Source organism: Ischnura elegans, chromosome 3, assembly GCF_921293095.1.
Source record: "Ischnura elegans chromosome 3, ioIscEleg1.1, whole genome shotgun sequence".
Classification (NCBI taxonomy): Eukaryota; Metazoa; Arthropoda; class Insecta; order Odonata; family Coenagrionidae; genus Ischnura; species Ischnura elegans.
In genome coordinates this window covers 121,539,148-121,827,505 of record NC_060248.1, presented here as the reverse complement: position 1 = coordinate 121,827,505, position 288,358 = coordinate 121,539,148, and the positions used below count along the sequence as shown (strand labels likewise).

At 39.4% G+C, this 288,358-nt stretch overlaps 6 protein-coding genes and 1 long non-coding RNA gene across 14 annotated transcripts; all 7 read left to right on the top strand.

Annotated features, from left to right (window-relative positions):
* The first annotated feature begins 21,045 nt into the window (after nucleotides 1-21,045).
* LOC124156461 (cuticle protein 21.3-like) lies at nucleotides 21,046-25,652 on the top strand. Its single transcript, XM_046531025.1, has 2 exons — nucleotides 21,046-21,100; nucleotides 24,844-25,652. The coding sequence occupies exons 1-2, from the start codon at nucleotides 21,092-21,094 to the stop codon at nucleotides 25,441-25,443; spliced, it is 609 nt and encodes a 202-aa protein (XP_046386981.1). The 5' UTR covers nucleotides 21,046-21,091; the 3' UTR covers nucleotides 25,444-25,652.
* A 14,484-nt stretch (nucleotides 25,653-40,136) lies between these two features.
* LOC124156458 (nuclear transcription factor Y subunit beta-like) lies at nucleotides 40,137-44,763 on the top strand. Its single transcript, XM_046531023.1, has 2 exons — nucleotides 40,137-40,278; nucleotides 43,462-44,763. The coding sequence occupies exons 1-2, from the start codon at nucleotides 40,267-40,269 to the stop codon at nucleotides 44,197-44,199; spliced, it is 750 nt and encodes a 249-aa protein (XP_046386979.1). The 5' UTR covers nucleotides 40,137-40,266; the 3' UTR covers nucleotides 44,200-44,763.
* Nucleotides 44,764-48,241: 3,478 nt separating this feature from the next.
* On the top strand, nucleotides 48,242-54,638 carry LOC124156459 (ADP-ribosylation factor-like protein 2-binding protein). Its single transcript, XM_046531024.1, has 5 exons — nucleotides 48,242-48,355; nucleotides 48,431-48,538; nucleotides 52,261-52,367; nucleotides 52,786-52,871; nucleotides 53,691-54,638. The coding sequence occupies exons 1-5, from the start codon at nucleotides 48,337-48,339 to the stop codon at nucleotides 53,857-53,859; spliced, it is 489 nt and encodes a 162-aa protein (XP_046386980.1). The 5' UTR covers nucleotides 48,242-48,336; the 3' UTR covers nucleotides 53,860-54,638.
* Nucleotides 54,639-58,888: 4,250 nt separating this feature from the next.
* On the top strand, nucleotides 58,889-72,325 carry LOC124156457 (dnaJ homolog shv). Its single transcript, XM_046531022.1, has 6 exons — nucleotides 58,889-59,038; nucleotides 59,153-59,540; nucleotides 62,599-62,741; nucleotides 67,536-67,758; nucleotides 68,758-68,947; nucleotides 71,262-72,325. The coding sequence occupies exons 1-6, from the start codon at nucleotides 58,968-58,970 to the stop codon at nucleotides 71,324-71,326; spliced, it is 1,080 nt and encodes a 359-aa protein (XP_046386978.1). The 5' UTR covers nucleotides 58,889-58,967; the 3' UTR covers nucleotides 71,327-72,325.
* A 1,016-nt stretch (nucleotides 72,326-73,341) lies between these two features.
* Nucleotides 73,342-149,958, top strand: LOC124156456 (uncharacterized protein C18B11.02c-like). 4 transcript variants are annotated; one of them, XM_046531021.1, is made up of 11 exons: nucleotides 73,342-73,437; nucleotides 73,676-73,767; nucleotides 133,407-133,490; nucleotides 134,444-134,531; nucleotides 136,571-136,692; nucleotides 137,707-137,807; nucleotides 138,573-138,660; nucleotides 140,606-140,826; nucleotides 141,858-142,048; nucleotides 144,264-144,859; nucleotides 149,672-149,958. In XM_046531021.1, exons 2-11 carry the CDS (start codon nucleotides 73,690-73,692, stop codon nucleotides 149,738-149,740), a joined length of 1,638 nt encoding a protein of 545 aa, XP_046386977.1. In that variant the 5' UTR covers nucleotides 73,342-73,437; nucleotides 73,676-73,689; the 3' UTR covers nucleotides 149,741-149,958. The 4 variants fall into 4 exon arrangements, with proteins under 4 accessions (XP_046386977.1, XP_046386976.1, XP_046386975.1 ...); XM_046531020.1 differs by having other exon boundaries at nucleotides 73,537-73,767; XM_046531019.1 differs by having other exon boundaries at nucleotides 73,342-73,767.
* A 5,909-nt stretch (nucleotides 149,959-155,867) lies between these two features.
* LOC124156455 (enhancer of mRNA-decapping protein 4) lies at nucleotides 155,868-241,605 on the top strand. 2 transcript variants are annotated; one of them, XM_046531017.1, is made up of 21 exons: nucleotides 155,868-155,978; nucleotides 156,309-156,392; nucleotides 161,158-161,363; nucleotides 167,995-168,190; nucleotides 169,497-169,653; nucleotides 175,499-175,690; nucleotides 177,715-177,827; nucleotides 187,955-188,153; nucleotides 196,087-196,267; nucleotides 202,169-202,423; nucleotides 215,221-215,717; nucleotides 219,226-219,424; nucleotides 220,346-220,466; nucleotides 221,770-221,973; nucleotides 223,832-223,946; nucleotides 228,987-229,376; nucleotides 230,890-231,055; nucleotides 232,215-232,368; nucleotides 234,776-235,064; nucleotides 235,950-236,137; nucleotides 240,925-241,605. In XM_046531017.1, the coding sequence occupies exons 2-21, from the start codon at nucleotides 156,331-156,333 to the stop codon at nucleotides 241,193-241,195; spliced, it is 4,155 nt and encodes a 1,384-aa protein (XP_046386973.1). In that variant the 5' UTR covers nucleotides 155,868-155,978; nucleotides 156,309-156,330; the 3' UTR covers nucleotides 241,196-241,605. The 2 variants fall into 2 exon arrangements, with proteins under 2 accessions (XP_046386973.1, XP_046386972.1); XM_046531016.1 differs by having other exon boundaries at nucleotides 175,499-175,693.
* A 25,501-nt stretch (nucleotides 241,606-267,106) lies between these two features.
* On the top strand, nucleotides 267,107-280,995 carry LOC124156454. Of its 4 annotated transcripts, none has more exons than XR_006864330.1 (7): nucleotides 267,107-267,640; nucleotides 277,214-277,277; nucleotides 277,724-277,941; nucleotides 278,205-278,405; nucleotides 278,492-278,921; nucleotides 279,176-279,382; nucleotides 279,522-280,815. It is a non-coding gene; the product is annotated as an uncharacterized LOC124156454 (long non-coding RNA). The 4 variants fall into 4 exon arrangements; XR_006864328.1 differs by lacking the exon at nucleotides 267,107-267,640 and adding an exon at nucleotides 280,851-280,995 and having other exon boundaries at nucleotides 277,075-277,277; nucleotides 279,522-279,762; XR_006864329.1 differs by lacking the exon at nucleotides 267,107-267,640 and adding an exon at nucleotides 277,358-277,486 and having other exon boundaries at nucleotides 277,075-277,277.
* Nucleotides 280,996-288,358: the final 7,363 nt, after the last annotated feature.

Here is a 288,358-nt window from a genome sequence, read left to right as displayed (position 1 = left end):
TATTTAATCCAAGTGCTACCTGCTAGCAGCCTGCGTCGTATCAGCGCTCAAGCCTCGCCCCAAGGTCACCTCACACGCCGACAGCTGGAACCAGAAATACGTCACACGGACTTTTCCCATCATTCTGACCTAGCCGTCGCGTTTTCGCGCGCTTGAAAATTTTCACTTTTCATTTAATCGCGAATAATAGATAGACCATTCGAAAATCTATGAGCGTGAAATGCTCACTCCAGGAGTAATAATATTTCGATTAAGGTAATAAAAAAATAATAGAAAACCACCCTATTTAAATTGTCCCATCTTCTATCCAAGGTTTGCAAAAGACACTATTTTCTCCTTCTCTTTCCACAATCTCCAAATTACTTGCTCGATCTGTCCATATGATCTTCATCATACTTCATTAGCACCACATTTCGAAATCTTCCAATCTTGACATCTCCATTCCATCTTCCATTGCAATGGCGGATACATATGTTGGACCAAGGGGGCATGCGCCCCCTCGTCAATGCGGGTCCTCCCGCATTGACGATCATCGCAGAACCACAATTGTAACATTTTTATATCATAAGGCGCCATTTCCTTGCATGTGTGTAAAATCAATTTTGAATAATACTTTCCTTTGGAGAAATAATTTTTCATTACGATTAAAGTAAAGGTAGCCTAAGATGTCTTTTGCGCCCCTCCACCCTTGAATTTTTTCTGTATCCGCTACTGTTTCTTTGTCCATGCCTCATTACTATATAGAAGTATGATCCAAAAACAAGTCTTAATAAAATGCTTCGTGACTTCAACACTCAGCTGTAAGGAGAGATATTTTAAAAGCTTTTTGAGGAATGTCCTGTGCGTTTGGGCTATTCTAAGGACTATTTCCCATCTTGATTCGTCTATCATTGGTCACTCGACAACCCAAGTAGTAGAACTCCTTCACCACCTCAATTTTTTGGTGTCCTAATTTCAGGTTGATCTTCGCCTTATCTCTTCTAAGGCCGACTTTTGTTTTCTTGGGATTGATTTTCAGTCTATATCCAGTGGTTATGATTTCCATAGTTAGTAGAATTGTCTTTGGGTCTCTCTCTGTCTCTGCTGTAACTGCTCTGTCATCGGCAAATCGCAGCATGCTAATTTAATCTCAGTATATATAAATAAGTTACCGCGTTGCGGATAGGGTTCGGGGGGCATGGGGAGTGGAGTTTGGAGAGCCGCTCTTAATTAGTCCCCTCTCCCCCATCGACAACATGGGCGACAATGTGCTCTTTACGCAATATTTTACTATAATGCCGATTTTGGTCGTTTAAAAAAATCGACGGTCTCAACCCTCCCGCGGATAAGTTTTTGACGTCACGAGCTAATTCTGAGAGGGTCGCTACTTTTAGATACTCCTACGACCATGTGAATAGGTCTCGCTTAATATAATTTGTTTTTTACCCTCCCGTGAGCGATTACTTTCCTTGATGAAATATTGAAATAAATAATTGCACTGATATGACCCAGGTTTCACTGTCACTAAATCATCTTCAACAGTGGCGTAACCATGGGGGGATAAAGGGATGCCCCCCCCCCCCCAAAGCCTCAGATAAATCAAAAAAATATTCAAAAATCTTGTCTTTATTTGATATATAATAACTGCGTCTGCTGAAAGTTGAATTTTAAGTGCCAAAACGATGTAAAATGCATATCCAGGCTTGTTATTTTTTTTATTTTCCTAAACGCCCCATTTCTAAGGGGGTTGCCCTTAATAACCCCTCTCCCCCCCCCCCCAAATCCCCCACTTCCTCCCCAAAGCATATTCCTTGTTAACGCCACTGATCTTCAAGCTACAAATGGTGTGTAGTGCATTCAGTTTATACAATTTTTATCTGAGGTGGGGGAAAATAAGATGATCTATGAATGTTGCCGTGAAAAAATTATGTTAACCCCAAAAAAACTCTGCGTTTTCCGTGCTTCCTCCCTAACTAACCCCATCACCTCTTTCCCCGTTTTTTCTAGGCATCATCGTCTCCCCTATTTTTTTCTCCTCTCTATTCCGTTCACTTTCTCCTTCACGTTTGTCCATCTCCCCCTCCCCCATACTTCCCACACTCCAATTAGAAATTGTACAAATATAATGCGCTACACACCATTAGTATGTTCAATATGATGTAGCGAAATTGAAACCTAGGTAGTAATAAATTTTATAATCGTGGAAAATTGCAAGCATTTATTTCAATATTGTAAAAGGCGACTGGCGTCTTCCTTGACACATTTCCTTTAGATTCCATTCCATCCAAAGTCAGCGATAACTTCTTTCCTTTCGGTTCCCACGATCCGCCACCGCCCAACCCCTTCGGCGACAGGAAGTGCTTACATGGCCGCGTAAGGTAAGACATCTTGCTTAAGAACTTGATCCTGCTATGCACCCGAGCGAATAAAAAAAAGGCTTACCAGAGGAAGACGACAGTGCGCTGGGCAGTCGACGTTTGTATTCAAATGAAGGAAGAATAAAGTGTGATTTCTCCGACATGTGACATGTGACTTCTCCCTTTTTCTGCGTGATTTTCCCTATCAATCCCCGGGCGACGACGACAAGAGGGCCATGGCGACTTACTAGATGGAAAAATTCCCACTCCTTCACGCTTGTATCTTTGGATTTTTTCCTCAATGAAACGTTGTCGCTGAATAAGAAAATGGACCAGAACTATAATGACGTCACCAACTCACGACGAATGGGCGAAAACTTTCAAGTTTTCTCACGTGAAACTTTCGAGAGCGCGGGCTGGGTGTGGAATTTCCTTTCTCATGGTAACAGTGACGTCGCACAGCCTTGCTTTTAAAATCCGAGAACTTTTCGCACCCCCTCCCATTCGGATGAGATTTCTAGGCTAATTTTTTTCACTGAGCACACATTTTCGAGGGCGTCCTAGTTCCTTGAGCACATGCATTCGTTCGCATGCATACAACTGCATCGCTGCTTTTGACGTTGCACCGTCTCCCATAAAAATAAAAATGGGTAAGTAGTATATATTTCAGCAAGATATGATAGTGATGGCTGGTGTCTTCTTTCCGTGGGGCGACCGTTTATTATTTCTCTACCCAGATCAACCTTTGAAAAAGGGTGGTTTCCCAGAGATCCAAGCGTTCGTGCCGTGCGCTGCGTTGGCCTTATTCTGACCGGAAAATTTACGGCCCTCGCAGCGAAGGCTTTTCAACGGTACGCGCTTTCGGTGCGCACTTGTTTCCATGTTGGCGGCGGCGGCGGCCGCTTCGCACCCCCTCTACCTCCCTAATGGCCAATTGGATAGATTGGCGACTGCGGGGAGTGGCTTTTCCACGGGAACTGATCTTCGATCGATGCGAAATTTCATCACTTCGGCCCACGAAGCTTCGATTCACTCTTGAGGGCGTCACCCGCGGTCATAACTCACGGACACGCCAAATTCACGCTGAAATAAATATGCCTCCACCGTCCACTTTTTCGACTTCGAATCTTCTGTCTAAAATTTCACGTTTTCCTTGAAAATTAAAAGACTACCGGAGATATTACCTTTTCAGCATTCATTTTTTACACGCGGAGTTATTATTGATAGATTTATTGATCTAGAGCATATTATATTCTTGAGACGGAGTTCATTTTGTTGTACATATATATGGATTAAATAAGATACTGCGCAATCTATCTACAATTTTTTTTATAAACGCGTTTCATTGCCATTGGAACATTCTCGAGGTCGTTCTTAACATGTTTTAACGACAAAGAAACGAGTCGCACTGTAGTGGAAATATGATGAAACGTCTAATTCGATTAGTATTAAGAATTTCAACCACACACTATCACAAATGATACATGATTGTTTGTGCACATGCATGTTTTTTTCTTAGTTTTAGAATAGTTTTCACAAATTTTGAGGGAGAATATAAAATGCAATTACAAATTAATGCAAATCAATTAGTTTCATAAATATTTATTGTCAGTAACAATTTAAGTATCACAGTGAAAGCATAGGGCTTGAGCACAGTTCTGGTTTACTTAAAAGAAAATTAGTTTAAATTAACGTTTTCCAATTATCTCAATACTTTGACTTTGTCATCTGAACATCCTCTGAAATCAACGGTAACGTGAATTTTATTTTTTTGGTCACTATTGAGACACCATGAACTAAGCCAAAGATGGGACGCTTTGTTTTTTGCAGGGTACTCTCAATCCTCCATCTCGCACCGATAGGATTTATTTTGCACCCATACATTTCCTCTTTTTCCCCCACCCACCCACCTATCTCCTATCCCGCCAGTTACCCCAGGCGCTATTTTTTGGTTGCGTGATTATAATCGCTCGAATTTTTCAAGGGATTTCCATAAATTAAGGGGAAAGTTTGCCTTCTTTCAAGTCGGCGTTCTTCTGGTGACGCCTTTTTGTGTCCCAATAGTTAAATATCTACAATATCTACGATTTCACGTTATCAGATGGCTTTAAAGCCGTTCCAGTTTGGGAGCAAATGCATTAGGTCACTAGACCAGCCGAGGAAAATTTTGCTAAATGTCCGTATTTTTTATGTAATTCATAAAAATTTAATCTCTAATCCGTGCAAGCTGAAATTTAATGCGATAAGTGTTTTAAAAGGTTTTTGTTTAAAATTGGTTTAAAGCTTTTTTTGTGCTGAAATGTGGTACTCTAATTGAAAAATTATGATAAGATTTTTAAACAGTGAAAAGTTTATTAATTTGTTCTTTACGTAAGACATGTGGTTGAAATCGTCTTAAATAAACGAATGAAGAAACAAAATTTCATATTTATTCCTTCCACGTCGATTTAATGGCAATTAATAGCTTTTTAAAATGATTACCATTCATTTATCTAATCTTGCATGAAGGCCTAAGAGTGTTAGATAATTGGAAGTCTTTCGAGAGTGAACTAATTATACGTGTTTCCGTCAAGTGATAAAGTATCCTTCGCGAAGCTGGGTATATCTCGTCTTTATGTCCTAAAAACAACTCCGAACATTAGGTTATTAGGTTTGAGGGTTTGTTAAAAAAATTCCCATGAAATATCTACACGCAAATTTCGCGAGCAGCTCATACTTAATTATCACTGACTCATCATGAAGGTTGACCTTTTTCGCAATGAGAAAAAAATTCTCAAGTTTCGCCGAATTAAGTGTTTCATTTCCTTGACATTTCATATAAAATGTATAAAATTTTTAACCAGAAAAATTTTCTGGGAAGAGGGCCTACTTTCAGATCTTTCACTTATTCGTAGCTAAACCTGTGTGACCGTATGCTCGGAAAAAATAATTATTGTACTATCGTGAGCATGGCATCTCTCATTGGATCTGCACGATGCTTATCAAGTGAGCAATTATATCCGAGTTAAACAACAACCGGCCAACTTGGTCAACTACTTCAGTCGTGCAAGAGACATTTTGTGTACATCCAGTCAGTAATGAGGAGAAAAACGTTCTATTAAGGGAATACGTGGCAATGGGCTAATTGTTTTCCTCGTTTTTCTCTGATTTCTGCCTGCACATATAATTAACTATATGAATAAATATAATATTACCAAGACACATTTTCTAATTCCTTTCTTGTGTTTTTTTAGTTTTAGCACAGTTTTCACGTCTGCAAAAGTAATTTACATGCAAACATACGGAATAAAACAGAAATCGGTGCGGAAACTAGGAAGAGTTATCGGGTTTTCAACCGGGTTCAAGGGTTGATTTTTTTCCGAAGTTTTGAAAACGTAGTGTGCCGCAGTATTTACGGTACTGGACCAGTTTCGTGATGAGTCTGAGCCAGGGAGTCAGACATCCTGAAGATAGACGGCGCCATCGAAACTTTATGGAAATAATTGACTGTTGAAACTTAGGCGCCGAGGTAAAAGGACTGCAAAATAACTGAATACGCTCGGAAAGTGAGTGAGGAGGAGAAAGGGGGAAGGTGAAGTGGATGTAGAGGATAAGGAACGAGGAAGTGATGGACATGGTGGGTGAGGAGAGGAAACTTCTGGATGAGATAGGAAGGAGACAGAATGTTTGGATGAGGGAGTACTGAGCGGGGAGGGGATGCTGGAGATCGCGTGTGGGGGAAGGATTTATTACGTCAGTGCAAGGGGGAGGAAGAGAATAACATTCATAGACAAAACGAAGGTGAATAGACCTTATAGTGTATTGAAGGGGGAAGTTCAACTTGGGATGGAGGAAAGGTCAGGGTGAGAGGTAAAATTCTCCATAATTTTATCGCAAGGATTACTTTTCCGGTATGTTTGGCCAAGGGCGGTCTGGGATGAGTCGGGGCCCGACTTACCAGCGATTCGGGGGCCCTCCCCCGGAAAATTTTTGGAATGCATGCCGGGAAATGGATTTTGACTCTATTCTGGCTCTTAAAAGCTATGTCAAATTTAATAAAAAAGGAATTGAAAAAAATAATTCTAAAATTTAATAATATGTTATGGTTCTATTATCTATGTAGTTAATTGGTCCTTGAAACTGCACAAAACTATAAAAGACCTCTAAAATAAATTTTTCAAATGACCCTTTCCATAAAGTATCACGTTCTCTTTTATCTTCTAACACCTTAACTGTATTTTTTATGTAATCTTTTTTCGCTGAGTATGTTGTACATAAAGAAACTAATGAAAACGTTAAATTTTATAATAGCAAAAAAAATTTATCTGAGTCATTGTTTATTACACCGTTCATATACATTTCTGGATAGACGCGAGCGTTGTGGGGGTCACCTAAGCTCGGGGCCCTCGGCGATTACCGACCAGCCGACCTGGCCTGACCGCCCCTGTGTTTGGCTCAGACAATTCGAAATAACAAACATAAGTTTCAGTGAGTATAATTCTCAACTATTACTGCCACCGGACATTGTGTCCTCTGCAAGCTTCCAAATTAAATAACTTTTAATCCTATCGTAAAACTGCTTGTACTCTTTCAAACTTTAGAAAATGTAAGCAGCAGTGCGGCATTGCAGTAAACAGAACGTCCAATTAATCGCGAATAATTTTTAAAATTTAATTTTGGGCAACCAAAGTTATCGATTTTGGATTAAATTTGGCGCACGCTTTAGAGAAGGTTTTATGTTTTTGTTGAGTTTAAACCACATTTAACAATTTTAACTTTGTGATCCCAATATTGTGGATCCTAACGCAAAATATAATTTTGCATATTATATTAATCATTCAGCACCCTAGTCTACGCGAGGGGAATTGATTTAATGGCCGTTCCTTTTATTTTTCCAGCGCCGAGGAGCGAAACTTGTTTTCCGTTCGTCGGGCGTGCGGTAAATTAAAAAAGCCAGTCCATCCTGAGACATTGTTCTTCCAAATATTCGAGGGCGACTCTTTCGAGTCTTTGGAAAGTGCGCGCCAGGCACTCGGATATCCTTGACTCCATTTCGAAAATATATCACTCGCGGTCGGTTCGAAGCCCTTCGATTAGCTCGGGGCGAGGCGTCTCTCCCCTTTTCGGAGATTTCCAGGGCGGGCTGAATTTTCCGCCGAAAGCGTTGATTGGGGGTTGGAGGGGACAAGGGCGGTGTCCCTTCCAAGGCCGAGGGGGAAAGGGTTGAACGCGGGGAGAAGACGTTGCGCAATCCGAGACGCGATTGTTATTTATTTTGTGCCGAACATGCGAACAGCGGATGCGTTGCCAAGGTAATTTATTAGTCCGTTCGGAAAGATTACGCCTCTTCAGTGAGTATGTGGGTGTTCAGAGCACGAAAAAGGGGGCTATCCCTCCAAATGTGTGAGGGGCTAGTATAACCTTTACAGTATGAGCGGGGAAGAAGTTGAATAAAATGTTGCGAGTGAGCGCGTGCAATGCCCACAAAATTAAAAGAATAAAAATTAAGTACATTCAAAGAAACATAATGCCTCGAATTGAGTTGAACGTCTTAGGCGATAGCTTGTATACATCGAGAATCGTTATCATGCTAAAGGTAAAACAAGTGTTTTATCTTTATATTGGTTATGGCAGTGTATATTTTTGAGGTAAAGGTAAAAATTTGTTTTATTTTTACCGTGACAACGACAGTGTATATTGTCGAAACCTAGGTCTGTTAAGAAATTAACAAGTACCAAGAATTGGCAATAGAAATAAAAAGAATATGGAATATGGAACAGGTTTATATAGCCCCAATTGTCATCTCAGCTACCGGTATCATTCCAAAACATATACAAAATAGTTTCAAAATACTCAACCTCCATCCAAATACATACATCAAACTGCAAAAGGCTGTAATAATTTCAACCTGTCATATCACGAGAAAATTTCTCAACCCAATTCAACAGTAAAGAGTTACCTTGGTGAGAACCCGTGCTCTTAACACTAAAGATACTCAGTGAAAACTGAAGAAAATTAAAGAACAAAATTATAATAATAATAATGATGCTAAAGTTGGGCGTTTCAATGTTGGCATCAGATTCACGTTCCTCGAGAGCTCTTGCTTATATTAATTGCACTAAGGTCCCAACATGGCAACACGAGAGGCTCCAGATATTTAGCAGTTTCTCTACGACCAGCCACATCATTCGTTAACGCCGGTTAGCATCGCCTATCCGGAACTGCCAAAGTTCTTTCACTCGAAGTAAGGTACTTGAGGACATTAAAGATTGAACGTATCTTTATAAGAATACGGGGAGATGTGGGATTTTGTAAAGGTTTTCCGCATTGAAAGGAGAAGAATCCGTATTGAGAAAAAATGACGAATGTTATGCTTTCTTTGAAACTGTATATTTAGAGTATGATTTTAGTGGTCGGTTGTTAAACAGGCGTTGTGCTTAACTTGTAAATTGCTCTATCTGTAAACCTGCCTCAGCTGGTAGAATACCTGATTAATAATTGGTGATTCGTGTTAACCCGGTAACGCCTGTTTTAAAAAGTTTGTTCGATTTTTGTGATAATCATGTATGTAAATGTCAATGAAATTCTGAGTCATTAGGCGAAAATTTTATTCTTTTAGCACTAATAGTAACGCCTAGCGGTATTATATGCTACCACCAAAATGTTTTGCATAACATCCCAAATTTTAGGCTCACATCAAAAAAATATACTTAATATACTATCTGAGATATGCATGTTATAACAATCATAATTACATAATTAGAATTTGGTATTAAGAGTACATGAGGCGTAAGCAAAGAAAATCGAAATGCTTGCTCTAAAAATTCCGTTTTTTTTTGGAGCTAGTTGATAATTCCTAATTTTCAAACGGCTCTAAATGCTTTAATTAAAGCTTTAAAATTGCAAACTTTTCGGAAAAATTTTATTGAATATATTTTTATTAATTTAAAATTCTCAAAACCCCTAATAAATTACGATAAATGACAAAATATATTTACTAATCTCGCACCTACCGCTTATCCTGGTGGGTATTCCATACCCCCACACACCCAGGTATTAGTTGCACCTAAACCCCTCCAGCCTTAATTCCTGGCTGCAGCCCTGGTACCAGCTGTTACCATTTGGTACCGCTAGGCGTTAACGGGTTAATGTTGGTTAAGGCCTTTACCTAAGGGGTATACTGAGGGGCTCATCCTTTTTTGCAAGCGTTTTGTCGAAGATTCGAACTGAGTAACCCTGACGTGTGCGCAAGTCGCCCCCGAACGAGAACAAACAAAAGAAAGCCGTGGACCGCAGTCGACCGAAATTCGATGAGTGAATTCTCTCCCGTGGGATTCCTTGAAATACGAGCGAAGCGCAAAAGTCAAGGTCTCGTGCGGCGATCGGTCCGCTATGCGTAGTCCTTGCACTCGTGAGAACTCGCCGGATCGCCGGAAAAAAAGCTTGCCGAAAACTTCAAGCTGTTGGAATGCCGGCAGAGAACCTGCTGAACATCATTCTTCGTCAACACGCTGCCTTCCTCGTCAGAAAAATATGTTCCTCGGTCGTGCTACCTAAACTAAATTCAGATCACCATTCAGTAAAAAAGAGGATAGTAGGACAAACATTAAACTAGGAAAATAAAAGGTTGGAAAGGTGAAGGATTCTTGTTAGCTTGGAAGCCGAATGGTAACCAGCCATGGACGAAGCGAGAAAGAAATAGTAGAATAGCGCTGGCGAAGAGGGTATTCTGAAAATATAAGAATTCACTTACAGCTGAGAATACAAGCAATGAAGAAAGGAAACAATTCATCAACTGCGACATATGGAGCATGTTTCATTATGGGAGCTAGGCATGGACGTTGACAGCTGCAAGGAAGTCAAGAGCGGATGCATTCGAAACGTGTTGGCTGCCGAAGGAAATGATGAAGGAAAAATTGATCGACCGAGCAAGTAATAAAGAAGTGCTAAGAAGAATTGGAGAGCAGAGAAGTGTTCTGAAAACCTTAAGGAGAAGTCAATGAAACTTAGTTGGCCTCATCATGAGGTCTGATAGCCTGATTGAAACAATCGTGAAAAGACGTGTGGAAGGGATGGACAAGTTACATAGGAAGGATTATTAAGGTTTTAAGGCCTGTTTACACGGTACATTAACACGTACGGGTCAATGTCTAAATGAATGAACGTGAGAATGAACGCCAAAATGCACCGTGTAACCACCCAACTTATGCGAATGCATGCACAGAAAATAGAGTCTAATCTATTTTGGTTCGTGTATTCGCACATTTTCCGTTCCGGTCCACAAAAATCATTCATGCAAACAGACATTAACTCTTACATGTTAATGTATCGTGTAAATAGGCCTTCAAAAGAGAAAGAATACGTAACCGCAATGAAAAGACTAGCATATATGAGGTCGGAATGGAGAGAGACGTCAAATTTTGGATCTTTGCCTAATGATCAGTATCACAAATCAGTAATTAGGCATAAGTAGTGGTTTCTACTAGTTTCCCACTCAATTCTCTGATCAACTGATCATTAAATTTTCTTCACCACCTTCTTAGATGAGGACGTGCTACGTCGAAACCGAGGTCGTACAGTATAAAATTTATGTGGAATTAGAAATTTTTTTGCATTTCATTATGCCAAGTCGATTCCATGAAATCACGCCCGATGCAACAAATTATTCCAAATATTCATGTCAAAATATTTTCCAAAAACTGCGAAAAATTATTCCTCGGCACCAGATCCATAATTACTGTGGCTTGGGATGGGACCTTGGCAACAATGGTCCTCTTGCAATCTCTCTCGGGAAATTAGGCCAACCCGCCAACCCCTAGTGCTGGGTTTCCCTCTCTAAGTGACTTTCCCCGAATGCCTTCCAATGCCGCGAACAATCTCCTCTGCTCATACATATAATGTCCCACCAGCTTCACTTTCGTTGAGACGGGGCGCGGCTCTTTCGAAATGAGTCAGAGGAAGCGAAAGCAATTTGTGTGCGTGTGTAGAGGAGGGGGAGGGGGGGGGGGGGGACGACGACGACCACGTGGTGGCGGCTGAGTGCGTGCGTTCGCCCAAGCACTCTCGCCGCCGCTGTGCGTGCGTCGGTCGGAGGGGAGGGGGAACAGCGCGTAAATGGAGGGGAGGGGATAAGGCGGGCGGCTGGATAAACGAAGAGTGCTCGAAACGGGGTCACGCCTTGGATACGCATTTTTTAATTGGATTGAAAATTCGATAGAAACATAGAAAATTCATTCAGTAACCTGAATCAGCCGTTTTGCAATTTGGGGGCTGTCTGTACATTCGTGGTCCTGGATATAAAAGACTTGAAATATAGATGCGTATTTTACGTAACATATTTTGTTCACCATCCTTATGATAGGTATTAATGTTTTTAAATATGGCAATAAACCTAATAAAATATGGTTATTTGAGGTCAAGGAAGAGGAAATATTATTAAAACAGTTCAAACGATTGGTTGCTAAAATATTTGAAAATTTGAATGTAAAAATTATGATGTTAGAAATATTAGCAAAGATTTCTCTGGTTTTGCACCGCGTAAGGTCCTCCATATCTCCTTCCAACGTTTCGACCGGCAACTCGCCCATCGTCCTTACGATATAATCAGGAAATCAATGGTCGGATTGGATTCCCGAGAAATCTTCAAAAACCCGAGAAATTTTCATTGCTATTATTCACCGGGAATAAACCAGACATTTCATCATTATAAGTATTTATTTAACGTATGACGTAGTATGAACTTTGTGTAATTTGAGATAAAATAAATATGCTATGTTCTGCGTAAATATATTAGTGACGAAATTATATACGTATATGTTATGTATTAGGTACTTGTAATATCCGGTAAGCCCAATCAATGAATTTAAAACTCCTAAAGTTTCCTATACTCCCATGTCCAAAATAAACTCCAAATAATTGGGTATCATGAGAGGAATATATTTATTATTATAATTATTTTAATTACTGCCCTCTCATGTAATTCTGATTGGGATGCTCTCTCGTAAATTTCGGTTATATCTTACGTAGATTGAAAGATCTCCACGGCTCGGATTAGAGGGTCTCACGGGCCAAAGTTTGGAGAACCGTGATCTATCTATCTACCTCAGCGATGTGGTTGTAGTGTTGGTATGCAGATAGTTCTGGATGATTTAAATTTAGTTGGTTATTGGCTTCATTGGGATGTATCCGATGAGAGGAATAATAAAATGACAATAAAAGCAGGAAATGATATTTTCAAAAGAAAAATCTCGATTGACTAGGGCCAATTCTACGAGGAGAAGATCATGCGTTAACCCTGTTACCCTTTCAAGGGACATAAAATGAGTTGTTTAGCATGCTTTTGCCAGATATAAGAGCGACACGGAGAACATAATATTAGAACCGCATTATATTTCCAGGTCCGACAGAAGCGATAAATTAAGAGCGATGTTTTGCCGAAATGATAGATATGGGAATTCGTTTTTCCACGAACCACTAATGCTAGTCGTGATTTCCTTAGAGCACTTCCTCTTTATTTGAAAACGGCTGGTGTCATAGCACCCCCTGCCACACGCCTTTTAGGCTGCTTGCGGGGTATTATGTATATGCAGATACATCCTTGCTATTTTTCCCGTGGAACGGAAAAATCTGTTACAGAAGAAATTATGTCCAGTGGCCAAGCTCGGGAAATTGCAATGGCTCTTATAGACAATTGGCCGCTTAAAAGCAATCGGTATATTTGGGAAGACTTAAAAGTAAAATAATAATATAATGCTCCGTTTGATTTTTTATCCGTTTATCATCAGCGATACTTGATCATAAGTTTTGAATTAGCCTCTACTTATTTACTCTGCAACCCATGCACTCTGGCCATATTCACGGAATAAAACGCTAACCCTGAGTTACATTAAATCTTGGTGAAGGTGTCGAGTAGACTTGTCTATCTTCGACTTTACAATCAGAGTTGCATGAGAGACACTTTATAGAGGGTCGGATGTAATTAATGAGTTATTGTTATTGGTAGTGAAGATTTCTCGGGTTTCACTCTGGGTAAGGTCTCCATATCTCCTTCTGACGTTTCGATGAGCAACTCGCCCATCGTTTTCAGGGATTCAATAATCCAATAGAATCATTAAATTCCCGAATCGCTGAAAAAAATGAGCTAGTTGTGCGTCGAAACGTTGGAATGAGAAATGGAGAACTTTACGGGGTGTGAAACCCGGGTGCGAATATTTACCGCCGTTGTTTGCTAGGAAAAGAAAACATATATTACTCTTTTTGTTTCGAAAATAAGAATAATGCCTCTTTTTTAAACGCCATTTTTCATAAAATTACTACCTAAGCCTTTGATGCCAGTACCTACAGATCAATTACAAGATACCACTTAAGTAATTATCAATCTTATAAAATCATAATTACCCTCATTTTAAGCATGTCATTTTAACTATGCCACGCCATGATTCGATAAAAATTTACAAAGGCTCAATCCACAGGATATTTGCCGTATCCACAATCCCTGTAAATCCTTTTCCATTCTTGTGTTCTTTAAGCAATTCATCATTTTCGCTCCTTTTCTTCCCCTCTTCCATTCATCAGCTCACTTTCCTTTCCTTCACATCTCAATTTCCCCACATGCGTCCATCACCCTTTCACTCTGCCTCCCAGCACATTCTTAAGTGATCAGATCGTCATCACTGAGTGACCAAATCCATTCTATTATTATTCGCTCAGTCGTTTTTCTTCACTTATCCCCTCTCAACCCCCTCATTCGAATCGTTATTCTATCCAAGCGATGTGTGTATAATGATATCCGTAAAAATCACATTCGAAATGATATTTTCCATAGAAATTAAGGAAGGTCCACTCGTCAAAACCATTTAAGGAAACACGCCTTCATCATTCGTTAGCATTCTATCATCTTCCCCCTTAGGCAGATGCGGATTTAGTGTGGGGAGATAATTTAACAGATGTTAATCTTTAAGGTGGCTCTCAGATAAAAGTTTTTTGTTTCATCAGCTTAAAAATAAAATTTTTAAGAATAATTTATGAATATCTACGAGTCACTTATCTACGCATTATTGTTAAAGGCGAATAATTGTTGTGAGGTATCGTATACCACCAAGGCGTAGCAGAAATACAAAAATTTGTAAAAACTAATTCTCACTAGAGTCATATAGTTAACAAAAACTTCGGCCAGATTCGTGATGAGTTGTTACGATAAAAATTGCAGCGTTTCCAGTATGTTGGGATGGGAATGTTAACTGGAGCGTACATCGAGGTATAGCCTAAATTTACTTCGCAAATTTGGAAAATATGTTTTCTCAGACGACGTGAAACGTAGCCTTCGTTTACCGTCGTACTATATAAATAGGTAGACGTGATCATGAGAATAAAATGAAATAGACTGCAAAAAAAGAGAGATTTTTAAATGTCATTCTTTCCTCGCACTATTAAGGATAGCACCGGTGCAGGTGTCTCAATTAATAGAATTAATGGCGTCACTCGTTAGGACGACTTATTGCATGTTTTGTTCTTCGATTTTTCTAAACTTGCATAGATTTATAACTATAGTTGGCAAGTTTTGTCTTTGTATGAGTATTCACATATATTTTGCTATTATGCGTAATATTTCTATGACCGTGCGTTGTGCATGTGGCGATCCTCTTTCATGCAGCATGTTGGTGATTGATCACCCCCTGCCAAACTCACTAGAGGTGGCTCGCAAAGCATTATGTAGATGTAGATGAACTACCTCTCTGTCCCTCTAAATAAAGACCTTAATCCGCCTCTGCCCTCTGGTAGGTAAAAGTTGATTTACAAATTAATCACTTTTCGCCTTTTTTTAATGATTCCTTCGTCGAAATAAAATAGATAATTCTTCGCCACCATCAGAGCTGTGAAGTAAAAGGTCATCGTCATAGTTCAAACTTGTTCCGCACGAATCGGTGCCTTAGACCGTGATGGTTCGAGTCACGACACGAGCGGAGGGCAGGAGTGAAATGTGTGTGTATTAGGGTGGGAAGTCCGCCGACGGCAATGCTTGTCTTTCCATCTTTTAGATGTGCCGTTGGTAAACTCTTGGAATTTATTTCCTTCGTTTACGAGATGGCTATAGATAAGATAAGTCGTCCTAAGCAGGCTATCCACCTTTCCCCGTTAATTTTACGCTGACCAAACTTAATGCCACGCGATATAATATGGAAATAATTGAGGAATTCCCTCGGTAGGTTTTGAGAAATAAATTACGGAGTCACAGCAATTATAGCAATATTTTTTTTTTAATCTCCCACAAGCAATTTAGTTTATGGTCAAAACTGCTATCGCCAGTCGATGATGCACTACTTTTACTATCTACCTTATTTGGGTAAAATTGCCACGAGGATTTTTACTCTTATCTTAATGTCATGGATATTTAAATTTATAGGAATAAAGTAGAGCTATTACTGCGCTAATATGAGAAGAAGATGGAGCCCGTGAATGAATGGGTATAGTTTGGAAACATTTTGGGGACTGGCATGTGACTCTATCAGTGTCAATTTCATTTAAAATATTTACCGGCGATATTTTCTTTCCCTGTACAAGTTTGAAGTTAGGTTTACTTAGATAAACATTTCCAATAGTTAGTGGGAAATACTATTGTTATCCAGCCTAATTTTACTTTAATCTATTGTTGGTAGTGATTGTAGATATAGCCACTGACTCGCCATCGGTGACCCTTACCCGAAATGGTCATCCTGCCGGCAGGTACCTCGCCCAGGAATTCGCTTCGGGGAGGGTGCGTTGCATGCGGGTCGCCTGTAATGGCTATTTGCCGTCAAATCCCACGCAGAGTGAATTCATGTATTGCATTAATTTAGTTACAAATTTAGTTTATATAAAACTGGAAGTTAAAACCATCGTTTTCTACTACTGAATTGGTCGCGGTAATTCTAGATTGGTCTCCAAAGGCATTTCATCTCAAAATCCGTCGGACGCTTTGAAAATTTTTTCATGTTTTCGCCTCTGGCGCCAATCCTAGACTATCCGATTTTGAAAGAAAGTCTATGAGCAAAAAATGACTTGTATTCATATTAAAGATATTAAGGGAAAAACGCCATTAGAGAGAAATGTCAGTGAGGCCTGAAGTACCCTAACAATCCCTTTACCCCCTGGCAACGATACTGCCAGCAAATTAACTCGGCGTGTAAAAAATTCGAAAGAAGTAAAGGTCATTCGCCTTGATCTGCAGTCGAACTAGAATTCCCTATATCAAAGATGACTACTGTAAGCCACTCTGGATTATTTCGGAGGATTCCTTTTTCCTCGCCGTCCTGAGTGGCTCCGTACACCGAGGATTGATGAAGGAGCTAAAAATGCGGTGACTCTGAACGACGCATCGAGTATGTCCAAAATTTCGAGGAAATGCCAATTGAAATATTTTTTCAGATTGTTTGTCGTCCCTTCTGATCATATTGGAGATAAATAATAGTATTTTATGACGTTTTGGAATTGCGAAATATTTTTAAAAAATGAGCGTTTGGAAAAATAGATCGAAACACAAAATTTATTTTCACTATAGCCGAATACAATGTGAAGCCACTTTAAAAACTTCCTTTGAATAGTTAAAGGTGCTCTTTGTTTTTTTCAGATTACTTTTGTTTTCGTTAACCGTTCCCTTTCTACCTGGAGAGTTACCTCACGTATACATAAACCTTGTGTCACGGAACTCCATAGAAATTTGCATCACATATTTGACAAGCTTTCAGACGAAAATTAAGCCTCAATCGGCTTTTTTTGAATTTTAGAATAATTATCTATTTTTCGAAAACCTTGAAAACGAGATTTTTCATCCTCTATGGCCACTTCAGTCGCGTAAAAGAGTCATTAATCTAGAAAAACATTGAAATTATTTTATTCTTAATTTTTTCGGAAAAGTAAAGTATTCCTTGTCTGAATATGAAAAAACAATGACCACAAACAAAGGTGAATCCGAGATCTATATTGTTTCGAATTTTCATATTAACAATTTTTTGCTCTCTACATAGTTAAAAATTGATATTGTATCCGAATTTTAAGCTGTTATGGTTGGCAGCAGTGGGGTAGTTTCTCGGTGTAGTTGCCACTAATGTTTCCGGGAGAAATATGTAATACTAGATCCACTGACCTAAAGAATTAAGAGGTCATATTTTTAAGTGATGTGCGCCTACAACGTATGAGAAAAGTAACGATCACTCAAATTTAATTATTTATTATGTTAAATGTTCGCCCAACATATACATAATTATAGGGCGAACAAACAAATTAAGCCATAAGTAGAAATTAAATAATGGTTGCATGTATTTAAATTTATATCAACCGTCAGATAACACAAGGATAATTTTCAACGATAATTTTATGATTTCCCATTACTAGTTAATGCTGTGGGTTCGTGAAAGACCCTGTCAAACTTAGCTTGATTGACAAAGAAAAATAGTGAGCCAGGGCCAAAAATCAGTGGCAAGAACGGAATGTTTCAATGAGACTCTTTTCATTGGCAATAATTATTTTAAATTTTAGCATGACTTAGCAGAAGCGTACCTACACTTAATTGAAACGCAAATCAACATCTCAGCCCATCGCATCTAGGTAATGGGGTCAAGAGATGAATATCTAGAAAGAAATGCAGTCATGAGGTTCTCTCAGTGTTTTCTATCTGAGATTTATTTCTTGCTTAAATTGACAAGCTTTTAGTGGGCATGATTGTTTAACATGCTTATATAACTGCCTGGCTGCTTAAATTTGTTGGCTAAAATTATAAACAGGCACTAAATCATTAGGTGTGTTCAAGACAGATTTTGAGCACTATGTATGAGTTATATTTCAATCTTACTGCGTGAACAGCGGTGAAATTCAGATGAATTCCCAGATCGTGTTTCGATTCCCGGTTATTTCCTCATTTCAACTCATGTGAAGTTATTGGTCAGGGTTTTTTGAGACTAAATTTCATCTCTCCATTTTGGAATTGATGATCATTGCCTCGAATTAACACTTATTAATGCTCTTCCATGGTGATTCACTCACAGAGTACGTTTTAGCAGTCAACCGTGTTCATACGTTGGTTGATATTGGTGTTGATGCAACACTAAAGTGTTGTAGCTGATGTTTTGCGTCTTTCGATTCGCACTAGTAAATGTAGGAGCGTATGGGAAAACTTTTCTTGCCAACGATATGAACTAAATTTTCCAGAAAATAAAGATTTATCAGAAAAAAAGATGCCTGGCTCGTCGCAAACGTTTCACTTTCAGTGATATGCCAATTCCGGTGATTTGAGTACTGACATTATATTTCCCTGCCAACCCATTTGCCTCATGACTTATTTTTTAGTTGAAACTAATTATACGGCTTAGTAATGCATACTGCTGCAGTATCGAATTATTAGTCTAAATATATGCAGCAACTAAAATTCCCTCCAGAGAACGAAATGTCAAGGATGACTTGGATGGATTTAAAGTCATTATCGTTTGAGGCGATTCCTCCCCTAAAGCACTTAAGCAAAATGTAATTTCAGGTAAGTAAAGCAAGATATAATGCACCAACGTATCATTCCCTTACGGTGCATTCATTGCCATTCGTTACCATACTCTAAGCTCGCATCATTATTATTTATACTTAAATTTAAAATGTCAGCATTGGCAAGGTATTATTTCCTACTCTAACATATCCGATATGAATATTCTTCATTCGTATTTTTAACGAGATAGGCAAGGCATCACAAGTGAGGGCGCCACATCCATATTAAAATGGCTGGAAAGTTCCTATTGTTTGGAGAAGATTAGTGATGACTTGTCACTTTATTAAAAATGCATAAATAATATGAATTAAATTATTCCAGTTCCATTATTCAGTTGAAAATCGAGTATTCTACCTTCGGCATTTTTATAGCTAGTAATGGAATAAGTATTTGCAAGTATGTAGATTTTAGACTACGCGTTTGCTTAAACACGCAAGGCTCTATGGGGCTGGAGAGCTCTTCTTACAATTATCATCCACATTGATAATTGCCATTACTTTCCTCTTCATCGCTTAGATATCCCACTGAAGGGGAGTTTCTATGAACTCGGTTCTAAATTACAAAGTAAAGAGCAATTGGACGAAGTATACTATTTATTACTTTTTATGTTACATAATTTTTGCAATCCACTACTTTAATAAGTTTGGAAAGATAAACTATTTTCATCTACCGATATGTAACTATTGTTTCAACGTGGAGACGTCTGATACCTTGAATTGCTTGAATTTAAGCCTACTCAAATTTCACATTAAGATCTAAATTTGGTCTTCCAACACTTCTTTCGCCTAATGGCTAATATTCCAAAGCCTGCTCTGGAAGCCTCACCCTTGGTATTCGCAATACATGCCCTTGTCCTTTAACTCTGTATTCCCTTAAATTTTTCAGAGACCGGCTGAGCATTCAGTCTTTATATTATAAAGGGAAGCATAGAGTGACTATTTTTTACACTAGAGTTTACACCTGAAAGCAATTTAAAATGGGATTCTCATGAATTGTGGTTTCATTTTCATGAGAGTTTCCATGACGGAGGAATTCCAAGTTTCATACTTTCCAGCCAGTTAACTATTATCACTTTATGTTGATTCAAACCCGAATAAATATTTGGACGATGAGATACTTGATCTTGACATTTGATCTATTTATCACGAAGCATTATTCCTATAAGAGTGGATTTTGTTTTTACTTACGAGTAAGGATCTTAAATTTTAAAGGATGATTTGTAAAAGGGAGTTTACTTGACAAAATTCAGCGTTGACTCTAAATGGATCTCTTGAAACAAAAGGGTATAAACTGCTAAATTTGAGCTAATTTGATTACTTTTGTTATTCCTTTGAAATTAAAATCATTAATTTTTCTACTTATTTTATTATTCCCCACGAAAACAGCCTTAGGTTCACAAAGAATTTAAAATATATAGTCTCATTCTATTCCTCAGAAAAATATTAATTTAAAAAAGTTCCATTCGCGATTTTGGATGACAACGCAATCGAATACGAGCGATGCATTTTGGTGTTTATTTTTTCCTTTTTTTACCCCTGAAAAAAAAATTTAGATAAAAATTTCAAGTTTGAGATACAGGTTAATGTACACAATGGTTATCCCGTGTACTCTGGAAAATTTCAAGATCATAGCTTAAGCTTTAGATGATAGATTAAGTACGCAGAAATTTCATAATTTTTATAACATGGCATGCGACATAATCGTGTATTTCAGCAAAGAACTTGTTGAACATAAGATTGATAAAATTAATCAAAAAATACGACGAAAAATTGTGTGATTAAAAAACCTTAAATTTAATGAGTCGTCAGAGACGCTATAAGAGCATTTCCTTGAGTTTCCTTTAGCGACGCTGGTACTTCGAGGGTTAAACAAGTTATAAGGTATTAAAATAGACCGGTCGACCAGGAGTAGCACATCCTATCTATCATTCGCCAAAAAAATGTGCTTCTGCGCTTCTGTGTTCTAGAATTTGTTTCCAGTGATTATTTGGCAGGCGTCTAACTCATTCCCGAAGCCTTCCTGTGTAAGAGCAAGGAACACTCGAGTGGTCCCCCTCAACTGGAGGCGAGGGGCGGACCCCGGAGGCTTCGCCCTCTCACCGCCTCCGCTCCACGCCTCCCCACCTTCCCGTCCCTCCGGTGGGGGCCTTGGGTGGGGAGATGGAGCAAGGGATGCTGAGGCGTGGTGGTGAGCACTATAAAAGGCCCGTCCAGGCCACCGCAAGAGTATTCTCTCGAGCAGCTCTCAAGGGTCCAACAAACTCCTCAACATGTACAAGGTAAGGATCAGAGAGGTGTCCGTCCAACGGTCCGCCGGTCGCTCCCCGCGCTCTGCCGCCCGCATCCGCCGTCCTCGTTGATCGCTCCTCCAGCATCGCGTCTTCGTGTGTGCGGCTGCCGCGCTCTGTGTTCGCGAGGAGCGACGGATGGGAGCGGTTTGAGTGGTGCACTCAAGCGCCCCTTGTGGATTAATTCTTTGTGCCTCAATCGCTGAAATGGAAAATAATCGAGTAGCTGGTGATAGGGACAGCCGCAAGCATCAACCTCGCGCGTTGAAATCTCCTCTGATTTAGCGTGTTGAAATCTCTATCGTATTCTCGCGTTGGAGTCTTCGTAGTATTCGGGCGTTGAAGTCTCCACAGGTGGAGCTGTTTCTCAGTACCTGCTGTGAACTTACGAAGGCGAACGAAATATAGAAAGCAGCCACACCCAAACCGAATACTAATTTATTTATACGTATCTTGATTATAATTCACGTCGCGTAGCGAATTTCAAAATTTATTTTTTAAATGCTACCTATAGGTCATTGCCCGCATTTATATTTCCAATCTTATGTCCCTGTGCCGCTACTCTAGTGGATCACCCTCTAGGATTAGGTTCATTTTTCTTACAACGAGAAAGGGCATCTTTTGAACGAAAAGATAAAGAACAGCGATTCTTTCTCCCAAAGATATCGGTATATAGTTGAGGGCGAGACAACACCGTCGTAACATGGACAAAATTATAAGAAATTGTAGTTTTTCAGCCTTTGCAAGATAATTTATCTTTGCCTTCAATGTCTTCGTTCCAGCGCAAATGTGTCAAATGTGTCGTAGTGTACCAAAGTACAATTATTTATTATCTACATTTGGTTGTTTGGAGAGAACTCACGGAGGTGTTCACCAATTGAAATACTTCACTATAGTTAAAAATAGATTTTTTACCCAGAAGACAGCATTGCGAAAATTTGGGTAAAAAATCGGATGTAGCCAGCGGAAACCGACATTAATTCTCACTTCGAGACGATAAGTTCGACCGAGACATTTAGATAATGATCCATGACCCAGAAACGATCCGTCCGCAGTGACGCAATGGGCGTGAACGCTTTTGGACTCCCACCCAGAGTCGTTACTCCCATCGTGTGTATTTACCCCCACCTCCAGAAGGCGACCTTCCCCCACCCGGTGGAACTGGAGCGCTGTCGGTGGAAACTGAGGGACGGATAACATGCTCCTTTTCTCCCATCCATTTGCCCAGTAAATCTTTTATAATGACTGTACTATATCAGCTTCCCTTAAAGGAAAATGGCTGTCGTTACTCGTTGTGAAGTACACCAATATATTTTTCGTTTGCTAAATTAAAAATAATTTACTGCACAAATCAACAATTAACTTCCTTGTTTTCACTTTGATTCGTATTCTTGGTGCGAAATCGTTGTGGACACAATTTTTTATGCCCTCGCTGAAATAACCCGGTAAATTACCCTATGTCATGTGTCCCAATAAATACTGCCTTCAGTGCCTCAACCACATTATTTTGAGTCTCCAATTCCTGGCATTAATTTCCGACTATCGTTAAAGCTCTTGTTGGAGTTTACATTAGTTCCTCACAATTACCTCCACTCTTATTAAATCTTAGGTCATTTAGAACCTCGTGGAAGAGAAATTAATTTATCTTTCCTTGCGAGCAGAATGCAGTTTTTTCGTTAAATGACCTTTTCTTAATGTTGCTTCCTCCCGTTCGACCGATACTCACTCGCGACGCGTTATTTCTCCAGAACTGACATATCAACTTGAAATTTTCAGGTTTCATGGGCATTCAACATTTTCCTGTCCCTTAAATTTGAAAATTAAAGCTCAGTATTTTATTAGATCGTAAATTTAAATTTTTGAGTTACAATTTACGAGTTGGCAAGGGTATGAACCCTGCAAATTTCAGGGTGAGATCTCAAATGAAATCCTCAAAGCACGAGGTTACTCAGGGAAAATAACTGTTCTGAAAGAAAGGAACCCCTCGCCCTGAATGTGTGTTATCCACACGCCCATGGCTAAGTCTGGGTTGAGCTTTATCCTCACCGATTTAAATCTACTTTTGGGTTGGATAAATGAGTTATAGACCTCAACTTCTAAACATTAAGTAGTTCCGAAAAAAGTAAAAAAAGTGACCGCTAGAGTATTTGTTATTTGTCCCCTTAAGAACGCGGCGTTGGAGTGTTAAAATCAAGACTTGATCGCTCTTATCCTCCGAGTCATTTGGTTACCACATCGCTCCATTTACCCAGCGCTTTTGCCCTCATTGCGATGCCACGCCTATCCATTGTTATCAAGCGCCGGGAATCGAACTCCCACCTGCAAACGCCCGGTACTGTTGAGTGATGGTGGAATGCTCCCCTTTCTCGCCTTTTGGGTCGTTTTCGACGGGAAGTGGGCGTGGCGGTTGCGCAACAGAGGGCGCTGCAGTCGCCGATTGTGCTCGAGGGAGGGCGTGGCCCGCGGGGAAAGGGATGTTTCTCGAATTCAGCGAGTGCGATGACATTCATAGCTCTCGATTCGGAAAACGGGGTGAACAGAAACAGCAGGGTGAGTGAGCCTTAAATGTGCTTACGTAACTATTACTAGACAAGTGCGAACAATTTAAATTCTCAGTTGAAATAATTTAGAGTGAAGTAATTGAAAACTATTTGCTTTGTGAATATTTTTATTGATGGTTGTATACGCCTGTGCGTGCATAAAGTTTTATTTTAGTCGCTCCATGTAGATGGAAGAGTTAGATGCCACCTTTGATACGTACTTTACGTATTACTAGCGTATCGTACATTTTATTCACATTCTGCTAAGTAAAAGGGGTTATTAATTTCTAGAAATGCAATTAAAAACTGTTAACTTGCACAGGAAATCGAATCGACGAAAGCTATCCACTGTATTACAATTATCCTTTTCCAAATCCATATCCACTATGAAGCGATAAAAATGCAGGTAAACTTTCTAATTTGTCGAAGTCCTTAGTCCCTTTCGTAAACCAAAGGAGTCCGCTCGCATTCAGCCTCTCTTCATATCGGTCAATTTATTGATTCATCTCCGCCATGTCAGTGCTGATCCCCTTCACTGTGATACTATCGCGATACTATCTTCCCCCCTGTTGACGAGATGTGCTAGATTGCAATGGCCCTCGCGAAAATATTTTGTTTGTATTGATAAGCACAGAGAAAATTTAGTCGATGCAAGCACGTTGGCTGAAACTAGCGGAAAAATGATTGCGCGCGATATTGACATTGTGGGACATAAAATCAACTCAGATATTAATTACCTTTAGGAAAATATATCGCTGCAGATAAAGGCTTTCTGTAGAGTTTCGGCCTGCGGTGCAATATGCACTACTCTTGGAACTGTATATCTGTCAGCCTTTAAAGATAGTTTTGTTTTTTAGTTATCTTCCAATCCTACGGACGGAGAGCTGTATTTGAAGCGCCAATCACTCCGCAGGCAGCAAAGATAGGCCAATCTCTGAAAAGACTCCTGGGACTTGAACCCGGTTTCACAGACTGGGAAGCTAGTTCTCTAGCTACCACATGAATTTCGATCCCCAAGCAATCCCGAACGCTCATTATTTTCTATTTACACGATTGTAGTCCTTGGTTACGCGCCAGAATTACATTCGAACGATTCAAGCACACTACGCCAGGTCAATGAATTTTCCCGTGTCATTGTTTCTGTTGCAAATCCGTTTCCAGTGAGTTCAATGTCTTTTTCTTATCTCTTTGCAGTTTTTCCTCATCGCCGCCCTCGTGGCCGTGGCTCAGGCCGGAGGCCCCGCCGCCTACTCCACCTACGCCGCCTCCGGCGACTACGGTAGCGTTGGCTCCACCCACGAGAGCACCGTCAAGGGATACGGAGGCAACAGCGTCGTCTCCCAGTACTCCAAGGCCGTCGACACCCCCCACTCCTCCGTCCGCAAGTCCGACATCCGCGTCTCCAATGACGCTTTCGCCTACGCACCCGCCGCCTACCACGGCGCCGCTTACGCCGCCGCACCCGCCTACTCCGCATACCACGGAGCCGCTTATGCCGCTCCCGTCGTCGCCCGCGCCGCCTATGCCGCACCCGCCTACTCTGCCTACCACGGAGCCGCCGTCGCCGCTCCCCTCGGCGTCGCCCGCGCCGCCTACGCCGCACCCGCCTACTCTGCCTACCACGGAGCCGCCGTCGCCGCTCCCCTCGGCGTCGCCCGCGCCGCCTACGCCGCACCCGCCTACTCTGCCTACCACGGTGCCGCCGTCGCCGCTCCCCTCGGCGTCCACTACTCTGCCGCACCCGCCGTCGCTCACCTTTCCTTCCAAGGACTTGGCGCCCAATACGCCTGGTAAATAAGTCACCACCATCAACACCATCCGCACCACCTCGGCACCCGACCTCCCCCCGCACCAACAGCGCGCAATGGGGAGGTGAACTCCGCAGGCGATGACGACGGAGACGAAGGGCTGCCAGCCGGCGATCATCCAACACTCCGGCACCCTCCTTTATTATCATTATTTTTTGTAAATTATGATCAATAAATTAATTCGCTTATCTTAAATTTATGAATTCTTACAATCCCCTTGCATCGGTATCGGTACATGGGAAAGAAACTGGCCCTTGTGCCCTTAATGTGTGAAATTCACGCACCTCTGTCATAGCCTGGGGTCAGCTCTACCATTACCTTCCCAACCAAATCTTCAGGTTGTAGCATTGATTATCATCCATATCAGTGGTAAAGATTTTAAAAAGTACTATACCTTTTTTAATTTTTACTATGGATTTTCACGAAGTAAAGCCTGAAACCATCGAGTTTATCATATCAGTGGTTCCCTGAAGTTAGAAATGCGAGGATTCTACGCTCTGAAATTTAATAATGTACGAACCACCTCCATTTTATCACTTCAGATAATTACTTACCGTCTTTTCCACAATTACGTTCAAAGATGATTAAGGAAAACAGGTGGTGTGTATTAAGACCTATTCAAGGCTCATGTAAGCATAATCACGATCAGCGGGCGTCGCTGTCAATGCTTCCATTTTTTGATATTTCATAGGCGTTCTTGAAAAGTGAAGACCTGATTTTTGTGTAGGAGTTTAGAGAAAAGGCTAAAGAAGAGTATGATCTGGAATATAGCGCTTTGCGGTGCAGAAACTTGGGCGTTGAAGAGGTGGACCAGAAATGGCACTAGGCCTTCGAGATGTAAGATGAGATGAGCGAAGAATGGAGAGGGTAGACGAAGAGGAAGAGGAACGACGAAGTACAGGACATGGTGGGCGAGGAGGGAAAAGTTACAGATGAGGTACGGAAAAGACAAAGGGTTTGGATTTAACGAGTACTGAGCGGGAAGGGGTTGTTGAAAACAATATTAGAGAGTAGAATGTTGAGTAAGTTAGGGAAGGGAAGAGAATAGCATTTATAGATAGAATGAAAGGTAATAGGCTTTCATGTGAAGGGAAGAGTGATGTATGAGTCGGGAGGAGATACCATAGGGGCTAATCTGCAAAATTCTCCATGTAAAACTACCTGCACAGGTCGAATATTCTCAATAATAATATCAATTAATTATTCAGTTTCTTATATACTACTTATCTCTCCTGATGCTCTTGCGGGTCCGTAGTCCGCGGATAATAGGTGGTGGACCACTGCTATACGCAATAAATCGGTCCAATAGGCGAACGCGAGACAAACTTCTATTGGTGATAGTTAGCAAATTTTAATTAATAGTTTTATTCCGCATTAAGCCATGAAAATCTGGAGACCCCAACGTGACTGCTTGCTTGTTGATGAAAAATTAGGCTGGGAGCCGCTACAGAATCGCTACGCCATGGGCTTAGATAATTGAGCAATTGGGAATAGATATATTTCAGAGCGAAACGGAGAACATCGTCTTAGAACTCTCTATATTTCCAGCAGCGACAGAAACAATATATTCAGAGAGATATTTTGCCAAACGGATAGGTACAGGAATTCATTTTTCCCCCGAACAATTAAGGACTTAAATAAATGCTAAGCGGGTCTTAGTGCGCTCATCTCTTTTACTTTCATTCCTTCTTCTTTTTTTAAACTGCTATCGTCCTAGCATCCCCCGCCACACGCCTTAAGGCGGGTTGCAGGGTACTATGTAGATGTAGACGAGTTAAGCAACGGGACTAACACTCGTTCGATAACGCGACTTAAAATTAGCCACCTAAATTTAAACTTTCTCCGAATAGTCAACCAGCCCTTGATAGATTATCGGTTGGTCATAGAGCCGTAGATTCTTCGCATGGCTGAATTTTTTCTCAGTTGCCCCTCAGAGTTCGTGAAAGTTGAGCCAACTTCTTTTTTCCCTTCGATAATGATAAAATTGTAGCCTCGCCAGAAGCGCGGGAAAAGGAATCATTTACGATACTGGGTACGGAGTTTTTCTGAGAGATTTCTTCCTTCTGTCGGATTCTGGAATTGCAACCACAAAAATTATAGAATAGCTTCTCGAGAAGCCTGGGCTTTGAAAGAACGAGGCAATTACAAACATTATATTTAGTCAGGGTTGAATTCTCTCGGTCATTAATTTCAATAGTTAATATCACAAAAATAGCTTACTTTGTTTCTATAACATTCCAGCGCCATTCATGCGCGTCGCCATAAAATGTTACTTTGGCATTGGGTGACGCGCGGTTTGCCTAAACTGGTAATTTTTCGTCGAATGGCGCGCATAGTAAATCCATTTACTTAAGCTGTGATGTTGAAGGTTAAATTCCTCGTTTATTACTGCTGAAGTTACCACAGTTTTTATGGATTGGTCTCTACTGGAATACGACCGCGAAATCGACATTAAACTTTTGAGCTCTTCATTTATTCATTAATACTATCCAATTTTAGGACAACTCTCTGTGAATTTTTCGACCAATGAACAACCTCGTGTTCGAATTAATTATATTCTTAATGCATCTTCACTCATAAAATTCTGAAGACATTCCTTCAAAATTTGTCTCTCTTCAAATTCAAACCAAGTTGCATTCAACGGATAACTATGATTGCATTGTGGCTAAATCAAGGTTGAAGGGTTGGTTCTTGGGATCAGAGGATTGATACCCCTGGACCGGTCGTCTCCTGAGCGGAAATATCACTGCAGTCGCCATGAGGGAAAAAATTGCGGGGTGGGGCTGGCTGACCCCTTCCCTTCCTCCCCCTGATTACGTGATTGGCGTCATCAAGAAGGTCACTTAATTAGCGAGACCGTAATCGCCAACTAACACGGGGCTTGACAGCTAAGTGCTGTGGGCTTGAATTTTACTTGTTGAAGTCTCCAATGGGATATCAGAGCAGGGCACACCCCAATGAGCTCCTTAGAGTCACGTTAGGAAATGGGTCAAGATTGAAAGCCCTCGGACTACGTGAAATCCCACACTTCGTCCCGTGGCGAGGAACCGCACCTGGTGTCGGCATTTGAAGAGGCGACCGACAGCTGAGGTCATTTGCACCATGAGGGAAGGGTATGGAAGGAGGGGTAGAGAGAGGCCCGGCGCCGGCATTAGCCTGATCTTAACGAAAGGCGCCAAGGGAACAGGGCTTCACGTCCCATTTGACGGACGGAGTTTTGCGCTTGAAATTTCCTCCACCCCAATATTCAAGCAGGGGCCGTATTCTGTAACTCCAAACCGATCGGTGCGACACCGATTCGTCGGGTGCGACGTCACACCGACTCCCGGTAAGAAGTCGTGCGATTCTGTACGAACCCGGTCGGTGCGGCACCGACGAGAGGACGGGAGATCGTCGGTAGCCGTACCGACAGCAAAAAGGTGTCGGTACGGCCACCGACTAGTGGGTTTCATGAATCGTGGGTGCGCATTGTACGTTTTATTTTGTTTTTACCTCACCACCGAGTAAATAATGAGGTTTTCTGCAATGTTATCTTTTTCTGCCCCTTCGAATACGCCTCTATAATTCACTGTGTCATCATCTATATTAATTACCTTGAGAGAAATATAAGATAATGGTTAATAAAAATGAGGTTTGCTAACATATGATGACTTTCTCTCATTTATGTTACCACTTTCACTCGCTTGTAATAGGCTTTATTTCTCTCTATCATCATTTATTTGCTCCTTTGACATAAAAAAGATATTTTTGATTAAATATGAGTTTTGCCGCAATGTTATCACTGTATATCACTCTGAATAGGCGACTTTTATTTCACTCAATCATCAATTTGGCGTTTCTCTCGGCATAGAAATAAGATCTTTTTATTTAAGTATGAAGTTTGCCACCACGGTATCAGTTTCTTTCATTTGTAACGGGCAACTATATTTCATTTCATCGTCAACCATTGATTCCCTTGACGATAAAAGAAGATATTTGTTAATAAGTATGAGGTTTACCGCAATATTATCATTTTCTCTCACTTGGAATGCGCAACTTATACATATGCATTTCACCCAATCACAATTTATTTACTTCCTCGTCATTACACTTCTTTTAATTACACCCAGCTCCATATTTTAATAACAATTTCCTAACTTGTTCCTCTAATATGACATTTACATTTGCATTTGAATCCTACGTTCACGTTCCATGGTATGCTATTTTCGTCTGCTACGGGTAACCTTCCGTTGATAACATTTATACGGAACTTACTTAATGACAACTATATTACCAAATCATGAATAAATAGCATTATACGGAACCAATATTTAAAAAAAGAAACTACGATCTCAAGGATAGTTTCAATAATTCACTCCAGCAACAACAATCTCCATCACATACAAACTTTATTGTGATGTTGTAATATTGTTTCCTTCGATTCTGTAGGTACAGCATTACTACCACACATTATATAAGCATTGTTAACAACTTATCCAATATCGTTTATCTTAATCTAGCAATAAGTCGTAATTTCCGCAAATAAAAAGATTGAGAATGACGACAACAAACTGTGCCAATGAGTCTTCTCTTGTTTTTACCCTTCTTTCATTGGTGGAGACACGTGAAACTTCGGATATATTCGGATTTTCCCTGTTTGGGAAGGAGAGGGAACCGTACCGACTGGTTTGAAACCGACGACCTTACAGAATCGCTGAAAGTGTCGTCGTCGGTGCGGAATCCGTTGTCGGTACGGTTTGATGTCCAGTCGGTGGGCTTGAAAGGGAAACCGACCGGTGCGGCACCGACGAAATACAGAATACGGCCCCAGGTTGGTGAAGACGTGACAGGCACTGAATTTTGTTCTTGTTTCAATTATCTACTTTTCCCAATCCTTCTTACGAATACTTTCAGCATTGTGGAAGGTTACACGGGATCTCTTTCACGAATTTTTATCAGGGCTTGAAGACGATGGACAACTCGCCTGGAAATCCCGTGTAACCTTCCACAATTCTATACGCCGGGAAAGCCTATGATCAACTTTCAGCATACCTTTCTTTCACAGTCTTAGTGGTAAAGGATTCTAGTAGTACCGGATTCTATTACAAACTTTAATACTCTGATGGCATCAGTGGCGCCGACTCCATGGGGCCTGAGGGGGCCCAAGCCCCCTCAAAGATTCGTTTTAGGGGGCGGAGCCCCCTCAATATTTCAGGAAAATAATTTAGTTATATCATAATATAGTGAAATCACAAAAATATATTGGTATTTTTTATTTCCCATGCTTGACGATAGTTACATTTAAAATAAATTCAACAATGTGTTAAAACAAATCATAAGGTAGTGCGCAGGTTAACTTTAAACAAGTGGTATGAATCGTGATAGTGTTTCGGTGCTGCGAGACACTTTGAATTTAACCTCTTCCTGGAGCAAGACCTCCGATATGGGCCCCCCCAATATTTTTTATAAGTCGGCGCCCCTGGATGGCATTTTAAAACATATTATTTAATTCAATGCTATTGAAATAAAAACTAACCTGATTCACATCCATTTTTTGTCCTTCATTCGTTTGCATTATTATATATACATGTTGCGACCTATTCATACGAATTTAACTTTGTTCTGGAAGTCTTTCACGAATTTTTATCAAGCTTGAGGTCTTGTTGGACCAGAGGACCCTGGAACATTAAGGTATTTCTTTCTCCCACCCTTTTTTATTCGTTAACATTTTTCGGGGTAAGTAGATAGGTACGTGGAGGAGGTGACCGATAGCTTAAGCTATTTCCACCATAGGGAGTGGTAAGGAAGGATGATCGGAGATAATTAAGATGTCGGCATTGGCCAGCTCGAAACGAAAGACGCCAAGTGGACGACGGCTTAATACCATATTTGGATTCTGGGGAGTTGTACTTGATGTATTTTTCAAAGTAATCAAGCAGGAATCGGGCAATATCTAAAAAAATCTTATATGAATGAGGACAAATGAGATGGTACCAAGCACTAAGGGGGATCTGGTAGGAGTGGTGTCTAGACTGTTAGCTTCACAACCCGTGAGTCTGGGTTCAAATCCCGGCAGTGGCAGAGAATTTTTCACAGACTGCCCGATCCCTGCTTGAGTGTTGTGTGGAGGACACTTCAATCGCAACACTCCGTCCGTCGCATTGGACGTTAAGCCGTCGCCCCATGGCGCCTTTCGATAAGAACTCAACTCTTCCTTCTCAATCCTTCCCTCATGGCGAAAATTACCTGAGCTGTCGGTCGCCTCCTTCAAATACCATACCTCAACATCAGCCCGATACAGCTTTTAACAGTTTTCATCGATATGCCGACATTAATCCGAATACACATTGTCTCTCAATGTTGGCCCAAGCCTTCGGTTACTGCACGTTCTCATCGAGTTTTCTTTCTCTGTGTATACCTTTAGATGAGCACCTTCTCATGTTACCCGGTAGCAGTGGCTTAGTTCGAGATTTACTTGGCGTCTTTGCGGTAGATGTGGGCCATCTCGCTTGACTTGGCCGCCACCTTGTGTCGGCGTGAGCCTCCCGCTTCTCTTTTGTCTCATTACGTGCGTCGATGCAAGCACTCCCTCGGGTCCCTCGTCACGTGCAACTCGCGGCCGTGCAATCGACGTGAATGCATGCGGGTTTGTATCCATGGAGATGCCAACGACAGCGGTCGACTTCCTTCTCTTGTTTGTAAATGAATGTCCCCTTACGTCCTTGTTATGATAGTGATAGCTGAGTAATACGAAGAAAATTTTGAGGCGAGAGAAGCATTGCTGCCAGGATACAGTTTTTTTTTGGGAATACCTCGAAATCCAATGGAACAGCTATCACTACCCTGGGAATACTTTTATTGTGGTTGTTCCATTATGCCGTTGATAGCGGTGGAGAGCTGCGAACTGTTTTTAATCTCCCTCCAGAAATCTTAAGCTGGTACAGTGTATTGCATAAACTCCTCAAAGTGTCCGCCCTCCCGAAAAGGGAAATGCCTCTCCCATCATAATGACCCTTACCCACTCTAAAAAACGTTTTCTGCTGAGGTCGGGGTGCATTAATTCATAGAAAGTACTATCCTAATTATAACACATGGTTAACTTCAGCCCTCCATATCTCCTTTTCCCAAACTAGTTCCTTCAAGTCCCTGATGTTTCTCTTTCTTCCTTGTGTCAGCCTCTATCTGTTCCAAGAATTTATCCCTTGACCTTCCTCTCTTGCTTCAAGTTTTTCCTGGATTGCATTTTTCATGGCTTAGGTGTCACACAAAATATAAGATTTTACGTCGCTAATAAAATGCTAAGATATAATTTTTTGCTAATTTATCGTTTATTTTGAGAGAGAGAATGATCATTAGACAATGCTACCATTAAGTAGTGATATTCTAAGATGCGTTTACTGCAGTTTTCTTTCCTACCCTTCATCTGTTTAATACAATAGTCTACTCTTACCTGATTTACACTTAAATTCTTGGCGTCGGTGAATGGATCGAAAAATTAATTTTCGCCGAGCTTATTCGTCAACGTTTTTATGACAACATAATTTAGAACGTAGCCGCTAACTCGAAAAGTTTTTGACCTCATTAGAGATGCGGGGAATGAGAGGGAGGAGCCAGTAATACTGAGTAACGCCCCAAGTGATTGGACAAAAGTGAATAGTGACTTCATTAATTCCTACGCCACTTTTTTGTTGTAAGATAACTGAGTTTAGAGTTTCCTTGTCCGACAATTCGTAAAATAAAGCCACAATTTAAAACGAACTGGAGAATATAATTATCTTTTTATGACTCACCTTAGTTGCTGTTATCGTCATATATTTGTTTCTGAGGCCACCTAATGTGGTTTTCTCTCTCGACATGGTTTTCATAAAACAGTTATTCCCAATAGTATAAAAATATCATTCGTGTCCTATAAGTGTTCTGCCTGTTTCTGGTCCGTGTCATAGTGCTATTGTTTTTATGGCCTATTTAACTCTTCTCGAAATTTCTTTTTTTAACCCTAACAGCCCATTAGTTTAGAATATACTCACCGCACGAGGTTTAAGACGCATTTGGTTTCAAATTTACTTCCGTATATTTTCCGGCTGGTCTCTGTGTCTCAGTTTTGCGAGACTCTTCACGAATATCTTCAAATATTGCTTTCTTATAGATAGTTATGGGGAATTTTAGGTAAAGAGAGGAAGCCTCTTAATGAGATACGAAGGAGACAGAATGTTACTTATTACTGAGCGGAGGGTGGAAGTTAAAAACTTTGTTGGAGGGGAGAATGCTTGGTAGGCAGGGGAAGGAAGAGAAGTTGATATGTAGGTAGAATTAAAGGTTTTATTGTGAATTTAAGGGAGGCATCTAATTGGAACTGGGTGGGGAGACAGGTCGGGGTGACCTTCTAAATAATATAAGTAAACCTACCTGAACTGGCTCAATATTTCAATAATAATGGCTAGTAATAAAATCTTTGTCGATACACATTAGCGCCTTCCGAATATTGTCTGCCACCATGAATTAAAGCGAACCTAAATTTTAACATTCCCAACATTAACGGGACCAAAGGCGGATCCAAGATTTTTTTCTGGGAGCGAGGGGTAATACGGGTGTGACAGGCAAACGGTCTTCTCGTATTTGAGATTAAAAACTACATGCAACAATTTCTCTACGAAATATACTCTTAATTTTAATGTGAAAGTTATTTGTGTGAAACTAGATTGAGGCTCCGTAATACACAAAACAAAACGAACGTAATGATAACCGTATTAAAAATTGTCTATTTCCTAAACCTCTGGGGGAGGGAGGGTGGCATGCCCCCGTGCCCGTCCCCCCAAAATCCTCCTATGAATGGAACTGTGACAGCACGATCACACATCATTCCTGAGGCAGCTGAAGTTTCCAGTCAAATTCGACCTCAGTGGCGGCGGGGTGAAGTTCTCCTGCATGAATGTGACAAAAGAGGATCCTCAAGTCGGCTTCTAAATGTGTTGTCAGCGACCGCGCATTTAAATGGGTTTAAAAAAGTCCCCATTCATGTCTCTGACTGACCAATTAGTCATTTTCCCGGGGAAATAAGATATAATGAGGGGTTTTTACCGAAATTTATATACATGATGATGTGATCTATCAAATCCTTAACTTTTCAATACTATTCCTCGCATTGACAAACATGTTACTGCAAAACGTTAGAAAAATGTGGATCGCATTGCACTCATCACCGCGCCGCGGACAATTCTGAAAACCGCTTAATATGCGACCGAAATTGCAACAGAATTCAGCCTTCTGTGGGATGGAATTGGACATCCTCTATGCGGTTCCCTTGTTCTCGTTGGGGTTGGGGTTCGAGTACCACCTGGGAGGGTTTTTGAACACTCAAGACATGGTTTTGTGAAAATGCCTGCTGGTCTGGTCTCTGGAAAACCTAAACAAAGGCTGTACTCACGGTGTTTGGAAGAGTGCTATTTTCCGCACCTTGGGCTACACCTTTTAGGATTCCAGAGGAAAAACAGGCTAGGATCAGAGTCGCCATCATCAACACTTTTCAGCTATCCTAAGATTGTTTTGACGCAGCTCTCCACTCACTTCTCCTATCAGCCAATCTTTTCACAGCAACATATTTCTTTTCTTTCACATCCTTCTTTAAAAGTTCCTTATATTTTATTCGTGGTCTTCTTTTTTCGTTCTTGCCATCCACATGTCCGTCGACAATTGTTTTCATCAGGCCATTATGTAGAAAGATGGGGATTGAGCTTCTACGGCCTCGAAGGATTAAAGAAAAGAAAAGGAATTTCTTTAAGGCCATTATGTCTCAAGATGAGGCCTATCAGGTTGTCCCGTCTTCTTTTCAAGGTTTTCATGGGGCTTCTCTTCTCACCTACTCTTCTTAGGACTACCTCATTACTTACTCGATCGATCCATTTCGTCCTCATCATTTTTATGTAACACCACACTTCGAAGGTCTCTGCCCAACATTTCTCCGCGGCTGTCATTGTCCATGCCTCACTTCCGTAGAGAAGCATACCTACTCCAAATGCAGATTTGCCGCATTATTAAAAAAATATTCCTAAAACTACATCTCCATGGGCCTTATACAGGGTTTCCCATTTACCTTGACCACCCGGAATAACTTTTTGTCCAGATGCAAATTCAAAAATGTGTCGATAAAATGTTCATTAGCCGTCAGGGGGACATTAATCAGCATGATTGCCTTCCTTGTAGCTTTGTTATTTACAAAGATATGAACAGTAGGAGTTATTGGAGAGGAAATGAATTGCCGAATAAAAAATATAGGGTGCCATTTAAAAAAGACATACCGCTGTTCATATCTTTGTAAATAACAAAGCTACAAGGAAGGCAATCATACTGATTAATGTCCCCCTGACGGCTAATGAACATTTGCTTGACACATTTTTGAATTTGCATCTGGACATAAAGTTATTTCGGGTGGTCAAGATAAAAGGGACACCCTGTACACAGTTTACAGCAGTGGTCACTGCACCCAGCGCGGAGGTTGCCGTCTTCTTTGGCTCGACAAAAGAAGCACTTGGTGCGAAATCCGTCCTCCGTGACTCTCTTTTGTTTTCTTTTCGGGAGGATGTGATGAGGTCTACAACTCTTCTTCAGGGAGGGCAATGCACGAATTCTCACTCCCCCTCCTCCTCTCCCTCCCCTCTTTCTTTCTCTCCGTCCGCTGAGCGCTCATTAAATATTCAATCCTCGAGTGCGCTCTCCTTTCTCTCCTTATCTCTCTCTCTCTCTCGCTGCCGCGATGGTGGCGCCGCGCCATCTGCGGCGGCCGACGACGGAGAAAGTGCTCCTCCTCCCCCTTTCTTCTTTCTCGCGATCGCCTGGGGCGAAATTTCGGGCGCCCTGTCCGAGGGAAAGATCGTTCCGTCCTTCATAATCAAGGCGAAGTAGCCGTATGACGTGAATTTCAGGCAAAGAAACTTTGTCGAGCCAAATAGATGGATTCAAGATTAAAAAGTTCAACCGTTTTTGGTACAGATGTGATGGACAGTGGCGGATTTTAGGGGGCAGGGAGACGGTGGGGGGATGGCCGCCACTCATATTTTCTGGAAATATTAAAGAGATAGCAATCTTTAATTTGGCTGTTCAATGAAAGTTTTTAAGCCACCACCTTAAAAAAAACAACGTCAAACAAAGTTTGATGAATGTCTGAGAGTCTCCTGTCTACGCATATAAGACCTCGGATGCATTATCGCTGAGAAATGTTGCATACCATCAAAGTACTGCAGAAATGATGATCCTCTTAAAACATTAGTAAACGACCTTAATCTTACCTGGTATAACAACATTTTGAATCAAAATACTAAACTTTTTATGTCCTTCTTTTAATGCCGATGATCACTATTACAAAGCATTTCAACGCAAATTGTCGGCATTAGATCAACTTTACGTCGATGAATGACAGTCTGATTGGATGACGGCGTCGAAACGCGTTTTTGATGCCACCTTCGACAAAAAGGGGGTGGATAAAATTTTTTCTTTATTAATTTAAAAATATTAGCTAAGACTTCACAGCCTCCATAATTCTCTGGGTGTGCGGAGAGGAAAAAATAAGCGATTTATCTATTGAAATTAGGTTCTATAAAATCTAATGATTTAATTACTTTTCATTATTGTACCCAACCTTACTTTTCTATTCTTATCAAAGGAAATGAATAATAGAAAGCCGAATGCGAAGACTTTTTCATCTAGCCTCATCAAAGGATTGAAGGTTCGATTGATTTAAGATATCAGAAACCATATTTTAGATCAAAGTCCACCTCAATGAAAAGAGGGAGTTAAATGTGTAAAAAGCGAAATATTTATAATCATATGTCATCTATTTATGTGTGACTTATAATATGTTTCAGCATCAAAGGTGGTGCCATAGCTCACGATACAATTATAATTAAGGATACGCAGCGTGATGAAAAATCTTTCGGCTTCGCGAGGTTTAACTTCAGCGGTTGGCTCTCTTAAGTCATGTCCTTTATAACTTCCGTATGCACCCCATCAGCCTTCTATATTGTTTACGGCGCTTCGGCCAATGTATTGAGAGCTGTACCATAAAATAATTTGACATGATTGCACACGATTAAGCACAAGGCAATTTAAGAATTAAGTTCTGGCACAGCATCACCACCAATCACATCTGCCAGCCTGCATTCTCGGAGGATATCCAGCATTCTTCATTTCAGTGCCATACCTCCCTTTAATAATCTCATTATTCGTTAGCCCTGGTTTTGAATTAGAATTTAGTTTTTCCATGCAATTTTTGTTAGCATGTACATGTGTACATTCTTACAGTGCCTAAAATGTGTTTTTCTCGTTGCCAGTGAATCAAAAATTGCTTTACCTACCGACCCCCCTTATTTTCTTTGCTAAATCCACGCAAATTTTGGTTCTTCGATTATTTCCGTTTGAAGATAATTTCCTCCGGCTTGAAGTTTGCTTAAAAATTGGCTATTTGCCTCATAGGCTGGGTTTCTTTGGATTCGATAAAAATTTAAATAAATATATATGTGTGAATCAAAAACTAATAGCACCATTATAATCAAGATGTTCTCTTCATCATTCTCATTTGAACAACTTTTTTCCTTCCGTTCGTGTCTTTGAGATCTCCATACCACGCATCATACGGCCTAACGTCACCTTCCGCTTCAACTTTACCTCAATAGATGGTTTTCTTTCTACACCTGAAATCTCGAGCAGTTACTCGTTCCTTTATTTCTCTAGACATATCACCTTCTACAGCAAAAATTAATTCTAAAAAAGGAGCCTTTCTCAGTTTTACGAGAACGCTCAATTCAGAATCCTTCGATTTTATGCCAAATGATGAACCGAAATGATTCCGACGTATTCCCTACCTCAACTAGTTTTGCCGTTAGATTTTGCCAAATATTTTGGATTTCCCCGGGTGCCATTCAGGATGTTTTGGTTAGCAGTGATGAAGTGAACTTTTCAAATAACACCTCTCCTGTTCTCTCATTGTTCTCAACGCTGGTACAGGTGGATATTTTTTCCTCTGAAAATTATTCATACCTTCGAGCTGTTTGGGGTTATTCCGTAAATCTGACCATTCCACATCTATTTTTTTATAAATTAAAAAGTATATCATTCGATGCTTGGCTTCAGCGTTACGGAATAGATCCGTTCGATCGTTGCGCTCTCCAGCCATATCGATGCTTCTCAGGAAGCTGGACAAACCACCATACCGATATCTCCACTGCACAAACGCTGCGCAATCACCCACCGAATCAAATCCGCTCATCTAGTGCTATTAAGGCTACTAGATGTGCGGATTTGATTCGGTGGGTGATTGTTGAGCGTTGTGGAGTGAAGGTATCGGCATGGTGGTTTGTCCAGCTTCCTGAGAAGCATATCTAGGTTTTTCCAAGTCCGCAATAGCAATCGACATCAAGTAAACCAAATAATTCATATCTATTTGTAAACCCTATTTCACCTCCTCTTCAGGAAAGGATGATTTATTAGCCTCGTCGTTATTTTTTGGGAGAGCAATTCGTAAAGGTAACATCGAATGCTACTCAACGCTGTTTACAAAAATCAGATTGTCAAGTTCCCATTATGCTTCCGTTCTAATGGGAAGAGTGCGTGGATGACCTCAACTCGCTGTAATTCAACTCGCACGTTGGTTTATATACATATAAGGGTAGAGATCACCCTTGACTAAGCCACAGACGTGTCAATTTCTCACAGTCAGGTTATAAATTGTCCATGGGCGATAATTTTTTTACTGCGTCCGAGTTCACTCGCTTTAATTTATGTTTATAGATTAAAGGGAAGAGTTCACCCCGGACAAATCCAATGGCGTCCATTTCACATTCAGGATCCTTTCCGTGGGCCTCCTTACAGGGCGAGGATATTCTTAAGGGGTCGCCAAAAAAAGGCAACAATAATAATTTTCCACCCTTCATTTTATTATTTTTCCTCGGCCGATTGCAGCCTAAGTAGATCATGCATTATTTTTAAAACTGTGTGGTCGAATGGCCAAGGAGGTGGCGCTCGCTTTTTCTGGCTGTTGCTCTCCCGCCTGAGGCCTTTTTCGATGACCTAGAACCCCCAGGCTCCCTCCTCTAAAATGATCAACCAACCCCTTCTATTCCCGCATGTTACCCCGCCTACCCTACTCAACAATATACACACATAATATATACGTACGGACTAGCTCCTCGTCACTATAACAGCTCTAGAAAATGACTTTTAGTGTACGTTGACACCGGTCGAGGAAAATAATTTTTAAAGGTTTAGAAAAATACTATCGTTTACTAGATCTTTTACGATGAATCTCCAAAGAATCAACTCGTCATCAATCTAACTTATTCTTCTAGGGGTGTCTGAATACTCATCTCCGGATTTGAATCCGTGGCCCATCGGCCAATCACTCCATATACCAAAAATCCCACCTTTCTCTCAGCGCGAAGGGTGCTCCAATTGAAATCGATGTCCCAGAGGAAGATGGATTTGTGTCGGTGGGTCGAGAGAAAGAAGGGGCGGAAGAGCGTGAGTGAGATGTCCCATCGCCCGCCCCCCTTCTCTTGTTTTGGCCGCCGTCGGCCTTTCTCCGGGCGCATTCGGAGACAAATCACGTAACGATGGACTTGCCATCTCGCGGGGCGTCCAATACTCACTCTCACACGCGCGTGTGTGTATATATAAGAGGAGTCCGGCGTTCATGTCACCGGTCAAGTGTCCTCAGGCAGTCGAGTGAAGAAGAAGTCGCATTCAGGCGATCGAGGAGCCACCACCGAACGCACAGCTCTTCCTCCGAACACTGTTCACCCGGGATAAAGGCGCCGGACGCCCCCTCGGCGACACCAACCTCATGGACTATAAGGTAAAACAGGCTATTTGTGCGGCGGAGAATGGTCAAAACCGCGAGGCAGTTGGAGAAAATCCCCCGTTTGGAATTATTTTTACGAGCGTGATGCGCCCGCTCCCCGCGGGCTTCCCCCGCTCTTTTCAATGCAGATCAACAGAGGGATAGGCGCGTTTCTAAATATTAAAATGCAGAAAAAAAGGCAGGGTCTTATGTACAAATTTAATTGGAATGTTCATGTACAAAATTTGAGGTCAGAGGACCTCTTTAAACACAACATTGGAAGTAATTACACTATCCTCTGTTAAACGCACATGATGACTCATACTTACGTATCAACAGGAGACTTGAATGTGGAATCAGCCGCATTTTGATAAAAGTTATTTAAAGAATGCGAGATATTGTTGCAAATGAACAAATGTATCAGTTTGTGCGCCGTTAACGTCAGGAATATTTACCGGTTTGTTTTTTTTAATTATTTAAAAACCAATTTTAGGAAACAATAGCAATATTTAGGAAGTAAGATATGCCGTCGCATGTTCTCCGATAAATTCTGTGCATTTTGGTACCTCATTTGTAGAGTTTGGTTGCGCATAAGTTGAGAAAAAGGTATCTATACAGTAGAAATAATATAGAAGATCGGTTTGCTTCCCGGACGATTTTTTCGACCCATACACTTACCTGCGGGGCGAGGGGTTGTGCCCTAGCTCTTATCGGAATTATTCCGATCGGTGTTCCTTCCGAACGGTCAATTCAAACTGGTTAACAACTCGATCGGAATATGTTGGGTTTGAAAATTTTCATTCCAACGACGATATGAGCCCAGGGGCGGAACTAGGAGTTTTGTCCGGGGGCAAATTTGAGTTTTCCGCACCCCCTCCCTTGATCCCCCAGCCACTAAAATAAAATTAATCCGTAAGATATTTTTTATAGATGCGGTAGTTTAAACTGCTATCAAAAATATTAATATTATTCTTAAATAATTCACATATTATTATCTATTGTTAAATAATTTAATTAGAAAATTTAAATATTTTTAATAGGTTTTTCAAAATTTGCCCCCCCTCCCTGAAATCTGCCGCCCGGGGCACGTGCCTCCTCTCCCCCGCCCTACTTCCGGGCCTTCATGAGCCCTCGTAGTCAGTCATTGGGGTGAACATTTCCAAATGAAACTAATTTCGATCGTGTTTCATCCAATCAGAAATAACTACTTGGAATAATAATTTCAATCAGTGTCAAGCATATCATTGTCCATTCTCCAGCGGCGCATGTACTGGGCTCGAGGGAAATAGAAAATCCCTCTCAAAATGAGGAAAATTGAGAAATAATAAAATAACATAGTCTGGATTATTTACATCAATATGTATAAAATAATAAAATTAATTGCCACCACGTCAGCTGCTTCAATTGGCGTGTTGCGGAAAGTTTTACATTAGCCGTTAACCTATCAGAAAAAATTTAGGTGCAGAGGAACAAATAAAATTCGGCCCTCGTAGTCGGAGATTTGAATGCCTGATTTCGACCTATAATTTATTGCAGTGCTTTGCTGCTAAGGGGATGAGAAAATGTTAATTAACTCTTAGGCAAAATAATTCTGTCATTGTAACAATTCTATCGGACGCAGAAATGTGGTGTGGCTCTAAGATGATGTTTCCTCGACGCTCTGAAAGATAATCCTCATTCCCAACGGTTAATTCCGATTTCTAAGGTACGTTATCATAATTTCTTATATTTGAAAATTCTCTCAAGGGCTCATATCGTCGTCGTAATGAAAATTTTCCCACTCAAAAAAAATCCGATCGCTATGCCAACCAATCGGATCAAACTTCCGGAATGTAAAGCAATCAGAATTATTCCGATAAATGTTAAGCACGATCTGCCAAGCCCATCTACATCGTAGCCGATATTCTCCTTGTCAACGACGTTCATCTGTCAGGCTCGAACTTCTTCTTCTTCTGTCCCTCCGATATTTTCCACGTCCTATTTTGCTAGTAAATCGGCCTACCCTTCTCGAATTTCATTTATGTACTGATATCTCCGTCTTGGAGCAGTGGGTGGACTCGGATCCCTTTGACGACCTCAAGAGCTATGCAGGCGGCAGCGTAGCTACTAGGAGAGAGTGGATAAGCTAATGGAATATAAGCACTTATTCTAGTCCATTGGCCTCGTAAAAACAATCCGCACACTTGATGTAGACGTGTTCAAAAAATATCAAAATAACATGATAATTTCTCTATCACCAGTCCGCCATCAGCGGTACTTTCTCTTAGGTCTTGTGTCAGTATTCTCTATTATCTCTCCGCCTTATCAGGGCCGGATCAAAGGGGACGCCAAGGGGGCCGGACCCTGGGCTACTCACCAACCCAGGGCCACCCACCAAGCTTGAGCCTTCCGCCAATGTATAGGTAAATCTCACAAATCGGAAAAAAAATACCATCACGTGTGAGGGGATTCGAAGTGAAGCTGGGTTTTTTAGCAAATATGTCACCATCAACATTGGCGCTAATAAATGCTGTTCGCTGAAAATGTTGTTAATTGCATTTCTTGTTATTACGTTACCAATGGCAACACCTTGAAACAGTGGGCTTCCCACCAAAATGGGCCCCGAGTCTCCCACATCCCATAATCCGGTCTGTGCCTTATATCGCCTTTCGCTAAGAGACTCCGATGCGTTCAAGACGATAGAATCGACGCTGAAGAATTACGTTCAGTCGGATGAGGAACTCCGTGTGGTTCTTGAGCCGGGTGTAAGCGGAGAAAGCGGATGGGCCTTTGCGCTTGCACCAATCAGTCATTTGGAAGTCTTCCGGCAGCCTAACTTCAAAACCTTAAAAAAAACTTCAGCGCACCGTGCTGCGTGGAAATTTAGGCAAAATGTCGTTTTTTCTTTCTTCGAAACATAAAATGGATGTAAAACCTTACGTTCGTAGTACTGATTTTTTCAATGAAAAAAATTCCTTTTGTATACTCTTCTTTCATGTAAAGGCCAGAATGTAGAAAAAAATAGCAAAAACTTATCCGTGGGGAGCACTTTGCATGAGATTCTAGTATCTACATGTGGTAATATTTTACATAAAATAAGTTATGCTACCTAATTATTTACACTTTATTATTACACTAAGTATTACGAACTATCGAAGAAGATCAGCTATCAATTTACTTACCATTGTATGTGTTTCATATTGTCCCTCCCCACTATAGATGACCTCTTGCCGAGCGGCTCTCTTGGCCGCGTGGTTACTCGTCGTTGTGGTCGGGCAGGTGACTTCTGCCACAACCGCTTACCACGGCGTCCGCACCCACGCCATCGCCTCTCGGCCGCGCCTCCGCATCAGGCAGACCCCGGGACAGCAGCCGGTCGTCTACAGCTTCCAGCCACAACAACAGCAACAACAGCAGCAACAAGTGCAGCAACAGCAAGACGCGCCCTCCGCCGCCGCTCCGGCCTACCCCCAGTCCAGCCTCATCTATTACCCGGCGCACAGCTCCAACCCTCTAGTGGCTCAGCAGCAGAGGCTGCAGAACCCTCAGCAGGCCGCACCGAACGCCCAGCCCTACGCGCAGCAGCTCCTGCAACAGCAGCTGTACCAACAGCAGCAGTTGTACCAACAACAACAGCAGCAACAACAGTTGTACCAACAACAGCAGCAGCAACCTGAGCTACAGTACCAGCAACAGGACCCGAACCAGCCGATCAGGTACATCTTGGCGCAGCCCGGACAGCAACCTCAGCTGTTGCAGAGGCGCCCGTTCGCGGAGCAGCAGGTATTAGCGCAACAACAGGCGGCTTTGGCGCAGCAACAGGCGGTGTCGGCGCAGCAGGACCCGCAGGCCTCGGCGGCGCCTGCCCGCCCCGGACTCGGCGTTTCATTCTCGCCCGCGACGGCCGTGTCCACCATCAAGTTCTCCAACCCATACGCCAACTACTCCTACGGATAAGTGCTGCTAACTTCGGCGCAGTGAGAACCGATTATTTTCGGCTTGGACGCGTTTTGAATTGACATTTTCTTCGATCTTGTAAAACATTAGATGCGTTGCCAGGGCAAAATATTGATCCCAGTATCGAAAAATTTCGGGAGGAGTCAAACTTGCTGGAAAGCATGTCATGAATTGGCTCCTCGAGTGAAAATATAAACAGTGTGACGTCAGTTGCATCACGGTTAATGTTACCAACACATGCCTCAATGATGAATTGTATTATGTGACAAAACTGTTTAAGTACATGATTGAGGGACATTTAATTGACAAAATGCTTGCATGGATACATGCAGTGCCTGGAATTAGGGTCTTGAAAAGCGGTTGAGCAATAGCTATTTAGGATGAGAACCTAACATCGCAACTTGTCTCCCCGGGTAAATTCTGCTCATTTGGAAATTCATTTTGCTTTGAAACGATGCTTTCGCCTGTTGTGGAACCAAGGTGATACTCTTTCAGAATTATCCATTGGGCAAGTCCCACAGGGTAATTGGATGGAAAAAGTGACTGTATATTTTGCCTTGCCTTGCTGTGATTGAAAATAAATTAAAAAGATATATAATATATTTTATTACTATGCATGTTTAACCTTTGAATTTTTAACTCGATAGAAGTGCTAAAGGGCTAGTCCTATTTGATAAAAAAAATTTCCTATTTCAGTATTTGCACTTTCTATTTTTTTAAATTATCAATGCTTAAATGAGCTGATGGGAGCAATAATGACCTTATAATACTCTAAAAGCGTGTATTCAAACGACAGGTTTGCCCTTTACTGCGTCATTTTCAAGAATGCATATCGCCAGGTGAGCCAGAAAAAAAAATCTACTTAATTTATACCCTTGATTATGACACAGTAAAGTAGGGGTGATTAAAGTAGTTGTTTTAGGGTTCATAATTTATCGCGGCACCTTGGTAGTGTGCAACACAGCGATGAAGCGATATACATTGACAATTAGTTTTTAGATATTCATCAATTATATTTTTTAAGATTGTTCCTTAATCTGGTAGAATAAATACTTTAACTGGAAAGCCACCTTAAAAATAACCATCTTTTTAATTTCTTGAGATATTACGGGGGGCCGCAGCCCCTTTACCCGATCCCTTAACCCTCTGCGGTCCAACGTCGAGGCTGGCTCGACAAGCCAAGTGCATCAGGCGTAACATCGAATTGAGCTCGTCATCACAAAGCTCGACCATTATACAAGGGAAATGTCTCAAGAGATATCACGCATTGAACATTTTCAAAGATAAAACTATTTTATTGAGCATGCATAATTTTACAAATAGTGGACCTTTACGTAAAACAATGAAATATGAACGTTTAAAAAGTCAGCAATCAATCCGGTCAATTATTTATATTATTCTAAAAATTAATTTGGGACAGACTACTTGAATAAAAAAATTAGACCGAAAAGGGTTAAGCGTAAATGACAAGGTCATATTTTCCATTCATTTCGAGGGACAGCTCTAAGGAAATGGCGGAAGAAATCACCGCGATCATTTCACGCGATCATTTTCCGCGATGGCTAGAATGATGTAAATCCTACACCTTTTTCCATCTCTAGGCGCGTCCCTTTTCCTGTCGCTAAAACCATCGCTGGCGCCGTCTTTCAGCCAATCAGAACGCACGGCCGCTTCCAACGATTGTGACGCCACGTTTGGATTTTTATTTTGCACGATTGAAAGTTGTGAAAACGGAAAGTGACGGAATATATGCGATGGAAAAAAGGGCGGTGGGAATAACCGAATGAAAAAGAAAATGATGTGTGGAGAGATCATTTAGATCTTTTGATCCCTGAAAACCTATCGCTGGAGCTGCTATCACTCTGAGGGACTGAAAAAAAATTATCATCTTTTTCAGGCCTTTAATCCTCCTCTGCAGTGAAGGTCGGGTGAATAAACGTTGTGTAGACTATTACAAAGCCATCATTATCACGCCGATATCCCACAAAGTTGAGCCAGAAACTGTAGAATCGTTTTACTTTTCCATCTCCCGAAGTTCACGTTTCCATATAGGTTTATTCCACGTCCACGCCATTACTGCTCGTTTCAGTTTTGGACTATTCATTCCCGTTAATATCAGTTTCACGTCACAAATCAAAAGATGCACGAGGGGTCCTATCTGCATTTTGATTCTAGTGAAACAAATACTTTGATTGGAGAGCCACCTTAACAATGACCATCTTTTCAATTTCTCAAATAAATCATGGATATATGATTGACTCAAAATTAGTTTGAGGCGAATTTTTAGACTAACACTTCCAAGCTTGTGAGAAGCTTAAAATACAGTGCCTATCTCGTTTTCGGGTGAATTTGAAAACGGAACATAATAAGGAAGGAAATCAACACATTTCGAATCTTATACTTTTCACTGCCTTATTCCATGAATTTTTCCTATTTTATATTTAATGTTTTTTCCCACTACTCGGTAACAAAACGCTGAAAACATTTGAAACACGTTATTTATTATTGAGTGCTGCGTGGTTACTGGAACTGGAATGTTGTTGTACAACGAAGTTGGATAGGGCGCGTATTCCTTCAATAAAAATATGTACAGCTTATTGGCGCTCTTGATTACACCTCCTCGTTATTGACCAAGATACCAATAATATATAGCGGGATACCAACATAAGTTTTTAAGCGCTGTCGTTCCTTTCTTCGGAAAAAATTCATTTCATTTATTATCACTGTCATCTTTGTACTTAAAATGCTTGGTGGAATTTAGGGATTGCCCTGAACGAATTGTCCATATTTTGATCGGAAATATGTAAATTATACTTGTTTTTCCAAGAAATCTTGATTTTATTTTAATTTTTTTAGGAAAAGTTTAAAAATTTATCTGCGGTTTTTATGGAATCGTTATCTGCCCAAGAGTTTTCAATTCATGAATCAATGTGGAAGGCTAAATTCTGCGCTTAAATGTGTTATCTGGGTTTGGATTAAAGAACACCGTGAAATGTGAATGCTAGCTCCAGTTAGTGCTAGTTCTTTATGATAGTAATTATCGGTTTTCAGTAGCGATGACATATTTTGCCTTCATTAATGAGGGAATGGTGTGACAGGTATTCCTTTTGTTTCTATTTTCAGTAAATTCTTTTATGTTATCAATAAAGTGTCGCTAGAATGAATAATATTTATTGTTTATTGGATATTTCGAGTTTCTTTCGTTGTGCATTCCTCATTTTTGTTTTATAGAACATATTACACAAGAAAAAATCTTTATGCCATAGCATTCAAATATTTATTTACGTAAAAGAAGATATTTCAGCATTTCCATAAACATTAATTATGAAATATACCAATCAAAAAGTAGCAAAGTTATATAATATATTAGTCACATATAATTTTTAACGAGATATTTTCCAATTATGTATTTGCATGTTGAAATATTAAGTATTACGAATTATTCACATTAAAAAATAAACGAGTAGCTATTGAACGTGGTCGGAAGCCCCAGAATACCATTTATTTTTAATTGATATGCCCTCAATCGCATTAACTTTTTGTCTGCAATCATATTTTGCTTGAATAAATAACAATATGTCGATCCTATAGAAATTACCGTTAAATATTTTATCATTTGTCATTACCTGTTGAATTTTCTTATTTCTATCTTAAAATAAATACTTAACGGCAGTCAATTGCTGGGTAAAGGAATGGATATTGTAATTTTTTTGTTCGACGCTGTTCACAATTCTCAGTTCATTATGGAAACTCTCTATTGATGGTTAGTTACACTGCTTAAATAGGTGAATCTCGTCGTGAACGTCATACAAAACCATAAAGCTCTCTAAAATAAAAGTTTTTTCTCCAGGATTAGTTAAATGTGATCTAAATAATAGTTTAGCGCCAATCATAAATCACGTAGGCATTGTGTTCAACACTATTATTCTGATTCTGCTAACCTCTCTTTGAACTCCCGCGCAAATTGTCCATAGAGTGTTTCGATTGGTCTCGATCGTCTCGATCCACTCGATACCAATGATGTATCGATCCTTTCGACTTTGTTTATGTTCGATACTTCTTAGCGGCGTATTTTGGATTTTGTTTCGGGCAGAGACACTTCTGAATTTCAAGTTAAGAAAATATTATTGACAAAATATGACGAGTTTATTCAGAGGTAAAAACGATAGTGTTAGATATTATATTTAACCAAACGTAAATATATAATGAGCAATGTAATATATATTTGCAGGTTTTGATGGTGATTCAAACGAAGAAGAAACGTACACGAACAGCTTTGTTAGCTCAGAGGACGTACAGTTTGACACTATAGTTGGACACATTGAGGACATTTTAATTGGTATGTGAAGAAAAATTAGTGGGACCATTATGAAATATTTGTTGTTTTCTGGTCTATTGTGCGCGTCGAGTTTTCTTGGCGTTTCTTTATTAACGTTTTGGTCACTATCAAATAATGAATAATTATTTAACATGGTGGGACAGTGGCGCAGCGATAAACCCTCCCCCCCAAAGCTCAAAGAAATTTTTAAGTTTAATCCATTTTACTTAATTGGATTGATATTACTAACAGAATAGTGTAAGGATTAATAAAATATCCCTTCGAAAGCCGTAAAACTCACCATTTTGAACCATTAATCTTAAACTTCCACAATTTATTGATCTCGCACCTACCGCTTATACTGGTGGGTATTCCATGCCCTAATACACCCCGGTATTAGTCGCACCAACCCCCCCCCCTCCCCAGCCTCAATTCCTAGCTGCACCCCTGTGGTGGGAAGCATACATATGTAATAAATATCTTCTCAATTTCATGTATTTTGTGTGTGCACTCGTGTTTTGTATAAATCAAATTAAAATACTTAGATATTATAGAAAATAAATAACCACAGATTGAAGTGTCAGATAATTCCTAATGCTGATGGGAAAACATGTAATTTCTAGCCAACTTTTGACAGCTTAATTTGATGGATGGTGATTTACTTTGCTGCAGACTGTAAGCGATTTCGGGCTTGTGTATATTAGTCACTTGGTCATCACAGCATTGTTTTCTGGACTTTAAAGTAATAACTTTGAAAACCCCTTGCCATACAATGTACTTCATACTGGGAACATATTATAAGAAAGACCCTGAATACAAATATTCAGGGTCTTTCTTATAATATGTTCCCTAGCGTAATACCATATCTTGCCTCAGTGGCAGATCCGTAGAGGGGGTGCCCCCCCCCCTGGGGGTATCCATTTTACACTAAAGAAAATGATAATTTAGTTCAGTTGTCAAATATGTTCCGGAGAGGAGAGCCCTCTAGCCCCAAGTTGTCCCTATCCTGGATCTGCTGCTGCCTCGCATGCATTTTGTACATTTTCCATGCATTTAGGATTGCAATCGCTATCAGAAAGATTTTCACTCTTACAATAGTATGTTGAGGATGGTACTATGATCTACATATTCTTCTGCTCAAACAAATATCTCGTCTAATATCAAATGAACTTCCCCTCTTTTTTTTCTACTTTTTCTATTCCTTTTTGGCAATGGTCCATCTAACCCTTTTTAACTTATGGCATAGGTTTTGATAGTGTGGTTTTCTCTCTAAAAACCATACCATCTATAACTACATCTGAATTAATATTTTTTAGCCTGTAGTTGATTGTTGTGACAGCAGGAATTCTTTCCAGAAATGTGAACATTTGCTGATTTTCACTGAGAGAGTTAACGTCTCAAGCGTGTGCGACGCAGCATATGCGTCCTCGCTATTCTGTTCCTATACGGTACTTTAATCGTAGGTATTTTAATCGCCCAGGGTGCTATAATTCGGAGGCGCTGGAGCTTTTGTGCACACATTGTGTGAAATATTTTTAGCATCGTAATCCCTCACCGAAAAAAATTTCAAAAAATTATATTCTCTAAAAAATTGCTTGAACTTAATAATTATTAATATGTATTTACAATTCTCAGAGCTATTTACTTTTCCTTGCTCCCTGTATGCCGTGTTTAGTAGTAGACCAGTCTATGGTTTTTCTCAAAACAGGGTCTTACAAAGGTTCGTGGGCAGTTTTACATCTGTATCTTGTCTTATATCTCTTTATGTTTTTCTCACTCACTACACACTTTCTTCTTTCAACCCTAAATGTTTCAATATTTGTGGGTTTGGTTGAACAAAATGCCATCAGGTTGATCGAGCACATTCCGTATCGGTATCCGAGAGCCGTCCTTTGTGCTTGTCTAAATTCTATCCTGCTATGATTTTGTGCACTAAGATTCAAATATTCACTAATGGGCAAAATTTTATAGTGGTGAGGATCTTTTTTTACATCTTCCTTCCTCTTTCTATCTGCAAAAAAGAGAAATTTGGTGAGCAATGAAAACTTTTCCTTTCCCATTACATTGAGAAAAAATGGAGTTTCGAATACATGTTTTCTGATAAAATACAATCTGAAGATTTGTTTCTTATTTATTCCCATCAATATGAGCAAACCTAGAAATAATATTATTTCCACCAGAGTTGTGGGAACCCATTTTTGAAAGCGCAATTATTTTTTGCGTTGTAATTTTCTTTGTAAATTTTCAAGACACTATGCCACGTAGCGGTTTGTCTCAGTCACTATAATTGTAATTATTTCATCATCAAAAAATAACTCCAATTCCAAGGATCCTTTAAACGAATAGGCGATATTTTTTTCAACTAAATCACACGCAAAGGTTAGAGGCGCATCTTCACAGCCAATCTCTTCCCAATTATTTTCTTGAAAATTCACAGAAAAATGAGATGGTATAAATCTTCGAACCTGGAGTCAAGGGAGTATCCAATTGCAACTTCCGAATTCGTATCAGAGCATTCTGCAGTCTTTTATTCTAGAGCGTCAAGCACAGGCTTCATGGGACCACTCACGAGAGCTAGAAGGCATGGTCTACTAAGGAGGGGTTCAGATACGGAAGGGGCCCAAGGCCAAAAAAAATAAAACCACCAAAGCAAACGTAGGCATCAAAAAACTCCAACCCTCAGCTTCGAACGTCATAAATAAGATACCAAATGCTGGCAGGTCTTTGAGGTTCCGAGAACTATAGAGTGACAATGCCTGGACGGTCCAAGCCTTCACTATAATTGCCACCATGAAAGAGAAAGGATGAGGCAGAAGAGCAGATGATAATGAACTGCAGAGGAAGGCATTCACCATCCCCACATAGAACACACAATCGCTAAGAAAGCACATAAATCAGAGCGTAGGTGGAAGACTATCTTCTATGAGCATCCACCAGATGCTAGCAGAAGCATCCTGGCATCAGCTGGAAAAAATATTCTAAAAGAATACGAGCACACCATCAAAGGCAATTAAGAGGCACAGAACGAAAGCAGACAGATATGTCTCACATATATACTCACTAAAAGTACATACGTGGAAGCTTAAGAGATAGGAATACCTAATGAAACATTCAGAAACCTATGGTGTGTCGCACACGCTTGAGGCATGGCATTCAGAAGATGCAGACGGTGTGTCTCACACACTGAGAGAATGACCATGGGCATTTAAAGTCACGCTTGAGAGGTTAATGTTCTTAAATTGACTTTTGTTGACTATCATGGTGAAAGCCTACTGATATTCAGGCTTTCTGTATCCATTTTTGAAGGAAATGGGCCCAGTAACTGTAGGTTTAGCATTCAGGAATGGCATGCAAGCGGCATTAGCCTATGAGGAAGTTGAAATCATTCGCAGAACTGCCTTGGATAATCTGGGCATCAAACCCCTGCCATAGTTTGAATTCCTTGTACATATATTCATTAAAAAACATGCATAGGTTTTTGGTCCTGAGGAATTAAGGGAAATGTAACTATCAAAATGGCAAAGGTAAATTTTATAGAACTTATGTAGGTACTTTAGGAATAGGAATATTCCTCCAATTTTATGCTAGGTTTTTCTGTGGTATATTTCCCATGGCTATGTTAATTCTGTTTTGCTTGCTTCTTACTGTACAGATTACATTCTAAAACTCTGTATCATGTTTGTTAATTTGTTATATGTGTATCCATTTTTCTGTGAGTAATTGTATCATATTTATTGTTTCAGACCAGGACTTCCAATGTTTGCAAAGAAGCTTCCTTCAAAAGTATTGTCTTGTATTCACCAGGGATGAAGAAAATAAGTTGGAATACATGGAAATATTTAGGGAATATGTAAGTCTATGATCTTTCACATTTTATACAGATTTTCAGTGCTTGAATTATTTCCAGTTGTCATCTTTGGGAGATTCTTATTCATAAGGTACTTACTTTGTTTCCTAAGCTTTCCCAATGATCGCAAGCAATAATGATACAGATTGTGTCTTAGTTAAGTCAAAGTTCAGCTGCTACCTGAAATGAAAGCTAGTCACAGTTCTTTTATGTGAATATGATTTCTACCCAATAATCCATCCTACATAATAATCAGTCGTAACATTATGGCCATTTAAAAAATTATGGTCAAGAAAGTGCAAAATTGCACTATAAAGTAACTAGTGTAATTATGCAATTCATTGGTAAATAAAGCTGTTTTTCAGATCGCTTCCCTTTTTTTCATAAAAATAATGAGATGAGATGCTATTTATTTTTTCAGACAACTCTCATTGAAGCATATATAGAAGAGCAACTACGACGATTGATCCCATCCTTTTCCATGCAGTCATTTATTTCTCAGTTAGAGTAAGTATCATGAAGAAAAATACTATTTATCTTTTTTAAAATTTATGGTGACATGTTAGATGCTTCTCGGTGATAAGGTCGGTAAGTGATCACATTGCATCAGTACAGCGGTTCCCGAACTTTTTCTTTCCATACATTTTAGCCGCGACCCCTTAAAAATGGTGGTCTAAGTTTAAGTACATACATAGTTCACCATATTATTTGTATACATCTCGCGACCCCTTTCCTAACGGCCCGCGACCCCCAGTTTGGGAACCGCTGCATCAGTACCTTATTTGCTGCTTATGCTTTAGTGAATTAGTTGTCTTTTAACCTCATGGGTAGTTCTGAAATAGAAATGAGGTTAAGTGAAGAACTGTAAATTAGACTCTGTTCATTTTATCTTTGCGGGTGAGCTGGTGTGGCTAAAGCCAGTGGGGGTGAGGGGAGGGAAAGTTTCTCGACGTATGACTTTCTCCTTGCCAATCAGCCAACAGTAGGCATGGCCTAGCACCTCGGAAATTCAGTCACTCTTAGACCTCCATCGTGTTAACAACGTGCATCTGCTTGCGGAGCATCAGCATTATTTATGAGGTCTAGTTGTGAGTGTACCTTACCTTTGTGAACACCCACAACTTTTTTTGGCTACAGCTTTGATTGCGGAATATTTAGCATCATGATGATTATGTCAGCCTTTATGGAAGTATGGATGGTAAATATTTTTCAAGCACTTGAGAAATAATAGCTTTTAAACATTGTTTAAGGAATATGTGAGTATGAAGTGGTTGACTGGTACTGGCATAAGTTTTTAACAGTTTCATTTCAACTCTTTGATTACAGGAGAAGAAAGAATGAAATTGAAGGCGAGGTGTTCGAGTTGCTGATTTCCTTTTCTGATTTCCTAGCTTTCAAAGAACTGATTTTAGATCACCGTGCAATGCAAGAAGGGGAAATAAACAATCTTGGTGATTGCATTGTTGTTTCATCTTTGAACAGTGCCGAGAGATGACTGTAATACCATCAGTAAGGCTAAATGTAACTTTTGCTGTTTTTGTGAAATTCCAATAAATCTATTAATTTTGAATCCTTTTGAAAATAATTATGAAATAATGTTGAGAATCACTCATTGATCAATAATGATTTATCTTGAATGGAAAAATATGAAAATTCATCATTGGTCATTGAAACAGTTTTGGTCATTGCAGTGATGGCTTTGTAAGGAATATTTAATAATTACCATTTGCAGTAAAAGAGGGTCATACTTTTTTTGTCTCTTTACAAGTGTTTAATAATCACTTTTTATATCCTTTGAGGTGAACTTTCAGGTGCTAATTTTCTTATAAGATGTGCCATTTTGTAGAGTTCTATGCTGAAAAATGTGGCCAAACATAAATCAGTAAATAATTACATATGTGCATTTTATCTAAATGTATTCATCAATTAAGATGTATTTAACTAATTGGTCAAAGGCCTAATATCCTATGTGTTTACATGTTTGGCTTTATATTCAATTCATTGCATTATCAATAATGTATATTGTATTGGCATGATTATATTAATGGTATTTATCTTATTGAAATGTATCCCTTATAAATTTAGTCTCCACATTTTAAAGTTCTCTTAGTTCGTGTCTCTTTGCTGTGCATATTTGCACATTAGGTATTAATTTATACATCAATTTATGCCAGTGATAAATTGTGCACATGAGATGTATTCTTCAAAATCGATTCTGGTATTTGTCCTCATTGTCTGATTTTTATTGCTCAATTATATGTACCTTGAAATGAAGAGTTCTTATTTCATCTTCTCATTACTATAATTAATAGATACTTTTTTCCTAAACTTATACTTATTATAATTTAGTTACCTGCTCTTTGCATGTGGAAGAGGTTATCGAACTTCAGTTTACAAGTGGTAGGAATACAAAAAAAAAGGAGCAAGAACTCTTAGCTGAGAGAAGAGAGAGGTTAGGAGGACTCTCAATTTTTAAACCTTAAATAGCATATGAAGTAGGCATTGGAAATGAAGTAGAGATGAAGCCAAACCTCCCAAGGTCATCGCTACCAAGGAGGGTAAAAAGGCTCTAATACACTGAAAGAATGACGACAATCGGCTTATTATCCAAGCACAAAAAGGCAATGCTAGGTGGTCACGGTGAAGGAGAATACTGACACAGGATTTGCTCAGATGAACACAAATACATACCGTCAGTTATAGTCGGTCCAAGGAGCCAAGTTACAATGCCAAATTAAGGACCTCCTTTACCAATCATCCAACCCACCTATTAATTATTGACCTCCCACTCCATAAAAATCAATGGTTTACTTAAATTACTATTTGAATTTAGGTAGAGAAAAACAATAAAGAAGGTCTCTTTTGCCATAAACAAATGCAAAGGGAGAAAAGAATAATGAGAAACTCAACAGCATTATTCCACTGTTGGTATTAGACAATTAGAGGTTAACTTAAAATGCCTGATTAACACATCCAGTGCTGAGCACGTCAACTGACATGGTCTGCCCGGGAGCACTTTCTCCGCCTCTGTACGTGACTATTATCCACTTCTAAGTCTTCTGATCATGTGTATGGCCTTCAGCAAGTTTCTCTCTTTCAAACAGTGTGCGCCATTTGTAAATAGCAGTATTTGAACGGGAATTTTGACGTGGATACCTCCCTCAACTTTTCTTTCTTATTTTATCGGCCGATTTTGATGACTTTAATGAAAATCGGGCCCGCATTGAATGTGTTCATACCCACTTGAAAGAAGATGTATCAAAAATTGAAGTATGTACCTTCATGAGGCATCTAAGTAGGGAATGTGATTCCTCTCAGAAATCTTGGCCACCCCTTGGATTTTTAGCTTACTCAATAGAACAAAAAGCATCACTCTGATTCTCTTCAGTTAACTGTCGCCCTAATATGAGTCAAAAATTCTGCGAATTCGCCGGAATATTGATGAGGCCGGAAAAGAAAAACCACAGCAGACAATTTTGCTCTCATTAATCTTGGGTTATGTCGCATCTGCAGTCATTTATACTGTTCCGGATGTATCTGCGACCTGCATAGAAAGTGCATCGCGAATGCCCATTACCAATGCGGATTAGCGACCTATGCGGTCGTACCCGCATTTAATGCACATATAATGCGCTTGGGCGCTGCTTGGGTTATTACAAGGTAGGGATGCCAATTTTGGGAGCGGCAGTGTACTCTATGGCATTGAAATTTTTGGGCTCTAAAAATTGCATTAGGGAGGTGAGAGTTGCACCTCCTACCAATACATAGCAGTGTACAGGAAATTACGCATGAGAATAAGAACTAATACCATTGCAAGGAAGATATTAGAGTTAGGATTTGCAGGGAAATTCAAAGGGAATTTCATATCAAAAGTTTTGGGGAAAATGGAGGGAATCATATGCTTAGGGGGAGTTCAGTACATATGTAGTTAGTATTGGAGGAGTGTTGAGCTTTTTGATATTACATTTACATATTCCGTTTGATTATTTTGCAATAATGAGTGGTTTTACTGTCAAAATCAAACTCTTTTGGTAAAAAATACTACAACCGCTTCATTAAAAAATTGTTGCTAACTCAGAGTTCAATGGGATGCCCACAGAATCAGATTAGCAGTTGGTTGGGTTGTTACATTTCTTGTCCCCACCAAATCATTTTTATTCCTTTTACGAAATACTATATCACCCATCCCTTTAGTGGTTACCCTAGTAGCAATTGATATCTATACAATATCCATACAATAATTATAATATCCAAAGGATATCCAATTTTCTATAGTTTTTGATCACCAGCACAGTTTACATTCTGGCCTTCCATATATTTAAAGTTTACAAGCAAATTTCTATTGTGATACATTGGGTGCTTTCCATTCATGCGACTCACACGTCGACTCGCTGTAACTGTTTATAACTCTCCAATTCCTGTGCGTTATAGTTTGTTGACTTGTGTCACAACAGTCGGCAACACACATAGAATGGAACACGAAAACCGCGACTCAAGTTGACGTGTGTCGATGAATGGAAAGCACCCATTTGAGATAATGCCTCTGAATCGCATTCCACTTCATACCTTCATTATCAGCAATCATGCGAGCCAAAAGACTCCATGAGTTAGATACAATACTTGGTTACCAGTTGATCCTGTGCCATTACTCTTACTTCCGAGTCCCAAACTCAGAACCAGCACTTGCAAGCCTTATGGCCAGGTTTACCAATACTTTAGCAAGCCAAAAAACCACTTTGCCACTGTTGGTGCTCATCTTAAAATTCCTCTTCTCTCTGCCATGGCTGATCTTGCCACACCCTCTGCTGCTGAGGTGCAGTGATACCAGAGTTCGCTCTCCTTTCATTCTTGCAGTTCTTATTCCCTTAAGCGGTGTCAGTGTTGTGTTATGTTGTCAAATCTTGGCAATTCATAACGTAAGCCCATACACAGGGAACTCCTTTCGTCTGTCACTGACTAGGTGAGGAAAAAACTCCACAAAACAAGAATAATAACCACCATGAGAAATAATTGTATCAAAAATTACATGTCATGTTCAATTAACTAGCATATGAAAGTGAAAATATTCAATGTAACAAGTATTTTGATAATAACCATTAATAACTATAGTCATAATAACTAATTATTATGATGATCTCAATTAATATAAATTATAATGATCTCAAAAATGAACCTTAAAAACTAAGTACAGAAGGCAAGTCTGTGAGCACCAAAAGTTGAGAATTGCTGTCAGAGGTTGAGCAATGTTTCCTACGTCGAAGGCCGATATGTAAGAGGGAGACTGGAACAATACAGTGGAGCGAAGGAGGGGGGTATAGGTACCACCAGGTTTCTTCTCCTATATCTTCTGGGTTGAGACACAGCCAAGTGGTGTGATCAATGGTTCAGGGAAGCCATTGGAAGTCAAGGAGGGGAAAGACATGGTAGGATGAGGTCTTGGATGGAGAGAGAGTTTTTATAGGTGAAAAGTCGAGTACTTCTTACTCCAAACTGCAGTTTGTGCCACAGTAGCAATTTCCCCTGGATTTCCAGATCCAGGCATTCCTCTGCCATACATGCTTTATGAGTATTTATCTCCTGGTAGGGCTGGTTTGGATGACATGTTCGGAGAGTAGAGTTCAGAGACAGAGTTCTGAGCCTTTGAGTCAAAGGCCTTTGTGCGAAAATCCTGTGTGTGAAAAACCTTAGTGCAAAAAGTCCTTAGCGGGAGAAGTTCTGCAGATAAGTTTGGAGGAATTTCTGGGGGTTCCAGAAATTTCGGAGTGGGTGTGCGTTAAAAAATACCACACTACTTTCCTGTAGGCACTGATTTCCACTGCTGCTCCCTGCCATGGGAGCTGATGAGTAACTGCTGGCTTCCTCACGGTCCACAGCTCCTTTCTGGCCTTCATGAAGATGTTGATTGGCAACCACATCCAGCATCAACTACTTCATTCTTAATCACAGAATTCTCTATCTAGTACGTGAAGCACTTATTTTCAGCCCTCAAATTTCTCGATAGAGCTGTTGAGTCTGAGTGAGCCCGATGACATAAATGTATCATGCTGTATTACAGAATTATTTTGAAGATAATTGAATTTCCTTCTCCCTCATCTTCAGAAGAAAAAGAAAATTTTGAGGTAAGCTGGCTGAAAATTAAGTGACCTGTAAGAGAACACGGAGACCACAAAAAAGGGATATTAATATTGAAATGTAATATAGATTTGTTTATTTATATCTCATAGATTTGTTTTAAATACTTAATATATTGCCAGCCGATAACTCAATTACATTTCATTTGCAGAGAAATTATATGGCTGCTGAATATTAGGGGATTATGACTAACAACAGCGCTAAAAATCTTTGAACTTATGAATTTTATTCTTAGCTGTGGAGGAGGCCCTCTAGTGCCTTTGAAGCCTTAAAGATGCTCTTGCCACCTTGCGGAGTGTTTTGAACTTCTGATGCTGTGGCTTTGTCTGAAAATCCGTATCCTGTCGTCTGCTGCTCGTAAACGGATGACTATCAAAATTCTCATCAACCTATCAAAACCGTCCACATCTCGTAACGCGGTTCACGTAGTTAATTTTGTGATAGATTTCGCTCGATTAGGGGGTGTCAGCGATGACTAAGTTAGGATTTCAAATTGTCTTGTACTTGTATATAGTTCTTTATACCTTTACGGTTTTAGCCGGGTAAGTGGTTTATTCGATTGAGCGATGTAAAAAAATATTCAATTTTGCTGTGCTTCTGCCGATGATCCTTAAGCGGTATGTCCACATAATTTCTTTCTCTTCTACTATTTCCAGGAGGGATTATTATTCAATACTGGGAGTACCAAAGAATGCAAACACCAATCAAATCAAGAAAGCATACCGGCGATTAGCAAAAGAGTTGCATCCCGATAAAAATAAAGATGACCCAACAGCAGAGCAGAAGTTTCACGATTTGGGAGCAGCTTACGAAGCTCTTTCCGACCCGGAAAAAAGAGCTACGTACGATAGATGCGGAGAAGAATGCTTAAAACGTGAAGGCGGTGGCGGCGGAGCAGACCCTTTCGCGTCATTTTTCGGAGATTTCGGTTTCCATTTCGGTGGAGGAGGCGGTGGCGGTGAACAAGAAACTCCTAGAGGTGCCAACATTGTGATGGATTTGTTTGTCACTTTGGAGGAATTATACTCTGGTAATTTCGTGGAGGTTAGTACGCCTATTGTCTCTATTTACATGAATATTGATTTGCTCATTTGATAAACTTAATTTGCCCAATGGAATGTACTGTCAGAGATATTGTTTACTCAAAAGTATTTCCAGTGGTCCGTTGAAATTTCGTCATCATAGGCCAATGCATTCCGATTGTATGACGTAGTAATACGCTATACTGTACGCTAATCTTATCATATTCACGCCCATTTCCTTGTTCACATCACCCATCATTTTTTGCACAAATTACCCTCAGCTTTTAGTGATGAGTGTTCGTTTTTTTCCCTTGTAAACCACATGTGAAATATTTTTGAAGTTCTACAAATACTCTCTATCTCGAATTGGAGTAATTTTAATACAATTGGAATGAACAATATTTGGGCAATTTTTCTCATATAATTCGATTCGCTTGTATGGCTTCTATTTTTTTCTTAGCGTCGTATTATTTGACAGCATTTCCGAAGGTGAAAATTGAACATGAATAACGTCATATTTTGAATATACTTCTTTCTAATGCATTTAAGTATTTTTCTATGCTCTCTAGTTCAATGTTTGTATGTTTGTTATTTAAGAAGTTACTTTTAGTATCAATGAGTAAACGAGAGCCACACCGCAGCACGCGAGAAGCAGCATAACATTTTTACTGTGGGAAATTTAGGGTTACAGAAAGATATTATTATTTTACTTGCTGCACTTGGTTTAAGTTTTTTTTTGTTTTGCGTCAACCGGCGCAGAAAGATAGAACACAATCTGCTTTGGGGAAAGCAATTCTCTCTTTGATTGTATATATTAACAGAGATATAATCTTGACATTATTGAGTACCCAAAGAATACTAGTTTGGTGTGAATGGTCTGTATCGAGATCATGTTGCTGCTACTGCTTGCTTCATTTACATATTATGGATTTTCTATGCTTGCTCAATTTAACAATATTATTCTAAGAAATAACTTCATACTAGTCAGTGGTGTACCTTAATCAGGATCCACCAGTTCAAGGCAAATTATTTTTAAGAGTTAATGTGCATCCCTATGGGTGGGTCCATAGTCAGGGGCGGGTCCAGGATTTCTTTCTGGGGGGGGGGGGGGCACAAGCTAGGCAGTATCCAGGATTTTGTTCTGGGGGGGCACAAAGATACCCTGTAATACAAAACGAACGCAGTGATAACGGGACCGTATTAAAAATCCTGCCTATTTTTTAATGGTCTGGGTGGCGGCACGTGCCCTCCCTCCCCCCATAGATCCACCTATGTCCATAGTGGTATTGTGCTGGCTAATCCGTGGTTAGTTCCGTGAATCTTGTGCATGGTGAATGACTTAGTGTTCAAGTTCCACTTGTAGCCTGGGAACTGTGGCGGTATGTGCTCTAACATGCTGTTTGTTACATATTATGTCCTGCAAAGCCAGTAAAATTCCCCTCAGTTGTTAGATGCCTTGGTAGTGGAAGTGTTGGAGCATCTGAAACAGGAATGTAGCCAGAAATTTGTTTTTGGTTTGCTTGGGAAGTATGCAGGCCATTTATTCTGATATTTTTGTCAATTCGCAAACATCAGACTAGCCATTTCAATAAGTCATGTAAGTATTTCATTTGCATAATGATGAATGCTAAATTCATCATTCATTGTCAGCAGAATGAAATGTAGACACTTGTAAGTATTGAAAAATGGAATGTCAGAGAATATTTGACCCCGTGCTAGTGATCTCCTCAGCAGGTGTATTCCAAGTAGTTGTCCCTTTGGTACAAAATTTCGAGGGGGAGGATAGGTCACTGAGTCTTTGAAAGTGTAAGGCTGGCTCTCCTGAACATTGATTGGGTTGTGTGGTAGATCCTTACTGAACTGGGTTAAGCTAAATCCTGGAAATCCTTATTATGGCATTTTTTCTCAGCTTTTATTAGATCTTATAATTTTTACTGCTCTTTGAACTTCTTACTGTGTAAGATAATGTCAGGCTAAATGACAAGCTTTGTTAGGGAAATATAGGGGAATTTTCAGGATTTGATTTTTCCTCTGCAATTGTAGTCCCCATAGGATTGCTATCTTAGTTTGTTTGTGTCTTGCTGGAGTCCCTCACTTCCTGTAGTGTAAATAGGAATATGCTTTTGGTGGGGATGGAGGGTCCTGGGGGTCGAACCTCTCCCCCCCCCCCTCCTAGTCTGGGAAAGTTTATGAAAAATGACATGCCTGGAAGTACATTTTACATCATTTTGGCACTTAAAATTTAAATTAAAGCAGATGCAGTTATTATATGCCAAAACTATAGTTTTAAATATTTTTTTTCTCCGAGGCTTTGGGGGGGAATCTATCCCTCCCCCCCCTCCCCTCCCTCGCAGTTACACCACTGCTCACTTCTGATTCATACATTGTTGGAGCCACCTGTCTCTGATGCATGCCTTCAATGAAATTTGTATGTCATTGAAATGGCTAGCGTAATTATTGTTCCATCACCGATTGTTCTCCAGCCCATTTCCATTCTATGGGTATATCCAATTAATTTATTTTTTATCAAACCATGTTTTGGTATGAATTTAGGTCAGCTCTCATATATTTTTCTTGCCTTCCTTTAACATGTATTATTTTTCTATGTACCTACCTCCATTGCTGTGAGTCTCCTTAAATATTTCATTTTTTTGCAGTGACAGTAAATAGGCGTTGGTTTGCAGTTTTATCTATTTTGAATTGTTTTATTTATTTCATACATTACTTAAAAGTACATATGGGATAATTAATGTAAATTCATGAAATTTGGCCTCATCATAGAGGTGATGGCAGAAGAACAACTGTGAGGTCTAATGTAAGAGTGTAATGAAAATCATACATATTCATTAGTACTGGCATTCATACTTATAATAATAACTTATAAAAATTACTCTATACATTCCACAATCGATTTTGATATCAATTAACCATTTTCAATGGGCTTAAAATTGGCATTTAGTCATCAGTCATTAGTGTGTTTCATTTACCATGTTTAATGTCTGTAATTTCCACAAATTTTTGGCTTCATCCATTAATTTTATTGGCCAATTATTGAGCTTTTGTTTTTTTTTTCTTTGAAGATCACACGCAATAAACCTGTTGTGAGGCCTGCCAAAGGAACAAGAAAGTGTAATTGCCGGCAGGAGATGGTCACTCGACATTTGGGGCCAGGACGGTTCCAGATGATGCAGCAGAATGTTTGTGATGAATGCCCTAATGTTAAGTAAGTAGGAAGTTATTTCGTATACATATTTAACATTTATATTTCATGGCTCTTTTCTGTTTGAAATATGTATATATAAACTGTAATTTCATGCCAACGGTTGCTCTTGATAGAACCGACTGCAAACTGTCACACTCACATTTTGAATTACTGGAGTTGTTTCTTTGCTATCATAATGTCAAATCTTGATCTTATTTTTCGAGAATTTGTTATTTTTTATCCAGTGATTTCTTCTAAGATGCATGACTGAAGATTAACAAAATGCTGGAGAAAAGCACTGATTCAAATGGCTATGCCCTTACACTCTCAAGAAATATCATGCTCATTCAAATATGATTAAACCTCACTAACTTACCGTATTTCTCCGAGTATAGTCCCCCCCCCTTATTTTGAGGCTTGAGTTTCAGGAAAAAATTTAAAAAATGGGTTTGAATATATTCCCCCCTTTACTTTTACCATGGGCATTTTTGGAAAAAAAGGGAGGACTATATTCAGACAAATACGGTATTCCTCCAACAATATGCAGAGTAGACTGGGCCAAAAAAATGACTTTTTCTCGGTCAAATAAGCCCTATGTGGGAAAGCTGCCTACTTATATCAGGGTCTCGGGTCCAAAATTTTTGCAAAATCAGATTATATTAACCACTGCCACCTGAGCCCTAAAGTTGATATTTTAGCAAACATTCAAGCTGATTTTGGAGACATGCACCTATTTATTGTAGGAAATTACTGTAACTAAGCCCATTTTGGCCATAGTCACTGATGAGTGTAACTTACTCCGTAAAATATATCTAAAATTTTTAAAGCTTATGTAAAGACTGTTATGGTTTTATTATATGTAAGATTGATCAACAAATACTAAGAGTAGACAACCTGTATACCACCCAAAATATCTGGCTGTATGTGGCATCACTTCGCATTTTGCCTTTTCGAAGCAGAATTTGTGGTTAACTTGCTACTTTTTTCAATGTCTTAGTGATCATTTAGAGGGGCATAATTCCAATATTTAAGCCTAAACAAGGTAAAATTTGAAATTAGGGCACCATGACTGGCAGAGAAGCGATAAGATGCAAACTGCCATATATATTGTGTGTTGATAACTGTTGTTTTATAATAACATTTAGTGGCACCTTGATAATTCTTGTCTTTGAGCTTGTGAATTGCATTGATGTTGGCTTGTAGCCTTTGTCTGCAGGCATGAAATGATCCATTTCTAGGGATGGGTCGAATAGTAGATTTCTCGAATTCGAATATCGAATTCGAATATTAAATCATTGCTCGAATATTCGAATACCTCGAATTTCGAATACCTCGAATACTAAACGATGAATGTGAAAATGTTTGACTAGGTCGCCTATGCAGCAGGAAACCCAAGATTTTGGCGAGTAATTGTGATTGCCTTTAAAGGATTCAAACAGGAATTTAGCTGATTAATGGAATATTTTAATTTTATGTAAACAATAGGGTAGTTTCCTTCATTAAAGAAGACGAAAGGTATTGATTGTGATTCGTTACCCACCATTAGTGTATTCATAATATACAAATTATTTCGTTCTAGAAATACCGGTTTAGACTAATGGCAATGTTCAATTTTACCTCATTTGAAAAAGGCCAGATTGGCGCCTATGCGGTGCCACTCCACGTGACATCACAGGGACCTAGTTTCTACACGAGAGGATCGGAGTTTTACATCGTCTGAGGTTACCAATGCATGCATGAGGCACAGAGCTCAGGGAAACATGTCTTAATAATCACAGTCTGTTTGATAAGGTATTAATAATCCTTATTTAAGCCAAGCGCTACCAGCTAGCATGGTACTCGGCTACCTGCTAGCATCCTGCGTCGTAATAGCGCTCAGAGCCTCGCCCCAAGGTCACCTCACTTGCGGCAGCGGGAACCAGAACGACGTCACGCGGAGTTTTTCCCGGCATTCATACTTACCCGTCGCGTATTCGCGCGCTTGAAAATTTTCACTTTTAATTTAATCGCGAAAAATAGATATCGTCTTATAAAACTCTAAAAGCGTTAAATACGTACTTCAGGAGTATTTATATTTCGATTTAGGCAATAAAAAATAATAGGAAACCACCCTATTTGAGCATTACGCCTCCGTCGTATTTCTTCTTCTTCCCGGTATTTATTTTCTTGCGCAAAATGCTTAAATAAAGTCAGAAATATGTCGTGTTTGGTCTTATTCTTTTTTAAATTACGCGCACATTACTAATATTTCAATCCAATAAAGGTGTAATAACAATTGCCGAAAGTCATTGTTAGACACCTTTCGGGCTAGTAGATGACTCATGCAGCAGTTGACCTCGAGAAAGGGGGAAATTCGAAGCAGGTAGGTAGAAAAAGGTCAGTGGGTGAGAAAAGGGGGTGGGTGCGAGACACGTTTCTATTTTTCTCGCGTAACTTGATATTTTTTGAAGCTAAGGTTTTTGTAATACAATCCCTGCGCGAGCTGGGATCTTTTGTTTGATTTCGGAGAAGAGGAAATCGTCAAGAGTGGGTGAGGCGAATGCTGAATGAAGGGGGATAGCAGATCGTGGGAAATGCGCCAATGTCACTATCCCACGGCACTGAGTTCCTCCCTATGGTAGTTTCATCTCCTGGGGAAGATTCAAAATAAGTGCTTGTCATTATTAGCCACAAAGGACACACGGCAAACACCTCCTCTAATTTTATCATAAGATGGATGCGGGAAAATGGTCAGTGGGGAGAAAGAGGGAAGGGTGAAACACGATTCTATTATTTTCCGGTAACTTAATATTTTTTTCAAAGCTGAGGTCTTCGTAATATGATCCCTGCACGAGCCGGGACCTTTTTTTGTTTTCGGGGAAGAGGAAATCGTCTGAGAGGGGGGGGGGGCGAACGCTGAATGGATGGGGATAGGGGATCGTGGGAAATGCGCCAATGTCGCTATCCCACGGAACTGAGGTTCTCCTGATAGGGGACACCTGGGATTTTCGGATTTTTTTCATCCGATCAATTTCGGTTCCCCACGTCGAACTCTTTTCACCGCTCAAACCCGTGAATTTGATGTATTTCGTCAGCTTGCCTAAAACGGCGCTGCATGCACTAGACGAGTTCTCATTTTTCCGAGTCAACTACCAACGACGTGCGAGCGACAGTGTATGACGCGAAATTCAAAGTATTCGAGGTATTCGAGACGGTACCTTTGGCATAACTATTCGAGATCTCGAATATCGAATACTTTCTATTATTCGAGGTATTCGAGTATTCGCGGATACTATTCGCACATCTCTATCCATTTCTTATCCACTAATTAATTACATGCAATCTAAGTGATAACTTGCCTGCAGGAGTATCTGTTAATGGGAATGTGCTCCAGTTAGGAAAATTTAATCAGAATCCATGTGAGAGTAAATTTTCAATCTTGTCAGGGAAGGATGTCTGTTTCAATGCTATACCTAACAAGACATCATGTGCAGGTCTATTTTGGGAAGGTGTGATCATATTGATCTCCCCAGACAGTCACCTATTGTGCACTCCTATCTAATGCCATTAAGTGGTTGATTTAATTGCTATACATTTATTTCAGTCCAAATTATTGAATGAGAGCATATTTCTTGAAAGCCATCAGTGACATTATTCACAAACTTCACTGATGTCATTGTAAAAGCACAAAAACCACATGCACTCAAACGGCTATAATCACTGCCAGTGGTGCAGCGAGGGGGGGTTTTGGGGGATAAAAAACCCCCCAGAGCTCAGAGAAATTTTTTAGTTAAATCCGTTTTACTTAATTGGACAGATATTACTAATAGAATAGTGTAAGGATTAATAAAACATCCCTCAGAAATCCGTAAAACTCACCATTTTGAACCAATAATCTTAAACTTCCGCAATTTATTAATCTTGAATCCACCACTTATCCTGGTGGGTATTCCATGCCTCCATACACTGCAGTATTATTTGCACCTAATCCCTCCCCCCCCCCTCAGCCTTAATTCCTGGCTGCGCCCCTGATCATGGCATATCTTCTTCAAAGATTCAATTTTTGGCTGCCTGGTGTGAGAGACTTAGCTTGGATTTGCAAATAGGGTAGTTTCCTTCATCAAAGAAACGAAACGCATTGATTGCGATTCGTTACCCACCATTAGTGTATTCATAATATACAAATTATTTGGTTTTAGAAATACCGATTTCGACGAATTGCAAGGGTCAATTTTATCCTCATTTGAAAAAGGCCAGATTGGACCATATGTGATGCCACTCCATGTGACGTCACAGGGACCTAGTTTCTATACGAGAGGATAGGAGTTTTACATCGTCTGAGGTTACCAATGCATGCATGAGGCACAGAGCTCAGGGAAACATGTCTTAATAATCACCTATTAAAACTGGCTAAGGTTGGAAAGTTTTCTTCGTTTGATAGGGTATTAATAATCCTTATTTTAGCCAAGCGCTACCAGCTAGCATGGCACTCAGCTACCTGCTAGCCTTCTGCATCGTATCAGCGCTCAAAGCCTCGCCCCAAGGTCACCTCAGTTGCGGCAGCGGGAACCAGGACGACGTCACACGGAGTTTTCCCATCATTCATACTTAGTTGTCGCGTTTTCGCGTGCTTGAAAATGTTCACTTTTCATTTAATCGCAAAAAATAGATATCGTCATTTAAAAATCTAAAAGCCTGAAATATGTGCTCCAGGAGTAATAATCTTTCGATTCAGGCAATAAAAAAATAATAAGAAACCACCCTATTGTGTAAGCCGAAAGGTTGCAATCAATCCATTGATTGATACTTTGATGTCTTCTTCTGGCACTCGCTCAGGTTGGTGAACGAGGAGCGCACCCTGGAGGTGGAGGTTGAGGCTGGCATGGCCGATGGCCAGGAATCCCGTTTTGTGGCAGAGGGTGAGCCTCACATTGACGGAGACCCTGGGGACTTGATAATCCGAGTGAAGGCAATGCCGCATCCTGTCTTTGAGAGGCGTGGCGACGATCTCTACACCAATGTTACCCTTACCCTTCAGGAGGCCTTGGTTGGCTTTCAGGTGTGTGGACTCTTAATTATTCAACTCATACATCCATGTGGTCTCTTTCACTTCTTTTAACTTTAAGTGATAATTAATACATAATATGTACTTGCAATTGTGAGGAACGATACTGTTCCTTTTTTGTTATGTCATTAAATCTCGTCTTGAAGAAGTTAATTTATGTTTTGCCAGTTGCTTGCATAAATGTCATACTTGGATTAGCTTAGATATGGCTAGAGTGAATCTGGATGAATTTAGTTTTTTAATTGTTGATAAAAACCAGGTTGTCGTTGCACATTTTTTTTATGCTATCGATATTCATTTGTACCCTGGCATGATTTTGGGTTATAGGCAAGGTCAAGTATGTAGTGTCACCAGTGTACAAAAATATGTACTGAACCATTGTCAAAATAACTAGGGAGATTGCTATTATAAATGAAGAATAATAGGGGATCCAGTATTGATTCTTGGGGTACACTTCTTTCAATCCTCAAGGAGCTTGAAGTGGTGTAGGATTTGGATTCAGCTGAAAAGATTTTACTACTTGTTACCTTCTAGACAGAAAGGATTTAATTGATTGGTTTGCCAACCCAGAAATTCCATAAATCTAAAGTTTCCTTGTTAATGCTACATGGTCAACTTAACGAAGAAAAATTTAAGGTCATGGAAAACTTCTGTTTGTGTAGATCAAATAAAAATTTATGGATGAATTTATTCAAGGCAGTTTCAGACTATTTTTTCTTCAGGAAAACAAATTTGGAATCAGATTAATTTGCTTTCCATGCAATGATAATATTATTTCTGTTATACATTACTTGCTCAAGATTCTTTTTGTTACTGTCTTTAACAGTCATTGAATTTATTAGCTTGGAGCAAAGGTGATCTTAACTCAGTTTGTTCAGGTGAAGACTGTGTCTTGTATGTATGCAGTGTTGTAGTTATTTCCACAAGTATCACTTTCATATTTTAATTTAATTGCTCTGTCCTGTAACTTTTGTATCCATTAAAATTTTTCAGATGGAGATAGATCACCTGGATGGGCACAAGGTTTCAATTTCCAGAGACAAGGTGACGTGGCCCGGTGCCAGGATTCGTAAAAAAGGCGAGGGGATGCCTAACTACGAAAATAACAACCTCTTTGGAACCATGTATATTACATTTGATATCGACTTCCCTAAAAAGGAGTTCACAGAAGAGGAGCGTAATTGTAAGTTTATGTTTCTACCTGTGCCATTCACCATTGCCATTTGCCATTTGAAACTTATTCATTTAGCAACTAGCTAGTGTAGGTAAAATTTAACTTGCTCAAGGGTCTCCCAACACTTGAAGCTGAACACGAGAAAGGTATTGGCCTCCAAAAGTACTAATGGAAATTAATCCTGTATGTTAAGCCCTCAACTTAAGTTTGTTATCTTCAGATTTGTAAACACCAGCTGGGTAAGAAAATTATGGCATTTCAGGAACCATGTTGGAGAATGGGTTTTTGTGTTTTGCACCATGGTCAGGGCTGCTGTATGTTAAATCAGATCTGTTGATATTTCTTTGTGGTTCAGGGATGTGAATACATTTAGCTAACTGATCTTTAGAGTGTGGAAAAATAGTCCTCAATCTGTGGAAAAAATTCGCCTATAAAGTCATGAGTAATTTGAAAAAAAAAACTGTCATAGGTCTGATGTACATCCAATGAAATTTAGGTTATATTTGTGAGTACAACTGGATGGAAATGCGTGACTACACCTTTGTCAGTTGTCTTAAGGCTTTTGAGAGAAATTTTGTATTATCACCAAAAAAATTACTTGTAATTAACACTACTCCAGTTGATGACTAGTTTTTTGGTAGAAAATATATTAATAAAAATTATTTTCATTCTTAGCGCTGCACCTGATAATAACAACTTGTTGGGTCACAGAAATTAATGTTTAAATGAGATTGCTTTAGAAGATGTCATTCTCTTTAGGCTTCCTTAATAAAAAAACTCTTCAAGTCATCCAAAAGAGAAACTTAAGTGGTTAGAAGGGAGACAAAGAGATTGTGCCCTAGGTCCCTATGGTAACCAACTCTAATACATTAAATGCGATTACATCTTTGTCCCACTTTCGATCCTGAATGACCAAGGAAATTATGAGCTAGGTAAAATATTGGAATGCTGAAGCGGAGAAAAATTATCATTTCCACCTTTACAAAATGATTAAACGGGAATATGGGATAATAAAAGATCTGATTTAAAATACCTACTTGACGAATCTTTAAATGTGAGGCTTCAAAATGGTGTTTCTTCATGAATATTGGAATGAAACTTTGCCTCTCTCTTTTGCATGGGGGACAGTAGTGGATACAGAAAAAACTCCTCAAGGGGGGGGGGGGGGCACAAAAGATATCTTGAGCCACCTTTATTTTGTCGTAATTACAAATAATTATGTCGCATGCAATGTTCAAGAAAGTTTCATTTAAACTGATAATACAATTGTACAAGAAAGTGCCATCTAATGATATAAAAAAGTGACAACTGTGGTTTTGCAATGTTCGGCAATGTGAGCAGCCCTCCATTCTCAATTGTTCAAGCACGCACCCTCTGCACCCCTATATATGTATCCCCCTCTGATGAGGGATAGGGATGGTGTGGTGGCTAGAGGTGACCCTATGTGCCTACATTCAAATCCCTGTAGTGGCAGAGATTTTTCAAGGACTTTATGATCTCTGATTGAATGTTATTTAGAGAGTCTTTTAAGTACAGCACTCCATCGATTGAATTGGGTGTTATCTATCTACGTCTACATAATACCCCACAAGCCGCAAGTGTGGTAGGGGGTGTTAGGACACCAGCTGTTTTACGTAAAAAGGAATTGCTTTAAGGAAATTACGACTAGCATTTATTAAAGTCCTTTATGGTTTGGGGGAAAAACTAATTCCCATATCTATCTGTTTGGCAAAACATCTCTCTTAATTTATCGTTTCTATCGGACCTGGAAATGTTGTGCGGCTCTAATATTATGTTCTCCGTGTCGCTCTTAAAGATATCCATTCTCAATTGTTCAAGCAATCTAAGCCTAGGGCGCAGCCTCCGAGTCTCCAGCGGCTTCCAGCCTAATTCGCTTAACATCTGGGTAATGCTGTGTACGCCTGTAGTGGTTTTTGACGAACCATGCAGCCTTCCTTTGTATTTTGTTCAGTTCGCGGATTAAGTCTTTGTGCACCAGATGTTGTCGTTATGCTGTGGTCTCCTTGATGTGTTTTGTTGTGAGCAGGCTAATGAATCCTCTGGATTACTCTCCACCCTTCCATCCCTACTCTTCCCTCATAGCACAAACAAACTCAGCTTTTCAGTTGCCTCCTCCAAATACCATACCATTTATGCTCATGAAAATCTGAGTGAAGAATTTTACTTTCCAGAAATTTCACGACTTACATCCCCTAATTGGTCGAGGGTTCATGTGTTTTCTTTTGTGCACTCATCTTATCCCATTTAAATTCAATCTGTTTAAGTGTTGAGTGTTACATAATTATGTTTCATTAATTTGCAGCTCTAAAAGAAATCCTGAAACAGACACCGAGCTACAGAACCTACAATGGTCTTCATGGATTTTGATTGGTGTAATTTCATGGCATGTGGAGCTTCAGCTGAGTGGGACATTTTATTATGTTGTTGACATAGAGAGTGACTTGGGTGCACAGTGAAATGAATGTGTTGGTGAGGTGCATTTTTTTGATGTGTGATATCTTTGTGATGAGCTGTATGGTGTGTTGTACCCGTAAAACTGTACTTTGTCCTGGCGTAATTTCATGCATATGTAGGGGTAAGACTGAAAATGTTATCAAAATCCATGCTGTTGAATAAAGCTGGTAACGAATTCATGTTGTTGTGGTTAACCAGTGATCTCTGAGCTGATGGATGACCTATGGCTAACTGAAGTCTTCAGTTCAATGAAATAAGCCCATCTTTGGAAAGGCAAGATTGTTCAACATTTTAATAGCCATCATGGATGGTGCTCTCTTTTTCTCCGGTCTTAAAATCATTGCCGGTGGAACACTTGAATTATTCTTGGAGTAAGTTTTTATACACTGCCATTTATTTCATCATCAAGGCATTTCATTTCTTCCTGGAAGGAAGGACATTATTAGTGAATGTATGAGCTGAGTGACAAATTTGATTCCATGGACCACATCAGTTGCATTTTGCATGCTTCATTTCCAACCTGAGAAAGACTTAAAACATTCAAAACCTGAAGTCTCCTTATGATGTGTGCTACCATCTGAGGCACTGAAGTACCAGGTTATTGGTTTTGGGAACAATTTCGAGGATCTATCAAAATCCACTCATGACATTTTGTTCTACAAATTTGCAGCTCAGTTCCTGGGTCACTGTGCCAAATGTTGGAGTTTCAGGTTGACTGTGTCTGGGTTCATTTGTGTGCAATCTGCTGAGGATTCAAAGAACTCATTTACATATTTTTTCCACCATCTGTCTTATTTATGCTATATTTGTTACTTTTGTTGATTTTGTTTGAATGTAGAATTGAATATAATGTCTACTGACCCCACGTTGCTCGGAACAATAAATTAAATCTGCATTTGAAGTCTCCATGAAGTTTCCTGTGTTTTGGTTTTGACTGATTATTAAGGCCTTTATAGGTTGAACACAGTTATCTGTTTTTAATTAACAAAATAATAAGTGCCATTTTGGAGGATACAGTTCCTTGACTTTGGAAGAACCAAGAGGCTGCGGGGGACTGTTCTCATGTTGTGAGCGAGAATATAGTCCATACTGTTTGAAATTCCCTTTCAAGAAGTCAACTCAGACTTGTGCTTCAGCCCAAATAGAATGGGAAAATAAGGTTGATGATAGAAGAGACGATGATTCATTCAGTGTGCTGAGGGCAGGGAGGCAGTGAGCTTAATTCATGGTACCCTGTGCGCTGGGTAAGCAGTGCCCTTCTCTATTTAGATCACCAGGAGAAAAGCAACCTCATCTACTGGAATATCTTTTTCCAGTTACTGTGATTGGGGGGTACAGAAAACTGGAAGATATTTTACATGGGTAGTCAATACCATTTAGGTATAGGACGGCCTTCGGAAGCCTGAGGTATTTTCAGCACCTTTCATTTTCCTCGGTCACCGTCAATACTCTCAGCATTTTAATCATCCAGATAGATCAGGGATGGAGGCCCCACATCACTCCCTTTTTGTTATAGTTATTTTGGTTAAAGCATACCATTTTGTCAAGTTTTCTTGCTCAGGGCACTTCCCTTATTACTAAAGGACTAAGGAAAGCACTACTTTTTGAAATTCTGTTGGTTCTGTCACGCGGCAGGGGGTGTCCAATGTAAAATTAATAAATAATCGAGATTTTTTCCCGTTTTACTTACGAATTTTATATTTGCCTTATCATGTACAGTTGATCATCAGCTCAGCTATGGATAAAGAAATTTTCCATCAATAAAAATGATTCCGGAACATATTTTCTATGCCCAGCAAAAAAGTAATTACGATATTTCCACAGATACGGTCGTGACCGCACAATGCTGCCTAAATGACCTTTTGAAATTGGCGGCGTTAATTGATCGAATGGTATCTCGACTATCGATATCTATCGTAAATATTGGTGCCAACTTCAGTCCAGTCTATTTGGCAAGCTTGTGCATGTTTATTTAATTTAAAGTATCATCCTATCTCAATTGTACTCTTTGTTTGAAAGATTTTGTAGGTATTAGCGCAAGTGTTGTTTTTCTGTGATCATTGTGTGCGAATATATATGTTAACCGGTCGAAAATGCTGACGCATAATACTTGTCTCTTTTAGCGAAAAATTTCTATTTCCAAATTTATTTGGATTTCTTAGATGATCATTTTCAACATTACACCCTTAAAGAGTTTCGCTATACCTAGTTATATATGCAAAATAGGACATACCTTGTGGAACAAACGTATATATCCTTTAGGAAATAAGTTTAGGATGGAGGCCGGCAACTCTACAAACAACACGGCCAAAATGGAATCGGCGAGTGTTCAGTGCTCCCTTGGAAGAGATAAGGTATTTACAATATTATTTACTTCATTATTTTGGCTTGAAATAGTTAATGACTGGTAAAAATCGTGATAAATTTTGAATTTCTTGAATCTTCGGTGCATATAAAAGATGTTGTATTAACTTGTGTTATATCTATTTACTTACTATAATAAGTTTAATTTTTGTGATAGAGGATGATTACATTGTCTGCCTCTTATTATTACTGGTGAATGTTATCGTTGCGATTATCTTTCTGTTGGGACATCGTTGGTAGCATGGTGAAGTTAAACAATTTGGATGCTTTCACAGCATGTAGTTTATCAGGATGTTATTACTTACGACTTTGGATTATAAGGGCTGATCTGAAACTTATAAAAAATACCCATTATTCTAGTGTTGCGTTCTTTGGGAAGGTAAATTCTCAAATACTATTAATAAATTGTACATATTTTATTTACTAGTATCTCACGTAAATGGGAGCCTATGAATTGAGCTCGTTATTTTTTCTTCCAATAACATTTTATCTGATTATCCTTACTATTGCGCTGGGCATTGCATGTAAGAGTGAGGGCAAGGAGTTGTCTCGATGTAAACATCTTGGTTTATAGATGCTCATTTGAAATTCAAAGTTTAGATTTATGAAGGAGGAAATATTCCTTCATCTTCATTTTCATGGAACTGATTTCTCTGTCCACATTTATAAAAGTCATTCCAAGAAAGGTTATTCAATGAAACATGAGTCTGTAATCATCTTTGGCCTCAAAATTTGAATTCTAAATTATAAATCAGCAGGTTCATTTAGAACACTTGCCTATTTCTATGATGCTGACTTTTCTCTTGCCATGAAATTTTTATGCTTGATTTTTTTCAATTTTTGTTCTTATAGTTTTTCCCCCATGTTTGTCCTTTTACCCATTGGGATATGTATCTGTTGCTTGTCCTAACATTTCCAAACTTCTGTTAGAACTAATGTTCCACTCACCAGTTGTAGAATGGGGTAGAAATCTAGAAAAGTGGTATCTTCTGTCTCCACATTCTCATGCATTGTCGTAATCCATTCGGCTCATCTGTGCAAGACAAAAGTACTTGTTATTATTTTTTCTCTCTTAGGCTAAATGTTAGAAAACTCACAATTTTTTTCCAGTTTTCGTAAGTTGTGACATCATTAGATTTCTGGTACATTTATCAGTTTAAGGAGAATCAAATATAGAGGGGAATAATCGCCAGTGAGAATATTTAAAATAATAAAGAACCACACGAGACTCATGAACAAGGGCAAGGAGTAGCTGAGAAACGGCCACCTGTTCGGATTGAGCTGGTGACCTCATCAACTTCTGTGCAAATGCTATTATCTTTGACTCATCATAAGGAGAGAGAGTTAAGCCTAATGATTGTATTTTTAAGTCATTAAAGTGAGCGTGCAAACTTATTATTTAATTATTTCACTATCAAGGTTTTTAGCAGTTCATTTCCTTTTTTTTTTCAATTATTGCAGATTTTGCTATGAATAATTCTCATATATTCCCACCAGTATCTTACTTTTATCTACGGCTATGAGGTGGTGGTTTACCAAAGTGTGCATTTTTAAAATACTAAGTTGTAATATACATCAGTTTGCAGTTCTCCCTGGTCATTTACCAAGAGCATGGTTTCCAACTAACTCGTACGATGTACTTGTAAGAGGGTGCGGTAAACAAAAGTTGTGGTAGAAAATGAAGCCCCAAATTCCGTATTGTCAGCATTGGAAGCAGCTAGTGAAGTGAACTCTCAGAACTACATTTTGATTAATATTTAGATTTCTCCTTCTTCTTGAGTACTCACTTAAATGATAATCCCAATTGAATGAAATAACATGAAAATATGTTATCGTCCTAATAAGCCTATTAGATCCACCGAGTAATCTAGGTTTTTGCCATTTCAGTACTGACCTATCGCACAGAAGTCGATGCCTGCTCTTGTAGATATTTTGTATTTATTCAGAGAAGAAAATAAAAACCCTCTGCTCATAGCTACAAATTTTATTTTCTTTGAATTACTTATTTTTATGGATGTATGCGTTTGGATGATAGTGTGGCAGGAGCATGTGCACCCAAGTGAAATCTGACCGAAGTATTGGTGGGAAGGGGTCGTCTGCTGTGGGTAGCACTCTCTTTGCTCTTGATGTCTCATTTTGCCGATAATTATATCCGTGAGACTAATTAGTAGCTCCTCTCTTATAATGGGCTTGGGTAGTTTCCGCAGCTGGTCGTTCTCTGGCTTCTCCCTCATATCCTCGTACACGGAATCCAGGAGTATCTCAACTTCCTCGATTGCCTCGCCTCTCCAAGCCTCCTCCACAAGAATCAGGAGATAATCCAGCGGCATATTTGAAATTCTGACATTTAGGGCAGGCTGCCTCCTTGCTGGCGGACTGCAAACCATATCTTTTGAATTTAATTAATAAATATTTTAGTTTTAAGTCCTTCAATGGTAATGGGTATAGAACTGTGATTTTCTGAACATTCATCATGAAATAAGCCAGGTCGGTTTATAATAAATCTTGTTTGGTGGATACATCCTCGTGTAGCATCACCAGTCATCGCTCTGTCATTCCCTAGTGCACATTCCTCCGAGGGCACATGTTGGCATGGATGCTTGAAATAACATTCTGCTTGGAAGCGAGTATTCTTTGCATCCATTGCATAGGTACAGAATTCCATTTTCTCAGCTGGCTCAAAAAAATGGTAGAAGGTAACAGTATGTTTTGATGGGTTGTAGCTTTCTTTTATAATAATAATAATAATATGCCTTCATTCGGGCGAGGTTGAGACTAAAAAGTCCCCACTTTCACCTAACCCCTCGATAGTGTCAATGCAAACATATTAAAAAATGGTATATAAAGTCACGGTAAGTCATTATAATGTCACCATCAGTATGAAAATGATGAATCTCGCAGCACATTCTATGGACCCTACATTCCATGTGCTCCACCGGCACAAACAGATGGTAGAAGGCACTAGTTTTTTTGTTATGGTATGTAGCTTGGGTTTGTAAGGTCATCTTCGGTATGAAGATAAGGGTGCTCGCTACCTATTCTAGTGTCCCATTCTGATCTCTCGTTTCAGTCAACATATGAGGGTGACTGTGGGCGTCAATACGTTTTGATATAGGATTGCCTCCCTCCCCCCCAACCCCCGGTCCTCTTCCGAAACCCTAAAAAACGACCCTTTCTCCCACAACCCTCAATATCCCCACTTCTCGACACTCGAACCCCATCCTCCACCTCACCCCTCCCCTTCAACACCAAACCTACCTATGTAATGAAGAACTCTGAAGACTTATGTTACACTTGATAATGTTGTTTGTAACAACAAAATGCGTAGTGTCAAAATAAAACTCAGTGGAAATATTGCAATGTCCAATTTTACTTAATATATTAAGAACTTCCACCACACAGTGACTACCATCGTACGAGATAGTTAATCAAGTTTGGTTGAACGTGCTCCAGGTGGGCCTCATACTCTTTATCCAGCCTCTCCTCCAGGCTGCTGCTCAGCACAACGCTTCCCGAGACGCTCGATGCTACTCTCTTTAAAATCCGTTCCATCATTTACATGCCAGAAAATATTGACTTCGAGCTCTGCTTTGTGGCATCGACTCCAAATCCACCGACTGGAATTGATCCAGAGATTCAACTTTAGGAAATAAATGCAAGCTCTTATTTGCAGGAGTTCTTTTCGAACTCTGCTGGCCGAAGTTGGAACTCTGTTGGATGCATTTGACTGCAAACGCCTGCGAGATGATTTTCTTCCTGTGCTACTTTAGTGATTGAGGTATTATTTATTCACTGTACCCGTTTTATACTGTCACCAGTGCGTTTGAACTTCGTTTAGAACACCACTTTATGCTATCGCATCCACTATCCATCGTTTGGAAAATCTAATTAGTAAAATGTCACTGAACGGCTACTTTTTACTGGTTGCTAAGGTGAACAAGAGTATTGTTGTGGCGCTAGATATGCCCTGAGTGTAATATGCTAAGGCCCCCCGCGCACTGGCAACTTTTACAAAGCAACTATTTAGTTGCTTTGAGGAAGTCTCTATGAAACACACGTTAGTTGCGGCAACTAAAAAGTCGCCCGTGCGCGGGGCCACAGTCAATGCCGTGTGTTTCATTTGAACTTCCACAAAGCAACTAAATAGTTGCTTTGTAAAAGTTGCTAGTGCGCGAGGGCCTTAAATCCCATTTCCTACGCTAAATCCATTGTTGTGGGCTGTTCAATGCGTGGGAGGATGGATGGAAAAACTCTGTGTTTTAAAGATTTTCATGATCTCTAAATGGTAAAGGCAATTAGAATTCTCTATCTCTTTATGCTGGATCCTGATTGTGAAGCATTTTTTGCGATTTTGAACGCTATTTTTATTTTGATGATGGGGGAATGAATGGGCTGAAAATGTCCTTCTATCTCTGTGATTCGGCGAAAAATCGCTATATTGATGACAGCACTAGTAATGAAAACAATACTTTACTTCACCATGTATTTATTTGAAAACTAATGGTTTTATATGATTGGAAAAATTCCTTATGGATTTAAATAATAATATCATATACCGGTTTTCTTTCTGAAGCTTCCGCGGTGATGGCATTGTGAAAAGTTGATGTAATTTTTTTTTCGAGCTTTCACCGCGTTGTTTATTGTCTCATGACTTCACCGGAAATCCCGCAAACTTCTTCAGGGGCCGTATTCTGTATTTCGTCGGTGCCGCACCGGTCGGTTTCCCTTTCAAGCCCACCGACTGGACATCAAACCGTACCGACTACGGATTCCGCACCGACGACGACACTTTCAGCGATTCTGTAAGGTCGTCGGTTTCAAACCAGTCGGTACGGTTCCCCTTCCTTCCCAAACAGGGAAAATCCGAATATATCCGAAGTTTCACGTGTCTCCACCAATGAAAGAAGGGTAAAAACAAGTGAAGACTCATTGGCACAGTTTGTTGTCGTCATTCTCAATCTTTTTATTTGCGGAAATTACGACTTATTGCTAGATTAAGATAAACGATATTGGATAAGTTGTTAACAATGCTGATATAATGTGTGGTAGTAATGCTGTACCTACAGAATCGAAGGAAACAATATTACAACATCACAATAAAGTTTGTATGTGATGGAGATTGTTGTTGCTGGAATGAATTATTGAAACTATCCTTGAGATCGTAGTTTCTTTTTTTAAATATTGGTTCCGTATAATGCTATTTATTCATGATTTGGTAATATAGTTGTCATTAAGTAAGTTCCGTATAAATGTTATCAACGGAAGGTTATGCCATTGGCACCGTAGCAGACGAAAATAGCATACCATGGAACGTGAACGTAGGATTCAAATGCAAATGTAATATTAGAGGAACAAGTTGTTATAAAAATATGGAGCTGGGTGCAATTAAAAGAAGTGTAATGACGAGGAAGTAAATAAATTGTGATTGGGTGAAATACATATGTATAAGTTGCGCATTCCAAGTGAGAGAAAATGATAATATTGCGGTAAACCTCATACTTATTAACAAATATCTTCTTTTATCGTCAAGGGAATCAATGGCTGACGATGAAATGAAATATAGTTGCCCGTTACAAATGAAAGAAACTGATACCGTTGTGGCAAACTTCATACTTAAATAAAAAGATCTTATTTCTATGCCGAGAGAAACGCCAAATTGATGATTGAGTGAAATAACAGTCGCCTATTCAGAGTGATATAAAGTGATAACATTGCGGCATAACTCATATTTAATCAAAAATATCTTTTTTATGTCAAAGGAGCAAGTAAATGATGATAGAGAGAAATAAAGCCTATTACAAGCGAGTGAAAGTGCGGTAACATAAATGAGAGAAAGTCATTATATGTTAGCAAACCTCATGTTTATTAACCATTATCTTATATTTCTGTCAAGGTAATTAATATAGATGATGACACAGTGAATTATAGAGGCGTATTCGAAGGGGCAGAAAAAGATAACATTGGAGAAAACCTCATTATTTACTCGGTGATGAGGTAAAAACAAAATAAAACGTACAATGCGCACCGGGGAATTCATGAAACCCACTAGTCGGTGGCCGTACCGACACCTCTTTGCTGTCGGTACGGCTACCGACGATCTCCCGTCCTCTCGTCGGTGCCGCACCGACCGGGTTCGTACAGAATCGCACGACTTCTTACCGGGAGTCGGTGTGACGTCGCACCCGACGAATCGGTGCCGCACCGATCGGTTTGGAGTTACAGAATACGGCCCCAGGTCATTCATGGAGTTCATCGCGGAAACAGATTCCGGAACAGCACTTTCAGATTTGTGTCAAACTCCACTTCCTACCTGAAGATGGGTTAATAACGATTTCATTTAATCAAATACGTATCATTTATGTCAGAGGCAGTGAGAAATGCTTCACTGAAATGATATTTTTTCTTCCGTGGAGTCTCTCCAGTGCTAATTTATGAAAAAAAGTCTTTTCTTGAACTGTGTCACGCTCTGCTTCAGAAAACATTACCCTTTTTGTTCAAAAGCCGTGTGATTCTTTAGAAAGGGGGGTCTTGATGAAAGAGGGTGCAAATACTTTCAAAGTGGTGGGAGATGCGATGAAACGGTGGAAAGAATGCAGTGGCGTGCTAGCTGAAGGTGTGCAAACAATTCATCGTGAACCCTGGAATGAAGGAGCCACAATCATCTGAAACAAAGTGCGTTTTTTTCAAAAGGCCGCCGTTAAGGCAGTTGTCTGAAAGATAGGATTCCTAAGGAGCGAAAAGAAAACACGAGAAAAAAGCGCGAATGTGTGATTTGATGAAGAAATTAAATTACTCTTTTCTTTTGCATCATGAAGACTCGGGTGCTATTATTACGATTGAGGCCCAGATGAGACTCAGGTGCTCCATTATATTCTATGCTATCTGGTGGAATTTTGAGCCGATGACGAATGAATGAGTTCCTTCGCGAGTTTCGGATTTTTTAATTGTCTTTCACCGGTATCAGCTTTACGACCTTACTCAATAGTGTGGTGGTGCCACCACCTCGCTAATTAAGTGTGAAAAGGTTCTAACTGACTTTTTGGTCGATGATTTCGCTATCTGATCATCATCATCATCAGTCAATAGTCTTAAGATTGGTTTGACGCTGATCTCTCTTCATTTTCTCCCACTCTTCTCCGAAATTTCTCATGACTTACTTGGTAGATCCATTTTATCTTCATCATTCTTGGGTAGCACCACTTTTCGAATGCTTCCACTCTTGAATTCTCTGTTGCTTTCAACGTCCAAGCCTCGCTTCCATGGAGAAACCTGCTCCATATGTAGCATTTGATGAATTGTTTCCTTCTATGCTTGTATTCTCAACTGTAAGAAGATTTTTCTTTTTGTAGAAAGTCCTCTTCGCCCGTGTGACTCGACTATTTATTTCTTGCTTGGTCCGTCGTTGGTAAATCTGCTTCCTAGGTAGAAAAACTCTTTCACCCCTTAATTTTGTTGTTGTTTTAATAGCTTTACGTTTGTCATACTCTCCTCATTTTTGCTGCATACTAACATCTTAGCATTATTTTTGTTGATTTTCAGCTGATATCTGGTCTTTGCCCTTTCCATACTTACGCAAAGTCTTCTTCAAATCCTTCTCTGTCTCCGCTGTGACTGCTATGTCGTCAGCAGTTCGAAGTGTACTATCATGATATGATATCCCTTGGAAAGTTTGTATAGCAATATGAAAAGAAAAGTATCAGCGGTTTTATTTAAAATGAATCCATACACACAATACTTGCGGAAAAAATAGTGCTTAGCGCGATAATATTTGCAGATTTATGGATAAATACACATAGAAACATTTTTTTAATTCCTAGGAGATGCTGTCCCTTGAAACATTAATCATTTAAATCAGTCAAATAAAAATAACAGCATTAATGTCAACAGTACTTTTTGTATAAATACATGCAAATAGGGCTTGCGTATAAAATAATTCGTAGTACATTGATATTTTGTTCACTACATCGCATGACAAGTGAGCTTTTGCTTCTACTGATTTCTATGTACGGAGGACCTTATTTCCTGGTGTATCCTTCAAGAAGTGGTATGTGGCAAAATACCAAACACACGAGTGCGAAAATGTGGTAGTGGGAGAACTTCTGTACTCCTTATTAATCTTTTATGTGTGTTGGCGCTATATTCTATTTTAATCATTTAGTCGTACGGGTTGAAGTACAATCAGCCCTTCAGGCACGTAAATACATGGAGTATTCCGTGGCGATGTTTGGATGCTCGGCCGTAAACGCCTTCCACGAACCACGGCCTGCGGCAGGACGTTTTCATTTCGGTGTTCGCCTATTACTACGGCTATAGTTTCTTTCATCTCTTTTACCCAAGTTCTTATGAGTTGAAACATACGCTCTTGAATCAGCATGTGTGCTACCAATTACACCTCGAAGGGGAAAAGACAACTTCCATCATACTGATGATACCTTTGAACTCTATCATTAAAAGAGGTCGATTGGTTTCATGAACGGCAATAAAGCACGCGGTAATTTATGTGAACAATACATTTTTTATTGGATTGGTATCTACCTTTTTATCTAGGACTTTCGAAAGTCATACCCGTGTGCTGATCGGGGATATTATATTAACGCGAAACAATCGCGTTAATATAGTCTGTGGCGGGTTCGCGCGAAGGCCCCATTTAACCACAACCCCAGAAAGGCAGCGGGCGCCGAGGACGCGGATCTGCGAGAGCGACACCGAATCATGTATAAAAGGCCGTGTGTTGCGGCATGTCGGGAGTTATTGCTAGATGTACGGTCGCTTGTGGGCTTTATAATAAAGAGACCAAACCTGGAAATTGTCGGCATTATTTATTTTACGGCAACAACGCAGTCTAAAGTTTAAAATACAGTCACCACTTATTTTGAGATGGTTTTGCGACGTACGCATATGTATTTCACCGAGGAGAAGCGTGATATCTGCGTGAGTCGTTCAGAGAAAAACCAAAATTTGGCTGGCGAACACCGAAATCAAAAAGTTCTGTCGGAGGCCGTGGGTTGTGGGAGGCGTTCGCGGCCGAGTGTCCAACCATCGCCACGGATATTCGATGTATTTACGTGCCTCAAGGTCTGATTTTACATCAACTCGTATTACTAAATGTTTAAATTTTTGAACGTTTTTGGTGGATCGTAATAGAAAATGTACGATGGTATGAACCAAATTAGAAAATTAGAACAGATTTTATTTTCATGTCGTGCATTCGCCTTTCTTGGCATGCAAGTTGGGTGGTTATATGGCGTATTTTTACGTTCATTCATTAGGACATTAACCCGTACTGGTTAATGTACCGTATAACCAGTCATTTACACATGAATGACGCCGTAGGCCGTTAGGATTGGCATTATAATGGTATCCTAAGTGTGGCAAGTAATCATTTTAAAAGATTGGACATTTCTTCAAGAGTTTTAAATATTAAAATGTGTATATCCCATGCGAAAGGCAGTATTCCATCGAACTTTTTTGTATCAATAAAATCGGACTGGTATGATTTATGAGTCATCGTTTATGACTCAAATTATTTTACGCTGATTTCATAATTTTACGGTAGCATCTTCTTTTATGATCATTCGTTGTCTCCATCCTAAATTAAGTTCATTTTTTAGCAAAACCCACTTTTTCGTGACTCACCTATAAATTTTCCCGAGTTTCGCCAGGTGTGCATGCATGCGGTCCCGACAATTCTTTTAAATTTTCCGCAATTCTTGAAATAAAGAAGAGAGCAGAGATGTCGTTATCAGCAATTTGTAGCTGCAAATACTACAAATTTCTTCTCTTAGTCATGCATTTATAATAGTCCGTTCCTTCATTGTATGTAGCCTCTTGTCGGAACATGGAGAATTTCTTGTAAAAAATAGCGTTAAAAGGGGAACTAACGTTTTTTTGGCTTCAAAAGTCGCATCTTTTTCGCACAATGCCGGATGAAAAAATTGTCAGTGTAAGAATGAATTTATTATGATCTTAAGGAAATGGATAAATAAATATCCCTTTATTTCCTTTTTATTTATTTGGAATTGATCCAGTAATTACCGAGCTCCAGCACTTCAAACAGGTACCTCGACCTTTCGTAAAGTCAATCGGACCTAACACGGCGAAATATGTTTCGCCGCCTTGTTACCCTGCCTCCCGCTTAACTTTTGTGCTCGCCGCACTGCCTAAATGTAGGGATAAGATGATACCACACCCCGCAATAGTCTGATAAAGTCCACTCTTGCCATATATCCAGCGAACTACGTTTATTTTTTCAATGTTTTCGGTTACAGTAGGCAAATGTGCTACTATACGTATGTATATGTACAACAACAAGACGTTAGGTAATTTCGGCCCTAAATTAAACTTGGCTATCGCTGATAAACGTTTTTTGTGTGTTCCTGCAATGAATATGGTTGGTAATATTACAGCTGTCTTGTAAAAAAAATCCATTTATTTTTTTAATAACCTTAAACTTAATGATATGTAGACCGATATTATGAGAAAAATTTGCGAAAAATTTTCAAAATTAATTTCAAACGGAGAGAAAAATATTCGAAAGAGAAACTACTTTGCGAGAGTAGTGAAGTGATTTTGAAAATAAATTCGTTTTTTTTTTTCTAAAAAAAAATATAATCAATTGAAAAATCATATCAGATACATAGGCAGTGTGCCTGTTGTGCATTGTCAAATACGAAGGGAGTTCAATAAATAATGCAACACATTTTTTGCTGAAACAGGGGAACTTTTTTATGCAGCATTCAAATACACCATTTTATTCCCAATCTTTCAGCTACACAACGCTAATTTTCAACGCAATCTTCATTAAATGGTTCGGCTTGACGCCACCTTGAAGGGAGGTCGTGCATGACTGCATGGTACCATTCCACTGGGCGATGTCGGAGCCAACATCGTACTGCATTAATAACTTCTTCATCATGCTCGTGGCGGCGATGATGAAACATGCATTGCCCAACGACTGACCGTGTTTTTGTCCACTACCAGATCACTGTAGGCATGCAGCAAGTACCTATGGTTATGTGAGATTATCTAACGATCTGATCGTTGGATTATTCTTCCTCATAGAATAATCCTCCAAGATCGTTAGAACATTAATGGCTTGCCGGGTTTCGCTTATAGTAAGGCCCTCTTCGCTTCTATAGCGTTGAGGTGTTTTTCCCCGTCCCGTTCCTTCCGCTCCTTTCCTATCCCAGAGGCGTCGGCGGGCTCCTATCGCGGCGGCGCCTCTATCCTTTTCCCTTCCTCTCCTCTCCCTCCCCGGGTGTCTGGGCGTATAAGCCACTGGCTTGGTTCCCGGCCCCGGTGCGTTGTATCCTCGAAGGGCTCCCCTGAGCCCTCATTGGTTATGTGAGATCCCCTCAATCACTGCCCATTGTTTGCAACGCACCTCCGTTACAGGCGCCATTTTAACAGCTACCCCCGTTTAGTTGAGGGGTATTCCATACCTAACACAAAGGTAAGGGGGGGACACAAAAGCAATATGCCCGGGTAAGTATTTTGCCTTGAGACGGCCCTGACTGCGTCAGAGAGACCAAGACTCACCCCAACCAGCCAGTTAACAGAAGCATATTAAATTGGCGCGTACGTTAGCGTTGTCGGTGTAATGCTATGTTTGTGTGAAAAAGGGAGTTTAAAACCAACACATTTTTAGCACAATTTTTGTTTTTTCATTAATGCAAAAATATGATTTTTACGAATTTCTTTTTTCCATTTTAATGTTTTTTTTAAAACCAATCTGGTTACTATCTTTTGCTGTTTTGATTTTTTTAATCATTTGAATTCGCAACTACATTATCTAAGGGCAGGCGTGCACTAGCGCGACCACAGCCACGACCACGACCTGTGGCCCACGACCAGTTTTAGCATTGCAACAAATGGAGCAACGCGCACTAGGCCAAGTGCGACTCGTTGGTCGGACCCGAGTCGTCCAACCAAAATTTTTGAATTTGGTCGTCCCCGACTCAGCCGTCGTTGCGGCCAGAAATTACACACATTCTTATGGCGTGCCCCGCAATAACTCCGACTTCACTCCGACCCGACCATACGAACTGAGCAAGTGGACGGTGAATGTGTTTTGCTATCGTGGTCGTGCTCTGGTAGGAAGGTGTGTGACATAGATATGTCGTGGTCGCGCTAGTGCGCGCCTGCACTAAGGAATAAACATTCAAACGAACGCAATCGTTTATTCTGCCAATGAGAGGCCATCAGGGATCACAGCGATCTGCTATTTGCCATTTCAATCTTGCTAGCATGAGCAGAAGTTGAAAATCGCACTAGGAGTTCATATTTGCTCCGAGCTCCCACCTCAAGAGTTTAGCATATTTATGGAATCGTATGTCCAAAGGGACTGCATAGAGGAGGCCAATTCCATCCCATAGAAGGCGATTTCTGTTGCCACTTCGGTCGCATTATAAGCTGCAGCTTTCAATAACGTCCGCGACGCGGTGATGTGTGCAAGGCGATCCACTTTTTTTCCAATACTTGCGGTACAACGTTTGCAATTGCAAGGATTAGCATTTAAAAGTTATGAATTTGATAGATCACATCATCTTGTACGTAAATTTCTGTTAACATCCCTAATTATATCTTATTTGTCCGTGAAATTCGGATCACTTAGTCCATCAGCGCCGCGAGTGGCGAATTTAATAAATAATAATAATTTATTTACTCCTACATTTTGTTTTTACATCTAGTTACAAAAATAACAAGAGAAGGAGCTTTAGGTGGTCTCCAAGGACATAGGACCAGAATTGAGCCACCATCAAATAAAAAAATGTATGACAATAAAAAAATAATAATGTAGTAAATGATACAAGAGTTTTTTTTAAATAAACAACATCAAAATAAAATTTCAATTATTTCTTGCGAAAATTAAGCCCGGTAAAATGCGCAGTAGGTGGCAGGACATAAGGATCCTCTTTTGTAATATTCGTGGTTAGCATATTTGTGGACACCTATGTCCATCCCCCTGGAAGAATGCTTTTTATCCTTCTTTTTTCCCATTTCGCTCCCCTTCTCCTTCCCGTTCCATCCATCTCGTCCACCGATATAGAGAACCCGTCGTCAAAGCGAAATAGGACTACGGTCGCCTCGGTGACGGGTCTGTCAGAAGGAGATGGCCAATTTACCGCCTTTCTTTGAATGCGTGTGGCTTCCCTTTTGAATCTCCACCTCTCCTCTCCATGCTCATTCTTCCACGGTTGCTGCCTCTCTCTCTATTTATACATCCACAGAGAGAATACTGGAGAACCTGGAATTTCCACTTCCATCCCATTCCAAAGAGTTTCAAGAGTGATGGATAATGATTGAGTATTAATTGATTTTTAAAAGTGATTGATTTTTTTTAATAACGTGAAATTCGATCGAATTTCCTGCCCAAGAATACCGAAGTCTTTGAGGGTGTCCAGCGACCGGGAAAATCAGGAATTATGCGTGAATTTTAAGTCTTCGTAATTATTCATTAATTTTTGCTCCAACCGGTAATTTCAAAAAATTTTTTTCTAATTCATTTCAGATAATATTTTTCCAGTTCAACACCTGTTTTCTGGCCTAAAATATTTTTGTCTTAATTTTAAGTAGTAGAATTTTTACAGCCGGATCGGAAGGTCAGGCGAGAAAACAGAATCGAAATGTCTATCACTCTTGTCGCTAAACTTTGACGTTGCGAAGAAATTTTCATCGGAAAAAAATGTAAAGGCTTTCTCCCTTCCTAATTCTTACCTATTCTCGATATTTTACTGTTTTCACGTTTTCAGCTGAAATTTATGTCCAAAGTTTTCCGTGATGTCGCGAGGGGAGTAATACATATAAGAAATGTTAATAGACTATGAGAGATTTTCATATCCTCTGGTTTAATAGGCAACATACTTAAATTTTAGTTTACGCTTTCTCTCTCATGAGTAAGATATTGAAAAATATCTATCTCTATCTACACTCTTTACCTGCCCGGTTAAATCAACTTTGCCGCTTGCGATGTATCATAATCATGAATTCTTACTGCATTCAAGGTTGAGCTGCTTCAACTTCGCTTATAGATTCTCAAAACAATTTAATTCTGGTCGTTAAGCAGCTCGTACGGAAGCAGTTGAACCCAGGCTGAAGTCCGCACGGGCCCTTTGATTGTTTCGATTATGTAATCGATAATGGGGTGTCGATTTAATTGTTGAATCGATTAATTAAGCTCGATCTTCGCTATAAAAAATTGGCGGCACTAGTTGTTGTTTTAATATATCTCTAATCGCGTGATAATCAAGTACCGGTGGCTACATTTTTATATAGCAATTATATCGCAGTATATTGGAATTGCTAGTGATAGGGAAAATTCGTATCGAAAAATCGTATGATATCCTCGCGATTATCTAACATACAATCGGTATAATAGTATGATTTGTTGCATGCATATAACCGGTAGAATCACATGATTCGATGCCAACTAAAAATCATATGATTGGATGCCTACTGAAAAATCATATGATTCATTGCCTGCACATATAGAATCATATGATTCGTTGCCTGCACATAGAGAATCATATGATTCGTTGCCTGCACATAATCGGTAGAATCGTATTATTCGATGCCAGCAAAAAATCATATGATTCTACCGATTATCAAAATAATCGATTATGCCATCCTGATTTTTACACTGAATCGATGCGTCGGATCCGATAGTCATTTGATACGATTAATCGATTACGGCGGAATTTCGCCCATCTCTATAGTGTATAATCATGCTTTTAGCGGAATCGTCGCTCTCCCATGTTTCGGATGGGGATAGGTCACGTGATTTCGGATCGTTGCCGCATCCCCATGAATCCAATTAGTACCGCTTTCCTCTTTTCATCCTATACTCTGTTTCAGTGTTGTCACTTGGCCGCGTCCAATTGTACGAAGACAGTCGACAGTCACCGCCTCGTCTCCGCCCCTCGCTCTATTTTCACTCTCTCTTCTTTTCTTCTCGTCGCTTCGCTTCTTCCTGTCCGCACCAAGAATTCAGAACGTTGAGGGCGCGGCGTAAACAGGGCGGGAAAAAAGAGTTTCTCTCCTCTTTCCCGAAGCTTCGTCGTCGTAGTCGGCTGGGGTTAACTTGCCGCCCGCCGTGGAGGCGAGCGTTTGGGGCGTCGCCAGCTCGGGACCGTGGGGATGGGGATAGGTTGGGGGAAGAGGGTGAGGGACAGCCAAATTTGATGGGGTGGTGGTGTGGGGAAGGCGATGGGAGGTGGGGTAGAAGGATTAGTGTCCCTCCGGGAAGCGATCTTAGCACTAGGGCCTGCTGAGGAGAAAGGGAAACTCAGGGTCGGAAGAATCCGCTCTTGATCCATTCTGCGTCGGCACGTGTGCATATGTCCAGGGTTCCCACTCAACCGTGAAAACCTTTAAACCGTGAATAAGCCGTGAATTTCGTCTTCCGTGAAATTCGTCATGAAACCTTGAAAACCTCTCAAACTTGATTTTAGATCTACGATTGACGGATCAAAAGAAAAATAGGTCAGTCGCTCGCAGATACTGTCCACGCATTTATCTTAACACGTATATTCGAAGCGCAAATATTGGTCCGTGTGTCATGATGACACATAGACCTTAAGGCTGTGATTGGACGACCTTTAACCGAAGTGATCATTAACCCTGGCGAGAAATCGGACACCCCTTCACTTCCCTGTCACCCTCCTTTTTCTCACTCACCTTTAGCCGGCCCTAAATTTTGCTAACGATAGGCGACGTCATAAGAGCACTTTCATTGCTGCGTTTTTCATTCCCGGCGTTTATCGCGTTTGCTATATTTTTAGTTAACGTGCGGCCAGTGATTTTTATGTGATCAATATTTCTTCCTAAAATGGCTTATCAAAAGACCGTGAATTTGACGCAATTTAGACCGTGAAAACCTGGAAAAAACCGTGAATTTTATAATTTAGTTAGAGTGGGAACCCTGTATGTGTGTGTGTAGGCAGTGGCGTAGCCGGTAATTTCGTTCGCGGGGTCCAAAAGCATAGACTGGGGAAATTTTTTTGAAAAACAGGGTATGAAGTAGAGGTTGTTTAGCTAATTGTAACATTTTTTATTTTCGAAAAAACTTCAGTTTTCAAAATAATCTTTTGTAAATTCGCGATTTTTCAATGAGTTGTTTTCTTTTATGATAAAGCCAAGTAATTTCGGGGGGGGGGGGGGGGGCTGGGCCCCCCTCGCTACGCCACTGCGTGTAGGTGTGACAGCGTTGCATATTTTTTACGCGAATTAGGCTGGAACCGCCAGAGCCTTGGAAACTACGTGCTTTCATTAGGTTGCTCGCGGCAGGGGCGCAGCTAGGAATTAAGGCAAAGGCAAAGGTGTTTAAGGTGCAACTAATATCGGGGTGTGTGGGGTATAGTTTACCCACCAGGATAAGCGGTAGGTGCGAGATTCATAAATTGCGTAATTTTAAAGATAAATGGCTTAGAATGGTGAGTTTTACGGCTTTCTGAGGGATATTTTATTCATCCTTACTGTATTCTATTAGTAATATCAATCCAATTAAGTAAAATGGATTAAACTAAAAAATTTCTCTGAGCTCTGGGGGGGGGGGAGGGTTTATCCCCCAAAATCCCCCCCTCGCTGCGCCACTGGCTCGAGGAATAAATAATAGATATCTTTCAGATGAACACAAAAAACATCATCTGAGAACCAAGCTATATTTCTTGGTCCAACAGAATGAACAGCTTCAGAGAGATATTTGCCAAACGGATATGTATGGAAATCCGTTTTCCCCCGAAAAATAAAGGACTTTAATAATGGCTTGGTGGGACTCCCTTTCATTTTTTCTTCTTGTTTTGTTTTGGTATGTTATTTGGAGGAGGCGACCGACAACGGAGGTCATTTGCGCCGTGATGGTAGGTTATGGAAGGAAGGGTGGAGAGAAACCCGGCGTCGGCACTGGCCTGGTCTTAACGAAAAGCGCCAAGAGGACCACGGCTTTACGTCTCATCCGACGGACGGAGTGTCACGCTTGAAATGTCCTCCACACAGCATTCAAGCAGGGCCGAGCCCACGGTGTGGTTTGCCAACACTCCAGCCACCACACCAACCCTATGATAGTGTCCTATCACCCCTCGCAACACGCGTATTATTGTGGCTTTCAGGGCAGTATATAGATGTAGACGAAACGAAGAAGGATCCTCGGATTCAGTATTAATTTAAACTTTGAAGTTTTTCTCTCTCATCAGTGCTTCCGTTTTAATGCCTGCCTGGTAGATGGTAATTTCTTGGGCATAATTTGCAACTGCTATATTTAAAGTTGTTTGGGAATGACTGCGCGATTAATTGAAAATGGTGAAGTATCCTAGTTCCTGGCAGTACATTTGAAATCATACATTTTTCAGGAAAGGATTTTTTGCTTCCTGCCGTGGGAGAAAAATTGGCATTGTGCACCATCTGTGATTCCACGATTTTATGCACATGTTTCTTTTTTTTAATGCGCTACTTGTTCCTCTCATACATCACTACTCCGGTGTATATTTCGTTTTTCTCTTTCGTTGCGATCTTCTTTGTCTGTCCCTCGTCCTCCCCTTAAAGTGCCCTTTCATTTCCCCAATTGATGAATGAGGACTGAGGTTACGTTTGCCAATTCTCTTTTCTTGCCTAACTAGATTCACCTGCACACCTAACACGTTGCCGCCTCATTAGACATCTGGCGGGAGATTTTAGGACACCAACCGTTGACCGAACTGATAGCAAAGCCAATTAGGTGTAAAAGCGTACGTTGCGAATGTTTTGAATAAAGCCTAATTTTTGCTGCGGTCATTTGTTTTCCGTGGTAGACTCGAATTTCTCTCCCTTCGTATTTGTTCTCTCTTTATTTTTATGAATTTTTTAAGGAATTATAGTGTCATTATAAATTAAATAATATAATTTTTTTATTACCTAAATCGAAAGATTATTACTCTTGGAGTACGTATTTCACGCTTTTAGATTTTTAAATGACGATATCTACTTTAAGCGATTAAATAAAAAGTGAAAATTGTCAAGCGCGCGAAAACGCGACGGCTAAGTATGAATGCTGGGAAAACTCCGTGTGACGTCTTTCTGGTTCCCGCTGCCGCAAGTCAGGTGACCTTGGGGCGAGGCTTTGAGCGCTGATACGAAGCAGGTAGCAGAGTACCCTGCTAGCTGGTAGCGCTTGGCTTAAATAAGGGTTATTAATACCTTATCAAACGAAGAAAACTTTCCGACCTTAGCCAGTTTTAATAGGTGATTATTAAGACATGTTTCCCTGAGCTATGTGCCTCATGCATGCATTGGTAATCTCAGACGATGTAAAAATCCTATTTACTCGTATAGAAACTAGGTCCCTGTGACGTCACTTGGAGTGACATCGCATGGGCGCCAATCTGGCCTATTTCAAATGAGGATAAAATTGACCCTTGCCATTCGTCTAAACCGGTATTTCTAAAACCAAATAATTAGTATATTGTGAATACACTAATGGTGGGTAACGAATCGCAATCAATGCCTTTCGTTTTCTTTGATGAAGGAAACTACCGTATTCCCGCGCTCGTGTCGTCAGGGCACAGGTCAACATCTCCAAGACCAGGTGAGGGGTGGCTTGACTCGACCCACCCTAGGAAATGAGCGACTTATCTTCGTCAGCGAGACAATAACCATGTGTCCAGAAAATTTAGACGTTTATGACTGGTCGAGGAGACGCTGACTACATATACCTCGACGACCGATGACCCAAATTGCAAAATGAGCGGGAACCCTTGCCTTCGACAAATATGGTGACGAGACGACAGAAATGCGCTCAAAGGATCGTCTCGCAACCTTGGGACAAAAACACACCATGCATGCCCTAAATATCTGACCCTTCGTCATACACATTAATAAAATTAAATACACAATACACACACAGTCATTACACTGTTTTTATTATTACTTGCTGAAGACACGCCATTTTGGGATGTTAAGGTACCCACACTCTATAAAAGATAAAAATATTTATTAAAATTTAACATTGTTTCCTCTGTGAGTTAAATATTGAACGTCAACGTTCTTTATTTATCGCTCAAGTTAATTTTTTTCTCTTTCTAGCATGATGTTATTTGTTTATTATGATTTTTTTAGCTCCGTATAGATACTATGACCCGAAAATGCTTTTAAGTTGCATTCCGTTTTCGCACTCTGGTAAGAAGTAGTCGAGGAAAATGTTAGTCGACCAGGAAATGGGTGGAAGACAAATGATTTCTTAAATTGAGTAAAGAGAGGAAGATAATATCTTGTGATAAATAATAAAAAATCTGTTGAAAACTGGGTCGTTGCGCATGTAAAGTAATGAATAGGAATACTAAAACTTCCTCAGGAAAATTTGATGGAAGGCCAGATAAAATCCCTCAAGACTCTTTTCAGTGGAACTGGCCGAATGCCAACAGACTTCAAAGAAAACTCAACTCACGCGTAACTCAAAGAATATAATAGCCGATACATTTTAGTATAGTCTCACTGCTCATGCATCAAAGCTTATTATGGGAGAAAAGAGAAGTGGAAAATCTGAATAAGGACAAACTTGGCTACGGAAAATGTGGGAAATCAATTAATTGCCGGGGTTTTATTCTGCGTAGAAAAAGGGAATTCCCCTTGAAGACGTTTCCGAGTCGTAGTAAAAACCAATACAAATAGGGTGGTTTCCTATTTTTATATTGCCTAAATCGAAAGATTATTACTACTGGAGTACGTATTTCACGCTTTTAGATTTTTAAATGACGATCTTTTTCGCGATTAATTGGAAAGTGAAAAATTTCAAGCGCGCGAAAACGCGACGGCTAAGTATGAATGTTGGGAAAAGCCCGTGTGACGTCATTCCAGTTCCAGCTGCCGCCGTGTTAGGCCATCTTGGTGCGAGGACATGAGCGCCGATACGATGCTTGCTGCTAGCAGGTAGCAGAGTACCCTGCTAGCAGGTAGCGCTTGGCTTAAACAAGGATTATTAATACCTTATCAAACGAAGGAAACTTTCCGACCATGGCCAGTTTTTATTAAGACATGTTTCCCTGAGCTCTGTGCCTCATGCATGCCTCATTGGTAATCTCAGACGATGTAAAACTACTAGCTACTCGTATAGAAACTAAGTCCCTGTGATGTCACGTGGAGTGGCATCGCATGGTGCCAATCTGGCCTTTTTTGAATGCGTTTAAAATTGACCATTGCCATTCGTCTGAACGGGGATTTTTAAAACGAAATAATTTGTGTATTTTGAATACACTAACGGTGGGTAACTAAATGGAATCAATGCCTTTCGTTTTCTTTGATGAAGGAAACTACCCTATTGTCATCAACTCAATGGAACCACCATTGTAATTATCGATATGAGAAACCAAGTAGAAGGCATTATTTCGCAATATTTCCAATGGGTCGCGAGTGAACTGTGGAAGTCGATATCATGTTTAAATAAATATAATACGTTATGTAACCTCCTCATTTTTGTATTGGTATTCGTCGTACAGTTTGAACTCTCAGTTGTAATTCATCATCATCACTGGCCAACATCCCTAATATTGGTTTTACGCTGATCTCCACCCAATACTCTTGTCAGCTAATATTTTCAAAACTACGGATTTCTTCTCTTTCACATCCTTATTTATCTGTTCCATGTACTTTATTCCATGTCTTCTTTTTCCGTTCTTATCATCCACTTGTCCCTCTACGACTGTCTTCATCGGGACGTCATGTCTCGAGAAATGGCCGATTAGCTTGTTTCATCTTCTTATCTTGTTTTTTACGAGGTCTCTCATCTCTCTTATGTTTCTAAGGACTTTCTCACCACATTCTCGGTCGATCCATTTGATTCTCGATTTTCTACTCCAGCACTACTTTTCGAAAGCCTTCGCTCTTAATTTTTCTACTGCTGTAATAGTCCATTCCTCACTTCAGCGGAGCAGCATACTCCAAATGTAAGTAATAGTAAAAATTTACCGTATTTCAATGTTTAAATTTCCCGCTGTAAATAGTTTTTTTGTAAATGCTCTCTTCGCCTGGACTCTTATGCTGATAACTTATTTTTTCTTCGTATACTCTTGACCAAATACTCTTCTATCTCCTGGCGGTTTGGGTTAACGCAAAGTGTTGAAATCGGTTCGGGTGTAGCATTAAAATATTGTGTAGAATGTGCAAAGTTTATTTTCATTTACTTAACCGTGATCAGTTCAGCAGTTTTCTCTATGGCAGGCATCCTAAATGCCGGGATGACGTTATACTCCTTAGAAAGAAAATGGAAAGGGGTAAAAATGTGAACATTGACCGGGACAGATCTCACTATAAATGCATGAGCTGGATCGATTAGAAATCAATGCAGAGATGGGAGGGTGCGAATTAAGACTAACAGCGGTGAGAGACAGGGAATCGACAATTGCAGGCTGGAGTTTTGAAAAAATAGCGCGATGCGTACGGAATTAGAAGCGTAGAAACATTTTATCAGGGGTGTGTGTAGGACTAGGGAATGAATGAAATATTTCCCTGCTCACACTCGTAACTGTGCAAAAGTGCGCCTCATGAAACGTATCTTCACTGTTGCGATTGTGCGTTCCTAATACGAAAGCACTTAAATTGCAGTCTCACGAGGGCTGAATGACGACATTTACCGAGGCACCACTACCCATGTTTGTTAGAGCACCCTGACGGATGTGAATATTTCCCCGCTTGTGGAAGGGCGTGAAATACTGTTCCTTTTAATGTATTTAGTGATAATCTAATGATTTGATCGTTGGATCATTCTTCCTCATAGAATGATTCTCCAAAGTTGTTAGAATAGCAATGGCTGATGCCTAGTTTCGCTGATGGTAGGACCCGCCCGCCTCTGTGACGGTGCGGGATTCCTCGTCCCCTCACTTCCTTCCCTATCCACTCCCAGGAGGCGTCGTCGGGCTCCTACGGCGGCGGTGCCTCCTTCCTTTCTCCTTCCTGTCCTCCCCCCTCCAGCGGTGCAGAGGTGATAAGCTTATAGCTTGAGACTTCGGCCCAGGTTGTAACCCCGTGAGCCCGCCCTAGGGTTTCGTATCCACTGCATATAGTGATACCTAATGGCCTCGTCCACACAGGAATCGTAAGTTATGGCGCTCATAGGCCTGTGTTTATGGGGCCAAGATTGTAATGGCCAAATCCGAGATTTGTGATTTGCGTTTGTTTTCATCTTGCTTATTTCGATTGGATTTTGTATTTCCATCATAGTGAATTCGCACGAAGAAGGAGATGTATCGGAATTTTAATTAAATTTATTTTTAAGTACCTATATCGTTTTATAACTTTTGCATTTTTCCATCTTAGGGCTTCACCGTTGGCCTCAGCTTTTGTTTACTACGCGGCCAATAGGCATGCTCTTGCAATGGTGGATTAGGGGGGGGGGGATTGAAAGGGGCAGCCTCCCTCGTAATATTAATTTCAGGAAAAAAATTAAGGATCGCAATCTTTGAGACGGCACTCCGATGTAACTTTTTATTTCTCCAGTTTAAAAAGAGTGATGAATGTCTAAAAGCCACTTGTCCACGCATGACAGACCTCAAACACATTATCGCTTAGAGGTATTGTATACCACCAAGACTCCGAGGCAAGTACTGAGCCACCCTCCTTTAAAACGCCCTTAATCCGTCCATGCGCCCTTGTATTTATTTTCTCGTTTTCTTTTCCCTTCGGTGCCCGCTCATTCGTGGGCGCCATGACACTCTCCCCCCTCCCTTAGCCCTCTGCTTCTCCCTTCTCTTTCTCCCCTCCATATACCAGCGTCTCCTCCCACAGCCTCTTATTGTCATTTTGTTGACTGTCGTCGCTCTGGCAACTGGCATCTCCGTCCGTATCCCTCCGCCTCGTGCACTCTATAGCGAGTCGACCTCTTCACCGCTACCACTTGAGCCTGGAATTCGCGGGTTCGAGACCCACGACCTCTCCTTCCTCCATTTCGTCAATGGATTTCTACTATTACTACGGCGGCCTCCCCCCGGCGGCGGCTGCGACCGGCGGCAGCGGCGGTCTCTTCCCCTGGCTTCTGCCCCCGCAGCAAGCGGTTCCCCCGCCGCCCCCGTTCTTCGCTGCTACCCCCGGATGGCCTCCGCCTCCGACCGCCGCCCCCGCCATCCTCCTACCCAGTCCCGGATTCCGCCTCCCAGTCCCCGAGGTCGCCTCCGGAAAGCAAAACAAGGTGTGTGCTGCACTGCCGCTTTTGTTCCCATTCTCTGCTCCATTAGAGACAACATCAGCGAAGCACCCTACAATGTTACCATTGGGGTGGGAAAGAAACTGCCCCGTCCCCGAAATTTTCTTCACCGCCCCAACTGTGACAAATATCGGTGCTTTGCTGGTGTACAAGCATTTTGAAAATGACGGTAAGCTATTTGAAACCTGTGTTGGTGCATCATTCATTAAGTGTGTGTAATAGCCCCTATGAACAAATTGTATGAACCTGTATAAAATTTGTATACATTCTTATACATAGTCATTACAATTGTATAAGAATATATACAAATTTTATACAGGCTTATACAATTTTTTCATAGGGGAACGAAAGAAGTGTTTTTATTCCATCGTCATGAGAAAATCCTGGTTCAGTAAGCGGTAGCCCCTGATTTCCTTTAATCTAAGAACAGTAAATCCCAGTATACTACAAAGAAACTTTTGCCAACACCACATGAAGAGTAACAGTCACGACCCGGGTTCTGACTCGTAAGCGCTTGCCGCAGGCACCAGATTGAGACCAGCTCAGCAGCTTCATGTTGAGTGGTCCCGCTTGAGATTTTCTTTCCGAACTTATTCCTTTTCTTCAGGCACTGAGAGCACATTGAGTGAAAAAACATCCAAATCCGTATTTATTGGTAAATGATTTCAAATTTATTCATGATTCATCTTAAACGTACCAGGGCCCATATTTAGGGTGATTTAGGGTTTAAGATAGCTATGGACAATAATGGGAGATAAAATAATTCATTCGCAAATCCTTTTGAAGTCGGAAAATTGTTCTTAAGATAATATTTCTTACATCATATCAACAAGGAATCTAAAAAATGTAAAATTGGGAAATTAAGAATAAATACTACATTGCTGATTGGTTTAATAGAATTTTAGAACATTTAAATGAATTTCTACTCATTATGGCCTCATGGCGAAGAAAAATATCGTTGAATTAGTTCTTGAATTTTTTGCCCTTTCTAAACAATGGTGTTACATTTAATTTCCAGTTTCCCGATTTTAATCGCCCCATGCCTATTTAAAAATATAGAAACCGGTCGGCGGCCGTTTCACTGTTTTTAACTTTCCGACTTGACGGTTCTGGAGATTATTTTATATACTGAGACTATATCTCTCATATATCACGTCATGGAATCACTGGCTACCGGCTATGCCAGTCTGTTTGAGAATAATCACATGCAGCTCCAATGCCGGAACTGGTCGAAGGCCGTTTACTGACATTGCCAGTGGCAACTGATTAAAGCTTTCGCGGACGACTGATTGCTGAAAAAGAAATTCCGAAAGGGTCTCCTTTGTATCGCTGAAAATCAGGGTCTCGGTTAGGCGATTGAATCAAAAACACTTTCAATTTCAAAGTGTAGACGCCTACATAACCGCACCCCGTAACCACAACAACTGGATAACATTTAAACCCTGACGAATCCCCCAGCGTCAGAGGGGAAACGTGAATGATAGTGGAAAAAATTGCGAAAATTTACTTTAAAATGAAGTTTGTTTTTGTAATTTACGAGAAATTTTGACCGAATGTGAAACTGCAAAGTCGGTGTGCGTGTGAAGATGTGCATTTAATAGAGTTGGAAACTGTCATCCGGTGTTGGCTTCGCCATCCGACTTGCCGAGTTCATCTGTCGGCTGTCCGGCTAGGCGGTGACGTGCCGGTCGTAGTGTGGAATAGGTATACGCGTTGGCTAGGATATAAGGATTCGTCGTGCTATTTCATCAAGACTCCCGTTCTTTTCCCAATTTCGGCCATTCAGAAAACGCAAAGTAAAAAAGTCCCTTTACTTGTGGACCCAGATACTGGAGTGTTTACCTTGCGAGAATGTTACTACTCTCAATTCCAAAGTTGGGTAGATTCTACCTCTGCTACATCGAGTTAACGTCGCTTTCGATCAGTGCTGTCTCTTTCGTCGTGTCCAGTTGTCAGCGGTTTTACTCTGATTATGTTTGATGAAAAGGATGTCCAAAATGTCATCGCTTTCGATGAAAAGTTTGTCTTCCGTTGTTTTCACTTGTCAGCGGTTTTACTCATAAATACGTGTGGCAGAAAAAAAGGTCCAGAATGACGTAAATTACAGTGATTAGTTTATATTCCGTCTCGTTCATTTGACAGCGGTTTGTCTCTAATTGATAAAAAGATAAATTACCTGTCTTTCGGGAAGTGGTGGTTCTGTCTTCGCGCTCTGTTTCCAATGACTTCAGTCCAGCCCCGTTAGTTACACTCAATTGCCGTCGTGATTGTTGAATAAATTCTTTTTGGACAGGCGTCATTATTAAAGGCGCCGTTGCCTTGCCTTTCACTCCATTTATCAATGTTTGTGTACCATAAATGATGTCGCATCATTCGGTTCCGCTTCGAATTGTGATACCGTTTTTTACGTTGACTTTCAATGGGAGGACTTGAAAGGCTTTGAGGAAGCTGGCTTCGTCTTTGCGTGGAAGTATCATTAATGACTTATGCTGTCAGATTAGGTTTGCTTCCGGGTTGTTTATGTACTTTTTCCATACGATGTCAATTTTGTTTTGGTTTGTCCATCCTCGAAATCCTGCAAGAAAATTAACTATTTAAAAACTCAAACTTCTTTTTTTGTATTAGAGAAAACTGGAAAAACATCTTGGCTATGAATTTAAAAAAAATGAACTTGTGTAGAACTCATGGAAGCATAGTCAACTAAGTGCTATAATCTAAGTGCGAAGTATAACTTGGAGTTAATATTTTTTTACTAGGAGGTCTGAAAAAATATTTCCTTGATATCGTTTTTAAGTAATCTTTAAAATTCTAAATTAAATTTTCCCGAATAATGGGACGGTAACCATTGTAACGACAATCGTTAAGATCAGACATGTGGTGGTGATCCGTTTCCTTTCTACTCTACTTAGTTATAAAATTCCTTCATAACATACATAATATTATGCATATCATCCTTCCGACCCCAATCTTTGGTTCGCACGAGTAATTGTTGTTTTTTCTTGTATGCTTTTTTGTTATCCTCTACATCGGCGAATTGGGTTTGTTATTATTTTTTGAAATGTACCATAAAAACTGTAACTTTTTAGTCATTTTAAGTGATGCGAGACTGAAGAATTCGAACAATATCGAATAATCAGATAATCCCTGTGAAGCTCCATGACAACTTACACACCGCAGTGGGTTATTGGTTCTGGACCCTCGGAATTCAACAAAGTGGTGATAATGTTAAATCTTTGTGTCCTCTACATCAACACTTTGGGTTGCTTATTTTTTATCAAAAAAACATGTAACTTTTTGGTCGTTGTTTTAAAAAGTTTGACGTCTGAAGAAGTCGCAAAATATTAAAGTATTTTAAAGTGCGCCGACCTCGCCCCACTGCTTGAATTTTCATGAGCATTCGAGTGCATAAGATCCTGTGCTAGCGAAATAGAAGTACTAGCTTATGCAAGGGATAAACCTTGAAGGTATTCTTCACGGTCTTAATTTGTAAATTCTGATTCATTCGTGTGTCGATAAGAGTAAAACGCGCGTGGCCGTTGAGCATTGCGCCTTTAAAGCCACTGAAATTGGCTCAAAATGTTTTACGGAGCGGACTTACAAAAAGTGTGGATAATTTGTGTCTAAGATGATGTGAGTATGGGTAAAAGGTATCGTTTCTAATTGATTCATATTTAGGACCTGTCAAATTCTGTTTCTCCGTATCTTTTTGTTGACTGGCTTAAATATCACGTAATCAAAAAGAGAGAAAGATCAATCGCATATATCTCTGTGGAAGAGGTAATCGCTTTGGTAGTTCAAAGAATTGGATGTCATTTTATATTTGGATTCATTTTCCATTCATCAAGTGAGTTTGCATGCGGAAGCTTTTTACATAAATCATTTATAAGGAGAGGAAAACGTTTTCTTGTGGAATGCACATGTGAGGACATATTGAAAAACATTCTTAGCGGTTGCTCCCTTTAAAATCGGGAATATATATAATATAATTATCGAACGATTACTTAAAGATTATATTCTATGTGAAAACATTATTTTACTTGTATTACATGGAATACTTTCGGTCTCAACCGTTTGCATACACATTACTTAGATAATTAATAATTTTTTAAATCATACTTCACCTAAATTCTTGAGACGACTTGACTATGTTATCATACGAAATCGGCCGTTATTGAAATTATTTTATCATGCAATTCTCTTGGAATTTTATTAATTACCCTAATTACTTATTTCAATTATTAGGTAATTACTTATTTATCTGCAGCATTTGATCAATTTTCCACTCTTGTGTCATCTTCGATGAGAAGTAGTTGCTCCTTAATAACCAACGTGACTTAAAGTAATGCTTTTCAGCTCACGTCTTCGTTCTATACACTCAACGTGACTCTAGTGACCACTTGGAAGAAATTTTTTACATCATGGTGGTTTTGAGAGTGGGTTATGATTGCAGTTGATGAAAAGCGAGTAATTTCACGGTCGGAGCGTGTGATTTTTTTTAACGTTCCCGAGCTAAAAAAAATAGGCCCTCTCTGCGCGGTGGGCGTAGTGAATTCAGTGTGTTTATGAATACCGACCAAAGAAACATTTCCCGCTAAAATATCCGTGAAATGGAAAATAAAATCTGCTTCCAAGTTTAATTTGCCGTAGAATGATATGGGCTACCGTCACGGTCTGAGGGTATCGTCTGCATAAATATTTTTTTCGTATATTTTCTGCTTCAAATGAAATACGTCTGTTCTCCAAGGACCTCGCTGTACACCTACATATCTCCGTTTGCTGATGAGAATCTCATTGTGAGAATGTTTGTCTCGGTGGAAATTTTCTTTCCACGTCTTCATGTTACTCCATGTCCAAAAATGGATTATATTTTTCGGTGGTTGGTGAAGATAATTTTAATATTTAAATCAAATTACATGGACAAATAAGCCAAAAGTTTGAGGGGGTGAAAGAGTTCTGCTATCTGGGAAGCCGAGTGACCCACGATGGACGAAGCGGAAAGGAAATAGTCAGCAGGGCAGATCAAGCGAATAGGCCATACCTCAAAAAGAGGATTGTCCTCATAGCTGGGAAATGAAGGCATTGCAATAAGGAAGAAGTGCAATAGGACTTGCTTTTGGAGCATTGATTTTTCATAGGTGCTTTACGTCAGACATCGAATTGGTGTAATGTCTGGAAACTTAAATTAAACGCAGATAAATGTAGTGTAATTTCTATTTCCCTAAAAAAGACCACACATCAATTTGACTACACTATTTTTAATCACTCTCTGAAACGTGTGTCAACATCTAAAGGACCTAGGCATTATCACTGACGATAAATTAAATTTTTCTCCGCTCATACAATCCATCAAGTCTAAAGCAATGTCCCTCTTAGGCCTCCTGTACCGTTTCACTAAAATTAAGGACCCCCAGGCACTTGGATTTTTTTTCCTCTATCATCCTTCCAATTCTTTACCCTCTGGTCTATCGTTTTTTCGTCCCATCTGGTCTATCTCTTCACAAACCAACCTCTCATCCCTGAACTGTGTCAGCAATTTCTTTGCCAAAATAGTCAAAAATATATTACCGCATTTACGCAACATGTCCACTAATGCTATTCTCTCCTCCATCTTCATCCCTAATCTCACTACCCATAGGCTCACAGCTGATTTAAAACTTATTTTAAGATTCTCAACTCCACCATCGACTGCCCTTCATTGCTCTCTTTTATCAATTTTAAAAGTCACACCGCCCTACCCTTTCTCATCCCCTAATCCACATGCCCATTCCTAGACTTTCACTTACCAAACGTTCGTTTTTCTACCGCATTACTTCTGTGTTGAACTCACTCCCTCCGCACATCGACCCCTTTGTACTTCCATTGAAATCCTTCATAAGACTTTCCCTATCCTATCTGTCACCGAAGTAGTCTGATTCTTCAGATTCTTGTTGTCCTTTTGTTTTTGTTAATGTAATTATTGTTTTCTACTTGTTATATTACGCCTTCGTCCTCTTTATTTATGTATTGTTACCTGGTCACTATAAAATGGCAACTATATGCTGTATCTGGTTCTGTTTCTTTAAAATAAAATAAAAAATAGTGGTGAGGCGTTGGCGATGGCAGTGGGGGAGAAGTCAAGGCTGGAAATGTTCGAAATGCGGTGATGTAGAAGAATGAAGAAGATCAAGTTGGTAGATCGTGTGATTCATGTGGAAGTCTTACGAATTGTAGGGGAGAATATGCGTCTTTTGAAGACCTTGAGAAATCGGAGAATCTTTAGAAAACTGGTGAACGTAATCGGACTTATCACGAGACAGGATTTCTATTGAAAAATCGTTGAAAGACAAGTAGGCGGAAAGGGAGGTAACCTATGAGAGGAGGAGGTGATGAAGGATGTAAAACATAAGACTAATGGAAGGGTTAAAAGATTAGTTAGTGCGACACCTGCGTAAAAACAATCTTTGGGTTGCTCACTGTTGATGATGATGAAAGATTAATTACCTTTTTTCTTTTGATTAATGCATTTTTGAACACTTGTTCTAAAAATGGATTTTTTTCCTCTCCACATCCATGCATTTTAACGATGTATATCTTCATTGACCCAAATGTTAACTTCTTATCAAACTTTTACGAATAAAAATAATGGAAAGATTAAGAATTTTATTAGTATACAATGGTGAGTTTTGTTCGTAATTTTGAGATGTTATTGCGAAGCCGAAAACGCCTAGAAGTCTCATTGGAGGAATAAATCAAGCCACTTCCCACACAGTATCGGTGCGCCACTAACTTTAAAAAATTGAGGGCTGGGTGTGCGTGAGATATCCCATTTAAAACTATTTTTTTGCTGTCCACTCAGCGTAAAAATCATTAAATTGTGATTACTCCCGTTACTACGTTTTGCATTTGATTATTGGGCTCTAATTTCACGCACGTAGCTAGTGATCAATTCTTACGTCTTCTTGAAGACCTTTCAGTTTTTCATTTTAAATCAATTCAAGGTGAAAGATCATCAAGAAGTAATATCCCCATGCACAGAATAATTTTCTATTTTGCAAATTCTTTATGGCCAATGAAAGCGCTTGGCTCAAAGTTTCTGTAGTGTAGAAATGGTGCGTTTTGGACCTAAATATAATTAGTAATGCCGGTTCCTACTGGTATCGGCTTTCCAGGGTTAAAATTTCGTGACAGAATTTTTCTCCACCCTGTATTCTGCTTCTACAAGGTTATGTTCTTATGTGTCGCTCTGAAAAGTAACTTTTCCCCCCCAATGCGTGTGAAAGCTGTGAAACGCTAGAGCAGTTTTTGCCGAAGCGCGCAGCTTTCCTTTTAGTCCAGGAAATGAAGCTCATAAAAGTGAAAAACCTTGCAATTTTTTCAAACTGAATCGATTTGCACCAAAATTTGGGATTAGACTAATTATACCCCCTACTTCAAATTCTATATTATGCCGAAGGGCGCTTTTTATTTTTTAGGGGTGAAAACTACCCCTAAAAGCTGTAACTTAAAAAATTATTTTTTAAAGCTAAATACGTGTAAAATTTAGTTCAAATTATATGTATAATTATTTTTTTATGTTTGAAAAATAATTTTAAGGTGTTTCAACCCATAATAATCAACCCTTATTGGGGGTTAATGTAAAAAAGAATTTTCAAACTGAATCGATTTGCATAAAAATTTGTGTTAATACTAATCAGACCTCCTTTAAATATGTTTTTCAAACCGAATCGATTTGCAAAAATATTTGAGATTAGACTAATCATACCCCTTTCTTCAAAATCTATACTATGCCGAAGGGCGCGTTTAATTTTTTAGGGGTGAAAACTACCCCTAAAAGTTGGAACTTAAAAAATTATATTTTAAAGCTAAATACGGGTAAAATTTAGTTTAAATTATTTGTATAATTATTTTTTTTGTTTGGAAAAGAATTTTAAGGCGTTTCAACCCATAATCATCAACCCTTACTGGGGGTTAATGCAAAAAAAATTATTTACCCTAAAAATAAAAATTATGTATCACATTGTATCTTGTTATTCACTTTCTTACTCCTTTCATTATGTATTCACTTTTTTCTCTCATGATTTTAATCACAGCACAGAAAAGGTATAACAATAGGATAAACAGAACAAACTTCGTAATGGTAACATAAACAAATAAATGTACATTTATGTAGACATTACATAAAACACAATCAAACGGAGACTGTATGGCTTCCAGTCTTCCCACCACATGCATGCTCACAGGTCACTGTGAGCGAGAGCACACATACTCACATATGTGTATGTATATATACATCTTATGGGTATGTGTGTTTATTTTGTAGCAAATTTGAGTGTATCGTTAGCTTATAACGTAAAATACACGAAGAATATGCTGATTATGAGGAATATTATGCTCTGAATTGTGGATTTCGAATTTTTCGAAAATAAATTTGATTGGTATTTCAAACATAGCTCCTTTATTTTTTATGATAGAAAGTTCATTTAAATTGTATTTTTTAGGGTTTTTACTGACTACAAGGTCATGCGAATTAAATTTTTTTCGAGTCATTAATTTTGAAAGGGGAGGGATTTAAGGGTTTAAATAAGGTGGAGCTCCCTTGGAAATAGAGGTTTTAATTATCAATATATTACCAAATATTTATTATATAGAAAATTTAAACACACCAAAATATTTGAAAATAAAGGAGCTATAATTTATTACTCGTGCATTTTTTTCATATCTCCAGCTTTTTTGGAGTTATTTTGAAAAAAAGAGCATTTTTAACGAAATTGTAAAAAATGACTTTTCACTTTTTCCTTCAATTTTTTCAAAATTTAGAGTTGTAAATTAAAAAAACTTCTAGGATCAATTTAACAATACTTAAATGAAGAGAAATACTGAAGGGCATTGATCAATTTTGTCTAGCGTGGTAATAAAGAGTTGTTTTCACTGATTTTTTCGTACAAAAAAGTAGGGACTGATCTTATTTTTAATCATAACTCGCTCAAATTTCATGATAAAAAATATTTTTTCACATTATAAGAAAGTTTTTTAAAAACACTTTAAAACATATTACATAATTTTTCCTCGAAAATTACATTTTTCCCGCTATTTAGTATTGAATCTTTCAAATTTAGCGTATGACAAACAATAGATAACCATCAACAAGTTGTAGCTCGGTCCGAATTGGTCATAAAGGAAATCTAAAATAAGATTTTTATTAAATTTTTTACAAGCTACAGTTTTGTAATTCACAATTTCCTAATAAAATAAATACTTTTCAAGTTATTTGCCTATAATCGATTAAAATCGTTGATTTTTTCGTCAAAAAACTGTTACTTTCAATCGCAAATAACTTGAAAAATATTAATTTTACGCAAAAAATTGAAAGAACATTTTATTCTTAGAATGTATTTTTCTATCGATTCCTGTGGTCAAAATATAATTAAAAATTTCCACCCCCGAGATGGGGTGGAAACCACCCCCAGGGTAAAAGCGCCCGTCGGCATGATATAGATTTTCATTCTTGGTATAATCCCTACTTATTATGAAAATTTCAAGAAAATCGATTCAGTTTGAAAAAATTGCAAGCCAAAATGCTTCATTTCCTGGACTATTTGTATTTTATTGAGTTTCGGATTAAGTGTTTCTACGTCAGATCCCATATGGTCGCCTCATATTCAAGCTCTATTTGACGAGTGTGACAATCCTTGGAGAGAGATCCCTACTTGGTAGCCATAGCAGCAAACTCTTTATCGTCCGGACCATTGTGAGTGCTCTCGTGGGCGGCGAAGTGAATTTCCGTACGATTACGTGTCCATTTTTATCACCATTAAGAATTGATGACGGGGAGAGAGAAAGAGCTCCTTATTGCCTTAATCTCCTGCCACGTACACCCTTTCCAATTCCCTCCTGTCGTAGAGCTCTTCAGATCGAGGCCTATTTCGTTTCATCCCATCTAATTACCTCTTTACTTCCCGCCCTGCTAATGTAAGATATAAAACCAATCAATATGTGGTGTCACATCCTTTCGTATATTATTCAAATGTTGCCACTTCGCATTTTCCCTTGCAATGAGGGTGATCAGATGTAACAACAAAAGAGGAACGGAAACTCCAAATTGAAGGTCTACTGGGAGGAAGTTTAGGATATTCCTGCTAGAAAGCATTTCATTTTCAATAAGTTCTCTTTCATTTAAATTTCTGAGATAATTAATAACTTTGATGCGAGATTTCCCCTAAATACTTGATGTGGCGACTGAGGTCCGATGTCAGACGAAACCGGTAGTTATTAAAAATATGTATTTTTTAATTTTCTGGGAATGTTGTTAACCGGATCGTCCCATTTTCTATAAGGTATGGTTCCTGGATCGAATCAAGGTAAAGTTGGGTGGATTTCTTTGCTCACTTAGAATATAATATGTGTATAAATGTGCGAAATTCCTCAGAGGAAAAATCATTCGATTTGACCGGGGTTCAAACTCGGATCTCTCAATTTCCGTTTTCGAGATTGACGCCTCGGTACTTAACTGGCTAAAGATGAGGGATCCGGGTTCGAATCCCGGTCTTGGCGAATGATATTTCCTATGTGGAATTTCGCATATTTTTGCACTGCGGATGACTCCGTGAAGTTATCACCGTGGCTAGTTCCGGTATAGTAGAGTAGGTATACATTAACTTACTCTAGGGTGGTTTCCTTTTATTTTTTCATTGCATAAATCGAAAGATTATTACTCCTGGAGTACGTATTTCAAGCTTTAAATTTTTAAATAACGATATCTATTTTTCGCGATTAAATGAAAAGTGAACATTTTCAAGTGCGCGAAAACGCGACGGCTAAGTATGCATGCTGGAAAAAGCTCGTGTGACGTATTTCTGGTTCCCGCGGCCGCCAAATGAGGCCACCTGGGTGCGAGGCTTTGAGCGCCGCTGAGATGAAGGCTGATAGCAGGTAGCAGATAACCCTGCTAGCAGGTAGCGCTTGGCTTAAATAAGGAACATTAATACCTTATCAAACGAAGAAAACTTTCCGACCTTAGCCAGTTTTAATAGGTGATTATTAAGACATGTTTCCCTGAGCTCTGTACCTCATGCATGCATTGGTAATCTCAGACGATGTAAAACTCCTATCTACTCGTATAGAAACTAGGTCCCTGTGACGTCACGTGGAGTGGAATCGCATGGGCGCCAATCTGGCCTTCTTCAAATGAGGATAAAATTTACCATTGCCATTGGTCTAAACCAGTATTTCTAAAACCAAATAATTTGTATAATATGAATACAGTAGTGGTGGGTAACGATTCGCAATCAATCGCCTCTCGTTTTCTTTGATGAAGGAAACTACCCTAATCTTTGTGAAAGAGGATCACGGTTGTTCCCTCGCGTTTAGCTATCTGATGCTGGTGCATTCATGTCGAACCCATCCAGTCGCAGATTTGTTGATTTTTCCGTGAAAATCCAATTCCCTAAACAGATTTGCTGAGGTAAGGGATCTTACTCAGAGTATTTTGAAAACTGAAATACATGAGGATACATTTCAAGATCAGTCGCAGATGGTTTAAAAGAAGAGAGAACTTACATGCACGTAAATAGAGTCTTCTCTGTGCGTAAACGACTCTCCAGCCTGGCAATCAATAATTAGTAATAAAGATTCGTATCATATTAAAATCTTTCTCGTTGTGAAATTAAAATCTTTCCCTATCATGTATGTTTTATTAACGCCCCAGTTTTTCCATATCACTGCAGATTTCTCTTCATATTTTATACGTTTTCTTACATTTATCCTTTCATTCTCAGAACTAGGTTAAGAACTAGGAAGACTATGGGCCCTGTAATATATAGGGATAAAATGATATGAGGCCGTGGAATTTTACGTAGTTATTTTAATGGGCTCCCTGTTTTGATACTATCGCGTCAGAACGAATTACACAAAACATTGGAGATGCAAAAATACTCAATTTTTGCTTCACGCACTATTTGTCCTTCCACAATCTAAATGCAATCGCGACAAGTGGGACCCTTTTTGTGCAATAGAAGGTTAGCTTCGCTCCAAGCGGCGAGGCATAACTGATGTAATATGCTTTGATTTAATGTGTTAATTGACTAATTGTATGCTACAGGAATAAGAATTTGACGAGCGTGCTGCGCCCGCTCCCAGCGGGCTTCCCCCGCTCTTTTCAATGCAGGTCCACAGAGGGATAGGCGCGTTTCTAATTTTAAAATGTAGAAAAAAAGGCAGGGTCTTATGTACAAATTTAATGGAATTTTCATGTACCAATTGAGGTCAGAGGACCTCAAACACAACATTGGAAGTAATTACACTATCCTCTGTTAAACGCACATGATGACTCATACTTACGTATCAACAGGAGACTTGAATGTGGAATCATCCGCATTTTGATAATAGTTATTTAAAGAGTGCGAGATATTGTTGCAAATGAAAAAATGTATCAGTTTGTGCGCCGTTAACGTCAGGAATATTTACAGGTTTTTTTTTGTTTTTTTTTTAATAAATTATTTAAAAACCAATTTTAGGAAACAATAGCAATATTTAGGAGGTAAGATATGCAGTCGCATGTTCTCTGATAAATTCTGTGCATTTTGGTACCTCATTTGTAGAGTTTGGTTGCGTATAAGTTGAGAAAAAGGTATCTATACAGTAGAAATAATATAGAAGATTAGAATATGTAGAAACCAATACTTTAAAGCAAATTCTTTAGGCAGAGGGTTCGCACTCTTTTGCAGTATGTAACCTCACGTATCAAATCTTCCTGTGAAAGTTGCAAAATTGGTGATCCACTCGTGATCTTCAAAAGTAAAAGAGGATGACTATATTGTAATAATAAACTATTGCCAGCAAAAATCTAACTTTGGAAAGAGAGGTTATTTATATATTTATTTCAGTTTTGTTATTTCTGTATCAAAGTCGGTTGCTTTTGCCCTCCATTCCCTTTCTATTCTCACCGCATATTTTTTTTACTGCGGTTAAAAAACTTTCTAAATGACGTGAATGGAACAAAGTATGGAGACAGTTACTTCGCTGGGAGTGTGCGCGGAAGAGCCAATGTAATCATTTAAGTCCTCTCCCCTAGACTTTGTGCCACTGGGGTTGGCCGTGGTTAGGTGTCGACTTGGAAAAGTGCCAATCATTTCTTCGCAGAATTTTATTTCTCAGGATGAGTTGGCACTTGGTTGATTTCTAGCTATCCTTGTTTATTACTTGTTTGGAACGCTGAATTGTATTTCTCGCACCGCGTCATATTGTCATTTAGGTCTCGGGTGAAAGAATTTTGGAATTCAAAAAAGAAACCGTTACGATGCATTGCGGAGGCATAAAATATACTATTACTATGATATGTTTTTATGAATAATCATCTAATTACCGTATCCACCGATGGAGCTGTAGTTCGAATGGGTTCATAGATGTCTACGTCATATGTACTGTTGGAAATAGATTTGAAAAGTTACCTAATTTCATAGGCCTCTGTAATCAAATTCTTGGTTATGGATGAAAATAATGTAGTTACAATTAGATTATGTGTGTCGTTCTTTCAATGAAGGTTGATGAGGTAGTAGTTTTAGTATACATTTGCCGAATAATCTCCGGAATCACATGATTTGAAATTAAGAGAATTGTGCTTTCTTGGAGGAACCTTGATTCGCGATTGAGACGAAGAAATGTCGTTTACGCTCCTCTGATTATATTTCATCAAGTATCGATCTAAATTGTGACCCTTTGAAGTTTAAACGAATTAAATTTCGAATTCGCGCTGCATTCGCGATTAATGTTATATGTGACGATTAACAAATCACAAGGCCAATTGCTGAGTGTTTGTGGCCTGAATCTAGAAATCCCATGCTTTTCTTATGGTCCATTATATATGGCAAGTTAAAGTGTTGGTAAACCATTCGCTGTATTTGTTGTTGTGCCAGATACCAAAACAAAAGTACGATGATATGCTCATTCAGTCGAATTTTTTTTAGTTCTGGCAGAAAAATAACATTTGAGAGTATATTTTATTTCGTTTGGATAAAGTCTAGTTTAATTCGTATTTTAAGAAAAATAAACGGCTACTGCTGAACGCATGGCGAATTCAAAATATTCCGTGTCCCAAAACGCAAAGAAAACAGTAACTAACGATAAAATTTCCATCCAATAACATACTTCAGTCTAAGAGTATTTCTCAGCAGACCCTATAAGAAATAAATACATCATTAAATTGATCTTATGTTAGGGTTGAAAATTCGCTATACAAATATATATTATACTGCCTTTGTCCTTGTGTGCTATCCCCTTTTCAGAAATAATATAAATATCTTTTAAGCTCTTAGGAGAAGTTCATAGAACTATTAGATCAATCTAAAATGCTGTTTCCTTTTACAGATAATATTTATCAAAAATATATATTCTTAGAATAATAAGTTACTTTAAAATGATCTCAAATTCAATCCCTTAAGGCACCGTCATTTCATTAAATAATTCTGGTTTGCATGTGTGTCAATAATGGTCTTCATTGAAATCCTTGTGTAGGCTTTCGCGGTGTGGTAAGGATTCAGCGTCGAGGTTTTCGGGGTTACTACCGCGTAGATTCATCTCTGCAGACGACAGTTTCGCCGGCATTGCAGCAGACTTCTTCATTGACCTGAACCATGGCTTTTTAACATGGTTTATTAATTGGGTCAGGAAACATAATAGGCCCCCCGAGGAAGACCAAGAGATACATTTATCTAGTTGTAAGTGGAAAGGAGACTAAACCATTTATTTGAGACTAATACTGTTGAAGAAGGAGATGAGGAGGAACACCGAGAAAGTAGAATATGCCTAGGGCCAAGATGGAGTGAGCTGCAACGCTATGATTGAATCTTTGAGAATACGTATAGTTTTCTTGTTTTACGTAATTATGTGTACATAATCACTAACTTATCCTTGGCATTTAAGTACGAGTCCTCTATTATATCCATTATAAATATTAATTTTATGATCTTTCCGCCTTTCATTGCCATTGATTTGCTACGTTCAAACAACTTTCATGCAGTACGGCTAACTAAAACAAGATCAAAAACTGTGAAATGAATATGCTGGATACAGAAAATAAAGAGAATGTTTGGATAATATTATGGAGATTTAAATGATAAACGAAAATGTACGAAAAAAGTGGTTAAATGGAATTATCCGAGGCATCATCCTTTTCGCTCATAAACTCCCCTCTGTAGGCCAATTCAACTCCCAGGTAGTCAATATTTTTATGTCCAGGCTCGGGACTACTAATAACACGTTATTAAAAGACATTTGGGATCATGATCCAATTCTAGCAACACACACACTACCTCTTCAAGCAACTCTTCTATTAGAATTTCCTGTGTCTCATCTTCTTCTATTTTTAACGTTTTCAAATAGCTTAAATTTTTGTTGGAATATGTCCAGCAAAAATATTTATTTAAAAAATAAATAAAAATAAAATATAAAGAAAAAGAATCAAAAGAAACACTAAAAAAAGTAATGAAAATTTAAAAAAAATTCTTCTTGAAATAATAGTTTATTTTTTAAGAGACAAAATATTATAAAATTTAAAAAATAATTTTTCTTTCGCCAAAGTGAAGTCACCATTGTTCTCAATTTGGTATATAAGTTTCTGCTATCACAAACAACGCACTACCCACGCAACATGAACAGATGCGCACAAAAATTATTGTAATGGAAACTGGCTGGTTTAGGTGAGCTTGTTTTACGGGTACGCCCGCGGCGCGCCAAATGATGTCTCTCCCCTTAAGGTTGTGTATGATCGTTGGTCTGTTGTAGTGGCTGCTCGGAGGAGGACTCCCCTAGAGGCGTTAAACCCTGGGAATTAAAAATATCCGCTGGTCACCCACCGTTTTCGGGTTGCGCTTTCACGGCTGGGGTCAATAAGGGACTCCGACGACTATTTTAGTCCCCACGTATTCTACTTTTCAAACAATGTGAAGGGGAATTTCGAAAATCTTCCTAAATTGGGGGACTGTCAGTAATTATAAACCAGCTTCCATTTCCAGGCTTCTCCGAGTCGGAATTTTTAAAAAAAGATTTCTCGTGTCGAAAGAAGGACAGAGAGAGAGAGTAAAAAATGGATGTTTAATGACTGGGTCCCATGCGATGATTCATCCGAAAGATGATGTTTAATATGATGATTCAAAGACGTAGGAAATACTCATCGAAGAGTTTCTTGAAGAGGCAGTGCATATATTATTGGAATTGATGAATGATAATGCCAAATATCGTTTAATAATGTATTATTAGTTGTCCCGAGCCTGCACTTACAATTATTGACTAGCGTTGTACTGGGAGTTGAACTGTCCGTGATTCATTCTCTATGTTTCATGAGATCCTTGTACTGTTCATTTCTACTTCTCCTAGTTAGTGTCAAGCGCGTGCTCTCATTTTGCTGCTGAGGACATTGGTACAGTATTTACAGCGTAGGGCTCCCAACCAAAGGATCGTGGGCTCCCGATGCAATTTTATGGAATTCCAAGTTTTGGATGAAAATGCTGGTGGCCTAGTAAACTGCCTTACATTTAATATGAGAAATTCATGCGCCTTAGGTTTAGTTCGATGCGAGCTCTATTATCACCTATAAAGTAATCCTCTCGGTTTGAATCACTGTTGAAGATGGTTGCACGGTACACCTTATATGGCTGTGAATGCTTTTACCTGTGCCTCTTTCTGTGAAGTGTACTCGCCAGCCGCCTTCGTCGCCCTTATTAGTTACTCTACGAGTTAGATGGAATTATGGAAAACAGTTGAGTTCAGGAATGTGGTAATCGATCTTAGTGTTTTCGTTCGCTTGAGATGGTAGTTAAAGGTGGTTTGAATAATAATGAGTAATTAATAAAGCCATTATCAATTATAGAAGTAATAGTCCGTTGATGTTGCGCAAATATAGTTATTATCAACTGCTAGATAATCCAATGGTCGATGCTGGTAGCATCTCCGTCTTCGGCGCAGCTTTGTTCGGGTTCAAACGGCCGTTTGGGTTACGTATTGACGACTGGTGTTTTTATAATTAAAACCCAGCGATGGCCTCGATAATTGAAGTCCATGAGCTTATAAAGTTCATTGATGGTGCCAAGCAGCCTTTGATTAAAGGAAAATCGTTCAATTGCGATACAGTAATTAATGACATGCGGTTAATAAATAACTCGTATGCTGGGCCGTTGTTTGTGAACGGGTGACAATTGCATTCAAGAGGAAACCTCGGGGTAAATTTTCAACCTTATCAGCGAAGGATGCTTGCCTCATTGCTATATTTAATAAAACTTTTCGTGCAATTCTGTTTCATTATAATTGTGGAAATATGTTGTCGATGTCCCCGGATGGTCCCGACAGTGCGCGCGTACTGTATGCGATTGAGACGTAACTTTAGCCGATAAAAATTCATTACAATCAAAATTAATGTACGATATGAAAGGTAGTTGCTCTTTTCCACAATTAGTTAATGCGTACGACGTATTTCGGCTTACAGAGCCATCACCAGATGCATAGGCGTATTCAGGATCATAACTAGAAGGGGGCAAGCTATGGTCGTCAAGTTGTAACATTTTAGCACAGAAAAGTTAAAAGAAACCATCATTTTAAGAAAATTATAACAGCGCTTTATTAGTTTTTAAAATTACTTACTTAAAAAAATGATATTTATTTTATTTTTAAAAAATACTCGCATGAAAAAAATTGTTTTTATTTTAGCTACATTTTTATACTACCACTATCATTTTTTGTGGGTTTTGAAGAAAATTTGTTCAAAACTTTCGTTTCAATCCAGTCATGATTTTCCTTAAAGAATTTTACGATTTTTTTCCACCTTCTCCCCCCCCCCGCCCCCCCACCCCCGCTGGGTACGCTCTTGACCTGGTCAGTGCGAATACCTTTCATTTCAATATGTCGTACTTCCGCTATATCACGCTTAAAACGGTCGAACTTAGTGTATGAGGTCATATTTTTTGGAAGGCAATTCATGAAAACATTGATAGCATTAATTGCAGCCATCCCGGACACTGAAAAATATCACAAAAACCTCACGCGTTTAAATAGCTTTATTCACACTTCACCCTTCCAAAGGTTCGATTTGTAGCCGTCGGGTAAGAGCAGGGCTGGACAGTAATTCTAATGCAAGTATTTTAAAATACGTATTTGAAATACATTTGAAATTTATATTTGGTATTTCAAATTCACTACCTAAATGTATCTTGTATGTATTTCAAATACAGATTTTTGGTATTTTTCCATTCTAAAATAAAAAATACATCTGTAGAATGCTTTTGAGGTGGCTCTGAAAACACTTCTGTGACGTTATACTTCAGAGATTACTTCGTTTGCGTTAGAATCGTTTTATTCGTGTTTGCAACTATCCATAACGTGCCAAGGCAGGTTATATTTTTTCTAAAGATCTCTTAGTTTCCATACCAATGTATTTTGTATTTTAAAAGATATTCAAAATACTATTTTTTAGTCCGTTTTTCAAATACCCAAGTCGTATATATATTTGTTTGTATTTTGTCGTCGTATATGTATATTTATAATTTTATTTCAAATACTCCTCGGTCTTCAAATACCCCTCGGTCTCGGAAAATCCACGCGGTGAAACCCAGAAGCATGGAGACATCATCTAGACAACGCCGCGGAAAACTACGCATTAACTCCTCGGTCTGTATTTTGCCCAGCCCTGGGTATGACCCGCTTCGTTTGGATTTGCTAGTAATGCAGAATGCTGTTTCCGGTGGCATCCCCCTGTTAATTATTGCTTTCGAGTTGTGGTCCGAGTGCGAACGGCGACCTGTTTCGGCGGAGAGCCACAAGTGGCCGATTGAGAAGGGAGGAGGCCTGCCTGTCTGCGAGGCTGAGGCGACTAGCCAAGAAGGGGGGCGGGCGGGGGTGAAAGGGGGGGGGGGAACCGCCCCCGCTCGCTCCCGCCCCTTGCGCTCGCACCTGTCGCCGTCCGTCACTACAATTGTAATGATGGACAGCTCGAGGGAAAAAGAAAATAGTGCGACCCACGAGATGAAAAGGCATCGAGCATCGATCCTGTTGTTGTCATAACTGCAGAGTAAATAAACACGGGGAATCCTTTATTCCTAAGCCACTTACTCGGCAGTTAGATCCTACCCCATGCGGTAAAGCGACCGGTATTCTTGATGTTAATGAGTTGAAAAGTATTCATCATCATCATCATTAGTCATCATTCCTAAAATTGGTTTGACGCAGCTCTCCATTCCACTCTCCTATCCGCTAGTCTTTTCATGGCGACGTATTTATTCTTTTACGTCCTTTATAGCCTGTTGTGTGTAATTCATTCGGGGCCGTACTTTGCCCTTCTTCCTTTCCACTTGTCCTTCTACGATTGTTTTTATCAGGCCGTCGTGCATCATAATGTGGCCAACTAAATTGTCCCGTCTTCTACTTTGGGGTTTTTAGAAGACTTCTCTTTCCTCCACTCTTCTCAGCACTTCCCCATTACTTACTCGGTCGATCCATATTATCTTCTTCAATCTCGGGCAGCACCACATTTCGAATGCTTCACTTCTCTGCTGCTGTCAATATCCAAGCCTCGCTTCCATAGATAAACATGCTCCATGCATGTGATGATTTTTTTTCTTAAAAAAATAATTAGTCACAATGCAATAAATTATTAAAGCCGCCCGTAAGTTTTCTGTTGATTAATGTAGAAACATAATGGGCTTACGTGGCCAATGAGGCAAAGGAACCAATCTAAGAAATTCGAATTAAGACTTTGGCTGTGGGATCTTTTTACTTTGCTCTCTCTATTGTTTTTGTTCGTTGTTAAATGTTTTAGTTTTACGGATATCAGTCGAACAAACAGGAATAAAATGTGGTCAAGAATATGTCACACTTTGCTGTCATTAATGCTGGCATATTTTGCGCATCGAAACCTCGAAAGTTTTGGAGAATCATTCCCAGTCGAAAAACCGAGAGATTGGCATTCGCGTAATCGCTAGAAAACCCTATAGTTGTACAACTAAATTTTGTGACCATAGTCATCATCACTGGTTAACAATCCTCGGATTGGTTTGACTCAGTCTCCAATCAATACTCCTATCAGCTAATCTTTTCACACCTACGTATTTCTTCTCTTTAACATCCTTCTTTACTTTCTCCATTTAATTTATTTGAGATCTTCCTTTTCCATTCTTGCCATCTTGTATCAATAAATGGCCGATTAGCTTGTTTCGTCATCTTATGAATACTTTTGCGAGGCTTCTCTTCTCTCCTACTCTTCTTAGGACTTCCTCATTACTAGAGATGCGCGAAAATCGCAAATGCGATAAATGCGATATAGATGCAATGACTTGACTTTTATGATATTTTTACGCAAATATGCCTTTTCGCGGCAAAATTCGTACATTTTTGTGCCGAGCGCAGTTTAAATGCTCCGCCGACACCACGGACTTAGATTTTAACCGGCCGACTTAGGCCGACACTCACCGCATGTGAGCGACTGGCCAGCTGCTAGTTGGCTGGGACTCCACGTGGCCGCGAACTACAAGTGTGCGCGGGCAAGCTACACCTCCGCCACAATATGTCTTATTCCTTAATTTATTATTTTTCTACAACATAGTCATTTAAAATATTCTGTATTTTGTCATATAACTGTGTTTCACTACATTTTACCGTCGTCTACCTCACTATGAAAATAAAAAATAGACGCTGCAAAATGCGATAAACTGTTATTAAAAGTGCGATTTTCACGTATCTCTACTCATTACCAACTCGGTCGATCCATTTGTTATTCACCATTTTTCTATTGCACCGCGTTTCGGTAGCGGCTACTCTTCATTTCTCAACTGCTCCCATTGTCCATACCTGACTTCCGTACAGGGGCGCCGACTTATAAAAAATATTGGGGGGGCCCATATCGGAGGTTTTTCCCCGGGAAGAGGTTAAATTCAAAGTGTGTCGCAGCGCCGAAAAGCTGTCATGATTCACACCACCTGATTCAGTTAACCTGCTTAACCTTATAATTATTTGTTTTAGCACATTGTTGAATTTATTTTAAAATGTAACTATCGTACAACATGGGAAAAAAATTACCGATACATTTTTGTGATTTCACAAAGCATAATATAACTTAATTATTTTCTTGAATTATTGAGGGGGCTCCGCCCCCCCAAACGAATCTTTGAGGGGGCTCGGGCCCCCTCAGGCCCCATGGAGTCGGCGCCACTGCTTCCGTAGAGAAACATACTCCAAGTGTAGGTTCTGATAAATTGTTTCCTTCATTCTATCCTGCTTGTATCATTCTGAAGCTTCCACTCCGTAAGTATAATTTATTCAGGCCTCTTCATTTCGCTGATACCTAATTCGTTTACCTTTATCCTCGATATCTATATTTCTTTGGGGAGGAATGCTCTCATAGCCTGGGCTATCCTGCTGATAATTTCTTTAATGCTTCGTCCATCGCTAGTTGTTCTGCTTCCTGAATGACAGAATTCATTCGCCTCTTCCAGTTTGTGTTTGCCTGTTTTAATATTAGTTTTGACTTCTTCTCTTCTTCAGCATACTAATATTTCACTTTTATTCTCAACTTCTCCATCTTCATAATTTGATAATGGCATATCCCTTACTCTGAGGGAATATCAACCTGCACCATTACAGTATCTGCTGTTTTGGATTCTGTCTTCACCATGACTATCCTTTCATTAAACTGCAGGTAGCTTTTCACTCGCATCCCGACTCTCTTTCTAAGAATTATGCCCACTCTAGTATTACCATTTAGCGATTCTGTGTGTATCATTCTGTATCTTCCACTCCGTAAGTCTCATTTTTTCCAGGCCACTTCATTTCGCTGATACCTTTACCTTTTAGCTTTACCCTCGAATATGTATCTTCAGTTCTCTAGCCTATCGCACGCACGGAGCTATCAGACGTTACATGTTCGTATCCTTAATGTTCTATAAAGGCCTGGTTACACGATACATTGACACGTACGGGTTAATGTCTAAATGGATGAACGCGGGAATGAACGCCAAAATGCACCGTGTAAACACCCAACTTGTGCAAATGTATGCACAGAAAATAGAACTTGTTCTGATTTGGTTCATGCATTCGTACATGTTCCGTTCCGGTCCACCAAAATCATTCACGCAAATGCTACATTAACTTGTACGTGTTAATGTACCGTGTAACCTGGCCTTAACAGTTGACCAATCCGTCCCCTCGAGTAGTTCCCGTCCGGACATCCTAATGGAGTACCAGTTTACCTCCGGGATATTTTACTCCACGGAATTGCATCATGTTTTGATATAAAAACGAGTGGAGAAACTGGGTGGCGTTTAGCTCAGTCGCGAGGTCACCGTAATATAATTGGAGTTGGGACGCACGATTGGGGAAAGTTATAAAAGTGGAGTGCGCGAAGAGTTTAACCCTTTCCAACCCAGAGCTGCTTTTGGGAGAAATCAAATTTCAAGATTTCTCAGTTTGAAAACTTGAAAATTTTGCACTCGATCATAATCATCGTGGCAGATAAATATTTCTTCATTAAAGTGTACACCACATAATAATACTAAGGTCAGATATTTCCTAATTAGAGCTGAAAATTTATACATGTTTGATGTTGCTTTGAAGCAACACTGGGCTATAATGGGTTAATGAAGAGGGAAGCGTTGGTAATATAGATTTTGGGAAACTTTTGAGGAAGATTCTTAATAGAATGAATATAATCATGGATTTTTATGAAAACGGGGTATGGTGGCTTGAGTGTTGGCTTCCCACCCAGTGAGAACGGGTTCAAATCTCGATCGTGGCAGGGAATTTTCAGAGACCGCCCGATCCCTGCTTGAATACTGAGTGGAGGACATTTCAAGCGCAACACTCCGTCCGTCGGATGGGACGTTAAGCCGTGGTCCCCTTCGTGCCTTTCGTTAACAGCAGGCTAATGCCGACGCCGGGTTTCTCTACACCCGTCCTTACCTACCATTCCCTCACAACGCAAATGACCTAAGCTGTCGGTCGCCTCCTCCAAATATCATACCTTGTATCGAAACATTAAGCATTTTATTCATTCCTATGAGATTTTGATTTAGAAATATAAAGAATCATTGAGTTCAGTTCCCCTCGGGGAGTAACTTTTGTTTGATCCCAAATTTACGTTGGATAAAAGAAACTATCGGCCAAGGGCTATCGGAGAAAAATTACAGTGCGATACAAAAGGAACAATCGTTGTCACAAAATGGGAATTGGGATAGCAATAAATAGTCTGAGGCATGCTTATGGATTATGCGAATGACGTCCAGCACCAGAATTAGTATTAACTAAAACATTTTAATTATTCTTATTTGGGTCTCAACTTTTTTTCTCCATCAACTTTTTCTAAACCTTCTGAATTTTCTTGAATCGACGTTATTTATAAAAAGAACCTGCAACTTTATTCATAAGTATATTCTTTTAAATTGTGTACCTATGCTCATTGGTATGTCCCCTGAATTAATCTTTGTAAGAGGGAAGCTTGTAACAGCAAGACAGAACGTACATTCAGCCGCTGGTTAAGTTTCTATGGAAAACCTGGGGAATAAAGATGTTTAATGTATTTCCAGTGAGAAGGACACTCATCCCATTCAAACTTGTGTCACAGCCATCGATATTACGGCTTATCAAAAGAGGGAAAATATGAAGAAAGATGGTGGCTGCTGTAAATGCATTTAGAAAGGGACATTTTAATTAGAATTGCAAACAATTTGTGAAATTCCCTGTTCGCGAGACATCTAATTACGCGATAATGTGTCCAGAACTCGCGAGAGATGGCTTTGAAATGTCTTGAACGTGAGTCTGTCGACGTGTAATCCTGTGTCTTATTGGAGAACTCTAATGGCCCCTTATGTCGCTGATGGAAATAGACGAAATAAATTCAGAAAATTAATCTACTCTGTCTCTCAAAGGTCATTTTTTCTCAATAGTGGCGTTAAGGAACTTGTTTGCCTCAAGTCTCTCAGCTCTCCGTCCGGTAGGAATTTTGTGGGATCGGAATGGCAGCTCCATCCAAGCATGGTGTTTATCGGATCGTACGTCGAGGCTCGGATTCAAATTTTAAATTTAAAGTATACGCTTTGGACCAGGATCGTGTTTCGAATTTCGTGCCAATGGCAACGAGTAATTAAGCTCCTCGAGAAAACTTTGATTTTATTTTCAAAAGATTCACTTTTCCCAAGGTGGGAGGATGTTGAATGATGTTTGATGTAATTATTCATTTGTTTTTTATTTCTATTTAAATACTCATTTATTTTCTAGTTATTCATGACCATATGATTTCTAGATTTTCCATTTACCACAGCACCGTTGTCTTTATCCTTTTTCTGTTATCTTATCCTATCCCTTTCTTTCCCTCTCTATGAATTTATATTCTTGCATGTTTGCGCTTATGGCGTTGAATGAATGAACGAACTTATATGTATGTTTTTTTTTTAACGTTGTGCTTATATATTGTATAAAATTGTATAAAATACTTCATGAGCCATCAGTACCAATTACTTGATCACTGTGATAATTATTAAATAGAAATTGACGCTACTAACCAAATATGTACTTGCAGGTCAAATAGCGTTACATACCAACATTTTATAGTATTCCCCGTAAAAAATGTACATACATAAATATATAGTGATGTAAACGTAAATATAGTAATGTAAACATAATGCATTCAATGGTTTCCAGCTCAACTTTGTGGAAGTTGAAGTTCACAAATGTCATAACGACTTCGTTTTCTACCAATGAAATAAAGCCGTGGAAGAAAACGAAGTCGTTTTGTCATTTGTGATACAAACATAACTATAGTAATATAAACTCTACGGTATTCCCATAACGACGTACACAAATACAGGCCTGACGTGACCACTCGGAAGACGCTCAACACAATTACGCGCCTTGTAAAATTGGGCTGCTGGCACAGGCAGTGGTTGGGATTTTATGAGGGAGGAAGGACACAAATGTGGGGACGGGGCGTTATAGTGCTCCCAGAGGAGGTGGAAGGGGAGATGTCGGAGAAATATTTATTGATGCGTGGTCCGTCGGCGCCCGAGCCCAGGCGTGCACTATTCTCGAGAGCTGAGGCGCACCGCCACCGTCTTTTGTCCCTCCCCGCCCGCCGCCGCCGCTTACGACAAAACGCGGGTCGGCTTGTTGTCTAGAAATATCATGTTGGGGGCGAGAAACGGGATAAACACGAAATTAGGATCCCGCGTCTACAAACAGCTTTTTTCCTCCGAGACGGAGCGAAATATAGGAGGGTCTGGGAAAGTGGACCCGAGGAGTGGAGCCTGCCTTCCTCGAGGTCGTTACTTCCCAGCTCTTCGTGTAGGGGTGAAACTTCCGCCCTTAATGAAATATTTTAGGTTTTCCCGCGTCTTTCATTGCTGGAAGATTCTCGGGTTTCCCTTGTGGTAGACTTGATGCAAGACCCCGACAGAGCGTCGGGAATTCGGGAAGTTTCTATGTCTTTGCCTTGTAAGGGTTACCCTGTACCGTACAGACCCCTTTAATTGGAAAATATTGCCATATGTCAGCCGTCATTCACCCTTGACAGTATCCTGTAGTTGGTAGGCGTCATCATTATAACAGATCAACGTACCCAATATTCATATTTGTCATCAAGTACCTAGTGGCGTAACTATGGAGGGATGAAGGGGATATATGATATATCCTCCCGCCAAAGCCTCTGAGAAAGCTATTGCCTAATTTCTTGATTGAAGCCCATAACTATTCCCTAGTTTTGACATATCTAGTTTTAGTTAAATTTTAAGCTATTGTTTGCTTCTGACTGCATCTGCTTTAAGTTAAATTTTAAGTGACAAAATGATGTAATATGTATTTCCAGGCATGTCATTTTTCAAAAAATTTCCCGGTATTCCGTTGCCTGCTCCTCTATTCCCCTCAAAGCATATTCCTAGTTACGCCTCTGTCATCAGGTGATCTATGTATCTCATGTGTGACCTTCTTTTGCCGTTAACTCAGTCCTTATTTTCCCTCCTGTCACACGTAGACTGCCAATAATCCATCTGGAGAGACTAATTGCCTTCATATAACATGCGAAGGCATAAATTGTCGTGATTAGTCCCTACAAAATTCTAATAGACAGTTAATTTCTATCCGATGCATTTATTCGATATAAAATTGCGCGGTATGGATCGACCAGCGGAAGTGCCTCTACAGATGGTGGAGTGGCTATAACATTCACTTTCGTCGAAAGGGACTGCTGCAAGGAGCAGAGTAACCCCAGAGGGACGACTTGGGACTCCCTGCAATCTCAATCGGGGTGAACCTACTTCCCACCCTGGAGACAGTGACAGACGTTACCACAGAGTGTATTCTCTATGACGTTACTGTCCTAACGTTGCGTTGGTGCCAAGCTCGAACCCTCACCGGTGGAAAGCACAACTCAACAAACAAAATTGAATTGCTGAAAGCGTGTTATAGTTTGTTGTAGTTTTTTTTAACAATTGGTAACAGTTTTATTCAGTCGGGGGAGCCAATGTGTAAGAATGCGAGGCGGTGAATCAGCGCCCAAAGCTTGTTATAAAAACTTGAGTTAGAATCCTCCTCGAATATCTTCCCTCTCATAAATCTTCTCTACCTAACCCCCAAATCTAATCCAATCCGTGGGATCGTTTAATTCCCTGTTTCAAATACTTCACTTCAAATCTATTTCGGGGATCAGGTTAAAGCTATTTCTGTCATTCGTTGTTTCGTAATTATTTCTACGAATATTACAAGAGAGGATCCTTGAGTCGGCCTCTAAATGCGTTGTCACCCACCACGCATTTAAATGGGCTTATGAAAGTCGCCACTCGCGTCGCTGTCAGACAAAGTTATCCGAGTTCCGCCGGTAAATGAGGCATAATTATGGGTGTTAACCGGAATTTATGTACACGATTGTGTGATGTATGAAATTCATAACTTTTAAATGCTATTTCTCGCAATTAAGAACATTTTAGTGCCAAATATTGGAAAAAAGTGGATCGCATTGCACTCAACACCGTGCTGCGGACATTTTTGAAAATTTCGAAGCACAGAGTATTTAGTAAGTATATCATATTTCGGTCACAGAGTATGTATACTCTGTGACCGAAATGACAACGGAAATCAGCCCTTAAGGGATTGAATTGGAACTCCTCTCTGCAGTCCCCGTTATTATTTCTTTAGGGGTAAGATACCACAACTCGTCCCTTTCTCCCACGTGCTGCATTTCAGCCACGAATATTACAATAGTAATAGTAATGGAGTCCCCTTGATTTCAGTCTTTAGATCTTCATCTCAAACGCTTCCATCTTTTGGGAGATCTTTCAAAAATAATTTATCGAGTGCGCTCAATTTTTCGTGCTTATTTTTTTAATGACGCAAACTTTGCCTGAATATCCTATATTACGTTTCACATACACGCAAGCCAAGTATTACTTCTATTTAGTTCGCCTTTTTTTGTGAAAAGCGATCTAAAAGTACGCCGATCCGTATTGTTTGGAGCCCTATTAGTCCAGGAAATGAAGATCATAAAAGTGAAAAACCTTGCAATTTTTTCAAACTGAATCGATTTGCACCAAAATTTGGGATTAGAGTAATTATACCCCGTACTTCAAAATCTATACTATGCCGAAGGGCGCTTTTTATTTTTTAGGGGTGAAAACTACCCCTAAAAGCTGAAACTTAAAAAATTATTTTTTAAAGCTGAATACGGGTAAATTTAGTTTAAATTATTTGTATAATTATTTTTTTATGTTTGGAAAATAATTTTAAGGTGTTTCAACCCATAATAATCAACCCTTATTGGGGGTTAATGTAAAAAAGAATTTTCAAACTGAATCGATTTGCATAAAAAATTGTAATTATACTAATCATACCACCTTTAAAATTTTTTTTCAAACCTAATCGATTTGCATAAATATTTGGGATTAGACTAATCATACCCCCTTCTTCAAAATCTATATTATGCCGAAGGGCGCCTTTTATTTTTTAGGGGTGAAAACTACCCCTAAAAGCTAAAACTTAAAAAATTATATTTTAAAGCTAAATACGGGTAAAATTATTTTTTTTTGTTGGGAAAATAATTTTAAGGCGTTTCAACCCATAATAATCAACCCTTACTGGGGGTTAATGTAAAAAAATTATTTACCCTAAAAATAAAAATTATTTATCACATTGTATCTTCTTATTCACTTTCTTACTCCTTTTATTATGTATTCACTTTTTTCTCTCATGATTTTAATCACAGCACAGAAAAGATATAACAATAGGATAAACAGAAAAAACTTCGTCATGGTAACATAAACAAATAAATGCACATTTATGTAGACATTACATGAAACACAATCAAACGGAGACTGTATGGCTTCCAGTCTTCCCACCACATGCATGCTCACAGGTCACTGTGAGCGAGAGCACACATACTCACATATGTGTATGTATATATACATCTTATGGGTATGTGTGTTTATTTTGTATCAAATTTGAGTGTATCATTAGCTTCTAACGTAAAGTACACAAAGTATATGCTGATTATGAGGAATATTATGCTCTGAATTGTGGATTTCGAATTTTTCGACAATAAATTTGATTGGTATTTCAAACATAGCTCCTTTATTTTTTATGATAGAAAGTTCATTTTAATTGTATTTTAGTTGGGATTTTACTGACTAAAAGGCCATGTGAATTAAAGTTTTTTCGAGTCATTAATTTTGAAAGGGGAGGGATTTAAGGGTTGAAATAAGGTGGAGCTCCCTTGGAAATAGAGGTTTTAATTATCAATATCTCACCAAATATTTATTGTATAGAAAATTAAAACACACCAAAATATTTTAAAATAAAGAAGCTACAATTTATTACGCCTGCATTTTTTTCATATCTCCAGTTTTTTGGAGTTATTTTGAAAAAAAGAGCATTTTTAACGAAATTGTAGAAAATGACTTTTCACTTTTTCCTCCAATTTTTTCAAAATTTAGAAATGTACATTAAAAAAACTTCTAGGATCAATTAACAATACTTAAATAAAGAGAAATACTGAAGGGCATTGATCAATTTTGTCTAGTGTGGTAATAAGGAGTTGTTTTCACTGATTTTTTCGTACAAAAAAGTAGGGACTGATCTTATTTTTAATCATAACTCGCTCAAATTTCATGATAAAAAATATTTTTTGCTCATTATAAGAAAGTTTTTAAAAAAAACTTTTAAACTGATTACATAATTTTTCCTTGAAAATTACATTTTTCCCGCTATTTTGTATTGAATCTTTCAAATTTAGCGTATGACAAACAATATATAACCATCAACAAGTTGTAGCTCGGTCCGAATTGGTCATAAAGGAAATATAAAATAAGATTTTTACTTAATTTTTTACAAGCTACAGTTTTGTAATTCACAATTTCCTAATAAAATTAACACTCTTCAAGTTATTTGCCTATAATCGATTAAAATCGTTGATTTTTTCGTCAAAAAACTGTTACTTTCAATCGCAAATAACTCGAAAAATATTAATTTTACGCAAAAAATGGATAGAACATTTTATTCTTAGAATTTATTTTTCTATCGATTCCTGTGGTCAAAATATAATTAAATTTTTCCACCCCCGCGATGGGGTGGAAACCACCTACAGGGTAAAAGCGCCCGTCGGCATGATATAGATTTTGATTCTTGGTATATTCCCTACTTATTGTGAAAATTTCAAGAAAATCGATTCAGTTTGAAAAAATTGCAAGCCAAAATGCTTCATTTCCTGGACTATATCGTTTACACAAGCAAATACAGTAGATTCCGTTTGATGGGTCCACCGGTTACTTGGGGCAGCCGCTTTATTGGGGTAGATCTTGAAGAACAGAATCCAATAGAGGAATATCCAAGAGTATTCTCCGCTTAATTGGGACAGCATGCCGCTTTATTGGGCCATGAGTCGGCGATATAGACTATACTGGCAACGAAATTAAATTGTTTTGTTTTCAGAATACTATTTTTTTATATTCTCCTCCTTTGATTTGCTCTTATTTTTCACAAATATTCCTATCATTGCCCTATTTTGAAAGCTCTTGTTGTTATACTATCCGCATGAGGATAGGATTTAGTAAAAGACTTTCATTCAGCGTCACCCGAGGCTGTGAAAAATATTTTTAACTAAATTGTTATAATTTTTAAAAATTATCATAAATTAACTAAACTCGCCGATTTATTAATCAAATTAATAGTTTAATAAACTTATGCTGCATTATAAACATTCTTTAGTCTTCTTTCTACCATTTCAAAGTTTTTTATGCCCATATACGAGAGAGTTCGCCTAATTGGGGCAGCCGCTTAATTGGGGCAAAGTGCACTAGTCCCGATATGTCCCAATTAACCGGAATCTACTGTAATAGGAACTTGCATATGTTTTAGATATAATCAATTGCCCCAAAATTATATAAAAATATATGTTTGCATACCTCGGTGAAAGTTTTTTTATTATTTTATGACGTGGTTAGAGATATTTAATGCATCAAAGTTCACGAGAATTTTCAAATTCAAGTGAGAAGCGAAAACGCCCGATGATTGGCTGGTAGAAAAGTGACGTCATAGTTCAGTACGAGGAGGCACGGCGGCACGGCCATAGTAGAGGTTGCATACTTGAATACAAGCGACGGCGTGGTTATAATTAATTTATTGAAGTGCAGACGTATCGGAGTTGTTCATTGTGACTTCAGGGCTATTATTTGATCTATTTCTCCTCCATTGAAAGCGATAGATTGCGTAAAGATGAAGTAATATGGTTATTCTTAGGCTGATCCTAGCAAGCTTCCTGTTACTGATTCCATCATGATAACAGGGTATTTTAGTGAACCTGTAGACTTCGTCGGCGCGGAAAGTCGATGCCGAGAAATGGAAAGGTAGCTGATGTGCATCTGAAATGTTTTATAGTTCATAACAAAGTGAAACTTGCGAAATTAATAATATTGGCGAAATCGTATACTCATGTGAAATGTGTATTCTTTTGGTAGTCCGGTAGAGTCTTATGGTGAACTTATTTCCACCTCGAAGCTGTCGATGATACTTTCAACTTAAAAATACCTTGCCTGGAGGGCGACAGGAAGCTCTGAGGAAGCCAGACTATTAATGTCTCAATTAATAGCGATAATATAGACGAACTTCCAACACAATCTACCATCTTGTGTGATCTTGCGACTCAAAACCCCGAAGCCACTTCCTAATCTGCAGAAAGAATCGGTCAATCGCACTTCGATCAATACAATAAACACAACGTCTTCAGGTGTTTATAAGTTACTTTTGTAATTAAGGCCTTCCTAAAGTAACATTAAAATGTGAATGTTTTCCAAACAGAGTCTTTAATACATTTTGGGAGCTTTTCTCACGATATATCTGAAACCTACTCTAAAGGCGAGCTCATCGTCATTGCGATCGGTTGTCACTTTAGAATTCCGTATCGGAAATCCTAGAGGGATGACCTTCGACGAAGATCGTGATCACCTGCACTCTCACTATAACTGGAACCCGTGGTGAAAATATCATTCCAATCCAATTTCTATTTGGTTGTAACTGGGGAAAGAGCAACGTAGAACTGCACATTCTTTGGGCAACTTTGGGTTTGACTTTCCCTCAAGCACCCCATTTCCCCTGTGGTGCACATCAGTCCTATCTTTATACGATGGCCTGACAACCTTTAAATGGATCCTTGGTTTATCCTGACAAGCAACTAAATGGAAATTGCTGATCCACACGTCTTCCTCTATCTCCACAGTTCCAAATCAAGGGCCGCGGAACATTCCTCTTGTGACTCAACTTTTTCTGAAAAGCAAGCCGGCGTAGAATAAAATCAAAGAATGCTGCGATTCATTTTTTGTGACCACTGGATTCCATTCTTTTTCCATCTACAACTTTCTTTATCTTTCGGGGTAAACTATGGGACAAGATAATGTTTAAATATTTTCATTAATTTATAACAAAATATAAGTTCTAAAAATACCCAAAAGCCATTTTATTAATCCGCACTGATGAGTGTAAATTAATGTGGAAGATGAATGCTGTAGACGTAGTAGTTTTCCTTAGGTTGAGTTGCAAAGTTCATGAAGTTGACAAAACGGCTAGTTTTTCGGTGCGCTGAGTCATTTATTGCACTGGCCGTGTCTACATTTTTCAATTTTTTTGTAATAAAATAAATCAGAATTTAGGATAAAATTTCCTTTAAAATGACGTATAGTTCATTATTATAGCATGCAGTGAAGCCAGGATATAAATTTGCAAAGTACAGCGGCACATCATTTTGACGCCGACAGTAGAAGAAAACGCTGTCTTCTTGGCTGGCACTCGAATGCATGAGGATCAACGTACATACAAAATATTAAAATATAGAGCAACGTTGCTCTATATTTTCATATTTCCTCCCTTGATTTTAAACATCATGGAATTTTCTGTCCTTCCGTAACTGAAATTGAACAAGTGCCGTAAATAATTTGAGTCCATCGTAACCATCGAGAAACACCTATCTCGATTTTTGTTGTGAAGTTGAGTTTTTATTCTACGACGGCCGAATTATCGAAAAATCTCAGTTTCAAGTTATTCAGTCAATGAAATATGGAAATATTATTTATATTAAAGTTATCTTCGCTCACATAGCACACGGGTTAATCATTTCGTTTATTATACTCTTAATTTTCCGTAACGCTCATCCCGACAGACGGCATGCATCGAGGCTTTTCTTCTAATTTCCTCCGTGGGAATGCAGACGAAAATATTTTCTGGGGTGTTATTGCACAGAGGAACAATGCACCAGTTGTAATTTTCCTTATTTCACCCATGTTCTCCTTTAAACGCAACGTGGCTCTTCCAAACCTGCAGTTACTGGGCTTGGATCTTGGACTCCTACTGAACTATGACGTCACGGCCAAAGATTAGTGGGGGCGGTATTTTTTAGCCCGCGAAACTCGGGAGACTTTTGGGAGTCATTTTCTAGTGTATAAACTGAATTTTAAGCGGAAAAAAGTATATTGCGGTACTTAGTGTTTACTGTAGTATATCAGCATACTGTTTATAAAAAGTATGCAATTTCCCTATTGCAAACGTAATTCTCTACTTACCTGATAATGGCGCTTTAAGATATGAGGCATTTTCGATTTATTATTTCCTGTCATGGTCTTCACAATTGCAGCTGCATCTTTGATAAGCCCCCTTCTGCTGCCATGCGCTATTTCATCATTTTAGATAATAACAGTAGTGAATTCAACAACTCATAATTAATTGTGTGATTAATCGTAAATTAATCAAAGATCATTTTCTGCGAAACGAAACTTTTCATACCAACAAATAAATAACTATTGTTAAACTTTTCTCGGGATACCCGCCGGGTTGAATACTCCATTTTTGGGCCGCAAATTTAACCCGTATCCCGAGAAAAGTTTACGCACATTATTCGCCGGGAAAGAATGAAATCTATTTCGGATGAATAACTATGTTAAACATCATTCAGCAATTATGAAACACTTTCTTAAAAGAATATAACCAGTAATGAAAGTGGCTATAATGTAGGGGGAAAAATAATATTTCAACGATTAGGGGTTACCTGAAGCAAAGGAAAATATTTTACCGAATGTTTTTAGATTGAAGGGGAAGCGGTGGCCGAAAAAATTCAGAAGAGAAATAACCAAAGACAAACGATTAGAAGTGAATAGAAGTAAATATTCCGCTACTGTTACAGGGTTGGGTTATGGTCATTGTTTTTGGGGAGGGGGTTGGTTCACTTCTTTCCATAGTGCACCTGTGGTATGCCATGCCTCCCAGCCAGGGTGGATCCAGGCTTTTTACCTGGGGGTGGTCCAGCAACTGACAGGCAGACGGTCTTCTCATATTTGAGATTAAAAACAACATACAAACATTACTGTATGAAATATTCTCTTTATTTTAATATGAAAGTTATTTATATAAAATTAAATTATTGAGGCTCCGTAGTACACAAAACAAAACAAATCTAATGATAACCCTATTCAAAGACTTGTCTATTTTTAAGCGTCTAGGGGGTGGAAGGATACGTGCCTCTATGCCCCTCCCCTAATTCCGCCTATGCCTCTCAGCGTTAATGTGACTGCTTATGAATAAGTGCAGCTTTAAGTTATTTTCCAGTTATTTTTAGGCATTATTTGTTAGATAGTGAAATAAAAACTTGCATTGGAGGAGCGGAGAGCCACCTAATTACCGTTACCATTATTATGATTACCATTTTTCCTATTTTTCAAGGAATTCCAGGTCACCCTCTTCCCGCCCTCACCTGAATCCACCACTATATTGGTACATGGGTCAACTCATGTGCTATGATTTGATCTCTGTTTGTTTTCATCTTCCACTGCTTATTTGTTCAGAAAAATACCCATTTTTTGCTGTTACCTTCTTCTCGAGGTTGTGAAACATCACTGTTCTAAACCCTTCCACGAGTGGAGTTGAGAAAAGTTATGACTGCATAATATAAGCTATAGTCCTCAACATGTAAATAATTAATGGAATGAATTAACTTTTTTTATTATTTATTAATTGAACATAATTTTAGTTCTTAAATTTAGCACTAAATTTATCTGCCAACTTAATGCAATGAAATCGAATGACTTGAGAAGAAGATTTCATTGGCTAGAGAATTTTTCAGTTTTAATCCTCGTAAATTGAGATTATAAACGGTCATTATTACTGTATAAGACTATTTAAGACTTTTTCCCTGAGCAAGTGTCAGTACATGAATAGTGGGTGTGAAACTAGCTTTTTCTGCACATGATGAGACATGTTTGCAGCAGGAATAATATGGCAATTATGAGTCACTCATGATATGCAGGTATATCACCAGATATAGACACCAAAAATATGCAGTAGGTATGCCAACACAAGAATGAAGCAGGTATGGCTCAAGTTTGCTGGCTTGTCATGACAAACTTGAAACTCTGCCGTGACAAACTTGTGGCAAGTTTGCTGCAAGTTTAGCATGCTATCTGGGTCACTCATGGATCCCGTTCAATCACTATGGCTCTTGAATGTTAAAAATTTATATTTCCGTAGCCACAACATGAGATACAGTCAACTCCTCCATTTAACAACCTTTTAACTGCAGAAAAATTTAGCTTCATTCGGTATAGTATACCAAAGATTCAAACCATACATATGATTAACTACCAAGAATATTAAATATACATTTATCTACAGCATAAATTAATTATGGAATGCTTTTTTAATAATTAGTACATATATTATATTTAATGTGCTCCATGTACATATGCCTTTTTTATACTTTTTTCATATTTTATTTCTATGTATCAAAAGGAAATTTAAGGAATCCATGAAAATGTACTTTTGCATGTAGTTAATAAATAATTATCGTTACGATTAACTTTATAGCCTTACTTCATGATGAAAATAATGAGCATGTATACTTAATTGTTCCATAGAAAAAACTTTATGTCGTGATCAGGGTGAAAAGTTTGCGAACCATGGGTAGTGGAAAACCACTGTTCGTACTTTGTTGGTGGTTCCCAATGTTCAACAGAGGAGGATGGCTAGGGTAAAGCAACTTGTTATGAAGGATATTAACACTCAAAAGATTTTTTCTGTACTTATCCAAGCAACTGGGCCCCCTATTACTTCGAAATTTGCAAAAATCGTAAAATTACATGATTTTCTTACACAAGGTTTTTGGCGACATGAGAATTGATGTTCTTCTCGAAGAAATCAGGGTTTTTGTTTTCTGTGTGGAACAATAAATTATTTCTAATTAGTTGATAATTATTTCCAAGTACAATTAAGTTATAAATAAAAGAAGGCAGTGTGATTTTAAAATTCTACTACCGTTAAATGACAGACAGAAAATAGTGTATGCCCAGTGAGAAATGGGTGGTGGAGTCCACGTGGAACCCACGTGGAATCCACGTTGAGTGGTGGATATTTGGTGGTGGTGGATATTGAGTGGTTGGACCCACGTGGAATCCACGTTGATTTCAAGTGGATTTGTGGTGATTAGCATAAAATGGTAAACAGAATTTCTAATTTGTGGAACTTAACTCTCTGGTGTGACATTGCGTCATTTATCATCCTGAAACCACGCTAGTTATGTGAAAATGTATCGCACATTCTATTTTTATATAATTCGTGGAAAGGCAGCCATGAGAGCATATGAAAAATTGTAGACACATATATAGAAGGTTTAGCTATAGAGTGGTTGAGGTTTTAATGGTTTTAGGACAGCACCTACTGCTGTTTTAATTTTTCCACCAAATTTCCACGTGGGTTCCACGTTGATTCCACGACCAAAAACACGTGGTATCCACATTACATTTCCACGTGGGTTCCACGTGGATTCCACCACCCATTTCTCACTGGGTGGGCCCTAAGAAAGCCTTGATCCATGAATTAATAAAGGGCACTCTTAACAAATATTACACCACACACTCTTGCAATGCTATAAAAATCTGGTGGGTGAACTTGATATATTCTTACTTTTCTGGTGATTGTCACTGAAATTTCTTCTCTTCCTTCCTGCAGCTGATCAGTGGTGCTGCATTCCGCAGAGCCCTTAAGCACAAATGTCCTGGGAATGTGGACAGTGCTGGCCAAGAAGCCAAAAAGGTTAGTCTTACTACTCTAATTACTTTATAATGCAGATCATTCTTCAATCTTGGTGGCACTTAAGAGGGTTATAGTTTAATATTTTTAATGAAACACAAAGTTTGCATTAATCTCTATAGTCACAGGCTCAACTTTGTGGAAGTTCATTTCAATGAATTAAAACGAACAAACTTTGTATTAATCCACCAATTTATTTACGCGGTATGACTAGTTTTGACGCAGCGGCATCATCCTCAGGTACAAAGGTTACAAGCAATCAAACATCCTTATATATCATGTGGTATCTGTGGGGGAGGAAGAAGGTAGGTGGAAGGGGTGGCTGGGAAATCTGAAGTAGGTGATTGGGCGGGTGGTCACCTCCGTCATTACCTTAGTCACCAACAACCTTCCATTACTCCCGACCAACGGTCTTCCACACCCCGCCCCTCTCCAACTCCCACCACCCGCCCAATCACCTACTTCAGATTTCCCAGCCACCCCTTCCACCTACCTTCTTCCTCCCCCACAGATACCACATGATATATAAGGATGTTTGATTGCTTGTAACCTTTGTACCTGAGGATGATGCCGCTGCGTCAAAACTAGTCATACCGCGTAAATAAATTGGTGGATTAATACAAAGTTTGTTCGTTTTTATTCATTGAAAGTTTGCATTATCAGTTAAAGTGTATTTCATGCCAAAATCTTGCCTTGGTGGTTGCACGGTAAAGTCCTTGCCTGCCAAACTGATGCATGGGTTTGATACCCATGTAGTTCCCATAGGCTGCTCCTATCCAAGGCGTGAATTTTTGTGTACATTTACTGTTAGCTTGTTACGAATGCCCAATATGAAGGCCAATAGAAGTGCTGTTTTGGGTGTTATGAAAATAGGCACATAAATGAAATATTAATAGAATGCACATTTTTCGAAATTCTATAGGTATGACCTAAAATCCATCATACTTTATTTGCAGGCCAAAATAGAAACAAAGGTTTTGAAGGAAAAGAGACCTGGATTCAGTGATGATCGCTATAATGAGACATCATACTACATTGAAAATGGTGGGTTCAATTAAAATATGTATTTATTCTGTGCACAGTTTTCCCTAACCTTGATCTTAAGGAATAATTAACACATTCATAATTTTATGTCTGACTAAACCTGTTTGAAATCTTGTGGCTCATTTTTAGACGCACTTTTTTTAGTGGAAGAGTCTCATGTGGTAAAAATACATTTCATTGTGCTAAAATATTCTTGATCTTGTGTGTTATGTAATGATCTAAGCATTGGATGTGAACATATTCATAAAGCTGACCTGTTAAAAACTTTGAAAATAGATTACGTTATCTCTAGAATTCTAATTATTACATAATATTAACCTTTAATTTACCCGTGGGGAGTGTGGTAGCCCAGTGGGCAGATATCTTGGATCCTCATCAAAAGGTTCTGGGTTCATATCCTGTGGGATACCTAAGGACACCCCCAAGCTAAGAATCCTCCAAATATAAGGTATCCCAGGGAGAGAACTTGACCCCCCAATCCTGAGTGCATGAATTGCACAATTTTGTGGCTTAGTTCAAGGTGAGCTCCACCCTGACCTATCAAAATCAATGTTAGGGTTGAATTACTGTAAGAATATGAGTGGGTTTACCTATGTATGTTTACCAGACTTTTTTTTATGAAATAGGTATGTCAGTGTCTTGAGAATTATAAATGAGCATAATGCAAGCCAGACTACGAAGTAAATTTTCCAGAAATGTAGGTATATATTCTCCTCATAGGGAGGTGAGTTACAAAGGATCTCAGGCTTTCTCATTGAATTGATAGTAGGAGGAGTCGGTGTCCAACTGGTGGATTGGCAGTGACGTTTCAAGGGCGTAGTCTTCCATCATCTTCTGGGTGATAGAGCAGCTAGAAAATTCTCCAGATTCTCTCTTTATGAACCAGAGAATTTTCTAGTGGCTCCATTACCCAGAAGATGAAGGAAGATTATGCCCTTGAAACATCAGTGCCAATCAACCCTTGGGCAACCTGTGGGAAACCCAAGGAGTCACCCTGCTATATTTTTGTGTTCACAGCTCACACACGAACTCCATCAGTTATGAAATCAGTTTTAAAGAATTTTTAGTGGTCTTCTGAACCAATGATGGAGATTGCTCCCATTGTGCTTGCTATATACTGACTTGTATAAGAGAAAGTTTATAAATTTTTCTCAAATACATATTGATTGCTCGATAAGTCGAATCATTCTGTGTTAAGTTTTTGTGAATGAGCTGATGGCTTCATTCAAAGAAATAACTATGGACACTGCCAGCTGCATATATCTATGGAATCATCTGCAAGTGGACACAAAGAGTGGAAAATCAACAGAGCCCCTCATAAATGGACAGGAAAGTGAGAAAGTGAGAAAGTTTCAAAGGAAAGTGGACACCTCATTTACCTTTGTAGATTTTCTTAATCTGACGATTCTGTCCCTGGCCTGTTTTGCCCCTGGAATCCTAAAAGGTGTAGGTAGCCTATGTTTAGGTTTTCCAGGGACTGAACTATCAGAAATTAACTCACATCCATGTCCTGAAAGGCATAAAACCTACTCAGGTGGGACTTGAACCCACGACCTCAGGATTAGCAGGCAAAGACTCTACACTTCCATCACCACAGTAGACGCAATAATGCTTTCACTCATTATTTGCATTTCCCTGTGATTCTATTAAGGTATGCCTCTAATTAGTCCATGGTTATTTCCTAGATTAGCATCTACGTTGAATGCCCTAGGGCTCAAAATTCTGGCGTTAGTCTTGGGACTGTGGTGTTATGCTTGCAAACATGCAACAATCAATGTCTGGCAGCATTGACCATCTTGTTTTCTAGTGCCTACAATACTGCCTGATTGTCAGCCAAGAAGGGAGATGCCTTTGTAGTTGTGAAGCAAATGGTGCAAATTCAAGGGATTCATGCTCAAATCCCAGTCAAAGATAAATGATTTTTCCTCTGTACATTTTTACCACTTTTTAGCAGGTGATCCTGTCAGTTTCAAAATCACACAAGGTAATTTTTAGAGCATGGCCTTGTTCTGAAACTGTCCTATGCGCTCTCATTTCAGGTCTACGTAAAGTGTATCCTTACCACTTCACATTTACTACTTTTACCAAGGGGAGATGGGTGGGGCAAAAAATTTTGGATGTCTTTGCGAAAGAATTCCGATCACACCCTGCTGGTGAATATGTAAGTATTCATTCAAATTTATTTGCTCGAGTAAAATTTAATGTATGAGTTTTGTGTATTTATTGTACTTATGTTGAGTCTTGTTACACTTACCTGCTGATTGATTCAAACTATTCACTGTGATACATATTCAACTCTCAGGAAATAATTATTCTCTGTGATTTTATCAAGCACTAAGATCCAAATTGCAGTGCTTGGTTTATTTACATCTTTAGTATTTGTGACTATAAATGGTTTACTTTTGACATCATAAGAGTTTTATTTTGTCATAAAATACTTTTAATAGACAAAATGAATTTAATCAAAGGGTTTGAAAGATCAGTCTGTGTAGCCCTGCTTAAAGTTCCTGGCATTAAAATTTAAGCAGAGCAGCCGGGAGAAGAGGGGAAAGTGATGGCTGGGGAGATTGTTTTATGGTCCAAACGTCCTCTTTGCTCTAGGCTTCAATGGAAAGGCTGGGTCACGTGAGTGGCCAAAAGAAAATATAGCCACTTTCACCCACACCCCTTTCTCCTGGCAGTTCATTGGAATTGACTCGCTTGGGCTGGCACATAGCCAGAGATTCAGTTGAAGGTGGTGGAAAAGGGTTATGCAGGTTGCCTGTACTGATATTATGTCGTCAATTTGCATCCATTGGGAAAACATGTCCGTATTTCATTGAATCAGCTTTATCTTTCATTTTCATAATGCTGAAATTTAAATTCACCATTGGTTATTGGGAAACATTAAATGTAAATGGAGTTTCTGAGGATTATATACTATTGCGCTACATCGTAATCTCCTCGACTAACGTATCTGTGGGAGTCATCACAAGGGAAAAATTTTTGGTTGTGGCTAAACCCTACAAAGCACCCCACTGGCTATGTGCCTGTGCCGAAGCCAATTAATGAGTTTTTGCACTGGTGCCACGAACTTTTAACCAAGCTATTCAGACTCAAATAAAATCAGCCTATCTCAGTTTGGTATTGTGTGATGGTTTTTTGCTCCGTAATATTTCATCATCTTTTGTTTCAGGAACAAGCTATACGGAGTGGTTCTTTGACTGTCAACTGCAAAAAAGTTGATGTTGACTACTGTTTGAAGCACAATGAGCTGCTATCGAATACTGTGCACAGGTAAGTTGTATGATGTCATGATGGCATGATGAAGTAATCTTGTAGCAATGAGTGTCTTTTCATTTTTGATTTACCTGTCAGTGCTGTAAAACAATGGTGAATTTGATTTAGTGAACAGTTCATGAACAATATTTTGCATTCAGCTATTTATTTGTTATTTCATCATTACATAGAACACTTTGAAATGTATTTCCATGTTAGTGCATATATTAGTTTTTCATTGTCAAATTGTGATGATAAGGGATAAGTCAGTAGCATTAAATTTACATCTATTGCAAAACATCTGCCATTATGTTAATTGTGTTGCTGTGCATGATGGCATCAATGCATTTACCTCTCTTTCGCCATAATTTGTGTTTGGAAACTAACGTTAACTCATATGGCTGAGTAGCATTTGGCAGTCACATGCAGCAGGAATGAGCTGCTGTGCTTTATGACTTGCTTCTTACATGCCAATCCATGTGTTATTACAGCGGGAATGGTTCTTTAACTTTGCCATTACCACTGTTTTTGCTTCACTCGCATTGTACTGATCACACCAATGGCTTAATAATTTATTTTGTCAAATGAGACCAGAATTTTATCTACCATTTTTTTTTCGTGATGGCATATTACCAGATAGTGCTGCCTACACTTTCTGCTCTGTAATAAAAATGCTTAATGTTGATTCAATTCACCCATTTGTCTGGAAGTTCTGCTACAGCTTCCCAGAAATTGTCTTTTAACAATTTATGATTGTAAATGCATCACAGGGTACATTTTCAGGCATGAGGTCCCTGTCTCAGCAGAACCTATTACAATAGTTCATGCTGACAAAGAGTTGGTCGTGGTGAATAAACCAGCTTCAATTCCTGTGAGTACCAATAAAATTAGATGTGAATAAAATTTTAGGATTTTCAAATTTATAGAAATAGTTTAACATTCACGTGTGCTGTTTTGATTTATTATTTTGTCATGTAATCAGGTCATTTTTTTCCTTCTAATCTTTATGTATTCTTTTTCTGCTCTACTGATTATTCAGAATATACGGAATAGGTGGTAATTTGGTAGTGCTAAATCTGCATGTTATCAATGTTTTAATGTAGGGGCAAATAACTTCATCAACATTCCTCGTCTTAAAATTGGATTTGCCATGCAAAGTATTTGCTGTGTCTTCATAGATTGCCATGAATTTGGATGAAATTGCCAGTTTTTATTGCATTGTAAATATTGGCTTAGTCCTGAAATATGTCTTGCATTCTTACAATTTTGCAATTCTGTGTTTGAGCTGTTTGCTAACTAATGTGTCAACTGTTTTATGCTGTATCTCTCGTAGGAATTATCATAGGTTGTACAGCATACATTGTGAATCAATAGTAAAGTTGAACCATTTCCTTTACTTGTGTTGAAAATTCCTTGGTCTTTGCTTTATTTGTGATCGAGAACAAAAATGTTTATTACATATTCATAGTTCAATTTTTAAATGATTTTCATTTAAATTCCAGTATGCATTATTCTGTAATTTATATTCTTGGATTAGTTCAAACTTATGAAACTTAGGTTTTAATATTAATCTCTTGATGAATTTTCCACTTTATTGCAAGTGAAAAACTAGTTATGCAAAACAGATGTTATAGATGGTAATTTTTAGGGTGGCTCTCCAATGTAAGTTGTTATTCCACCAGCTTAACAAACAATGTTTAAAAATTATTGCTTAATATCTGAAAGCCACTTGTCTGTCATTATCAGACGTCAGATGCATTATTGATGAGAGGGCTTGCATATCTCAATGATGCCTGGGAAAGGAATGATCTGCATCCCTTTCAGTTTTTTTTACTTATTAATCTTTTATTTATTAGTAAAATTTCAGTTTTTAATATCTAATTCATAGGTGCTTAAGCCCTGGCTACTGATAGTATATGAAACTTAGTACATAGTCTCATACTCCTGAACAATTGGTATTATTGGGGCCAGTTCGGTGCCCTCCCTCCCATGCCTAGCCCAAAATATTTTTTAACCTCAGAGGCGAAGTTTTATGATGGCTCAAAGATAAGGTACAATTAAGATGGAGCTCAGATGGTTGGGAAAGACCTTTCCTCACTCCAAGGGAATTTTCATTGCTGGTTTGGAAGGCATTATTGGCCGCACTCATGATAGCTCCACACTCATATGAAAAACTTGCTGCAAATTCTGAGAAATGCCTTTTAAAGGGGTCATGCTTTGTACAGCTTTGCCAAATTTTATCCAATTTGTATGAATTTTTTCTCTTTCCCTCATCAGCTTGGGTTAAATTTGATTTCTTAACTCTGAATTATGCATGGAGGTGGATTGAGGGTAGGAATGGGACCCCTCCTTCTGCAAAATTTCCGAAAAAATTGGAAAGATTGTAATCTTTAAGGTGGCAATCCAGTGAAAGTTATTTCACCAGCTTAAATAACAATGTATGAAAATGGTTTATGTGTGTCTACTAGCCACTTATCCACGCATATCAAAACTTTGCTGAAAGGTATTGTATACCACCAAGTAGCCAAGGAAAATCATGAACCACCCCTTCTTAATCAATGACCTTGATCCACCTCTGGTTTTTAAAAAAAGGCTATCAATTCTGGTATAGGTTTTTGATGTTGAGAAATTTTAGGAAGTAACTGTGGACAATACAGTGGTGAAGGTTCCCAATCACCCATAGGTCCATGCAAATGATTTTTTTTCTCAATGGAATTTTCCCTCTTTAAATTAGGTAGAATATTTTTTCTTGCTTGGCTGTATGTTTTTCTTTTTCCAAATTTTGATTATTGTGTCTCATACATTTTTATATACAGGTTCATCCTTGCGGTAGATATCGTCACAACACTGTTGTTTTTATCTTGGCTAAAGAGCATGGCCTCCGTGGACTGAGAACTATTCATCGCTTAGACAGGCTGACATCAGGAATTCTTCTCTTTGGGAGGAATCCTCAAAGAACCAAGCTAATGGAGCAGCAGATTCGAAATCGCCAGGTGCACAAACAGTATGTTTGCCGAGTGGAAGGAGAATTCCCTAGGTGAGGTACACACTTAACAGAACACTTACATAGTTACTGATGATGATTTGACTTCCTTTATTGAGTAATATTACCCAAGAATGAGCTTTGAATGTCATGTGGGCTATTCAAGAAGAAATATCCAATATTACCCATATATTTACTTCACTTTTTAGTAAAATTTGCTTTTTTACCAGATGGTATCTAGATGTTTTATGTGTGATTTTATGTCTAATAATTGCATAAAATGATTGTATACATATTGCTAAATATTAGCTGTTCAGGTTATTTAAATCAGGCAAAACATTTTTTAGTTGCTAAATTGTTAAAAAAATGCCAGATATTCAGAAAATGTACTCATTTTGGGTTGGCAGTAACCTGTTATATGTATGTACTCAACATCACAAACCATTAAGAAATTCGTAATTTTTTTACTTTTTTGTTAGAGTTTGAACTTTTTAATAAAAAGCCGGAACTGAAGATAAAATTGAATTGGTTTAGCTCACTATGAAGGAATATTTTCAAATTTGATTTAAAGACCAATGCTTTTGATTTATTTCACTTAAGGCGGCTATTTATTATACTATTTGATGCCAATTTCTTTAGGCCCCGTTTTTTTATTTTTGTGCGTGCACAGTTATAGTAGATTTCATTTTTTATTCTTGGCATTAGTGGTGAAAATAAAATATAACACGACTGGGTCTCAAGGTTGCTCACTATTTATTCAATCAATCTTTCTACTTTGCCTCATCTAAGGAGTTTAATTTTAAAGAGTTTAATTGTGTGAAATTTAATGATGTTTATGAATCAAAATTAAAATATTATCCTGTATAAAAACTATTTTATTCAATTAATGAATATCTAAATGGAAATTGACCTGGTCTTCTTATATATTTTGTGGTTTAGCCTACTTTGTCACTTTATACATCTACATATCTCTTGTCTTATAAATTTCATTAGCAAAAAAGCATAACTACACGTAATAATATAATAGTATAATGTTAGGAATGGTGGTGAAAACTTTTTGATGAATTGCATGTTGATTTTTTCAGTGCACAAGTCGATTGTCGTGAGCCTATCCATGTTGTAAGCTACAAAATTGGTGTTAGCAAAGTATCTCCGTCTGGGAAACAGTGCCACACCACTTTCCAAAGGCTCTCCTACAATGGAAAAACAAGTGTAGTCCTTGCTAAGCCACATACAGGTCGTATGCATCAAATACGGGTCCATTTACAGTATCTTGGTGAGTTTGTCATTATAGTCCTATGTTATTTGTATGTAGTGAAATTTGTTTGATACAGTTACTACCTTTTCAGGCTTTATTGCCTTGATTACATAATTTATTTAATGCCAATACATAATTTATCTCTATTCGTCTGATTAAGGTGTCCAAAGTTTTGACTTTGAGTGTTGGAATTGGCTGTTGTATTCAGTTTTTTTTTAACTTTTGTAGAAAAATCTAATTTCATCTGTATCAAGGTGAGTGTGTGCAAGAATTTCGAGCTTGGCTTTTTAAAGTGAAAAATTAACTTGTCATTCATCACACGGTTATTTAAAAAGATGAATGGCCCAAATTATTGTCTCAGCTTGGATGAATTGTGTGAACTCATCACCTGACTCCATAAGTGGAGTAAGGGTGGGGGCTCGTGCCACCCCCCCAGGATACTTAAAAAATAGACAATCATTTGAGCCTTGAGCCCACGTCAAGACAGATTCGCCGGTCATTGGTCATTTGCTAGTCAGTGCTTGAAAAAAAATTGCCTTTATATCAAAATAGAGAGTATATTTCATACAGTAATTGTTGTATGTAGTTATTAACCCTTTTCTACTAATGACGAAAATATGCATCAGGGCGTTTCTTGGTGTGGGAGACGGAAGCTGCAAATTTTTGTCAGAGATTTTTCTACGCAGGAGAACGAATGCCGAAAATATACGTTTCCTTACTCTCCCCCTTTTATGATGGTCGCAGGTTCGTGAAGTCTTAGCTTCGGGACCCAACAAAGCGGGACTTAGGTCGTGCCCTCGAAATCTGGGAGCTGGCACCCAGACCCCTCATCTTATATTTTGCTTCTTTGTGGTAAGGGACCGTGGTCATTCAGTCAGTTTTCAAAATATATATTTGTTCATTTCTCAAAAAATATAAACTAAGAATTGAATTTTTTGTCTTTTGAGCAGCATTTACAATTTTTAAACGAAATTCTACGATAAATGTTAACTTATATCTCGATTTCAGTGTAAACATCAACAGGAAATTGTTGCTGCATTAAATGCTTTTAATATTGATGGTAAAGCCCTGTTCAAAATTCAACGATTCTCAGAATAAAACGAGGAATTCAATTCAAAGTCTGCAATTTACGTGCAAGTAACAATTATCCATATAGCTAATTCATGTGAACAAAACATAATTGACCGCGAACCAATGCCGCTGGTAGGGTTATAAACCCCCAAAGGAGGGAGTCCAACTACCCTCGGAGTCTGAGATAATGCGGAGTCCCCACCAGGAAGTGTCAAAAAAGGCTGGTGCTGAGAGCGTGTAATTATCCGCGAGACCCATCTTAACGAATGTCCTGCAAAAATGCTTCGTAGAGAGGGGACGGAAGAGTCCCTTTGGGCTCAGTACAGCAGTCATGCTAAGGAGAGAACTCCACTGTCTCGAAAGGGTTAATCCCAAATCTGAGAAGACCATTTGCCTGTCAAACCTTTGTGCCCCTCCCCCCAGAAAAAAATCCTGGATCCACCCTTGCCTGACTCCGTATTCATTTGGTTCTCGTGGGAAGCAACTTTAATGCACAAAACTAGGTACATAGTTTGAAGGATTTTTTACTGCTGCAATCAATTTTACATGTAATTTAATGGATGCAACAGAAAAGGATATTTATCATCTTAAATGTAGCAGTTATTTACCATTTGTACCTCTCTTGAAGAGTGGTAACAAACTTTAAAAATGAATATACATGTACTGTGAAATGTCACAAACACCAGCATGACAAAATATTCAGAATAATGAAACATTCAGAATAATGAAACGTTAAGAATTATGAAACATTCAGAATAATGAAACATTCAGAATAATGAAACATCCAGAATAATGCAATTATTTTCTGTCCCCTAGACATTTCCTATATTATTTAATGTATAAGGGTACCAATTTAATGAAAACATTTTTTTGGCTGAAATTCAGGATAACTAAGTCATAAATTACTGTCATGAATTGAAAAATTTCAATGTAACGAAATTTCAGTTTAACGAATGTATTCCGGCGGTCCATAGGATTTCGTTATGAAGACATTTCACTGTATATATTTATTGGCCTGCCACATTTGGGAAGATTTGTTGATGAAATTAGCTGGAATAGTTTTTGGGTGTACACTTACAAGACATGCTCGAATGTAGGGATGAAGTAATTTCATTTCATGTCGTACATATTGTCATTATATATCTTTTCTTGTTATGAATAGGTTATCCAATTTTGAACGATCCTCTGTACAACAGTACAGTTTTTGGGCCAAACAAAGGCCGTGGTGGAGATTTTGGTGGCAAGGGTGACGAAGAGCTCATCAAAGACCTAATTTCGATCCACAATGCTGAAAATTGGCTTGGGGTGTTGGACGGTGATGTGGACATTCAGGAGAGGCCGTCAAGGCCTTCTCCCCCACGCAGCCAACACAGCGAGCAGGAAGAGGGAGCAGCAGTAGTGAAGACGACCTTCATGGGGATGGTTGACGAGGCGTCTCGGGAACTCGTGAAGGAGGAGGAGTTGTCGGCCTCTTCGGCTCAGGACGGCAGGAAGGAGGAGTTGGCGAGTGTGAGGGAAGGCAGCGAAGGGCATGCGACCACGACAACAGTGGGCACACAGACACCTGGGAAGGAGGACGGGGAGGACGGTGGTGGCAGCGCTGTGGATGCAGAGTGGACCCCTCAGCCGGTGAAACCTATGCAGCCCTACAACCCTGATTTGTTGACTGTCGATGAGAACTGCCATGAATGCAAGGTTAACTACCGTGATCCAAAACCAAAGGACCTTGCAATGTACTTGCATGCCTGGAAATATGAGGTACATCTATTTCTAAAAGAAGTATTTTATGTGTGAAAATGGTTAATTGTATGTATATCTGATGGTACATAGTATAAATATGATGGAATTTGAAACCATTGTGCCATTATTTTTATGATTAGTACAGTAAAGCATAATGGAGGGGACCAAAATTTGGGGAATTTGATGTATGGAGGTTCACTATAGAGAGGTTTTAGTGATAGGCACCATTTTTTCATATCCTTTGTGAAGGCACCATTCTATTTATGGAGGCTTCTAAACCATTATATTTATGCATTTAAATAAACATGCATGCATTAGGGAACATATATTTATTATTTGAGAATTACAGAAAGCGACTGCTATCGCATGATTTTTACCATGATTCGAGAGAAAACGATGTGTCTCTCTTAATTCAAAAGTCACATAAAATGTTGGAAATAAAGAAATAAAACTTTGTAAGGATCACTATTATTTTAATATGGGCACGACCCGGGTTTCGTAACGTGGTTACATCTGTAATGCTATGTATGCCCGTAGCGGTTTTTGACGAACTTTGCAGCCTTCCTTTGTATTTTATTCATATCACGGATTAAGTCTTTCTGCTCCGGATCCCATACGCTCGCTGCATATTCAAGGTGCGGTCGGACGAGTCTGAAATAGCACCTTTCTTTTACTTTCTCATCCAAAAATCTTTCCGCAATATGCTTGACGAATCCTAGTTTCTTCTGGGCTATGCCGAAAATATTCCTTATTCGTATTACCCATGAGAGATTCGAGGTTTTCGCAACTCCCAGGTACTTCTCTTCTTCTGTTGCCTTATGTTAAGGTGGAAGGTGATTGCCCCGTTAAACGATTTTTCTAATTGGAGTGATGAGTACGATATTATCGACGTGAAACCTTCGCTAATATATAACAGTCACTGCATTTTTTCTGTCTAGCTAATCTAAATTGACATAAATTGGAAATTGTAAGTTTTACATGTTGTAATTAATTGAATATATTATTTTTCCCAAAAAAGTCACCACGGAGGAATTCTAGCCAAGTTACTTGTGAAATGCGACTTTTAAAACCAAGATATATGCAGGTGTAAAATAATAAATCGAATAATCATAATGACAAAAATACGACCCGTCAGAGGGCATTGCCAGCAGAGAGTTGGGGGAACTAGAACGACTCATCCGCTCTGCAAGAGGAAGGGGGGGGCCTGCAAGTGTTCTTTGGGTGTTTGGGAACTCTGCCTTCCTAGCAGCAAGGCTTGGAGAGAATATGGACGAACGGAATACAGAGGGAGGACCCTGTAAGATCATGAAATTTTGTGAAGTCTTTTTTTCTCGGCAGAAACGTGCTAGCTAAGTGATGTGTGCAGTTGGAATTTCCAGTCTGTATCGTCTTGATTAGGTCTAATACTATTTACACAGGCCTGCATTTATATGATTCAACCATGTTTTTAAGTTCTGTTGATGGGAGTACCATATATTTTTGTCAGCTGAATCCGAAAAATGTCTTATTTTTACTAGATTGAGTCAGAACTTTTTTTTAAATTCCCCATCTGTCAATTTCTAAACTATCATATATGGAAGATAATCGAAAATGTAAGATGCACAATTATATATTTACTAACGTGTAAAATGCAACGTAATGCGTACATACCTACTTTTCTAATTATTGCGTGTAATCCTTATTAATTTCATCATTGGATATATCAGTGGAAATTATATTAATACAATTATGCTGATTCAATCAGAATTATGCTGTTGTAGTAAAAACTTCTCATTGCTTTTTGTGTGCGACCTAATACAGGAACTCGTGATTCGTTGATTATTTGATTAATATAAGTGACTGAACCATGATTAACAAAGTTAAATTATGTTGGAAATGCTTCTTATTTGGACTCTTTTTATATTTGGTGCCCAATCCTATTCTTAAAATCATACACTAATCCCAGAAAGTTATTGGCTGTCATAAAAGAGCAAGGTGCCTAGATGTGACTCATGCTATCAGGGTGTTTCAAAAATTGGGGATCAGGAAGGCATGTCGCATGTTAAAAGAGGGGGATGGCCAGAAGGAGAGGGGGGAAGATATTCGAAGGAAACCACTTACCATTGCTCTCAGGTACCTTGAAACTTTTACTCCACTTCAGTGAAATTTTTTCCTTCTATAGAACTCCGGGCTCAATCCATTCCTCTCCCCATTCCACTTCCAGCTTTAATTTTTAACAGGGAAACTATTTACATGCTTAAAATGCTTAAAAAATGTCAAAAATATATTGTGTTTGGTGTCATTTTCTTTAGAAATTTTGTGCACAATACGAATATTTCAATCCAATCAAAATCCCTCATAATTTGCCGAAAGTCATGGCTAGACACGTTTGAACCCAATAGGTTACTCATTTTTTTGGCCTGGAGAAAATGGGAGCTTTGAAGAAGGTTGGCTGAAAAAGGCCAGTTGGCAAGAAAGGGTGAAACAAGTTTCTATTGTTCTCGTGTAACTTGATATTTTATTTCGAAGGGTATATGGTCTTCGTAACATGAAACCTGAGCGAATGTGGGATGTAGTCACAATTCTACGGCGCTTTGGTTCTCCTGATGATAGTTCCATCTCTTAGCAAAGAATCACACTATGTGCCGATCGTGTTTAGTCTCAATACCAGTCACAGCATAAACATGGTTATAATTGGACATACTCTGCAAAAAAATGTACTGACATGCATTTGCTCTGATTAAGTTCCAGTCCCCATTCTTGGCTCCACAAATTAACATTGCTTAAATCCTATGATAGAATTTGATGGAGTGATCACTAATTTCATGATAAATGACAGCGTAGTCAGCAAATAAACATATTTTATTGCTGATTCAGGTATATAATGAACAAAAAGGGGTCGATTATGCTTCCTTGTGGAACACCTGATGTTACTTTAACTACATCAGATCTAATTCCGTCAAGAACTACTTTTTGTTTACAGTCATTCAGGAAGTCAATTAATTATGTGTTGATTTGTAGTGTGATTCACAAATTTAACAGCTGTAATGGACTCTTTTTTTTTTTTTTTTTTGAAGGAAAGAGATTTTAATATCCACAGTAACAAATAAATCCTGTCAACAGCATATAAAGCCAAGGGCAAGGGCGTACCCAGGATCAAAACTAGGGGGGGGGGCTAGCCATGGTTGCTCAAGTTATTGGTAAGATATAAGCATGGAAAAGGTTAATGAAACCAACACTTAACGGAAACTGTAACAGCTCTTTATTAGTTTTTAAAATTATTTGCTTGAAAAAATATTATTTTCCTTTTGTGATTTCCACCTGCCCCTCGCTGGGTATGCCCATGTATAAAGCCACTTGCGTGACTGAGTGACTTATTGATTGATCGATACAATTCCCTTCTACTTCTGGAAGAGCTGGAATATTGCATGCAGGTGGGGACCAACAAGTATAAGATTCCAAAAACCCCGACTTTCTGCTGCCTTCTCTCCCCAAAATAATTCAAAATGGTGCAATTTCCAGTTTTTATATCCTGAATTTTAATGGTCCACCCAATATCCTGTGTGGTTTACAACGTAGAGAAAAATTGTGGCAATCAATTTTTTCTGACTGCTTCCATTTCTGCCGCTGATGAGAATTTTTTTTACTCACTACTGACTGCTGGTGATTCGTGGAGAAATGTGTAACACCACATTATTCACTCTTATTCCCCTTGAATATTCTAAATATTTTCATTCCAGTATTACCTTGCATATCTGTGGTCGACAGCCTCTAATGCCAAAAGTATGCAAGCTAGAGGCACAAAGCATTGGGCATTCTTCTGCCTTGAGGCAGTAAAGCTTCCTGAACATTCTGGTATATTGGTATTATAAGTCCTCAGCACCTAAATTATGAACTTTTGTAGGATTGATAATAAATGAATTCCTGATCATACACTTTCACCATCAGCCCCTTCATCTGATTCAATATCCATGATAAGTTGGACAGCTTAAGGAAATGCTCAATTAGATGCAGGGGCACAGCTAGGAATTAAGGCTGGGGGGTTTTTGGTGCAATTAATACTGGAGGGTCTGGGGGTATGGAAAACCCACCAGGGTAAGTTGTAGGAGCGGGAGCCCTCTGCCAGAAAAAATTAATGATAAATGAAGAGCAAACTTAGTGCATGTCCACAGTAATTTTATTTGGTAAGACGCGTTTCAGCGACCTTACTTCGCTATCATCAGGTACAAAAAAAATTAAGATAAATGGTTCAAAATGGTGAGTTTTACGGCCTTCTGTGGGAAGCAGTATTCTATGAGTAGTATTAATCCAACTAATTGTAAGTTAAGTGGATTAAACTTGAAAATTTCTCTGAGTTCTCGTGGGTTGGGGGGGGGAGGGTTTATCCCCCAAAATCCCCCCTTGCTGTACCACTGATTAGATGTATGAAAAAGGCAATAGAATGCAATGAAGGGAAACTCTTAAGATAATTTGGACTTTGGAAGTGAAATTGGCTAAGAACACATGTTAAAATAATTTAAGAGAGAAAAATTTTGCTATATAGCAATCATTTTCCTAAATGGAACCCATTTTTTGCCTATTTTTAGGGTACTTAGGGTATAATTGTTTTTATTTTTACTTCAAATGTTTATTTGTATGTTCGCGTATTTCTGGTTGCTGTTAATTTTGTATTATCCCTGTTTTTGGACTCAACAAATGGAGAGTTGCTCCAGAGGCCTTTCATATCTTAATTCCTCTTTTATTTGTTCCCCTGCAGCCTTATTTAACTGGGTTACTATGATACACTGCTTTAGTTGAGGCTTAAAAAAGCAATAGACATTCACATGATGTTTCTTGTTTTCATCATTTTAGGGTCCAGATTGGTCATTTGAAACAGAGCTTCCCAAATGGACTCAAGTGGATTGGGTGGAAGAAGTTTGACTGTTTTGTGTTACTTATTTTCCAAGGTTGACTCAATGGTGTCAGTTATACACTCTTAAGACAGTTTTTATAATATCATCTTTTTTTCTACGGTCTCAATTGTTTTGAGACATGTGATATTTTTTTAAATACTGTGAATGAATTTTTGTTGTGAAGTGCAATCACATCTGCTGACTATGTTCTACAAAACTTTTTAATATATTGTTAATGAAACATCATTTGTGTGGAGTTTTCTTCTTTTATTAAATTTCACGTATTTTAATTGGCCAATGCTGCAATCTGTAATCACTTGTTATTTCAAGTGTCTATTCATAAGGGCAGTTGTACTTATCGTTGACTTAATGTTTTCAAAGATGATTTTTTTCCCTCAAAAAGCAAGTTCCCCCATCATGTAAGTTTCTGAAAAAAAGCTAAGAGAATGACTTTTAATGATTATCGCTATATTTTAATCACCTTATTCTAATTTTACATGCCACTTCACTTTTTCTGTGCTGTTGACAGAGGGATGGCTTCTGTAGGTTAAGGATAGCTAAAGGTATAGGTAAGTGGTCTCTAGGTACTCCAGGAGATATCGGATCAGAGCACTGCCAGATTACTGGAAATCACTAATAATGACACAATTAATTGGCAGAAACTATTATTGTATACGTACATGTATATAGTAATATATTGTATTATGTGTACACTACATTAGGGATAGGTCAATGCTTTTGAGATGTGGGTGTGGAGGAGGCTGAAGAGAGTGAAATGGGTGAATAAAATGAGGAATGAGGAGATGCTGGAAAGAGTTGGGAAGACCATTATTGAGAACTTTAGGGTCTCTGAGGGTTATTTTTGTACAAAATAACTAAGCCCTAAGTAACAATGAACATCATCATCATCATCATCACTGGTCAACAATCCTAGGATTGGTTTGACGCAGCTCTCCACTCAGTTCTCCTATCAGCTAATCTTTTCACACCTACGTATTTCTTCTCTTTCACATCTCTCTTTACTTGTTCCATATATTTTGGTCGAGGTCTTCCTTTTCCATTCTTGCCTTCCACTTGTCCTTCGACGATTGTCTTCAACAATGAACAGTATATAAATTTATTTCGTCACGGATACACTCGAGTCGCACTCCGGGAATCAGTGATGTGCGATGTCTGCGGATTCAGTTGCAGTTCCGTGCTTCGGCAGCGCACAACCGGCGGTTGGCAACCCTTGAGTTTTTCTCTAAGAAGCTGATGACGCCACAAAGGAAGTACTGCCCATATGATCGTGAACTCTTGGCTGTGCACGACGCTATTCGTCATTTCCGTCATATGCTTGAAGGGCGACATTTCATTGTGTTTACTGACCATAAGCCGCTCATTTTCGCGTTCCAACAGAAACCGGAAAAGTGCTCCCCAAGTTTCTCCAGTGCTCCAGTTTCGCTATTTAAGTTACATTAGCCAGTTCATAAGTGATATCCGCCATATTGCTGGCAAAGACAATATTGTTGCGGACACACTCTCGCGCGTGGAGGCTGTATCGCCTGCTGTGTCTATGGAAGACCTTGCCAAAGAGCAAGAAGCAGATGAAGAACTTACCGCGCTCCTGAGAAGCGGCTCCTCTTCCCTTGTGTTAAGGAAAGTATGTGCGCCTGACAGCGATGTGACCCTCATGTGCGATGTGTCCACCCCTGCTGCCCGCCCCCTTCGCAGACATGTGTTCAACTCCCGCCACAGCCTGTCTCACCCGGGGATTAAAGAATCAGCTTGACTCATTGCTAGTCGGTTCGTGTGGCCCTCTATGAAGAAAGAATGCAAGGAATGGGCCCGGAATTGTTTACCTTGTCAAAAGAATAAGGTGACGAGGCATGTTAACTCCCCAAATGGTGATTTCACTACCCCCTTCACATGTTCGAGCATGTGCATTTGGACCTAGTGGGCCCCCTGCCATACTCCGGTGGTTTCCAATATTGCCTTACCTTGGTCGACCGCTACACTCGTTGGCTGGAAGCTTTCCCCATTTCTGACATCTCGGCGGAGACGGTAGCCGAAACATTTTTTCGAGAATGTATTATGTACGCATTTTGGCACCCCCCGCCGAATCACTACCGATCAAGGCCGCCAGTTTGAGAGCCTCCTCTTCCGGAAGCTGGCTGATCTCCCGGGAGCCACACACCTGAGGACCTGAGGCCTACCATCCTTTTGCCAATGGGTTAGTGGAGCATCTTCACCGGCAACTGAAGGCAGCCATACACTGCCACGAATCCCAAGGCTGGACAGATTTCTTGCCGGCTGTCCTATTGGGCCTCCGCTCAGCTTTTAAAGAAGATCTCGGTGCTACCTCCGCGGAGTTGGTGTACGGAGAACCGCTGAGACTCCCTGGCGAGTTTCTATCGCCATCGACTGGCCATACAATGGAGGACCAGTCCAATTACGTGGTGCAGCTGCGGCGGCACATGTATAAATTGAGCCCCCGGCCCGCATCCTGTCATGGCGAAAGAGCCATTTTTATTTTCAAAACATTGGCTTCCTCCCCCTCTGTGTTCGTTCGGGGTGACAAATCCCACGAAGCCTTGCAGCCGCCTTACGAGGGCCCATTCGAGGTTCTCCAGCGAGGCAGCAAGTGGTACGTGCTTCGCATACGTGGGCGAGAGGTGATGGTCTTCATCGACCGCCTCAAGCCCGCCTTCACCGCCTCCGATGACATCCCACCCACGCCTGCAGCACCTATGACCATTATACGGCCACTCCGGGAGGTCGCAGCGCCGACACCAACAGCGATGCAGCGAGCGTTTGGGATCCCGTGCAGATAGACTTAATCCGCGAACTGAATAAAATACAAAGGAAGGCTGCGCGTTTTGTCAAAAACTGCTACGGGCGTACAGACAGCATTACCCAGATGTTAAGCGAATTAGGATGGGAGCCATTGGAGACTCGGAGGCTGCGCGCTAGGCTTAGATTGCTTGAACAATTGAGAATGGATATCTTTAAGAGCGACACAGAGAACATAATATTAGAGCCACACTATATTTCCAGGTCCGATAGAAGCGATAAATTAAGAGATATGTTTTGCCGAACGGATAGATATGGGAATTCGTTTTTCCTCCGAACCATAAAGGACTTTAATAAACGCTAGTACCAACCTCGTTAGAGTACTTCATTTTTTTTGAAGCTGTAAACGGCTGGTGTCCTAACACCCCCTGCCACACGCCTTTTAGGCGGCTTGCAGGGTATTATATAGTTGTAGATGTAGATGATGACCGAACAGCCACCGTTACCACAGCCTGACGGGATGGTGCCGGCTGCCGATGGCCGCATCACAAGATCCGGACGCAGAGTCCATTTCCCAGCACACCTGAGTGACTTCGCCACCTAACTCCCTATGAGCTCGAAACCTTCATCCCCCTTTCCGTTCCCCATTTTCTCTCTTTCCTATTTTTCAAAATATATCATTCCAGATCCTTGTCACTGGTGAGGGGGTGGTGTAGCGTTCAAATCATTGCGTGCTACCACCGATAGGCAGCACCGTCTGGAGGGAGGCAAGTGGAGGACCCTTGGCGCCGGCAGGGTAATGGTACCCTGGAGATTTGGTGCCCTTCTCCAAGGAGTAGCGTCCTTGAGCCCACGCAAGAGAGACCTGCGAAGCCGAAGCGTGGAACTACAACTGAATCCGTGGACAGCGTGTATCACGGATACACTCGAGTCGCACTCTGGGAATCAGAATCACAATAAATGCATCTGTGTAATTGTATTCTTCATTTCTGTTAATTTTGTTTTCAGATGTATACAGTAGATACGCTAAAGCATGAAGTGTGTATGAAAATCAGAATAGGTATTTTGAGTCATCCTCATAGAAACAAAATCCACTGATTATTATAAATGTATTCTACCGATTAAGGTAGGTTTCCATGGAGTACTTGAGAAGAATTATAGGATGCTCCCTCCCCATCAACCACTTCCCTCCTCAGTTCACAATAAGGCCACTCCCTTTCATTTTAGTAGTGACAACTTATCAAATGTTCACTACCAGATGTTGCACTGTAGAACCATGTAGTGGTGAGTACAGGCTTGTGGCATAAAGTTCATTATGTAGAAATTTTCTCACGCAGTATCCTGATTTCCTCTATGTATCCGACTTCTCAATCAATATTTAGATAATCAGGACAGCCAGGATATGCCCAACAGCTGTCCATTTAATTGTCTATTGGCATATCCTACGTTATGCGTCAAGCAGACATCTAATGGCTATCCAGGCTGCCAGAATGTTTTTACTTTACATCTGTGTAACATTCATCTTTGTAACCAATGGATGAGGGCATTTTCACCATGAGTGTAACCAGCCAGATGAAAGTAATTAATGATTCTCATAATCCAAAGAAATCCCCTTTGTGTTCCCTTGGGCAACCAGCTGTTGTTTCTGCATCATCCCACAACATGATGGCTGGACCATGTGGATACCATCCTTGCCAGGGGCTGGTGTGCTGCTAACCCTTCTGTAGCATGTTTAACCTGGCAGTTGTCAGCATAATTCTGTCCTAAGTATGTCCATATCAGATAATAAATGACAATTCACAGGTAGTTGCCCTTTTTCGACATATGCGGAGCAGTGGTTGCGATGACAATAGGTATGAATGTTGACATGGCATATAGTCACTGCATGTCTGTGTGTGGTGGAGTTCATGAAAAATGAACACACGCATACATACATGGGTGGTGTAAACTTCCATATTTAGGAACAATCTCTATGAAATGTCCATGCATTGTGAGACATTTTTGAATTTAAGATAGATATCAATGAATTACCACTGGTGAACCCTCGAAAATGCTCCTATACCGTTACATTTTGTATCTGCAGTGCGATGATCTGTAAGCTTTGTCTTGAAGACAAGCGTAGAACACAAAAAGTATGTCAAGACGAAAAGCCATTACATATGCTTACAATAGGAACGAAACCCTTGGGTCGGGTTCGCAGGATACACTCCTGGAGCAGGGACTATAAGCAATCAGCTTTTTTCCTCTGCCACCAGAAGGGGAAGGAACAAGGAAAGGAGGTGCCGCTGCGATGAGAGCCCGACGACGCCTCCAGGGAAAGGACGGGAAAGGAAGGAAGGGACGAGGAATCCTGCACCGTCACAAAGGCGGGCAGGTCCTACTACTAACGAAACCAAGCTTACGCAATTAATATGCTACCAATTTTAGTAGATTTTCCTATGAGGAAGAAAAATCTATCGATCAAATCGGTAGATAAATACATAGATAGATACATATGCTTACAGACAATCTCACTGATAACAAACAATCTAGATGCTCCTTGCCATACATTCGACAGTTAGAAAAAGATTATGTGGCATTTGGATGAAGCCAATGTTCTACTGAAGTCACTTGTGTCATGAGGAGTAGGGAGGATGAGTGAGGTGAAATCGGCCGTTGGCATTACACTGCAACTTATGAAAAGCACCTAAGGTACTAACAGCTAAATGCTCTATGAGATACTCGGAGTCCTATAATTGAATTACCCCCAAAAGCACCACTTTGGCACCAAAATATTGGCCAGAAGCATTTGAAGGACTAGAGAAATGTTATCTATCTCTTGAAACGCTTATCTATCTTTCACACAAAAGAAGATGTCTTTCCATGGACCCTAAGGAGTAACCTAACGGTGGGGAACAAGGGTATCTCACCAAACCTTTCTGTTTAAGTTGTATGACAATATTGGCTCCATCTGTATATTCATTTCAATTTCCTAGAGGTTATTAATCACTAATTTTTAACAGGGAATAAGTTGCCGTGTATTTCCTTCTATTTGCGAGCACAGAATTATAACACAGTTTTTTAAGGCTTTCCAAACAGAATAATGTAAAGCTTTCCCTTACGACATGAAAACCTTTCACCACTGTGGATCTAGAATTGATCATCATCGATTAAAGTATTTTGAAGCATTCGGTGAGTAGGTAACTAGAAACTTCGAAAAGGCACGTGAAACGAAAACATCTGATTCTGATGTATCCTCATTAAGCCCACATCTTATTCCTGTGGTTGCAGTAAAGCAATTTCCCCCTCAGCTGTCCCCTTCCACATTTCTGGCGCGGACATTGTTTCAAATGTTTCCGAAAAGTTGTTCGACCATGCGGTTTTCCCGTGTCAATTGTCATCAAAACTGCTAATTTTTGAGTAGTTACGGTGGATAGGGGGCGTTAGAAAAGTGTATTTATGTCGGTAGAGAAATAAGACCGCATAGTATTTTATCCTTATGTTGGTCATTTATTGTAAGTAGTTTCTTATTGTAATATTTTGCGTGCCTGAATGAATGAGAATATATTTGACAATTGAGAATGATATCCTCTTGTACTTGTCTTGAATTCCAATGCCATGTGTCGTTAGATGTTAGTGACATTTACCTGGCTTTGACATCACGTTTGATTTAAAAAATTAATATCTGGCTACCTTTGACTTTCAATAGCTAGAGTAATATGCTTTTCATGATTTGAACCGACTTAAGCTTTTATCGACAACGTTCGGCTTTTGCCATCACTGGTTTAGTTTAATCTTTCAGTGACTATTTGATCTTAATGAATCCTCTCGTCTGAATATTGCAGGTGGTACTGTAAACTGACTGTGATGTCCGGAATTCAAAGTTCAAAGAGTTCGGTGCTGAAACCCGTCGCAATGTCTCAAACTATGTAAGTAGAAGTACAATTTATTGAATTGTGGTAGCGTTTTACAAATTGGATGCTTGGGTATGGCAGACTCAAGATGTACTTAGTCATGGAAATAGACATGTTATATTATCGGGGAGGTCGTGCAGTGAATTAATGCGTTTTGTTAGCTATGTTATAAAATGATATTTAATGGGCTACAATCTGTAATGGAATTAAAGAAGTTACACATTCGCGGATCTTCCTGAAATAATATTTCTTCTGTGAAATATCTATGTGAAACATTCTTTCAACGCATCCGTTGTAGTTTTCTTGCGTGAAAATTGTATTGCCATTTTAAAGAAAGATCAAATGAACTAAATAACTACTTCCTGCAAGAAGTGGCCTGGTCTTTATACACAGAGGGGCAGAAAATAGTCAAGGGATGATTAGGGGTCGGAGAATAGCCAAACAGAAGTGCGCGATGATGGGATACTTGCCCGAATGGCATCATAAAACGTGTCGGTGTATTAGAAAGAAGAAGGTGTTTTCAAACGACAAGTTGGTTGGTCATGTTTGGCTGGGCTTGTAAATATGGGGAAAATACCGAGAAAAATTTTTCCATGTACCATCAAAAATTTGATACCGGTGAAAAATTGTGTGTCATCAGCGTAATTCTTAGCGTCTGTGCCACAATTATATACCTTTCACTCGCTTATCATTAAGAAAGCTGCAATCCCTAATCACAATTGAAATTAAAATCTTGTTCTTGTAATAAATTCCTGCGTTGTGAAATGAAGGGAAAGAGGCTGTGCGATCTTATTTTGTGGTTGTCAGCTAGAAATTTGCAATGAGAAGGTTTCAAAACACTTGAGTAAAAGAAAGTAAGTGGAAGTAGGAGGTGAAAATTTAAAATTTTTATGAGATGTTAATTACTTAAATGTGCTATTAGCAAGACAGTGGTGAATGTAAAGATGATGAGTGAGTATATTTCTGTTGCAATTCATTACTCTATTTCTTGTTCTAATTTGTATTTAGAGTATGGTAAGAAATAATTATTCTCAGTTGTGGGTATAATTCAGCCTTTTTTAGTGGATGCGAATGAGAATGCATCCAGAATCACTTAGCATATTCTATGCAGTTGAAGTTTCTTTTCATCTAAATTCCTTTTTTTTGCGCATGGTATACCATCCTTGATTCTCATAATTTTACTTCTCCTTCCCTGCTTGCCTTATAATTCATCCCTTGTCAAATTCATTCTTGCTCAAGTGAAACGTTTTTAACGTTAAATGAGACTGGCATATAGTGTGAACCTTCCTCTCAAGGTTGCATTGCCATCGGTGGAAGCTCAGTGTTGTAAGGTTGTAACTATGACGTAAATTTACTAAAATCCCCAATCCCTCTCCTGTCAGCCTTCTGCCTACCCTTTTGATGCTTTTCTCCTCTCTGAGATCACCCAATACACCTCAGACACCCCAGGTCATGACTTGCACAGAATTCATGTTACGCTGGCCAGAAAACTATTAGCGTGCATCAGTTAGTATGGAGGTCTGTGAGATTAAAAGATCAGTAAAGTTTATGAAATTTAAAAAAAGTTTGAGACCACTTTGGTAATTACTGTTGTACAAGATGCAGTTGACCTTAGTGGATGCTTGTTGATACAAAAAGCGGTGAAGAACAAGAAAATTCCCTGTACTCCATGGTTACTGAGCTGCTGATGCACCTTTTGATGCTCAATATAATCCACTTTTTGTCACCTCTCGATGTGTAACGACCATTGCAAGAGTCTTGTCTCGACCGTTGAGATGAGACTTTAATTTCTTGGCATGTCTTGTCGAGTCTCGTCCTGAGACTCGAGAGACTCCTGATGAGACTCTCAGGCAAGGGGGAAATTTCCTATGAATACTGCATTCAGTCGCTAATAGAGTTTACTAAGGCATCCCTTACAACTCCTACGGATTTATTTATACTATAAAAATAATTTATTTAATGATTTACCTGCTGCATCCATTTTTTAACTTTATGCGCATGATGCTGATAGAGTTCCCAACAAGAGATTTGGAAAGGTTTTTATTTCCTTTTCCTGACCTACACCTGATGAATCAACCCACAGGATCTGAAAACTCCGTGTATCTACGGCCTGGCCCATTGTCAGCGCCATTGACTTACCAACATATAAATTAGTGAAATACCTGGTACCGATTTTACAGCCCGCAGTAGAAGAGGCGAAATCATACATGAAAAACTGTCAACATTTTCTTCGGATTATTAGTGGCATCGAGGTCAAAAAAGAAGACATCCTAGTCAGCTTTGACGTGACATCGCTCTTCACAAACATTCCTTGTGACGAGGCGGTAAATGTCATCAAAGACAGATTCGGAGAAAACATCGCCAAGCTGGCAGAGATTTGCCTTAAGAGCACTTTCTCCCGGTGGAGGAATAATTTTTATCTACAGACGTCTGGAGCAGCGATGGGTTCCCCTCTCTCCCCAACAATTGTAAACATATTTATGGAACACATGGAAGAAACAGCATTTCAGAATGCCTCCCACAAGCCTAAGATTTAGGTCAGATATATCGACGACACTTTTATAATTTGGACGCATGGCTAGGAAAAGCTTCAAGAATTTTATGCTTATTTGAACGGAATTAACGACAACATAAAGTTTACAATGGAGGTGGAGGAAGATGGAAAACTTCCATTCTTGGACATTCTCGTGGAAAAGAAGACGGATGGAACATTGGGGCATACAGCGTATCGAAAACCAACAGCAACAAATCGGTACCTGCACGCTTTATCTCACCATCACCCAGTGCAAATAAATGGAGTGGTCAACACCTTGATTCACCATTCCTAAACGATAAGTGACCAGAACAACTTTGACGAAGATAGGCTGGAGCTAGAGGCCATTCTGCAGGGAAATGGATTCGACGACAGAGTTATCTCTTGCACATTTAATAAAGTCATAAAAAAGAACGAGATCAAAAACAACACCGCAGAAGCCGTGAACTCATCCACAAATGACCTCAGTGACCAGAAGAAAGCCTTCCTGCCATACAATAAGGAGACGACTGACGTAATAGGAAATATCCTACAAAAATTCCAGGTAAGGACAATCTTCTCACCTCGCATACAGATAAAACATCTCTTAAAAACCATCAAGGATAGAACTCTACTACAAGTGGAAGGGGTCTACCGAATTCCTTACCAGACCTGTGGGAAGAACTACATCAACTACTCTTGTTGTCAGTGGACTTAAATATGCATATTTCTGGTTCTCATTAATAAGAAACTAATGAAGGAACTCAAGATAGAAGCTAATTACATATAAAAAGTATTCAAAATGTGATAATTAGATTCCAGACAATTTATGTGATTAACTTGATGAGGAGTGCCTTCCATCAAGTTATTGAAAAAGTACTTTTTCAAGTCATGTTTGAGCCAGATGAAATAAAAGTTTTCAGTCAAACATTAAAAATGTTTGTTTTCATAAGGTGTCCATCTCTACCTATGTCAGAATAGTCGGAGAGTGTTTTGGTGCTATGGACCAAACTAGAGGGCGTGGAGGGAGAAGGGGTTAGGGTTTTTTCTTTGGTCACTGGGTTTGGTGAGGGAGAATTGACCATTGGGTCACTGGGTAGGATGTCCTTGAGTTGGCCAGGGGGTGAGAATTGGTCTGTTGACAAGATGAAGGGCAAAGACTGTGGAAAGGTTGAGTAAAAGCTGAGAATGAATTTGAAAAAGGTTTTTGTTAAGTAATTGTTTTATACAATGGTAGTTGTTAATACCTCATTGGGCTTCCCATAAGGTTGGGCACTCCATTTCTGCTGATATTTCGATGAGATGCCTTTTCATCTTCCTCGGGGCAGGTTGATGAAAAAGTATTTCACCTAAACCTCAACTATACTCTGTTCATTCTATCTCTGCGGGTGAGCTGGTGTGGCCAAAGCAAGTGGAGATGAGGGGAGGGAAAGTTTCTCGACACGTGACTTTGCCAATCAAGAAAACATTAGGCGTGGCCTCAATGAGTCGCTCTCTGACCTCCGCCGAGTGAACATCGTGAATCTGCTCGTGGAGCAGTGTTGCCAAACCTCCTGCATTCTCCTAGTATGTGACTAAGTATGCCTTCCACCAAAGGTGCCTCATTCAGTGCGGTAGCTGAGAGTGTCATGGGCTTCTGTGAAAGGATTATCCCAAATGCCTTCCAAATGAGTAGGTATATTGTCTCAGCGCCGGGACCAAAATACCTGTGGCCACCTATGACTCGCACGTTTCCTGTGACAAAGTAGGGCGGCAACGTACATTTGGCAACTTTATGTTCGCTCCCCCTCTTTCTCTCGGTAGTACCCCTCCCCTACAAGCGATGCCATCCGAGAGTGTTCGGGCTCTCACGAAAGCTCACCCGCAGGCATAAAGTGAATAGACTATAAGGTGGTCTAAGTTTCAGATGATTAGTCATTTTGCAAGGCACCTTACAATATGACACATATGTAACCCACCTGTTTCGATTCACCAAGTTTTATGACTGTAACTTCTCACTTAGCCAAATGGCGACAGCTGCAAAATGAAGAAAAATAGTAAAGTTTCCATGGCATGGTAAGTCAGGTGTGACCTGCCAGTGGGTCACGCCCCAGAAAACGTGTTAATCATGCCAGATTTAATCTTACCTTGTGAAATATTGATATGTAATACTGCTGCATTTTCTGCACGTTGGTTGTCTCACCATCAGAGCCACATTGTGTATAACCTTGAGTATTTGCGGTTTGACTGTAAACATGTGTTGAAACCAGCTCTTTTTCTTTCCATCAGATCCTTTCAGGATTCTGCCGATGGCAGTTCATTTGATGTCCATGCTAAGGAGGTGATCGTTCGGGGCAGTGCAGGGAGTCACACGTCGGGCAGCTCCAAGGTGAAGCTGAAGAGCATTGTGGACTATGGATGGGAGTCGAGGCACTACCCTGGCAGGCTGGTGGCCATTCACATGGAAGGCAAATATCTTGCCTATGGGTTGAAGCGTAAGTACCAATGTATCAATTGGTATTTCATTCTATGAAAATATTTCAATGTGCAATGGCAAAGCATGTTAAATCCTGTATAGTACTGTAGGCTGTATTTTTGTATGTGGCATTTGGGAGAAAATATTTGTTCTACAATTGTGATGCATGTGGTGGCTTAGTGGCTGGGGGACTAGGCTTCTGATGGATTGGGTCCTGGGGGGTGTTTCAGAGTCTCGTAGGATTGGCGGCATCGGAAACGGATTCATTCCGAGTCGATCGGGAACCTATCCTACGCTCGTCTTCCGTGCGTTTCACCCATACTATCGGAAAGCGTTCCGCTTTTGGTATGACGTCAACAGTCATCCTCCTCCGGGAAACGAGAAAATGTCACAATATTCAAGTGACAAGTGAGCAGCGAAAATAACCTCCCGCAAGATTTGATACTTCACAAGGGAGGCGAAAGGTATATACGGGCATAAATAAGTGCTAATTGATATATTGTCACATAATTTATGCTGTTGCCGGGTAAAATAATTTTAGGATTGTTCGTATGTAGTTTTTTTTAACGTAATACCCTGTCGTTTTGAGCAAATTACGGGAATGAAGGAAAATTTGGAACGAGTTCGTTCTGCCATTCTCGTGAGAGCATAGTTGATTGTTTTTAAGAACTAAACTACAGGCAGTCACGAAATCCATAATTTTTTCCAACAACATATGGTTTACTTACTCAATTGCAGAAAGGTTTCTCGGGTTTTCCACCGGTTGATGTCGTCCATGTCTCCCGACGTTTCGATCTGCGACTTGCTGATCATCCTCAGGGGATCTTCCGAAGATCCCCTGAGGATGATCAGCAAGTCGCAGATCGAAACGTCGGGAGACATGGACGACATCAACCGGTGGAAAACCCGAGAAACCTTTCTGCAACTGATACGCCGGGAAAATCTAAGATCATACATACTTACTCAATTGTTTAACCAAATTGTCATATTTTCATTCAGTATCTCAATTAAATATGAATATTGATGATCATAAATGATGTTATGGCCTTCATGATATGCCGTAAACGCCTACAAATTTTCCGTGAAAGTGGAGCTACGCTGGAAGAAAATACAGTGATTACATTAGGTTGAATAGTGTCCATTAATAGTAATGGCTCGAGTTATGTACGCTAAAATGACGCAAAATAATTTTGTTAGTTTGTTATCTGTTTTGCACGTTCTCGGTTATTTCTATAACACCATTTTATTTGGTACGAAAATGACAAATTGTTGCTATTGATGCACCTTGAAATACATCTTCTAAACTATATTTCAGTGAGCGATAATTCCACAAAGAAAAAAATATTCGCTGCAAAAGGGAATCGAACTCATAATCTTTACCTCGCTGCATACTGCCTTAACCCGCTGCGCCACTGTCAATTGTTGATAGGAGGTTGAAATTTATAAACTATAAATAAAAGGATGGCATGAGGGAGCTTCGGTATAGTTGTTATCGTGGCTATTCCCGTTATGCTTGAACTAATATTTCGTATTAAAATGAATATTTAGAATGTACATGGAATGTACTGAAACCATGTACCATGGAATCAACTGAATTAGGTACATAACCACGTCTAATTTCGATGTGACTATGATGCCAAGTCATACACACAATCATTTCAAACTATACAAATTGTTATACTTCCTAACCCACGGACACGTATTCAATGCATTATGCTACCTGCATATTTGTAAGTCATTACGCCATGCATTCCAACTTGTTTCACGTTCTTTTTGCCAAATTACTCGTCCAAATAACAACGCAAACGAACTTGTACCGTCAGTGATACAGTCTGCCTATTTATCGCCTAATTTACACGAGAATTAAAGTCACTTGCACTTATATTACTCTATCATAATATCCACATATATCAGCACTCATGAAATAAAGTGGTATGATTTTATTATAGCCAAATACTTAATAAAAAACAGCAATATAACATATCTCCACTCGCCACCGGAATGAGTTTCCGGCACCTCTAGCCCACTCGGCTTCTATCCGATAGGAAAGCCGGCCTTGAGTCGATAGGAAGCCAGTCTGAAACGCACGGATTGCCTGGCCGATAGTAAGTGACGTAGAATCCGCGTCAAGTCTCCCGATCCGCTCGGAAAGGGAGACTCTGAAACAACCCCCTGGGCTCAAATTGCAGGTGAAGCCATTGGATACCCCTAAACAAAAACCTTCAAAGTATAAGGTATCACAGTAAAAGGAACCTAATCCTCCTATCCAGGGTGTTATTTGCCCACCTGTGGCTCAGTCTGGAATAATCTCTACTACTCCCCATCCAAACCTACTTTTGAGTTGAACCTCTGAATGAGTGATAATACTTCAAATCATTTTTTTCCAAATAAATTCAACTGATTCAGGTTAGATGTAATGGAAGTTTGTATGTATAAGAAATCATATTGTATTAAAATAATTTCACTTTTCCCCGATAACTTTTTAATATTAAATTTTTTAATATTAATTTCTACCTCATGCTAAAGGAATCCCCTTTTGTTCTTTCCTCTGGGACTCAAGTATGGTTGACCTGTCATCATCATTGATTGGTTGTCTGCCCACTGGCTGGTCCCCAACACCATAGCTCTCTCCACCTCCTCCTGTCCTCCTGGGTTTTGCTCTTAACTTCTGTTTGTCCCCACTTCATTATTTTCATCATTCTTCCTCCCTCTGTTTTCGTGATTGCTGAATTTGAAATCCCTTTCCTACTTAAAATATCCCTGATCCATTTCCCCTTTCTCTTTTTATGGTTTTCAATAATTTTCTTTCCTCCATACTCTATATAGTACCTGCTCATTTCACACTTAATCTACCCATTTCAATCTCTCTCTGGCCTCATCCTAACCCACATCTCCAAAGTGTTGATCATATTCTTGTTCCTTCTTTCCAAGGCCCACGTTTTGCATCCATACAACATAATACTCCTCACATGATGTTTCACCAGTCTCTGCCTCATTTCTAGGTCCATAGTGCTGATTAAAATCTTTCTTGTCACATTTTAGGCTTCCTATCACATTGATCCTTGTGTATTTTAATAATTTTCAGGTTCCTTTCCTTGCAAACCCAAATGAAATTATGTTAAGTGATATTCTACCCTTGTCGTAATTCATTGATAGGGACATGCAAAAGGTGGGGTTATTTTATAGCCAAAAGTGGTGTTATATTTTTACAAAAGCGATGTTACTTTGCCCTGAAGTCGGTGTTATTTTAACGTCAAAGTAATTGATGTTGATTGAGAGGCATGCTTTCAGTGGCCCATCCATTGCCTTAAATTTAAGATACGAGCGTGCTGCACCCGCTCCCAGCGGGCTTCCCCCGCTCTTTTCAATGCAGATCCACAGAGGGATAGGCGCGTTTCTAATTTTAGAATGTAGAAAAAAAAGGCAGGTTCTTATGTACAAATTTTATTGGAATGTTCATGTACAAATTGAGGTCAGAGGACCTCTTTAAACACAACATTGGAAGTAATTACACTATCCTCTGTTAAATTCACATGATGACTCATACTTACGTATCAACAGGAGACTTGAATGTGGAACCAGCCGCATTTTGATGAAAGTTATTTAAAGAATGCGAGATATTGTTGCAAATGAACAAATGTATCAGTTTGTGTGCCGTTAACGTCAGGAACATTTACAGTTTTTTTTTGTTTTTTTTTTTTTAGTACACCCATGTCTCGTATAGCGCAAGGGATGCGTTCCTTGGGGTCTTTGCGCTATACGAATTTGCGTTATACGAGAGCGTTTTAACATAGGGAAGGTAGGGATGCGTTCCTGGTAGCATAGGTCTTGGGTATTGAATTTCCTCTAAAACATCTATATTCCCATAAAAAGCCTTAGAAAACATAATTTCTATAAATATTTATAGTTTAAAACATCTTTAAAGATAGTATTCACGCATTAAAAGACTTTTATTCACGTTAAAAAAAATTCTTACGTGCTTTCGAAATTCCGTCCTGTCGTGCGGGTGGGCTAACATCTGCTATCTCAGGGGATCGTAATGCGTTGCCGGCAGTTGATGATTTTTCAAACTAGTCTAAAAACAACTATTGTGTCACCCAGGCCCTTTTGTCGCTCATCGAAATGACAGGAAAATGCTACTTTAAATGCCATTTCATAGCTAGCGGAGTTTATGAATGATAAATCATTTTAATTTGAAGTCCTCCGAGTCATTAGCAGCTACGTGAAACAGTCTTTAAATGCCTTGAAACCTGACCCAGGTTTTCCTTCCCTGAAAATGAATGAACGAGAATGCATTCTTTTCCAAAAGAATATCGTCTCATCAACACTTAAAACTAGTTGAGGGGGAAAGGAGCCACTTTCAATAACAGCTTGGAGTTCATCAGAAAATGTTGTGGTGGCTGCGCTATCAACACTTGCAGATTCACCTGATCTCGCCGCACTGAAAATACCTGCTTGCCGTTTAAATTCTGGAACCAACCGGAGCTTTCACTTAATGTCTCGGAGCGATTACCACTCTCGTCTTTTTGTACTGATTCACCATGAACTTTCCGTATGTGTAGACCGCTTGGTTGAAGTTGGTGCGGCTGAGGTCACTGATATTTTAGCTTCGTCTTTATTCAGAATAAGGCATCGTGAGTTTAAACTTCCGCGCAATATCGCTTTGACGCTCTCCATTTTCAAAGCAATTGACCTCTCTCAAGTCCTCTTCTAGGTTAATGGTTTTTCTTGATAAATTCTTGATTTTTCTAAACGCATTCCTATTTTTTGCCATATTCTCTTGGTTTTTACCCTGTATGGCTCTATCTAAATCACCTTCTTCTGCTGAACTGTATTCCTGAGACGCAGAAGGGCTATGACTGCGGGGAGGGAACGAAGCCATTGTGTTTGAGACACTATAGCGGACCCTTTTATGTGTTGATGCTATTCATGCGCAACTCGGTCACCGCTCCATTTCTCCCCCGTGAATACCGATGACCTTGAAGGCTTTAGCGTAGACTCTCTACCTGGAAGGCAATCGCCCGGTAACCTACGACGGCAAAAATACGTCTCAAACCGTATTGCTGAAAAAAAACTCTTTTCCACTAGCCCCACGCTTAATTAACGATCTAAATTATTTATCATCATTCTGTTAAGGAGACGAGATAAATCTTCGGTAGGCCGGCTATCTAGACCCAATGACGAGTAATACTTTTGGCAATTGCGCAGCAATGAATTTCGATTAATATATAAACAAAAAAGAAGATTTGAGGCAAGAAATAATATTAATATGCGTAAATTGATAGAAATTTCGTGTGTACTTAGCGCAAGTTCACGTTTTATCACGAGAGCGTTTAAGATTTTTGATTAGGCTACACTGCGTTGCAATGTTTCCCCGAGGAACGAATTTGCGCTATATCGAAATTGCGCTATACGAGACATGGGTGTATTTAAAAACCAATTTTAGGAAACAATAGCAATATTTAGGAAGTAAGATATGCCATCGCATGTTCTCTGATAAATTCTGTGCATTTTGGTACCTCATTTGTAGAGTTTGGTTTCGTATAAGTTGAGAAAAAGGTATCTATACTGTAAAAATAATATAGAAGATTATTGACGGGGGATAACTTAAGCAATAATATACATGGAGTATGGACTGAATTCATCTATTTTACATATTTTATCCTTCGCTTATCCACATATCCAGCTTATATAGAAGGGAATTTACTTTTGAATGTCTGTAATTTCAAATGAAATATTTCTATTGTGATCAAGTTGTCTTCTTTTAGATTTGTTCTCTTATCTGTTAACACAGTGCTATAGCAGGAAGAAAATCTTTCTGAGTTCACATTTGCAGAGGGGAACCTAATTGCTTTAAGGCACTTAGATGCAAATGATATCTCAGACAATTTGAGATCCTGGATTGCTTTAATTATATCCACTGAACCCTGGGAATTTTGCTTTTGTAGTAATTTCTGTAATTCTCCCAACCCTAACATCTACTTCTCTGTCTCCATTGATTCGAGGCCATGAATTTTTTGTCATTAAGTCAGGGTTCATGTCTGTAGTCGAAACTTCTTGGGGATCAAAAACAGATCTTTTCAATACCTATTTTTCTGCTTAGGTCTTCTACCGTAAGAGAACTAAGTTTGTTGATGCCTTATTAGCCATCTGCATAGGTATTGACTTTACAGCACCTGCTTTAGAGGTTGTCATGTTCTGCAAATGTAATAAGTGGTTTTATCGAAAAAAGTACTCATATAAATATTCTGGAGACTCATTTTTAACTTCCTTAATTACTTAAGGGTGCAAAACTGTCCTTGTATCAGCAAATCATTAGTGTCAATAATATTTCAAATTTGCTATATATTCAGTTAATTGGATTAAAATTCAGGCAAATTCCCTAGCTTTTTCTAATTCTTCTGCTAAATGTAAGCTATATTACAGCACTTTTTCAAATGAATTATCATGATTAATTTGGTATTAAAAATTAATGAATTACATACCTATTTGCCTGCATACCTGAAATATCTTGTTTAATCTAAAATATATTTGTTAATGCTATATTTTAAGTATAAAATTGTGTAATTGGGCTATTTTTTTTAAATGGAAAGTGTGTTATCTGAAATCTTTTCTCAAAAATAATGTGAGCATTCTCTTCACATCTCTAGCTTTAGGTAAGAGTGTTGGGGTAGTTCGTGTCGTTAACCGTGAGACAGAGGAGAGAGTGCTGATCCGTGACTTGCTAGGCCTGGTTCAAGACCTCTGCTTTGCACATATTCGCTCCCAAATTATGCTGGCATCTGTGGATCACTTTGGAAATTTGTTTGTCCACCAAATTCAAGCGGGAGCCGCCGAAACTCTGGAGTATCCTTTGAATATTTCTTGGTTATATTTTTAGTGCCTTAAATTAACTTGCTTACATTTAACTCAGCTTTTTTGTTGAGGGATTTAGTATGCATTTAAATTTTGTTTGCATAAAATTTTCTTAGTTAGCTTTTGGTTGAGATTTTAATTTTTTGATTGGAGCCAATGCTTGCCTATTTATTTTTATGCTCTAATAACTCCTGCTGTAAGGACGGGATATATTTGTAAAAGTAGCCACACCCACATGATGACATTATTTCATACATGATTATCAACCCTTCCGTGACTGTGCCTAGAAAACTGACGCGAAAGACTGTGTAGTATCTCAGGCACCCCATTTATAATTCATAAATTATGTGTTTTATTTTTGTCTTTCCTGTAATTCAAAACCATGGCTTTTTTTAAAATGATATAATATCTTGTTTTGTAAGGATGAGTCGGTTCCTAAATTTTATCGGTTCTTGGTACCTGTCTAGTTCTCCCTCATCGGTTCTCGATACTCGGTTCCAAGGATGAACTCTTATTATATGAATTAATAGCAAATTCAAATGAACAACCACAAGAAGTGAATGAAAATAATTTCACTAAACATGTAAATTAGCAGGAAAGCTCTTTAAAAAAAAAACTTAAGATTGTCTCCATAATTTTAATTGCCAATTAAAAGTTTTAAATAACATGTTGTTAAAGAATGCATGATCTACCGCAATGTCACATTACATCAGGCATCCACTGGTCCTTTCTCCAGATTTTAATGGAGAACTTGCGCATTTTTTGGAAAAAGTAGAGGAGATAGAGGACATTGAATCTTGCACAACGTAAGAAACCCGAGGGCTAGGTAATGCTTCGTTCCCAAGGTAAAAATTGTCTAAGTTGTCGAAAATCCGATGGTGCGAAAAACGACGTTCGAAAGGGGATGTGGTTGTTTCCAAGGGTCTGACGTCACATATGCCGTTCTGAGGACTCCGAGGCAGTACTGCAGTGGGGGCCGCCATTCCGGCTGCTTCCTCCGGGACTCTGGGCAGCACTAATGGGGAAAAGGAGCTCGGGCGGAGTTTTGGGGAGGGCAGGGGAGCCATATGTGGTAATTAAATGTAACTTAAATGGCAGCTTGTCAGAAAAATTGTGTAGCTTCAAGTCTTAGTATACTTTTTTCTATGTTATGTCCCCGAGTACAAACACTTTTGGGGGGTACCCGAACGCTGCCATTGTTAGTGACCCTAGTCCTCATCATGTGGTAATTTAAATCAATACATATCTGAAAATCAGAGTTTCCTTGTGAAGATCCTTATCTGCATGCCATCTATAGATGCAGCCTCTTTCTGCACGTGGAGTATGAAGGAGGGCAGTCTGCTTCTGGACTCATGCACCGCGTTGTGTGGTGTCCATTCATCCCGGAGGATGGTAGCCAGGCCACTGTGGAAGATGATGCTGCCAAGCTGTTGGTTGTCACGCATGGTTGCAAGGTATGTTCAGGGATCACGTGTTAGTGCAAAAATCCCATTGGAGAAATCTTGACCTTGCCAAGACCAGAATTCAAACTAGACCCCTTCAACTCGCATAGTTACTTTAACCAATTATGCTACTGTGGCATCTTTCTTCTCCTTGAAATATTTAATCAATTAGTTCATTGTTAAAAAAAGCGAATATGTAGTTTGATTGTCTTGCTGCAATAGAAAGTTTTGAGGATTATCCTTTCACTTCAGGAATTCCTGAATTCTCAGATCTTCTGCAATATTCAGAATTGTCGAAGTATTCATGCAAATGCTAATCAAGCATAATATGTTTGGAAAGTGTGGATTTGGTGTTGTTATTCACTATTCAGCCTTGAAATAAATTTATGTACACAATCCCTTTTGTAGAGATTACCTATTTTATTAGCACCGTGTAGCAAAGATATGATTATCAGTGGCTGAACGGAACTTTACAAATTTTGCCTGCTTAGAGAGCCTGGCCTAATCCTGGTGTGCTGCAGCCCCCCTTTCGTCCTTTCTCTGAACCAGTACTTTTTGACTTCCTGTAGTGGCGGATTAACCCTTAGGCTGCGCGAATTCTCGATTTTAGCTGCCAGCCAGTGCAGAAGAGACCCCCTCTGCAGGATGCACCCCTTGCCATGAGGGCTGGTGTGGTAGAATTAAGCCCCTTAGCAATCCTTACGATGAGGGAAAGTGCCCTAGTGCAAGATATCCAGGTAGCAATAATAATTTTGGCTAATTTGTGCAGTCAGCATGCTAAATGTATAAAAATGTTCCTGCACTCTAAAGGGTAAGAGAGGAGGATGCAGAGGACAGGTTAAGAGAATGGCGGTCCCTCTCCCCAACCCCTCCCACCAGGTAATTTCTGGAAAATTTCAAAAAAATTGTAATCTTTATGGCGGATCTCAAATGAAATTTTTTATTTCACCATCTTAACGAATAATGTTAAAAAAATTGATGAATATCTGAAATCAACTTTTCTATGCATATCAGACCTCAAACACAGATGCAAACACTGAGAGGTTTTGCATACCACTGAGGTGCCACAGAAAGTAATAAGCCACAAAATAAAAACCTTTATCCACCCCCGGGGCCCTGGTTCTCTTTTTCCATAAGTTCTTCTTCATCTTCCCTGAGAATTTGTCTCTACGTCCACCTCAGGAAACTTTTCCTTCATTTGTTTCCTGCATTAGGTATATTTGTCATGTAATCAGAGTGCCTTATAAAATGGCTTATCCACCAGATCCTTTTTAGGTATATGCTAGAAAGAGTTTGTGTGTATTTAGAGTGCATTTATGTTAGCTGCAACTGTGGTATAATTATTCATGTGTTTGGTTCCTAAATGTGTCACCAGTATTAACCCTTTCCCTACGAAGGCAGTGTTTCCACGGCTTGAATTTTTCGACGCTGAAGGCTGAAGGCCATGTTTTTACGGCTTTGCGGTCAAGCATGCCAAGTGGGTCCCAAGCGCCATTAGGGTCCCAAGGCACGAGAGGTCCGACCCTTTCTTATTGTCCATTTGGGGATTATCTCGGCCCATTCCGGCACTTAATGTCCCACTCACGGAAGGTGCTCATGGTCACTTATTTGTTTATAAGTTAGAATAACTAAAAACGTACATGTTGCAGTTATTGAAAATCAATGCCAAGAATTACACTCTGGATGTTCTGCTGATCGGTTCCAAATTTTGAACGGAACTCTAGCGATCATATTAAAGGAGTTCATCATCACGTAGTAGATATAATGCCCTTTTGCTGAAAACCATATAAATAACCGTAGAACTTCATTTTAAAAGTTCTAGAGGCATTGCAAAATGAAAGGTATACATTTATGAACTGACATTTGCTGCAATAGTAACAATTTAAAAAAATTAAAATCACACTAGTAACAATAAACTGACCGCAAAAGTACGCCGTGATGGGCTGCCTTCGGGAAAAGGGTCGAGGATTATATTTGCCCAGTTGCTGAGAAAAGGGTCCGGCACCCCACTAGGCAAGGTCATTAACACTTTCAACGCGGCGGTAATTTTTTTAAGTTTTGCCGGTGACTGAATTTTAATTCTTTGGTTTTAGATGGTTTTGGTCTCATTTTGAATAGATTGTTCATTGGAAGTTACGAAAAAAAAATTTTTTTATGAAAAATCGCAATTTCAAATTTGACGACGATCGTCGTCCGACGTCACCGCATAGCATAGTAGTCGTGTAATGCGTGGTTGCATAATCGAGCCCATTTTTCCCATGACTTTTTCTCTTTACCGTATGTCATTTTCTGTCTCTAATCTGACATGTCAATTGAATATAAATTGGTCCGTGCCGTAAATATTAATTAGCAAGAACGTTGATGGCTGTGTAATATTCGAATTTCTTAGTCGTTGATAGAGAATTATGTGGCATAACCTTTTCTGTTTCAACTTTTTGAATTTCTATTTGAAGGATCCGACGAGGAATATTTCTTTCAAATCAAAGGCGAGGTGGGAATTTAAAACAAATAAAGATGTAAATTTCATATATTTAAATTAACACTAAGAGGACGGGAGTTTCGCCCCACCTATAAGGACGGCTAGTGTTCATTTGATCACAAATTCCTTTTATCGAATTCAATGCCGTTTTTCTACCCATTGACGGTGTTATTGTAATATTGTTCAAATCCATTCTTTAAAAACTTATCTTAGCATTAACAATGGTATTTCTGTTGGAAACAATACGTAATTATTATTTCTGAAAATAATGAGTTATATTATGTTCAGTTGTCATGAGTCTCAAAGTAAATTCGCTCAAATTTCAAAATTATATTGTTTTAAATGAAAAAAAGGACCTGCTCTAACCATTTATCAGTATATAAAAAATGATTTTTCATTCATTGAAACTAAAATGTATAAAATATTTCGAAGCATAATTTTTCAGACTCGTTTTTATTTTTTCGGCGCAATTTCCGGGAAATGTATTTTTGCGTTAAAACAAGCAAAGGAGGAATAATACAGAGAAGGAGACGACATTCCAAGTGGATACAAAAATTGGGTTTAGACGACAACTTCCGAAGTGCTAATCACCCGAACTCGACCCGGGTGCTGATCCCTATCTTCTAGGAACTTGCGCTAATGCTTCTTACCCGTTCCAGGAGGGAATACCAAAGTTAGGAAACAATAGAATTTTACATCTTTCGCTCTTCCTCTGCACTCCCTAAAGGAAACAACGGTTTTCACCAGGTACATGGTGGGGGGACCGAAAACCAGGCAAAATAAAAAATATTTTGAAATTATTATCATTTAATACTTAAATTTTACATAACATTTAATAATGGAATACATAATATTTAATACATTAAATCATGGAGAGGACTAAAATTGAACATTTCTAAGAAATGCTTCAAAGCATGGCTTCAAGCACAGGGGTGGGCATCCCTCACAGGCGGGGAAAAAATATGCTGTATCCTTCCTGAACCCTCTAGACTTACAGAACGTGCAGCGTCGTTGAGGGACACGTTTTCGTTTTTGGTCGATGTCATGTGTCTCCGGAAAGTGCTCAGACAATCTAAGGACCCTGGAGGTTAGGCTGGGAGAGGTACGAGGAATAGGTTCGGAATATGACGGACTGATTTTGTAGAGTCGATCAGACGGTTGCGGCTCATCACGACCAGGATTACTCGCAAAATACAGAGCTTGCATGATCGCGGCGAACCTGTCCCTGCTAATGCATTTCCTAAAGCAAGGATAATTGAAAAGGGGTTCTACACTCCAATAATCTGATATTCTACTCAATGGGCATGTGCCCATGTGGTAGAGAACCCCCAAAAACGTTAAAAATTCCACCGATGTGAGCGGCTTCCACTTCGTTATTCTTGCTCTGGGAAATACATTAGCAGAAATTAAAACGTCTGCTTATCTATTTGTCTCCGTCACTATCAAGTCCACCATGTCATCTGTCATGAGGAGGTCAAAATACTTACGGGGATCGTCTCCCTGAGTCTTGGTCTCCCTGAGTCTTGCGTATTGAGGCCAGGGGTGTCAGTGAAGGGGAATTGTGGGTGGGTTGGTCTTTTGTCCGTCCAAGTGTAAGTCCTTGTCGCAGTTCTCGTCGTAAGGGGAGGGGACTGAGAGCCTAGAGGACCAGGAGGGGAAGGAGAAGCATATCTTGAGGGATCACCCACCCTGCCTTCTTCTTCATCCTCCGAGGATCCAGGATCCCCACTCCGTTTCCCCGAAGGAGGAATCTTCGCTTTCTTCGTCCATAGAAAGAAATTCCGCCATCTCCTCTGCAGAAAGCACCCTCGCGAATCTTCTTTCTTCCTCCATCCTCTTCCTTTTTGGGGGTGGAAATGACCGAGAAGGGGTGTCAGGGGGCTGGCGTCTTTCACCAGAACTCGAAGGGCTGGGGTTACTGCTGTAGGTTGGAAGGGGAGGTTTTGAGGGGAGTTGGGTGGTTTTCTCAATAGACTGGCTTTTGACACCCCGCTTCCCTTTCTTCGGGACCCCTTTCCCCGGTAGTCCCTTCCCTTTGAGGTCCATTCCTCCGCGTTTCCTTTCTGAAAACAAGAATGTTTACAAGTACGTGTTTATATGAATGTATAACAAGAAAAAACATCGCATAGCAATGAAATAATTGAGTAATGTTTATGATATCACGTACCTTACTGCCAAAGCACTTGGATCGGAAGTTATCAGGAAATTTTTGTAAAATTTCGCTTCCACTTGTTTGCTATATACAGGAGAAAAAGAAACAATATCAGCAGGCAAAATTGAAGCAAATCAATAATAGTGCTTTTATTAAAATTACAATAAGAACAAGCGCAAATGATGATAAACATTTATCGAATGTCATAAAGGAAATATTCAAGTTACAAGTGACTGGAGTAAAATACTGCAAATTATCACCTATTGAAGACAAACTAGTAAAAAAAACGTAAAATATTTGCTAATAGCATATTCCTGGTAAAATTAAATGAAGCAATGTAATTACATGGTCCGGAATGCATTGTAATGCTTAGCCTCAATCTAAACTAGAATAATGAGTATCTGTCCAAAACGGAAATTTTTTTCACATAATGTAACAATTTCACTGAACAACGACTTTACTTCTCTGCTTTAAAATACAATTAAAGAAAACAACTTTACATTCACGAAGTTATTTTGTAAACGCAATTTCAAAATTTTATCACAAGCGATATATCTACAAAAAAAATTATAAAAAAATAAAAAACACCGATGAAATCGTAATATGGGTACGAGGAGAATGCGGGGGTGAAAGGGGGGGGGGGGGGAGGAAATCTCAAATAAAAAAATGCAAAACTTTCAACTAATGATTTTTACCACATACGAAAGTTGTTTTACGTTAAAAAGGGGTCGGTACACATTAAAACCACAAAAGGAGAGTAATAATTAACAAAAAAAAAAGTGTAACTTACCACCGAAAAGAAACAGCTGTAGGAACCTTCCTGGAGATGAATCGCTCCGGCTACTGGCGATGCACTCGCTCTGAGGGCTAATGAACGACTGACAAGCGAAATGGAAGCGCTATGGGTCGGCGTCTCTCGTATATGGCCTTGGAAAGGGAGAGCGGACTTGGACGACGATCGTCGTCCGGCGTCACTGGATAGCACCCGGCAGACGACGATCGTCGTCAGTCAGCGTTGAACGTGTTAAGTGGAAGAAACGACTACCTGGACAAGTCCTTGCTGGGAAACAACTCAGTACAGGGCGAAAAAGAAATGCTCAAAGCCTTCATACAGCAAGAACCAACTTTCCGTGAAGGAGCCCAGTGCAAAAGGGTTCATGATTGATGGCTAACCTTGGTGGATTGTTGCCTAAATCATCAATTTCTACGCCCCTTTTCTTTCACAGGCTGAGATGCTGAACGTGGCTCGAGTGCGCGCAGACATTCCAATGGGTGAGGTTCGTGTGCGGCCATCGCACGTGATTGAGGGTCGCCTTCCCATGGATGAACACTCGGGGGACATAGTCGAGGCATCTTTCTCACCAGATGGAACCGCCCTCGCCACAGCCAGTGCTGATGGCCTTGTCAAATTCTTTCAGGTAGTTGTTTTTAACCTTGCTGCAGCATTTTCATTTTTTGGAAGTGGTTATTATGAGCCTTGCTAATTTTTTTAATGCAACAGACTAGAAGTTTTAGTAATCTATGTGCTTAGTAAATTTTTATCAGCCTCCACTCTGAATAATTTGGCTAATTTATGCGGACATTTTGGATGACAACTTCTTTCCTTCCTCAAGGTTTGTTAACTCATATTCTGGTGTACTATTACATCAAAATGATGTGCATGATATTACTTAAATTAAGGTTAAAACAAAGTGTTCGACTGGCCTGAAGCCACTAGAAGTCAACGATGTTCCATGTGAGTTAGGAAAATACATGCGAGGCTGAACTACGAAGACCAGGTGGTTGTGTTTGAATCAATGGATATTATTCCAAGTGGAATAAACTCAAATGAGGAGGACTCACTATGTTGTTTTAGGCACTTGTGTACCCTACTGAACTCAAGCTAGTGGTTGCCAACACCTTATTCAAAACTCCTCTGTGAAGAAGATGCATGTGAAATATGCCAGGAGACCATAGAAGATACCAAATTGACTATATTTTGGTGAAATAAAGATTCAGGAACCAGGTGAGGGACTGCAAAAGCTATGCAGGGGCAGATATCAACAGTGGCCATTACTTAAGGCCGTTTTACACGGTACATGGAATTGCGCAGTCTGACGTACGTGTGAAGGCGCAATCAAAATTGCGTCGTGTTGCTAGAACACATGCGAGAATGCGTGGATGCGAGACGGCAAAATAGCCCCTGTTCTAATTTCGTTCATGCATTCGCACCATTCCACGCCATTTTAGAAATTAATGCAGCTCTAGCCTGTGCAATTCCGTGTACCGTGTAAAACGACCTTTACAATTAGTTGTGATGATATGCCACCTAAAATTCAAAAATTGGAGAAAGCGTGAAAAACATATGGCAGGTTGAGGAATTGAAGGAGGTTCAGCATCAACTGGCTTTTAAAAAAGCTGTACAAAAGAGAACAGAGGAGGATATGACCATTAAATCAGTGGAAGAGGGTTGGAAACCCATTAGAAGTGGTCTGCAGACAGCAGCTGAGGAAGTTCTTGGTTAAAGAAAAGTCATTATTGAAAAACCATGAATCACACTGGAAGTATTGGATCTCATTGAAGAAACAAGAAAATACAAGGCTGCAAAAACAGAGGAAGGGCAGAATTGTTACAAGAGAATAAGGAACGAAATATGTATGTTGTAAAGCAAGAAGGAGAATGGAAAAAACAAACCAACATTCGTTGTGTTTGTGAATGTAGAGAAGGCATTTGACAGTGTGGATTGGAACACAATGCTTGGAATCCTTAGAGAAATTGGAGTTCTTTGCAGTGACAGAAGAATCATCCACAGTTTTAACTCTATATGCAGCAGATTTCCGTTTCATCACCTTTGACCTGAACATACTGTCTGCAATGTCAGAAAAATTGTTGTCAACTAAAGCCAACGGATGCAGAGAGAACCCAAAGAAAATGCAGAGGTCATTTGATAAACACCTTCTTCCCCTCTTGAAAATCTTTGCACCCACACTGAATTTGTATAATTAAAGTGCTTTAAGAATGGAAAGTAAGTCATTCTCCAGAATGCCAGCTTAAAAGAAGCCGATCACCTGGTGCGAAGACTGAATAATTCAGATATCAGCTAATCCCTACATGGGTTTATGAAACATTATGTAATGCTTTAAGAATCATGTTTTTGTAATTATATCCTCATGAATGTAAGATCAATCCTTTGGATTTATTACTTCTAACTAGAGGCATTTAATTTCCCCAAATAGGGAAATCTCAGAGTTCATTTTATCACAACTATGGGTACAAATATTGTGGGTATAAAGTATACTTATAAATGCTATTCAGGGAGTTTTGGTGCTTCTTCTTATAATTTAATTAACTGGGTAGGAGTTATCATGTGATTAATTGGAATAAAACTTATGATTATTTAAATGGGAAGTATAGCAATGTCTAGGTTGTGTTCAGTGGCATAATTCTCTCTTTCGCTACACAGGTCTATCTGCCCACGGAGTCGGGGCCGAGGTGTTTGCACAAGTGGCGGCCTCACGGCGGTCGGCCCTTGTCTTGTCTCTTCTTCCTCGATGACCACAGGAATCATTCCCCTGAGTAAGTTCATGGGTAGGACGTGTGTGTGTTTTCCCTGTAATGTACCTTTTGTCCATTTAGTATACGTTTCTTCTTGATGTACGAGGCATGTTTTTAAAGTAAGTACAGTTTTGACATAAAAATACAATAGGTAAATTTTTTTCAAAAATAATTTATTCACTTGAAAGGCCTACTTTACTCTACTTTTCTACATAATTCCCATTACTATTGAGGCATTTATCGTATCTTGGGACCAGTTTTTGTATGCCATCGTCAAAGAAGCTTGCCGCCTGATTAGACAATCACTGCTTCACGGTGGTTTTCACTTCGTCATCATCGGAATGGCGCTGACCCTCTAGATGCTTCTTCAAGTGCATAAACAAATGGTAGTCGCTCGGTGCTAGATCGGGACTGCATGGAGGGTGGTTTAATTGTTCCCAGCCAAAAGAAGTGATAAGGTCTTGTGTTTGATTTGCTGTGTGTGGACGGGTATTATCGTCGAGCAAAACGACACGTGCACTCAGCATGCCATGCCTTTTGTTTTGAATAGAGCAGCGCAGTTTTTGTAAAGTCGCACAGTACACTGTTGCATTGATTGTGTCGCCGCTAGTCAAAAAATCGACCAGCAACACACCCTTAATGGCGGGACAGCGCCATTCCGATGATGACAAAGGGAAAACGACTGTGAAGCAGTGGTTGTCTAATCAGGCGGCAAGCTTCTTTGACGATGGCATACAAAAGCTGGTCCCAAGATACGATAAATGCCTCAATAGTAATGGGATTTATGTAGAAAAGTAAAGTATGGCCTTTCAAGTGAATAAATTATTTTTGGAATAAATTAACTTGTTGTTTTTTTATGTCAAAACGGTACTTACTTTAAAAACACGCCTTGTACTATGAACTCTACATTATCCAACTCTTTATTATGTGAGTTGTTTATTATCTAGTCAATTAATTTCTCCCTTTTTTAAAGAATTGAAAAATTTTCTGAAGGCATTGATAATGAAACTATGCTTCAAATTACATAAGTTAAAAAGGACTTACAAAATATTGAATACAAATTTAAATTATTCAGGTATAAATATTAGCCTCAGTGTTATATTATTCTGATGCATCCAAACTTAAGGTGGATGGTTGGATGGGGTGTCAGGAGCCCACAAACATTGTAAACTACAGCCATCACACCTGCCTCTACCCAAGTGTATACATTATGCATACTCTGCAACTGTTCCACAGAAAGCAAACCTTTATTAGTAAAAGTTTAATGCTAGCCAAGCATATTAAGTTATTTCACTCATAATGTATGAGTACCATTTACCTGTAACAGTATTAATCTGTGACAATTTGTTGTTGGGTACTCTACTCTATTAATTACCATATAAATGCGTGTAAAAGACGCACCTTTTTTTCTCGGAAATTGCAGTCAAAAATAGGGGTGCATCTTTTACACGAATTTATATCGTCCCCCTTTCCCTGGTTGCAAGTCCAAGGGAAACTGAGTGGCCTTGGTTTTCAGCGTAGTCAGTCAGCTGAAACCCCAGGTCAAAAACAAGCGGCAGGCAGGGGAGTTTCTCCTTTAGATACATATTTTTACAATGCTCCTGTTTGCGTTTCTTACTTGAAAGTTTCGCGTCGGTACTTCGGAAGTGAGCATAGAAAAGATCGGGGGGTTTCGCACTGGAGAGCACGTTATATTTACTGCCTTAGTGGGTATCCTGCGACATTTATACTGCAAATAGTAAGATTGCAAATACAGTGGAACTTGGTTAGTACGTTCCTCCTTAGTACGTTTTCCTCCTTAGTACGGCGATTTCCCTCGGTCCCGGTACCATCCGAACAAAATACAGGTAAAAGAATTTGGTTAGTACGTTTGAAAAAATTGCGCTTTCCTGGTTAGTACGCTCAATTGCTTGCCGTGACGCAACCTGCAATTCGTTCTCTAGTGTCTTCTTAAGGGTCGCAAACGTCTGAATTCATGATTTAATTTATTATTATTAGCCATTAACATTCTTCCATTCATTCCACATCTCTTTCTTCTACCGTAATTTATCCAAATGCATTTATAAATTCTTGTGACGTGATGAAAAATAAAATACGGCCATTTTTTGGGAATGTCTGACTATGAAAAACTACAGCCAATAAGAAGCCCCAATTTTCCCCACCCCGAGCTCCTCACCTTCTGTTGCCTTTGGAGCTTGGGAGTGCCCACGGTGCCCACTGCTGTGCACAAAGTTCGTGAGTGGGCAATTGTTGCTATTGCACGAGTTATCATGATGAAGAAATGAGTCTTAACGGTATTAGACAATTCCCACATTATCTAAAACAGTACTGCTCCATAAACTCGACGTCGTGCGTATTTACTTGACTACTGTTGCGGGAGCAGACGATCCTCTGGATCTCCACGCGAAGCTTAGCCTAAAAATACTTGATCTCGGAATGAAAGCAGACGACATTAGACAAATTTTGAAAGTAAATTTCAACTGTTTAATATAAAATTTTCTTGTAATTACGTCGTAATCTAATAATCTTGCGTGTCATCAGTTGATATATCGATCGATTTTACAATCGAAATGGTATCGTTCCAGAAGCGAATGTCTACGGCTGTTGCCGTAATTTGAAAGTCAATATAATTTTGCCCAATTTTTATGATGTTTAAAAAACCAGTTGACTTACTCCGGGTTGTTGTTATATTCTCCGAGTACGCTGTGAGAAAGAAAAATGACTTGTCTGAGCTTCATTCGTCCTCGTTCTGTAAATATATATAGTATAAATCACGGGAGATAGACGCCGTAATCATGAAATCCTCTCCGGGATGTCCATGAAAAATTGCGATTTTTATTCACATGGTATTGTTTTTCATGGTAGCGCTCATTTTCTTGATTTTAAATGTGAAAAGAGTTCAGGAAGGCGATCCTATGAGAACTACTGATAGTAATTGTAATTATGACGACTTTTTCACTGATTGCAATAACCCCGACTGCTATTATTTACTTTCCTCGTTAGTACGTTTTCCTGGTTAGTACGTTCATTTTTCGTGGTCCCTTCAGAAACGTACTAACCAAGTTCCACTGTATAACTTAAAGAAATGCATAGTTTTGAAGGACAATAATAATAATAATTTTTATTGTTCCTAGAGATCACATATGTACCGGTGACATTGGAAGTCATCAAAATAAAAAGTAATACAGTAAAACCTCACCTTAACGAACTCCCGCTAAACGAAGAACTCCGTTCAACGAACAAATGCTATTGGTCCGGCCAATTGCCTATGTAAACACATTAGTGAAAAACCCCGATGAACGAACTCCTCTTTTACGAAAACTCCCGATCAACGAAATGAAATTTCGGCGCGATCGAGTGAAATTCACCTCCCAATAACCAATTTTTCCGGTTAAATTTTTATTTTCATATGAATAATTTAATATTCGTAGCGTTGGAGGGCAAATCAGAGACTTCCACTGAATAAGCCAATCAGAATCGTCATTAACCATAGCCTTCCGTCGTGTGTTTCCACCGACCCCAACTCGCGGCTCGCGGCGAATTGCGAAAAATGGTAATGCTGACTTTCGTAAATAACTCAATGTCCCTATATTTCCACGCTCAAAGATATGATATCTAGAGCTATGTACTTTGATCGCATTCTTTTGACGGTTGTTTAAGATAATTTACAGAATTACAACGCGTAAATTCCGAGAAGCATTTTTTTTTAACTCGCCGCCATCTTGGATAACTTCTTTAAAATTTAACTAAATTACGGAAGATACAATGTGCGCGCTAGAAGATGAAAGCCAAAATTTGCACCTCTTAATTATCTTTAATATATGACTCAGTAGTTTCTCTTGTTTCATTCACATTGTTTATTTCAACATCATCTAAAAAATAGGAGAAACTTTTGCATTTGCCGCAATCTTGGATAAAAAATATTCGCCACGAAAGCCAACATTTCCCATTGATCTAGACGTTACTTGAATTGAGTGCTTTATACTAAAGGTCAGTCTGTCTGTCGGCGATTGTAGCGATGACCTAACGTGATGTGAAGCGGTGTTGATTTTCTCCTGAGAAAAAGGTTTGCGACGGCAGTCAATTGTTGCATGAAGAAGACGACACAGTCTAAACATGCCATATTTAGACTGGGCCAATGGTGATGCCTCACCCCTGTGGTAGCAGCAAAAATCCATGAATGACAGCGGGATTAATTCAGCGGTGGTTGGCGGGAGTTGATGCACTCATGGGGAAAGTAGATTTCTTCCTCGATCGCTGCACGGGCCCAAACATAGGACTAACAATAAAAAATGTGCGTGTTATTTTCTTCCCCCCAACTGCAATAGCTAAGTTGCGACCTCTCGACCGAGGGGTCATTTCTGCGGCAAAGCGGCATTACCGTCGGATTTTAGTGGAGTTTTTGGTTTATCGAATGGATGTAAGGGATCGGCGAAATTGAAGAGGACCATTTTGCAGGTAATGCAAGGGCTTTGCAAAGCTTGGAAGCGTGTCGCACCTGTCACCATATTTAGTTATTTTGCAAAAACCGGGTTTGCAGTCAACAGCATCATTATCGTGACTTATTTTACTTCAAGAACTCCTGCATGAGGCCTTCCAAGCTGTTTTCTTATCGGGAGTTGTCAATCCGGTTTGCAGTCAACTGCGACCACGCGATGGAGAGTGATGACGAAAGCTGTGAATCCTGGCAGGGTCTCTCAAAAGTCATGAATATTGAAGGGTCGTTTGATGAGTTCACTAGAATAGACTCAAATTTCGTAATCCGCGAAGCCAGCGAACTGAGGGTTGCAGAATATAATTTCTCGAAAACTCATTTTTCAAATCGTGATGTATTTTACTTCGAGAACTCCTGCATAGGGCCTTTCAAGATGTTTTCTTATCGGCAGTTGTCTATCCGGAATGCGATGGAAATGATGCTAGTACAATGAATTATTTACGAAGCCCGCGACCGCAAATATTGCTATGGAGTATTCTGGATTCGACTACTATAAAGAAATGCTGCCACCCACTGAGCTTTAATGGGTCGACGAAAGTCGCACTCGCGCCGTTATGGTAGAGCGATCTTAATTTCATGATGAAGCTATAATTGGCGCTGTTACTTTAACTTTATATTAGTAATGGTCAAATCTATCAAATTCTTAATTTTTCAGTGTAAACTTCGCGAATACATGTACTCTATTTCAAATATTGAGAATAAAGGGATGGCCTCGCACTCACTGCTACGTTGCATACATTTTTGAAAACCGATGAAAAAGCACGCGAAGTGATTGAATAATACGAACTGAGGCTTCCTAAATGTGGTCTATTGCCCGCGATTTGCATTGCAGCTGAAGAAATAAGCACTGTTTTGAAGTATGCGAAGGTAGAATGAAGATAACGTATGCAGACTTGCTTCAATTTCCGAGCCCCTAGAATGATGCAACGTGCGCATCACCTCCGGGGAACGAACTCCCGATCAACGAAACGGCAAAATTTCGGTCCCTTGAGTTTCGTTTAAGAGAGGTTTTACTGTAGTTACAAATAAATGAAGTGATATAATATTTACAATTTGTACAGTTTAAAGGAAAAGTTACAATTTTTGTGGCTGATGGGCAAAGATTACTCAGAGCCCAACATAAAATCCTTCAGGCTATAGTAGTTGTTTTCCATTAAATATTTCTTCATACATTCTTGAATGGTGTAGGTGGAAGACATTTGATATCATGCGGTAATTTGTTGTATATTTTTGATAGGGACAATAAGGGTCCTTTTTGGCAGAAAGTTCTAGGGTCTTAGGTCTTTGGTATTAGGTCTTTGAGGTGAACGTCATTGGTGGTTCTGGTTGCATGATTATGAAGAGAACTATTTTTTGGAAAGTATTCGGGGTTATTTTTAACAAAAGAGGCACAGTTAACAGGGTTCCCACTCAACCGTGAAAACCTTAAAACCGTGAATTAGCCGTGAATTTCCTCTACCGTGAATAAACCGGGAAATAGCCGTGAATTTCGTCTTAAAACCTTAAAAATCTCTCAATCTTGATAATAATACCTTTCCAGAAATTTTCATCTTCGTTCGTAGCTAGCGCACTTCTATTCATTGTGGCGAGCATCGTCGCATGCGGTCGCATGGGTCAGAAAAGCGTGGGAACGAATGTTGCCTGAAGAAAAAAACATCTTTCCCCAGCGCAGGCCTTTTCTCTCCCCCTCCTGAAATATGACACCACTTCTCATCAGCTTGTTTACTTTCCTCAAATGGCTTGGTTTCCCCTCCCTCGGTCACTGCTTAGTCCCCCTTCAACCCAATTAGCCTTCCCACTGGCTGCAGCGACCACTTTCGAAACTAAATCTAGATGGCCATTGTGTCGAAAAATTTGAACGTTTATTCAACACCCTCAATCCTATGACTGGAAGACCGCTAGCCTTGACAACCTGCCATGCGCTGTGGACACTACGCTCCCTGCGTTTGAACCGGGTGACAGCGAGCTTTCGGCGTGACGTTACTAATTCTCGCGCATTGCGGCCCTGAAAACGAGAGAAGATTTCCGCTTATGGCAACACAGCATTACACGATTGTCGCATGCGTCGACCTGGAACTTGCCAGTTTTACGTCGCAACCGGAAAGTTAGTGTGGAGTTATTTACTGTCGGTGGTGATCCAGTTCCTCCGCTTTCTGCTATCTAAGGTAATGCTGTTTGTTTGTGTCGTTAAAGCCTCAATGCCGTCGCGATATAAACTGCTACATAGTCTCACGAATACAAGGATCAAGAACTTTGCTATTTCCTTGATCCTTGTATTCGTGATATTATGGATTTCCACCAAGTTACGCCCTCTACGATTAATTGTTCTACATAGTCGTTCCATTTTTCCCAGAGCAACGGTAAGAAGGGAACATGATTTGCCTCTGATTAGAGAGATCGATTCAGTTTTGGTTTCAGAGTATTACAATAGCAGAGAAAAGAAGTCATTACACTGCCGCTTTCAAAAGAAAGTTATACGGTGGAACCTCGATCTATCGTTCCCGCATTGATCGTTCGCCGTTTCTGGTCCCAAATAAAGTTCCTTATAGACAATTTAATTTTTTCCCGCATCTATCGTTCCCCGAAGTATCGTTTCTCGCATTGATCGTTTGAAGATCGCGGTTCCGACGCAGAATTTTCCCGCATCCATCGTTTGACGAAAATGAGACGAAATAAATACAATGTGTCATTTATGGCTAATAACGACAAGCACGTAGTTGGAATCCTCTCCAAGAGATGGAACTACCATTGGGAGAAGCTCAGTGCCGTGGGAAAGTAACATTAGCGCATTTCCCAAGAACCTTTATCCCCCTCCATTCACCATTCGCCTCCCCCCTTCTGACGCTTTCCTCTTCTTCAAAATAAAAACAGGTCCCAGCTCGCGCAGGGACCTTATTACGAAGACCTTAGCTTCGAAAAAAATATCGAGTTACACGAGAACAATAGAAACGTGTTTCGCGCTCCCCCCTCTTCTCACCAACTGACCTTTTTCAGCCTAACTGCTTCGAAGTTCCCAGTTTATGGAGGTCAACTGCTGCATGAATCACCTATTAGCCCAAAAGGTATCTAACAATGATATTCAGTAATTGCTATTATGCTTTTATTAGATTGAAATGTTAGTAATTTGCACGTTAAAAAAAACGAGACCACACATGACGCATTTTAAGCAAGGAAATAGATGGAAAAATACGATGGTGATTTTTGGCGAAACGCGATATCCTCGTAGCTGAGCTTACGGCAGTTAATTCGGCATTTTGTTCCGAAAACATGATACCAGGTTGTTATCAGTTATCAATTTACGAGCTATACTACTACTAGTAGTCTCACTTGTCAGAGTTACTGACGAAGGGAAATCTTCTCAGGATTTTTGTTTCTCCCTACTAACAATCCGAATTCATCTGATCATCTGGCGCTACGCTAATTAGAAAAGAATGGGCATCTTTAGGGTAAAAAATTTCATGGCGCAGTCCTATGGTCACGCTTCGCCCTCTGCAGTGTGCTCTGCGTACCCCCGTGCGCGATAGCATCAGTTCCGAAATTCACCTCGTACGAGTGGTTCCCTACTTTCCGGGGTGGCTGGACTTCGAACCACCGAGTGTTTTCCATGTGAGTTTAATAGAGTCATTTTCACTAGTTTAATTTTAGTCGTCTTCCGACCATGGCCCCTCCGAAGAAACTATTGAGAACTTTAAGAGATGGACTGAAAATAATTGAACATGAAGAAAAGAATCCGGGCTAGATGCGCGTGAATATTGCAGAGCGCCTTGGGTTGTCCGCTAGCACATGACGGTAGGGGTGGGGGTAGAGTGAGCTACCTGGAGAAAACAAGTAGAGATATGAAGGCGAAGATCCAGGTGGGCGTGCCGCTGACGATTAACGCAACATTGTTCACGCTTTACACACTACCTCAATTGTATTAAAAATATATTCATTAGACAGGAACAATTCAAGTAATTGACTATTTTTGGCCTTCGTGATCCATCTCACAACCAGTCACTGCACCGGCGAATGCGGTTGTTTTAGGCACAACATGCACATTGCTCTCGTGAATACGTGTACTGGAAATGGTGTTTGATGGATAAGAATTTTTACATCTGACTGAAATCCATAATAGCAGTGTAAATGCCGAGTGGAGAGCAAACATTCAGAATTTTGAAAGAGATATGGGTCGAATCAACAATATGACGTATGTGTCTTGATAAAGTACTACTATTCCTGTTATTATCTAAAATATTGTTTTGAAACCTTTAATGAATTTCTTAATTACTCGCCAAAATCCTGCGTTTCCTGGGACATAGGCAATCTAGCAAAAAAATTAAGTATTGATCGTTTTTCCGCATTCATTTTATAATCGTGTCGTTATTAATAAAGAAAAATTGTCCCCTAGTGGAGTTCCAAAAAAGGAGGGTAGTCTTAGAATCGTGTTCGTCTTAGATTCGTGCTAATACGGTGTATGAAATTGTTTTTCGATTTATTATGTTCTATTAACAATTTTCATAAAATATTTTCCGCTGAATAAGAAAGAATCAATTTATTATATTCTATAAACAATTTAAATAAAATATTTTCCGTTAAATAAGAAATATTGGGGTGGGGGAAATTCGGTTACTGTGCAGTAATAACAACGTGCGCAAAAAACAATCTCTCAGCGAGGAATTGAAAAAGTACCTCGAGTGTCCGGACGGAAGAAGGTCCGAAGGGTATTCGGCGTCCGGGCAAGAGTTCGGTTGGGCTGGTCCTTTAGTCGGCCCTGAATTTTGCAAACGATAGATCACGTCATAACAGATATCACTTTTCATTGCGGCGTTAACATTCACGGCGTTTTTCGCGTACGTTAATTTTCTGTTGATATACGGCCAGTGATTTTCTTATTGTTGGCTTATTAACGGACCGTGAATTCAGCAAAATTGAGACCGTGAAAACCTTAAAAAAAACCGTGAAAACGTGAAAAATAACCGTGAAAACCTGGAAAAAGCCGTGAATTTCATTGTTCAGGTAGAGTGGGAACCCTGGTTAAGTATGTACAGTGATGGGAATGTTAGAATTTTCAGATCATTATAAAGAGGTAAGCCAGGTGATTGCATGGAAACTCTGGCCATGGCTTTCACTGCACGTTTCTGCATAGAGAAGACTTTGTGGCAGCAGCTAGCATTACCCCAAACGATGATGCCATAAGTTAGGTGAAGGGCATTCTCTGTGGATACGTGGATAAAATTGTAATGCGGTGTTGCATTCTGTAGGATAACAACACTTTTCAGTGCCTTGCATAGGTTTATCGACTTAAGAACAAGCTCTTGGAACACATCTTGTTCGTATGTCGAAGACTTGCTGTATGTGTACATGATTTAATCGCATATATCATACTGTGAAGCTATTCCGTAGTGTGAGTATAAGTACAGGAGATTGAAGAGACAAAGAATTTTGGCAAGGTATATATTTTGCAATGATTTCTGAAAGAAGCACTCATATGAGCTCGTTATTATGAACCTCCGGTTTATCGGTCCCGTGAACTTCGTTATTACCAGAGTTTACTGTAATCACTTTATGTAGCACCCTGATCTGTCGTTCTTCCCGCATTGAACTTTAACTTCCATTTTTTTTGTTCATTTCCTCTCATTAATCTGCATTATTGTGTCTTTCAATGTACTGTTAGAGTGCAATTCTGGAAATTTGCCATCACCGGAACAAGGAACAACCATGAATTGAAGCTGTGGTCATGTGAGTCATGGACATGTCTGCAAACTATCTATTTTGGAGACAAGGAAGCTCCTAGGAATCAAGAGGAAGGATTCCTGAAGGCTGGCCTAGATCTAGCTGCCAAGTTCCTCATATTGTCAGATATTGGACGCAAGGTATGCATGTATTCAAATTTTCAATGAATATCTTGTAAAGCTCTGTAGGGATATGTTCTGAATCTCTCTTGCTCTGCGTAATGTTCATCAGAGCTCTCCAAATCAAGTGTAAGAGCGATTGGAGGAGCTGTGAAGTAACCAGTACTATCAAAATGAAGGTTGCGTCAAGTGTATACCAAATATGATGTTCTTGCTGTGGAGCATGACAACCGAACAGAAACTGGTGTTTATGGGACTAAGAAGGGGCCTTTCTAAATGAAGAAGACTGTGAACAAATTTGCTGCCGACAACTGACCTTTAATTCACATGGTATTTGATTTATTAAACAACAGTCACTGCTGTTTATCTCTCTTTGTGAATAAATTTATTTTGGTCCCGGGCAATGAGGTACGTCTTTCCACGGAGCAGTTCCAATTCATCCCCTTTGCTTCAAGTGCCCCAAAGCACAGCGGTAATTTGGAATGATTGCTGCAGTACTGGTGTCTGAAATTACAGCATGTGTGATAAGGAATGCCCCTTTGGTAACTTAGGTGGCACGATTCTGTTGTCTTCACTAACATCATAATTACTGTGGAAAATGTTTTGTTAACTTTCAATATATTTACCTCATTGTTTTAATCTGAAAATTAAGTTATGCAATTTTTTTAAGTTTCAGTACCCAAAGTATGGTTTTTAAAAATCTTGTCTGGCTCTTGTATTTTAGCAACTTAGGGATGAGAGTAGAAGGCCATTATAAATAATAAGTAATGATTTCTGCAGATCCCTAGAAAATCACTCGTAATAGCCAATGTATATTTTTCTAAATCACTATGGATGGTTTTCAGTCATAATGGCGGGAAAAATGGCTTATTTACGCATTTCATCTGTTCAGAAGTAAATGTATCAATGTTTCAATGTTAATTTAAGAAATAATTATGTTAAAATTAAGCCAATGTCCAGAATAAATTGCCTTATCATTCAATCACAATGGAGTGAAAAGACAAAATTTTTTGATTGTGCAAAAAATCCACAGAGAAAAAAATCATTCGCCTCGACCAGTATCCTTGCTGGGCGAATGATTTTTTTCTCTGTGGATTTTTTGCATAATTTGTGCACTGTGGGTGACTCCTGTTAAAGTTATCACCGTGACTAGTCCCGGTTTACTTAAAATTAGACAAAATTTGATTTTTTAATGCAATGATACCTATTGATCCATCGATAATTGACCAGCAAATAGTATGAAATGATCGAGAGAAATTTATTATACATGCATGGTTACCTCAACTCTCACTGACCAGAGACAGTTTTTCATAAACATAAAAGATGTGTGCTTTCTTTGGAAAATCCAGGACAGACATATGGGTTTTGGAAAGAATGCACTCTTCGCTTGCTTGTGTTGCCTCAAATAGGGTGGTTTCCTGTTATTTTTTTATTGCCTAAATCCAAAGATTATTACTCCTGGAATACGTATTTCATGCTTTTAGATATTTAAATGAAAGTATCTATTATTTGCGATTTAATGGAAAGTGAAAAATTTCAAGTGCTCGGAAACGTGACGGCTAAGTATGAATGCTGGGAAAAGCCCGTGTGACGTCTGGCTGCTGCAGTGTGAGGCCACCTTGGTGCGAGGCTATGAGCTCTGCTACGATGTAGGTTGCTTGCTGCCGAGCATGGCAGTAGGGTAGAGTACCCTGCTAGCAGGTAGCACTTGGCTTAAATAAGGATTATGTATTAATACCCTATCAAACGAAGGAAACTTTCCGACCATAGGCAATTTTAATAGGTGATTATCAAGAGATGTTTCCCTGAGCTCTGTGCCTCATACATGCATTTGTAATCTCACAATGTGGAAGTTGATCAGTATAAGCAATACAAATACAGTAGAACTTGTTTAGTACGTTTCTGAAGGGACCACAAAAAATGAACGTACTAACCAGGAAAAGGTGCTAACGAGGAAAGTAAATAATAGCAGTCGGAGTAATTGCAATCTATGGAATAGTCATCATAATTACAATTACTATTGGTAGTTCTCACAGGAACCTTCCTTCCGGAACTCATTTCACATTTAACATCAAGAAAATGAGTGCTAAATTGAAAAACAATACCATTTGAATAAAAATCACAATCTTTCATAGTTTTCCCGAAGACAATTACTTGAAAACGGCGTCTATCTCCCGTGATTTATCTTATATATATACATATATAAATTCAGAGGTAAGGAAAGAAAGGGATAGGAACATGGAATAGAAAAAGGACGAGGACAATGGTGCTGTGGTAGATGGAAAAAGCCAGAAATCAGAGGGTAAAAATGCGGCCTGACTGGGTATATATTTATAGAAAGAGGACAAGTAAAGCTAAGTCATTTCTTCTTTCTCAAAGCGTACTCAGAGAATATAACAACAGCCCTGAGTATGTCAACTGGTTGTTTTTAAATACCATAAAAATTGGACAAAATTAAATTAACCTTAAATTACGGCAAAAGCCGTACACATTCGCTTCTGGAATGATACCATATCGATTGTTATATCGATCATCTATCGATTAATAACACACAAGATACAGTAAACTCTTGATTTTACGAAGTCAGTGGGACCGGAAAATTGGCACTTCGTAAAATCGAGTTTCGTAAATTCAAACCTTTTTCATAAGTCACGAAAAAAATGTTCGCTTTTGTTTCTTCCGCCGTTTTTTGTCTTTAGTGGTCTTATTTCAATGTTTTCGGTGGTTATTCTCGGTATAATTCATAGAAAAGGCTTTTTGCTATCGATTTATGATGTGAAAAATCGTTAAATAATTATACCACCATAAAATTCCCATTTCTTGTTCATACTTCAGCATCAACGATCGCTAAAGAAATTCCCGACCAGTTTAGAAAACGTAATCAAATAATGAATTGCAATGTTTATTATAAGAATTAACAGTAACAAATTTGTGGTTAGGAGCCAATAGCTACTATTAAGTATGCAGAAGATAGACATTTGTTTCTGACACCCACGGAATTTTAACGGCAGCCGGCCTAACCGCCATTTATGTCGCCCTCTATCGCTCAGTGACGAGAAAAAAAGAAAAACAAGGGTCTTAGCCCGTTTCCAAAATAACCTTCGTAAGTTAATATTTCGAGTTACTTCGTATTTTCAGCAGAATGTGCTCTATTTTCACTGAGATTCAATTACGATCATAAATAACGTAGGATGTGATTATCTTCTGGCGAATATTTGAAGTAAATTCTGTTTGAGTTCTCCGTCCGACTACTGTGTTCCATCATCTTCGCAGACGTTGCCATAAAAGACTTAATTCTTCATCAGGACTATATTCTTCATACCGGGTGTGAGGTGACCTGTTCATATAGTATGTTTCTCTCCTTTTATGCCGACAGGAGCAAGGTTCCAACCGGAAAACGACAGGAGAAACATCTTACAGTATCGGAGAAATATAGATAGAAACGTTATTATCCACATTGATTGTTTTCCTACAAGAGACGTTTTATCATTTCTCAACGTGGTTAAGTATTGGTTCGCTAGCGTGAATTCCCAAAAAATGACACGCAAAAACCTGTACCGTCACCTCATTTAGTTTTCGTGTTCCTTTCTCCGCCGTATTGAAAGTTAGGCAAAGGATCATTGACATAGAGAAAAGATTTTCTTAGTTTTAGCACTAAAAAATAGTCGCGCCATAATCGTAAATAAATATAGTGTGGAAAGAGCAAAGAAATTAATTTCAATTGAAAAGTCAGCTGAGAAGAAGAGAGACAATTATAAGCGCGGCACCATTTTCCCGATAGTGGAAGATACTTCTTCCGCCTCTCTCCGGTTAATAACTTCCCCCCGTTGCAGGTAAAGATGAACCATGCCCTTCTCCACAATCGGGGAAAGTTCCCAGTGGGTGGGGTGAATAAGAGTGGGATGGGGATTGCCTGAGGGAAGAAGTGTGGTCAGCACAAGGACTGGTGGAGGGGGCAGGACAAAGAAGGGTGGGGAAATGGCCTTGAGCTCTGCCTCAGTCTACTTTTGGGGGCCGTATTTTTTTGCGACGCACACAAGCTCAGTCTCCTTAGGGAGGGAGTGAATGGGAAATGCTGGGGAAGGAGGGGTTTGGGATGCTTAAGGTGGGTGTCAGCAAGATCAGCCAAAGGCGGCAGGAGGGAAGGGACGGCTTTGGAAAGACAGAACCCCAGCATGGGAGAACGGGGAAGCGCGTGAGAAGAAAGTTCATGGTTAGACTTGGAAGTGCGTTTTCATTACGAGAAGCCTGAAATATAAATTGGAGGTAAATAGAGCCCAGTACTTAAGATATTTAAGTTGTTCATTCACAAAGGCCGATATATACACGAAAAGATATTATGGCGCGGATTGCATGTATCAACGTCCATTTCGGGATGTTATTAATTTCTGTTCCCATTTATAAAAGTAGCAAATAGATTTGAAGGAATGATAATCATGAATAAAAATATCTAAATCGATATCCAAACGCACATGAGCAAAATAGATGAATGTATACATACCGATCCATCGCAAGTAATACCGCTCAAGCTTCTTCCGGTATAGGACTTTAAAATCCTGGATAATGCCTTGGTCCAAGGGCTGGGACTTGCTAGTCGAGTTCGGGGGTAAAAAGAGGACTCGAACATTAGCTAATTTTAGATCTTCCACGTATTTATGAACGGTGGCATTATCCATTATTAAAACAATTTTGCTGTTCTCTCCAGCAATTTTTCTCTGTAGACGTATAACCGTTTGCTGGAAAATTTCTCGGGTCATCCAGCTGTTTTTATTTGCATGGTAAAAAACGGGGAGGGCTTCCAATTTTACATGTTTTAAGCACCGTGGCCTTTCAAATTTCCCAATGACAACGGGCTTATTTTGTCCGTGCCCGTTTGGTTGACGCACAGCCCCACAGTAACATGCACTTTACTCTTTTTTCCCCCATGGCACCTTTGCCCTTTGAAACCCAGGGTTACGTCAGGTAATGCATTAAAAAATAGCCCAGTTTCAGGGGCCAGCGAGGGTGAGCTCGTCGAGGAAAGGGTCCCGGATTAGGGACCCTTCGAAGTGCTTCGGCGAAAAGTAGTCTAGTAGTCTTCGAAGTACGTTCACAGCAGTGCAAAGGGTTAATTAGGGGTGTACGAAATACTCCGCGCGACCTTCCTGACATGTTAAACTACGAATTATTGTCGATGCTATGTTTACGAACAGGCACGTAAATAGGGGCATAATGTCAGCCGCGATATTTTAACTGAACTCCTACTCCCCCTAAATTCCCACAGTGAGGTTTTTGGCGACCCATTTCTCTCCAAAGTTGCATTATCATTTACGATTTCGCACTTTTGATGGACCACAGTTGGAAGCGCTGATTTTTTAGCTACTTACGCCGGCGTAACTAGTTTTGTTGACAAATTTTTCGCCGTAGTTCGTATAAACGAATGCCATTTGCTCCTAGGGACCGAGCCGAGGTTCGTAAATTCAAAAAATTTCGTATAATCGAAACTTCGTATAATCGAATAGCGCCATGTATTTAGCATAGGCTTTTCACCGGGACCGCAATATCACTTCGTATAATCGAAAACTTCGTAAAATCCTGCTTCGTAAAATCAAGAGTTTACTGTAATTAGATTACTACATCATTACAAGAAGATTTTTATATTATACAGTTGAAATTTACTTTAAAAAATTGTCTAATGTCGTCTGCTTTCGTGCCGAGATTAAGTATTTTACGCTAAGCTTCGTGTGAAGATCCAGAGCATCGTCTGCTCTTGCAACAGTAGTCAAGTAAATACGCACGTACTCCATAGCCGTGACTACTTTTGATATAGTGGATGCAGGAATGTTTAATCTTCGCGCTAACTCCACTCGGTTTACTTGTGGTTTTCGGTCCACTTCCTCGAGAATTTCAATCTTTTCTTAAGTTGTAATCTGCTACACTATTAGTTTTTTCTCCATTTCAATTGTAATTAACTGCCCTCGCTATAATAACTTGTGCAATAGCAACAACTGCCCACTCACGAAATTTGTGCACAGTGGACTCTCCAAAGGCATCAGAAGGTGAGGAGCTCGAGGTGGGGAAAATTGGGGCTTCTCATTAGCTGTGGTTTTGCATAGTCAGACATTCCCAAAAATGGCCGCATTATATTATTCATCACGTCACTAGAATTTAGAAATGCATTTGGATGAATCATGGTCGTAGAAAGATATGTGGAATGAACGCAAGAATGTTAATGGAGGTTTACGACCCTTAAGAAGATACTAGAGAACGACTTACGGGTTGCGTCACCGCAAGCAATTGAGCGTACTAACTATGAAAGCACAATGTTTTCAAATGTACGAACCAAATACTTTTACCTGTATTTTGTTCGGATGGTACTGGGACTGAGAGAAATTGCCGTAGTAAGGAGGAAAGCGTACTAAGGAAGAACGTATCAACCAAGTTCCACTGTAATTAATATTTTAGTGCACACCAACCCTTGCTAGTGTAGTTGTCATATCTCTGCATTCGAAATGACACTGCTTAAATACCTAAACACCATTATGATGATAAAAAATTTCTCTCATGCTTATGCTTGCTTCAATTAAAATTAATGAAAAACTTGACGGCATATGATCAAAATGAAGACTAGAAACTACACAGCCATGACAAAGGCCTGAACCCTGGCCCCCTGGGTGAGAGGTGACCATGCTACCAATACACCAATTGACCCGACTGTGGAGAGTGGTAATATTTTGAAATTAAATAAGGCCTGAAATTATTACGGAGGCTTCCCCGGTGAGTTGATTGGTGATAGTTTTTCGGGTTCATTCCACGTTGATTCGTATTTTGTGGATGACAGTTTCGGGCGCGTTCCAGCTCCCGAAACTGTTGTCCACAAAATACGAATCAACGCGGAATGAACCCGAAAAACTATCACCATTAAATAAGGCCTGTTAAAAATACACCATGAAAATTAATTAATTACATACAAACTAAAGCCCATTCAATGGAACCACTACCAGTTCAGAGATGTGTTTACAATTCCTAATGCCATAAAAAATGCATAATTGAAAATGGTGGAGCAAGGTACGTGGTCTCCCCTTGTGAGTGCCTAGTGAATTTCATGGGAAAGGACCCCTACGAAGCATGGTCTCAACCTTCCTGAATGGGAAAAGTCATTTGAGCCCTATGGTGCAGCTTTTGAATCATTTAGCAGTACACCTTTGGCCTCCTTGAACTAATATTTGAACTCCCTTCAATTAGTGATGAGTGTTTAGGCGAGTAGCAGCTGCAAATACTGCTTAGAGAAATGAGGGAGTGCTCCCAATGAGTAGCTTCGTAGCGATTGCTCACTATATATTTTTAACTGTATGTGTAATCGCTGATATATATAGATGGTACAACGACGTAATGTGCAGAATATTGTGCAGAATAAACTAAATGTTCATTTTATGATGCTTATTTAACATTTTCAAAAAAACTGATTCTTTAGCCTAATTTAAATGGTGTTTTTTTTACCCAGGAACATAAAACGAAGTGTAAAGAAAGTTACAAATGATAAGAGGAGGCAGCAAGGTTTCATATTTTGTTACTAAGTTGCCTTTTCTTGGCAAAATTTGTCTCAAATGAGCTTACAGCCACTCTTCCAGGCACTCAGTGCTCAAGTTTAGCAGGGGTTTATCCTGAGAGCTATTCCCTGTGGATGACTTCCTGTGGAATATTGTCTCATCATAGCGATAGCACAAATGCACTTGCTATTGGTGAATTATTACCTTATGCTTTTCCACTTGGACTAGCCAACTGAAAAAAAAGCCTTGCCATTGTATTACTTTCGTATACATCCATACTCGTTGTAGCAGACTTCTACTTTAGTAGGTGATTGAAATTGTGTCGCCCTACCATCATGTCTAATTTGTGCCTAATACAATTGAATTTTAAAATTTAGCTCTTATTATTGTTTTTTGTTGATATATATTGACTGTCTCTTCCGTAGGTATTGTATGTGCTGCAGTTTGGAAGGGATGAAGATGAGGGAATATCATTTGTCTCCACAATATCGGAATTCCACCTCCCATATCCCATATTGAGTTTTGGCGTGGTGGATGCAGAGATCTGCCCTAGAAAGTGTGTTTCTGGGTCTCCGACTGCTGCTTATACGGATGATGCCTCTGGTGGTGAGTCTCATATGTATTGAAAAAACATGGTGAACTCGTGAATGATACAATTAATAAATGTGCATAGGCCATTTCATGAATTCAATTGATTCGGCTTTTACTTTGTGAAAATACATGTTGAAATGAAAACACTCAACCTTGGTAACTTTTCACTGGAAATTATTTATTGGTACTACGCGTTTCGATGCTGAGGTGTCATTCTCAAGTACACTGTTTATAATATCAAAAATTCAATAAATACCCAAATTCTGGCAGGGGGGGAGGGAGAATGGTTATAATAATACAATACATTACAATGAATAATTTTCCAGTGAAAAGTTACCAAGGTTGTGTGTTTTCATTTCAGGCCATTTCATGTCAAAAATGACCAATTTGCCTCACCCTCATAGATTTGGGCCAAATTTTCAGGATATGTTAGGATAGCCACTGTTATAGCTAATTCACTTCAGAGAAAAAATAGGGATGGGACTCATTCAGTTTGGTTCTTTGCTTTGGTTCTCCGTTCTGGTTTCTACTAGTGATGGGTCGATTCCAAAATTTTATCGATTCCGATCCCGATTCCGATTCTGACATTTCGATTCCGATTCTACCAATACCGATTCCATCGATTCTGATGCCATAGGCTCCAAGAAAAATATCACTTAATTGCAGGCAACAAGAAAACCACTTTTAAAAATATATTACTCTGTGAAAGTCAGTTGACAAAAGCATCTTTCATATCATTACAGTGTAATTAAAATATAATTGCTAAATTTCAAAACAGAACATACCTGAAAAGTGGTGTTACATGATAGGTATTACTTAAGAATATTGGCACTCATAATATGTCGACAATATATTATATATATATATATATGTATCCAAACTACAAGGGAGAGCCCTGAGTTCAGAAATTTTCATAGCTGTAATAAAGATTGCATACTACGAATATGAATCATGTAATATTTGGCCCTTTCAAATTCTCAAGCAGAAAAACCAATTATTCTACATGCTCAGCCAGCAGGTTTTGATGTCTCCATGTTACAGTATTACTGCCTGCAGAAAATTGCCTTTTGCTACACATGTGTGTTATTGGGCAAGTACTTTCCCACCAAAATTGCAAGATTTCGGAGACTTTGGAATTTTTATTAAAAATTATATCAACGATTTTTTTGGATCTTGAATCTTCATGGAATTCAAATGGACGAAGCGAACAACTACAGTAGACTCTCGTTATTACGAAGTTCACGGGACCGAAAAACCGGAGGTTCGTAATAACGAAGTTCGTATGAACGTTTCTTTGAGGAATCGTCGAAAAAAAACAGTATATAATAAACGAGTTTAAATTACGTGAAAATACATATAAATAGGATAATACGTTTCAGTTTCTCGATAGAAGAATGCGGTATGACGCAATCTGTGGGTTGATATCTTCCCGAACGCAGTCAGTCCGATATACGAACTAGATGCGTCCCAAGACCTTGTTCCTAAGTTGACAAACCTACAGTCCGGCCGCCGAGAGTGTATGGGTGGATCAGGCTTATTTCAATACTCCTTATGCATTTGACGTTGTATGACTAGGCAAGGGCGTATTAGGTGCGTTTGGGGGACAGTGATTGGCTGTAAACCGTGCTGGCCCAGGGTTATCTGCCCCTTTTATTGTGCCGTCATCGGACAAATCTCGCCGGCCGGACTGTATGCAAGGAATCGAGAAGTGCTGTTATCCTTCCGAATGCAACATTGCATTACACGTATGCGCTAAATCCCGAAATTTGACAATTTTGAATGCTCGTACCTCTGAAAATTCGTAAATAGAATGTGCGTAAGAAGACTATACGTCCAATTTACGAGCGGTTATGAGTGGGTCACAATGACTCCACAGGAATGAAGCTTACTATATAATGTTGAGTATAAACTGAATAAAGAACCATAACTGACGCTCTTGAGCACAGAACACAAGAAGAACTTGGCGCGATTATTAAAACTTATCGTAGTGAATTTCCACCAAAATACCGTTGCTTATGTGTGGAACTTCGTAATAAAGTTCATTTTGTAATCGCTGGGACCGGGATTGAGGTTCGTAATTTCGTAAAAACTAAAATTTCGTGATAACGTTTCTTTTACTATAGCTTGTATAGGCCTTTTCGTCGGGACCAACGAGTTGCTTCGTAATAACGAGAACTTCGTAATAACGTTGTTCGTATTAACGAGAGTCTACTGTATAGAACTAAACTTTAATTTTGTAGAGCCAAAAAAAAATGCTATACTTCTCACGTCATTTAATCAACCTTAAAATCTCTTGCTTTTTTTAAGTTCAAGAAAGAAACTAAAAGCTGCAAATGAATATCACATCGGACGGACGCAGTAATAAAATAGGCTAAAAGAGCCTTGTGGTGTGAAAACTCCCCCTACCGCGCGACTCACCTCGGCGAAGGTGGAAAGGGAAAAAGGGTATCGGTTGTTGCCTTTCACGGAAGCAGTTCATTTTTCTCTCTCAAGCATGCTGACTTAATCTGTTCACTTTACTTCAATACCCAAGGCATATTTCTTACGCGTGGGATGGTTCCGAAAAATATCCAATCATTAGTATTTTCACTCGAGTAATGCGCTAAATGGTCCAGTCGATCTATACATAATCCTTTTTAACATTCTCAGTTTAGTGTTTTAAGTCAATGAAGACGATTATCCATGCTTTAAATGACGAATTTCAAGACAAATCTTTTTAAAAACTTGAAAAATCGGCCTCAGTTACAGAGCCTTAAAGTTCCGCAGCGTGTAGCTCAGCCTTGACGCGCGATTGAAAAATCGCTCTTATTTCCTTCGTCACAAACTTTTTTTTCAAGAGTTCTGCTTAGTACTCTTTAGAAATCTCTAATTTATATTGTGGTTTAAATTTTCCGAGTTATATTTTTCGTAAACGAAAGATAATGTCTACTTTATGTCAAATTTCACGTGAAAAACGGGTCGGCCATTTTGCGTTGTAAAACCACAGATGAGAGCCAAAATCTTCAAAAGTCATTGTAAGTATAGGCAAAGCACCAGATCAAAGGAATATTGCGTTTTTTATTCCACAAAACTCATACCAACGCAAAACCACTTGGATAAATTCAAAGATTTTTTGAGGAAAAACGATATCTCGCGTGGCATTGAAAAATTGGTCATGTTTGGGCCTCTGTATCTCACTAAAGGTCCGTATTTATGTAAAATGGCATATAAATCAATATTTGGTAATGATTTATGAGTATTTACGCTGAGTTTCAAGTCTCTATCCCCAAAAAGGTCATTTTGGACTTTATCCCAGCTTTTTCCGATTTCGGACCAGTGTGCGCGGGGTAGGAAGACGATCGGCCGCCGCGGCTGGCGTAAAGGTATTCGGCGCCCACGTCGACAAATATAGTGTATTCGGCAAGCTGAAACTACCAGGCTAAGGCATTAAAATGACTTATCGGCTTTAAAAACTGCATTATTACATGAGTTTCATGATAGCGCTTCCTGTCGGCAGATTGCTGGACCTACTAGCCTCGAAAGTTATGTAACCTTAAATACTCGACTCGACATTAGTAATGCTACTCGAAACGCCCGAGTCGAATACCAACTACTCGATCGACTTGAATTTTCGAGTGCTCGCACATTCCAAAAAGATGTGTGTTTTGTTATTACGATTACGTGGCGCGAAAATTCAAATGATTATTGGAAACGCGGTCGTATATTTTGTTGTTTGAAGTACTACTGGAATCGGAATCGATTTTTCGCCTTGGCAAGTACTCGTTTTCGATTCCGGTTCTTGGCTGAGAATCGAGGAATCGAAGAATCGAGGAATCGAACTGACCCATCACTAGTTTCTACATTTCGGTTCTTAATTTTGCACTCAAATACCTCAAATTACAATATTAAAGGACCTTTTCGTCTGATTGGTAGTCTCATCTTGGATAATATTAATGACATCTTTGGGAGTTTCATCTCTCCCTCAATAAAATATTGCCTTAATCCATTTTGTACACAAGTCACTGTGACACCCTCCCAGCTTTCCAGAATCCACTGGCTTATTTCTTCTTAAGACACTCTTGTCATCCTTCCCGACTCTGTGTAGTCTTTCATACCAGACATCATCCAATTTTCCAGCAAGAATGTAACTTTGATTTAAAAGATTTATTGATGGATAAATCCAGCGGTTGGATCTTTTTTGTTAATCCACCTGGAATTATTGCCAGTTTAGAATACTTGTTCACTAACAGTTTCGAGTTGTCAATAATATGAGCATGGCATGAGTCCATTATCATTAAAGATTTTGGCTTGAAAAAGTATTGTTTCCTTTTTCCCCAAAGTTTCAGCCCACACTTTCATACTCTCTTGTTTAATCCATTCCTTCTCATAAGCAGCAGTCAAAATGCCTTTCAGAAAGTTTCCTTTAGGCAATGTTTTTCTCTTTAAAATGACCAACGGTGGAAGCTTTCCACCATCGGAGTTTACACGTAAGGCAACCGTAAAGTTTGACTTCTCGTTTCCAGTTGTGGTTACGGAAACTTCTTTGGATTCTTTTAAACGTACTGTCCTGGAACCTGGAAGATCAAAACTATCAGGCCCTTCATCCATATTGCCGAAATGTGCAGGATCCACACCACATAGACTTTCTTTGACATATAGTCTAAATTTCTCTACCTTGGCCTCCCAGTCCTGGGGTAGTTTTTGTCCAGTGCTCGAAGTTGTACGAATACTCAGATTATTTCACTTCATGAATCTAAATCCCCATGATGGGTAGGCTTTGAAGTTTTCTATTTTGTATTCTTCCGCCAGTCCTTCTGCCTTCAGCAACACGCTAGTTGTTCACATTTTACTTCCTTTTGCTCTCTCAGAAATGACCCATTGGAGAAGAGTTTTTTCAGCTTCAGGGCAGAAGCATTTCCTGAATCTCATTGCGCGTTTCTTTTGGTGTAAACACTTGATCACCTCTTCTCCTTTCCTCCATTCCCGTATGCTGGACTCTCCCACGCTAAATTTTCTGGCAGCCTCGCGATTTCCTTTTTCTTTCGTGAAATTGACGACTTCTAGTTAAACATCGCTGTATACGATTTTCTTCTCACAGTATTTTTCTTCTCCATCGGTAATTTTCTTGAGAATATTCTAACTCACACAAGCTTAACTCAGTACATGTTTGAGATAATTACCATGCAGATGGTACTTTCATAGAACTTGGAGGGGTTGGAGGTGTCTAGAACAGCTGAATGCTAATATTAACAAAGCAAAGCCTGGGCATGCGGTATCTATACAAATTAATGATAACTAGGAAGGTTTGGATGCACGTTATCGATTGGAAAATATGGTACATACCTAAAATCATTTTTACTTCAGGAAAGGGAAGTATTTAAAAAGTCTTGTGATACTCATTTCAGTCTTCCAACTGCTCCTGGTGGGTCTTAGTTAGCCTAGGCAAGTCATGTGTCCATCACATCGGAGTAGCATGTAGCAGTTTCCAACTGGGCGATTATGTGTTTTAAGACTATGTTCTATTATTGATAGATACAAGAGGGAGAGTTTTTGTTTAGAGTGCGAAACAGTTTCAGAAGGTATGGATGAATGCAATTATTCAGAAAAAGAATTGTTTCCTACGTTCACTAGATTATGGGTATTTCTTCTGACGAATATTTCTCTGGTTCTCAGCCAGGTACGTGCTTTTAGATGACTTGTCTCCCGAAATGTCGGCTTATATAAAAGCACTAACCTGGCTGAGAACCTGAGAAAGAACCTGAGAAATATTCATCAGAAGTATTCACCAGGAAAAATTAAAATAGTTTGTGGGTATTTCTTGATTTGGGAATTTGTGGTGCTCTTCCGTGTATCCCACAATTGTGGAAGTTTACAGAAAAATGAAAAAAATTGCATCTTCGTAATTGTTCTTTGCGATTACGTCTTTCTTTTGTGCAGCTGATGCAGAGGGTGAGGAGAGCAAAGGAGAGGGGGAGGAGAATGGGGGGCGGAGGCGATCGCTTGTCGCTGAGGGGGAGGAGGAGGGAGAGGCGGAGGCAAGTGGCGATGGGGCAAGCACAGTCGCCATCCATATAGTGCTTGTGCAGCCCAAGTCTCTGCAGGAGTGCCACATCATGTTCGAGGCTGGATCATCCAACCCTGCCTATCAAGCAGAGAGCACCTCCCTTCCACTGCCTACTCTTGGCACTACAGGTAAATACTCTAGCTATAACTCTTTTGTTTCCAAACTCTTGGAGGCTGGACAGCACAAAGTAAGTATTTCTCACCTAGCAAATGCTCTGTGTGAGGTCAGTATGTATCCAGTGGCTCAGGTTGGCTGAGTGATGATTTTATAAAAAATATATTTTGAGATTTGTTAGCCTCATGTTTTGATCTGCGTAAAAATAGTTTTATTTTCGTTCATGGTGATGATATAGTGGAAAATTGTCTGAATTCATATTCATAAAGTGAACCTTGAAAAGTGTTCCTTTTGTGTTTTATTTTTCATAATGGTAAGGTATCTTGTAGTTAAGCCTGAACTTATGAGTTACTTGTAGGGGTCGACGGGGCCCCGAAATTTTCGGGTCGGGTCGGGTCATCGTCCTGACCCGACCTTCGGGTCGGGCCGTTTCAAATCTCGGGTCAAAATCGGGTCGGGTCGAAAATCGCGAGAATATTATCCATCGCGAAAAATATTTCACTTTTCTTTTTTATAACTTCTATTGTCCCCAGCAACATTTTAAATTGATTATGGCCATCATTTGTGACAGCGCTCTCAAAATATAACATATTTCATACATTTTATGGCATAAAAAGTCGTAAAATACAAGCCAGCGAATATTTCCTATATAAATGGCGATCTTAAGAAAACCTAAGTAACGTAAAAGTTAGACATTATTTTATATTAGAATGCAATAATCAGAACTAGCTGACATTAGAAGGCTAGCATCAATTAAGGGCGCTAAAGGCAGAAAGTAGTTTCTAATATCTACGCAGTAGCGAGGAGTGGCGACAGGCAGTCGTGACGACTGCCGGCCCAATTACGTTTCAGTCTGACTCCGTCACTGAACTATGAAATAGTAGGGACTATAAAGAAATATTCACGGGTTATTGGTATTGACTTCCATATTTTCAGCTGAACATTATATATGCGTTATTGGGCTGAAATATTATTTCTTTCCGATCGATAATAACTTGACAAATGGGATACGGCATATATTCCATTTCTTATCCATTTTAGCACCTGCGGTAACGAATAAAACTTCTCGGCTAGGCACCAGGTTAGGCTGAAAAGTTTTTAAAGCCTAACCTCATTAAGGTTTGTGAAGGTAAATGATGGTATTTATATCATTCTTTTAGTTTACGGAGACATAGATGAAGGAGACTCCCGACCTGTTCTTAAAAGGCCGTTGCAGATGCCAATGCTGTTGTCAATGCGACTACGACTTTATCTCAGCAGCTGATATCTTAGAAATGTTTAACATTGATTTAAAAGGATTGTTTTTGGCTGGAGTGGAATCAATATTAACAGCTTTATTTTTAAGTTCATTAAAATTATATATGTGAGGATAAGTTTATAAAAATAGCCATGCTTTCCATTTTTGCCTATTTTAAGCGGCTATCTGCGAAGTCTAGAATACGGAACGAGTATTTTCCTTCCATCTACCCGTTCATATAACAACTCTTGATGTTACCCCTGCCCAAACGCGTTCCACTCCCCTTGTTTACAAAACTCCAGAAGGGTTCGGTGTATTTAATTTTCCATACGGAAAGCATAAAAAACGAAACCAAATTACTGTCGACACGTCGACTTACTGGAAGATTATTTAATCCATTACTTCAATCAGCCAATCATGATCACTGCTAAAATTACTTAAATAAACCCACGTTTATCAGTTTTTAATTGTCTCGGCTGGTTTTAACGTCATAGTCCAGTCGTTTTAACAGGTCTGGAAAGAAACCTGATGTGCTGCAGTTGTAAATGAAAGGATTTCTTCGAATTAATGGAGAGAACGCTCTGTGGGGTTCTTGGTGCAATTGGAGTGCCCTGGGTGAACAAACTGGAAGAGAAAGGAGAGAGCAAGGAATATTTGCAAGGTTACGGTGCGGGGAAGAGAGCGGAAATGGGTGGAGTAGTGTGTGTGGCAGTTAAGATTGGCCTTTACAGAGATTTATGGCCATGAAACCAATCGGAACCATGCGGTGTACATTGGGGTACAGACTTTTTTTTAGCAAATAGGAACCATATTCCTGAATATCCGACTTTCTTTGCCCTTTCTTCCAGTTTACTCTCCCAACGAATCCCAAGTGCACCCTGAACCCTTCTAGAACGTTCTCCTTCCCATGTCCCCGCACCCTCAAGAGAATTGTATAGTTAAGACCTTGCTTTACAATTTTTATTGCCAGACGTCCTTAGAATGACGTGAGTGTGGCGTCGAAACGGGTTGAGGTTAAGTATATACAGTAAATAAAATAATTAAAATTTGCATTTACAGAACGGTTGTATGAAAATATTTCATGTTGAAATATATGTTAGCAACAATGACGCAATATCTATGCTATTACATGAAATTAATTTTCACTGACCTCAGTACATGCATTCATTTTTGTTTGAATCATGCTGAAAAATCCAACGGCAAGCGAAAAATCACGTAATGAATATGAAAGATTGGTACTAGCAACAACACAAATATTAAGCTCCTTCCATTCTAAGTTTAGATATGTTTCTTAGTGACCCTGAAAACATTATTTGCATAGCATGTCAACTGGAATTGTACTAATACATCCTAGTAATCGCGAAAATTTACATTTTTGCAAAATAATTAGGTTTATTAAATTCTGATTCAGTGACTTCAAAGACAGGGATGCAAGATTTTATGTTTTTCGCATAACATGTGCTCATTTTGGCCACAATTAGGGTTTTTGAACCATTGTGCGACGGCTCGAGTAAAATGTTTGGGGAATTCACGCAAGTGAACCGATTACTTCACCTGAAGATGATGCGATGCGACAAAACGTAGGTCCAGGCAAATAAAATCACTATGGTTAGCAAAATTGCCCCTTCCATTCGTAGAAAACAAAAAATACGTCTAGTCTTAAAGCTATACGAAATTTACTTCTGGTACTGGAAAAGTGAGTCATGTGTTTATTCTCTGAAGAATGTTCCAAGAAGGGGCATACAGGCAAACACCTATAAGGGGTTGTCTGAGCTAGGGAGATGGATGAGGATATGGTAGATGAAAGAGGGGAGGTAAAGGAGCTAGGTCTTTCCTGAACATGAGTTGGAGGAGCATGTTTTTTTACGACGCAGTAAGGCACGGACGAGGAGGGAGTGAATGGGAAATGCTAGCGGGTGGAGAGGGTGTCGAAGATGTGGAGAAAGGGACAGGCCGAAGGAAAGAGTGAACAAAGCTCAGGGAAAAAAGGCCTCTCCAGTTGGGTAAAGGGGAGGAGGACTATAGGTTGGAAGAAAGTTCTTGGTTGGGAAAAAATTTCACTAGCAATATGCTTTGGGGGGGGGGGGATGAGATGACCTGAGGTGGCGATTCCCGATTTCCACCCCCCCTTGGGAAAAAATTTAACACTAGGAATATGCTGACCTGGGGTGGCGATTCCCCAATTTCCACCCCTCCCTCGGGAAAAAATTTAACTCTTTCTCTTAAAGCAAATGCAGAGTACGGCAGCACTATTAAACAATGATTTTGAATTTTTTTATTTCTCGGAAGCTCTGGGGGGGGGATCTATCCCCCTCATCCCCCCCGTAGTTACGCCACTGCTTCCCAGCATCTTGTGTTCCATCCTCAAAGAAAATCATAGATCCGCCGCTGCCAGCAGCATTACATTATGATAATCCCTCATCGTGCAGTGAAAACTGAGATACATTCTTTTTGCAAAAAATGAGGACAACATTTTAATTAATTAAGTTAAAAGTCAAGTCAAAAGATATTGATTTTATTGATCCTCGACATTTGGACATAGTATCTGGCGTGAAATTAAAGAACTCATGATTTCCTTTTCTCTCAAAGAACGTATTCTTATCTTCTTTCATTTTTTCCTCTTCACTATCTAACGTGGACGGAAAATGCTGTAAGTAAGTACTTTGATTTCAGTTTCATAGAAATCGGTCTGGCCGCTCTTTACATAATAAGTGAGGGATAAATACCGTCTGCGCTCTATCCGGTGGGCCTTCGATTACCTTATAGACGAATTTCCATGGAGTATACATTACATTATTCCAATTGTAATGTATACTCCATGACCTTATTAAATTTCAGGCCTCATACGAAGGCAGATGACAACAGTCCCAGTCCAATTCCTGCGCCCCTGATGCAACAATGTCATGGGGTCATGGGCTATGGAACTCCCAGTTGTAGAAAATCACATGTGTAAGCAAAATGTAGCAATTTTTATAGACTATGGCCCAGCTCGAGCGAAAATTGCGGTAGGGGAGGGTAGGAAAGGGGGAGAAGGGGCGGAAAGGGTGGAAGGGAGGGGAATGGTGGGTGAAACACTTGGTCGGCGAAACATAGGTACCTACGTTAGTCCTTCAGCGCTCTGCTTACGACTTGTTTGGTTAGTGGCATTTGTGCGACCATTGTAAAATTTTCGCTTCGAGCTACAGCTGAACTCAACATTCACCACAATTCCGTGACGCGGCGAGTGACTTTACATCGGCTGCCATCACTTTCGTAATCAGGTATGTATAATTTTATGTATATTACCAATTCCTACTGGACATTTCATTATCTAAAGTCTTTCGTCGTAATTGCGATTTTATAAGGTTTTTGTCTTTGTATTTTTATTCTAATAGTTTAGTCTGTTATTAGTTGTTTGTCTATAAGGGCTGTCACTTTTTCCATAGTTTTCACCGTATCATTCGCCTTCTTTAGTGTTTACCATTGCACTTCAGTGACTATGATTCGTAGCCCGGGGACAGCGATAGGAATTAGCTAGGGCAGCGGTTCCCAAACTGGGGGTTGCGACCCCCAGGGGGATCGCGGGCCGATTGGAAAGGGGTCGCAGGACGAATACAAATAATAGTGAACTATGTACTTACCCTTGGGACGGCTTAATTTTTAGGGGATCGCGGCTAAAACGTATGGGCTAAAATGGGTCGCGGAAAGAAAAAGTTTTAAGCCAAGCGAATTAGCAAAATTTGGCTGATATTTTGCCAAAATGTTTTACAAAGTAAGCTCTGCGCGATAATTAGGACAAAAATACATAGAATCAAATAAGCAACTTTAGGTGAAAATCTTAAGGACATATTTTCAAACAATCGCCAAAGTTGGTGAAAAATGGTTTTTATTATGTATTTCGAAAACTAATGATCCCACAGCCAAAAGCTGGACACTGTGCGATAAATACCCATTGAAAATTTTAAAAAACAATAAAATTTTCGTTTTTTTATGGTTCCGAGATAATTTTTATTTTTATTTTGAAAACGGTGATGGAAGGCTGAAATTTTGCTCTTTAATTGGCTAATTGAAAATTTTCAGAAATCTCCGTTAATTGTTGTTGAAAAAAGTCGTTGAAAAAATGGCTTATAAACAAATGTAATTTACTATCAAGTTTTAAAAGATATTTAAAAATTAATTCGATAACATTATAGCTTAATTTTTCTGCGTATTTAAAAATTTTAGCTCTCTAACTCATGTAGGAGCAAAGTTACCGTTTTTTTTTTTTAATCAGTACGACTTTGTTTATGAATATTAAGAAACCGGACCAGCGCCATTTTTTCCTAAAGGTCTACGTTTATTCACAAAAAGTTTGAAATCGGTTGGATCATTATTGTAGTCACTGTGAAGGTGCAAACTGTAGGTATAACTCGTAGGTGCGCACTCTGAAGCGGAGTGCGAGAGCTGTGGTGGGGGCACCAGAGCCCTCCGCTTGGTGCGGCGCGCCGCATCCTACGCGCACAGCGAGTGCTTTTAAAATGATGATCCTATAATCTCGAAGAGTAATGAACCGATTTCAATTTTTTATTGAATTTTATTTTAAATATATAATAATAAATATGTTAATGAATGAACAATGTGTTTGCAGTATATTAACATATTTATTAATCATTAAGATAAACTCATTCATAAACGAAGTCGTACTGATTTAAAAAATAAGTCAACTTTGTGCCTAAATGAGTTAGAGAGCTAAATTTGTTATCATTTAGTTTTTTAATATCCTTTAAAACTCGATAGTTATTTGCATTAGTTTATAAGCCATTTTTTCACGACTTTTTTTCGACAACAATTTACGGAGATTGCCGAAAATTTTCAATGAGCCAATTAAAGAGCAAAATTTCAGCTTTCCAAAACCATTTTCAAAATTCAAAAATTTTGATCTCGGAACTATAAAAAAACGAAAATTTTTTTGTTTTTTAAATTTTGCAATGGGTATTTATCGCACAGTGCCCAGCTTTTGGCTGTGGGATCATTAGTTTTCGAAATACATAATAAAAACAATTTTTCACCAACTTTGGCGAACCGCTGAGCAAGCGTATTGGGAGGCAGCCTAGTGGCAGTGTATGTGGTTAACTGAGTGTGAAGGGACGCTAATCCGCCAGGTCTCACAGGAGCTTGGACAAACTATTTGTCAATTACGGTATTAGATTACAACTCTTACCACTGTACGGATTATATTTAGAGTCACAGTTCTTTAGCAGACAGGAGTCTCTTAGTGTTAATTTAAGATATTTTAGGGTCTTTATTCATTAAATTTAAAAATAATGACATTTATCACTTAATTTATTTTTAATCTTATGCATAAATTCATATTTTTTCCTCCAGTTGAAATTCAACGGGCACCCCCTCCAGTTTGCAATGAATGAAAGTAATGCAATGGGCCCAAGTACAAGCGGTGCTGTAGGGCCTAAAAAACGTAAAGAAAACCCGATATGGGAATATTATAAGAAAACTTCTAAAGAGGCATGCACGTGCAATATTTGTTTCCAAACAATAAAATCGCAGTATGGAAACACCACTAGCTAAAGGCGCCATTTAGAGAGAAAGCATTGCTTTAAATTCAAACAATTCCTTAAAGAGGAAGAAACTTTCAAGGAGGAACGAGCTGAAAAAAGTAGAACTAGGCCAACACAAATTGCTGGAACCAGCAGTTCCAAGCAATTGGCTATTTCTCAATTTGTGAGTATGACAGAAAAATATGGTAAAAACCACCCTAAAGTAGTGGCAATGAAAAATGCAGTCACTAAATGGATGGTAGAGAGTCTCCATCCATTTACTTTGGTAGAAGAGCCAGGGTTATTAAAGGTCTTAGAAATTGCTGACAGTAGAATCAGTCTGCCTTCCGCAAAAACCTTCTCAAGAACACTAGTTCCGGAACTATTCGAAAAGACAGTGGCTAAAATGAAATGCATACTAGAAAGTGAAAAACCTACACTACAGGCACTATCAATCACTACTGACATGTGGACATCGGTCAATACTACATCCTACCTGGCAGTTACTGTGCATTATGTAACGAAAGATTTCGCACTCACGTCTTATTGCTTGGGATGCAAAGCTGTGATGGAGTCCCATACAGGTGAAGTAATCCGACGGGAATTGCGGAATATATTGACAAAATGGGGTTTGTTGGGCACTAAAGTACTTTACTGTGTTACGGATAATGCTGCAAATATGCGTTCAGCTGTAACTTTAATGCCAGATATCACTCAGCTCTTTTGCTTTGCACACACTCTTAATCTGATGATTAAGGATACAAAGAAGGAGTATAGCGGATTTGATAAAATGCGCCACAAATGCAAGAGCATTGTAGAGCATTTTCGCCGCAGTGCAATTGCTAGAGCAAATTTGCATAAGCGGTTGAAGCAGCTTGGGATGAGAGAATTGGAATTGGTACAAAATGTAGAAACCCGTTGGAACTCTGAGTACCTCATGATGGAAAGACTCTGTGAATTGAAAGATGCGCTTGTGATAGAACTGAGTCAGCCTGGTTGCCGTATAGACAACCTGACTTCCATGGAATGGGGTTTAGTTGACTCCTATGTCAAGGTTTTAAAACCAATATATGAGGCAACTTTACAGGTATCATCAGACAAAAAGCCAACAAGAAGCATGATCATTCCAATTCTTTTTGGCATAGAAAGTAGGATCAAGACAGTCATCGAGAATAAGCAACATGGGTCCACATTGGCAAAGACTTTGTTGAAGTCATTGAGGAGTAGATTTCCGATGTACATGGAAGACCAGCTAAATTTAATCTGTATGTTTTTAGATCCTCGATTTAAATTCCATATTTTAGAAGAGCCACAGAAGAAAATCATTCTACAAAAATTGGAAACAGAAATATTTGCCAGCATAAAAGAAGTGCCTGTAGGTAGGTTGGAAGAAAGTGCAATCAAAAACATCACTACAAGCGCAACATCACAACTGTTCTCTATTTTTGAGAATTCATCATGTCAAAGAATCCAAACAAATAAAAGAACGCTTGAGCTCCAAGGTAGGTACCAATATATTTTTATAATAAAATGTAAGCTACCAAACCCTTCATTAAAAGAACTAAAGTCAAATAATGTTACTACGGCAAAATTAACTTTGTAAATGGAAATAATTTTGCATTTATTTATTTGAGGGAATCCAAAAATCATGTGATGCATTTTAAGGCACTTTGTGACCCCTCCCTAGTCTTGTGATATTGATTAATGCTTGAATTTCCAGCATCCCCCCCCCCCAACCCTCCAGGCTGGATTCTTTTGTAAATTTTTTCAGGTTACTAATTACTATGCAGGGTGTAGTAAAACACTTGTACTTTCGAAAAAGGAATGGTGGGAGCATAAATATTTTTCCGTCATTCAGTATTTGTTAAATTAAGGTTTTGTGATTTTTCACCAACCTCTTCATCACCTCACATGAGTTGTGGATGCCCCCCTTTTTGAAATTAAGTTCACTGTCTAAATGAATTGTAATCAGGTTCTAAGTAAGTAGTACTGGAGCATAAAATGGTGAAATACTACCCAAAGCATCATTTAAAACCTAAGAAGGCTCCTACAGGGTGTTTGGTATAGCTTAATACAGCAAAATGTTTATGCTGATTAAATACACTTTCTTAAGTATGCATACATGCTTCCTTACATTAAATTTAAATATTTTTTAGGAACCTGTAATTTTTAAGATTCCATTTGACTTCACTATTTTATGTTCCAAAAGCTTAAAAGTTGCCCTAGAAAAATTAATATGTATAGACTAAATACATGGATGGTGTTTTACAGGTAAACTTCAGCTAGAGGCTTACACAAATGAGCCACGAATAACAATAAATGATGACCCATTTCAGTGGTGGCAAGATAATAGGTTCAAGTATGAACTTATTTCACCACTGGCTCAAAAATACTTGGGCATCCCAGCCACAGAAGTTGCATCCGAAAGAGTGTTTTCTTCAGCAGGGAATGTCATCACCAACAGAAGAACCAGGCTTTTGCCAGAAAATGCAGAAACATTAGTGTTCTTACACCAAAATTTAAAAAGTTTAGATGTATAATAAACTTTTAGAAGACAGGAATGCTGTTGTTTTTGAAGTGTTAAAACTCAAATTTTTATTTCCAGATTATATTTACACGAAGGACTACTTCATTTGTTCATGTTACTTTCATCCTTTGTATTATTAGTGTAAAAAAAATAGGTTTAATATTTTTCACTTCTGGCAAAAAACTAATAATTTATAGATTGTGTAATTAATAGTAAATAACTAGACATAAGTCATTATTATAAGGCAAATATTAATGGATAGTGATATGTAATTGTTATTAGCTTTCATCAGTTATCATTCTATTTTTTTAAGACTGAGTTTTTGGTTTCTTTAACCTTTTGTAATTAAAGAGTAACACATTTATGGAAACAAAATATTTCTTGTGTATATTTGTCATTGATTTTAAACATTTGTAATATGGGCCATTGAGTTTAATAATAGCCTATCTGAAATAGGGAAATTGCATACTTTTTATAAACAGTATGCTTATATACTACAGTAAATACTTAGTACCGCAATATACTTTTTTCCGCTTAAAATTCAGTTTATACCCTAGAAAATGACTCCCAAAAGTCGCCCGAGTTTCGCGGGCTAAAAAATACCGCCCCCACCAATCTTTGGCTGTGACGTCATAGTTCAGTACGAGTCCAAGATCCAAGCCCAGCAACTGCAGGTTTGGAAGAGCCACGTTGCGTTTAAAGGAGAACACGGGTGAAATAAGGAAAAATTACAGGTGGTGCATTGTTCCTCTGAGCAATAACACCCCAGAAAAAAATTTCGTCTGTATTCCCACGGAGGAAATTAGAAGAAAAGCCTGGATGCATGCCGTCTGTCGGGATGAGCGTTACGGAAAAATAAGAGTATAATAAACGGAATGATAAACCCGTGTGCTATGTGAGCGAAGATAACTTTAATATAAATAATATTTCCATATTTCATTGACTGAATATCTTGAAACTGAGATTTTTCGATAATTCGGCCGCCGTAGAATAAAAACTCAACTTCCGAACAAAAATCGAGATAGGTGTTTCTCGATGGTTACGATCGTTACGATGGACTCAAATTAAAGTGCCTTAATGATTATTAAGGCACTTGTTCAATTTCAGTTACGGAAAGACATAGAAAATTCCATGATGTTTAAAATCAAGGGAGGAAATATGAAAATATAGGGCAACGTTGATCCTCATGCATTCGAGTGCCAGCCATAAGAAGACAGCGTTTTCTTCTACTCTCGGCGTCAAAATGATGTGCCGCTGTACTTTGCAAATTTATATCCTGGCTTCAATGCATGCTATAATAATGAACTATTCGTCATTTTAAAGGAAATTTTATCCTAAATTCTGATTTATTTTATTACAAAAAATTTCAAAAATGTAGACACGGCCATAGTGCAATAAATGACTCCGCGCACCGAAAAATTAGCCGTTTTGTCAACTTCATGAACTTTGCAACTCAACCTAGGGAAAACTACTACGTCTACAGCATTCATCTTCCACATTAATTTACACTCATTAGTGCGGATTAATAAAATGACTTTTGGGTATTTTTAGAACTTATATTTTGTTATAAATTAATGAAAATATTCAAACATTATCTTGTCCCATAGTTTATCCCGAAAGATAAAGGAAGTTGTAGATGGAAAAAGAATGGAATCCAGAGGTGGTCACAAAAAATTAATCGCAGCATTCTTTGATTTTATTCTACGCCGTTGCTTGCTTTTCAGAAAAAGTTGAGTCACGAGAGGAATGTTCCGCGGCCCTTGGTTTGGAAACTGTGGAGATAGAGGAAGACGTGTGGATCAGCAATTTCCATTTAGTTGGTTGTCAGGATAAACCAAGGATCCATTTAAAGGTTGTCAGGCCATCGTATAAAGATAGGACTGATGTGCACCACAGGGGAAATGGTGTGTTTGAGGGAAAGTCAAACCCAAAGTTGCCCAAAGAATGTGCAGTTCTATGTTGCTCTTTCCCCAGTTAAAACCAAATAGATATTGGATTGGGATGATATTTTCACCACGGGTTCCAGTGATAGTGAGAGTGCAGTAGGTGATCACGGTCATCGTCGAAAGTCATCCCTCTAGGATTTCCGATACGGAATTTTTAAGTGACAACCGATCGCAATGACGATGAGCTCGCCTTTAGAGAAGGTTTCAGATATATCGTGAGAAAAGCTCCCAAAATGCATTAAAGACTCTGTTTGGAAAACATGCACATTTTAATGCTAATTTAGGAAGTATTTCATTTCAAAAGTAACTTATTAACACCTGAAGACGTTGTGTTTATTATATTGATCGAAGTGCGATTGACCGATTCTTTCTGCAGAATAGGAAGTGGTTTCGGGGTTTTGAGTTACAAGATGGTAGATTGTGTTGGAAGTTCGTCTATATTATCGCTACTAAATTAAAACATTAATAGTCTGGCTTCCTCAGAGCTTCCTGTCGCCCTCCAGGCAAGGTATTTTTAAGTTGAAAGTATCATCGACAGCTTCGAGGTGGAAATAAGTTCACCATAAGACTCTACCGGACTGCCAAAAGAATACACATTTCACATGAGTATACGCTTTCGCCAATATTATACGCAAGTCTCACTTTGTTATGAACTATAAAACATTACAGATGCACATCAGCTACCTTTCCATTTCTCGGCATCGACTTTCCGAGCCGACGAAGTCTACAGTTTCACTAAAATACCCTGTTATCATGATGGAATCAGTAACAGGAAGCTTGCTAGGATCAGCCTAAGAATAACCATATGCCTTCATCTTTACGCAATCTATCGCTTTCAATGGAGGAGAAATAGATCAAATAATAGCCCTGAAGTCACAATGAACAACTCCGATACGTCTGCACTTCAATAAATGAATCATAACCACGACGTCGCATTTATTAAAGTATGCAACATATAATATGGCCGTGCCGCCGTGCCTCGTACTGAACTATGACGTCACTTTTCTACCAGCCAATCATCGGGCGTTTTCGCTTCTCACTTGCATTTGAAAATTCTCGTGATCTTTGATGCATTAAATATCGCAAACCACGTCATAAAATAATGAAAAAACTTTCACCGAGGTATGCAAACATATATTTTTAAATAATTTTAGGGCTATTGATTATATCTGAAATATATGCAAGTTCCCTATTGAGTGCACTGGAAGAATTGACTTTGGGATATATTTACAGGAAATACAGGAAGATGTTTGTTTTACCTTGACCTCATTATCCAACTTAGTATTGTATTTATTTGTGTTATTTTTGTAGTAGTCTGTTTCAGATATGCATTTGCATTTCTGTTTTGAGTGAATACACTTAAACTAATCTACCATTTAGGTATAGATTGTTTATTTTTATTTCCTTTTATTGGCCTTCATAAACATAATTTTTGACATTTCTGCTTCAAGAAAAAAATTATGATCAAATTATTGGATACGACCCGACCCGAGGGTCAAAAAAAATACCCGACCCGACCCGAACCTTAAAATTTTGACCCGTCCACCCCTAGTTACTTGTAAGTCTCTCTTGGATTTGTCCAATTTAGAAAAAGAACCAATGGAGTCGGAGGTGAAGGGAATAGAGGACAGTGCCATACAAACCCATGCTGTCTCGTCGGTTGGGACCACTGCACAGATGACACTAGAACCCACGCCTGATGGCATCACCGCCACAGCTCCGAATCCCATTGCATTCAGCAACGTGGCCAACGCACCCATCCTGACGCTGATGACGCCCGACGCTTTCAGCTCTCCCATTCGGAGGGAGGGTGTCACGCCTGTTGGTGCTCACGCTGGATCTCACCCGACTTCGCTGGTGTCCTCTCCAGCGTCCACCCTCTCTGCCCCCTCTTCATCTGGAGGTGTTCCGGATAAGGTCACGCCCCCATCGGCCCCTTCACCCCCACATCCCCCGGCTGAGCCTCGTTTCCCCCCTCCCCCACCCCTTGACCACCCTGGGCCACACTCTCCTGGGTCCATCGCACCCCTCTCCCAGAACCCCCACCTGGTGCAGACATCCCACGCATTTGTTGCGGCCCCAAAGGTGAGTGGTGTCACACTTGTTTTTTGTAGGGATGGAAATCAAAAGAAATTCAATTTGTTAGTTATCGTGGGCCTTTCTGACACATGAGATATTTGTGAATAACTATACAATTCAGGAGAATCATTTAATAGAGGCACAAAAAAACCACGACAGCAAGGCTCAATAAGTGCAAATACAAAGAAAAAAGCAAAAAAAGAAACAAGATAGGAAGAAAAAAATATGTCCAGGTGGTCCTTGACTTTTGTACAATTCATACTTTTGTGCATTCGAAATTGTCACCTTTTACTTGACTTTTGTACGCTAAATTCGGACTCGAACGTTTGTCTGTAATTTTTTTGATATTCCCGTGATGTTTACTGCGCATCCCAGCATTCAACTGTTTCATATGGCAGTGTTTGCGGACAATACAAATGTTTATGATCGTGGACAGTTTTGGCTTTAATCAAGGTGATTTTTTTTTAGAAACATACTGCCTGATTAGGGTGGTCCTTATTTTTAAAGTTTTCGAATTTCTTTTGGGACACCCCCCAGTTTTGTCCATTTGGTGAGAAAACAAATCTTGTAAATTATTTTTGCAATCAGATGCTGGAAAAACGTGCCGCATTGCACTTAAAGTTTAGAAATTTTGTTTTTGGGTGTCTTTCGGACATAACTTAAGGTAATGTCACTCTCGGATTATTCTATCACTTTTCTGTTTTTTGCAATGACTCATTAGACATTTATATTGTATCTCCTCAAATATCTTTAATTTCTGCCCATTGGTTCTCGGGATATCGCACCGAGAGTGAGCGCGTGCCACCCCAGGCAACACTTTGGGTGCCATGGGGGTTGCATACTCTCAAAATGTGTGGATCGTTCCCACCCATCGTAAAACCATAAAAATGTTTAGATAAACTTTAAACTCCATCAATATAACCTTGAATACTATATTAATCACTGTTTATTGCCAAAAAGGGGCTTAGCAGTATTGATTTATTCCCCATATCTAAAGCTAATATCCAAGTGCTTCTACCTAAATTCAGCCTGAATGTTCGCAAAATATTTGACTTTGGGGTTCGGGTGGCGGTAATTAATAATATCCGATTTTGAGAAATGTGAGGTTCAGAGTTTCATTTCGTCCTGAGTCCATAAAAAACTTGCAATTGCAAATAATTTTGTGTCGAGACCAAACTGTGGGTACAACTCTAACTTCTATTTCATTCCAGCTCTTAAACAATAGATTTTCATTTAATTTTGATTGTCATCTTTGGTTTTATGTTTAATTTAAGTTTAAGATAAGCTTTTGGATTGTTGAGTTTTTACTAGAAAACTCAATACGTCAGACTCCCAGTTATCCGGCTGTGGTTTATCCATGTTGCAGATTATCCGTGCGTGAGTTCACACTACTTAGAAGTTTTCTGCGAATTTTACAGAAAATAAAATCGGAAGCAAATGAACCAGGATATTTGCATTTTAATTCAAGGCTACACAGGGCTTGTTGAATCCCCTTCGTTAATTGGAATTTTTTGTATTTACTTGCTAACAAGTAATGTTTCAAGTTCACTTTGACATCTGCACTAGCAATGCAGGCAACAATTAGCGGCGGGAGAAAACTGTTGATTAATTTTAGAAGATTCTTTAATTCTTAACCAATGGTAAATTAAGAGAAGTGTTATTTACAATTTTAATTGTGCATTTCATATCACAAATACACAATAATTGCTGTAGCCTCGCATGCGGTTGAATACGCTCCATGAGAGCCAGAAATTTCATCACACATGGGCATGTTTACGCTGTGACCTGTCGATGTTAAATTGGAGATAAAGGGAATAGTAGAAGTGAAGTCAGAGGGGAAAGTGGAAGTGGAGATAGCATGAGTCACAGCCAGGCTCTCGCCTGAGTAGACTATTTGCCCTAAGTTCTGGTTTCCTATAACCTCTGCTGCGTGGTTGTGTGCCCAATATCTTTACAGCACTTCCGTATTCCTGTTTTTCAAGCATTGCTGTTCAAACTTGCTCAGTGATCACGGATACGCGTCCTATGGCTGTCGCATACCACTCAACTTGTAGAAGACTCTACTTCATTGCGTGGTGCCCGGCAGTGTAGTTTCCGATGTAGTGCAGCGGTAGTATGGTATGGTATTTGGAGAAGGTGACCGACAGCTGAGGTCATTTGCACCATGAGGGAAGGGTATGGAAGGAAGGGTGGAGAGAAACCCGGCGTCGGCATTAGACTGCTCGTAACGAAAGGCGCCAAGGGGACCACAGCTTAACGTCCCATCCGACGGACGGAGTGTTGCACTTGAAATGTTCTCCACACAACATTCAAGCAGGGATCGGGCAGTCTCTGAAAATTCTCTTCCACCGCCGAGATTTGAACCCGAGCCCGCTGAGTGGGAAGCCAACACTAGCCACCACACCAACCCGATCCCCGTAGTGGAGCGGTTTTAAAGCATTTGTGCAAACCAGTTTTCTGACTCCTTTATCTCGCAGCCATGGGTGCATGATTTTTGGAAACCAGGTACATATTAAATTGGGTAGAAATATGAGTACAATCAATTCATTGCCACTAAAAAGATAGTGGTCGGAAAAGAAAGCTTTGAATTCTTACAGAAAGCAATCTGACATAACTGTTGATGTGCGTAAATAATAATAATAGAATGTTTGATTCATATAAATAATAAAAATTACGAAAAATTTAAATGGCAGTTTAGATTATTCATGTTTTATTCGTGCCTCCTCTACCCATCATTAGCCCGGATAATTCGGAGTTTGCTGTACTCGGATATTCATCTAAGATTTTCTATTATGATATTATATGCTGTGAATCTTCTATGACATTCTAATTGAAGGGAAAACCCTAATGCACAATTGAAACAAACAGATTTTACATTTGTGATTATTTTTTAGCAATTTTTTAATGGTGTTTGTGTCGTGCATTTTTAGCATATTTTGCTTCCATTCCATTGATAAACTCATTTTTTGTGGAAGGGGATGATTAGGGTTTTGGGAAGGGTTGGTATGTGTTATAAGAAAGCATTATTTTCACGTGAAAATGAATTTATGGATATAATTTTGATATCAGATCAAGAAAGTCAATTATTCATGTATCACTTCCCTAACCAACCATCCTCGAAAAAATTCCCTACTCTGCCATTCCTACACTCTTCTCTCTACCCTGTAATTCACCATTTGGAAAGATGGCTTGGTGGTGTAACTGGTTGCGTACCTAACTGGCAATTTGGTCTTCTACAAATTGTTAAAAGTTTTTAGTTGTTTTAGATTTTTAACCTTAAGATATACTTATCTTGAATTATTTCAATATTTGTTGGGAACTGCTAGATATGTGTTCAAATTCTATCCAAGCCAAATGGTAATTAGCGGCAAATTTCAATGGTACTGTAAAATGAGATATGCAGTTATTATCTTTTCATTATTTTAGATGTTAATCCTTTCTATTGCCCCTGGAATATGATGGCTTTTATTTATTTTGTATGTTTGTTGACTTTGTTGTGTGTTTTTGTGCGCAGGTGGGAGGAGACAGTGCGGTGGTGCCCCCTCTCCCTCAGGTTCCTGTTGTCGAGAAGAAAGTGGAGGATAAGGATTTGGTATCGGTGGGTGCAGGAGATGCGGATAGGGTGGGGGTAGTGGGAGCGGTGGGGGGCAGTGGAGGCAGCAGTCCCAGCCGCGAAGTGCGCCAGATTCTCTCGCTCTCCGATTCCCCCCGAGGTGAGTCCCCCTCAATGCAGCCTCTGCTCCAAGATGACTCTTTTGAACAGTGTGCACACAGAATTATGAACAGGAAACATTTGATGCTCAATATTTTTTATGATGTAGAGAATGTTTTTGTGCAATTTCTGTCTAGTTATTGTATTTATACCAGAAGTGTGAGTTAACTGTTTGTGAGAAATTGCCTGTCTGTTGTATTTATAGGCCAACATTCCATGATGTTCCTCATTCCCATAGCCTATGTTTGCATTTGAATAATTAGTGAATGTGTCGCTCAATGAATTAAACATTTAGGTCAAGTAGAGGGGAATGTTCAAATGTTTGACCTGCTGGCTTAGAGTGTACTAAATGTATTCCAGTATATGTGTTGGAGCTCGTAGTTATTACTCAATTACTCAGGCAAGAACTCGAGTGCAACATCAGGTGATCAAGTTCCTAAGTACCTGGGTATTTGAGTATACGCGTGAGTATATGCAGCAGCCTTGTGGTCAAACTCCTCCCAACTTATATGGATATTTTAAAGCCTTTGTTAGAAGCTGATTACCTCAACTAATGTTACATTGGTGGAATGGACTGCTGCCATTAATATCAATTGAACTTGAGTACAGTTGGTACACCAGTACTGCAGGTTGCACATTTACTTATCGCAGGGGAACAACCATAAAATTTAGTACAATCCCCTTACATATATTTGTCAGCATTTGAGAGAATCTGTGAGCTTACATTCTGGTACACTTGTATAGTACTGAGAAAAAATTTAATTACACTTCTCGGAAAATATTCAGTAACAGAAAATGTGATCCAGCGATAAATTCATCTTGATGTGATACGATTTACACTTTCAGTGGTCCAATAGCATTTCATTTGTGTGAGTCTTGTGGTGATTGCTCATTGCCCTGATCTCTTTGTGTGTGTGCGTAGGGGTGGAGCACGAGTTCTTTGACGACAAGGAGGTTGAGGAGGAGGAAGAGGGAGTGATAGTGATGGGCCAGGCGGAGGAAGAGGACGAAGAAGAGGAGGAAGAAGCTGTGCCCACCATTGTGTGAGTCAACCAATCCATTTGTATACAGTGCAACATTCCATGCTGTAATTCACCCAATATGTTCTGTTTATTGCTGTTTAGCAGAAAAATTTAGGAATGAAATAATCAAAGGGATTTTTTCAAAATTGGTGGTTTGAGGCGTGACTTGGTGAAATTTCTTCATTTTAAATGAAAAACTTTGTAAATTTCACATGTGACTTTACTAACGACCAGTTTTGTCCCTGTGCGACATTGTCAGGTTCGAAGACAGGGAGAGTATGGCCTTATAAACATTGAGTCAGTAGGGATAGCCAAGGTGGGTAAGCTAGGAAGGAGGGTATTGTGGTACTAACGTCATACAAAGTTACCAAATTGGAGGCACACAAGTTACAAAATTACAAAATGGATGGCGCACAATGGTACAAAAAGGAAGAAAACATTGCTACAAAATGGGAGGCACACATTGTAACAAAATGGGAAGAAAACATTGTAACAAAATGAGAGGTGGGGGTTAAAGGTCGGCTTGGACCTCTGTCGAGGGATTAGGGGGTGGGAAGTCATTATTATTATTATTATTATTATTTTATTTGCCCAGCGATCTAGTACATTAAATAATGGCCCAGAAATAAGGCACGTCAAGTCATAGAATGTATACATATAGATACCAAATGACAGTATATTTCCCTGTACACATATTTACATTAAAGTGTTAAAGGGCATCAAACTGAATAATACATTTTTCTCGGTAAAAGTTTTTTCAACTTATTTTTAAACAAAATATCATCATTCACATTTTTAAGATCAGCAGGCACATTATTAAAAAGCCCATTTTTTCAGGCATGAATCAATGAATTTATTGAAAAGAATCTCACAAGGTATGAGGGAAGTCAGTAAGAAGCTTCTTGCCACGCATGTGAGGAGAATGAAAAATATTGGCAATTAAAAAACTTAAAGCAATTTAAATGAGGAGAAATTAAAGCAGCCTGATGATTTTTCTGACTTGCTTTTGCACTGCTCTCGATGCTGGAGCCTAGTAAACATTTTCCTAGATGGAACAATCATTTAGAAGAGGGATAGTGGTTAGCTATCTGATTGCTTCGATAATCTTAGCTGTGGGAGAGATTGTATTAGTAATATTGTTTCCTTGTTTAATAATTTTCTGGCTAAATATTACTTCATGAAAATAGTAAAATTCAATCTTTTTCTATAATTTCCCATTGTATGAAAAAAAAACCGTTGAAAGTTGATTTTTATTTTAGATTCCAGTTCTATTCTGCAATTGCACGATCCTCTAGATATTTAATTGAGTTTCTCTTTGGAGCAGTGAAGCAGCAGTCTTGAAGCAAATGGAATCGGGGGTTTTGGTCAACCCATCAGAGCTGGACATCCGGAATTCTCAAGTCGCTGCAGCAGCCAGTAATCTCCCCGAGGGTATCCTCACCACTCAACCTCCTGCACCAGAAAGTCTGCCTGTCGGGAATCTCCCAGGAGAATCTATCATCCCAAAGAAACCTTCAGGTGAAACAAGGTAAAAAATGTTTCATTTTTGGCTATTTTATTTTATTTGTGTGTGGATGTGGTTGGGAGTGGAGAACAGTTTTGGGTTGTTGGTTTCCCTCTTTTCTGGAACCATCCCGTCCAGCTTTCCCTCCCATCTGACTCCTCCCAATCCTCTAGCACCTTATTAATCTGACATTTTCTTTCACTTGATGAGAGTGGTTCTATATTCAATGGAGCTATCTCCAAAACCTGTTGATGCATCTATACTACTAGTCCTCATTAGTATTACCAATCGTATGTTGTTTTGTGATAACATCACCCAGCTTTCCCTCCATTTATTCCTTTAATATTGTCCCAGCAGAGGCATAATACAATAGGGTGGTTTCCTATTATTTTTTATTGCCTAAATCGAAAGATTATTACTCCTGGAGTACGTATTTCACGCTCTTAGATTTTTAAATGACGATATCTATTTTTCTCGATTAAATGAAAATTGAAAATTTTCAAGCGCGCGAAAACGCGACTGGTAAGTATGAATGCCGGGAAATCTCTCCGTGTGACGTATTTCTCGTTCCCGTGCCATCCTGTGAGGTGACCTTGAAGGAGGCTTGAGTGCTGATACGACGCAGGCTGCTAGCGGGTAGCTGAGTACCCTGCTAGCTGGTAGCGCTTGGCTTAAATAAGGATTATTAATGCCTTATCAAACGAAGAAAACTTTCCCACCTTAGCCAGTTTTAATAAGTGATTATTAAGACATGTTTCCCTGAGCTCTGCGCCTCATGCATGCATTGGTAATCTCAGACGATGTATAACTCCTATCTACTCGTATAGAAACTAGGTCACTGTGACGTCACGTGGAATGGCATCGCATGGGCGCCAATCTGGCCGTTTTCAAATGAGGATAAAAATGGACCATTGCCATTCGTCTAAACCGGTATTTCTAAAACGAAATAATTTGTATATTACGAATACACCAATGGTAGGTAACGAATCACAATCAATACCTTTCGTTTTCTTTGATGAAGGAAACTACCCTATTTACGAGTGGTCCAGCAAAAAAAGTGAATAACCAATATGACTGTTGCCTGTGCAAAGTTGAGGATTAGGTTGATGTGGTGGCTGGAGTGTTGGCATCCCACCCAGTGGCTCTGGGTTCAAATCCTGGCCGTGGGAGAGATTTTTCAGAGACTGCCCGATCCTTCCTTCAGTGTTTTTTCAGAGGACTTCCTGTACAGCACTGTGTCCATCAGATGGGATGTTAAGCCTTGGTCCCTTAGGCATCTTTCCTTAAGAGCAGGCTTAAGCTGATGCCAGTTTTCTTTCCACCCTCCTTTCCCCTCCCACATTGCACAAATGAGTTAGGGTGTCGATTGCCTCCTCCAAATACCATAACACACTTTGCACTATCACTTTGTGCAGTCGATAATTTTAGAGTGAAAGAGTCTGTTCTCCACAGCTAGTTTTTGAGGGTGGAAGGATAGCACCAGCGAGCGAGGGTTACCATTTTCATGGTCAACTTTAAATCTTGTCGTATTCTTTCAATGGGTTCAATTTCCCCCCAGCCAATTCTTGCATAAACTGACTCGAGGAGGATGGGGAAGTGTTGGCTTCATGTTCTACAAGTTGATTATTCGAAGTGGCTTGAATTCCATCATTATGCTCAGACACTGTCTTCACCATTGTGCTTGCCGTGTGCTCTCCTTTCTCCTCCATTCCTTTTTCTTACCCCTCCCACATTAAGAAAAACTCTCTCCAACCCTGCACATGTAGAGGACATAATCTTACGCAATGACTGCAAGTGGCCAGCCGTTTGTTGTCAGATGACTGTTGTCCAGCAACTGGAGGACTAGGTTTGATGAACATAAATGTTTCTTTTGCATGACCAGTGTTCGACAGAGTCTTGATGGAGGTGGTGTTGAGGTTAGTGCTGGTCTGGCAAACCTTGCTGCTGAGGTGAAGATGTTGACGAGGGTTGTTCGCGCCCAAATGGAGAGCCTTCAGGTGAGTCCAAAATCCACCCTTGAGTTTGAGAATACTTGTACTTGTCTCCAATGATTGCAATTCAGCTGTGTTAATATAGTACCTACTTCCATGCCTCCTCTGTCCATATTGAGTGCACGTCTGTAATCTCTCTCTGTATCTCAGTTTAATTTCCCTTGAGGATTTCCCTGATGCTATGCTATCTATGCAGTATATAATTATATTTCGTGCAGCCTTTTAAGTCTATATAGACAACTACTGTTTTCAGTGAATGCCTGTTGAGTGCTGCAGGTAATTTTTCCTCAGTGATGTAAAGTGACGTATTGGTCGATCATGCATTCTTTAAGAACGTTTTATTTAAACTTTTTTACGTGGCAAATAAAATTATGGAGACGATCTTCAGTTTTCTTTAAAAGAGCTTTCTTGCTTATTTACCGCTTAAGTGAAATTATTGTCATTCAGTTCTTGTGGTTGTTCATTTAAATTTGACAGTAATTCGGATAATAAGAGTTCATCCTGGCAACCAAGTATCAAGAACCGAGAACCGATGGAGAGAACCGGACCAGTACCAAGAACCAAAAATATTTAAGAACAGTCTCATTCTTTGCAAAAAATGTAACTAATATTTTCCTGTGAAAAAATAGTTATGTCGTTTTGACGCACATTTTACCTTCAGTCTGAGCTATAATTTTACCTTTCTTTTAAACCAATGTTAAGGTATAGCAATGGTAAAATGTCCTCACAATGTAAAAGTGGCACTCAATTATCCATAGTTTTGGCATAAGAACATGTTATGTTCAAGGTACAGAATTATATCTCTACTTCATCATATATACAGTGGAGCCTCGATCTATCGTTTTTCAGGGGGATAAATGAAAAAAATAATCAGAGCGGGATTGTTTGGATAAGTTGCCTATGTCCCAGGAAACACAGCATTTTGGTGTTTAATTATGATATTCGTGAAATGATTCAAACAAGATTTTAGCTAATTAAAGAAAAACTATTACTTTATGGAAATACTTAGGTCATATTGTTGATTCGACTAATATCTCATTCAAATATCCTAACGGAACATGCCACCTTGCTAAAAAACGTTTGCTCTCCACTTGGCATTTACACTGCTATTATGAATTTCTGTCTGATGTAAAAATTATTATCCATCAAGAGCCATTTCCAGTACACATATTCACGAGAGCAAGCATGTTATGCCTAAAACAACCGCTTTCGCTGGTGCAGTGACTGGTTGTGAGATGGATAACAAAGGCCAAAAATAGTCTATTATTTGAAATGTTCGTGTCTAATACCGTATAAGCACGAGTAAGAGGCGCACCTTTTTTCCCAGATATTGCAGCCGAAAATGGGGGTGCGCCTCTTACACAAACTTCTAATCTCCCCCCCCCTCCCCTTCCCCGGTCGCAAGTCCAAGGGGAACTGAGTGGCCTAGATTTTCAGCGTGAGTCAGTCATCTGAAACCCTGGGTGAAAATCAAGCGGCAGGCAGGAGAGTTTCTCCCTTAGTGACGTATTTTTAAAATGCTCCTGTTTGAATTTCTGGCAAGCATCGCGCCGTCACGTCGGTACCCCTGAGGTAAACATTGAAAAGATCGCGAGGGGTGATTCGCTCCGGAGCGCGCGCTAAATTTATTGCCACGAGTGGGCATCCCGCGGCATTTATACTGCATATAGTAATATTGGTGTCAAAACTTGCGGTTGAAAAAATTCGAACGAGAGTGCTCATTGTTGGACTTAATGGTGGATTGAATAAATCGGAAATGCTTATAAGTGAAGAGTGCTGAAGGAGAGATCGAGGGGAAGAGGGCTCCCTCCCCTCCGTATTTAAAGCTACGAGCGAAGGAGCAAGGGAAGAACATGTCCGATCTTGCATGTGACGTCGTTGCCTTTAAAGCGAAGGGGCGAAGGCGCAGCAATGTGATATACGCAATTTGCGTTGCCTGAGTTTCCAGTCCGTCTAGTCTTGTTTGAATGCGCTTATGCTACGCTTGTTTCTTCCGAAATAGTGCTGTTTGGACTATGTTGAATATAAGTAGCCTTATTTTAACTATAAATCTTTGTGTCAATCAATTAGAGCTCAAAAAACTTAAATGCTGTAAGATATATGTCGCGTTAGGTCTAATTCTTTTTAGAACTTCGTGCGTGTCATACAATTGCAGAAAGATATATCGAGATATCTTCGAGCTCAGAAGGTGACTCATGTAGCATTTGACCTCCAGAAACTCGGGGAATTGAACCTGGTAGACCGAAAAAGGTCAGTTGGTGGAATGGGGTAGGGATGAAACACGTTTCCATTGTTCCCCTGTGACTTGATATTTTCCTGTGGAGTCTCGGAAAGGAAAAAAACGGCAGAGGCATTAGCTGATGGAGAGCCGAGTGTAGTTCCGTTAGGCCCCTTGCACACACACCGATTTTGGACGGCCGGTAAAATATTGGCCGATATTTTACCGGCGAAGCGATGCTTGCACACACGCCGGATTTTTACCGGTCAAACGATACGTTGATAAGTTTTTGAGCCGGCGTCGGCGATCCACAGTGACAATAGCCGGCAGCTAACCGGCATTTTGCCGATGCCGGCGTGTGGTCGGTACGTGTGCAAGCTCCAATGCTCTCCCATTGTTCACTATTGGAATGTGGACGGCCGATATTTTACCGGCCGTCCAAAATCGGTGCGTGTGCAAGGGGCCTTAAATCTACGACGTGGTTATTATCCTACGGTGCTGAGATTGCTCCGATTGTTGTTCAATCTCTTGGGAAAGCTCATGCCATTTGCCTGTCGTGTTTTGCCTTAAAATTTTCCACGGCTGCGATTCTATTGCAATACTCCTGCGAGAGCTTTTAAACAAAATTGTTCGTGAGTAGGACAAGCAACGTAGAGCGATGGCGTAGGCAAAGAGAGGATCGGAACTCTTTCTACTCCCTCTTATGCCGCCGCAGTTATTAAAATTTCCTCTTTCAATTAGTACTGAAAGAGGACATTTCGATAACTGTCGAAATTCCAGGCATACGTCTGCAACACCGCACGATAGGATAAAAAAAATGTCGCAAAATTTTTTTTCTTCATAGCTTCGATCCTCAAAGATATCCCTTCATCAGTAACTCTGACAAGTGAGACTTATAGTATAACTCGTAACTTGATAGCTCATAATAACCTGATAATCTGTTTTTGGAAAAAAGTTATGTGCAAAGTACTAACATTTCAATCTAATAAAAGTATAATTGCAATGGTTGTAATTCATTGTTAGACACCTTTTGGGCTAATAGGTGATCATGCAGCAGTTTACCTGCAGAAACTGGAAACTTTAAAGCAGGTAGACTGAAAAAGTTCAGTAGGCGAGAATGGGAGAGGCGTGAAACACGTTACTGTTGTTCTCGTGTAACTTGATATTTTCTTTCAAAGCTAAGGTCTTCGTGATGTGATCCCAGCATGAGCTGGAACCTTTTCTTTGATTTTGGAGAGGAGGAAAGTGTCAGAAGGGGAAGGTGAGTTCTGAATGAAGGGAGATAACGCATCTTAGGAAATGTACTAATGTTACTTTCCCACAGCACTGAGCTTCTCCCTATGGTAGTTCCATCTCCTGGGGAAGATTCAAACTATGTGCCTGTCATTATTAGCCTTAAATGACACATTGTATATATTTCGTCAATTTTCGTTTAACAATGGATGCTGGAAATTTATGTCAGGACTGTGATCTTCAAACGATCAATGCGGGAAAACGATACTTCGGGGAACAAAAGATGAGTGAAAAATTACATTGCATATATGGAACTGTATTTGGGACCAGGAACGGCAAACAATGAATGCAGGAAAATGATCAATGCGGGGACGATAGATCAGGGTTCCACTGTACTGTAAGGGGGAATTACATCAGGTTAGTGGTGGGTGAAGGTCAGGCGATGTGGTCATGGGGAAGGGAAAGCCAGATTAACCAGAGGTAATTCATAGTTAAAAACAGCATGTTTACACAACATAGTAGGGCTGTGAACAATATCACCATGCTGCCTGACCCTCACCACAAACCATCTTGTTTGTTTTTCACTCTGTTCACTTTAGTTCAAAATGTCGAAACCATGACTTGCCCAGAGAAACCATTAATCTGTTTAGTGCATTAAATTTTTAGTATGATCGTAGTTTTACTAATGTATGGTTTTATACTTTACATATTTGTAAGTATATGTTGTGACATTCTTTTAATGAAGACTATGGCGTATTGTGTTTGTGTCCAATAAATACAGTGGAACCTCGTTAAAGCGAGTACGGGCTATTGCGAGACCCCCGCCATTACAAGAGATAGCCAAGGCACCGTCAATTGACCCTATAATTAGCATGTAAAAACATTGTTTTTACGAGGCCCTTTTGGTGTTGGCACTCGCCATGGCAAGATTTTCCATCATCGGAAAGCCTACACCAAGAGTTCCTAATCTCTGTAATTTCTGGCGAGCTGTTAGAAATGAAGTTAACATGGAGCGCTCAGTCACAAAGTCATGCAGTAAATTGTCGTTGGATAAATAAGTAGGTCTTTTTTGTGAAAATATTGTGGCATTAACATTCCAAATGCTCGATATTCTTTTGTTCCCCACTCGTCAGAAAGGAGTCGGCAGCATACCCGCATGTCCGTGAGTTGTGTGAATAGAGACCATTTGAAGGTATATACCATGATCAATAAATGCAAAACATATCTAAGCAAGAAAATGAAAATAATAGAAAATATGAGAGTGCATGATTTTCGTTCAGCACGGCGCTTTTGTTTGAATTAATTGTTTGAATAGTCCTATTAAGGATAGGAAATTTAGTAATGCAAAAAACATCGCCTTTCGTCTGGATTTACGCTTACGTTTATCGCATAGAAATTTCTCTGTTGCTGTACCAATCCTGTTCCTGTATAAGTGTACACAAAAGTTATATTGGCTATTATTTGCTCCACCTCCGGTAAAGCGACAATTCGCTATAGCGAGTGTCTATTCGAGCACCATGGGGTCTCGTTTTATCGAGTTTGCACTGTATATTATTATTGCCTCGAGGAAAATGTGTGATTATTTTGTCCTGCAGAGACAGGAGACAGAGTTTAAGTCTGAGATATCGACGCTGCGCAGTGAGTCGCGGTGGAGCATGGAGGGGACGGCCGCCCTGGGCTCGATGCTAGAGGGCTCGCTGAGGCCGCAACTTGAGAGGAGCCTTGACCAATCGGTGAGGAGCTCGATGGACCGAGTGAGGCCGGTGGTGGAGGGAATGCTGGAAGAGCACTGTCGTGAGCTCAGGGTGGAGCACGAGAAGTTCTGCCGGGAGGGACCGTCAGGCGTCTGCTGGGACACCCTCATGTGCACGGCGCTGGCCAACGGACTGGAGCCCCTCAGGGCGAAGCTGGCATCGGAAGCAGCAGCACAAGCGGAGGCAGCAGCTAGGGAGGGTGTGGCGCTTGCCCTCCAAAGGAATTCCAAGGTGAGCGATTTGCAAGGGGCTTCTCCATTTCTCTGAATATATGAGCGAAAATTCTGTAGAGAAAAAATCATTTGCCTCGACCGGGATTCAAACCCAGATCCCCTGATTTCTGGTCGAATTTGCATATGAGTCCAGGTTCCAATCCCAGTTAAGGCAAATGATTTTTTTCCCACTGTGGAATTTTCGCACATTTTGGGTGACTCCGTAAACTTAACACTGTGGCTGGTCCAGGTATACCTAAATTAGTCTTCGAGTTAAGTCTTTGAGTCTTTACCCTGGGTGAAGTCTTTTCCGAAATTCAACCTGGTAAATTGATGGAAGCGTTGCCATTGTTTCGATGGCTAACTCCATCATAGATCTCAGGGCCCTGAACTCACTCAATGTCATCATTTGTATGCCAGGAGAAGTTATTTTCCATGTTGTGTCATTAAGATGATTAAATCAAGCATGCATTTTGACAAGGTGATGGGCAATCTAAATATTAGAAGATGGCTAAATTTGTTGAAGGTTTGTTTTAAAATGTATAATTCCATAGTTAAAATAGACCCGTGATGAGCAAAATTTTTACTTAATTTATTGTATTTATTTTAATCAATACTCTAAAGAAGAAGAATAAAACTCTATAATTGATGTGAAAGAAAACCTGGCATGAATTATAAAAGTCAGGGTTCCAACCTCTGTCAAGGCTAATGATTTTTCCTGAGTAGAATTTTCGCATTTAACTTGTACTTGGTATTAACTCCATAATAGTATGACTCTGTAGTTTGTTCAGCTATTTTTTGTATAATGAAAATTTTCATGTAAAAAGCTGTTCCATAATATATTCAAATATAACGGAATTCCATGAATAGTGATCAAATTTACGAATGCCGTAATTACTCTGTTTAACGCAGAAGGATTTATTCCAGATCATGTTTTCTACGTCAATTCTACTCCGGGGCTGACTGACTTATCTCTCATATATTTTCCTTGAAAACTATATGACATGCATCCAGTCTGCAATGCAGGGTTTTTGCTTAGTTTATTTACCCATGCCAAAGGTTTATTGAATGCAGAGGTAGCAGGTTGGCTTAATACGATGGTGGCACATAATTAACAGCCATTACGTTGTCGTTAAAATAACAATTTAATGGTGAAATAGAACCACTTTTGGTTGTAAAACAACAGCGGCACCTTTTGCATGTGTCTACTTGTAGCTTAGATTTCATAGTAGACCAGCCATTTGAGATATATTCAGGAATGAATTATATGCAAACGTTGATGTGGTGACTGGCTGACCTCAGTGATTGGCGGGATGAAGTCCGTGCCTGCCAGCCCAAAGGTCACGGGTTTGATTCCTGCCGGGGTAGGTTGCCCGTGTGTAGGACATCGATGTTGAGTGTGTTAAATCGTTAACATGCTATGTAAATGCCGTTAATAGTACTGTTTTCGGTGGTGTGATAATAATTGAATATAAAAAGTCCAGCACTGCCTGTGTGTGGAAATGACTGTAATTGTACGTTTTGCTTTTCAGATGCTGGTTGATAGCATTGCAGGCAATCTCTTGATCACTTTGAGGCCAGCCATGTTGGAGACTTTCAGGAATGCATTATCTGCTGTGGTGCTGCCTTCATTTGAGAAATCATGTTCCCATATGTTCCAGCAAATAAATGATGCATTTTCTCACGGAACAAAAGAGTGTAAGTGAAAAATCTAGTAGCTGTAGTAGTCATTTATTTTCATTTGCTAAAGTCCTGTTTGGTTGGGCACAAATTTTGAATTGGCTGTCTATTCCTTGAAGTACTACCAGCCTATTATTCAGTTCAAACTGCCTTAGAGAGCCTCTGTTGTAACATGAAGGTTTTTGCATTCAGATTTACAAATATAAAGAGTTGGTTCCGGCTTAATCTGGCGGAAGTCGAACTCATTGCAAATTAAAACTTAATGGCAATTTTCCACCTGCACTTCTATTTGCTCGACATGTATCAATACATTTTGTACAATTGTGACCTGGCGTTAAATGCATTAAAACCTGTCATGTTAATGGAAGTGTTTGTGGAAAATTGCCAGTAAATTTTAATTTACATCCTTAGTTACTTCCACTTTTCATTTTTTGGAACCTCTGCACCGTACGCACTAGCTTCTGAAAATAATGAGTGGTAGTACAGCAGAACATTCGTTCTATTGTTTTTCAATTTGATGGACGAGGAAACGATGATCCAGGAAACAATCTATGCGGGAATGTTTTACTGGGTTGCCTAATTAGCAGGAAACCGAGGATTTTGGCGAGTAATTGTGATATTCTTTTTAGGATTCATACATGTATTTAGCATAAGAATACAAGAATTACAGAAGAATAAAATTATTTGTTGGAAATCGCCATTAAATTTTAATGTGCAATATGGTAGAATTCCACCTGATTAAGCCTGAGTCAACTTTTTATATTGTTAAATACATACCTTTTCTTTGTTTATGAACTTTATGATGACAAAGTTTCCTATGCTATGAAATAACTTGTAAATTAGTGGTGAGCATATAATTTTACAGTCATTTTTTAAAATAATAATTGCTAAGAAAAGATTGTGGTAAGTTATACACACTTCTTAGCTTTTGCAAGTGGTAGTGCGAATTCAATCTAATCAGCCAAATGAATCAAATCGTTGAATCCAATGGATCCAGGACCCATCTCTTTAGTTTTGTGCAATTTATGAACTCTCACTATTGCTATTTGCTTCTTTTAGAATGAAAAATTAATCCTCCTCAATGCATATTGTGACAGGTATTTCCTCATGAAATTTGCTCTGTTCGTGTTAATATTTGTGTTGTGCTTATGTGTTCTGGATGTTCTTTGGCTTGTAGATGTCCGAGTTCTAGAGGCCCACTTTGAGCGTAGGTGGAGTTCAGAGAAGAGCAAAGAAGCCGCTGCGATGGAGACTATCCGAACAGAAGCCAGGCAACTTGCCGATGCCATACGTGAGGACGTCCCCGCACAGATTCGCAAAATGTCCACTAGGTAAGTGGTTTAGCTTCTAGTCTGTGTCCTTCTCACACGCAAGGGTCCCAGTAATTTTCATATCTCGGTTATGATTAAACTCAGTGGCAAAGTGGAAGATTGACTTAGGTAGAAGCTTACGTATGCTCAGAATGATTTCAGAGTATATACCGAAGTTAAGCAGGCCATCAACTTATAAGGGTGGCCTTAAACCAGTTAAATTTCCACGGCACTATTTCCCTTATTCCCAAATTTGTGGACTGTAATGGACAAGATGGTCTGGACTGCTAAGCATATGATGTGACTACCATTCCAAGTTGTGTGCATTGTGCCACAGTCGTAGAGCGAAGCCTGAACTTTGAATCCTAGAGGTGTTTGCTCTTGACTAATTTAAGTGTACTGGAACTAACCATGGTGATATCTTTTGCGGAGTCACCCATAATGCACAAATGTGCAAAAAATCATTTGCCTTCATTGGGACCTCTGCATCATTAAAGGCTTTGAGACTGAAGTCTTTAATTATGCGGAGAACCTTTTATCTTCTTAAAGGAAGATTACCTGCAGCAATGTATATACACAGCCTACGTTCACTTGCATAAAAAAAATGTACCCAAAATTATAATGTCGATCATTACTTGTGTAGAAAAAATTCCTCTATCTAAACACATCCTTTGTAGCAAAGTGGGTAATGAATCTAGCTTGGAAATATGGTGGTATAAATAAAACTTGTAAAATATTGAGTATTAATTCATATAAAAACAATAATATAACCTGGCTTTGTTTAAAGCACCAATCTCGAAAGCCTGGGGGAATTATGCTGGAATTGAACATTTTAGTACTGGTGGACATCCTGATAATCTTTACCATCAATTCCATGTATATTGCATGAATTTTTGTGTACGATCCAACCTATGGTGGGTCATGATCAGAAGAAATAGTGATTGATTAAAAATGATGTATTTAATTGCTAAATGTTGAGCACACTTTTGGTGTCTTTTCGACGTACTCGCTTTGGCGATTGAGGAATTGGTCATGCCTGTGGACAAGCTTTACTATACCTTCTGCCCCAATGTCTTCCAATGAATTATGCCTCTGCCCTGAAGCTCATGGCCTGTTTGAAAACGCTTGCCAACTAGCCACATCTTCATTTCAGCGTAACGATGGAAGTCCCCCAGCACTAGGTCTGCATTGCACAGTGCAGGTGATCGAAAATGTCCCATTGAAATTGCTCAAGGAGCAGTTGGGCGGAATCAGTGATGAGGTGGTGGGTGTTGACATGGATTAGAACACTTCCAGAAGTCAACATGTCTCTTCTTTTGTTTTGCATGGGAATGGACGTAATGTTTCACACTGTTACACACACTAGCCATATTGCATTAAAGAAAAATTCTCTTTTATCGGCATTAAGGTCAAGACATGTCTATGCTGAAGCCATTCGGCGAGTTTTCTGGCTTTCTCTCCGCAGTGCACACTTGGCGGGAGAATTATTTGCGGCAGTATGGTTAATGAGATTGCAACTAACTGTAAACAAACAGCTGACGGTCAGAAATTACTTGAGCTTGTGGTGGGGAGGACTCACAATTGCCCTACCTGCGCAATACCCACTTGCTGCTTGTATGGTGTTTTTGCAGAACTATGGGAGGTTGAAAAGAAAACCTCCCTCATATATAGTGCTCTCCACATTTAGTTGACAGTACGGGCCTTATGGAGAACAGTGTTGCCAAAATTCTGCTCTTGCTGGCAAGCATTCTGCCAGGGTGGTAAGACGAAGCGAGAAGCTCGGCTCAGCAGCACCATAATATTTTTTCTCAAGACCAAATCCCTCTAACTCCCTTCAAAATTGAGATGAGTGCATGATTTTTTCACTAAAAATAACTTTGTTTTTGTCTTCGAATTTGGTACACAGTATATAGGGACCTACAATTTAAGTTATTGGGCGACTACTTTTTACCTTAAAAAATTCAAATTTTCTTGTCCTGAAGGGTGTCAAATCGGTGTAGTAACATTTTTTTTCGTAAAAATTGTGAAATCAGGGAAGGCCTTCAAAGAGAAAACAGTATTAAGAATTTTGTGTTGAAAATTCAGTTCAATGGAAATTACAGTTTGGAGGCAATTGCGAGAAGAAGATAATGAAATAGTCAAAAAATACACGTTTATAATGGAAATTTAAGGAAATGTTTCTTGTAGCTTTTGCTATATTTTTTATCAAAAAACTATTGGCACCAATGAATGCTGCATATCTTTCTTCATAAGAATACATTTTTTAAACAGTGCTTAGGGCTATATTTATTTTCATGCTGCTATTTATTGATAACACTGAGCCCGTTCGGCCAACTGAATGTGGAACGAACCATAGTGTGATGAATATTTTTCATGACAATCCCCTCTTGCATGTGAATAGACTGCTTCATGTTACTCTTTTGCGCAGCCTTGCAGAGTCCCTTGGGCGTGAGGTGAGGGCTGCGCTGGAGGAGCCGTTGACGCGCACGCTTCACGAGCAGCGTGAGTGGATGGAGGGCAGCCTCACCAAGTCGCTGCGCAGCGTTGTGTTCTCCTCTCCTGCCAACGTGCCCCCCATGACGCCAGACTCCGCAAAGCGCCTGGTCCCCCCCACTGCCCCCTCCCCCCTCCCAGTCAGCCCCAATGGTGCCATCCTGATGCGCTCTCGGATCTCGGATCTGCTGACACAAGGGAGGGTAAACGAAGCATTCCAAATGGTGAGTGTGTGTTTCTGAAAAATTTCTTTTCTTTTGTTCCTCTTCTCAGGATGGAAACCATTCTTCCACATGCAAACTCAGGTCAGTACAAAAGGAATGGAAATTTCAACAACTTTGCTATTTCCACATGACAATTTATTGAGTCCGACCATGGTTTTGTTACATAGTAACATTATCAAGGTGCAAAATGCAGGTAAATTGACAGTATGTATAGCAGAAGGTTGGGTAGGGAAATTTCCGGGAGCCGTTGGTTAGGGGGAGGTAGGGGTTGGGTTTGGAGTTAGGTTAGGTGGGTGGGGTGGGTGGATGAGTAAGTGGGAAAGTGGAGGAGGGGGGAGCGAGAAGGACTCAGGTGGTCGTTAACCAGGTATGAGTCCCTGTGACTTAAAATTTCCAGCTCTTCCATGATCTTTCCAGCTCTTCTTGTTAATCCTTCTATTCCTGCGATTATGGATTTCCACCAAGTTACGCCCGCTACTATTAATTATAGCAGTGCAAAAATTCTCTCTTGAAAAATTGTCAGATTCACGGTAGTTGTAGTGGGGTCTGGGTGAAGAGAAGCTAGGATTGTGTTGTTTGGGTTGCTCCTATCAAAAACCAAATGCTATTAGAGCATTTGGTTTCTGTTTTTAAAATAAACTGAAACATTGGCTAAAACTTTTTTGCATCACATACATTTGACCTATACTCCGAGAACTATTTTACCATGAATTAAACGAGGTCAAGATAATAAGAAAAAAATTAATGATCTTATTTTTGGCGAACTAGCCGTTAGCTGTGCAGGGAGAACAAGTTTTCCTAATGGAAGGCACCCTCCTTTACTCACATTGCATGTTTTCCTCTTCTTGCATTGCTATTCTTTTCTCTCTGTTGCCCCTTCCACAGGCCCTGTCTGCATCAGACCTTGGCTTAGTTACGTACCTTTGTGAGCTCACGAGCCCTGCACAAGTGTTTGGAGGGACCTCTGTGATGGGTGGCGGAGGGGGCAAGTGCAAGTTGGAGCAGCCAGTCCTCCTCTCCCTCGTCCAGCAGCTCTCCGCAAACTTGTTTGACTACACAGAGCTGAAAATGAGGTGAGTACTTCTCATCTCTGCTCATTTTTGTTATTGAAGAATCCACCTTCTGAACCCACCCAAATAGGTTCCTTTTGGCATCCCACCCACCCTAGCAACTTTTCATCACTAATATAATTCATAGTAATGGTCACCAGTTGTTTACTTATGTATTTAAATATTATGTTGTTATTATTTATTAATTTGATAAATGTTATTTATTATTTTTTTTTGCTACCTACCCATGTCTTTTGTCAGTAGAAAGCTGTCATTGGTGGGCAATGCAATAGTCACATGATCAGTTAAAAATGACGGTGTAACTTGTATACTGAGTATGAATACCAATATCATATGTGATTTAGATTACTTAACCCATTAATGTGGCCACTCCAAAAACAAATAAGTAGAACAGTTTGTTTTTTTTTTTCATTAGTTTCAATTATATTTATAAATATTCTTATTGAATATAATGCACGTTCAGTGCGGAGCATATACAGTCGGATCCGGATTTAAGGTCTTCGCATTTAAGGTTTTTCCGCATTTAGCGTTTATTTTTTTGGGTCCCGGTTCATTCCCTATGAGGATAATGTAAAAATTATCCGTATTTAGTGTTTCCGCATTTTGCGTTTTTCCGCATTTATGGTCGTAAAAATTTGTCCCGCTCAAGATTTTTTTGCCCGATTTAACGTTTTTTCATGACGGTTCATCCAAATCTTCGAATTTATTCTCATCAACAAGAACAGTCTCATGAAAGTTTACCAAGAGTCGATAGAATCTACCGGGGAACGCTTCTTCAACTGCTTTCTTCCGCGAGCGCAGCGCTGCGACCTTCAACTCACAAGTTGGGTGGTTTGTCTTCTCGTAACGTTTCGCTCCCCTTCTGATCCAAACACCAGGTACTTTTTGTATTAGATCCGATCTAATGGAGCAAAGTCATCCCTTAATAACCTCGAACTACCTTATCCTTCACTTCTTGAACTTGACTTCGATGATACGTGACGACTGATGACACGAGTTATCCTCCGAGGGCCGCTACAATAATGGTTTTCTCGTTATGTTTTCAATTGATGGCTTATGCCCCTTTCAACTCTACTCCCTACGGGCAGTCGATTATTAGCCCAATATTTTTTCAGTCGGCTACTTTCTCTGTTCAAAAGAGGAGGCCCAATATCAATTGCGCAGTTCACTAGAAGATTCTTTCTATAATCCATTCTAAGGTCAGTTTCCACGGAGGAACAGCGAAAGAACAGAGGAAGTGTTTCCCCTGTCATGACCGTGAGTGAGAGCATTCTTTCCCTACGGAACAACATTATTTTACATCGTAATTTAGATATCCCGGAGCCAATTTATCGACATGCGGCTGGTTGATATCGCTGTCGATTCAAAAATATTTATCTGGTGCTAATTAATGTCAAAAGAGAATGACAATCGGAGTTATGACGAACTATCACGGTCCATGACTCTAAATAAATCGCTCATGCTGGAAAAAAAAATCACCGCATACTCACGGTAGAATAGATGAGCGCGGAAAAATACGAAAATCCGGCAGGTGGTTGGTGGTTGACTTCGACATCATAACCCTGACGAAATTGCCAACCTCCAGAGGCACTGACAATTTTTCGGATGAAATCCAGTTCTGTTGAAGGTTAAACCTTTTCACTTAACAGAGTTTAGCTAAACATTATTCAAGCTCCAACCAAATTTTATTAAAAGCTGCCGAGAAACAAGGCGAGTTGGAGTCAAGGTGATCAGCGCGCCGCGTAAGCAACTTCTCCCGGCTCCATTCGACCTGCATAAGGCCGCGGATATATGACAACGAATCTGGTGTTATCATCGAGTTAAATCACCATCGACTTGTACGCATACTAAAATAAGATTCTACTTTTTTGAATGACCTCGAAATTCAAAATGTGCGCATAGGAGGCTTTTTAAAGGCTCATAAATCCCTTGTTTCGCCGAGGCAACAGAAAACGTTAAGTTAGCAAAATTCCAGAAAACCTCCCTTTTACTAGATATTCGGTAGTTGAGAATTCGGGATTAGCGATCTTCTGCTGTCCCTTTATTTCACTCATTCCTCATGATTTTTCGAGTACCTACTTACACCTTTTCTTATTATATTAGAAATGCTATAGTCACCTACATGTCACTTTTACAGAAAAAATTCTGAATTTCATAGAGACCACTGAAATATGCATAAAAATGGAATCCCTAATGTCCATAATAATAATCTGTGTGGGAATGCTTTTAAGTTGATGTTTATTAGAATTTTCTTAAAATATTTCATTAAAACAATTGTCATCCTCTCATTACTTATTTTTACTACCCATTTTTTTAGCTGATTCCTGAAAAGTATTATCCAACCTTCATAGGGCAGAGAAGATTTCATTAAAGAATTTTTTGCTGCATTCAGCACCCTTTAGTTATTTAAAATACTATTTTTTATTCATAAAAAGCCATTTAAATCATTACAGACCCTAAAACCTGAAAAAAATGGCAGGTCCTCATTTAGTGTTTTTCCGCATTTAGTGTTTTAAATTTTGTCCCCCCTGAAAAACCTTAAATCAGGATTCTACTGTATTTAAATTCCTCGCATATCGTTCCAGCTGAAATGGGGTCTCAAATGGACTGAGTGAGATGTATCGAGGGAGCCGACTGATAGTGAAAGCTATTGAGGACTCAGTTGAGGTGTGCTAATTAGAGGAATCTCAAAGTTGTCAATAGAAGTGTCCATAACGAGATCCTGTTGGTAGAGATGGTACAGATGACTGTAATTGATGCCATATGCACTGAATTTGTCAATTAATTTGGATAAACCATGTCATCTGTAATATTGATGCTGACTGGCTACATTATCTAGGTGTTACAATTCATGCATAGGACTCAGTGGTATAGCAAGGCACCCTACATGCCAATATTTATTGCGCGGATATTGCGGGATATACTGCGGGGCAGTGTAGTGATAGGTAATCATTATAAATAAGTCGGTTCCAGTACTCGTTTCTCAGTAATGCTGGTTCTTGGCCTGTGGAACTGGTATTGAGAACTGATTGCATAAAGTCAGTACATACTTTGGAACAAGTTTGGAACAGTGGCGAGGATTTGAGGTTGCCGGTAGCAGCTTGAATAGGGGTATGCTGTCATTCGAGGGAAAAGGATAAAAAAGGCTTTGTGCACGGCTGATGATCAGCCAAATCTTCCCGAGCATTATGGACGGGAGGGTGGACACGGAGATGCTAATAAAGAATAATAAGTTTTCAATAATAAGCAATGCTGTTTATTAGATATTAATTGTGATCGTTTATACGGAATATCTATCTCTAACAGAATATTTTTTAGAATTTTGACAAAATTATATTTTCCGTCACCCCAGCGAAACAATGCCCAAATGAGCCATTAAATTTTCTTGCTCCAAAATTTTGGATTCTGAAGTTATCCAAAAAAGATAATCGTATTTCAAATATGCATATTAGTCGATGGTGAATGAGCACAAGGGTAAAAGCAGCATGCGTTGACTCATTCCACAGGCTAACCCCGCCTCCGTGGTAGGAATGGAGCTGGGGGAAAGCTGCTTACGCGGCGCGCTGATCAAAACTGCCTCAACTTGTATCTCAGTGGATATAAATGAAACATGGTTGGACCTTGAATAGCTATTGGTGCGACTCTGCAAGGTGGAAAAAATTTATTTTTAACGGAACGGGAGTTAGAGTGAATGAACTCGGAGAATAACTCCCATTGCCAATCCTCACATAATCATAGAAGTCAAATTCAAGACGTGAAAGATACGAGAGTTCCTTTTAACTCAGGAAGGTCTTTGCACCATTACATCGAATTTAATACAACAAATATCTAGTGTTTCAGAAATGGGATAGCAAAACATTGCGTCAAGACAAATGACATGGCTTGTGAGTCAAGGGTCCCAGCACTGTATATGCAGAAGTATGCCGATAGATATAGACACTACCTGGTTGATGCCATCAACTCTCTTCGCTAAAATTTTATCGGAATATTCCTTTTTTAACAAGCAGACGTACAAAGAGGGGAGATTTTTCTAGGTTCTTAAGCTATTTTTGTTCATTCATCACCCGCAGTCATAACGGCAGTTGTGCAGTTACTAAAATTGCTTACTTTAAAAAAGTGATGATAAACGCCGGAAAAATCTTAATTTCGGAATATTCTGGGTTTCGTGTGTTCTGAATTATCTATGGTATGGTATTTTGAGAAGGAAATCGACTGCTGAGGTCATTTGCGCCATGAGATAAGGCGGGAATGGTTGAAAGAACCCCTCTGTCATCTCATTAGTCATATCACAAGGAAAGGTGCCAATGGGATCATGAATTAACGTTACATCTGCCGGTCAGTGTTGCACTGGCAGTGCCCTTCGCACAACGCTTAAGCAGGGATAGGGCATTTTCTGAAAAGTTTCTGCTACTGTCAGGACCTGAACCCCTGGCCACAGGGTGTAAGGCCTTAGTGATGCATTAGTGAAAATTTTCTCCCTGTTGATGGGATTAATTCAGATGATTTTCCTAACAGATCTCATTTCTTCTATCTTCAATCTTGGTTTGTGTAGAGGTGATAAAATGAATTGCCAGAAAACTGCTGTGAATGAGCTAACTGCTTTCAAAAATTGGCTTCTCTGTGAACATAGAGTTTTTTTCCATTTCTCCAGAGTAACTGACATGGAATGACCCACATATTATTCGGCCACATATCCTTCGCTCTACTTTTGTTGCCCTGCAATGAATTTTTACCTTGAATGTCAATGTATTCATTCCTCCATTCTCATCGTCTTTTTTTTGTATGTGCAGCTACCTGACAGAGGCAGTTTTCCACCTAGACATGCGTCAGCCTGACCTGCGGGAACACCTTGCAATGGTGTTGGGCGTACTCCAAAAGGGGCTCAACTCGTACGTCATTTCACACCCGGGATCTAAGCTTGCCAAGGAGATGCGGATGCTTCTCATGACGTCGGCGTGCATGATGGAGTTTGCCAAGTCTCAGCCCCAAATGCCGTCTGCCGTCACAGCCAGTGGATACAGTTTCCGTGACCGTCAATCATCAGTCTCCCTCGTGGACTAACACTCTTCTTCCTTGTCCAAATGCTTCGCGGCCCATTCTCTCCTCTCATTCATTTTGCGCATCACTATCGTCTCCTTGTATATCCCTCGCAGGAGTATTCCCAGCTTCTCTCTGTTGAAGATTGTAGTGTCTTGAAGGAGCATCTGTTCACGTATATATATATATTATTTTTTTGTGATTTATGTTGAGTGCAAAATGAGAGGAATAATGGAATGGATTGACTTTTATTTTCATTTATTACTCATTGCCATTTTTACCTCTTCATGACAATGCATTTGTGGCGTGGAAAAGTGGTGACCTTGTCATCTCCAACCTAAAAGCCTTAGGAAATTGTTGCGGTATTTTCATTTATTACTTTCACTTGAGTGTACTTTTTGAAACTAAATAAATTTTTCTGTGATTCTTAATGAGATGGAGTATATTTTTATTATGTAATAAAAAGATTTAAAACCTCAAATCCATCTCTTGTTTGGTTATGTTTGAATCTTTTATCCTGGTACTCTCAGCTTGAAATGGATATAATAACATATGTGCACAGGAGGATGATGTTATTTCATTGTATGGATACCAGTGTAAGATGATTTATGCGTACGTGCAAAGCTATTTGATTTAGTTTGAACCTAGCTGTGCCATGCTCGCTATCAATATCTGCCCCTGGGTAGCTTTTGCAGGCTTTTATTTGGTTTCTAAATCCCTGCTCCACAGATGTAGTCTATTTGAAAATTTCTCTTGTCCCCTGGGATATTTGCTTGTGTATTATCTTTGGTTGTAATTTTAAATACACAATTCATTGTCTACCACTAGCCTGTATTCAGTGCAGAGTCCCAGTAACCCTTGTCTTCTTTGGTTTAATTTTCCTTGTCCATATTCTTGCATCATCCTTTAGTCTTGACCTTCTCCTGTTACAACATTTTAATTTCCGAAAATAATAAGATTTTCTTCCCCACTTACCTTTTTAATTACTTAGAAGTACATGTACCTTAACACATCTTCCACCTCTTGTCCTTCACAATCTCTCTTTGGCAAGCGAACTTGCACTACACCCACTCCCCGACCTACATAAAGTCGACTTCACGTAACCTTTTTTAGTTGAGGAAATGAAAATTTAACTTAAATATTTTCATGACGTATCATTCAAATGCATTTTTGTTGCAAAAAGTCCTCTTGTGGGTAGGCATATGAATGTGGATACATTTAATGCTCTGGATGGGAATTTAGAGCGGATAGGGTAATACCATCAAGAAGGTATGTCTTAAGATAAATTTCCTATAGTCAATGAGTCGTCCTGAGCGTAATGTTTGTTTTACCTTTAACTATAAGGTATTTCCTTATGTAACTCAGAACTTCCGGCTTGATTTTGTGAAACCTCTCCGTATTGGAAATAAAGGATTAAAACTTTGTCAGGTTCACTATTATATTAAGGTCTGTTCACTTTATCTTTGCGGGTGAACTGGTGTGGCTTAACCGAGTTGGGGTGAGAGGAGGGAAAGTTTATTTACACGTGACTTTCCCTCTGCCAATCAGCAGACAGTAGGCGTGGCCTAGCACTTCGGAATTTCAGTCGCTCTCAGACCTCCGTCGTGTCAACTTCGTGAATCTGCTAGCTGTGTTGCTAAATCTCGCGCGTTCTCTTGGTGCTCTTCGATTCTTCCATTTAAATCCAACTTATAACTTACTGTTCCTTATTCTTCCACTTCAATCCTTTTCCATCGCCTTTCCAGAAAATTTTTATTCACCTCTTGCATTCCCATCAGCACCGACTCCCTCCCTCCACCTATTCCCTCTCTGTACTTTTCCGATCCCTTTATTACCAAACCCTAACCCATTTCCTCAACTCCGTATTTACTTTTGGGTATTACAACCTATATACTTTTGTATACCTCTGATTTAAAAGAGTAACATCCGAGCGTGTTTATTGAAGGATCCGAAAGTGACTCCGAAAATTAAGACACTGACGGGAGGGAAGACGAGGAGGTTGATTTATTAGCCACACCACTCCAGCAATAAGTTACAATATAAATTATTTAATAAAATACCCGTCGTGCTACTTTTCTCCATTCTTTTTGCATCCTCATCCTCACGAATTCCCTTGCAATCCCCGTTTATCAGAATGTTACGATTATGTATGCCTTTCACCAGCGGTCTCGCATTTAGCGGACAATATCCTGGCTTCTGAGATGGGATTATCCTCAATCCCCTCTAAATAAGTAGCTATACATTGTATGCATTGTTTCGCCGCCGGGCCCAAAATATCTGTGGCCACGTATGAGTCACACCTTTTCAGTGGGACATTAGGGCGCCTGTGTACATTTGGCAACGTTAAGGTCGCTCCTGCTCTCTCTCTCTCGGTACTACCCCTTCCCCTTCAGCAAAGCCCCTCCCCCTTCAGCGAGGCCCTCCGATAGTGCCCGGGATCTCACGAAAGCTGACCCGCAGAGATAAAATGAACAGATAATAATATGGGCATGACCTGGGTTTCATAACATAGTTACATCTTCAGCTGACTACAACATTGTGAATTATTGGCACTATAAATCACTATTAAAGATGTGCCATTAGTTCTTTACTTGCTGAACTTCGAAAAAAAAATTTAATGCGGGCAATTTTATTGAAATTTGTTCAACTTTGACGCCTTTGGGTTACTCAGCAAAACTAGGTTACTTTAGCAGTTGTAATTGTTAAAGTAACCGATGAAAAACGTTACCTATGAGTCAAAACATGCTCTAATGTTTTGATAACAACTGTGCAAATTTTCAACTTGCAAGCGCAAAAAAAATTGAAATTTTGGCCAGCTTTTATTGATGTCGGCCCACCTTGCGGCGCAGCGCAGTGACGCAACGAAGGGATGGGGGTTTTGGGGGAGAGGATTACCCCCCCCCCCAGAGCTCAGAGAAATTTTGCAATTAAATCTATTTCACTTATTTGGATTAATATTACTTAAAGAGTAGTGTGAGGATTAATAAACTATCCCTCAGACGGCCGTAAAACTCACCATTTTGAGCCATTTATATTAATTTTTTTCTGGCGGAGGGCCCCCGCACGGATTCCGCTTACCCTGGTGGGTATGCCAAACCCCTTGGGCCCCCCAGTATTAGTTGCGCCTGAAACCCCCCCTAACCTCAATTCCTAGCTGCGCCCCTGTCGCAGTGTACATATGTAATATATATTAGGACGACACTGCGGCCGTGTTATAGACGCAAGATTATTTTAATTGTCGAAACAGTTCCACAGTCGCAAAAACAGAGTGAATTCAGGTTTTCAACGAATCGTATTAGTGCTAGAGTTGTGTTTCTATGTGAGACATTTAATTGTCGAAGGTTTATGATCGAAGGGCTTGATAAGACGATGGCACAGAAAATTTTGTTCACAAGCCGACTGATGCGGAAGAAAACCCGAAAAAAATGCTGAGGTCGATGAGCCTTCCCACCACAGCAAATTCTAGGAGGTTGAAATCGATAATTAGAGAATAGATGAGTCACAGCCAGATTTCCCCACTTCCGTGCCCCATTCTAATGCAACATGAATATATAATGAAAAGTAAAGGTATACTAGCATATGGGACCCTTAGGAAGTAGGGCAGATAGCTTAAATCAATCGAGTACAGTGCAGGGTGGCTAGATTTTTGATGAGTTGTTACGACAGAAGGTGCAGTGTTTCCAGTATGTTACATGAGTTAGGATGGGAATATTCCCCTGCCAAACACCCTAGAAGTAGCTAGCAGGGTATTATGTAGATGTATACAGGGACGCCGACTTACAAAAAATATTGGGGGGGCTCAAACCGGGGATCTTGCCCCGGGAAATTTTATAAGTAGTGAGTTTTAAGTTTTTTAAGCATTTTAGAAGAGTCATATGATCAACATTAGAACCCTGATAACTCAAATCTCGATATCCAGACATTACGGGGAAAATCGACAAGGCTGACACATTTTTTCTCATGCCCATAACGAATTTTTGAGGGGGCTCGGGCTGCCACTGTCGTATATAGTCGGCGCCACTGGATGTTTATAGATTTACGGGAGCATAGATCGAAGTGTCGGCTTAATTAACTTAGTAAATTCTAAGAAGATATTTTCTCAAATGACGTTAATCATATCCTTCGTTTACCGTCGTACTATAGTAGACGTGATCATGAGAAGAACATAAAATGAGTAGACTGCAAAACAGAGGGATTTAAAATGTCATTCTTCCCTCATACTATTAAGGATAGCAACCTTATCTCAGTTAATAGGAATAAAATCATCACTTGCTAGGATGACTCGTTGCATGTGATTTTTTCCATAAATTCTAACCTAGCATGTATTTGCTATAGGAATTACTAACCATTGCAGTGGCGCTGACTCCATGGGGCCTGAGGGGGCTCGAGCCCCCTCAAAGTTTCGTTTGGGGGGGCGGAGCCCCCTTAATAATTCAAGATAATAATTAAGTTATATTATGCTTTGTGAAATCACAAAAATATATTGGTATTTTTTATTTCTTATGTTTGAAGATAGTTACCTTTTAACACACTCAATGCGGATGCCTTGAATTCAAGGCATCCCGCGCTAGCCTAGGACGCGGATGCCTTGAATACAAGGCATCGGTCCCGTTGGGTTTCTCGGCCCGCCATCTGCCTCCGCGTCTTCTACTAGACCCTGCAATTGTGCCCAGCGTCTCAGTGTGTCTTCTCCTGTGACTGGATACAAGTCGTTTGCTTGCAGCAGATTTTTTGCCTTCTTTTTATTATAATATATTTATTATAATTTTATTATAATATTTAATATTTTCGTTGTTAATAGTGCAAATTTTAATAATTTTGAACTATGTATGATTGTATACGATTAAAGAAGACATAATATCTGATATTATTGCAAAATATTTTTTCCGCGTGGCGGTGTGTTATGATAAATTTTCTCAGCATTGAGTGTGTTAAAATACATTCAACAATATGTGAAAACAAATAATTATAAGGTAGAAAGCAGGTTAACTGAAAACAAGTGGTGTGAATTATGATAGTGTTACGGTGCTGATACACACTTTGAATTTAACCTCTTTCCGGGGCAAGACCCCCGATATGGGCCCCCCCAATATTTTTTATAAGTCGGCGCCCTTGAACCATTGACAAGTTTTGTCTTATGAATAGGCATGAATATTTTGCTATAATACTTCTATGACCTTGCGGTGTGCATTTGGCGGTCCTCTTGCATGCTGTATGTTGGTGATTTGTCACCCCCTGCCAAACTCCCTAGAGGTGGCTCGCAGGGTATTATGTAGATGTACATAAAACTTTGTAATTCTACATAAATATTTAATCTACGACCTAGGTTTCCATGTGGCACTCCATCGTTTGGTGCAAACAGTGGCGCAGGGAGGGGGTTTGGGGGATAAACCCCCCCTCCCCCCAGAGCTCAGATAATTTTTAAAATCTAATTCATTTTACTTCATTGGATTAATATTACTTACAAAATAGTGTTAATATTAATAAAATATCCCTCAGAAGGCCGCAAAACTCACCATTTTGAACCATTTGTATGAAAAATTTTCTAAGGGAGGGCCCCCTCACCTCTCCTTTACCCTGGCAGGTATTCCACACCAGTGGACACTCCAGTGTTTTGCGCCCAAAAACCTCCCCTAGCCTTAATTCCTACCTGCGCCCCTGGGTACAAATGCACAGATGACAAAGAATAGCCAGTCAAGCACAAAATTATATATTTTTTATTTAAAAAAGACAAGGATCTGAGGAGATGGTGTAGGGGTGGAATTTCCTGGGGTAGAGTTTGATCAAAGAGGTTGGCAATGGGTGTGAGAGCATGGAGAGGATTTGGGATTTCCGTTCTGCATTGTCTCCAAAAGGGGCTGGGAGTTAGCGGCGCGTGGGTCGGGTGAAAGGGAGGAGGGGAAAACCAGTGCGTCCGTGAAAACACGGTCATGTGACTCAAGTGGGAGGGGAGGAATTATCGGAAAAGGGTTTGCTTTCTTTTGTGTGTGCAAGAGAGGAAGGTTTAGAAGGGGGGGGGGTCGTGGGAAGGATACAAAATTTCGTTAACAATGTGTTACTTGTTCCTGAAACTTCTTGAAATTTCAAATTTCTCTAAAGGCCGTTTTACACGGGGCACGGAATTGCGCAGGTTAGAGCTGCATTTATTTCTAAAATGGCGTGGAATTGCGCGAATGCATGAACGAAATTAGAGCAGGAGCTATTTTGCCGTCTCGCATCCACGCATTCTCGCATGTGTTCTTGCAATTCGCCGCTTTGATTGCGCCTTCGCACGTACGTCAGATTGGGCGATTTCGTGCAAACGCCGTGAATACACGGTCATCTGACTGAAGTGGTAGGGGAGGCAAAATCGGAAAAGGGTTTGTTTTCTTTTATGTGTGCAAGAGAGAAGAGTACTATATAATAACATTTGCTATGTAAACTTTCTCTGGAGCACGCTTTTTGGGAATATTGACGTAATTGTCCGGCTTTACCGCTCCTAAGATTACTTTATTGTGAATACTTTCGCATTGCGGATTTCTTCGGAGGCTACGTTTAGTTAAATCTTTAATTATCCCGCTAAATGACCTACCCACTAGTCTAAAAAATTACCACAGTGCTCAAAAAACATATCCTACTCACTCCTAGCACATTTTTTAGGGGGGTGAAATCAACCGCCGGGAAAGAAAAAAATAACCGACGTTCGGGTTTCCCCGCCTCCACCCCCATTCCTTTATCCCCTCACCCTCATTCCATTGCTCCCACGGAAAATTTTCCCTTCCATTCGAGAACGACCCTAACCCTACCTGGCAGATGAGTTCTCGGAAACCTCGCCTCGCCTCCTAATTGCTCTTCCCATTCGCAATATAATGCTACCGAGTCTGGAGTGCACTCGTTAAAATTTCTCCAGCTGTGAGACCAACCTACTTCCCAGAACACTAAGCCTGGTCAGTTCTCGGAATATTGAAATGCTTTTGCCTATCCAGAGAATGGTTTGGAAGGAACCTGCATTGCAGAAATTTTTGTGCGGCGGCTTATGGTAAATAACGACTAATAACGACTGAAAAACTTAGTATATCATAATTTTTCTTGTTTAAATCTGGGTTGGTTAAGACTAAGCATTTACCTAAGTAAACGCTTTTCGATATTTTTATCGCGGCTGTAATCAACTAAAGTTGTTCTACATCTACATAATACCCTGCAAGCCACCTCTAGGGTGTTTGGCAGGGGGTGATCAATCACCAGCATGCAGCATGCATTTGGACTCCCACATGCACACCACACAGTGGCGGATACAGATGGGGGGCGCAGGGGGCGCGCCCCCCCCCCTTGCGGGTCCGCCTGTATTGCCGAACATTGCAAAACCACAATTGTAACTTTTTATATCATAAGATGGCATTGTCTTTTACATGTTTATTATCACTTTAAATAAAATTTTCATATACTTTGCCTGTGACTTGATCATCTTTTATTACGATAAAAGTAAAGACAACTCAAGATATGTTGCGCCCCCCCCCCCCCCCCCTTGAGTTTTTTCTGTATCCGCCACTGACACCACACCGTCCAAAAAACGTCCCGTATAATAACAAACACAAACTATACTACTATATGCTGTTAGAAATAGAATATAGAATAGAAATTCAGAAACATGCATTAAGTTTTACATATAGTAGGCTACACTACAAGTCATGCAATCTATTTACGAGTTCTATTGCTGCCGTTATAATCTCTTATTGATCGTGGAAAAAATGACATTCGGAATCTGTCTGTTCTACAATCTATCTCTCTTATTTTATTTATATGATATTTCATTCAAGGTACAAAATTTGAGACTGTAGACTCCAAAAGATTAAGGAGTTAGACTAAATAATGATCTATGGTGGAGTATACATATTCGGGAAATGACAGGTCAAGATAATCGTAACTTAGGTTTTTTAAAGGGATACTAGGAGAGTGTGACGACTAATCGAGAGAAATTAGCTGCTTATCCCCCAGACCCCATTCGGAATACATCTTCATGTATTTGTTGAATCTGTGAAATATCTAGGGGTTAGACTCAATAATGATCTATCGTGGAATAAACATATTCGAGAAATAACCGGTCAAGCTAATCGTAAAATGGGTTTTGTCAAAAGAATATTAGGAAAGTGCGACGACAAAGTGAGAGAAATTAGCTACTTTTCCCTCGTTAGACCACACTTGGAATACGCTGCCAGTGTTTGGGACCCTCATGAAAAAGGCTTAATAACAGAGTTAGAACGCGTGCAAAGAAGAGCTGCCAGGTATGTGAAAGGTCGTTACGATAGTCTTGTTAGTGTAACTGACCTCTTACATAAACTCGGATGGGAATCTCTGTCGGACCGTAGATTGAAAAATAGACTAAACCTTTTAGATAAATTCAAGAGCAGTGTCTTTTCTGACGAAGTTAACCATATCTTGCGGACGCCAACGTACTACGGAAGATCAGATCATATAAATAAAATAAGAGAGATAGATTGCAGAACAGACAGATTCCGAATGTCATTTTTTCCACGATCAATAAGAGATTATAACGGCAGCAATAGAACGCGTAAATAGATTGCATGACTTGTAGTGTAGCCTACTAACCTATGTAAAACTTACTGCATGTTTCTGAATTTCTATTCTATATTCTATTTCTAACAGCATATAGTAGTATAGTTTGTTATTATACGGGACGTTTCTTGGACGGTGTGGTGTGCATGAGGGAGTCCAAATGCATGCTGCATGCTGGTGATTGATCACCCCCTGCCAAACACCCTAGAGGTGGCTCGCAGGGTAATTTGTAGATGTAGATGTAGATGAAACAGCCTAGTGGTGGCTCGCAGGGTATCAAATCACATTAGTACGCTCGGAATAGAAAATATATTGAAATCGCTTAGTCCAAATAAATCACCTGGTCCAGACGAAATCCCTTCTCGCGTATATAAAGAACTAGCCTCAGAACTTGCCCCCTACTTGCAGTTAATATTCAGTAAATCCATCAAGCAACACGAAGTACCTAATGACTGGAAAATCGCTAATGTAACGCCTATATTTAAAAGTGGAGACAAGGAACAGCCATCTAATTACAGGCCGATATCTTTAACGTCCATCTCTTGCAAAGTCCTTGAACACATCGTAGTCAGCTCGGTAATGGAACACCTAGACGCGCAAAACTTATTAATGGGAAATCAACATGGATTCAGGAAAAGCAGATCGTGCGAAACACAGTTAGCGCTTTTCGCCCACGATATTTTAGTCTCAGGGGAAGACAACATTCCAGTAGACGCGATTTTTCTTGATTTCAAAAAGGCATTTGATAAAGTACCCCACGGAAAGTTAATAATAAAACTGAAAACTTATGGTCTAGACGAAGATGTCATTTCCTGGATTAGAGAATTTTTGAGCGATCGCGTCCAAAGAGTAGTATTCGACGGTGCAGTCTCCAATGAGGTTAGAGTGACTTCTGGCGTTCCTCAGGGTAGTGTCATTGGCCCACTCCTATTCCTTCTTTATATAAACGACATTGGGGAAGTAATACACAGTAAGTTACGATTATTTGCAGACGACGCTGTAGTTTACAGAGAAATTCGTTCCAGCAAAGATATAGATGAACTAACGAATGACCTTGCTGCTATCCAAGCTTGGTGCGATGCTTGGCAGTTAGAATTAAATTTGGAAAAATGCGTCGTAATGAATTTCTGGAAGAAGAATAACTCCCCACAGCGTAACTATATCATTCGGGGCACCCAGTTAAAGGCAGTTGAATCCGTGAAATATCTAGGGGTTAGACTCAATAACGATCTATCGTGGAATAAACATATTCGAGAAATAACCGGTCAAGCTAATCGTAAAATGGGTTTTGTTAAAAGAATATTAGGAAAGTGCGACAACAAAGTGAGTGAAATTAGCTACTTTTCCCTCGTTAGACCACATTTGGAATACGCTGCCAGTGTTTGGGACCCTCATGAAAAAGGCTTAATAACAGAGTTAGAACGCGTGCAAAGAAGAGCTGCCAGGTATGTGAAAGGTCGTTACGATAGTCTTGTTAGTGTAACTGACCTCTTAGATAAACTCGGATGGGAATCTCTGTCGGACCGTAGATTGAAAAATAGACTAAACCTTTTAGATAAATTCAAGAGCAGTGTCTTTTCTGACGAAGTTAACCATATCTTGCGGACGCCAACGTACTACGGAAGATCAGATCATATAAATAAAATAAGAGAGATAGATTGCAGAACAGACAGATTCCGAATGTCATTTTTTCCACGATCAATAAGAGATTATAACGGCAGCAATAGAACGCGTAAATAGATTGCATGACTTGTAGTGTAGCCTACTAACCTATGTAAAACTTACTGCATGTTTCTGAATTTCTATTCTATATTCTATTTCTAACAGCATATAGTAGTATAGTTTGTTATTATACGGGACGTTTCTTGGACGGTGTGGTGTGCATGTGGGAGTCCAAATGCATGCTGCATGCTGGTGATTGATCACCCCCTGCCAAACACCCTAGAGGTGGCTCTCAGGGTAATTTGTAGATGTAGATGAAACTACGGAAGATCAGATCATATAAATAAAATAAGAGTGATAGATTGTAGAACGGACAGATTCAGAATGTCTTTTTTCCACGATCAATAAGAGATTATAACGGCAGCGTTAGAACTCATTAATAGTTTAGATTTCTTGGTAGTGTATTCTACTAACTTATGTATACTTTAATTAATGTTTCCGAATTTTATTATTACTTCTAACCGTATGTGGTATTATAATTTTTAAGTATGCGTTACGTTTTTTGGACCGTGTGGTGTGCATGTGGGAATGCAATTGCATGCTGGTGATTGATCATATGATCACCCCCTGCCAAACACCCTAGAGGTGCAGGCAGGGTATTATGTGGATGAATTATCACTACCATATGCTGTTATAAACAATAATAATATTAATAAATATGCATTTAGTTTTACATAAGTTAGTAGGCTACACTACAAGTCATGCTATTAGTCCAGGAAATGAAGCATTTTGGCTTGCAATTTTTTCAAACTGAATCGATTTTCTTGAAATTTTCATAATAAGTAGGGAATATACCAAGAATGAAAATCTATATCATGCCGACGGGCGCTTTTACCCTGGGGGTGGTTTCCACCCCATCTCGGGGGTGGAAATTTTAAATTATATTTTGACCACAGGAATCGATAGAAAAATACATTCTAAGAATAAAATGTTCTATCAATTTTTTGCGTAAAATTAATATTTTTCAAGTTATTTGCGATTGAAAGTAACAGTTTTTTGACGAAAAAATCAACGATTTTAATCGATTATAGGCAAATAACTTGAAAAGTATTTATTTCATTAGGAAATTGTGAATTACAAAACAGTAGCTTTTAAAAACTTAATAAAAATCTTATTTTAGATTTCCTTTATGACCAATTCGGACCGAGCTACAACTTGTTGATGGTTATCTATTGTTTGTCATACGCTAAATTTGAAAGATTCAATACTAAATAGCGGGAAAAATGTAATTTTCGAGGAAAGATTATGTGATATGTTTTAAAGTGTTTTTAAAAAACTTTCTTATAATGAGAAAAAATATTTTTTATCATGAAATTTGAGCGAGTTATGATTAAAAATAAGATCAGTCCCTACTTTTTTGTACGAAAAAATCAGTGAAAACAACTCCTTATTACCACGCTAGACAAAATTGATCAATGCCCTTCAGTATTTCTCTTTATTTAAGTATTGTTAATTGATCCTAGAAGTATTTTTAATTTAAAACTCTAAATTTTGAAAAAATTGAAGGAAAAAGTGAAAAGTCATTTTTTTCAATTTCGTTAAAAATGCTCTTTTTTTCAAAATAACTCCAAAAAAGCTGGAGATATGAAAAAAATGCACGAGTGATAAATTGTAGCTCCTTTATTTTCAAATATTTTGGTGTGTTTAAATTTTCTATATAATAAATATTTGGTGAGATATTGATAATTAAAACCTCTATTTCCAAGGGAGCTCCACCTTATTTAAACCCTTAAATCCCTCCCCTTTCAAAATTAATGACTCCAAAAAAAATTTAATTCGCATGACCTTGTAGTCAGTAAAAACCCTACAAAATACAATTTAAATGAACTTTCTATCATAAAAAATAAAGGAGCTATGTTTGAAATACCAATCAAATTTATTTTCGAAAAATTCGAAATCCACAATTCAGAGCATAATATTCCTCATAATCAGCATATTCTTCGTGTATTTTACGTTATAAGCTAACGATACACTCAAATTTGCTACAAAATAAACACACATACCCATAAGATGTATATATACATACACATATGTGAGTATGTGTGCTCTCGCTCACAGTGACCTGTGAGCGTGCATGTGGTGGGAAGACTGGAAGCCATACAGTCTCCGTTTTATTGTGTTTCATGTAATGTCTACAAAAATGTACATTTATTTGTTTATGTTACCATTACGAAGTTTGTTCTGTTTATCCTATTGTTATACCTTTTCTGTGCTGTGATTAAAATCATGAGAGAAAAAAGTGAATACATAATGAAAGGAGTAAGAAAGTGAATAACAAGATACAATGTGATACATAATTTTTATTTTTAGGGTAAATAATTTTTTTTGCATTAACCCCCAGTAAGGGTTGATGATTATGGGTTGAAACGCCTTAAAATTCTTTTCCAAACAAAAAAAATAATTATACATATAATTTGAACTAAATTTTACACGTATTTAGCTTTAAAAAATAATTTTTTAAGTTACAGCTTTTAGGGGTAGTTTTCACCCCTAAAAAATAAAAAGCGCCCTTCGGCATAATATAGAATTTGGAGTAGGGGGTATAATTAGTCTAATCCCAAATTTTGGTGCAAATCGATTCAGTTTGAAAAAATTGCAAGGTTTTTCACTTTTATGAGCTTCATTTCCTGGACTATATCTATTTATGAGTTTTATCGCTTCCGTTATAATCTCTTATTGATCGTGGGAAAAAAGACATTATGAATCTGTCTGTTATGCAGTCTCTCTTATTTTATTTATATGATCTGATCTTCCGTAGTATGTTGGCGTCCGTAAGATATGGTTATCTTCGATAGACAAGACACTGCTCTTGAATTTATCTAAAAGGTTTAGTCTCTTTTTCAAACTACGGTCGACAGAGATTCCCATTCGAGTTTATCTAAAATACATCAAAACAGGCACATCAATTGAACACACAATCACATTTGAAAAACAGGAATGTTTGAAGTCTGACATAATCCTAAGTACATAAAAAGTCGCAATACCATAATTATTTAATCTACTGACATGCATGTTTTCAATAAAAGGCTCAACTGGAGGATGGGTGTAATCGCCGATCATGCATAACTTATAGTGAGCTTTTCTTCTGATAAAGTAAAACATCTGGTTTAAAAACACAGCACGATTATTATTGATATCACTAACAAATTATGACAATCTTTTAGACTTAGCTGACTTAAAAATGCGTCATGATTCGACACGGAAATAGTATTATTAAAAGTAGCCTTGCGTGTGATAAACAACAGGGTGGTTTCCTATAATTTTTTTACTGCCTAAATCGATAGATTATGCGAAAGAAAGCGTTAAATACTTACTCCTGGAGTAAGTATTTCACGCATTTAGATTTTTAAATGACGATATCTATTTTTTGCGATTAAATGAAAAGTGAAAAATTTCAAGCGCGCGAAAACGCGACGGCTAAGTATGAATGCCGGGAAAACGCCGTGGGACGTCATTCTGGTTCCCGCTGCCGGCGTGTGAGGTGACCTTGGGGCGAGGCTTTGAGCGCTGATACGATGTAAGCTGCTAGCAGATAGCAGGGTATCCTGCTAGCAGATAGCGCTTGGCTTAAATAAGGGTCGGGTCTCTGCAATTACTAAAATTTCTTTTCCATATTTCTGACGGCTGTTTGCGACAGCAAATATTGTTTCACTTTCATTGGTGTAGAAGCCTACAGAAAATTTTGATTTCATCTACATCTACATACTACTAGGGCAGAGAGTAGAGAGTAGGGCAGAGTGTAGATACATTAGTGGGTTGAAAAATTAAGGGGTAAGTTCAAAACTTTACACAGACAAAAATTCTTCCAGAAATGAGAATAGAGAAGTAGAAAGAAAAATCAGCGTTTCAGGTATTACATTTAAGCATGAGAAGCGTCAGTCGAGCAATACGTTCAAAGGCAGTCAAGGCTCAAGTCATTTTGATAGTGAGACAATAAGACATGCATTTCCATTTATCAGCGGTATAGAGCCTGTGAATAGTCTATTCGACAAAAGTAAATCAGAATTATTCCCGAATCGCAATAATACTACTTCCGAAGTTTTAATCGTGGCTGTGGTTAATTGCCGTAGTTTAAGAAATAAGATTCCCGAATTCCACCATTTAATTCATAGTACGAAGTGTAACGTCATTTTTGGAACAGAAAGTTGGCTAACAGATGATGATTCAGACAATGAGATCTTCCCAAAATCGTTCACTGTTTATCGGAAAGATAGAATTAATCGAGTTGGGGGCGGAGTTTTTATAGCTGTAAAGAATTCAATCGTCAGCCAAGCGATAACCGTAACTGAGACCAGCGTTGAATCTGTGTGGTGTTCAATTAAATGTCCAAAATTCAAAACTATTTTATTATGTTCGTATTACAGACCACCTAACTCAGATATAACGTCAATGTTGGATTTTCAAAATCAAATAAACAGCGTAGCATCCAAGTATCCTGAAAGAAACTTGATTGTGGGTGGAGATTTCAACGTACCTTCTATAGATTGGGAGACTTATAGCTTCATTCCTGGTGGGAGGGATAAAGTGATCTGCGAGGCCTTATTACACACTTTTACATCTAATTCATTGTTTCAAATAGCATCCGCACCAAACAGAGGAGAAAATATTCTTGATTTATTAGCTACAAATATACCACATCAGGTAATAAACGTTGGCACTTTCGAAGGAATAAGTGACCATAATGTAGTAACTGCAAAGTTTTCTCTAAATACCGCTGTAAACTTAAAAAAAGAGCGTAAAGTTTTCATATTTAAAAGAGCTGATTTTGATGGGTTTAAGAGTAATCTGAAAAATGCGTTCCCCGAGTTTCAAGAATCAGTAAAAAGTTAAATGTAGAGAATACTTGGAAAGCTTTTCTTTCGCTCGTAACTTCGGGAATAAATAGCCACATCCCTAGTAAAATAGTAAAAGAAGGCAGCGAACCGAGATGGTACGACGCGGAAGTGAGAAAATCATTGAGGCGACAGAGAGCGTGTCATGCTAAAATGAAAAAAGTCAGCACGGATTTATCCGCTAATGAACGCGAGCTAATAATTAAAAAATATAGGATGACTAAAGCCGCCACGAAGGAAGCGTTCAGGAATGCGTTCACGAATTTTAAAAGAAAAACACTAGTAGAGCAGTTACAGGATAACCCAAAAGCATTTTGGTCATATGTTAGGGAAGTTCAAGGTAAACGATCTACCGTATGTTCGCTGAGAAACGATAATGGAGATGTGTTGACAAGCAGTTACGATAAAGCCAATTTATTAAATTCCTACTTTAAGAGCGTGTTCACGGAGCCTTCCTAAAACTCACCCGAGACCGATGACAATCCCTGTATACATAAGATGCCACCAATTGACATTAGTACGCTCGGAATAGGAAATATATTGAAATCGCTTAGTCCAAATAAATCACCTGGTCCAGACGAAATCCCTTCTCGCGTATATAGAGAACTAGCCTCAGAAATTGCCCCTTACTTGCAGTTAATATTCAGTCAATCCATCAAGCAACACGAAGTACCTAATTACAGGAAAATCGCTAATGTAACGCCTATATTTAAAAGTGGAGACAAGGAACAGCCATCTAATTACAGGCCGATATCTTTAACGTCCATCTCTTGCAAAGTCCTTGAACACATCGTAGTCAGCTCGGTAATGAAACACCTAGACGCGCAAAACTTATTAATGGGAACTCAACATGGATTCAGGAAAAGCAGATCGTGCGAAACTCAGTTAGCGCTTTTCGCCCACGATATTTTAGTCTCCGGGGAAGACAACATTCCAGTAGACGCGATTTTTCTTGATTTCAAAAAGGCAATTGATAAAGTACCCCACGGAGAGTTAATAATAAAACTGAAATCTTATGGTCTAGACGAAGATGTCATTTCCTGGATTAGAGAATTTTTGAGCGATCGCGTCCAAAGAGTAGTATTCGACGGTGCAGTCTCCAATGAGGTTAGAGTGACTTCTGGCGTTCCTCAGGGTAGTGTCATTGGCCCACTCCTATTCCTTCTTTATATAAACGACATTGGGGAAGTAATACACAGTAAGTTACGATTATTTGCAGACGGCGCTGTAGTTTACAGAGAAATTCGTTCCAGCAAAGATATGGATGAACTAACGAATGACCTTGCTGCTATCCAAGCTTAGCTATTTATTCCCGAAGTTACGAGCGAAAGAAAAGCTTTCCAAGTATTCTCTACATTTAACTTTAATACTGATTCTTGAAACTCGGGGAAAGCATTTTTCAGATGACTCATAAACCCATCAAAATCAGCTCTTTTAAATATGAAAACTTTACGCTCTTTTTTAAAGTTTACAGCGGTATTTAGAGAAAACTTTGCAGTTACTACCCTATGGTCACTTATTCCTTCGACAGTGCCAACGTTTACTACCTGATGCGGTATATTTGTCGCTAATAAATCAAGAATATTTTCTCCTCTGTTTGGTGCGGATGCTATTTGAAACAATGAATTAGATGTAAATGTGTGTAATAAAGCCTCGCAGATCACTTTATCCCTCCCACCAGGAATGAAGCTATAAGTCTCCCAATCTATAGAAGGTACGTTGAAATCTCCACCCACAATCAAGTTTCTTTCAGGATACTTGGATGCTACGCTGTTTATTTGATTTTGAAAATCCAACATTGACGTTATATCTGAGTTAGGTGGTCTGTAATACGAACATAATAAAATAGTTTTGAATTTTGGACATTTAATTGAACACCACACAGATTCAACGCTGGTCTCAGTTACGGTTATCGCTTGCTGACGATTGAATTCTTTACAGCTATAAAAACTCCGCCCCCAACTCGATTAATTCTATCTTTCCGATAAACAGTGAACGATTTTGGGAAGATCTCATTGTCTGAATCATCATCTGTTAGCCAACTTTCTGTTCCAAAAATGACGTTACACTTCGTACTATGAATTAAATGGTGGAATTCGGGAATCTTATTTCTTAAACTACGGCAATTAACCACAGCCACGATTAAAACTTCGGAAGCAATATTATTGCGGTTCGGGAATAATTCTGATTTGCTTTTGTCGAATAGACTATTCACAGGCTCTATACCGCTGATAAATGGAAATGCATGTCTTATTGTCTCACTATCAATATGAATTGAGCCTTGACTTGCATTAAGTTTTACATAGGTTAGTAGGCTACACTATAAGTCATGCAATCTATTTACGAGTTCTATTGCTGCCGTTATAATCTCTTATCGATCTAGGAAAAAATAACATTCGGAATCTGTCTGTTCTGCAATCTATCTCTCTTATTTTATTTATATGATCTGATCTTCCGTAGTACGTTGGCGTCCGCAAGATATGGTTAACTTCGTCAGAAAAGACACTGCTCTTGAATTTATCTAAAAGGTTTAGTCTATTTTTCAATCTACGGTCCGACAGAGATTCCCATCCGAGTTTATCTAAGAGGTCAGTTACACTAACAAGACTATCGTAACGACCTTTCACATACTTGGCAGCTCTTCTTTGCACGCGTTCTAACTCTGTTATTAAGCCTTTTTCGTGAGGGTCCCAAACACTGGCAGCGTATTCCAAATGTGGTCTAACGAGGGAAAAGTAGCTAATTTGTTAAGTGTAATCGATTAAGGATTTCGTCCGGACAGCTTATTGGGCTGAGCGAGTTGGTGGCGCAGCGAGGGGCGGTTTTGGGGGATAAACCGCCCCCCAGAACTCAGAGTAACTTTTAAGTTCAATCCATTTTACTTCATTTGATTAATATACTGGTAGAAGAGTTTAATGATTAATAAAATATCCCTCAGAAAGCCATAAAAATAACAATTTTGAACCATTTATCTTTAAAATTTTCTTGGGGAGGGACCCCCGCACATCGCGCTTATCCTGACGGGTATACCACACGTCCCAGGTCTATAATCGCCTAAACCCCCCCCCTTAATTCCTAGCCTTAATTCTTAGCTGCGCCCCTGTAGCGAATTACCTTTATTATCTATTCCGAATGATCCCCGTCAATGCTGAAGGTATGAGAAATATGTTCCTTATCAATTTCCATGACCATGTCCATATGAGCATTCTATGAACATAATACATTTCTATTATTTTAATGGAGAGCAGATTATAAACCGGACCGGGTCAAGCATTCATACCTATATAATGTTCATTTGCATTGAAAATGAATAAGTTAAGAATCAATTATGCTATTCAATCATGCAAGCTATTTTCAAGACATAGAACCAGGAAACGGTATTTTTTTAAGTAAGCTCTGATACGCGTAAAAAAATAATGCAAATTGGGAATCTACATCATTCACAAAGGCGATCAAGGTATGTTACACGAGTTAGAATGGGAATCTTTATAGGAGCGTAGATCGAAGTATAGGCTTAACTTACTTAGTGAACTCGAGGAAGATATTTTCTCAGACGACGTGAATCATACCCTTCGTTTACCATCGTACTATAGTAGACGCGATCATGAGAATAATTAAAGAAATAGACTGCAAAACAGAGAGATTTAAAATGTCATTCTTCCCTCGTACTATTAAGGTTAGCAACGTTGCAACGTTGCAACGCGTTGTCTCAATTGATAAGATTAACGGCATCGCTCGCTAGGATCACTCATTGCATGTTTTTTTCATACTTCTAACCTTGCATATATTTGCTCTGGGAATTACTAACCATTAGCAATTTTTTTAATGAATAGGCATGTATATTTTTCTAGTGTGCGTAATATTTCTATGACCGTGTGGTGTGCATGTGACGGTCCTCTTGCATGCTGCATGTTGGTGATATTTCACCCCCTGCCAAACATCCTAGAGGGGGCTCGCAGGGTATTATGTAGATGTAGATACATATTACATGTTATCACGAAACCAACGCTGAGAGCAGTTCATATAGAATACATCTATATTGGAACGACCTTGCTGCTATCCAATCGTGGTGCGATGCATGGGTTTTAGATTTAAATTTGAAAAAATGCGTAGAAATGAACTTCTGGAAAAAGAATAAATCCCCACAACATAGCCATTCATTCGGGGTACCCAATTAGAGATAGTTGAATCCGTGAAATATCTAGGAGTTACACTTGAGAGAAATTAGCTACTTTTCCATCGTTAGATCCCATTTAGAACACGCTGCCAGTGTTTGGGAACCTCATGAGTGTTTACAGATTACAAAGCCAGAGAAATTAGCTACTTTTCTCTCGTTAGGTCACATCTGGAATACGCTGCCAGTGTTTGGGACCCTCATGAAAAAGGCTTAATAACAGAGTTAGAACGCGTGCAAAGAAGAGCTGCCAGGTATGTGAAAGGTCGTTACGATAGTCTTGTCAGTGTAACTGACCTCTTTGATAAACTCGGATGGGAATCTCTGTCGGACCGTAGATTGAAAAATAGACTAAACCTTTTAGATAAATTCAAGAGCAGTGTCTTTTCTGACGAAGTTAACCATATCTTGCGGACGCCAACGTACTACGGAAAATCAGATCATATAACTAAAATAAGAGAGATAGATTGTAGAACAGACAGATTCCGAATGTCATTTTTTCCACGATCGATAAGAGATTATAACGGCAGCAATAGAACTCGTAAATAGATTGCATGACTTGTAGTGTAGCTTACTAACCTATATAATACTTAATGCATGTTTCTTAATTTTATTATTATTTCTAATAGCATATAGTAGTATAATTTGTTAGTATACGTGACGTTTTTTGGACGGTGTGGTTTGCATGTGGGAGTCCAATGCATGCTGCAGATTGATCACCTCCTGCATAACACCCTAGAGGTGGCTCGAAGTGTATTATGTAGATGTAGATGCAGATTTATTCTAAACAAAAACGTATTTCTCGGGCGACGTCATGTTGATGACGTGTGAACCTCATGATATCTGCATTGCTTGTATAAGGAGTGCATTATCGTAGGCGTTATTTCGAGTTTGAATAAATGGTAGATGAAACGGAGAATTTTAAATGAGTGGGAGGAAACCTTACATGTACTGTTGTGTGCCTAATGTGAATCTACCTCTCGTTAAACAATGGAAAAGTATTTTTTTTGTTATGCCAAACGACCCAGACCGAGGAAGGCGGTGGTACGACGCTGAACGGAGACAGCATATTCCCTCAGAGATGGGCTATTATAGAATTTGTGAGGGCCATTTTAATGTAAGTCTCTTTTGCTTCTCAATGGGATTTAGTTTCCATTACTCCTTTTGTTGTCTTTGGCCACACATCGCAAAAGTTCGTATGTGCTTAAATACATACGCGCTCAACGGGAAATTTTACTTTTTAATTACGTATATATCATTATGTTTCAATTTATGTTAGATTTCATGATTATTTCGTGTGCATTTACTACATATTTGCCCCGGTCTTCACTCTTTGTTTCTATCTAGCGCATTAAAAGCCAACTGCTGTAACGGAAAGGGTCTTCGACGCTAACCTGGCGATGTGTCAAAAAGTACAAAGTAATACATCATAATCTCAAATTTGTACTCCAGGAAATACTACGATATCGTATTACTCACAACAAGCAGAAATAAGCACATTTGAGTCACGGTGCCGCCAGGTTTATAAATAGAAGCACAAATAGTAAATAATTACTTTTCTTTCTTTTTTAACTTTTCTAATCCTACAGCAAAACAGAGAAACCAAAGGTTCTGAATGAATACTAGCAAATAGTTTGAAATGTCATTAATCGAAAAAGAATAAGTGTCAAATTATACAATGTAATGTGTGACTCCTCTCTCCAGACTTCAAACTGTACGTTAATGCCTACGTTAGGATTTTATCTACCATTTTTTTCTTAGTTAAAGAAAATTTGCATTAGCTTCAATGAAAGCATATTAGCAATGACAGCGAAATTACAAATACAAAAATCCTGTAAAAAAGAAAGAAAACGAGAGAACAAGCTGAAAAAATTATGAAAGACAGTCCCGATCCCTCAACCTTCATTAGCTCAAATCGATGGCCACTTGGCCGCCTCGGTAACATAAAATTACTCAAAAAATAAGTATTATAAAAATAAGGGTGAAAACCGGTTCAAGTATGCAGTGAATGCATACGAAATAATCATTACATCATGCATAAATAGAAGCGGAATGATAAATTTGCAGTATAAAATAATTTATCCCTTTGAGTGCATATATATATATTCACCCACAAGCGGAACATCGAGAAATAACTGTTCACAGTTACCAAAACAGCCTAGCGTAGCGTAATGTTAGTGGAGCACAGCAGAAAACTACGAAAGTAGTATAGGATACTAAATTTCCTTTATAATCATAAGTGGTGCCACAAACTGTCTTAAAACTTTTAAAAGTGACTGCGCATGTAACTCAGATGTAAATATAAGGGAACTAACGGATATTTTCACGTAAAAATCCCCGTCTCTGAGTTCCTCTATAATTTTGATGACAACTGTTTACCATTTTTTATAGTGCGAAACGGACTTGAAGAATTATCAGGAGCACAGTTGACCAATGCGAGGCCTCTGCTTTAAAAATGCTGTTCCAACGAAATTTGAATGCTAATCCTAAAAGAAACGGAGAGAACCCCGAACTTCCTCACTTCAGGGAGCAAGAAAACAGCTACAACTATAGCAATTTTTTAAATTTATTTCATAATTTACATCCGGAAACTAAAAACCATTAATAAGTAAAGGATTTTACGATGGTATGTCCTCAAATTAAAGCATCCACTACAATTGCCGTGGTTACTGTCTCTATCAAAACTGTGAACATTTCATCTTAAGAAGTTTCATTTCAACGAAATTATTCGTTTTAAGACAAAAAAATGTTCATCGAGCCTCGATTGATAATGCCAGTACATTTCGATAGTCAGCCAGAACAAAATTAACGTTTTTTTTCACCATGATGATAAACTTTTGGCCACCATTTCCACGAACCCAATGTGTTTACGGCTTCTTCAAGCGTTACTCCCGCGGCATTCATGAGGACGTCAAACGGCGTCAGCCAATAGAAATACGTTTCGCGTCGTGGGCATGGCCAAAGCTCCTAGCGGACTTTTAAAGCTACTTATCTCGGTTAAAAATCGAATTTGAGCTCTGAAATTTGGCGTGTGTGTTTTTAATTCATATCTTTTTGGTTTAAAATAACGAAATCCAATTTCTAATTTTGAGTGTTCCCTCCTATTTAAAACTCACTACTTGTAAAATTTCCCGGGGCAAGATCCCTAGTGTGTGCCCCCCAATATTTTTTGTAATTCGGCATCCCTGAATGCGATCCACTTTTTTCCAATATTTTTCAATGTAATGTTTGTAAATGCAATGAATATAATTGCAAAGGTTACTAATTTGTTATATCGCATCATCATGTATATTAATTTCGGTTAAAACTGCTCATTATACCGTATTTCCCCGTGAAACTCGGATAACTGAATTCGTCAGCGACGCGAATGGCGACTTTTGTGAACCCATTGAAATGCGCGGTGGGCGACAACACATTTAGAGGACGAATCGAGGATCCTCTTCTGTAGTCGGCCTCGGTGGCGGCGGGGTAAAGTCCTCGACTGCCAAACATGAGGTTGCGGGTTCAAGTCCTGCCTGGGTAAGTTTCACTTATCAAGGACATGATTGTTCGTGTACGTTTCATTGTTGAACATGTTGAATGCCCCGATTTAAAATGGCCTATGAGAGCTGTATTCGGAGGTTTGGAAAAAAATAGTATTCGCGATGCGAACCTTCCGTACGGACAACCAACACGCACATTCAGGCGCCACCACAGCCTTGGAAGGAGTCGCGGATAGCTTAACCCCCAACCTCCTAAGCGGACTCCCAGCTCAAGGACACCGGGCCCTGGAGCAGCGGGAATTCCCTTGTGGGCGGTCCACATTGTGTGTGTTTTGAGATATTTTCAAAGGATGGACTCACAGAGTGGGGATATATCCCTCCACTGTACAGATTTCTTTCCGGACGTTCTATATAGACGCATTTCATACCCCCACACAACTCCCCAGGGGTGCCGACTCACAAAAAATACTGGGGGGCCCAAACCGGGGATCTTGCCCCGGGAAATTTTATAAGTAGTGAGTTTTAAGTTTTTTAAGCATTTTAGATGAGTCGTGTGAACAACATTAGAACCCTGATAACTCAAATCTCGATATCTGGACATTCCGGGTAAAATCGGCAAGCCTAACACATTTTTTCCTCACACCAATAACGAATTTTTGAGGGGGCCCGGGCCCCCTCAGGCCCCATGGAGTCGGCGCCACTGCAACTCCCCCCCCCTCACCATCCATACTACTTCCCCTCTTAGGTATTTCCACATCTACATAATGCCCTGAGGCCACTTCAAGGATGTTTGGCAGCCACCTCTATCGAAAACACTTGTCCAATAGTACGCAATGTGTTCTACATTGACGTACTTGAATAACTGTACGTACTTACGGACGTGTGAATAATAGGTATTTTGGAAAATAGCAATTAATTTTAATTAACAGGATGTTTAAATTCCACTATATTAAGCCTGAATTAACTCTTTATAAATTAGGACGATAGGTAAAACGTTATTCCACATCTGGTTAATATCTTGCGAGCAGGGCCGGTTTTTGTGGAAAGCAAAGTACGTGGCCGCGTAGGACTCCAAGCAAAAGCAAACACGGAAGTAAGGTCCGCGTCACACTCGCGCGGACGGAATTGCATTGTCGCAATGAGAAGGAAGACATGGCAAGAGATCAGCAAAAACATTTTCCCTGATTTGGAGAGTTTAAATGGGACATATAAAACCAAGTGCGGTAAGTCATTTTTATTTTCTCTATTCAGGAAATACAACCGTCGAAGGATACATAAATTCTGGCAGTTTCCTTACCCCACATATAATATGCAATACATTAACAAATTGTGCACAATTGTCTATTGTTTTTAAATTTAAAATCGTGCATTAACTCTTGTTAATTTAATGTAATTTACTTTTATTCGTTGAACTTTCGATTCCTGCTAAGGTAGAGCCCCAGTCCCAACAAAGTACTCAGCAAACTTGTCTAGCACATAATTTACCGCTCTGTTGGAGTAAACAGTTTCTCCCTCATCCCCGGAACCGATAACATTACAGGGTGTCCTCTAATGGGTAACAGTCTCGCGGCCTGACAAAGTTACGCAGAATGCGTCAGTAATTGCTACCACTAATTCAACATTAACATTCAAGGGTCCTTTCGCCACTTGTTACTCAAAATTCCAAAAAAGCGTTCAACAAATCTACGGGTTCGATATAGTCGATAATTAAAAATCTTTTTCTTGCGATTCAGGTTTTTCCGTGCGTATGATCTCAAAACATTATCTGATGAAGGAAAAGCTTCATCCGCTGAAATTACATTTGGCAAAAGGGGGTTTCGTGTACCTGGGAGTGGTTCTGGTCTAGGCAACTCATACGTATTATTTTCTATTTTTTTCTAAAAAGCGCTGCTTGTAAATACACAATATACATGAAAAAGGCATAAATAAAATAAGAGAGATAGATTGTAGAACAGACAGATTCCGAATGTCATTTTTTCCACGATCAAAAAGAGATTATAACGGCAGCGATAGAACTCATACATAGATTGCATGACTTGTAGTGTAGCCTACGAACCTATGTAAAAATAAATGCATGTTTCTTAATTCAATTATTATTTCTAACAGCATATAGTAGTATAATTTGTTAGTATGCGCGGCGTTTTTTGTACTGTGTGGTGTGCATGTTGGAATCCAATTGCATGCTGGTGGTTGATCACCCCCTGCCAAACACCCTAGAGGTGACTCGCAGGATGTATATCGTAGATACCCAGAGTGCGGAAAACGGGAATGGCTTAAGTCTCGTGTAGTCTCGCTACAACATTAGCCGTATCCCTCAGTTTCAAAGAATGTCGCGACCCCTTCTATCCCATCGCCAGCATAAAATGTGTCAACGTTTTCTACATCTACATAATACCCTGCGAACCACCTCTAGGGTGTTTGGTAGGGGCTGACCAAATACCAATATGCAGCATGCAAGAGGACCGTCACATGCACACCGCGGTTAATCGTCATCATGGGGGATCAACAATAAGTAATAATTATAAACTCGCCGTACTCGAGCGAAAAATTTATGCCGGAACGGAAATGCCATCTGTTTTTGATGAGCTTAGTAAAGAGCGCTTTCAGTAATTTGATTTTTTTATAAAGTGACGAATATAACTTGCGTGAAATGTAGAAGTGATGAATGGGTCTAGATGTAGATACACACCTCCTTGTCAATTAACTTTGAGGTGTCATCGTAGGGTCTTATGAAGGTGTTCCAGTGACGGATACGGATGGGGGGCGCGCCCCCCCCTTGCGGATCCGCATGTATTGCCGAACATTGCAAAACCACAATTGTAACTTTTTTATATCATAAGATGGCATTGTCTTTTACATGTTTATAATCACTTTAAATAAATGTTTCATATACTCTGCCTGTGACTTGATCATCTTTTATTACGATAAATTAAAGACAATTCAAGACATGTTGCGCCCCCCCTTGAGTTTTTTCTGTATCCGCCACTGAGGTGTTCACGTAGAGTTTCGAACCCCGTATAAAATGCGCTCGATGCGGCAACAAAAATTAAGTTTCAACCGGGGTGACTGGTGCCTACTCTATTTAAACTCCTTGGGCATACCGAATGGAATTTTTTAAGCAGAAGAAATAATGAGATTTTTTCTGCGAATAGATTTACCTTGAAGACAACCTGGGCTATTATACTGAGCAGTAGCTTATACAAAGGCGTTGGGTCTCCCGGAATTCCTTTCACTTCCCTGACCTGACTGTCCCTGACTCATCATCGGGTGTTTTTTTTTGCTTCCATTTCCAATGGCTTTGGCTCACCCCCTCTTAAACCGAGGGAGGAAACCCCGCTCCTCTATTCTTCTTTTTTTCATTCCGTTTCAGAAGCATTCAGGTGTTTGAGGCATTATAGCACGATAGCACAGCGAGCCCCTGGTCATTTTGGCCAATAACGGTGGATGGATGACGCATGGTGAGGATGGGGGGAGAGCCAGGGGGCGTTTCCTTGATCCTGGCAAATTCCGTGGCGGGGTAGCGGCTCGCATTTGTAGTTGGAGGCGTCTGGTGATCAGTCGATTGCGGAAGTGTGGAGAACCGCGTGGCGAGCCGAGACTGTCGAGGAAAGACGTCTACATCAACATGATATCCTTCGATCCACCTCTAGGGTGTTTGGCAGTGGGAAATCGGCGAATCCATTGAGTTGCCGGACTGATTATTGTGGTAAGTCGAATAATTCATTCTTTTATTTGCTACTTTGATGCCAGTTTGCCGTTTAGAATGTCAAGAAAGCCTTGCTTACTCGACTCTCCCCCTCCCAAACACCCACCCTCGGTGGCTCGCAGGGTATTATGTAGATGTATAAAAATGTTTGGTAGAGGGTGATCAATCAGCAGCATTCAGAGCAATAAATTCAAGAGCAGTGTCTTGTCTAACGAAGTTAAACATATCATACGGACGCCAACATACTACGGAAGATCAGATCATATAAATAAAATGACTCCGTGGTGACCCTACCGTGCTTCCGTGATGAGGCGTCACGATGGGAATATGTTCCTTTAGTTTTTCTTGGTAAAGAAGTAGGCGGCGAATGACGCACAAAAAGCTCAGAGATAAAGCTTGGAAATTGACAATGACAGAATATTCCTGAGGAATCCCCGCATCTTTAGGCCGCTCCTCCCCCACCTATCCCAGTCTTTAAATGTCCTTGACCAGCATAGGAAGAAATAGGTGATGAACGGACGGGATAATGAGGGTAGGGTTGCACAAGGTGAAAGGGAGTATTGGCGAGTGCATAGTTAATGGTTCTTCATTCGTCCTGGCGTGGACGATTCGGGCGTAAGGTGATGAATTCCTGGAAATGAATCCCACTATTTTTCAACCCCATATGGGAGGATTTGCGGTGATGTGTCTCAGTGACCAGTAACCAGTATGTGCATTAATATGTTCCTGGAATAGAGTGAATTCTGCTGGTTTTTCCGGGTATTCTTCCGCGTTTGTCCATTTGTAGGACGATATTTCGCTAACGTTCCAGTTGGCTTCCTCAGGTCCACTTCAGTCGACCTATCGCACTTCAGTGGACCTGAGGAAGCCAACTGGAACGTCGGCGAAATATCGTCCTACATATGGATAAACGCGGAAGAATACCCGGAAAAACCAGCAGAATTCATCATAATCTCCGCGGAAGCCTACTTGGAAACTCCTGGAATAGAGTGTTTGCAAGGGTCGCATTTTCGCGGATACGAAAAATCGCCATCCATGGCAGTAATATTTTATATTTTAACTTTTTTTTACAAAGCTTTTCTTTACTTACTTTCATGTTGAATGCTCTGCAACATAAAATCGCATTTTCTGGAAAAAGTTTATAAAAATGATGTGTTACAAATTTTAGAGGAATGCTCGAAAAAGTTATTCATAATGTAAAATACAATTCCATGCATAGATTCAAGTAAAGCTTTGTAGTTGTATTGTAGATAGGACTTGACTCATCTTTCACTTTGGCGAACCATTGCGTAGATTTTGTTCGAGGGATTGAGATTATCTACAGAACTGCATTCACATCTACATCTACATAATACCCTGCGAGCCACCTCTAGGGTGTTTGGCAGAGGGTGATCAATCACCAGCATGCAGCATGCATTTGGACTCCCACATGCACACCACACCGTCCAAAAAACGTCCCGTATAATAACAAACTATACTACTATATGCTGTTAGAAATAGAATATAGAATAGAAATTCAGAAACATGCATTAAGTTTTACATAGGTTAGTAGGCTACAAGTCATGCAATCTATTTACGAGTTCTATTGCTGCCGTTATATTCTCTTATTGATCGTGGAAAAAATGACATTCGGAATCTGTCTGTTCTACAATCTATCTCTCTTATTTTAGTTATATGATCTGATTTTCCGTAGTACGTTGGCGTCCGCAAGATATGGTTAACTTCGTCAGAAAAGACACTGCTCTTGAATTTATCTAAAAGGTTTAGTCTATTTTTCAATCTACGGTCCGACAGATTCCCATCCGAGTTTATCTAAGAGGTCAGTTACACTAACAAGACTATCGTAACGACCTTTCACATACCTGGCAGCTCTTCTTTGCACGCGTTCTAACTCTGTTACTAAGCCTTTTTCACGAGGGTCCCAAACACTGGCAGCGTATTCCAAATGTGGTCTAACGAGGGAAAAGTAGCTAATTTCTCTCACTTTGTCGTCGCACTTTCCTAATATTCTTTTAACAAAACCCATTTTACGATTTGTTATTATACGGGACGTTTCTTGGACGGTGTGGTGTGCATGTGGGAGTCCAAATGCATGCTGCATGCTGGTGATTGATCACCCCCTGCCAAACACCCTAGAGGTGGCTCGCAGGGTAATTTGTAGATGTAGATGTAGATTAGCTTGACCGGTTATTTCTCGAATATGTTTATTCCACGATAGATCATTATTGAGTCTAACCCCTAGATATTTCACAGATTCAACTGCCTTTAACTGCGTGCCCCGAATGACATAGTTACGCTGTAGGGAGTTATTCTTCTTCCAGAAATTCATTACGACGCATTTTTCCTAATTTAATTCCAACTGCCAAGCATCGCACCAAGCTTGGATAGCAGCAAGGTCATTCGTTATTCGCATTTACCTGCGTAAAACCTTCGTAGATAAGGAATGGTGGTGGAGCAGTGGAAAAGTCGATTTCTTAAGAAAAGGAAATGCTACTAATTAAAACTATTTGGTTTAAAAAGCCTCATTATTATTCTTCCGTAACGCTTGAACAATAATGCCGGCAATGGAACGGCTCAGGAGAAATAGCCAATCGGGTGTAGGAGGTACTCAAATAATCGACAAAAAATTGGATTTTTCTCCAACTTTGAAGAGTCGTAGCGGAGGTTTTAATCGTCACATGGATCTGAAAGAGACGTGAAATGAAATCCTCATCTCTGGAATTCCTCAAATCAAAGCAAGAATTCCCATATGTGGAACCGTAAGGTAGCAGAAGCCGTTCGCGTGCCGGAATATACCTTACATTCGAATTTTTCGCCTTTTTGAATTTTTTCGGTGGGGACCGGGGGGAAGTTGGAGCTTTCGTATTTTCCCCTCGGCCCTTTTCCCTTCCCCACCTTCGGTAACAATATCGTCGTCCCAGGACGTCCGGAAGTGTTCGGGAATTTGTACACGTGAATCGGTGAATCTACATCTACATAATACCCTGCGAGCCACCTCTAGGGTGTTTGGCAGGAGGTGATCAATCATCAGGGGCCGTATTCTGTAACTCCAAACCGATCGGTGCGGCACCGATTCTTCGGGTGCGACGTCACACCGACTCCCGGCAAGAAGTGGTGCGATTCTGTACGAACCCGATCGGTGCGGCACCGACGTGAGGACGGGAGATGGTCGGCAGCCGTACCGACAGCAAAATGGTGTCGGTACGGCCACCGACTAGTGGGTTTCATGAACTCCCCGGTGCGCATTGTGCGTTTTATTTTGTTTTTACCTCATCACCGAGTAAATAATGAGGTTTACTGCAATGTTATCTTTTTCTGCCCCTTCGAATACGCCTCTATAATTCACTGTGTCATCATCTATATTGATTACCTTGACAGAAATATAAGATAATGGTTAATAAACATGAGGTTTCCTAACATTAAATGACTTTCTCTCATTTATGTTACCACTTTCACACGCAGCATGTGAATGTCCGCTACGAAGCACGTACGATAGGATACAAAGCGCGCAGGAACACAGCACTCAGGCTAATCTCAATCGATTAGGTCAAAAATTAGATATATATCGTAACTCGCACGATCTAAAAATGTATCGAACGCAACACAATCGATAACTACCGACCGTAACGAGAACCTTATGCCCCGTTTACACAACGATCGTCGGGACGTTGATCCGTACGATCGTAACCTCAAAACGTCGCACAGTGGTCTGAGATGCCCTTTTCGGCGGACAAAAGTCGATTTTTCGATTGCGTTCAAACCATCCAAAAATGCTAAATATGTGAAGCTAAAACATCATTCCATTGTAAATAGATCTTTATATCTTCCTTTACTGCCCATTTTTCGAATTACAGGAGTGGTTTTTAGCGAAAGTTGTTTGAGTGTAATTTCTCAAATTTTTGACGGCTTTTTAACTTGATAAATACCATAACCAATTGCCATTTTTTTGTTTTCTTTTGAGTTTATTTCAGCAAACTCACCTTTTTATGATCCATAAACCTAATTATTAATGTTATGAAAGCGTCCGGGGTGTCAGGATAGCGCGCTATAATATCATATGCAAATATTTTTTTTAATAGGGTGGTTTCCTATTATTTTTTTATTGCCTTAATCGAAAGATTATTACTCCTGGAGTACGTATTTCGCGCTTTTAGATTTTTAAATGACAACATCTATTTTTCGCGATTAAATGAAAAGTGAAAATTTTCAAGCGCGCGAAAACGCGACGCTTAAGTATGAATGTCGGGAAATATCTCCGTACGTCGTATTTCTGGTTCCCCCTCCCGCCCGGTGAGATGACCTTGAGGCGAGGCTTAGCTCTGATACGTCGCAGGATGCTAGCGGATAGCTGAGTACCTTGCTGAACGGTAGCGCTTGGCTTAAAAAAGGTTTATTAATACCTTATCAAACGAAGAAAACTTTCCGACATTAGCCAGTTTTAATAGGTGATTATTAAGACATGTTTCCCTGAGCTCTGTGCCTCATGCTTGCATTGGTAACCTCAGACGATGCATAACTCCTATCATCTCGTGTAGAAACTAGGTCCCTGTGACGTCATGCGGAGTGGAATCGCATGGGCGCCAATCTGGCCTTTTTCAAATGAGGATAAAATTTGACCCTTGCCATTCGTCTAAACCGGTATTTCAAAAACCAAATAATTTGTGTATTATGAATACACTAATGGTGGGTAACGAATCGCAATCAATGCCTTTCGTTTTCTTTGATGAAGGAAACTACCCTATTATGCACAGTTAGAGATATAAAAAAACCACGCTCTACCACTGTGTTCTCATGTAATAGGATGCAAAGAAAATACTATCCTTGAAGCAATTTAGAAAGAATTATCTGCCTTAGTTGCCTTTTTTAAATTTATAAGCCGAAATGTGTTACAGAGACGCCTGGCTATCCTAACGCCATGGCGCGCTATCTCTCGGCAAGTCGCTTTCGCTGATAAAATCCTCCGTTTTGAGTCTCTCTATCAGACGCAATTGGTTCATTTATTAGCATTATCAGCACCAATTTTATCCATGCCTAAACACTACATGATTCAGTGACCATATCAGCAACAATATAGCCCATTTGACACGGCTTAAACTAACAATTCGGCTGCCACTAGGCTTCTTCCAGTGTGCGACAACTCCAGCTATTGTTAAGATTCCTCTAATTGTTCAGTGAAAATTGAATACTTATTTTCTATGAACCAGTCTTCGGATATGGCACTCGTGAAGGAATATTTTTTTCAATTTACGAGAGAAGTGGGCCGAGAAGGACAGCGTTCGTTACAAGCATCTATATGAGTACATTTTAAGGTAGGTGAAAGTGATTTAATTCCGAGGTGCAACGTACTAAGGTGATTCATTAACCCATAGTTTGCGTATCATATCATTTTTGTGTCTTATTCTAAGGCCACAAGGAAGGTCGAACGTGAAAGATGACAGGAAGCTAAGAATTCAAAACTGGCTGTTTTCTTTCATTACTCGGGCGACACTGAGATGGTAAAAGAGCCGTAGAACAATAAACGTGTTTTTGCAGAACAAAAATATGTGGGTTAATTCAGATATTGATTTTTTTGGCGGGAAAAAATCGAGCCCCAGATAACGAGCTCGGAAACTTCTCAACCCTCTACCTCGGGTAAGTTCAATGTTATCGATGGCATATATTATAGCATTTACGTAAATGAGAGTATTACCTATCAAATGATTGATTTTATTTAGGTGTGTAGTCCATTCAGTCGTCCGTGTAAGAATTTTGAAACGTTGTGCGAGCGATCAAAGCGGAGGAGAACCACGGAATTGCTCGACACAAAAACAACTGAAGAGCTGGTTTATGCGTCGAACGGAAGTCTTCGGGCAAACAAACAAAGCGATGCAGCTCATATGGTAGATGAGGCAATTCATATAAGCCCCAGTAGAGCCAGAAATATAAGGCAAGCTTGTTATATCCATAGATCTGACACCAAGGTAGTTCTTCCCTACAATGCAGACGAGGCATTAGGCTTAGTGATTGAGGCAAAGTTGACTAAACATCAGTATACTATGTCCATCAGGAAAGGGGCCAGATCTCTAATGGCAGCAAGTCTTTAACCTCCTTAAGAAGAAATTCTTTCTGTAAAATATACTATGTCCATCAGGAAAGGGGCCAGATCTCTAATGGCAGCAAGTCTTTAACCTCCTTAAGAAGAAATTCTTTCTGTAAAAAAAACTGTGCTATCCTTTTGGTGCTACGACTGCTTTCATCCCCAAACGTAGACTCGGCACCCGTGTACAAAGACAGTGAAGAAACTACGGATGAGGAGTAATTGTTTTACTTCCTCATATCCATTTGCTTCCTTTAATTATTGATTCATTAATTAATTATTCCACGAAATACTTTCATTAAAGATATCTCCCCCCAAAGCATAATGGTCATGTAATTATCTCTAAGTGAGAAAACATCCATTCATTCGTGTAAAACTGGATTTGGCGACTTATAAATGCGTAAGTGTTTTTCAGACCACCATTGCATCACACGTCGTTGTAGTATAATTATTCAGAAAAAAAGCGAATGCGTATTTATTTTTTGAGAAAGTCATTATGCATGCATTAGAAGATATATTAAAGTTGTGTAACACCATCAAATACCTCTACAAATGGGACAGTCGACTTTTGTCCGGAAAAAAGCGCTCCCCAGACCACTGTGCGTCGTGTAGACGCGCAGAGTTACCATCGTAGGCCTTAGTACCTAACACTGCCGAACTTACGATGGTTAGCGCTAGTGTGCCAAGAAAAAAGAGATCGAAATGAAGATCGATGCATATACGATTCTTTCGCGCCGTTGCAATCTTGATACAGTAATTGATATTTCATAAATAACTCTAATATATCAAAGATATATGGCAACGAATGAAGACATTATTGAGCAGGTAATGGAAGGACGTGATGGGAAAGCTTTTTCTGATGCTCTATTTACCAAATGATATCGGATATTCTATACTATACCAGTTTTATGCATTTCTTTATTTACAGGTTAACCCATACCCATGTATCCTTACATTATACTTCACAGATGATGGAAAATAACAAACATGCACAAAATGTTAACCAATTAAATCATTGTATAAAGGATTTCACAATAAAATTCGCCAGAAATAACCATAACATTTAGATGAGGACGTGGAGATATCAATACTTGTGCCGAATCAAGCCGAAATCTAAGCCTTTTCTAGTTAAATTATAACAGCAATATGTACTGTCTTTAATGCGTGAATATTCTTGAATGTTTTGACATATTCTCTCGAAGAATCTAGTTTCTTAAAGACTTCACGGACTGTTATGACTAGTTTTAGTTTTATCTCATCATAGCTGGGAGTTGAAGACATAATTTGCTCTATGGTAATTAAAAACAAGCAGGTGAGGATTTATATAGCTATGACGGGATCCATTAAAAGTTGCTAATAAAGGAGATAGGAACAATCTAAATATTAATTGATAATTTTGTAGAGGAATATGCCTTTTTTGGAGGATCCTTGGTCGTGCAAGAATTTTCAAATTAACTAGGGAAAGAATATATGAAGTGTTGTAATCAGACAAAGAGATTAATAAATCGTAATTATTTAATTTGAAAAAATTATTTTGGACACGTTAAATCCGGATTGAGTCGATATTATAATAAAGTGACCAGTTCGCAAAATATTACAATTTGGAACGTAGCAAGGAGACATATCTACTGTCATAACCGCATAAATATTGCTAAACTTTGGACAGATTCCCATAAAGAAACCTACATTCTTTAACGTTTTACCGACAGTTCGGTCTAGCTTCAGTTTTAGCACATGAAAACATTAATATTCTTTTGCTTCTTAATTTCCAGGATTTCAATTTTCTCACGCAGTGTCGTCGTCAGTTGTTATCTGACACAATTCCACAACGAGGGCAGCACTGAGTTACGATGGTAACTTTTAGACGTGTAAACGTGCAGTGGTTGCGATCAACGTCGCGACGATCGTGGTGTAAACGGGGCATTAATACGAATCATTATGAATTGTAAGTTCTCAGCAGGTAAATAATACTATATCATAGTATTTAGAATTCATGATACAGTATTATTTACCTATTGAGAACTTACAAAACTTATTCGGCCACTTAAATAACTGCGAAAAATGAGATTCTCAAGGTTAATTCACGCATCCCCAGCATCCAGCATTGTTAAGTGGCTCGTACTTACTTGGAAACCTTGAGATGTTAATAAGAGTAAATTCTTATTAATTTTGACACTAAATAAGACATCACATAGCCCACGAGCATTAAAAAGCTTACCCTAAAGCCTGACGAAATAAAATTTTTAAATAAAAATTGCCGATGAAACAGGATTGCTGACACATCTGCTATTAGTACGATCGAATTCATCAAAATGCAAGCAAAAATTAACGTATAGTTCAGTCTCAGCTACTTAAACTTACCCATATCAGGCGCTTAAGTATTTGAAAAATTATTAGGGATGAGTAAAAGTCTCTAGGTCACTGCAGTAAATGTATCAACCTATTAAAAATATGAAAGTCCTGCCAAATCACCAGCATAAACACTTGTAAAATAAAACATGGTATCTCTTAGGTCACACCTCCGATTTTATACTTACTTTGCATGATGTCAACACCACAAGAAATTTTAAAGAGGCAGGAAAGAAAACACCCAGCCAGCACACTCGCCGACGTTTATGTAAACGTCCAAGACAACGAAGCGGCAACAGTTTATCCTTTGACGTTGCGCCGTGGATGACATCAACATGACGGCAACGCGTTGCCGTGAAGTTGCTCAGTTTGGACGGCTGCTTCATGTCTCATTTTATGTGAATGCATTCGCTCCAATTAACGATCTGCTAGAAATAAAAGGTTTCACGACTTACGCAATTAACTTTGCATAATGTGTTTTATGGGATAAGTGGTATTTATTCGACGATTTTGTGGATTTATTAATTAATATGTCTCCAAGTCACTCGGTGGCGATGGAAAAAGATTGAGATAATATAATAAGCGTCTCTCAAGGTTGACGATTCTCTGGATATTTATTATCGGCGAAGTGAAATTAATAAAATACCATTGATAATTAAAGGCTGTACCATTACGATTTCCTCCTTCGCATGAAATTTTACGCTCGATCATATCGTCTGCTCACGACAGCGAGGCCATGCAACTTACATATACATAACTTTGTTGATATGTGAATTCATGCTTTGTGTTCGTCGTGATGCTTTTCTCCTTTTTGAATGGTCGAGGGACGGTTTTCGTTCACCAAACCTTTTGTAAATAGATTTTTTCAAGAATTTTAATTTTACATAAATTGTTCATTTACTTCATCCGTCAAACTTAACGTGGTTTCAGCTTCTCCATTATCACTTTTCATTTCATTTCACCTTCATATCCGATTATCATGTCCACCCGTCGTACTCTGACATTGTATTCCTAATTTTCACTGACGTGAATTTTCGTTTGTAATTTTCACTAGCGTAAGTTTTCGCGAGTGATTTTAACTCTTGTCAAATCGTGTTCTTAGTGAGAAAAAGTGTTCAGTGGTTACAAGTTTTTTTGGCTTTGGCTAGGGCAGTGCAAGTTAGAAGCCTCTTCGAGAGTTCAACCACCGTATTCCGCCAGGATTCGTGAAAGGTAAGTCTAGACTCTGTTTACCGTCGTTCATTATGAAATTCATTAACAGTACACTTAAGTTTTCATTGCCATTGAGTTAGTTCTGTTGTGTTTCTATTGTATGGATCGATGTATGTCTGGTGGGTGCTCATACTGCGAGTTTGTGGGTGCACGATGGAACGCTTAAGTTTTTCATTCAATGGAGTGCAACTGTTCAGTACTGCACGTTGGTGAGAACTCACCCCCTACCAAACACTCTTGAAATATTGAGTTGAGCAGTAAAATTTAGCAGAATCGCAGAGATTTTTCCTCAATTGCTGGAGTGTGCAATCATTTAATGCATCACTATTAACTAGTCTTCATATACAATAATTAACTTTACTTTCAATGGAATTTTATGATCTCATGTTTTTAAGTAACTGGAGAGTGAACGCCTCATAGTCATGATTTTTTCCCTCTTTTTTCAGGATGCCTTGGCAAGTGTTAATATTTCTTCCACATAAAAAAATTTACTGGCCTCTCAGTGCAGGCTTTTGCATAGTCATGGGTGAAATTGGATGGAGATAAGATTATTGAATATTACTCTAGGCTATAACTGGTCTTCAGTGTCACAGGTCATAAAATGGCTCTTGACTCAGTGAGGAATGGGGTATCTTGGGCGTGAAGTTCTGCATGCCTCCATTTGGTGAGTTTGCAACAATATTTGTGAACATTTGTTTAGATTAAAGGGAGGATTAACATCTTTGACTTGCAAGGGCAGGGTGCCTTTTAAATGTATTCAAAGGGGTTGTTTCATGGTGTGTGTGTGTGAGAGCACTGGCTTGTTTGTACATGTTACTAGTTCTCTAAGCCAAGTATTTAATATTTTTATTTTAGTTAATTTTGACATTGACTGCATGCTTTGAAATGTGTGGCTAATGGTGACATTTTATCATAATTATCTTCCAGAGACTGTAGTGGCAGCCATCGCTATTGAACAGAGATGGCTACTTGTGAAGATGGAGAACAGACATGGAGGCATTTTAGTCGCTGAAATTAAAAAATACTGGGAAAGGAAAAGGACAAAAAAGAATTGAAAGTATCCTGATGTAAGTAATTCTTCATCCATGGAGACTGATGATGACAGAATACTGAAACCACCATCACCTGGTAAATGTTTACATATAAGAATTTGCTTTTTTGAGTGCTTTATCATGTGCAAATATAAGTGTAAAGCTTATCTATTCTGTTTTCAGTTGCATGAGTGCCTCCTAAGAAGGAAATATTGCACTTAAAGATTCCTCAAACAATGTTGGAGTAAAGGAGCCTGAAACTTTTCTATAGAATTGCAGGGTTATTTCTGAAGAATAAGTGAAGTCCAATTGTTAGCACCTGACGTACCCAATGAGGTCAGGGGTATCGGGGAAGATTTCTCGGGATTTGCACCGGGTAAGGTCCTCCATTTCTCCCTCCAATGTTTCCGCAAGCAACTCACCAATCGTCTTCGGGGATTCTGGAATCCAAGGTTGGATTCCTAAATCGTGTGATTCCTGAATCCCTGAAGACGATGGGTAAGTTGCTTGTCGAAACGTTTGAATGAGATCTGGAGGACCTTATCCGGTGCAAATCATGAGAAATCTTCACTGCTATTGTTAGCTGGGAAAGAACCTGAAAGAGGAGTATTTGGTTGGTATTTCATTTACATTGTCAACTGTTTGACTTCATAGCCTCCTAAGTGTTAATATGCTCATGGTACTTTATATAGATTATCACTTTCAGTCTTAAACTTAAGTTATGATACCATCATTACCTCCTTGTTGATATTTAATTTTATGATAACTCTGGGATATACTTAGAAATTAAAAATGCTGTGCCACTATGTTCAATGGTACTCAGCAATTACCATAGATAATTAATTATCTGGTTATCTCATTTTTCAGATTTTATTTCATGAAGGAAAGATCTTCGAACATCATGTTTAAGAGCAGTCAGAATTATCAAATGAGGACTGGGCTTAGCAAAAGTCAACAACAAGTGTTCTAACCTAATACAGAATGAGTTAGCTGTGTCTTTATGTTTGAAGGGCCACTCAGAAAACAAGATAGCCTTAGAAGTGAATTTTAGCTCCATTATAAATGTCACATTTGGTAAGTACTTTGTAATCATTGGTGCTTTCGATTTACTCTTCCCTTATCTTGGAATACAGTTGAATGAATAGAGCTTTTCAGCATATGTGAATATTTCATTTTCAGCATAATATCTAATCCAATTATGAATACTTTGCAGGCAGTGTAAAAGCCAAAATAAGCCTGATTTGATACTATCAGTATGAAAAGAAGCATCAGGGAATGATTCCAGGCCTTGAAATACAGAGCAGAGAAAGGGAATAAGAAACGAGAAAGTGTTCTGAAAGGCAATTCAAAGGGAGTCTCGAAGAAACATGATTCTTCCAATTTGCCTATCTCAGAACCTGCTAGTGTGGAAGGGCAGTTTTGCTTGTCGTCTCATAACATGATTGTTGGATAAGGTGAGGTCAGCGACTGATCACTGTAACGACAGACACAGCTAGAAATGTCATTAATGCTGCTTGATTTTTGTCTCACAAGGGAGTAGGAATGATTCTTTGCCTTCTTGAATGCCCTATTTTTTATTATTTTCAGAATGCCAAACGCTGCTAGGAATAGGTCCAAGTTTGGTTGAATAGCCTTTCGTATAGCTGAAATAAATTAATTTTAGTTCATTTCTTTCCTATGAACCTAACTCAAATGCTATAGAATGCCCTACCCTTAAACAGCTCCATTGGTGAAGTGGTGAAGATTACGGCTTATTCCATATATGGAGACATAGAATGCTGCAGGAACGCTAGGGTGTGTTTGCTTGTGGTGATCAGCTTCCTTATCATCATAGAACACAGCAATTTCATAATAGGGCATTCATAATCGTGCTTGCTATGGCAGTGAACAACTGAATGTGTAAATTGTATGAAGAAAACTTCTTTAAAAATAACATTTCCTAATTACCATATGCTGATGTTCCCTGTCACCACAAGCTTGAATGCGTATGTCCTCGTATGAAATGGCTGTGTTCCTTGGCGATTAAGGAGTTGACCACTAAAAGGAGAGGCCACATTAAATAGTGTACACTAGTGTTGCTATTGCATTTCATGCCTCCGTGTTTGGAATTAGGCTTCAATATATTATGTCAAATATAACTTTTTAAAAATATCCCCCTGCCTGTTAGGATCTGCTGCAACAGAAAATTTGAAAATGAATTCAATCTAGACTCCAAAAAATTGAATGCAAGTTTATGTTAAGACCTCAACCCTAACTATAATTAATGATGTAAAACTATAATTTGTTAATTCTCCTATTTTGATATTGGAGTCATGTGTGAGACTAATATTTTTCGTACTGTTCCTCGTGGGGGATCCATTGTGCTTGAGGCTTTTACATAAGTATTGCTGTAATTCTATTATTTCCACTTGAAAATGATCATGCTATCTGCTGGTTAGCAATATCTTTTGTTTTGTATTGATGGAGACCTGTCTATTTCTTTCCATTTTGGGTTATGAACTACCTTGTAGCTCGTTGTTTTTTCCTACTTTCATTTCCCCAGGTGGGGCTTTTCTGATTACAAAATCAGTTGCTCTGTGGTGTTTGGTGCTTGTGATATCATTGCTGTTGTGACCTCTAAATACCGTTTGCTTGAATATATAATGGATTTTAATGCTTGCAGCGAAAATAAAAGTTTATTTTCAAAATTCTGTCAATGATTGATTTTTCTATTAAACCCAGACCTAGAAATTATTATTTGAATTTAATGGAATACCCCGCCATGGTAGCAGTATCAACGTGATATCAAAAAATCCCGATAGATGGCGCCACTGTCGCGATGTTGCTCAGTTAGTTCTCGATAGTGCCGGTAGGTGTCCCTTGCGTCTGTGACGTCACCGAAAAGAAACTGTTGCCTTATCGTTGGCGACATTTAACGGTGTTTTTGCCCCTTCGTTGCTGGCTCGTTGCCGTCATGTTTATAGCAACGTATTCGGCCGTTTCTTTATCGTTGATAGAAAGTTGCCGTAATTTACGGGGCAACGTCCTGTTCTGTGCTGGCTGGGCACCCACAGAAATACAATACATATATTATGTATTTTCTATTGTCAACCACAATAATATTTCCAATTTTCTCTTCTATCCCACATCTAATTTAGCGAAACAATTACTCTTATTCTCTTTCGAATAAAAAATTATTTAAAAGAGGACTGGTCGATACATACAAACTATCTTCAATACTTTCTCCGATGAACGTCCACTATCACAGCATCAACTTGCACAAATAAAATCCACATCCACAAATATGTCACTTCTGCCACAATGGCTGTCTTCTTGGCGACAGGTAACAGTGAAGCAATGGTACCTTCCTCCAATCTGGGCACCTTCAATTCAGCAAGAATTTTCTCCTCGTCTTCTCGTCCAAGGCCACAGATTATTTTCTGATATCACAAGGTGCGATGTGAAGCTCACACACCTAAAATTAATAAATAATAAAATACCATGTAACTTATTAGGTCAAATCATTTCCAATTTTTGTTATTTCTGCATGAGAAATCAAATTACTAGGCTCGTAAATATAGTAAATATTTTTATGCCTGATATTTTTATTGTTTTAAACTATAGCATGAGATAATTTGAAATGATGAAAGCCGACGTGTAATACACCATAGGGCAAGCTAAGAAGCAATATTCGATCCTATAAACTTGGCAGCTTATTCCTAGTTTCTCCTTTAACCACACGTTTACCGAATGAATTAATACAAAAAAGACAACTAAAATGCAAGAATTTTCAAAAGAATTGCTGCTACAATATTTTGAATCACCATTTTTAGTACTGAATAGTACTATAGTACTTCAGTACTGAATAGTTCGGGATGTTGATGCATCAACATCCCGAAGCCACTTCTGACTTAAAATTACATCCAAATAATTAGAGCGAGAAAGAGTACATACCTCACAGTTTTTCGTAGGGGTGAAATGTTTTCTTCTTATCGCCCAAATGCACTTCTTCTTCAACTCAGGATCTTTTGGAAAGCTAAAAACTTGAACTATGTCCCGGAGTTACATCCCGACAATACACACACGAATGGCATTTTTAACAAAAATATCTCACAAACACGTTTCTGAAGCCCAGTGAATGAAATTAAAGAATAAGGGAAACTTCACCATTACCAGACACTCTATTTTTCTCAAACTTAACCATAAAAATCCCTGAAATGTGGTGAGACGTGACGTAAACGATGCGATCTCCATCGCCTTGTGCCAGCTTGTGAAGGCATGTGATCTTTCTAGGAGGATATGGCACGATCGCACCAGATGGCACCACCCGCGAAAGAAAATAGTCCCAGACCGAATACAGTTATATCAATGAGATACAATTTTATCGATGCATATGAATTTGCCAGTCCTCTTGCATCTTTTTTCGTCATTAAAGGAAATAAAGAAACAAAACCTTTTTAGTAACTTCCTAAGCGCGATTTTTGTATCTTGATGGTCCACCCTCGTATTCAGGTACGAAAACTTCCTGTGCTGACTGGGTGGCAGCTCTTCTTTGCACGCGTTCTAACTCTGTTATTAAGCCTTTTTCATGAGGGTCCCAAACACTGGCAGCGTATTCCAAATGCGGTCTAACGAGGGAAAAGTAGCTAATTTCTCTCACTTTGTCGTCGCACTTTCCTAATATTCTTTTAACAAAACCCATTTTACGATTAGCTTGACCGGTTATTTCTCGAATATGTTTATTCCACGATAGATCATTATTGAGTCTAACCCCTAGATATTTCACGGATTCAACTGCCTTTAACTGGGTGCCCCGAATGATATAGTTACGCTGTAGGGAGTTATTCTTCTTCCAGAAATTCATTACGACGCATTTTTCCAAATTTAATTCTAACTGCCAAGCATCGCATCAAGCTTGGGTAGCAGCAAGGTCATTCGTTAGTTCATCTATATCTTTGCTGGAACGGATTTCTCTGTAAACTTCAGCGTCGTCTGCATATAATCGTAACTTACTCTGCACTACTTCGCCAATGTCTTTTCTCCCCAAGCTTAAATTCCTACCGATTTTCCCCTCCACTACTTGTACTTCCACCAACATCATTTACCTTCTTCACTGTAATTTCTGCCCTGCTTTCTATATTGGCCAATGCACTACCCCTCTCAATCTCAGAATCAACAATCATCGCGCCTCCTGTTGTCCATCTTCCCCCCACTCCTCTCTACCAGTTCCTACACATTGTCTTTCACATGATTCCATTTTCAATCAATGCTACAAAGTATCCATTATTGCCTCCCTCCCTCCCACCGACTCCGCCCTCAACCTCCACACCCTCGAATTGGCTTGCATTTGGCACTTTCAAGCCAATAGCTTTCCAGGTCTGAACGTCGCATCCTAACCCCTATTCCTAACTCCCCCTCCCCATACACCTCTCCCCTTACCCCTCTTCTCCCTCTTCCAACCCTCTCCTTTCCTCACCATTCATACTTCAGCTGACGAAGAAGCCTGAAGTGCTTCGATAGCTTCGAGTTTATTTATTCAATGTGTTTCTTTTTTGTGTCTCTGTGTTTATTGATATTAACTTTAACTATTTATATTACGTGCCACGTGCATATCAAATTTTCCAAAACATTGTATATATATATTTTTTTTTGTCTTCTGTTAAAAATGCGTACTCATTACTATCTCTTTTCTTTTATTCAACTATAGTAAACTTAATTTGTTTAACGATGAGAATCGTCGAGGCAAATACTCCTGAGATGCTTTGGAGGGAGATGCGGAGAAGGGGCGAGTACTGGGTTGGGGTCACGGGGCTCCCCTGGGCCGCTGATCCGGAGCAGTGGAAGCGAGACCTGGAGTACGCGGCCCGACCCATTGAGATAAATATGGTCGGCGATGAGGACGAGGTGGACCTCTACATCCGCTACAACACCCGGGAAGAGGTAGAGGCCGTACTTCTCTTTGGGAGAATCCCCGTGGCCGAGGCACCACGAGGGAGTGTGGCCCGCGTCTTCCATCTCCTCCAGGAGGTGGTGGCGGCGCTGGAGGTTCCGGAGCGCGCCCTCATTATAATCGGCTCCAACGACGTGAGGAATGTGAGTTTTTGACTATCAATCTGTATTACTTAACTTTTAACCTTATTGATAACGACGAATTATTCATTCCGTATTTTGCTTTTTCCACAGGGCACCAGCATCCGCAAAATTAAGGCGGCATTTTACAGCCTCATTCGGGAGCTGTTGAGGCGGTGATGCCGGGATATAGTCGTAGTAGAGGTTTTCCAGGCTCCCCTCCTGACGGACACAATAGCTTCCCGAATGAGGCTTAAATCCTTCAATAGGTGGTTACGGGGGTGGCAGCGAGGTAAGCCTAGCCTCCTTTTCCCCCATCTTAATTGCGGATTGTAACGCTGAAAGCAAACAATAACCGGGGTACTTCCGGTGGTTATTAATGATTTCTTTCTCCGCATTACAGATAACATCTGCGCGGTGGCGACCTCCAAATTAAATGGAACAGAGTGCTACGAACCGTAAGTACCACAACGATGAAAAAAATCTTCTATGAGACATCTACATAATACCCTGCGAGCCACCTCTAGGGTGTTTGGCAGGGGCTGATCAATCACTAGCATGCAGTATGCAATTGGACTCCAACATGCACACCTCACAGTACAAAAAACGTCACCCATACTAACAAATTTTATAGACATGAGTCGAGACGTTGTGAAAGAACCGGATGACGCTTCTGAGAACCGTATAAGCATGTACGTACATGCAATGGATTTATGACAATCATTAACCCTGCGCAATACTATGTATGCGCTGTAATTACGTTCATTCCATGTAACAACGAAATGAGAGGACAATAAACAATCGGGCTACATGACTGGGGTTACCTTTTCCATAAATAGTTGGCGGCCTACGCAAACATACCATGCATCTGCTTGAAACACCTTACCTATTTCGTCAGCTTGACGTTGTCTGAACTGTGTGGTGTGCATGTGGGAGTCGAATTGCATGCTGCATGACTGTTTTTGATCACCCCCTTGCCAAGCACCGAAGAGGTGGCTCACAGGATATTACGTACATGTAGAGGACAAACATGAATGAAGATTTCTCAGTACGCCTTTTGTTACTTGCAGATGGATAAACGGCACGAGGAACGACGTCCACCTCAACGACGAGGGATACAGACGACTGCGAATTATTTGCGAAAACAAAATATTCAAAAATTATGTTGTCTGTCAGCTTCCTTTGTAACGAGAAAATGGCATGCTGTAATCCCATAAATGATACCTTTTCACTACCCCATAAAGAAATGTTTACTGCGAAGGAAGCATTTCGTCGTTCTTAATTGGAGGTAAGGATGATCTGCTAATTATCATGCAGGGGTTTATATCTTACAGTAACAAGAGCGAGGTAGGCAAATAATCCTCTTTGAAGTGCCTGTGACAGGAATACGACTTCCAAATCGCGCAAAGAGGAGGTAGTTTAAACTTTTATTCTTTAATCTGTTGTGTGTGCAAAATTAAGCGATATGAATGGGTGCATAACTAAGTGATGGTAATTGCGATCAACTCATACCTTCCGTAGAGGCATACAGTCAGGTTAAGAAAATAACAAAGATTGCAGCCTTAGATATAAGGTTAAGGTATGACTAAGATATTAGGGTAAATTCGAGGAATGTATAAACGTAGTATCAATTATTTATGTCTTGCCTACCATAAACTCAAAAATCAGCGGTATGAGTGTACGCATAACTGAGTAATTGTAAATAATATAGACTCATACCTTTACTCTAGCCTCCCGGCGAGGCGTGAATATACTAGATATTGCAGTTCATGTAACTTAGTTAGAAGGAATAATATACGCTCATACCTTCAGTCGAGTCACAGCGTCGCGGCGTGAAATTACTACGGATTCTCTAACCAGGCTATAAGGGGAAACTCGCGGAATATATTAAAGTGGTACCAATTGTTGCCTTGTCTTTTATATACTCAAGAACCAGTGATATGAATGGCCGCATAACTGAGTAATGGTAAACAATATACGCTCATTCCTTCAGTCGAGACACAGTGTCGCACCGTGAAAATACTGAGGATTGCAGATCCTCTAACTAGGATATAAGGGACGGTTCGCGGAGTAAATGAACGTAGTAGCAATTATTGATGTCATATCTGCCATATACTCAGGAATCAGCAATATGAATGAACGCATAATTGAGTAATGGTAAATAATATCCACTCATACCTTCAGTCTAGTCACAGTCGCGCCGTGAAAATACTAAGGATTGCAGGTCCTGTTACTTGGATATTAGGATCACTTCGCGTAATAAATGAACGTAGTACCAATTATTATGACTTGTCTGGCATACACTCTAGAATCAGCGATATGAATCGGCGCATAACTGAGTAATGGTAAGTAATGTACACTCATACCTTCAGTCGAGTCACAGTGTCGAGGCGTGAATGTACTAAATGTCCAATGGTCAATGAATAATCAAGGAAGAATCGTTGAGAGGATCTTGATCTTTCGTCTTGGGTCTCTAAACGTGGCATTTTGTTTAAGAGGCGAACAACCTTTTGCTTCAGCAATTAGCCCTGCATTTTTACCAATACCTTTCAACATGGGACTGGTTAATTGTATCATCACCTCCTATCCAAAAGGGGCAAACATTCCGGGACTAGACGTGCAGTCACCATAAATGTAATGACTTTTATTAAATTTTGTCTCCAATTTTCAAATGACTCTGAAATGCATCCCATTAACACATTCAGTGCGGGCCCGGGTTTCATAAAAGTTGTCAAAATCGGCTGTTAAAATAAGCAAGAAAAATAGACGGAGGTTTCCGCACCATCTCCGCTTGGGCGGGACCTCGTCAATTGACGGGCTTGCCCTGAATGTGTTAATGGCATCCACATTGGAAGGACTTATAGCCATGACATGTCACCCCACAAGACAATTGACCGGGCTAATGTTGGGAATAGGACTGTATGTATATGCGTGGGTGTAAAACTATACCACTTAGTAGTGGGCATGAGATAATTGTCTATATTGGTAGTGAGGAGGATTCCACATTGAGATTATATTTAAGGATATGAGAAGAACGAGTGTTGAAGTAATTAATTATTAACTGTTAATAGTGACAATATATGGTAAGCGGGTTCTTTTCTTTTGATTGATCTGAGTCTTATGATATTAGCGGATAAGCCTTAGCCACTAGTGGTTGGTGCTCCATTGCAAGTAATGATTATCCTTCCACTGAAACTAGTGATATCTCCTATTCTACCTAAGGTAGCAATACTGTGTGGGGGTATGGATTTATTTCAGGGACTGTAAACTATACTCTTATCATAGTTAGTCCTTAGGGTACATACTAAATGTGCCTTCTGTAATTGATTTGATGCCAAAGTAAATTCAATTTCTCTTCCGAAAAAGTTAGAATCTAGCCTAAAGTGATAGCCTTAACTTTAATTCACTTTTGGGTGTGATCTTGGAGAGTGTTCAATGTGTGCTGGTTGTGATAAACAGATTCCATTATTCTTCCGGAAAACTACTTCATCAGTGAGGGGGTTTCATCCTTCACTTTCTGTGGGTGACTTAATGGATCGTCGTTGGTGTTTTTTAACCCAAAATTTCAATATCTTTTCTTTCTTGTAGGTACACAATTCAGACAGTCCTTCCCTGTTGGGTTTGAGAGACTTCTTAAGTGAAGACTGTATCCTGGGATCATCCCGATGCTGTGTGTCAATGGTGGAATTTCAAGAGGGATTTTGCTGTGAGAATAGGTGCTGTTGGGGAGCCAATTTTCTAATGGAGTGGTTTTTAATCATTCAATTATTTTTATGAATGGATATTTTCTCTAAGTAAGGCTATTGTTGCTTGTTAAACTCCTAATTTTGGCTGTGGCCATTATTAACTAACATTAGCATCCAAAGGCACCTGTGACCGGCTGAAGTTCTTCTATTTTCGCCTTATTGTAAAGCTTGTAATGAATAAAGTTTCTTCTCCTGACCTTCCTTAAATTGCTGTAATTGTCTCTCTTCTGTCAAGCTGTTGTTTTGTGAGGAGTTC

What these genes read in the sequence shown, in the direction of transcription:
- LOC124156455 (XM_046531016.1), top strand. Translation starts at nt 156,331, where the DNA reads ATGTCCGGAATTCAAAGTTCAAAGAGTTCGGTGCTGAAACCCGTCGCA. An exon ending in CATTTGTTGCGGCCCCAAAG is followed by an intron (nt 215,718 to 219,225) that starts GTGAGTGGTGTC and finishes TTTTGTGCGCAG; the next exon opens with GTGGGAGGAGACAGTGCGGT. An exon ending in TACACAGAGCTGAAAATGAG is followed by an intron (nt 236,138 to 240,924) that starts GTGAGTACTTCT and finishes TTGTATGTGCAG; the next exon opens with CTACCTGACAGAGGCAGTTT.
- LOC124156456 (XM_046531018.1), top strand. Translation starts at nt 96,690, where the DNA reads ATGGATTTCTACTATTACTACGGCGGCCTCCCCCCGGCGGCGGCTGCG. An exon ending in CCTCCGGAAAGCAAAACAAG is followed by an intron (nt 96,924 to 133,406) that starts GTGTGTGCTGCA and finishes TCCTTCCTGCAG; the next exon opens with CTGATCAGTGGTGCTGCATT. An exon ending in TGCATGCCTGGAAATATGAG is followed by an intron (nt 144,860 to 149,671) that starts GTACATCTATTT and finishes TCATCATTTTAG; the next exon opens with GGTCCAGATTGGTCATTTGA.
- LOC124156459 (XM_046531024.1), top strand. An exon ending in CATTGAGGACATTTTAATTG is followed by an intron (nt 48,539 to 52,260) that starts GTATGTGAAGAA and finishes TTATTGTTTCAG; the next exon opens with ACCAGGACTTCCAATGTTTG. An exon ending in TGGAAATATTTAGGGAATAT is followed by an intron (nt 52,368 to 52,785) that starts GTAAGTCTATGA and finishes TTATTTTTTCAG; the next exon opens with ACAACTCTCATTGAAGCATA.
- LOC124156457 (XM_046531022.1), top strand. Translation starts at nt 58,968, where the DNA reads ATGACTAAGTTAGGATTTCAAATTGTCTTGTACTTGTATATAGTTCTT. An exon ending in ACCTTTACGGTTTTAGCCGG is followed by an intron (nt 59,039 to 59,152) that starts GTAAGTGGTTTA and finishes TACTATTTCCAG; the next exon opens with GAGGGATTATTATTCAATAC. An exon ending in AGGCCTTGGTTGGCTTTCAG is followed by an intron (nt 67,759 to 68,757) that starts GTGTGTGGACTC and finishes AAAATTTTTCAG; the next exon opens with ATGGAGATAGATCACCTGGA.